The following is a 266,645-nucleotide window of genomic DNA, read 5'->3' as shown; positions in this document are numbered from 1 at the left end:
GAAGCTTCAGTCCTCTGGGTTACATCTTAAAAGCTCTTGGCAGAGCAAATGTGGTTGCTTGACTGCCCTTTATTATTTTAAGAGCATTCCTAACTCTTTGCAATAAGGTTTTTTCCCTCTTTAAGAGCAGTACTAATAGTTCCTTATTACTGGCAGCATTAAAGTGACACTGTAATTAACTCATAGTAAACGACAAACCAATGGTGTCATTCTGAAATGCAGAAAGCAAAGACCTGCAGCATGGTACAGCATATTCAGTATGGAAGTCCTTGGTTTTTTTCTCTTACATAGTATGAAATTCATTACAGATATTTGTCATGTTACCATGATGGGCATGGTATTGTTCTTTCATAAGCAGGTTGGTCTGCCTAGCCGGTTTTTTCCTCACAGCATAGCACAGCTGGTTAGGTTAGCACTCTTTTGTTTGTGTTTTTCACGTGAAAAATTTCCAAATGTTTGTTGTGCTGGCGTTTGTCACTGTGGTGAAGGAGAGGGGAAAAATCACCATAATGGCTCTATTGGCATAAAACATAAGGGACATCTGCCGTAGTAAAGAAGATCCAGTTCTTGGATTCATGCAATTCCTGTCTCTTAATCAAATGTTAGTGCACTCAAGTCTGGTCTCTGTAGCACCTCAGAATAACTGGAAAAACTGCACAATTATGACAGAACATTTTTTCACAACAGGAGACTTGGATGCTTCCCTCAAGGATATTCCTTTGTGAGGACTTGAAAAGAGACTTTTTTTGAAGCCTTAAAAGAGACATTTATTGGTACAGGAATGACCTGGGAGAAGAGCAGACTATGTCCTATTTAGTCCCTGTTTCACCTTGCCAAGAACAATTTGATTTGATTTGGGATTCAAAATGCAGTAGTATGATAATTAGTTGCTAAAATGTGCTGTTTGACCATTCTAATTGTATGTCCAGCTGTAATCTTTGTTGGGCAAAATGGTTATAGTTCAACACTCATACTCTTTTAATTACTTGGCATTTCATTTTCTTCCTGGTTTTCTGAAAATAAGGACAAACCTGATAACTAAATTTGACTACTCCAATTTCTTTGCAACAGCAAAAAGAGAGTTGTTGGTTTCAAAAGTGTAGGTCTCTTTGGATCAAAATAAATCTTTTACACTTCTAGCTTTCCCAAAACATGTAGGAATTTTTTGTTTGATTTGATGGGGTTGGATGAATGAGTGTTTTGAAATTCCTGGATTTATCTCGTGGGGCTTTTCTTACTGTTTTGTTGTCCTGTGAAATGCATTTTTTTAACATTTGCAAAAATGAACAGTTAGATGGTTTTATGTGATATCTTCAATATGATTATTTCAGCACATTTAGGATTAATTAATCCTTCAAATACTTCATAGTATGCAGTATTATTTTAGGCCTAGAAGACAGAATCAGGTTTATTTAAAGTAGATATATGGGAGTGTAGTGATGTCTGGTTTTCCCCTGATTTCACGACAGGCTGCCAACCATTCCAAGATAAAGTCGGCCTCCTCTTAAGTCTCTGTGCATCACACATGACACTGAAACCAAAAATGGGAAACTGGATTGCTGACAGTTGTGGTCAGTGATTGAATGGAGCTAAATATCAGAGGACGACAGGATCAGAGGTGAAGGTTTGAGTCTGGCCAAATTTCTTCCTAAAGTGTAGAATGTACTTGATACTCCAGATATACTGATTGTAGTGTGTAAGTGGCTTTAATTGATGGACTGGGAAATTTGATATCCTTACTTGGCACTTGAGAGTATGCTGCCTTTACATGGTTACTCATGTAATTCCATTAATTTCAGATGAGTCATGATTTTGAGGTAACTAAGGCATTTTAAGTATTTATTTGCCCCATAGTGTTTCTGGAAAATATAAATTTAAAATCTCAAATGCTGGTAAGCACACATTTCTTATTTCCTAAAAAAAACCCTTTCTTTTTTTGTTTTAGAGTCTCATGATTAAATATGGTATTGAGTCGTGATATCTGTTTTTAATTAATCAGTTTAGCAGCAGTGTACTCTTCTATGATGGAATAAAATTAAAATGTTTATTGGACAGGCATTGACTGTCTGGCTGATTATTATGTAATTATGCAGCATGACCGCAGGCTGCAGAGAACTGGGGTGATAGGCTTCCTCATGTTCAGGATATCATTAATAATAAGCACAATATTTTGTTGCTTAAATACTTTGTTTAATGGGTTCTCTGTATTTAAACTGACTAGGTGGTACAGCTGACAGTTTCCCTGATTCCTATGATATTCTATCTCTACTGGCAAAGATGAAGTGCATAATTTAGGCTTAATACATTTCCAGTAGAGGAGGATGCTGTGCAGGCCTTTTTACAAATGTGATGTAGACACAGTAGCAAGCAAATAAAATTAATAAATCAGCAAGTCAACCTCTGTGATATTAGCTTCTGCTGGTTTTGCCAGACTGGTCTCAAACATGACATGTACTTTGAACTAACTCTAGTTGGAAGCAGATATAATGTGCATGGACTAAAATTATAGCTAATTGCCACAGTTTTATAATTTTATACACAGGTGTCACACTACTGGCAGACAGCTCTAGATTGGATAATGAGGCTTTTCAAAGGTGGCAGTACCTTATTTACTTGGCAGATAAGTTAACCCTCTCTTCCAAAAATCCAAACATTGGATTTAGTTCCTTATAGGTTACATCTTAGAATCCAGTTTTCCTGCACTTCACTGATCTTTGCCCTAAACTACCAAATAAGAACCATGTAGAGATCAAATGAGTTTCTCATGTCTACAAGAGTAGCATGCTGATGGAGCCAGGTTTTGCCTGTGGTTCTGGGAGCAGCTCAATGCACCACCCCACAGAAAGGGCTCTCACTGGCTCCATTTCTAGGCTGGTAAAGTTCCTATGCTCTGGTTCCCATGTAACTTCTCACCCCTCCCTTTGTTTCCTGGGAGAAGATGAATTCTGCTTCAGGATCCCATCTGTAATTTGGGGAGAACAGTATGTTTCTGGTGCTGAGAAGTAACAAAAAGATACATACACTGGTGCTGGAGGGAAGCCAGCTGGTAAAACCACAATGAATCTAAGTAAGCCTGACCTAAATCAAATGGGTTTTCTTTTGTCCTACAATGAAGATGGATAATGTTGGTGCTCTGTTGGTGCAGAAACAGCTGTGGCTGCTGTATCTTACTGAAGAGATTTACCAGTAAAGACTGATGTCAGGGTATTTCCTGATGAACACAAGCCAGTGTGACTCAGCAGTGACACCAGTTGCTGTGCATGTCTTGTCACAGGAAAAAATGTCAGCTCTGTAAAGAGAAGGACCCCATGTGAGATCCAGGACTGGCCTCACTCCCACACCACCCTGCAACAGGCGCTTCCCCCTGCATCTGTCTGATCCCTCCACACAACAACAAGTGTCCTGTGTGGAATCTGCTCAGGAATTGTGTGGTGTAACAGAGCAATGCAGGCTGGGGACCAGAAAAATTGGGCACAGCTCAAGGGTTATTTTCGGGGAAGGATGAAGCAACAAGGCTGTGCATGCTTGACTCATCCTGTGCTGATTAGGAATAGGTTACTGAGAAATCTTTTAAAAAGATGAAAAGAAGGAAAAGTAACCTGGGAATAATGTGTCCCAGTTTGCAGCTTAAAAGCCTTACATCTAAATCTGAGCTAATCACTGTATACTCAATGAGTAGTCAATGGGGAAAAAACCAAAACCAAAACAGACACCTTCAGAGTGCAGCTCCTCTCATTCTTATAGAGATGCTTAAAATGGATCCACATCAACTGGATTTCTTTCCCCTGTCTGGAAAGAGAATATAGGATGCCAAATTCAGAATAACCTGTCCAGCATGTAGAAAGGTAAGCTGAACCCTGTTCTTGTAATTTTTTTTTCTTGCTCTGGCTAGGGACAGTGACACCCAAGATCAGTAGAGGGTCTCAGCCAAGAAGTAATACTGAGCTGCAATTTGACTCTCCTTTGGGCTGATCTTTTTGTCTCACAGCAGCCCAGCACTCAAGAGAGGACCAGTTCTTTAGGCATTGAATTTACAAGGCCCAGAGATCTATTCTCATGTTGCATCAGTACTTACAAGGACAAATTACCTTTCTTTTTTATCTTCCCTTTGTGTATATTTGGCAAGCTCCATGTTCTTTTGAAATCAAACCAACAAGCTACTGCATTATGCTAAAAAGCCCTCCTAAAGCCTGTAGACCTCCAATATACAGGTGGGAAAATACAGCCCATAGATCAATTTGCTACAGACTTCAGGAGAAAATTTGATGCAATTGTGATAGGAATCAGTAACCCAGAGATCAATCCTTTTTTGTGTGTTCCTGTCTCTTAAAAAGCTGAGCTAAGGATTTACTGATGACATGTCAAATTATTGCCTGGGCAAATGTGTTCTTGGAGGATTAAAATAGTTTGCAATTCCTGCCAGGCCTGCAATGGCTGAGAGCATAATTTCATTAGTATAATACATTCCTAGGGCAAGAATAATTTGTCCAAATACACTTAAAATGTTTGGATGAAATAATCTACCTTGCCTGAGGCTGCCATCAGAAAGCACTTATCAGGCCAGACCTTCAGTCTCATCAACACCTGTGCAGGAGGCTGCTCCTGTGCCATGGCTCAGAGAGGTGTGAGAGCCCCATATCCTTCACTGGCTGGAGAGGAGAGGAATGGGGGACCATTTCGTTCTGAATTTTTTACTCCAGACATCTGAAGCAAAGCACCAATCCTGAAACCATACTGTGTTGTGCTGTGCTCATTGCTGCCTTGGCTAATATTGTATCAATATCTCCAGAAGCTGGAGTTTCTGGGTGTACCCACAGACATGCTGAGCAGGAAAAGTAATAGGAATTCCTCACAATCCAAATCAACAAAAAGCTTGAAGGAGATAGAAGAAGTCTCTTTCCAGCCTGATCAAAATTAGAAACCAACAAACAATATTATAAAACCACACTGAGTTCCTTGGCTGTGTGTTGATGCTTCAGTCCTTCTAGGCTGGGCCTGACCCTGGTTCCCTGATCCCCAGCTCCACTTGCAGGCAATTGTCCTGCCCCAGCCTTGGCTGACCCTGTCCCCAGGGAGATGCCCCTGGTGCTCTGTCCCCAGTTTGTACTGCTCCTGGTGGGGGCAGTGGGATGGTCCCTGCCCTGCCCTGCCCTGCTTGCCCAGGGATGCCCTGCAGCTCCCAGCCCCCAGTTCCAGGGGTCACTGGCTGCCACCCATCCTGTCAGATTTGCACTCTTTGGTGGTGCTGACATAAATAACAATTCGCTGACTGCAGGAGTGATTTACTTTAAGCACTTTAGCACCTGCTGTTGCTCATTACAGGATTATCATGCCCCAGATTGTTCCTGGCAGCCCAGGGTTTACAGTGTTACCACATGGCACATGTGTAAGAGTTACCTTACAGGGGTGGTGGGTTCATGCACTTGCTCTGTCCTCTCCATGACCCTACTTCATGCTAAGATCTCTCATGTAACTGGAAGCCACAGGTTTTAGGCATGTGACAATCAGAAAAAAAAATCAACAATTAACTCAACATGAAGGCTTTTAATGGTAGATACCAGCATCTGACAGTATCTCATGGTTCAGGATAGCAGCCCATTCTCCACTGTTGACTCATTTTGTCGCTGTGTGGATATCATTGCAATTAGCCTTGCCTGAGAAGGATAAGAAGGATACAAAGATGGAGCTTGTACTAAAGGCTCTGCAGACATCTGGCATTTCACACTGTTCTCCTGGGCTGGCATTCAGTGGGGGAAGTTATAATAGTTTTTAGGGCACATCTTCCAAAATTCTTGGCAAAAATAGCTGTCTCACTCCTCCTGGTAATCTCCCCTGCCTACTTAATTGCTTAAAGTGCTGGTTCTTCTGTTTTCTGATATCTGCAACACATCCTTTCTCACTGTAGCATTTCACAGTGCTGCAGACTTAGAGCTTCAACTTGTTTTGTTAAAATTGGTCACCTGCAGCCTAAGCCATAGAAGAGTTCCATTATTATTTTCTGGCCTGGTAACCATCTGTTTCCTACTGCCAGCACCAGCCACAGTGGTGCCTGGTATGTCCTCTGAACTGTCTGTCCTCTCTCCTCTCACCACCAAAACTTTCACTGGAAGTTACTTTAATTGTACTGCTTAGGATGGCTTTATGGACAACCATCACTTAAGAGCAGTGCCCATGGCATTTCCAAGTAGGAAAGACGGAACAGTCTGTGCCCAAAGATACAGAAAATGGGGAAAAGAACATGCTAACCCTACAGAGAACAAAGCACCCTGCAGCTTTCTCAGCCAGTGCTGTGATGAAGTGCAACAACAAAATAACACCACCAGCAACAAAAAATCCCCAACCCAAAATGACCCCCCCTAAAATCTAAATAATAGGTTTATGTAGTGAAAGACAGAACTAGTCTATACAAGTTTTGAGTTGTTTTGAGGAAAAGGTTCAGCATGACTATAAAAACATTGTAGAATCAAAATTCATATAAACTTCAAGTTTAAATAAGCATTGCTGCAAAGTGGGGGAGAGGAGGAAGGTTACCCTATAAAAGCCTTTGGAATGTTTACTTAAGAAATACCTTTGAGGAACTCTTTTAAATCAAAAGTGGTGCTTAGAGGCAAGGGATATACTTCTGATACAGAACAAAAGACATTCGCTGAGGCCATAATTTCTTTACTTGTAAAGATAAAGTTTAACAAGTTTAATGGACTGGTAATATTCTTATATAAAGAAAAAAAAGACATATTCTAAAGTAAACCTGCATGCTTTTGGCATTCTTTTTGAGTCATGGAGTGTAAGCATAGCTGAGGTACTTGCCCTGTATAACATAGTGAAGATGGCCTAAGAGCATCTAGTAGAATTCTGGACCCCTAAAAAACGGTCCAGATAGCATAGAATATGTTTTATGCTAAGAGCCAGATTTTCAAAGGACTTTGTAGAGTAGATTCAAAGAGGGCCTGAATTATATAGGACTGACAAGTTATTTTCTAGAAGGGGGAATGTACTGCTGATACTCTGTATGTTGCATGGGAAAAGTTAAAAAATTGTAGTACTCAGATGCTGAATGGGGGGATGTACTCAGATGGGAAAAGTTAAAATTTGCAGTACTCAGATGCTGAATGGGAGGAAGCATAAGACAGCCAGCCAGTAGTCCAGGATAATGAACAGGAATGGTGGGGAGCTCCTGTCAACTCTGCTTTATCTTATCCAAACCAACTGAGGAGAGCTTCCATTTCAGTTATTTGCCACTTCACGATGACATGCAACTTAACCAGAAAATTCTGCACTGTGCTCCATTTCAGCACTCTCAAACGTCCTTGGAACAGTTTAGCCTTTGGAGGGTTTCTTGTTACTGGAGTTTTCTACAGAGCAGAAATGAATGCAACACTGATGTAATTGTGTGTACATTGCATCACACATGCTTTTCACAGTCATTCAGAATTCTCTGATGTTTGACAAACAGAAAACACTCTGCTGAAATGGTTAAATAGGTTATTAGTTGCCTTTTTTTTTCAAATATTATTTCACATTTTGAAATGGATGTATATAAAAACACTGAGAGTAATCTTAATCAAGGGAAAGAAAAAGGTTTCCTTATTAAGGAATGCTGAAGAGATTTTGTGTGACCTTTTCACCCACTCAAATCAACAGGCAAATCAACATTTCGATTATGCACGTCTCCATGAGTGATGCTTTTACCAGTTTAGTTATTTCACTTTGTTGTTGCCCAAGAATCATTATTTTAAATATAACAGGTCAGTCTCCTTCTTCTATTTCTTCACTGACCTTAAACATAACTGATATTTAAGAGCCTGAAGTTGTGATTTTGACAATTTTAACAAAGCAGTGATATCAAAAGTCTTTTGTCTATGACCTGATTAGTCAGGCTGGTGACTCTTGATAAGTTCAGGCTTCTTCAGTGAGAGTAGAAATACCAGAAGATTTTCTCTCCAGGAATGACACTGTTATCAAATAAGCATTTTCTATTTGTATACATCTTGTCCTGCATTTTTAAACCCAGGCTGTGCAGGAAGCATTAAAGGTGGCAATGTCTAAAGTTATTTTGTGGCATCTGACTCTTAGCTGGGTAGTGGAAACACAAACCAGAGAAATGCAAATCGTTTTCAAGGAAAATTGCTTGGTTTTCCCACTTGATTTATCTCCTTGATTTTTGGTAGAAAAGGTAGGAAATTGAAGTTGGTCTACACAACACGTGCATGCAGCTTTTCTGGAATAAAGACATTATTTAATATCAGGGAAAAAAATAAAAAAAAGAAAATATACTGCTAGATGTTGATAATTATTTTTCTAAAATATGTATTTTATTTTCAGAATGGAAACATCAGTGGAAAGTACTTTGTACCAAAGGTTTTTAATGACTTTTAATGACTCATATTTATGAATCTTGGTTTTGTCTTTGATTTTTCAGGTAGAAGGCCCTGTTTCAGCTGCTGGAAGCAGGGTTTTGGCATGGAGAAATCCAGGTATTGCTTTCTGAGATTAACTATTGCAATCACTATTACCAATGGAATCACGCTTGGTAGGGAGTGAATGTACAGCCTGTCTGCCCATTTGGATGAGATGTGCATTCCATGGGAAAACTTGCAGCTAGTGTATGAAAAACCACAAAAATCTGCAATACCTGTAGTTTTGTTCTCAGGTGACAGTTACCTAACTGGAAGAGAATTTTCTTGGGTTCATAAAAGGAGGGGTTTCATTCTTGTTGCTGTATTGTACCTTTAACTATTGGCTAACACTTCAGGCTGGTGGGTAGAAATTGCCGGTAAGCTGCAAAGCTCCGTGGATGACATCCCATTCATCTGAGCTGGGCTCTTGGGAAAACATTCTTAAAAGGAGAAGTGGTTGAGCTAAGAATAGATGATTACTTCTAAATTTGCTTTCTAAGGGCCATTAAGTAATCAAATGAGCGCCTGTGATTGGGAGGAAAGCTCAGTAAACCGACATAGTGCTGGGTCAGCATGTGTACTAGTGAGCACACAGGAGGGAGCTTTGCATGGCTGAGTGAAAAGTTTCCAGCCATGACCTGTTCTCTTCAGGATAAAGGATTTCATTAGGTGAATATTGAACAGCCCTTACTTTGGTCTACACCACCTCCCAAGGTCACCCTGCAGGTGGTGACCCAGCCTAGATGTCTGTAGTTCAAATAGGAGACAGCAAAACAACCCAGTATATGGAGGTACTTATCTTTAAGGCTTCATTTTATTTAGACAGTTCTGAATATGGAGTGATGTTATAATTAGGACACTCGGCTGGGCTGTAGGAGATGATGATGATACAGTGACTCAATTTCTCACTTGTCTGTGGGATAACAACTGTTTCCTGTGGGCGTTGTAAGCACTATAATTCTGTCATGTTATGGAGGTGTTTCCAGCTCAACGTGACAAGCATTGCCGGTTAAACCTGTAAGAGTCCTCTAACTCAGAAAAATGGAACAAGAAAATTTAATGAATGGTGGAAATTGTGCATGCTTATATTTTTCATACACCAAAAAAAAAAGGGGGATTATTTGGGTTTATTGGCTGGCCACCCAGAAAGATGTAATACCCAGATTTCTGCAGTGCCTAGTTTCCTGCAGGCTGCTCAGATCATGGACTGCTTCTGCAGCATAGCAGAGCCCTGATCCTGATTCTTTGTGACAGCCACTTCCACCAGTCTAGACCAAGTGAGTGTGAGAAATCATGGCAAGTTAATAATGTTTTTCGTCCTCTCTTCCTGAAGGCTAAATGTCTTCTCTGTAGGGACAAGGATCCTCCAAAGGGTGAAACAGAGCAGCCCACATTTGCAGTCAAAAGGACAGCCACAAGTAGAAACACATAGTCTCTTCTGCAGAGTGCCATGGGCATTACTTTGAATTAATGATTTCAAAATCTGTCACATTCTGCTTCAGAAACTGATGGAGGAAAGGGCCCTTTTATCTTCCTTTCTTTACTGGCAAAAGAACTGGACAAAATCTGCTATTTTGTCCTAGCTGAGATTGGTACAGAACATCCCTTATGACTGAATCATTGCCAAACACCCTTGGTGTTAGAGACATGAGCCTGAGTGAAACTGTCAGCTGTACTGGGAATATTTTCATTTCCCTCCTCATCTCTGATCCCCTTTCTCCATACCTTTTCAAGGAAAGAAATAGGGTATTTGGCTTAGATTTTGGATTTTGTCCAGGTAGATGTAGAGATGGAAACCCCTTCTTACTGCCAAAGTGAGAGATACACAAAAAATACAGAGAACACTTGTATGTTAAAATTGATTGGGAGCAAATGGAGAATGGTAATAATAATAATAATAATAATAATAATAATAATAGTAATATGTAAAGTGACTTCACTCTGTTAGTGTTTCTTCACTTGAATAACTTTTAAAGTGTGAGTTTATGGTTTATAACTTAGCTGTAGCTGATTTCACTTTGAATTCTTCAGGCTTCTCAATCTAAGTACAGAGATCCACCCACAAGAAACAGCTTGCAGACTCAGACCTTTAGCTGGAAGAGTTGGCTGACTTATGTCAATCAGCCTGCCAGTATATTCTCTCCCTACTCCCTTCTTAAAATAGCAGTAGCTAGTTGAAAATTTGTTTTCATGGGGGTGGGGAGGTGATAGGAATAATAAAATGCATTCATAAGCCTGGCTGTGCATCATCCTGTGTATATTAGCCATTCACATGTGGTGCATGGCTCCAGAGTTCACAGTAATGCCATTCAAAGGGATTTTGACATTTAAAGGTCAAGTAGCACCTCATTCATTTGGAGATAATAATAAAAAAAAAAAAAATTAAAGTGAGCCTCAGAAAGATAAATTAAGAGAACAATGGTGTGATAGCTTGCCATTTTGCTTGCAAGGGGTTTTGAAGATCAGTCAGTAGTTTCTCTTGCCATTCACTGTGAAATATAAAAGGGGTATATAAAGACAAGCCTCTGGCGTAAAAATGGATACAGTGCCTCTCTGCTAGAGATCAAATAGCCAAGGTGCTTTGAAAATCAGAGGAAATAACAAAAATTATGTGACAAAGTTCTGTTTGCTGCCGTCTGCTTCCTTCTTCAAAGAGCTGGAAACTGAACTAGCCTTGCCTCTGGTCCATGCTTTCCTCCACTTCTTTGCTTCTCTTTTCTTTTTCTTTGATTATTTTTTTAAATAAGAAAAAAAATTGGTAGGTTTAGGAAAATGTACTTAATAAGGAAGAAGAACCAACTGAGTTTTAAAGGCCCTCTTATTAATCTTAAAAGTCACTGAGTCGTGCTGGCAGAGGGCACACAGTGCTGCTATTTGCACAACCTGAGGGCAAGAAACATTTTTTAAGCTCTTGTTGTTACAACACTTTATAATAGGCACAGTCAGAGCAAAAACCTTCAGGAAAAAATGTAAACATTTTTATAAATTTGTTCTCTTGCATAAGAACTGAAAGGTGAAGCCAACTTTTCCCCCATTCCAAAGCAAAAATAGACCAGAACAACAAAGAGCAGATTAAATTCTCATCTTTTCTTGAACTCCCTTTAAAACAGAAATGTGGTTTCACAGCTGGACACTCTCCATGTGTGTAAATCACTGTTTGTTGCCTACTTTTCCACACCATCCAGCTCACCTGAGAATCTGCCTTTGGTGTGTGCTGTTGAAATGAATCTTTAGGCTGGACTTTTAAAAGGTTGACATTTAGCTAGATGGGAAATAAATACCACATGACTGTAATGATAGCACACACTCTTTATCCCCCAACTTTTGGAAGGATGAAAGCACAGGCCTGTCTTCTTTCAAGGCATTTTCAAACTTCCAGTAATGAGTTAGCAGGAATTTATTGTTGGAAACAAAACACCGTGACTGCCACTGCAGAGTTCCCTACAGAACTGCCATGCACAGCAGCCTCGCTGGTTTGAAACTACCACGTGTTGGCAGGGAAAAGGTGCAACACACTTAAATCACTTCCAACATGCAAGATTTCTAGGAAAAAAACCCCAAAACAACACAGTGAAAGGTCTCCCACTATCAGATTATGATTTGTCACTGCCATATGGAACACTTAAAATGAAGGTTAAAGAATTTTCAAACTCATCATTTATTTGGCTCTTCTTTTTACCAAGTTTCTGAATGCTGGTTTTACAATCCCATAATTTAATAATGAAAAGAGTAAAGAGCAAACACTACATATGAGTGTCTGTAAAGGACATAGAAGACTAAGCAATATATTTAAGTTGAATTAACTGGAAAAATTTAACTGGATTGTGCTGAGATGTCATAATGTACAATTTCTATGAACACTAATTTTTAAGGAATGCATCAGTTTTGCCTCTGAGTTCCTCCACTGTGGTACAAAACAAGGACACATGTAGGGAAATGGGATTATGTGGCAGTCATATTTTCTGGAAAAATCCCTTTGCCCAGGATGCTTCTTCTGGGAAGCTGAGAAGCCTCAGGGCAAAAGGCAAACAGTATTATCTCATTCGCTTCTCTTGTGTTTTGCTGCTTTGGAATGTGGTTGGGGATTTTTTATCCAACAGGTGCACGTTTCATTGGTTTCATGTGAGTTGTTTTGACTTATTGGCCAATCACGCTCAGGCTGTGTCAGGGGTCTGGAAAGAGTAATGAGTTTTCATTATTATCTCTTTGTAGCCTTCTGTCTGTATCCTTTCTCTATTCTTTAGTATAGTTTGGAATAGTATTCTTTAATATAATGTAGTATCTTCAAATAATAAATTAGCCTTCTAAGAACGTGGAGTCAGATTCATCATTCCTTCCTGACACCCCATAAATACAATAGGATTCTTTTCCTTGGGAAGTACTTGATCTGCTTTCTCCCTACCAGAAGAAGCCAAGATAGTGAGTGTTGTTAATTCATTAAGCAATTCATTCACTACAGCACGGCTGGCTTTCAAGGAGAATATAAACTCTTCTGATTATTTTAACTAGAAAATAAATTAAGTTTTTAGTATTCCAACTATGATTAAATGATGGTATTAATATGGAGTTATTACTTTGATCTCCTGAAGCAAATAAAGGGAGGGAAATGATGTTTTAGTAATTCTTCAAGTACTATCTGGTTATACAATGTATATCCAAAATAGGATTTTTCAGGCACTCAGAACTCATTCTAGATATTTTACAGTATTGTACACCCTACCTAAAAATATTTCCCTGTGCCTGATTTTTCTTCCTATCATTACATTGCAAAAACACTTCAAAGCAATGAAAGGACTCATAAGAGGCATCTGGTGCCTGGGCTTCCATCACCACTAGCCTGTGTCATGTCACAGAGGTATTCCTGACATATGTGGGTCCTTCAGGATCTGTATCTCAATTATGCTTCTTCACTGCTGAGTGTCAATACACCAGGTGTATTCACCATGCACAAGAAGACAGTCTAAGAGAAAGAGTTGGGGTTGTTGAGCCTGGACAAGAGAAGGCTCTGGGGAGACCTTGTAGCAGCCTTCCGGGACTTAAAGGGCACCTGCGAGAGAGCAGGAGAGAGACTTTTCACAAGTGAATGTAGTGGTAGAAGAGAAGAGGTAATGGTTTTAAACTGTCAAGAGAGTAGATTTAGGTATTAGGAGGAAATTTTTTACTGTGAGGGTCGTGAGACACTGCTACTGGTTGCACAGAGAAGCTGTGGATGCCTCATCCATGGAGATCTTCAAGCCCAGGTTGGATCAGTTTAGGGCTTTGATCAACCTGGTCTAGAGAAGCTGTCCCTGCCCATGGCAGGGGCATTGGAACAAGATGTTTAAGGTCCCTTCCAACTCAAGCTATTCTAGGATTCTATGATTCCATGATATTGGCAAGTGTATAACCTGTCCCTCATCAGGAGTAGTTTTTTCTTAATCATCTAATAGCCTGGGACATTGTTCTTCTGAGTGCTGTTTGTGTGGCTGTATGTGTGATCACAATGGCACCAAGTTTATGTAGATCTGTCGCAGATGCTGCCTGAGACCAAGTCCCTTGGCACCCTGCTGTGAGTTACCTGGAAGCACTCCCACAAACAGTTCTGGCAGTTTTATATTTATGTTGTGCAGTGCTTTGGGCTCCAGAAACCAGGGCCAGACTTCTGTCCCAGGATTATGTATCACCTTCTCTAATGAGATGGAAAACACACCAGAATATAATGCTTGGAAACTCAGTGGAAACGACCACACAACAACCACTGGGAGAGAATTTTCCCTCATCCCAGCTGCCAAAGGGGCTTTGTGCCAACAAGAGAGGCAATGCAAGACAGAAGCAAACCACTAGCAACACCCTTGTCAAAGAAATGTTGATATCTTGCACTGCTACTTTACGAGTCTCAAACCAGATTTAAGTGACCTTCAGGATTCCATTCACAAACAAAATGGAATAAGAAAATTTAAAGATGCTTTGAGCATGGGTTTGGCTTTCAGTTATCCTGAGGATCTTGTTGAAGATCTTAGCTGGGTTGGTTTACAGGCAGTGTGCAAGTTTTTTTTAAGTGCCCATCTTCCCCTTCCTGTGAGGTCAGCCAGCCAGTCTGCAGCTGAGTTCCATGGAGATACAGAAAAAGGAGTAAAGCAGCTGAAGTTTAAAAGACCATAAATTACTCCATTCTCTGATGGTGGGTGAGTGCAGGTTGCACTAATTTTTCACACCAGCATCCCACTTTCCTTAATGACTGTCTTAACTTCAGCCCTCACAACTGTCTTTCAGGCAGTTTTTAAAGCATGCAGAAGTATCAAGCAGAACCTTGTCATTTCTCCATATTTGCAAGTTGAGTTTGATAAGACAGGTTTTCATGAGTGCATGCAGGAGGACACTGTTGTCAGGGATGACAAAATCTGGCTGGTCAGGACTATTTTTTTTTTTAACACTGTAACATGAAATGATGTTTTTAGTATTACTTCAGTGAGATCCAGAAATCTTAGAAAGACTTAGACAATCGTTGAGGGGGGGTTTTGATGCATTTTTTTCCCCCTCACATTCAAGAAATGATCCAATTATAAGCCTATAGGAGTTATGATCCTTCCTTAAGTTGGGAAAATGTTCTTAAGATCCCCTCTCAACACCAAGAAAGCAAGAAAATTGCTCCTAGAAAATGATTCCATTTTTCAGGCAAGTGCATTCTCACTGACATTTCCCTCTCACCTTTGAGAAAACTCAACTGAGTCCCTGAAATTAACAGTCATAAATGTGTGTAAGGATGTGTGGAATGAAAAATTATATGGAAGGTAAGTTACTCCTGGAAAGTAAAGGCCATGTAGCTAACTGGAATGGAAAGGCAATTGTCCATTAGATTCAGCTCCCATCTATCCATCACAGCCCAGATGTCCACAGTCAGGACAGCCACAGGAATGGACTCATTCAACTCAGTGGTTCTTAGGAGAAGGTGGGATGATGTTCTGTATGGGTTAGATCATTTCCACCAGAGTTCCTTCCTTGCTGTGCTGTGCATGGGATGGACCACAGACATTTCTAGCCCAGTGTGTATAGTTTGTTCTAGATTACTTAAGAACGGGAAATCAGTAAAAGTGAAATAACAAACAAAACCTAACCAAAGCAGGCAGTCTTTGTCCTGAGATTTGATTTAGGTACAAAAATGTAAGCATTAATAAAAGGTTACAAGATTACTTATTTCTGCTTGTTCTTGTGCTGCCAACAGTTCTTGCCATTTGAAAATTGCCCACAGTGTCTTTCAAGGACCTTCTTCATCCCTTTGTTCTCCTCAGGGAATTTATCTACCACTAACCTTTAAAGAGTCCTTTATTTTCCCAGTTAGTGTTTGGAAGCACTGCAAAACAGTTTGAAATATGTATCTATATGTAGAGAGAGTTTATCAGGATAAAGCAAATTTTGAGATTTCTGACATTAAATTCCTAACACATCATATAAATATGTTATGTTAAATGTCTGGTTATCTGGGCAGGGTAAAATGTGATTTTTTTTTTTTACTCAGTTTAGATATGGCCAACAGAATTATAAGCAGCATAAATATAAGCTAAGACCCAAATTAAAAAATGGCTACTATGTGCCTAATTTAATCTTAAGTATAAATTACTATTCAGGTGCCTTTTTTTCAGTTGAAGTTTATCTAATTTAAGGAGCTCAGGACTTGCCTCTTCACACCTTTTAATATACTGAGTGAGAATCAAGTGTGTGGTTTTCCCTCACCTTGATTACCCTTGCCATCAGAAGGAGAAACTGTGCTGCAAGTAATAATAGCAATATTAAGATACTTCCCTTTATTTTTTTATTCCAGGCAGAGCATTCCAGTCAGTTTCTGAAAATTATAATTCTTGCCAATAAGATTAAAGGCTATTTAGACTACCATCATTTGTGGTCCATGGAGAACCTAAAAGCAAAATATTTTACCAGTAATACCTGCATAATCATGATAAAGATACCAGTAACTTTTTTCCTAAAATGGTTGTAGTTGCCCATACCTACAGGCTGTAAATAAAGCTGTCTCACAAAGAAGAGATATCAGTCTCATAAGTAAGAATGTCTGCTTTCAGTATGAAAATGTTTGATCTAAGAAGCCTGAAGCTTAAAAAAAAAAAAATTGAGAAGATTTTTTCAGCCTTACATTTCCTCCTAGAGTGAAATCTTTACCCTGCTGCTTTATCAAGGCAAAATGGTGGGTCTGAAGATGAACTAAAGTATTGTGTCTGAGTTACTGACCTTCTGTTTCTTGAAAATAATTCCCTAACCAAGGGTTATTTGTTAGGATCACCAATTGCATTCAGACATTACTCAGTGGTTAGCAGAATGCAGCATGCAGGTTTGCAATGCTTCCAAGAACTGTAGACTTATAGAATGATGCAACTTTTTAGGCTGGATAAGATCTTTGTTAACATAGCACTGCCAAGACTGCCACTAAACCATGTCCCTCAGTGCCACATCCACGTGTCTTTTAAATACCTGCAGGGATGGTGGCTCAACCACTTCCATGGGCAGCCTGTCCCTATGCTTGACAAGGTTTTAGTGAAGAACTTTTCCATCTGAAGAAAAATATTTTTTAGTTGCTTTTATTTTTAACTTATTTTTTTTAATCTGTAAAAAGATCAGTTAGTTTAGGGTTGAATATGGGTTAACTTATGGATTTTTAAGAACCTCAGAAACCTCAAAAACTAAAAAAAAAAATTTTAAAACATTAAATCAGCCAACCAACCAACCAACCAACCAATCAAAAACCCAAAACAAAACATAAAAAACAAATTCAAACTTGAACTTCTGTAATAGAAAACCTCCAGGCACCAACACAGGCTGGGGAACAACAGCTGAAAGACAGCTTTCCAGAGAGGGATGTGGTGGCTTTAGTGGACAAGATGACCAAAGGCAACAGTACACCCCTGTGCCAAAGAAGGCCACTTCTAATAGCTGCTGTCCCATTTCTTTGATTAAATTCTGTTCTGGACTTGCTCTTCAAGTTCTTTAAATTGGGGTAGTACCATTTGATTACAAACCCGTGTGATTACAGTGAAAGCAAACTATCCAGGCTTTTTTCTTCCCTTTTCCTTTGAATGCTAAAGACTTTCACACACCAGTTACTTGTGTGAAGATTCTGACATTTCCATGAGCTGATCAGAATATGCATAAGAAGACTCAGAGGATTTTCTTCTCATTACAAAAGTTTAAGTGACACAGTCACATTGGGGTGTTTTATTCTAGGTAACAGACAAGAGTACCTAAAGAAATAGTTTATTGCTCATACTCTGAATGTTGCTATAATTACTTTCTGTTTGAAAATAATCAGTTGAATGTTTGCTGTTGTTAGGTGAAGCCAGTTGTTAATTATCTACATTTTCTTCTTTTTTCAGTTATTCTTCCTACATAATTAAAAATTCTTCCCCATCCAAAGAGAAGTCTGCATTCCAGCTGAGTCTGAGTCTCCTAGAGGGAAACTTTTTTCTCTTATTGCTGGTTTTTAGTCATCCCCTGCTGATATCCTGTCGTCCAGTCAAAATAGAATGAATTTGCAAGAGGCTTTCAGCAGCAAAAAAGTCCTTGAAGCTTTGCTGTAAAATAATACATGCAATGTTCTGGAAAACAATTGAGCTCACAGTGCTGGAATACAAAATCATAATAACAACCACTAATCAGTATGACACACCAAGCCCAACCTTAATTTGGAACAATTTCATGTAGTTCTTGGGGTCTGTCAAAATGTGAAGTGGATGTAATAAAGACAGTAACAAAATTAACTTATAAAAGTGTATTGAGTGAAGCAAACAAACACATAGAAGTTTTAACTGACTGATAAACATGAGGTCAGATTTCATCTCACAGTGCTGAAAACCTTGTCTGTTTTGTCTGAGAATATTGTGACATGCCTAAGAGCAATCCGGCATGATGCCTAAGAGCATCCAAAATGACTTAGTATCCAAATGAAGAATTTAAAACCCTCCCCAAACATTTCCTAATTAATTCAGCTCACTAGTTTGCCTGTGGACTGTCAGTGCTGATGTGAGGAATTGGCAGATTCATGCACAGTTAAAGACAGATTCTTCTAGATGCCACCAAAATGGAATCTGAAGATAGTCTACAAATACACAGTGTTGTCACTATGGAATCCTGTGGGAATTATCATGTACATCAGAAGAGCACAGAAGACAATCTAGATTTTGTTTGGAACACAGGCTGGAAGACTAATCTGAGTATTATCTGTTTTAAAATCAGTTTAATTAAATTCATGAACCTGGTTGAATGGAGACATTTTTCTTTTTGTTTTTTAGTATATAAATAAGGCACTTCTCATACTTTTAAAAAATATTTGTGTGGAGAAAAGGAGATATACAATCACTGTTGTGCTGAAATAATTATTAAAATATTAAGATTTTTGTAATTTTATGGCCAATTCAGACAATTAACCTGTTACACTAAACGTGAAATTTAAATTGTTGGAATTTGGAATGCACAAATGCTTTCCAGATAGTAATAAGTTACCCAGATATTTTTCTGTGCCTGTTACTCTATGAACATGAATGTGCAGAGCCCAACATGTACAGGGTATTAGACAAAGCAATGGGCCAAATTCAGACTGGTGAAGCTCAGCCAGATTGTTGTGCATGATTTAGTAAGCTTTTACTGTGCAATAATTAAAATAAATCATGCAACAATTCTATGCTGCTCATTGTTTACGGATCTTCCCTTGCAAAGTTGAAATTATTCTTTCCTCTATGAGGGTCTCATCATCACTGTTCAGAGTTACTGAGAACAAAGATGATCTCTTGCTAAGGAGCACTGCAGTAGAGGAACTTGAGAAATGCCGGGGTTCTGTTAATCTGAAGTACAGTCCTATCTGTTATCCAAGCCTGGTATCAGTCACATGACAAGCAGTATCTTAAGCCATCTAATTTGCTCTGCCTTTTGCAATTCTGGATTAATCTGGAATACAGGTATTTTGCTGGTGTCACACCTAGTCACAAGGTTAGAGATTGAACACCATCTAACTCCTTATTACCCCATTTTGTTCCTGACCCATTGTCAATTTTGGGACTGAATCAAAAGCCCCTGAATATGTTGCATAACCCAGTAAAGAATTTTCTTTTTTCCTATGGTGATATGACATGAACAACCAACTCTTTAAATTATTTTCTAAGTTGTTCAAGAACAACTTCATTTATTTGAGATATAATTGATGGAAAGCACAGTTTTCAAACAGTGCTTAACAGCATGGAAGTTCCCAAGCTGCTGTGTAAGATGCAATGATTTTTGCCATGAAACAGATTTCTGTTGATGTTGTTTTCTATAAATATTGCTTGATCCAATGGAACTTGTTCTAGAGCTCTACTGAAACAAATCAATTACCTCTTGAAACTTTTCCCAGTATCATCTAGCTTTATAACCCAATACATTTTAGTTTCTAAATACAATAATTTTATATAGTGCTCTACTAGTTTTTGATGATTTCTCGAGTAACTATAATAGAACTTGCCTTTATAAAATAAAGGCAATAAAATAATTTTTACTCTCTGATGAGGCCTTGTTCTGCTAAAAAAGTCAATTTTATAATAAGAGCTTCCATTAGGAAATAAATTTTAAGTTACTTTGAAATATGTGCCTTGAGTTTGGTCTTCATTCACAAAACCTAATTTGTAAAAGATGTATTTTTAATAAGATCACAATTATACAGGAAATATTAATATTTAAATTCTCTTGAGCCTGAAGACTTGTTGTTTAATTTAATTTTTTATGTCATGGTGAAATAGAGTATTGAAGAATGCAGTGTTCCTGCAGTGTTATGCAGTTAAAGGCATCTTAATACATTTTATTTTGTAGTGTGCCTGGTAGATTGAAATCTGCTGTATTCTGCTGCAATCTGCTACTCATTTTCTCATAGATAACAATGACATTTTTAGTCAATTTTCTCCTTTCATTGAATATATGGAGGATAGCAAAAAATTCTTATGCCAGCAACTCCCTCTACAGCTCTCTACTAAGGACTGAGGCACCTGAAGTTGACTGATATCCTTTCTTTTTGGCATGCAGTGCTATCTGTGCATATTCATAATACCCTGTGTCATTGCACATCCAGGAGCATCAGTCTTCATAGGTGAAACACTCCACAGTGCTCACCCCTAAAACCTACTGAGATCTGGGACAACATCAATATCACCCAGCTTTCCAGCCTGTTTTGATATTCCTTGTACCCCATGTGTACTTTATGGGAAGTACAGGCCCATGTGAAAGGGTTCAGATGCCTAGAGCACAGACAACTTTTTTAAACTTACCTTTCCTATGCCTGTTCTTCTTGGGTCTCCTACAGCTTTGAATTAAGTCAAGAGTAGATCTCCTAGTACTCAGCTCACACCTTTCTGAGCTCCTCATACCTACTTGTATGATTAATTAAATTGTTTTACTTCTCAAAACAGGAGATAAAAAACTGCCTTTCATAATTACAGAATTGCTGAAGCTGATATCTGTAACCCACGTGCCATTTAAATGGTCGATTCCAGTGACACAAGCAGTGCTAAAGGAAAATTACAAACAGTTGTAATTAATTTACAGCAAGGCACTGAGTTAGATTTCTTTGAAATGGTATTTTTTGTTAAAAGTCAGCCTGAGCCTCTAAGAAGAGCAGATGGCAAATAATCTAAAAATGCATTTATTTTTAATACTAGAGGGATACCATGAGAGAGAGATTGTCAAACAAAAACCATTTTATATGGCAGCAGTTGAATGAGGAAAAGCAATAAGATTCATATTGTCATTTTTCATAGGTGACTTGTTTATATTTTTTCAGAGAGCTATTAGGCTCTCTGAATGGTTAATAGGGAATTGTGTATTCATAACCTTTTCTCTAGGGGTTCCTTAGAACCACCAAATATCCTACTCCTCCAGTTGTCTTCTGGGTCTTGGCTCCCTGATCATCTTTTATTGTGTATTCTGGTTTGGGTAAGCACTCCTTTGGACTGAAACATTTAGTTCCCCACAAAATAAAGTCTAGGTGCAATTCTGGGGATAATTCAGTCCAAAAAGTGTTCTCCAAAGATGATATGACCCTACACAAGCTATTAACTCCTGCATTACATTCTTGCAACCCAGTCTCAGCGGGCTTTGCAGCCTCAAGCAGCCTTACATGTCTCCCCAAAAGAGGTAATACATTAGTTCTGTTTCATGTTATAAAAATACAGATCTTGATAGGCTGAAACAATTTATTTCAATTTCTACTAGAATATGCAATCTATTAAAAACCCATTGTGTTTCTCAGCAACTAGGGCACCATGTAGGTCCCCGAGAAGGAAGCCCAGGGCTAGTTTGGATGCAGCCAGCTTGTTCAGGCAGGGGAAGTCCCAGTGTGGACAGGAGCCATCCTGCAACTGGGAATGCAGGGGTGTCCCTGTAGGAAATGCATTTAGAAATGCAGGTACAGCCAAAGATACTAAGCTTTACCAGTTATTCAGGCAACTGATGTCAAACTCACAATTGTGTTATTGGCAACAAGCTGCCTACAGAACTTCCCCTGCACTGCTCCACTCTACTGCAGAAAATATTTGTGCTTTGGTCCCACAGAGCCTGTTTAATTTGTTTTTTAACTTGATGTGGTATCCAAACACTTTAATGCGTATCATTCCACAGAAAGTCTTTGGCATAGACTTCTTCAATAATATTACTTTACTAATGCAAACAGCTCCATTGGGTCTTAGTGATTAGTTGTGTACTCAGGTGTTTTTTGCACTGGGTCCCAAACTGTGTTCAGAGTAAAAGTGGTATAGGTTTGTTCTACCGCAACCTCTAAATAAAAACATCTGCAGTACAGTGACTTCAAAGTCCCCATGGTTCAAAATACTTACCTATAACAAAATGGATGCTTTTTTTGATCTGGGGAAACAGTGTCCAGTTAAACTACACTTTGTTATATCCATCCCCAGCTTTCATTTATATGCCAAAGGTCTACTGCTCCTCCAACCCTTGAAATTTTATTAAGAATTCTGCTACTGTTAGCAATGTGCTGAATCAGAGTGGGATTTTCTTTTATATAAATGTGCAAACCTAAGATGAACATCTCAACACAGCTTTTCAGCTCTGCAAACTTGGCTATGCTTTAGAGAAGCTGACTTCATTCACCAGAGTGTTCTCACAGTTTTGAGCAGCACATAAAATCTTTCCTTATATAATTCCCTTTTTTTCTTCAATCCCTAGCACTTTCTTAAAGCTACTAGGCATACATGATATTTTATGTTATTTCTAAACAAAGTAAAAATCTGTGTATAGTTTAATTAAAGGCAAAGTTTTAAGTAAGTAATTAGGTTTACTGATTTCTAGCAGGCTTAAGTATACCTTCACACACATCAATCAGCAAATGCTCCAATAAGCATATAGGTAAATGTTCTGCTAAGTCATAATTCTGGTTTGTTTTTTTTAATAATTCCATTATCTGTCCTGTATCTCACCCATGCTCAGCTCTACTTTTGGATGTCCTCCTCATCTTATACCTCTAATATTTGTTCTCTATTTGTCTTCATTACTTAGAAACTGCTTCTTTATTTATTTTTAGAAAACAAACCTTTTTGTTTTACAGATTCCTCATCTAAGCATTCTTTCTATCACTTGCTGAACATCAAAGTTCAGTTTCTGTATTACTGAGGAAGATGCTTCAAATCTAAGGAGAATTGACTTGGTTTTATTTTACAATTAATGTGATCAGCAGAAATATTACTTTCCAAACATCTCCAATCTGATGATGCCTTTTTGCAGCTGCAGTCAATATAAAACATGAAACATAAACAGAAAATGTATCCCCTCACCTCTTTTTCAAATCCAATCTTAGAAAGAAAACATTCAACAAAGATCTTCTGAAGACACTTCATAGAAATCTGGAATGCAATTTCAGACACACATGTCCAGTCCTTGAAATTTCATAACCAAGGGCTGTAAAAACAATCCTTATGAGAGGAGTGTAAGCTTTCCTTTCTTATTTAGTTTTCATTTGTCCCTTTTGGGGAAAGTGAGACAATATTTAGAGGCTATCATCATAGTTCTTCATTTTGTCTTGCAAATTTGTGTCTGCAAAGAAGGCAGCAGAGACTCTGAGCCTGCCATCACGGATACATAGGGATACTTCATGAATATATTCTACCAGGATAATAGAAGCAAAAGAGACAATTAGACAGTATCTGATGACCACAGAGGTGCACCAGGCTGAAGGACAAGCTTTAGGATTAAAGCTTTAGGAGGATCTAGGGTAGAAACTAAGCTGAGAAGATGCTTGCTGTCTGTCATTGCTTGAGGCAGACCTGGTACTGTCATTCTGTACACTCAGAGCTATGTGGCCAGAAGGGTAAACTATTTGCCTTCTGCTGGTCATGGCAAGACACAGCCACGTTCCCTCTGCTAAAGCCTGGGTATTCTGTGGCAATAGGCTTTCCAGAGTGCTTGGGAGGGAGATCAATGTGCACACATAGCCCCCTCTCCCATTATCATGCAGTTCTCATTTCCACAGGCTACTAGTCTGATTAACAACTGATGCCAGTTTCCATTTGTTGGTATAATAGAACTGTTAATTTTATAAATGCCTTAACACTTGACACATAACCTAATACTTGTGAGAATATGACTCCCCAAATACAACATAAACTGGGACTAAGAAGATAAGAGAATATCTTATACCAGTGGCCCATTACAACCCCCCTCTGATTTTAGGGGTTATTTATATGCCATTTTGTATTACAGTCACGTGCAAAGGGCCCCCACTGCAATACAGTGAATCATAAAATAAATGGCAGTATTTTCTTTAGCACTCTTAATATAGGAAGCAGATGCTTGTGAGTAGTGCACAAATCACACCATGGCAAACATTTCCAAATGAAAGCCTGAGAAACCAATGGGCTGTACCTCTCAAACAGCAGGTATGTTACATATATTATATATGTTATAGGTTTGACCCTGGCTCTCTGAGGGGTAGATTTATGGTTGCTTGGGATAGGCAAAATTCCTTTTAAGTCTTTTAAAAACAAAACAAAACAAAACAAAACAAAAAACCCAAACAAGGAAATTTGCTTTACTTTGAATTTTAGCTCATTCTTGTATCCAAGGGGGAAAAAAAATACATATAAGAAACTTACAATAAAAGGGATGGAGAGGCTAGGACGTACAACATAAGAGGATCTGTACAGATACTAAACCATTAACCTCCCTTGTCTTATTTTGCATTGTGTCTGATGTGTGTACATGGGCATACACATATATCCTTTCCTTTTCCTGTTTATGTCTCATTATCACTGATTCTTCCCAAAGTATATCTTCTTCTATCAGGCTTGTAGGCAGTACCTTGTCTTTCATCTTTATATAACCACTCTCCCCCTCAATTTTCAACACAGCAGCCTGTTTCTTCCTCTCAGCCTCCACATGGCAATCACCCCCTCTTTGCCATATAGCTATGCAGTACCTCAGTTCTCAGCACATACACGTATCTAAATTTTCATAAATTCAGGAAAATACCTGTTCTGCTTTTGTCTGCTAGATCTTATTTGTGGGAAAACATGCCAGGCTCCTTATGTACCTAAAGGAGAGTATTTTAATCTATAGTATCTTGTAACAAAACCAATAATGTACATGATTTATTCAGAGTATTATCTAATAAACTTGCTTTACTTAAGTTTGGTAGACACACACTGCATACTTAAAACTCTTTGTTTTAAGTTGGCACACTGTGAAATACAGATGGGGTTGACCCATCATGGGTGGAAATTAGTGCTCTTTAAAACCTATACTCACAAGTTTCATTTTAACTTGCATCTCTCAGAGCATATTATATTAGACACACATAAGAGAACTCATTCCTACTGATTAGACCGGTGGTTTTTTACAGGCATATTGTCATCACACATAGTTATAATACTAAAATATGCAGCATAAGTTTTAAAGCCTATCTTTACTTTGTTTCCTCTTTTTTCTTCATCCAGCTATGTGCCTGTTTTATTCTTTCACACTCTGAAGCTTCGTGTTTCCTCTCTAGCTGTAGAATGAAAAAGTATGAACACCAAAAACTCTGCAGGGAGTTCAGGAGAATGGCTATTACAACATTTCTTTCTGCAGTTTTCATGGCTTCTTACACAGACAGAAGGGCAGAAAGGGTGCAGAATCTAGGGCAATTCTTCCAGCTTTGCACTATACACTATGTGGCCGTGGGGAAACTGAAGGACTCACTGTGTATGCCCAGCAATAATAAAGCAATCCCTGTTTAATGAGAAAGGAGAAAAAAGCATTTTTCAAACCAGATATTCAAGGATTCATCTTAATATGGAGTTCAGCCTTAGTTTGTATAGGGTCACTTCAGCTCCCTTGCAAAATAAAGCTATCAACTTCTAACAATATTATTTTTGTCTCATAAGCCTGACAAAAGCTTTTGCTATAGGTACATTTTTCAAAACTATTCACACAACTGAAAAGTAATTATGATTCTGATTTTTTTTTCTTCCTTTATAATCCACCTTTGCCCTTTGCTTCTTTCTCACTCTTGCTCCCTAATTTTGTTTGCCAGTGGAAAGGGAGAAAACAGAAAGCAACATAAGTAATCCTGGGTTCAGATACCCACCTTCTGCTGGACTACTTCTGTATCCAGCATCATCAGGGATTAGATAAAAGATGGCATCCCTGGAAACCACAGCCCAGGAATTACATGTTTGAGTGAGTAGGGAGTATGGTTATGTTCCTGCATGTTATCTGTGTGCAAATGTAACAGAACTTAAATGAGCCAGAGGGGAGTGTTGATTATTCTGTAGTCCTACTTTCATTCTGGAATATGAAGTAGCATAGGAAGACAATTTTCTTACTGAGATTATGGATGCTTAGGGAATATGCTGAGCTGCCCAAGGAACATGCAGGGATTGCATAAATGGATCTGTCTGGAAGACATTTGCTGAGGCAGAGATTTTCTCTAGTGGTTTAGCTAAAGATATGAAACTCATAAAATTCAGTGATCCTCAATTAAAAATTAATTTGCTCTAAATTAAGGAGCAAACACTGTCAAACTGAGCACCTACCTGAACTTTCAGCACGTCTTTGGCAGTGATAAGGTATGAACCAACTATTCTTCCACAGAGACTCTTCACACTTCCTGGAGGATCACTGCCAGCTTGCTGCCCTTGTTGAACAAGTCATGTCCATCAACTGCCTCCTGATCATCTGCAGGCACTGGAAACTGTAATCAAACTGGAGAAGAGGAAAGAACTAAACTATTTTGAATTCCAGAAAATGTTATGAAATAAGACACCTGAATATAGAGAGAGTATTTGTGTCTGTGATGAGGAAAAGATTAGGAAACTTTCTCATCATTGGACATCCAAGAAACAACATAGGCAAGATGTGCAACTGGCTAAACTCCATTTGCTCTGCTGCTCTAGAACAATTATTTGAGCATTTGTCTTAAGAGTGAAGGAACTTTCTGCATCTGATGGTAAATTCATTGGTGACTTTAAATTATTGGAACTTTCTGCATCTGATGGTAAAATTATTGGTGACTTTCATCTAGTTAAGTGATTATCACAATATTGTGCAATGGATTTATCACTTCTGGAGTTATTCCCTTTTGCAGGTTTAACACAGTGTTTTACTAAAATAAGTCCAGGTTCTTGACTAAGAGTGAAAATTTAAACAATTTCAGGCTGATACATTTGTTTTGCTTTTAGGTAATTTTTTTGCATCTTTTGTTCATCAAAACATTTAAGTAGCTCAACTAACATGGGAAACAGGTAAAAATGTTGAAATTCTTTAATAGCATATATCTACTAACTTTTGTTGTGTACCAGCTTATATAATGCTCAAATCTATGCTGAAACTGTAACTAATACTTCTCATAACACATGTAAGGTATTTTAAATTATAAAGAACATTATATATATTTAAGTACTTAAAAATAAAGAAAGGTGCATTTTCTGAAAGATTAGCTATCAAACTTTACATTGGTTCAATTTTCAATGAAAGGCTTTAGGCCACTGTCAGACAGCAGTGGAAAGCTATGCTGACATTAAGAAGGCAGCTAGAACAGGGGAAATATTCACACAGTAACATAAAAGAATCCCCATTAAACCATCTGAGACTTATACACATAGAGGATATTGAGGTTTCATGTTCTTCTCTGCTATGAGCAAGAAATAATACTTTATATTAAGTTACTTGCTGTCTTAAAATGATTGTGCCTCATGTTTTCTGAATGGTTTAGTACTTAAAAAGTGGGACAAGTAATTATCTCTTACATAATAAACCATCTGCATGGATATAATTAAACATTTGCTCAGTTGTATTTGATATTAAACCAGAAAAAGAATGTGGTTAAGTAGCATTTATCATGCAAAAGATGTCAAAATCAGCTGAAAATCCATCTATAATATCCTGGTTAGTTGCTAAGCTTTTGAAGGGGTCTTGAATAGATCTCAAATGTGATGCTGCATAACTCAGGTTGACATGGTAACATGCATAGTAAGGAAAATCTCAGCTTTATGATCAACTTCATTTTAATTCCCTCCCCTTTTCATATGGTCCCCTCAGTTTCTGGAGTAAATGTATCTTAAGAGTCTCTGATTGCAACTCATAATTATTTGGTGTAATTAAGATGGCATGCTAGTCTTTTGTTTTGTAGGCTGCAGAACAGTAGCAGGTCTATGAAATGAATCCCTAGCAGCATTTTTTTAATGACCATGTTAAATTTAGTGCTGTTCTGAGAGAGATTATGTGTTTTTCTTGGTTAATGGGATGTTTGCTATATTCAGACATCTGGCAGCACTGTGCCTGAGGAAGCAGGCAGAAAAGAACCTCAGTGTAGCTACTCTTACAGACATATAAGCTGTTAAGGGTCAGTGACCACAGCCATAGGTCCTGAAGACCCTTGCTAAGAGGGCAAGGCCAGAAGAATCATAGCTTGAGAGCACAGGCTGACATAATGATAGCAGGGCAGAAAAAGGGCCCTGCAAGCCAGAGGAAAAAAAAGTTTGCAAGGACAAAACTGAGACATAGTCAACATTTCTTGATATATTTGGATAAAACTGAGGCTTCAAGGATGACTATCACAAAATTTTGTGGCTTAAAGTAATGTAAACATATCTTTAGATTATTAAAAAGAATCTTTCTAAGAGCTTTATTTCTTCTTCGAAATAAATAATATTTTGTTTTTAACAAGGATTCACATCTTTGTACATTCCTGAAGTATTTTCTCCTGTGCATGAGAGAGCAGTACAGTATGGTGTGGGTTGTGTCTGGCACCTTATAGCATGTGATTGAGCCGAGGGAGGAAGGGAGGGAAGAGAGGAACTGCAGAGCTAAGATATCCTCTGGGGAACATGATAGTCAGACTAGGAAAGCAAAGTGCTACACTGCACAAATGCATGAGGGACAGACAGAGATAAAGAGGAGAGGCAGGACCTGCTTCACTGTGTGACACTTCACAGGTTACTGACTCAAACTCATCCAATCCTTTTGGGTAAGTCATGGATGATAGAGTGCTTCAGCTCCAAGACTGCTTGAGGGATAGGAGAACTGTGAGGTTCTACAGAGGACAAATGAAGGCAGACTCGGTGACCCAAAAAAAAAGCTTAGCTGAATCTTTCTCTGCCACCGTGACACTGGTTGCTCTTCAATCTCAAAATAACTTGCTACTTAGAAAAGTGAGATGTTACCATCACAGCAGACAGCAATGTTACAGACTGAGAAATGTGTGTTTGTCTCCTGGCTTTACAGGGAAACCTTGATTTATGGAAATTTTGACATCACTGTGAGAGATCACTTACAAAGGAAATTTAATAAAAGAATTAGAAATACTTTAAAAGGAAGCTGAAAAATGAAAGAGAAGATCTTCCTCTTCTCTGATAATTGTGGAATTAAAAAGATTGAGAAATGGTGGAAACTTTCCATGACAGCTTCTGAGTCCATGGAAGCTTCACATATCTTCTTAATGTCTGATTGCTTCTACAATGGCACTCCAGAGCATTAAAAACAAAGAGAAAACAATCTTTTTTTTAAAACTTAGAAGTGTTTTTTTGTTATTTGGATAATTCTTAATGTAATAACCCTGGTAAAAATAAACTGAGGAAAGAAAACAAGAATTGTTTGGGGGCAGTTTCCCCTAGGCCTTCACCACCCAAAAAGGAAGACAGAAAAGACAAGTTTTAATGCCATGATCAATTAATTGTTAACCCTAAAGAAATGCTATTTTTCCACAATAACTTCCTTTATTGAAGCTTCACAAACTTAAACTATACACAATTTATGGTTCTTTAAAGCTTTAATGAGGAATAATTCTGTTTATGTAAAGCAGCCTTTCTTATAAATTTTCAAGGGATATTTTACACTAAACTTCTGTGTACTAAAGCAAAATTAATTAGTTCTTCAAAACAGAGGACTCTGAATTTCACTTTCATGGCAAATTAGATTTTGTTTTGTTACTATCTAAGAGCATGTGGATTAACTTTCTTAATACCAATTTCCTTTCTATCAACAATTATTTGAATGTAATCTTAAGATTTCTCTTTGACTTCTTTATGGCTATTAATAGCAACAGCATCTTTTCATCAAAATTTTTCTGTAATGCTATATGTGAATTTATTTCACATTGACTGCACCTAAACCTTCAAAATGTAACCACATACATGGACAAGCAGAAAAAAAGTTATTGACCAGCTACCCTACTCTCTTCTAGACCTCATTAATTTCCCCCACACAAACATGGTTACCCTATAGATTACAGTGGCTCTATTTATTATCAAAGGACTGAGCTGACAATCCAGAGACTTTTAAAATTACAGAAAACATCAATCTATGCCAGTCCAGAGCTTTTGCCTCACATTTTTTAACAAGTAATTCTAAAATAGCGGCTCTTAAAGTTATTTAATTTTGAATGATCCCAGATCATTGTCTTTTAGACTGGCTGAAGACTTTTCAAGGTCAAGTTTTTGAAGAATTTTAGGCTAATTCTGGTTTGGTACAGTAGAACTGGAGGTGCCTGGACCTGTCCAGAAGGGTAGGATGTTGGGATGATTTCAGTTTTGTATTTAGGTTTCTAAAGTCTGAGTTCAGTTTTAAGTATTTAAGTCCTTTCTCTGGGGGAAGATGAGAAGACTGTCAGCTACATTTAGATGCCTTCTCCATTTACTGGCTGTTTAGTTCCTCTCAGAGAGTCTCAAACTTTCATTCTTTTTCCTCTGTGTATGCTGATTTAGTTGTCTGTGCATCCCTGACATAATCTGGGATGACTGTGGAATATTATACTTTGATCCAATTTTACCTGAAGTCATGTTGCCACAAGAGTCACAATTATTCCATTAAAACACTGCTAATTAAAACAGCCTGCTCTGTCAGACACAAAACTTTCACTGCCTGTGTATTACCTTAGGTTTTTTTAGCAATATTTAGGATTGATATATGTGATCCTTTTGTTTTTTGTTTGTCTTTTACCTGATGAACTTTACCAACCTTATGGTAACTAAGAATGGCCAAATTAGCATAACCAGAGATATTATTAAAGACTTTCTCTAGACCTTATGTTTTAAATAATTTGGAAATAAAATTATTTCCTGCTTAGCATCTTAAAATAATACTTACTATTTATGCATGCACTGATGGTATTAGACGATTAGGCTGAAATCTCTAAGATTACCATGATAGATTGAGGGTTGAATATCCTATAAATTAATCAGAATTTTACTTTCAGCAATAATGTAGATAAATCTTTAATTAAAAGCAATGGAATTAGTTCTACCTGCGGCAGCTCTTTGTCCTGGGGTGGTTGAGTGGAAGGACCATCAGTGTAGACAATGTAAGGAGTAGCAGTTACAGCAAGAGCTTTGCCTTACACCCCTAAGCTGGGAATGGACTGTGAGAGAGGATGGCATCCATATCCTCACCCAGAAAAATGCCCAAAGGATCAGATCTGGGTTGTAACAGGAGCTGTGGAACCCAGCAGACACTGCTTGACAACCTCACATGGCCAGTGCGACACGAAAAATAATATCTAGAAGGTGAAAACACTATTCCTATGCAGTGAAAATTTGAGGCATTTCTTGTGTCACTAAAGTCTTCCCACTTCATTTCTCCTCCTTGAATGACCTGAGGTTTTCCCTGGTGTTTCCTGTTGATGTGCCTCACATATCCCTTAGGGACTTGGGACACACACTGGCTGATTACCTACCTGAGGATGAGCTTACGTCCATCCCTCCCTCCCTCTCCTCATAAAATCGTGCCTGAGCTACTGTGATATTCCAGCCCTCTTCTGACTGACAAGACCCACTTGGCAAAAATGTATTATTTGGGGCTTTACTTCAAAAGTGCCAAGAGTTGGTGAAGAATTTTACACTCTAAATTCTTTTGGGAAGCATCTCCTTCTTAAAAGTAATGTTTGTAAAAATTGTATCTCAACCCTAGCCTCTCTAACTTGTTTTAAAAATGCTGGTAAACAAAACTACCACATATGCTGTTCTTAGGTCATTAAAAAACAAAAACAAAAAAAAAACAAAACAAAGCAGTTTGTGCATTTAAATTCATAAAACATTCCAGCTGTCTCTCCAAATGAAAAAGACGGTCCTGAAATCTTCAGCCTAGAGCATGTGAATACCACTGAGATTCAGTTGAGGTTATTGTTAACATACATATTCTAAATTATTTAAATTGCTTCTGCTAAAGGTTAGCAGTCAGAAAAGAATATCAATTCTGTTTAACTTGTTTAAACCAAAGACCAGCAAAAATTCAGATCCTACATTTCAGAATTATTTAAATTCAGCTTCTTGGCAACAAAGGAGAAAAATTATAGGAAGAGTTAACTCAAATATATATCTTTCTATACATCATCTATACATGATGATGGAGAATATTTGGAGATGGATAGAGTTGTTTCACAGGCAGGATTTGACCTGCCACATGGATGGTTCATTTATAATTTATAAACCCAAAAGACAGGGCTTTAGGTTTAATATGGTAACCAATACAGGCAAATCAAATCAGCAAAAGAGCTCTTTAAACATGCCCTTACTCATACCTGAAATAATATGTCTGAAAGAAAAATAAAAGATATAAGTCTAACATGCCATGCTTCAGCTGAAGGCCTTTCTTTGACATAATTAAAGCATTCATAGGATATCAGTAAGTGAAATAAGATAACATTCCAATACTGAATGTGTTCCCTTTAAAATGAGACCTCTTTCCAGAGGAAAAAGATGTAGAAGTAACTTTAAGAATGTTTTATCCAATGACCAGCGTGTAATTATATCTGCTCTATGTAAAGAGACTTAACTCCTGGTCTGCAGTTTAAAATGATTAATTTCTTGGAGAAGTCATTTATAAGAAAACAAATGAGGAAAAAAGTCTGTAACAGTGAATGATTTTACCAGATTCAAAAATCCAGTTGTGCAGTTAGAGTATTGGTTTTTTTTAAACACAGACTCGATGAAGAGAAATACAAGACAAATAATCTAGCAAAAACTTTTCTTTTGCCCATTATTTTAAGTCTGTTCAAAGGAAATATCAATGACAAACATATGAGAAATTAACACTGAGAAATTTTACAATAACAATGCAGAACAGACAGAAATATTCAACTAATATTTCTTCATAATATGGTCCCATTCCAGTCAGGAATGCCATATGTTTTTGCCTAAAATAATATGGAAATAATTTTAAGTACATGAGTAATTTAAAAAGAAATTATTACTAGTCTGCCTGAACAATTAATGTTGCTATTCAAGAAATTCTAGTATGTTAAGGATGTAGAACATAGATAAAGCCAAGGACAGCACAAAAAATATGACCTTGATTTTATAATTCTATATGTGCTGGAATCACTAGCAGGTAAAACAAATGGAGTCCTGGTATTTGATGTAATCAATACCAAAAATGATTGTGTGATTAGTGACAATGATCATGTCAAACTGGGAAGCTTTCTGGGTGAAATTGTTGGATATGATTGATGAAGATGACTGCACTGACATACGTGTCTCTAAAGTGACAGACATCCTGCAGTATATCAACCTAATTAAGTGACTGGCATTGTACAAAATCAGTGCAACACACAATAATTAATTGTGAAACGGCTAAATGGTGGATCTACAAATGCAAGTATGGACAGCTAACCACCATCCCTTGGGTAATGCTGGAGGAATTTGTAGGGTTCTGCTGTTTCTCAGAAGTGGGTTTTTCCCGACGTGAGGCTGGTGCCAGACTCCCAGCCCAGCCCGGGCCGGCGCACGGCTCTGCAGTGCCCAGCTGGCTGGTGCCGCTCCAGTTGCTCAGATCCCTGCTGGGAGCTGGCACCGGCTGTTTGCTGAGCTGGGCATATGCAGCAGCCTTAGCACCAGTTCCCTTGGCCTGGTGTGGCATCCTGAGAGCTGAGTGCCTCTCTGATGAGAAGTGGAGTGGGCTGTAAACACACCCTTGACACCGCTGCCGTGGGGGATTGAGTCCCGCATTTCAGAAAATGCTGTCCTCTGCTGCTGCATAAATTTATGAGGCTCTGAAGAAATATTTAACAACATTAATGGTAAAATTTTCAGATGACATGAAATGCATAAAGCACTAAATAATGCAAAGAAGAAACAGTTTTTCTGTAGGGAAATTGACATCCTTTAGTGAGCCAGGATCATTTGAACGTGCTTTTTGAGACAGCTGAATGCAAGGTCATTCAGCATGAACAAAGAATCTAGGTCACGTTTAGAAGACTGGAGACTGTGTCCTGGAAAGCAGTGACTCTGAAAAGGAATTAGGGGTCACAGTGGTTAGCCAACTAAAGAGAAGCTCCCAGAACAGTGTTCCAAAGCATTCAGTACAGCCTTCAAGATACAGGAGTGTTGGGTGGTGACATAACTGTATCTGATTCTACTTTGACAAAGGTGCTCAAAAATGACAAATGTTCAGAAAAGTTGAACCTGTTGGAAGACTCTTAGATCTGAAAAACTTGGTCAATGGAGATGAGAAATCTAAGTTACTTTATCCAAAGTGAAATGACTGTACTGTGATTTATAAAGATGCATTTACAGGGGTCTTAGAAATACACTATATTTCAAAGTCTGTCCAACAAGGAAAGACAATTTTCTATTAACAGTATACTTTGTTAACAGGATTATTCTATAGCTGTTGAAATGTTTTATTCAAGTTTTTTTTTCTATTTGGAATAGCATTTTTTTAATTCAAATGGAGAACAAACACAAGAAAAAAGGTAAAGCATATTTTAAAGTGCTTTAAAAAAAAGCATGGTAAAAATGCTTGACAAACAGACTAGACTATTGTGTTGTGTCTTTATGTTAGACACAAAACTTCAAATGAACAAAACAACATATTTTAAAAGATACTTTCCTACTGGGTTTATACTCCTGCCTTAATTTATACTGTATTCTTTTCTTTTGACCTTTTTTTGATATAGTCAGAGTGAAGGCCTTTCTTGAACATCTGTGAAATATTTTGAACACTTAGGCTAGATGTTAATAATACATGCCAGAGAGATGTAAACACCAATGGGAGAAATAAATTATGTACGTGAATACAGGGCACTATAGCTGAAGTAATGAGTTGAAACATAAGAAACTTCCATTAACCTGATCATCAGAAAAAAATAAATTCTTTATCATTGGAGGAATTCAACTTTAAAGGGATGTTTCCTTTGGGGAGCAGAAGCCCCAAGACATTTAAATGAGACATTTACAATGAACTGAACAAAATACCACTGAAGAATGTTAAAGAACACTCCTTTTTCAGGACCACAGTGGTATTTTCCATCTCTAATCTGTGTGATTGTCTGCTTTTTCTTATCATTTAAGATTGTCATGAATATTTTATTTGATTGTTGACCTACAAAAGAAGTGGTTTAAAGAATAAAGTTTTGTTGTAAGACTACCAGAATTCTTTTAATATTAGTTTCCATTCTCCTCCCGCGTACACCAAAGTTGCCAATATCACTGGTATCTGTTTTGTCTAAGCACAGGCCAGGACATTTTCAAACGCAACAGACTAAAAGCTGGTGAAATATTCAATGTGGATGTGCTCATTTTTTAGGAACTGGCACCTGAAAAACAAGTCTTTATGGTAAAGTGACTCTGCACCTCATTGTCCATAGGGGAAGAGTTAAGTGCCTTAGAACAAGATCCACAAAAACTAAGCTAGGTGGTAAGAGTGTGCTGAGGACACAATTGGACATTGAATTCTGACTCTTTTTGATGTTCAGGTATTTTAATACTATTACTCATTTGAGCAGAGGTTTTTTCTGAAGGTTTTAGGTGCTCATTTCTCTTTCAAATCTAGGGGAAAATCTGTAGCCAGAAGACTCCTGTTTGTTCTGTTCTTTAGTGATTAAAAAACTCCTCCAGGATGATGAAGACAAGGCTACAATTAATTTTTCTCCTTTAGGGAATCTCCTGTCTCCTGAGAACATACATGTGGACTTCTCTGGGGGAAAAGAAAAGAAAGGGAGTGCTCCATCCCCTTCTTTTGAGCCTCTTACATTTTTTGCAGATGGAAGGCTTGGTTTCCCTTCAGAGAGATTAAACAGGAGCCTCTATTCTGATTAAAGGTCTGTCAAAGGGAGCAGGGCACCCTGGGCTTAAGTCCCTGCTCCACTGATTGTCTCTGGATTTATGGATATAAAACACATAAATTGTCCGTAATACAGACACACAAAGCCATCTTTTGTCCTTCCCAAATGAGTGCCATAACCATGAGGTTACAGACTAATTCCCTCTCTCTGATCTAATGCATTTTTAATTCTTTCAGAGTGGAGCAGCTCCAACAGAAGGGACACACTATGTTGTTTTCTTCTCTTCCATGTCCCCCTGGACCATAGGCTGTTTACCTGACAAGCAGAAGAGGACTGTAGTCTTTGCTGCACAAAGGGAAGCAAACCATCTCTTTCATCTCGAGAAGGATCTCATCACTGAAATTTTTACACTAAAGTGAAGAATAACAAGCCTATGAGGAGAAAGCATCAAGTATGGCTGAAGTTTTGTGTGGAGGTTGACTTGGCAAACATCCTCCAAGACCTGATGGGCTCAGGGGTTGGGTGACTCAGTCAGATGAAACCTGAGATGCCTTTAGCCAAATACTTGTTCTGAGAAATTTTATCCTAAAAATTGTAACATCTATGGAAGTTAGTCCTCCAAGGTCAGCTGTAACTAAGTGAGTAGTATGAATCAGCATAGCTCCTGCTTTTAATACCTAAATTCCACATCAATCCCACCTTCAGCACCCAAGTCATGTGATGGGGCTTTGGGAACTCGGTGGGATTTCAGTACCTCGCGCCCAGGCGAACCTCCTGGACGTGCCAACATACCCATTTGCTAAAATTACTTCCCAAGGCGTTTTTCGGACTCGGGCCAGATGCCCCCCTCGGCAGGCACAGCTCTGCCCCGGGCACAGGCAGCTCTGATCGGGCACGTCTCCCGGGTCGTGGCTGCCCGGGGCGGAGGGAGGCGCCGGGCGGGCCGGGATGTGGCCCGGGGAGGTCCCGCCGGGATGGTGCCCGATGGTCCCGGCAGGGCTCGGCTAGCACCCGACGCGCTGCCCGGAGCGGCTCCGGCGGCGGCATTCCCGCAGCGCCCATGGAAGAGCGGGCCCGCAACGGGAGGGAGAGAGGGGGAGACAGCGGCGGCGGCGCCGCCCTCTGGAGAGCGCCTGGGAGAGGCTGGTGTGAAGAGCCGCATTTCAATGAGGGCCGGGCTAATGCAAATCACTGCAACCGGCAGCAGCAGAAGAAAGGCGAAGCAGCTGCAGCCCGGGCTCCCCAGCAGCGCGCTACAGCCAGGGGAGGCGTAACAAAGGCAGCAGAGCCGCTTTCTGCGGCAACTACTGCGCCTACAGCCGGGTGGTCGCGGGGGGAGGGCGGGAGCCGCCGCTCTTTGGCCCCTTCCCATTCCGAGCCGCCGCCTTCCCTCCGCGCCCGGCCGGCAGGTCTGAGTGAGGAGGTGCCCGCCAGGCTGAGGAGAACAGGTAAGCACCGGAGCCGGGGCCGGGGCCGTGCCTGCCCTGTCCTGCCCTGTCCTGTCCTGCGCGGGGGCTGCGGCGTGCGGAGCCGCCGGGGCGCGGTCGCGGAGCGGAGCGATGCACCTGTGCCCATTGTGTGGGGCGGCGGCCTCTGCCGGGCTCTGCGGGCGGCTCCGCGGGTGCGGAGCGAGTGCCGGGCTGCGGGAGCGGGTCCGGCCCCGGGGAGCGGGCGCGGCGCTGCCCCGGGTGCCCCGAGGCTCGGGCATCCCGCGGGGGGCTGAGGTGCCCGGTGCCAGCTCCGGAGGAATGGGCGTGTGTCGCACACGGTTCCCCTACCCCCGCAGAATAAACCCCATCTTTTCGTGAGCCCGCTGCCGCATGCATCCGTGTTCCCCCACCAGACCCGCCGCCCTCCCCCGGTGGCTACTGGTCATCCGGCTGCTTAGTCGCCGTATGATCTGCGCTGGGTCCCAGTCACATCGCGGCGTAGTGTGGTGGTTGTTTTTTTTTATCAGCATGCGTGGTTTTTTCATGGAAATGCTCATCCACACCTGTATTATAAATAATTCTTTAATAGGTGTTAGGATGTTAGGGTGTGAAGTGTTGGCGTGGTGGTTTTTCAGGGGCGTGTCTGCTCGTTTTTGCGTATCTGCCTGTATAAGATTATATATTTATACACATAAATGGAAACATCAGATCAAATTGTTTAGGATTTCTTTGTCTGCTCTGACCTTGTGGTTTAGACACGCTTTTCTCTACATACCAGGACTGTGGAGCTAAAGGGGAGGTCTATTTCTGCTTTAAGGATGTATTTGGGAATTACAGATAGTATTAATAAAAGCATAAACGTGTGGAAGAAAAGACAGTGACTCACACTTCTTCTTGCCCCTCATCCAAAATTAATAAAGCTGAAAGAGAATATCTTCGTCTAAACTTTTTTTTTTTTTTTTTTGAAGGGGTGTATTAGAGATGGTTTAAGCAAAGATAATAGCAGACCTAAAAATCCATTTTTCTTGGCACGGGAATTGCTTCAGAGATACAGTTTCTGAATTGTGCATTCTGGGATTGTTTAAATCTGAATAACAGGTTCTCACTGGAAATGGATGGGAATTGAAATAACTGACAAAATTTTTTTAACATGGAAGCAGTGATGGTGTGTTCTCAATCCTAAAATGTGGCCACAAAGCTGTATTTTGCATTTAACCTATAGAGTGAAATGCCACAGCAAATGTTCTTGTTCATTTCACTGAAATGGGATGTAGTGTGCATGGGAAAAGCAGAGATTCGTCTTTTTTTTACATATATAAGAAACCCATACACTGTACTATGTGTAGGTACTTCTGAAGGATTTACAAATATAAATCCTGCATTTATACATAAGCATATGATCCTGTGTCAGTGTAACAAAGTCAGTTGTGAGCTGTAACCAAAGTAGGGTAAATAATTTCCACTAGGGCCCCACATTTGCCTTAGGTTCCTGTGCTGGTCCAGCACATGGACTGCTCTGAGAAGTTGCTGAGCACATCACCTACAGCTTTGCAGCATGAGGGTCCAGCTGTATAATCATTGGTTTAATACAAACTTCTGCAAGTCAAAGAGCATCTGTAAGTTTTCTATTTCCTCCCACTGTGCTACAGCTGGTTTGAATGCATCTTTTTTTTTCTTAATGGTCACATCATTATGAGTGGTTGAAACAAAGCTAGTGCTTGCTGGTTTTTTGTCTTTTTATTGGAAATCAATGAGAGAGGCCACTTCTAAATTAGGTCTATGTATCTGTGCTATAAATAAATTTTCAGTGCTTTACCATTCTGCAGACAACTGCAAATCTAGGTGGCTCCTAAATTAAAATGAATATGTTTAGAACCTAATGATCTTTTGATTATTCTATTTTTTTGTATTTTTGTGTCTTCTGTTTGCAAAGATTAATGTGCACTTTGTATTATTTAGTCTTGTGTTGGTTGTCAAAAAGTAACAGAAGTATTTGCCTCCTAGATTTTATTTCAGAACATGTCAACTTCTGTTTATGTAAACTGTATTGAACAACTGGGATTGTTTTGGTCAAGGCTGAGGGGTGTTTCTCACAGTCAAACATGGGAGACATGGATTGCTTATTTGCTCAGTGGCACTGATTTTATCACCCCTTTGGTGATGGCAAACGAAGCTGTTGGCCTTAATCAATTTGAATATTTGGCTTAGGATATTAATAATACATCTTGCAAGACATAGAGCCTTGAAGTAGCTTGCTCGTTGAAAAACACTGTCTCCTAATATATTTTTTCTTTAATTTTGTGCCATTTGAGCCCTTCTGTTGGTTCAGAGTGTGTAAAAGCATTGGTGCAAAGACAACTGAAATAATGTATTACAAAGCTTAGGCTATGAGGAAACCAATGGTTGGAATATGCAGGTAGTTTTTAACATTGGGATTGACCCACTATGTGTGATAGTCCTGATTCTCATTGCCAACCTGACAGATCTATTCCTCTGAAAATTTCTTAATTACTTAGTTGTTGGCAACTGGCAGCCCTTCTGAAACAACACCTCTTGAGATCACAGTTGGAACCAAGAGTTTAGTGGGGGCGAACAGTTGAGAAGGTAGATGAGACTCAAATAGCCCCTGAATATAACATGAGAAAAAGTAGAAAGCTGATGCATTTATTCCTTTTTTCCAGTAGGTCAACTTGGTCACCTCATTTTCCGAGATACTGAATTTGAACAAACACTTCTCAGTGTTTGCTTATCGTTAGCATTTGGGTTCATGAGTGACATTATTAGGACATCTAACTTAAATGTAATTCTTAAGGCGTGGCAAGAGGCTTATGTGTGAAATGACCACGTGACTGTAGCATGGTTTTATTCAATTTTTTTTCTCAACCCAGGAAATAGTCCTCTGTAAGAGCATTGTATAGAACAGGAAGTCTTAAATTCAGCTCCCTTAAAACTTCTAAGTTTCTTAAGCTTTTTCTCTCCTCTTGTGCATTCCTTAGGTTGAACTTCCAAGATGTCCCTTGGGAGAGATATGGAGCTGGAGCATTTTGATGAGCGTGATAAAGCTCAGCGATATGGCAGAGGGTCCCGGGTGAATGGTTTGCCCAGCCCTACCCACAGTGCCCACTGCAGCTTTTACCGAACCCGCACTCTACAGACCCTGAGCTCTGAGAAGAAAGCCAAGAAAGTTCGTTTCTACCGTAATGGAGACCGGTACTTCAAAGGGATTGTATATGCCATCTCCCCTGACCGCTTCAGGTCCTTTGAAGCTCTCCTGGCTGACCTGACCCGAACTCTGTCCGACAATGTGAACCTGCCCCAGGGAGTGAGAACAATCTACACAATTGATGGCTCCAAGAAGATTTCCTCCTTGGACCAGCTAGTAGAAGGTGAGCAGTAAGATCTGGAGGTGTAAAGTTAGGTTTCAGTCGGCCTTTGTCTAATCTTTTAAGTCTTTCAAAAAGAGGTGATGGTATTCTTATTGATAAAGGAAGGATTTTCAATGGTCTGACTAGAATTGTGGATATCTTAAATGACGCCTTGAAATATTGTTGCCTTGCTACTTCTTTCCTTCTTGTTGAATGTGTCTAACCTTTTCCTTTCAACTTAGTGTTGATAGTCCTGTATCCTGAAGATTGCATCTAATCTTTCTTTTCATAAAGATGCAAGGTCAAACCAGTGAGAGTTTAGTCTGTTAAACTTCAAAAGTTATGTGGTGCTAATGAAACTTATGTGAAATTCAGTTCAGATGTTTTTGGTTTTTTAAGTCTCTGGAGCCTAGTGAAGAGCTCTACCTCTTCTCTACAGGTAAATATGTCTTAAGTAAAATACTAGCCTCTCATTGCATGGCATAAATGTTGGCCACCTGTTAAAAGAGTAATATTGTAGCTTTGATTCAGCTGGGGTAGATTGTAAACTTTTTTCCTCTGTAGCATGTCCCTTTTCCCCAGTCATAGAATTGGTAAGGTTGAAAATGACCTCTTACATAATTGAGTCCAACCATTAACCCAGAACTGCTAAGGCCACCACTAAATTATGTCCCTAAGTGTCACATCTGCATATCTTAGAAGCCTGCAGGGATGGCCTGTTCCAGTGCTTGACAGCCCTTTCCATGAAGAAATTTTTCCTCATACCCAATCTAATCCTGCTCTGGCTCTACTTGAGGCCTTTTCTCTTGTCTTATTGCTTGTTATTTATGAGGAGAGAAAACACCCACCTTGCTACAACCTGCTTTCAGGAAGCTGTAGAGATCTTAGGTTGTCTGTTAAATAAGGCTCATGTACCTGCAGTATAAACCATCACCAGTGGTTTAGTCAGAGCCGACAATTCTTGGTCCCTGTCAAATGTCAGACATGCCAATCATTAATAAGCCCATTGAGAACAAATTTATCATTCCTTCAGTGATAGTTCTATTGCCAAAAGAAGCTGTCAGCATTAATCAATTTGAATATTAAATTAAAAAAATTAAAAGTACTTTTCTCAAGTATTAAGAATAGCTAAAGTAGCTTTTCCAACATGAAATGCTTCTGGACTGCAGTGGGTTTCTAGTGTAAAACATCAGAATGTACAGAGTATGAAGGCATTGACTATCACATGGCTATAAATGAGAGTGTTTTTTACCCATGAAGTTCAAATGCAGGTACTTGATTGTGTTCCAAGAAAATAAAGGTGGAACAATTCATTCATTTTTGCTTCCATCCTACCTGTGGTCCCAGTGTTGCCATGGACAAACCAGTAAAGAATGGATAGATAGCCACCAGACAGCCAATTTAGAATTGTAACAGAGATTGTAATTTCTATGTGATTTTCATTTTTAGCACCGGGTGAGAGAACTTACAGTACCAGGATGTAATGAGAGGATCAGAAAAAGGCTAATATGGAGAGAGAAGAATAAAAGGGTAATGGCAAATGTGGCTCCTGAAAGAGGAGTGCAGCTTTGCATAGCAGGTGTTCAGCCACCATTGGGTTGTCTCCTTTTTGTGTCACAGCAGAGGAAAGCTTTTTAAGTACTGAGAACCTGATATTCTTGATAATCTTTCTTGTGTAAAAAGGAAAGTAGGGGGCAACACGAAGATGCTTCAGAAAGAAAATTGAAGGGGCAGGATTGTCTGTCTAAGTTACAGGTTTGGGGGTTAGGGCCAGAGGTGCAGTGAAATGGAAAGGAAACTGGTCTGAGGAGCAATGTTATCAATTTCAGGGCACAGTTAAAACTATATTTGTCAGGACAGTATTTAATTGCCAGAGAAAATCAATTTCTGGGAGGAAAGACCAATATTAATCAACGTCTGTTTAAAAGCAGTCTTTGTGCATTTGCTTATTTGATTGGTATGCTCAACAAGAAGCAAGTTTCATTGATGTTAATGTTGATTTGCCCAGTCCTTTTGCAGCCAGTCAGAACCAGTTTTGAAAATAAAGAATTGAATTCAAAAATAAATCCAGCAACCTGTGAGATTGGTTTATTTTGGCATCCTAGTGAAGAATAATACCAGCTATTAATCAGTCAGTCAAAATGAATGACAGTGCAAGGACCTAGGTTTATTTTAAATAAGGCATTTGGGATTTCTTTTTGTCTTGTGGGACTTTATTCCATACCCTTCCAATGAATACATCTTCCCTTCCTGGTATAGTTCAAGGAGGACAGTCTTGTTTTCTTGTCCCATTAGGACTGTGGGATTTACAGAAGTCAGTCTTTGTCTGGAAGAAGAGTTACATCCATATTCTATCTGAAAAGGGGCTTCTGTTTATTTGTATAAAACTGCAGGGTGGGTTGTTTCACTCACAGAACTTCACAGTGGAGCAAGGGTTCATATATTATTAGCTCAATGATGGTTTTTGCATAAGCCTCTTCCACTCTTTACAAATTTATTAGAGTTTGGCTCGTGTGGTACAGCATTAATTAGCTTGAAGCTGTGCTTTGTGTTTAAATAGCTGGAAAATCACTTGATTTTTGCCTCTTGCCAAATAACATTTGTGCTCCAACTACTGAAATATGAAGTATTGCTTTCTTCATGGTGAGACTATTCCCTTCCTGTGTGAATTCACTAATTAATTTATTGAGACTGTTATGAATTTATGTGATTGGAGGAACATTGATTTGGTGATTCCAATGTAAAGCAAATGTATAAAGCCTTGATTTTTAGAATTGGTTTTTGCCTTTATGCCTGAGGAAGTGAGGAAGTTCCTGTACTCTTACCTTCTCATGTGGTACATAAAGACAGAGAGGCTCATGAGGGAAATGAGACAGCAGCCACTGACTTTCATCCCAGAGCTAAATACACAGAACTGCATGAAATACAGTCCCAAAGGAAAAAGATTGTAAAAGAGCTGTTTTGCTTCAGTTATATTTAGTTTCATTCTGCATACAGTTCAGAGCTGGCATGGCAGTGTGCTGGTGATGTAGATTATTTTGAGATGCATGGACACATTTTCTCTTTATTTGAAAGTAATGACATCCCTGGATGTGGAGGTTTTGTGGGTTTTTGGTTTGATTGATATTTTTTTTTTGTATTTCCCCCCCCCCCCCCATCTTTTTGTTTGGGTTTTTTTATTTTCTTTGTTTTTCTTAAGACTTACATGTGTGAGATTGGTTGGAATTTGATAACAAGAGGCATGTACTGTTGTAAAAAGTTTCACATGGTCTGTAACTTCTGTCACCCTACATGAAGGAAATAATGCAATGGATTCAAGTTCCTTCTTTTTGTCAGCCCTGCTGTTTGGACCCTCTCACGTTTAAAGAATGTATTCTGAATGTGACGTGACTTTATTTCCTAGGCATGACATGCAATCAAAGCACGTAGAAACAATAAAGATGAAGTTGCTCTTGAAAGCTGAATTTTTCAGCTGTAAAGGAAGTTTCAGGAAAGAACTTTGCTTTTCCAAAACTGTATCAACCTTAGAGCAATCAACCTTAAAGGTGGCGAGATCTTACCCCCAAAATAAAAATGAACATTGCAAGGTAACTCTGAAACAAATATTTACAGTTTTTACTTCTGGGGTCCTACTATGTGGAACAAAGACCACAGTATCAATCTGTAGCCAGAATTGCATCTCTTTCTCATTAATTTTATTATAATATTACCTCAGAGTTTTGGGTATGAATCAGAATTGATTGTTTTAAATTTCTACGATACCTACCACAAAGGTAACCCTGCAGCTGAGAGCTTGCAGTCAAAAACCAGCCGAAAGCCCCAGACCACAAGGCTGAGAACGTACTGGGAAACAATTTTATCACATGTCAATATTGGGTGCACTGCCAAATGATTCTAAAGACTTCTGTCTGTGTCTGCATGTTTTGTGTAGGCATAATGGCAAAAACAGTTTTAAAGAATAATCTCAAAAAGAAAAATTAATGCCTCTCAAGGGTTGCCTTAGAGCCACAAACCTTGTTGAAACCTTTTGAAAGGATGCAGATGTGCCAGCTTTAAAATCCAGTAATAGCTGTAGCCAGCTAATAACTCTTGGGAGATGTGAACCTTGCTGCAGGGCAGAGGAAATGCTGGGTCACATGAGGACTTGGGAAGGCTCTGGAGGCAGGCAGTTTGTGCTCAGAGCAGCAGAGAAGCTGCCTGCCAGTGCAGGGTTCAAAAGGCAGTGTCTCCTTGCTGAAGTGATCGGCTGCAAGAGTTCCTGACCTGTTTTGTATATTGGTCTTGCTACTCCTACTGTCACCTCATTTCTCATATCTCAGCTTCTCCCTCTCCTTCCCAGTATTCCTGCTGCCTTCTTGACTCTGCCAGCCACACGGGTGTTGTTGGTGAGGAGCCCAGCCAGGTCAGACTGTAGGAATTGATTGACGTGGTCTCTGATGCTCTCCAGAGCTAATGGCTTCTTTCTTCTAGATCATGCCTACCTCAGCAGCTGGGAATCAATGGGCTGGAAAGATTCATATGCATGTGTAATGTGCTATCAAAATAATAATAGTAAAATATCTGTTTAAATGTTTGTAGAGCTGAATCTATGTGGACATTTGTTTGTAGGATTAAATTTACACTGGATATTTACCATGGACTTGATCCAGGGCTATCAAATTTAGGGAAACTTGGACTGAATCCTGTGGCAGAAATGGCTGCAATCCTTATATTGTTTAATAAACAAACAGCTGAATGATCCTGTTGCATAAAATAGTAGAGGGTTGTTCTGGCACTATTTATTTGATTATTTGTTCACCCATTAGCCTGTAGATCATCTTCTGTCTTGCTTAACAGCTTCTTGGAAGTCCATGTGATATCTTATTCTAGGTGCTTTACTTTATTTTTTGGTGGGCTTTTTTTTAAGTGTGTACAGTGTCTATCTTACTTGTAACAAGATTTCAGAAATTTGAGGGGACAGAGGAAGTATTTTTGATGAGGGGAAATAACCCCAACTTTTTAGTCTGAACTGAGAAGAAAGTAAGTTTGTGAAAGAAGTCCTTTCCAAGGTCAGAGGAGTTCTGATTTGAAGTTTCTGGTGCATCTGATTGCTGGGTGAACATGTGTAGGTCAGATTTATTTCCTGTAGATGCTCCATCTCTTTTGCACTGTTGCATTTTTTTCAGACCCTGCAGGAAGACAAGGCAGCAGCAGTGCGGTTAAAGTAGGTTATTGTTCTATTAACTAACACATTTGGGAACTATCAAGTATCAGTAATTTATTTCATTCAGGTCATCTTCCTTTTGCAATCTGCTCTGAGTAGTGAGGGGCAGTCAGAATTTTTTGTCCTTTCTCCTGAGAGATTGATATTCTGCCTTTTGTATGTATAAAACCAAAGGGTAGAAGTGAAGAAAGGCACGTATGCTTAGGCATGGAGTGCTGGGTGTGCTAAGCCCTTCCCCATCCTCTTAACATATCTCTTGTCCTATCTGTTGGGGAAATGGACCCCAGTAAATCACTGCTAATTAATAAATTGACTTTACATTCCTACTGCATACTGTAGTCCAAGGAAATCAACACTATTTTCCATAAATTGGCAAATCCTGACCTCCACAAAGAGGGGTTGTGTTCCCTCTGTTTGTGAGATTCAAACTGGTTCTCTCTTCCTTCTCCAAGATTTCCACCTAAGATAACTGGCTTCCTCATGAACCCGTTTTAGGCTAAGTCACTTCAAGCACAGAAAAGCAACACAAAAAAATGGCTTTTAAGAGATGATGCTTTGGTCATTCTTATAGGGAGAATATCAGTAAGCTGAAGTAAACAAACTGCTAATACCAATGTGGAAAGCAGGGAGACACTTGCATCAGGAAAGCTCCAGTACTTACATGCAGTGATTCAATGTCTCCTTAGCAACCACTTTGTACACACAGATATTATTTCTACCAATATTTAGTAAGTGAAGCAAGCCTTGAAATTCTGTCATGACCCATAAGAACTATCCTCCAGTGTTGCATGTCTCTGATAGGTCAGTTGCACTGAATTTTGACAGATGTGCAACTGCAGTTAGTAGTTTTGTTGTTTTTGGGTTTTTTTTGGTTTTTTTTTTTGGTTTTTTTCTTTTTTTAATTTTGTTTGTTTTGGGTTTTTTTTTTTTTTAAGCATAAACTATGTTTTGGGATCTGCCCTTCTACGTGATTAGCTTTATGAATAATTTCTCAATGTTAAGATTTATTTTATTGTTACACATGGCATTTCCCAGAAGTGTTGAGCAGTTATACAAACTAAATTGTAGGGTTACTGACCAACAAGTTTGAAACTGACCAACAAGTGCTGTGCATCTTTTTTGCAAGGTTCCAGTGGTATGTATTTCATTTGCACTGTTGGTGTGAAGAGGCTCTCAGGAAAGAGATACTTTCTAAGGTGTAGTAATCACTTTTTTTCCTAGATGCCAGATCTCCCAAAGCAACTGGGTGTTCCCCTTTTCTTTTCCTAATGGCTATTGATACTGTAATCAAGAGTCAAAATTCCATTAGTGACAGATGACTGAGCTGTGAAACCCTTGCTCTCCTCTCCTGGGGAGCTGCAATCAAATTGTCACTGTTAAATAGGCATTGTTGTCTGTGCCCTTTGCTTAATCCAGTTTCTTCAAAGAATCCTTCTCAACACTTGTTCTGTTAGGAATATAGTGTCTGGAGGTTGTTACTTTCTTCTTCCAGCTGCCAGTTACTCAAAGCCGATGATGAAGAAGCAATAGCTAAAGCCGGGAGATGGATTTACTGGACTTTTAAGTCATGCCCCTTGTGAAATCTTTTTACAGTCTTCTCTCCTGGAGGTACTGGTGAAAAAAAAAGGGAATGAAAATCTAGGTGAAGACCTTTTGTCCTTTTGAGATTCCTCTGCGTACAAACACCAGAGGTACTAAAGATTTTTATTCTTACAGGCCTCACCCTTAGGACCAGGATGCATGAAAATTTCAGTCCCTAACTAACATCTAAAATAGTTTTAAATAACATTATGGGAGAAGTGTCTGTATTTCTATATAAAATAGTTCTTACTAAAGATATGTCATCTTAGAAGGCCTTGGATGCTCTACCTCCGAGATGTTCTGTAGAAAAATACGAGCCTCTTGAAGGGAAAAAATTATCTTGGTGTAAATATTTTAGTGATATGGTACCATTGGAAATGAGGAGAGGGCAAAAGTGCTTATGTTCAAACAGTCCCAAACATTCAGTGATTCTATTGGTCCTTTTTAAATGATCATTCATATAAATTTAGTTTTGTAATGAAGAGCTGATGTGCAGTTAAATGCTACAAGGAATCCATCTGACCTTTAAATGTAGCTGATATTAAAAATCATGTGGAACGCTGTCCTTTCAAGAAGGGAAACCAAAGGAGTTCTTAATAAATTAAATGTAAATCTTCTGAGTACACTGTGTATCGACATTTATTTATGAGCCTACCCTTTGAGAAGTGAGTTTTAATTTGAAGACTTGATTTTAAATAAATGTTATTTTCTGCAACTGAAGTGAGCAATTCCCCTAATAGGGCTGAACCTGAAAATCCAGATTTATATCCCCCCTGCAAAAAAAAAAAAAAAAAAAAAAAAAAAAAAAAAAATAGGAGGTTGCTGGTGGATTTTACTGCTTACAGCAAACACAAGTGTAGACAAGAATAAATTTTGCTTAAACATTTTGAAGAAACTTCTGCAAATTATTTTATAGAGCAGGTATTTATTGTATTGAGAGCAGTCTTACTTACAGTAGGGTTTCTTTTTTTCCCTTAAAACTTGCTAATTTTGTGGATGTGGTGGGTGCATTCTGACCTGGCACTATAACTGAGTAGCTAATACTAGAACAATTGGACAGGGACATGGATAAAAGAGAATCTGCACTGTTTGACCAATCATTACTGTAGCTGAGCCCTTCTAGTCTGATGTTGCCATATACATATCTGTCTATCTATGCAATGGCTAAAAGGAAGATCCTTCCTTTATCCAAGCCTCATGTCCCAGTGTTCCTGCCTCCATTTTTAAATGTGGTGACTGTGTATCTTGCCTGCATTCCTTGTGTGCTGTAATATCTCTGGAATTGGGTTGGGTGCCTTGAAACCCAAAAATTCCTGTTCAGAAATAAATTTGTAATACTTTTCTTTTAATGATTGAACTGTGAGTCCTCTTTCCTTAGAGGTAGGGGTCATTAGGCATATTTTTGTTTCTTACCTGTTTTCTTGGCATAGGAGGTGCATCACTGAGTTTTTTTCTGGTTTTGTAACGCTGGGTTAAATTTCTGACATGAAGGCCTCTGTGCTATTGAACCCAGAAGAACTAAAACATCTCAGATGTCTCTGTGGTATTGTTCAGGATAGGAGCTTGCATTATTTGTGATTTAACTGTAGGTTGCCAGAATGTGTGGTCTTGCTGGATCTAGTATTGGTCTCTTTGAGTTTTTTGGTTTTTGTTTGGCTTGTTTGTTTGTTTTTCCTCAGACAGAGGATGAACTGGATCAGCTTGATGTTGCAAAATTAGTCGTGTCTTTGGTATGTTCAATCAGATCACTGAGCTGATCCAACTCATCCATTGCTACTGCCACCACAGTCACAGAGTCAAGCTCAAGGGAGAGTTTGGGAGCACCCAAGCAGCTGCCCCTTGCACAGCAGCCTTCAGCTGGACTACTGCATTCTGGTGCTAATCTACATGGTGCTGGGTTTTCTGGCTGATTTCTAGTTCCCCAGAAGTTGTGTGAGTGTGGTATTTGCAAAAATATTTTACTGTAGATAATGCTCCAACAGGAAGAGGAACTAATAGCCACTATTTTTCTTTTAAGTATGGCAAATTTGTTGTGATGAGAAGCCTTTAATTGCTACTCTTTGTCTTCATTTTCCCACATATATATTTAGTCAGTAAATAATACAGGGAGGTTTCTTGTCTATACATATCCTGGGTTTGTGATGCTTAAAGATGAAAAAAAAATAATCAAATGTTAACAAATTTCCATGACACTTTCATCCACCTTCTTATAAAACATTATTTGTAGCCTATATTTTTTGGTAATGTTTCATAGTATTTCCTCTGAAATATTTGGGGCCTGATGTTTTCTTAGGAGTGGACCAGTTAAGCATGAAGGCTGAAGGAATACTGTGATAATGTGCTGGGCCTGTGCTGCTGGTGAAATACAAACATTGTTTACTGTGTTTACTGATAGCAGTGGTCCCCACTGCAAATAGTGTTTTCTGATAAGAAAACTGCTGCTTTCAAGGATTTTTGTAACAGCATTTCTTGAACAGTTAGCTGAAGAGTGATCTTTAAAAGATCACTCATTTTGTAGTCAGTAGCATCTGAGAAGGGATCAATATTTATGCACTGTAGACAAAGAATGATAAGAATAATATTTAATAACTTGAGAATGATTTGATTTTGTATTTTTCTGCATTTTTCTTTTTCTTCTTCTGTCTCCAATCTGACTTGCTGGACTTTTGCTTTTGTTTCCACAGGGGAAAGTTATGTATGTGGTTCCATAGAACCCTTCAAGAAACTGGAGTACACAAAGAATGTAAACCCAAACTGGTCAGTGAATGTTAAGACAACTTCTACTTCTCGTTCAGTGCCATCTCTTGCCACTGCTAAAGGAGGTGCTCCAGATACAAAAGAGAATAAGGATTTCATTAGGCCTAAACTGGTCACTATCATCAGGAGTGGAGTGAAGCCACGGAAGGCAGTCCGGATCCTGCTCAACAAGAAGACAGCACATTCCTTTGAACAGGTTCTTACTGATATAACCGATGCCATCAAGCTGGATTCAGGGGTGGTTAAACGCTTGTACACACTAGATGGAAAACAGGTAAGAATTTTCACGATGACCATTCTCAGCATGAAGAAAATATAATTTTCCAGACGGAAAAGAATAGTACATTAGCAGAAAAGAGTCCCATTTGCTCTAGAACGTACAGCCAGACCTTCTACTGCTTATAGTGCACTTAAGATCTGTGAGCAGCTCAGGAACACCATGAAACATTACTTGGCCTTGGTGAAGGTCTTGCCATTTATGATAAATAATAGCTCTAAATCTGTTCTGCTGAAAGTGTGATGTGGTTTTGGCTCTGCGTGCCGGAAATGTAGGATGAAGGATGTCACTTAAGCTCATTCTGTTAACTTGTTTCAGCTTTTTCTTACAGCAGTTTTATGAGTCATTGTGCTTGGCTTTCCGTAAACTCTAAGAACAAACAGTGAGGATGCGTTTCACCATGATAAATGCAGACCTACTGCTCTCCAGAGTGACTAAATGATGAATCTTATTGCACCTAAAATGGACAATGAAGAAGGTGCAAGCTTAGAAAATGAATGAGCTTTTTTCCTTATTGCAGGAATACAGGTAGGATTATGTGTGGGGCTCACATTTATTGAGGAGTCTCTTGTGGGTTTCATGTTATTTCTTCTGTGAAATACCTTCAAGCAGCGTCTCTTTTTTTGCTGACTTATTAAATTGCAGCAGAGTGAGATTTTTGAGAGGCTTCTTATTGAGCTTGGGGATAGAGGGACACGAAAAAAATATTACAGAATAATCCTACTTCTTTTTTGTCTTTCACTTTATTTGTAATTTTTCTATGGACATGTTTTAATTATAGCAAAATGGGAGAAGCTCTTAACCTGCTGAAGGGCAAGGCTAATTTCAGCGTGACCTGAATTGATTTAGAGCAATGGTGACTCTAGAGAAATAAGGCAGATATTTGCATTTACATCTGTAACTTATTAAACTGAAGAAGTCTCCCTGAGAAGCTAGAAGCTGCTAGAGACCGTGATATTTCTGCTGTAATACAGCTGTGTTTTTACAGATTCTAGGTTCAATGATGCACAGATAAACAGCAAACAGTGTTGCTGTCGTGAGATGCTGCCAAATCTGCCTGATACAGGTGAATCAATGCTCAGCAAGATCTGGTGATGTCCTAACACATCTGCAGTTACTGGGGGTGCTGTGCAGGCATAGCTCCAAAAGCAGCTACAGCAGTACTCTCTGGTCTCAGAGGGGGCCATTCAAAGGACAAGCTGCTTATTCAGAGCACTGGTTCAAATCAGGGCCAAGTTTGGCTTGACCAGAAGTCCCTTCTATCTGCTGTTTTGTATCAGTAACCTCTGACATAGTTATTGGTGACTGTGTACGTGCCTGTAATGATCTCCTTACTGTGACTTTATTGGGAACTTTGACCTGGAGGAAAATGTGGATGTGAAATTCTTTTTGTCTTCAGCAAAGTTGAAGTGTGTGTTGGGGGAAACTCTCAACTCCTGTTCTTTCTTGTCTCATGCTCCAGGGAGCACTAAGACTAGTAAATTTGAGGAAGGAGTTGACATTTTAAAGATACAGAGGTCAGTGGTGGTCTCTGCATGACATTGACAGATCTTGAATGGTTATTCCAGTTCCTGCAAACCCTCTCACTAAAAAGAAAATGCAATATGCTTTGTATTTTATATGTAAATAAACTTGTGGTTTAGCTCTGAGTAAGTGCAGCCTGGAAGGATGCCCATGTGGTCTCCTGGATAATGTGTTCTGCTTTTATCTTTTTGTATTTAAAACTCCCCTGTAATGATCGTGCTTAGAACAAACCAAAAGAGACCCCTTTACACCTGTTTTGGAACTCTAATTCCTGAAATTACCTAGTATTATCCTACTACTGGGGCAAAAGGGGTGACCAGATTTCTTGGCCCTTATGTTGACATAGTTCAGTTGAATCCTTTGTCAACTCATGAGCTTTGACTTGAGCTTAACTCAGTGGTGTTTTTGTTGCCTACCTTGTAGCCTGAAACCCTCATGTCCAGAAGCTCTCCCAAGACACCACCATCTCCACACTCCTTCCCCTTTTGGATATACACATGGAATTGTGTAGCTCACTGTCTAAGCCCCCTGGAAAGGTCAGGGTTTAGAGGAAGGGGTGTGTGTGTCCTGCAGGTGTAACAGAGATTTTGCTTTCTCCATGTACAGCACAGCTTTGCTGGCAGGAAGGGAAATGAATGACTCTGTGCTCAGCAGGAGCAGCCTGTTGCTCAGCCCTGAGTGGGGAAGTCATTGATTTCCTGTGCTGCCAGGCAATTGCTGCTCCATTTTTCTTTGCCAAAAGCCTGATCTCCCAGATGGCGCTGGGGACACGATGATAGATTTTTTTTTATTGCTAAATTCAAGCTGTGAATTATTACTGGGAGGAAATCCATGGTAAATCCAACATTTTTCCAGTACTATTTGTAGTTGGAAACTTCTACTGTGACTCCTGCTGGAGTTTTGAAGATTCTGGAAAAGCCTGTGTTGAGGGGCTAAATCTAACAAATCTGTGATTAAATCTTTCATCACCAACTTAAAAAGCAATAAAATCTTAAAGCTCTGAGTCAAGAAAAGTAATTTACTGTAAGGATAAGAGAATAAAGCTCTCCTGGGTTCATTCTTTGGGACTATAACTTGGAGACAAGCTATTTTGTACTGTTCTCTCTTCTGATTTTTTTATGAGGCCAAAACTGGAATTGCCCTTCTGAAGCAATAATGAGTCCCCTGTATTGTTAATGCAGGTGGGCAGTGTGGTATGTGTATTATTGTTGGATTCTATAATTAGATGCCTCAGGCTAATAAAAGAAAGCAGCAGGAGTCAGAGACTTGGCATCCAAGTTAGGTGGTTGTCCCATACTGACGCTACACATGGAAAAATAATACTCCTAGATACTTAAATACTCGTCCTCAAATAGCCTTGTTAGTTGTGATGTTTTGATCTGTATCTCTAAAATATATTAATAAACATTTTGTTCAGTTAAGAGGAATTTAGGTGATGGCCTATAAAATTTGGTGACAATGCAAAGAGTTTGTCATGATGAAAGAGGTAGTACTTAGACAGTCAGAACCTCAGTTTAACTGCTAGGAAGAAAGCTCTCATTTGACATCCAGTTGATTCCCCATCTCAAAAATTCCTTCCTGGTTTTGGAAAATTTAGTAAGTTTTGGTGCACATGATGCTTTGTCAATGTTCCTTAGAAGTCCAGGACTTGATTAAGTAGGTGTGTTGCATTAGCCATTTCAACTTTTTAATTGTGGAATAGCAAAAGAAATGTGTTGGGGGGAAACCAAACCAAAAAGAAGAAAGTAAACTAAACCTAAAAAAACACAAGAAAGCAATCCTCAAAAAAAATTAAACCCCAACAAATTTAACCAGTCTGTCTCATTGGGTCATTGGCAGTTCGAAAACTTGATGTTTTCCAGTATTGGGTGGCTATTGACTTAGGATTTCGTGCATTACTTTAGTTTTATTAAATAATAAAAAAAAAGTTTCTCCTTACTAAAAACAGGGTAACTAGTGGCTTATTTGCATTTCCTTATAGCCCATCAGAATTTGTATTTTGACTTCAAGGTCTCAGAAGCCTTAAAATACCATTTCATTTGTGCTAAAAAGGGCACAATATGCAACTGCAATCTGATTATAAAGCACACCAATGGCCTGCATTTAGCATACTTTTGCAGTTTAATTATTAATGACTCCTCAGAGCTGGATGGGTTTCACACTGTGTCTGGAATAGTTTGTATATACTTTTATAAATACACTTAATTTCCACTGGTACAATGGTCTTTTTACTCTAGAGAAAGAGATAGAATTACTTCCCTGTACCACAGTGATGCATTAGAAGATGGTGGGACTCTGAGAAGTGTTCAACAGTCTTATAAGCACAGGCCAAATTCAAAAGTTTTCCAGGGGGAAATCTTGAGGCATTTTCCTTGCCAACTTTGCTATGTAAGGAAAATGAAAATAGAATGAGTAGGTGTAATGGCTGCCTGTAGGAATACAGATAATGAGGGCATGCTCTTACTATGAGCACTACTCAATTTTTTAGATTAACCTGATGTTTAAGTTCATGAAGAGATATTGTCAGCGTTGGCCCTTAATATTATCACATACTTGGGCGGAGAAGAAACACTTTCTCATGACTGATATGTGTCTTGCTTCTCTGTAGCTGCACTGTTCCAGTTTGATTTCTAACCTTTCCTTAACAGAAGGTGGAATTTTTAGTTTGATTTGCATTAAAAAATGGCTTTCTAAAAGGCAGTGTGTGGACACAGTGCAGACACTGAGGACGCAAGCTGTGTGTGGAGATAGAGCCCAGTCGCTTTGTTGCAAGCTATTCTCTGGTTTCTGTTTGCTTGGTGCACTTCTAGAATAACACCAATGACTGAAATGGGTGAAAACTAATCAAGGTCACATTCAACAGTGATATTGTGAAACAGTGCCATTTTTAGAAATATTATGATGTGTATATTTGTGCAGGGTATTTACAGTTTGCATGTTTTGACAAAGACTAAAGGTTGGGCAACTGTGCTTTGTTACCTTGTGCATCCTCCGCGTGCTTTTGGCAGAACAAACATCTGGTTTATAATAGGATGTACTTATTTGAACAGGTGGTTTGCTTAGCTTAACAAGATGCAATCATGCAAATTATTTTTCAGTATATGCATTATGCTGTTGATTTGACTTCAGACAGATAAATGGTCAGTGCCAGAGATACCAGAATAAAAGTCACTATCTAGTTGGGTTTTTTTCCCTCATACACAAATCAAATTACCTTTACAGGTATGAAATATAGCCACAGTTACTTAAAGACGTATACCTTACAGGAAGTACAGTGTGAGGCATAGGATGTCCCTCAACAGCCTTGTTTTAAGCCATTAAAGTAGCTATTAAAGAATTGTGACTGCAAGGAAAGGGAACATCACCATACTGGAAAGCTTAAAGCTTCTTCATTGAGTGTAATATGCTTTTGTTTTTTTGTGGAAGCCCACTATAAACTGACTATGTTATGATGCAAAAAAATCTGTCTCCTGTGGACTTCTCATTCTGAGGACACGTGATACCGTAGTTTTTAAAAAGGAATACCATTATTCTAAAAAAATACTCTCTTAAGGAAGCAAAAGCAGCTGTTTGCACCTACACCTAAAATGAGCATGTGATTTTTATGGTTTTGTTCTTAACCACTGAAAAACATTTGAATAATAACATCTGTATTGTACAGTAAATTTTTGGCCAAAGGTATTTTTTTTAGGATATATTAAACATCTCAAATGTCTTTCTCTAGACCTGGATTGTCCTTGGTACAGAAACATCTACGTAAATGAAGGTAGGTATCATTCACAGAATATTCTCATCTCAGCATTTGGGTCGTGTATATTGTACAACAATCTAGACCAAAGGAATGTTAACCAAAATAAAATTTATGTGCAGCAAGTGACTAGTTTTGTGTCTGCCTGTAAGTTTGATTCACATCAGCATTTGTAATCTTAATGAAGAAGGTGCATTTAGTTTTAAGGGTGACTGGTTGGGCATGTTCTTTGTATTTGTAGCTGCAATTTGTATTGAAGTTTTTGTATTTGAAGTTGTAGCTGCAATCCACTCAAAATAGCACTCATTGTCCATTTTCAAACATTTTTCAAAACCAGGAAAAATGTTGAGTGCATCTTATCTTCTGTATCTCAGCACAGTAACTTTATCTTCTCCCTTTTGTTGAAGGCTTTGGAGCTCCTTGCCAAGCACAGGCACATGGGAGATGTTGATAGACCAAAGAACAATGGTGAATTCTCTGTGAGGTGTAGCTGTGCAGATCCTGACTAATTGTGAGAAAACATTAAGTAAAATGACTCCTGCAGCCCACATAAGCATTTTAACAGGAAAGCAGCAGCTCTTGAGTTGGTACTTTAATACTGGACAACTGCCTGGGGTCCTGAAACCTGTTGTGCTCACTCTGCATGAGCTGTTCTTTCCTAAAGGGCTTCTAATGTGAATGCTAGAAGGCCATACCCATCAGAAGATACTGTACTACTTATTTTAGACATGAATTTTAGGCCCTGTCTGGGTAATTCTGACAGACTACCATGTTATATAGCTATGAGAGACATTTAAAAAAACCCAAAGAGCACCTCTCCACCTTGTAATGCACCTCACTTTCCCTCCTTCTTGCCTGCAGTATATTTAATCAAAATATTTTTTCCCTTGGGAAGATGTATAATTTTGTATTTTTAAACTGATTTGGGGGAAGGATTAAAAAGATGAGGTTTTTTCTTAATACTGAGGAAAAGGCCCCTTTGTGAAGACATGATAGTCTGAAAAGCAAACAAAAAATATCAATGAATGAAAATTGTGTGTTTCAGCAAGTTGTGATGTGCTCTGGAGGTCTTGGGAAATTCTTATGGTTATTGTTGAGAAAAGTGGATTTCCACTACAAATTAGACTGTACTTTGAGAAAGGCATAAAAAAGTGGCTTAAAACCATTTGTGCTAGGGTAGAAAATTTGCTGGCAATTGGTGTTATCCTGGTGTTAGAGGTGAGGTCCTTGAACTCTCGTGCTTCTGGATAGGCTGTTTCATTGTCAAGTTATGACATTGACTAACAATTTTAATTGTTACTCAGATAAAGTCCTCTGAGAAGGAGTGAACAGGAGCCCCTTCCATGCTGAAAGCAGTGTGTGTTCATTCATTTGTCTAGGGTCGGTTCTTATTAAGCTGAGACTGACAACTGTGTTGCTCTGTGTCCAAAAGCTTCTCACAATAGGAGTTTCCATGGTTGCCAGCTGGCATCCCACAGGAACTGCGGACTGACTTTGAAAATTGAGAAGAGAAGACGCCAACTTCTGCATGCTTGGGTGAGGCTTGTCTGCTGGGCAAAACAAGAGCTGTTGTTAGGTGAATAAGACTGAAAGCTTGCATACCTGCTTCAGAATGTGTTAAATGTCACATAAGCTGATCTTAGTGTCTTTAAAGATATCCACATAGTCATTAGGGAGTTTATGTACTGTCAGAAGCCTTTCTTAAGGAACAGTAATTTCTATCTCTTCAAGGTGGAGTTTCGTACTGTGTGAAGAAGTGTTTCTCAGTGGAAAGGAGATGGTGTGGTCATTCAGAGCTATCCATTTCCAGAATAAGGATCCTTTTCCTCTACATCTGGCCTTTGTTTAAATATGCAATGTAACTAAGAACAGCTTATTATCCAGTTAAGTTCTGATTTATGTTTTACTGATTATTGGGGAAGGAAAAGAAAAGCAAATGGGAACATCCTCAACTGTATGATTTTGTTGTGGAGAGTTTTTGGGATTTTTTTTCTTAATTATTTCATGGAAGAGAGTTTGAAAAAGTGCTTGCAGATTTCTCTCATCATGCTGTTCAGCTGTTTTGTAGAGACAGGCATGAGATTACTGGTGATCATGGATAAGAGTTTCCACTGCTCAGTAAAACACAATCCTTGGGATGAATTAAGTCCTTAATAAAGAACTGAAACCTTTAACTTTTTTGGGATGCTTTCAAACAGTAGCCATCCTAAACTTTCTCTGTTCTGCTCCCCCTGCCTTATGACTTTGTCTGAACCAAATGAGATCGATGGTTTCAAGATTGTTATGGTGTATTGTCAAACTATGGCGTTCACCGGGATGATTTTATTTATACTCTTTGAAGCTCTGACTGTTAGTAATGGTTTTTTTTTTGTTGGCAAAGTGTGTGTTTCCTTTCTCTTAAGTGGTATGATGTAATGATCCTTTAGAAAAGCATAATGGATTTTGGTTTTGCTGGGTTGTTTCTGTTCCGTTCTGTTTTTCCTTCTAAAGTTAGTTGTTACAAGAGGACTAAGAATTTCTAGCCATTTAGGAGAATCTTAAGTGTCATCTAAAGAAAAAACCCAGCATTTTCTTCTCACAATTTTTTGTAACATGTTTTCTTCCTGAGAAATAAAATTATACTGTTCACAGGAAAAATTCTTTATTCTGCCTTGTAGCTTATGAGAACTTAAAGATTTCCTTTTTAATATAAGTATTTTTTTATAATTATGTCTTTGGATCTTGGGCCTTGAGTTCTTACACAAACACTTGGAAAACCTTGGCAGTGCCTGTTTTGAAAAAAGTTGAGTTAATGAGCTAAAGGATAATAACTTACTCAAACTCAAGTTTGAACAGCTACCTGAGATTTAGTGCAAGCATGTCCCTGATTACTTGTTTCTTTCCACTTAGTTTCCTATTCAACACCTTTTGCCTAGCTGTTGTGTAGAAGATGCTTATGTGAATGATGAATACTGAGAGGACAAACTACATAAATATTCTGTCATTAGCTGTGTTCTTCTCTGAAAACTAATCCTTGCATTTATAGGAGCCAAGGTCTTTAAAATCCTTCAAAAGGCAATTGATGCTGGCAAAATAAGTAAAAAATTACTGACCGTGTAGGAAATTGTAGTGTCAGCCCAATTTTGTACCTTGTTTTTCTTATTAAGTTTTTATGAAACCAGATCCTTTTATGAAACTGCAGTAAACTGTGAAACATTTTGTGTTCAATACTTTGAAGCTTCATAAGCCATACACTTTGTGTTGCTTATAGTAAGTGGCAAGAAACAAATATTTTTGAATATTCAACCTAGTTAGTCTGGAATTGTTTCTTGTGATTCTTTTTCTGTAGAAAGCGAGTCTAGGGCAATGACATACTTTTCAGGTGCTTGTTGAGTTACTCAAGATGAATTCAGGTCTCTACCTCTAGAAGGATTCTTTTCTGTTTTGGAGATGCAATTTAGTTTCTTAGACGTGAATTTTGGAACTGAAACTGAGAGGATCTTCAGGGACAACAGTATTATGTAATAAGAAATCAGTGATGTACCATGTATTCTGCCTCTTTCCCCCTCCATTTCTCTTTAAGCTTGAAACTAATTTGTTCAATCCTGGAGGAAGTATTGACTTAATCTCTTCTGAATCTATGTCCCAGTACTGTGTGCCCATTGATAGGGCCAGACTGTCCAGACTCAATCAGATTTAGAAACTAATACAATTACCAGGAGGTGAAAATATTTCCATTTAACTGAATGAAGGCAGTAAAGCTCTGAGAACAGCTTAGATTTTTATGTTTAAATCAAGCACTTTTGAGACTGTTTTCCTTATGTCACTAGTTAATGGTGTATGAGGTGTGTATCACATTTTTTATTAAATTTTGATAAGTACTTTCTCTTATGTTTTACCCCAAGAAACTTCTGAAGTAGGTCAGACTACCTACTACAAGCAGGTGATTTTGCTTGGCAAAGCTGCTGGGGAGGGAATGAAGCTTCTTCCATAGGATTGATTTCTTGAAATCATAGACTGAAGAGCAAAGAGGTCTTTGGGGACCTGAGGGCAGGACATAGTACTTTACACATAGATAAAAATGAGCACAAATGGGTCTGAAATTATCAGACATAAGGGAGTGTAACTAGAGAAAGCAAGGCAGAAGACTCTAGTATGCTCCCACTGGAAGCAGCAAAGCTTTATATAGGGTTTGGAATTCAGCTGTATGATACTGAAAATAAAACTCATGTTAAGTAGTTAAGGCTGATTGCCTCTCCCAAATCAGTTGTTGTAGTGGATTTGGTTTTCCATTAAATGTTGAATCTCAGGAACTTCTTTTAAATAAAACTCCTCTGAGCTTTAATAGCTTAAAATTGTAAGAGACATTTACTCATCAAGTGAATAGAGAATGAAATCTCAGTTTGAACTGCTTTTAATTATCTTTTTGGTTTTGTATAAGCAATGATTTTTTTCAAAGCTGCCAGGCAACAGGGGACAACTGGGGGCATCTTGTGGAATAGCCAGGGTAGAATGGCTTTGATTAAAAGGGAGGGAAGACAGACATTGCCTAAAATGGATATGCTGACTTTTTAAATAGACTAGTGTTTGAATACCTTCACCTGCCTTCCCTTGCAGACAGGTTATATGTCTGTTTTACATTAATTTGAATTGCAAACTGCAGCTGCTGCCATATACCATGCATCTAGAAGCTAAACCTAGCTCTTCCTTTATTCTAGTTGTCCTTGAAATATCTTGCTGTCTCATTTTCCCTTTCTTATTTCTTATTCACCTCTGAATCATTTTTCTGTTTCTGAAGGTTTTCTAGGAGTCTCCTTAATTTTCTTTGATTTTTTAACTTGTGTCTTTCAGTACTATCTGCTTTCTTGATTTCTAGTCACAACTCCTGTTTCTTTAAAATCTAGCAAATTCTGAAAAACTGTGCTTTCTGTGGAGTTTCTGTGTGTCAAATGGTTTCTGAGCACATCTCGGTTCTATGGTCCAGCCTTTGTTCTGTTAGTATATCTTGTACACTTATAACTAAGATTTCTTTAACCTTCTGCTGTTTCCCATGTATGAAATCTGTGTTTGCATTTACACCCACACAAAATCTGAGTTAAAGCTAATGCAGTTTATGGAGTGTTTAAGTGGCATGCTTGCGTGCTCCTTGGTGAGGAAATAACTTTGAGAGGGAGATGAGTGTGTTGTGGGAATGGTCCTGGCACACTGTGCACTGATAATGAGAAACCCTATGTTCACACGAGAATTAACCCATGGATGCTGTAATTCTGTCTTGCTGATTAAGAATAAAAAAGTTAAAAATATAGAAATTCACAGTCATGAAAAAAGTCCATATATGGCCTTGTTGACTCTAGTACAGAGTAGTTTGGGTTTTTTTCCACTTTTTACTATAGCTACATTAGCATGGATGGGGTCAGTGCCCCTGTGAGGTTATGATGGTGCTAGCAGGGTTTATTATCTACTGTCATCTGAGTAGCCCATATTGTTGTCTGAAATGCTTTTGTACTGCTTTATTCTTGCTATGTCAAAATACTTCCTGAGCTCCAGCACCTTCACTGTTCTGTACATTTGTGGAAAAAAGGCTGCCTATAGGTCTTAGAGAAAAAGAAATGATATTTGGATGTTTCAGTTTCTAAACCAGAACACATCTGTTCTGGGGCAGATTTGGGAGCATTGTGAATACTCTGGAGTAATCTGTTTAAATAGAGTGTGATCTTGATGAATTAGGAGCACAAACTGCAATCAGTGTAAAATTTAATAAAGCAAATATGAAGCAGTTAATGTAGGAAAGAATAATCAAGTGGCCTGTCGGAACTAGAGGAACAGAAACCAGATGAGAGAGCAGTGAGCATGATGTAAAGATCTTTAACACAAAAAGTGTTGAACATTGCATTGCTATGAAATGGTGGGAGAACATCCATGTAGAAGTGTTTAGTGCTTTTGCACTTGATTAGCATCCTTGTGAATGCAGTTGTTCACATCTGCTTTTTTCCTTCAGGGATAGGCAAGCTAAAAATTCTGTTCCTTATGTAAAGAAAATTGGACTAATATTAGCATTGATTAGCTGTCAGTACCATGAGCAAAGGTTGAGAGAGACATAATATCTTAAGGAATGAAATAGGAAGAGCGGGGCTATTCTAAAAAGCTAAGAACAAGAAACATTAATAAAACATTGAATTGTTTTGTTTTGTTTTGTTTTTGTTTTGCTGAATTTAGCAGCAAATAAATTTGAGATGAACATTTGATATCTGTATTCTGGACATGCCAAGTAACTAGGTAAAGTCTCTCTGGGGCTCTATTTCTGTGACAGAAGACTGAAATGAAATAAAACCTTTTATAATCATGTATAGGTATTCCAGTAGTCAATGTGTGATATTTTGAGGTAAAGTATTTGTCAGAATGAATACATTTGCTCAAGAAATTTTGTTCTTGATAAAAAGTGATTCAGTTCAATTTCTTTTTAATCAGACGATTTCATGAAGACATCATGAAGCTAAAGCAGTTTTAAAACATTGAATTTTAGAGGTGGGACGAAAAGGACGAATTGATTAAGATTTATAGGAGTTGTTATAGATTACTGTTATTTGTAGGAATGTCATCTTGCTAAAAAATGCTTTCAAACAAAATTATGTTGCAGCTTAATTTAAATCCCATTTAAGCAGCAGTATTTAAATGAGGTGGCCTGGTATAGAGCCTGCTGTGCTTCATCCTTTGGTTGTTTGTGGGGGGAGGTGATGAGAATGAAAGGATGAGACTTCCCTTTCTCTGGCAAGTCTTCAATGACACTGTAGGAGGAGTAGCTTTTAAATGCGGCATCCCTGTGAAAAACTAACCTTTCCATCTGCAGATGGAGGAGGGCTGTCCTAGAAAAGAAAATCTAGCTCTGGTTTCTCTTGTGCCAAATCCAACTGAATGCCAGTCATTTTTCACAGCATTCAGTAGGAACTATACTCTTAAATGTTACAGGAGGAGGAGGAGAGGAACAACTGAATGTCACTTTGTACCTCTGTAGGAAGAGCGAAGCTTTAACTTTGCCTGCTTCACTTACAGGCAAGTAATCAGGAGGATCACCAAAATTAAGAGGCAGGTGCTCTAAAAAGAGTGAGTGATACTTGAGGCTCTTCACCACTGCTCCCAGTTCCTTCCCTGGCTAGGAGAGGCTCCTCCTTGGCTTCAGCTTCAAACTGCAGCATCTTCTCCTGCTGCAGCACTGAAATAGAAAAATTATGATTATTATGTAGTCCTCATGCTTAGCCTTTTTTTTTCTTTCTTTTATTTTTTATAAAGCAGTCTGTCATGACTTCTGAAAACCTGAAGTGACAAGCAGCTTTACAATTCCAAATTTTCTCCCCTAGAATAGCCTAGGTAGAGTGTGTGGGAAGGTTTTATATCCCAAATCAATTTACAGTCTGTCTGTACAGTAAGTGTTTCTGTTCTTTGGGAACAAAGCCTCACTTAAAATATGTACCAAGTTTCCTTAGCTTTATTCTGTATTATTTTAGATTACTACCTGGAAATAAGCCTGTTAACTTAGTACCAAAAAACCCTCCAAGATAAGGAAAGGTAACAAGTAGTTTTCAGCTTGTCAAGTAGAGCTGGAACAGTTTTTCAAGGTGTAGTGGGTGTGTGCTGCATTTGAAAGAACAAAGATTCCACTTCTCCACGTTTGCAGTCCTAATCAATGTTAGGCGGAAAATGATGGATAACAGATAAATGGGATGCTTATGCAAAATAAGACCAAGACATTATATCTTCATCAACGTGTACATAATTCCTTTCTAAATTAGTATTTAATCTCAATCACTTAGAAACAGGGATATAGAGAAAGGTATGCTGATTACTAAATAGTGGACATGACATTGAGCATGAGACTAGATAACTGCTCTCTGTGAGGGGAGATAATACACAGAAACTGAGAGGGCAATATAAAGGTGTCATGGATGATGCTAGGAGACTGCAAGAGGGAAGCTAACTGCAGCGCAGAGGAATAGTAAGGAGAGAAAATATTCTCTCTCAAAGAAAGCAGCACAGGGCTACTGAAGAGATGTGAAAAGATGACTTGCCTTTTACACAGGAATTTCTATTAAATGTAGGTCAGTAAAATTCAGTGAAACTCACAGAAGCCCTGGGAGTAGAAGAGTTATTGGTGGTCCCTGCAGGGGGAGAAGCTGCTATGTCCTGGCAAATGCCAAGTAATGCATCCCATAGAAGGAAGAGAGGAAGGATTCCAGACTCTAGAAGGGTAGATGCTCCTTTGTTTCTAAAGACATAACAAGTAATTTAGAGAGTCATCTGCCATCATCGTAAGCTGTGATATATCCAAGTATTTATGACACATCACAAGTAACTTTGGCAAAGCTGTAGCTGAAGCTAAGTAAGAGCTTTCCAAATAAAAAAAAATTAGCAGACAAAAGGCTTGGTAGCCCAGCTTTGGTTTGTCTTGTTAGTGGAGCCATGATTTGAGTTCTTCCCTTTAGGCAGCTATGTTCTGCATGACTTTAAAATATTCTGTGGGCTTCATGTTATCAGTCTTTCTTTCTCAGAAAAGATGTAAGTGCTGTGAATAATTCCATTCTGAGTCAATTGGCTAATGCTAACAAGTGTCAGGTATTGTGACACATCCTGCAATAGAATAGTCAACTAAATTAACCAGGCTTTTTTGGTATTACTCCCATTCATAAAATTCTTGCGAAACTTTCTTCAGACATCATTCCCTTGCTTCTAAATTGTCATAGAGAGGAGAAGCAAGAACTTCAGCTAATTACCAACACTGCAAAACAGCTGAGCAAACTGCTCTCTTCCTAGTTTTCTCCCTTCCTATAGGGAAGATGTTATCATATAGGGAAGGGGCAAGGAAGCAAAAAGAAGGTTGCCTTGGACTTATTCTTTCTTTCTTTCTTTCCCCCAAAAAACTTATTTCCTGAACAAGGATACAATTGATCTACACCAAAAAAGATATTTTAAAAAATTTTTACAGGCCTTGCATAGTTAAGGTTTCATTTTTTTGAGATGCCTGCATCAATCTCTGCTACTCAGTAATGTGACCATGTGGGAAGTGCAGGTTGGAGCTCTTTTGTGTGCTTATGTACACACACACCCACAATCCAACATGCACATTGGGGATCTTGAGAACAAATAGGGAGGCAGAATTTTTTTTTCTGAATTTTGTTGGTTTGTTTGTCTCTTCGAGTTGGTGTTGTCTGTGGGGCAAAAACCCTGTGCTATCCCAGTTACTTGTTTCTTGGGGATTTTTACCCTCCATCTTCTCCCTACATCTTGTTATGATGGTTCAGATTTCCCTCAGATTTGTGAAGCTTGGTTCATCTGGGAACTAGTACTGAGCAAAGCCCATCTGGACTAGTCCTTTAACTGTGACAGATGGCTTTATAAGGAAATAGTTTCATATATGGCATAGCATGTGCAGCTATCTTTGGAGAGGAAAAAGCTATAGGCAAGTTTGGGTTGGTTCTTCTCTGATCTTCCTCTGTCACTTAAAAAAGCAAGCAACCTGCCACTTGCCTAAAATATTTGTTAAAATCTTTTTGGGCTATGGAAGAAATTGTCACCAACACACTCATTATTTTACCATTGCTGCTGATCTCTGGAGATATAGAAGTGTGTTGCTCTTATATGAAAATCTGGAAGTCCTCATTTTCAGAGAGACTGGGCTAATGTTTGTTAATACTCATAGAATCACACAATCATTTAGGTTGGAAAAGCCTTTTAAGATCACTGAATTCAACAATTACACAGTAGTGCCAAGCCCACCCCTTAACCAATGTCCCTGACTCTCTTAAATGATTTCACCAGTTCCCTGGTCAGCCTATTCCAACCTTTTTTGTGAAGATTTTTTTTCCTTCGATCCAATTGAAACCTCCCCTGATGCAACTTGAAGCCATTTCCTCTAATCCTATCACTTGTTACTTGGGAGAAGAGACTGACCACCATGTGGCTACAGCCTTTTTTCCAGCAGTTGTAGAGAGTGAAAAGGTCTTTCTTGAGCCTCCTTTTCTCCAAGCGAAACATTCCCAACTACCTCAACTGCTCCTCATAAGGCTTATGCTCAAGACCCTTGCCCAGCTCCATTGCCCTCCTCCAGACCTGCTCCAGCACCTCAGTGTGCTGCTTGTAGTGAGGGGCCCAAAACTGGACACAGGATTTGAAATGTTGCCTCACCACTGCCCTGGTCCTGCTGGCCGCACTATTGCTGAATCAGACAAGGATGCCATTTGCCTTCTTGGCCACCTGGGATCATGTTCACCTGGATGTTGGCCAAAATGTTTCAGAATAAGAAAGGATCCTTAATCCACTGGATGTCTTTGAATTGAGAATGAAGTTGTCAAAATAAGCAGTAAACTGCATTTATCACAACAGCTCCCTTCTTCCAACTAGTTAATAATTTGATGAAAAATTGGAGATGCAACCTCTTCGCTGGGTAAACTGAATTCATGTAGGTGGTAAAGAATGGATTTAGGTGGTAAAAAATGGCTTTTTCACTCACTGTTTGGAAAATGTCTTCCAAGTATAATGCTGTCAAGTATCTAGGTGCAATTTTATTGACTGGTTTCTTGAGATGATGGGAAGTTTAAGATGATTTACCAGGCTATGGCTTCAGCAGAAGAAAACTGGGACTGTAATAGAGAGTGTATCTTTACCTACATCTTTAAAGAGCAGAGAATGTGCAATGATGTATTTCAGTGAAAAAAGTTAGCAGCCCACAAGCTAATAAAAACTTCTGACACTTTTGGACAAAGGTTATAAAAAACAAAGAATGTGTGCTACCCACCTTCTTTGGCTCTTTGCTAAGGTGACAGTGCCTCTGACTCTTCTAAGGCATCACAATAGACAAGCAGTTGAAGTATAAAGCCACTTCTGAGACCTGTGAGAAACTCATGCAGCTGTCTTATAGTTCTGTCAAGAGAATTTGGTCTGTTCAATGTCTGTTTAAAGAACTCAAATTCTTTGTGTCTTGTTTGATATTTCTGGGTTTCTCTAAGGATAGCTACGGTAGGTCTGTTAGAGCACTGTAGTAGAGAGAACTTTACAGGCAATATTTGGTACACCAGCCCTTCAGGCTATAAAAATTAAATTTTATCCTCTACTTACTTCTAACCCTCTGGAGAATCTGTATGTAGTAGGGTTTTTCAGGTTCTTAGGGTAAGCCTGTCTGTGTTGGGAAATAGGCTGATGGTGTGTAATATTATATGCTGGAGAAACATCTTCCAAGATCGTATAGCTCAAAAACGACTTCACTATTCCATGAAAATTAATGGAATCTGTGCAGAATGTCTTTGTTTACATAATAGGCAAGGTGTTAAACTATGGGAACTCAGGAACTTATGCAGTTGGGTTGCCTTTTTTTTTTGGTTTGTTTATAATTTACAATAACTAATTGATGTGCAGCATTTCTCCAGAGCAGCTGTTTAGCTCCACTGTGTTTTACATACCTGACAATCTCGGTGATAATCAGCACTGATAATACTGGCTTTCACAGTTCATTGAATAGCTGAGCATGAGTGCAGTTGTGTGACTGACTTTTGATTTGCAGAAAGCATTAAGAAGATGCATTTTTAAACTGCTGAGATTCTGGTCTAGTTTCCCATGGAAAGAGTCTAAGGACTATTTATTTCAGTTCTCACTTATTACATTTTGTACCTGTGAGTCTGCTTAAGTCAAACTTGAAAGAGCAATAGAGATTTTGCAGCAGTTCCAATCACTTTGAGGAATTTTATGGCTGAGTAAAATAGACTTGGGTTGATGCCCTTGGTGCTGCAAGTGGACTTTTCCCCTTAAGGAGGTGAAGCAGCCAGGACTCCTGTCACTGGTGCTGTGTTTTGCAGTAGTCAGATGGTCAGTAAACAGGTAGTTCCTACCTAACTTGGACTCTGTGGAGATGCCATGGTGAATTGGAGCGGTCTGAAGTTAATGTGGCAGGAGGAGAATCCATCCCGTGCCCATTGATGGGCACCTGCCGTCAGTGAGTCGCTGTCTCTGAGCAAATGCATGCAGGCTCTCTTCATCTATTTCTCTGGGATGTATAATTCTGGGGAGTTAACTGGCCTGGCTAGGCAGCTGAATGAACTAGTTTGCTCTTTGAAGAGAGAACTTGCTGTCATATTTGTTTCCTTTCCCGGGAAATGCAGCAGGTAGTCGGGTTTTCCCCACCTTGTTCACTACTAAAAATGTTCACTACATGCCTTGAGTGTGCTCTCCACATGTGCACATACTCAGAATGTGACTGTGGTTAGAATGCATTCAGAGATGGCCATCTCTGTCATGTCTCTAATTACTAAAGAAGAAAAGTATTTTCTACTAATAAATATTTATAAATGAATAAGAAACTTGAACATACATTTCTTAGCTCAAGTGATCTATGATATACATAATTGTTCTGCCTTTTCACTGTGTTAACACTTGTTTTATCCAGCTTGCAGATATTTTGGGCACACTCCTCAGCAGTTGTTCTGTGCCATTTTCCATCAGCCTTCCTCTTCCCTGAAAGAGAAAACACTGACTGGCTGGCATGGAAGGCATTCCTCTTCAACTGCAGTATAAATCTTCAGGTGTGTTTGCCAGCTTGAAGCAAAGGGAGAAATGGGCTACTAGCTGCTGGTGCAATGAAATGTTATTTCTTTGTAAGTCAAATTTTACAGAAATAGTGACATTTACAACTAATAATTTAGTATTTTCATTTCTGATTCTTTTAATGGTGGGAACACTGTAGGAAGTATTACAGAATATACCCACCCTGTTTAGGGTTGCCTTTATAACTGCTTTGTTTCAGAGTTTTTATAAATTAGTCTCTCCAGTTTCCGTGGCAACTCAGTTGTCTGCATTGGTTGCCAAGAAACAGCTTCTGCTGCACAAAGGGCAGGGACACTGCTGTGGAGTGATTTCATTCTTGGCACTAATAGGCAGTGGAAGCGAAAGCTTGATATTCCATGGAGTGTGGCCTCCATATTGACTGTTAGAACTTTGTTTTTTTTAAAGTGTCATTGAGGTGTTGGCTTCTTTAATGTAACGAAGCCAATACAAACCTCCTGTTATACACAGCTACAGAATGCCTGTGGAGAGATGTGATAGTTACACATAGTTAGACGTAAAGCACTGGAAAATGCATGTTTTGAGAACAGGTTAACTGGCCATACAAGAAATCCTGTGATTCTCTGGTTAAAAAAATATTTGTTTTTACAATAAGTCCCAATTCTGTGGCTTGTAGTCAGCAATTAAATGTTCTCTATATCTATATAGATATAGAGAACATTTAATTGTTCTCTATATACAATTCTATATATCCCAGCAAAGACAGGATTAAAAGTGAGCACTATTGGAATAACACTTGGACACATGGCTCCCTGGGCCCTCTGGAGATCTAAAAGTTTTTTCCTGATTTGACCTGTTGTAGGACTACAATCTGGATTCCCATATGATCTTTCTTTTAAGAAGCACAAACTGACACCTGTCATCAGTTCTCTAAAATGAATGCAGGCAGAGGGATCATATTGTGAGTCATGATTCTGCATTAATGTAAAATTTTATTTTTGAGGCTGCCTTCCAGCTGTCAGTTCCATGGCTGTGAATTTCTGAGTGCACATCTCAAAAAAACCTGATTATAAAGGATTCATTTGGAATTTGTTAAAAAATAATACAGATACTTTCAAATGAGAATATTCATTTGCCTATTATTTTTCTAAGTGGTAATCAATATAAAATATTGCATATTAGACATAGTAATGAAACCTGCTCTGTGAAAGAGTGAGAGAATTGGACACTGCCTAGGAGACTGGTGTAGATATAGAAATAGGGTTTTTTGATCTTGGTATAAAATTTATAGCTCAGATTTAGTCTGCCTCCTCTCATCAATTCTCTAGAGAAGGGCCATTACAGGATTGCTGCTCTTCACTGGGGTTTGAGTCAATCAGTATTTGGAATAGCTGCAAGGAGAGGGAGTTGAGTAGTATAATACAAAGTAGTTTTATATATGCAGAAATGTAGATATTCTTGTGAAGGAGAAAGGCAGTTGCATAGCATTGTCTGTCCACAGGTGTTAAAGAAAAGAGGCCAAGAACAGTTGTTTTCCTTTTTAGCAAAAATGTCAGGAGGAATCTGGAATTTTAAGGCAGCTGACAAAGTACAAGGAAAAGCTGAGCAGTTAGAAACTTGATAGCATCTCTGGTTCCATGGCTTAGGCTAAAAGCAACATTACCTGTAGCCACTTTGCCTTCCCAAGGACTGAGCAAAATACAGCCTCCTAAGGTAAGTGCTGCCAAAAAGCACAATGATTACTTTCTAGTTTTTGGACACTTTAAAAAGTCCTTTACCACACAATATTAGCCCTCCTTTTGTGAACTGGCATGCCTGCAGGCTGACTCCCAAGAGCTCTTCTGGACTTGAATTAGCTTAGTTTAGAAATGCTTTTGCTTTGGAAAACTGGAGTTAAGTCTCTGAAGCCGAGTTGGTGCCTCTGCTTGTCCTCTCAGTTTGATGAATTACTGGAGTGGAGTTTTATCTCTGACTTCTGTTATCACCATTATTACTGATTTTAATTTTTTTTTTTTAGTTTCAAATGTAAGTGCAGAAGTGCTCAAACTTTTCCTGTGCTGTTGTAATAAAATAATCTGTTGTTTCATAGAGAAGGTGTTTGTTAGGTAAGTTACAGAGCACAGATAAAACTACTGGAAATTAGAGTGAGCAATAACTTTACTTAAAATAATAATCTGTTTGAAAAGCTAGATATCAGATCTCAGGTATGGTATTGCACCTTAAGCAAACCAACTGAATTTTTCAAGTTAGGAATAAAGCAGTGGGTATGATGATGGTATTTCATAGGGCAAAACAGAGTCCTCAACCACCTTTTGCTGTAATCTGAAGGCTTTGAATAGAGAAGAAGAATGCACTGGAATATAAAGGAGGAAGTTGCCTATCTTTTAATGAATGACATAAATAGCAGCCTGTTCTTTGTGCTTGCTCTCCCTTTCAGATACTTAATTTCATGATACAAGCCCTACAATGTTCTTTAAAAATCTTTTGGGTATTATTAAGTAGGGAACATTAAATTCTTTTTCTGCATAATGTACTTACAATAATTTGTAGTTGCCCAAATAGCTTTACAAGTCACTTGAGGCATGGTTTAACTAAAATTTATATAAATCAATTAGATGCTAAAACATACTTAATGTTAAAGTTATAGCATGGACTGATCAAATCCAGGCAAAAGGATTAAGTATTTGACCTAAACTTGTCCTTTTGAACCAGATGCAGGGCAGCACTCGAGCTGTAGACTTAAGGAGATGCTCTGATGTTGTAATCTCCAACCAGACAGGTTGTTTGAAGAGTCAGTGATCACTGTTTAAATATTTATTAAATAAGGATGTTTGTTATAAATACTATTTACAAGAGAGCAAATGACATTGCAATACAATTCAGTGCCACTCTCTGAATTATTATTAGATCTTTATGTAAACTAGATCAGTCATGCAGATTGTACAGAACCTGGCTGAACTGTCAATTTTTTTTTCCTCCTCTTACATAACAGTCTTTAAAATCCTGATTTGATACAACAAATCCACACAAATGTTTTATGTAAAATGCATGTCCTATATTCCATCTCTGCTTACTGCCTACCCTGACAAAATTGATCAAACCACTGAATACACACTTGAATATCAATTTCTGAGGAAGTTCTTATTTTTGCTAGCTCTGTAATTGCCAAAAAGAATTATTCCAAAAGAATAATTCCAAAAAGAGGGCTTGAATGGGGAAAAAAAAGCCCAGGTTAGTGCAGTTTACATGAGATGGGGTTGCTTTGTACCTTGCTGATGTTGTCTGGTGTGCTCACATTGGCAGGATGTGCTTCCCAGCCTGGCCGTGGCTCAGCAGCTCTTGGCAAAAATGGTCATCAGCCAGCCCTCTCCTGGTGGCTCCTCCCAGCTTTTGGTACCATCAATGTATTCTTGTTTTGATCTAGAGTTGGAGAGTGCCTCTGTTCAATAGTCCAGTTTTCTAATAATTCAGTCTCATAAGAAGGAACCGAATGATGGTTTTAAGGTGCTTGTGCTTCCTAATGAAGCTTATAGTCATTCCAGTCTGAGGTAAGAACCAGTCTCTTTTTACACTGCCTCCAAAGTATCTGGAGAGAAAAAGAGATGCTGAATTTAACCATGATTATTTCACAGCATATCTTAAAATACAAAAACCTAAAGCTTAGATACAGTCTGTGCCATGTGTTGAAACTGAGCTGTGAGAAAATTCTGTAAGCATACTAATATTGCCTTAGAAAGGCATTCATCTGACCAAGTAAATAACTTCCTAGAAATCTCTGGATAGATTTCCCTGTGAGGGTAATTCAGAAGAATGTTATCACAGAAATGAGACTCTTCAGAAATACCAATAAAAAACAGCAGGTGACTGGAATGTCATTTAGTCAATTGTCAGTATTTGCTGTCTAAACACCTAAATAATGTACCATTAAAAGAAAGTTACTCTTATACAATACTGCTGTTGATTTAATGACATTGACATTGGCTGTGTAATATGGCAGAGTCTATACACTTAACAGATTGTTGACCCTTTTTAGCCTTGAATGATTTAGTCCAATCAAGCCTTGTGTTAGAAGAAATTAGGGATATGATATTGTTTTTACAATATAATGCAAAAAAATTGGCTCCAAAAACTACCTGTTTTGTTCAGCTCCTGAAAATGGACTCATTCTTTCTCTAGTCACAGCCTGGCTCCTCAGATATTTGGATTTGAGGGAAACTCTTTTACCCCCATTTCTGCATGAGTTGGTGAAAATATCATGAGTCATCCTTAGATTTATATTTTAGAATATTTGTTCTTTGTCTTTTCTGTGTCCTGCCTTGTTTAAGGCTCTGTAAAGGTGCGGTGAACTTCTTTACTATTCTATAAAAAAGGACCTTTTATTTGTAGGTACACAGGTTGTGGTAATTGGGAGTGGAGCTGTGGCCGAGCCTCATCCCCAATGGGCTACAGCTGTGCAGGGCAGGTGAGCAGCATTGGAGGTAACGAGCCATGACGTGCTGAGGTGCACTGACCAGTCAGGAAAGGGCACACAGGTGCAGTGCATTAACATGAGGGGTATAAAAGAACAAGAAGGGCTCATGCTTAACGCCTTCTGGAGTGGTGTTACTCTGTGTTTATGAGCTTGTTAAACTAAGCCCTTCTGATGAATGCATCTAGGTAAGTGCTGGTCTTGCTGTTTTTAAATATTGTGTAGTGATGTTGATGTACCTTTTTACCTCATGCTCATTTTCCTACCATTTTGAATAGTAGCTAGTATTTTGTTGCATTAAGGTGGGCCTCTTATTCTGATTAACAGAGGTAATTCATTTTAAAATGGGATGACTTCAGCAAGATAAGGAGCAGGAGGATAGACATTTATTTCTGTAATATAAACTTGTGCAGTTTTTGCCTTTGGGACTTTCCTTTTTTAATATACATTGTGAGACCTTAATGGCTTTGGCTCATCACAAAGGCTCCATCTCATAGTACTGACAATTAAAACACACACACAAGGAGAATATGCTTCCTAGGGCTCGAAGTTGGCTTAGAGGTGTTGAGTCTGGCTTGGTTCAGCCTCCAGGGTTTATTAAAGTGTATATATGGGGAAAAGCTCCAGGGTAGGGTGTCATACCACTGTGTTTAATCGCTCAATCTGGAGCTTCTAGATGGCCCACAAACCTGCTGCTTTGGCTGAGGGATCAACAGATGAAATTGACACTTTTTGTGCCCTCCTTGAAAAGGAACAGAGAAGGGTTGCAGTGATGGCAAGACTTCAGAGATACTTGTTTTCTTTTGAACATGCACAGACTTGGCTAATGTTTCACAGCAGTGGCAAAAGCCCACCCTGTGATTTGAAAGTGAAGCTGTATTTATTATTCACAGTTGTTTTCAAGGGGGAGTCTTGCAAGAAATGAGTTTTTCAGGCAAAATGCTCCCTTTTCTCATTGCCCCTTGTTTCTGAAGTTGATGGATTTTTTTTTAATTGTACTTTTAAATTGAAGAGAAAGCTAGACTGGTGCACTGGCTCAGTTTGCTGAAGTTTATAAGCAGCAGGGTACTCCCAGTGGCTATGCTGGGCAGCCTCCTTAGGTGTGTCTGCTTCTGCATCTTATTAAGTACAGCTGAAAGAGTTGCTGATTTCATTTGTCATTTTCATTTGTCACCTTGTGTGCTGAATGCTAGTCATCATGTTCCTACATTAAATCAATCAGTTATTCACAATAGCTCAGCCTTGATTTGCCTTTGATCTATGCATCAAACCATAATGCTTCTCTTGGTTGCTTTCTCATGATTGCTGTAAATGTTTTCAGAATTCTTCTGCTGTGAGTCATTATTTGGCAGGGACATGGAGAGCTACAGGGTCTAGCTGAAAACTGACAACTTTCCACATTCTGCTGATCTTGGCCATATTGCAGAACAGTGGTGGTCTCTTGTACTTAGGTCTTCTGAGTCTTGTGTGATATTTTAAACAAGCTTTTAATCTCAGTTTTGGGCTTATTTTCAGAAAAAATATTTGTACTAAATAAAATGTCTGTGCTATATATTAATGTATAGTGTCTTTTGTTGTATTGGTCCTCATGTACAACTCCAGGACAAAAAGCTGTTTATTTTAGCATGGCTGCTTTCTCAGCATTCAGACTAGTAGTGACATCAATCTCTTTTATCTCAGACACTTGAAAATCAAAAACCAAATGATCATGATCAGCTTATAAAGTGATTTGCTAATTTTAAAAATTAAAAAAATATGGAACTTTCACTTCCTTTGCCTGTCATCCCCTGCCTTTTTTTTTTTTCCTACCAGATGCTCTTCCAGAGTTTCAGCTGGGAATAGCTAATAGTTCCCTGGTACTGCACACTGTATGCTGAATTCTAAATTGCACAAGTATTGCATAATTGCCTGAGACCAGAAACAGGAGGTTTGGGGAAATTACCAAATATTGCATGACTCCTGATTAAAATTTTGCATTGGGAAGGAGTTAGTCCCCCAAGTGCAAGCTAGGGTTTTGGTATGAAAAACAAAGCATTGCGCATAAGCAGTATAAAAATGAAAACCATATGTAATACTACAGTGCCTTGAAACAATTGTAAGTGAGAACCTGTGAGCCTGCAGTAGAGTTTAAAATGTGTGTAATAACCATGGTGTGTTCTCTCTGCTCCTGCTGGTACATTCCACCCTTGATGCATTTTCACTTCATAGAGCAATTTGCATTTTTATCTCCAAAATTTACTGGCTTTTGACTATGTTCCGAAGGTTATCCCCTGTTCCCAGGGCTTGTCTAAAATTTTGCTCTAGAGCAAGAAATTTAGTGTCCAGTCAGGATAAAAATACTGGAGATTACAGTGGTCTTGTAAATGATAATTTAAGATACACCAGAAGTAAATGCTTATCAGGCAACATGGTGTTGGGAACAGATTTGGTGGCTAATGCAGGAGACATCAAATCTTCTAGTTAGTGGCCTGTAAACTAATGATTAGGTTTCTCTGCTGCAAGGCAGTGTGGAATTTGTGGGACTCCTGCAGGTACTTTTCAGAAACACCTCAGCACTCTTGGCAAGATTTTAAAAGATGTTTATGTGTGCTTAGCTGCCTGCAGCTAGTATTAATCTGAAAGCCTTATTAGGTGCTTAACAGCATCATTAGCTGCCTAAATACCTTTTAAACTATTTGTCTTTGCCAAAAGGATCACAAACTTAGCTGAATTGTTCTTTTAAACTCAGCTATAAGGCTCAGGTTTCTCAGCCTGCTAAGAGGTAGTGTCAGGTACAAAATACATTTAAGTAAACCCAGACACAGTTTGAGATCTATATGATGGGGTTTTTTCAGGGTGTGCTTCACAGGAAAACTGGGGAAGGTATAGGATCTCCATATCTCAAAAGAGATTGTCAAATGGTTGTTTCAGTGAGCCATATAAAGATTTCCCTTCAGAGAAGGAAGTAAGGAAAGCCAGTGGGAAAGTGGACTGGCCTTGGAGTTTGACTTCACTTCCTAGGTCTGGTTCAGGCATTCTGAATGAATGTGCATCATGCTGTTTTTGTAATACAGCCAGGCACTATAACCTTCTGCTTAATATTGTCACCATAAGAAATGATTCCTAATCTTAGCAGCAACATAGTAAAATAGAAATAAGAAATTTTTAAAAAAACAACCCATAGGGCTGAGAAGCAGAAGCTGCTTAATACAAAGACACCTAAGGTAGATGCTTGACTTCATGGTGGCTTCCATTGGTTTCTACCAGGCAATTCCTGGAATAATTAAAGTCTTCTATCCTACATTTCAGCTTCTCAGCTCTGCTGTGTACCTTCCCAGTCATTCTCCAGAGCATCAACATAAATGAGCACTGCATACTCTCTACTATGTCAACTGCCTCAGCATGTAGCTTAGAAGCTATGTCTTGTCTTAGTCAATGAATAATTTCGTAATTTTTTCACTGTACATTGAGATTCATAATCCATCCCTAACCATGATCATTTAACAAATCAACACATCATTGGACCACTTTTAGAGAGGTTTGCTGGAGAATTTTTTTTAATATGGGAAATCAAGGGTAATAACAAAGGACCCTGCAAGTAGGGTGGTTTCAAAAGAAAGTTTGTGGAAAATGGGGTGTTGCTCACAGATGGAGGAAGGCAGCCCAATGACAGGAGACATTGGTTGAAATCCTCTTTTATTCTCCCATCAGTCTTTGTAGAAAAAAGCTTTCTTGGCAAAGTGATTTGGGAGAGAGAGGAGCATCCAGCAGTTGGGGAACAAGAGTGTAAGGACTACTTCTCTAAAGAGCTGGATGTACTGAAATGAATGAGTCTGCTAGGCTCATATTCAGTTCAGATTTGACTTGTATATAAATGAGATTCTGGTATTTGTTATTAAAGTCAAATATATGTAGAACAGACCTTTTTATTTAATATGACCTCCTGGCATAGCACTGTCCAAACTATTTCAAAGAAGTCTCTTGGACTAACTGCTTGTTAGTTATATTTTCAAATCTGGAGCATAAAATGGTTTTTGGAAAATGGAAATAAGAGGTTCTATCTTGCAAGAATTTTTTCTGACCATCATATATGGCACTTGCAGACCTATGTAGTCATCTGTATTGTAACTTACCTTTGGCTGATGAAACTGCTAGATGTTCTCCAGCCATTCCATCTTCTGGTTCTATGTTTACTGGTCCTGCTAACCTGAATTTCAATTACACCAAAATACACACAAAGCATTCATGTTGTTCTTGTGGCCCTTCAGTATAGTCTTATTTTTGTGCCTATTTTTAATTAGGTATTTTCCTATTTGTCTCTGAGCAGGTGTGGTGGTCATTATATGTAGAGTAGACATTTCCCTGGTTCTGAAACTCAGACTAATTTTTAAGATGGTAGTGTTTAGTGTCATAGAGAGATGGGAATTTTTATTACCAGCTCAAGTTCATGTGGTATAATTAACATGTTTCATCCAGATCGAATCTCCAGAGGTTTGCTGTCAACACAGAGCACCATCCTAGAAAGCAGTTTCCTGTTTGGCTGGGGTTCTGTTAGCAGTGCTGCCAAAAGATGCAGTTGTGTTTCCCTTTGTCTCTTCTGTACCAGGACTCAGAGACAGCTGACTGAAGTCCCAACACCAATAATCCCAGTACAAAATGGGGGATGGGGAGAAAGTGTTGCAGCTGGCCAGAGGTGGAAGGCTAGTAGGTGACTAGCCACATGAGAAGCAGCACTGACGTGTGCTGGCCTGCAGTTTGTGAAACCACATCCTAGCAGATATCTGCTGGATATGTTTGAGTTCTGTTAGTTAGTTTGCTCAGATTTAAGAGGTTTTTCACAAGAATTTCTAAAGCCATGAACTTGGCTGTAAATTCCTAACGAAATGGTGAGTCTGTGCTCCAGATTGTGGAATTATAAGAACTTCTTATGGAAACAAGCATTGAAGTTTTTTCCTATGAAGAAATCTCTTCATGTAAGAGCTGTAGTTAATGAGGCTTCCCACATCAAGGTGGTGTGAGACTGCTACATAGCATGGGGAGTTTTACTCCAGATATATCACTCCTTGCCAAATTTTGGAGAAGAGCATTTCCATTTATAGAAGTGAGTTAATACTGTTGTTCTATTAAAAAGGAGGAAACAAAGGGCAGAAAAGGCAGGGGGAAGGACAGGGTTCTGGTCAGAATAGGATGTTAATTGATCTCTTAGTCCTGGTGGTGCATTACATAGCATTATGTAATCACAGTGGTATGTAACAGCTCACCTCTGTGTGTGGGGAATAAGCAGACTGTGCCTTCTGGGAAGGAGATGTGTCTCCAGCTCCATCCCCTTCAACCACAGCTTCTGAGGAGGGAGTTCCCATGTGACTGGCAATGCTCAGTGTACAGTGAAGTCATGTGGAGTTTGCCTTTTATATAGAAGCTTCTTGGTTTCCTTTCATCAGCCTTCAAAAAATTCTCAGCTAATTTATCTCTTTACCACTGTGTGCCTCTGGGCTAGAGGACTTTAAATTTAGAGATACTGCTTATAGGACCAAACCAGATAAAGGCTATTCAGCAACCTCTCTGCTGAGTGACCTTTTCAGCTTCTGAAACGAAGATGATGTACTGGGTAAAACATTGTGCTGGAATAGCAAATAACCCTGTTCTAAGAAGATGGTGTTTTGGTGGCAGGCGAGTAACATGAAGATGGACATAGTTGTGACCTTGTCTCTAGATAAAGCTGAGTTTAATGATAAACAAGGAGCATATAATCTTCTATGGCCTCACAGAAATGCCTTGAGGAAAGTCCTTTGCTTGAGTGCATTTAGTTCTGCTTAAAGTTCAGGGAGTTTTCAGCCCATTGGACTAGTTCTTTCTGCTTAGACAGGAAAGCAGGTGCCTGCTTTGGGTGGCAGAGCTGGCTGATGGCAGGATCAGTGGTATGCCTCAAGTTACAAGGCTTACAGTGTCAGGGCTTCATATGAATGTTTGCTTTCATTATTTACTTTTTATCCCACTTGATCACCTCTGACTGTTACTGCAGCACATTGGGGTTTTAAGGCCAGATAAAAATCATCTCTTTGTTGTTAACATAGGAGCCTGAAAAATGTTTTGTGTGTATTTTGGTGTAATTGAAATTCAGATTAGCAGGACCATTAAACACAGAACCAGAGGATGGAATGGCAGGAGAACATCTAGCAGTTTCATCAGCCAAAGGTAAGTTACAATACAGATGACTGCATAGGTCTGCAAGTGCCATATATGATGGTCAGAAAAAATTCTTGCAAGATAGAACCTCTTATTTCCATTTTCCAGTAAACTCATTTTTCAACAGAGCTTTTTTAAGGTGATCACAAAAGATATTGTTTTAGGGCCCAAAAAGTGGTCCTAGGCTATGATGTTTCCTAGAAAAAGATGATTCTCATTTGATTTCAGGTGATAATATTGTTTAGGTAGGGAAACAAATTAATGGGACAGTTACTTAGATATATATCAGAGTAGGGTAAATTCTCAGGCAGTTTTGGTGAACTACTTTGTGAATGCTATGAGCTGTTCTGCTGTTGTGGAAAACCCAGTTTTCCTTTGGAGCCGAAACTTTAGGAATAAAGGGCATTGGCACAGCTGTGGCGAACCAGCTCTTGGGGTGTCTGCTCTCCCTCTATACCAGCTGGCAGAGGGCTGGTGCATCTGCTTGTCCCATTAGCAGCTGCCCTTCTGGGTAAGGAGTGTTTTAATGCAGAGCTCCAGTGGCTGCTGCCTTTTTGGAGAGTTACCTGAGCTAGCAAACCACAGGGATTTTTTTTTCTGCCCCTGGCTGTCTGTATATGTTATATTGAAACTTAAAGGGGTGGGAAGTGTTGAAACTAGATCTCATGCTGAATTCTTAAATAAGATGAGCCATTCCTACTAATGTGGAGTGATTTTGCTGTTTTCACTTACTGTATTTCTGGAGCACTGAGGCATAGCCCTTAGCAAATTGTTCAGGATGTAATATTGTGTCTGTTCTGTAATATCACCAGCTTGTACTCTGAAACCTCAGCAGTACCTACAGTATCTGCAAAGATGTAGAAAATGAATCGATGTTGAATTTGAAAGAAGAGTTCTTTTTACAGCTGTAAAAACAAAGGCATTGAGGATGTGGTACTCACTAACTTTGGCATCTGATTGATGTGCTTTTGGTACAGCCTCACATCTAGCTGTAGGAGGTTAGCTCCTACAGTCCTGGGCAGGAGGGAAAGGACTGCCCAGACCAGGAATTAACTCAAGTGCTGCTGTTTTTTCTGACCTTTGGAATAGAATTCACAATTCTCTTTTGAATATAGATCAGAAAGGGGAAAACTGAAGTGACAATGTGTGGTATTTTTTAATGTATCAGAGGGTGGAGAAAAAGGATCCTCTGAATGAAAGGTGGCAGAAAATGCTTATCTACCAAGCAACTGCTGCAGTGGAAAATGGTGATTATTATTTTGACAGATGAGAGGAAAGGATCAGTTAATGGTGGAAAAAATGAAGTTCAGGACTAGTTTCTCTCAGCTCCTTCACTGTTTCACTTTCTTAAAGACTGATACTAGGGAATGAGAGGGAGTTGAGAAGTTACAGCTCTCTATGATGTTTGACTGAGACAAGAAAGAAGTGAAAAGGAGCAAAAGGTGGGAAATAGATAGTTCTGGATTTTACTTGATTATGAGTACAGAGCTAGATAAACCTTAGTATCTGTTGGATTACTGAGTCTTTATAAAGAGGAACAATACAACTCTGCCCTTCTGTTTAGAATAGGATTATTTTCTTACTGATGCTTGAAAAGATCTTGCTGGTTGGAAGCACCCATGTTCACCCAGGAAAGGAGTATTTCTATTTTTTTGGGGGGTAGTTTTCCCCTCTTGTTGCTGGACTTACCATTTTCTGTTGCAAAAAAGAAAAGTCCCATTCTGTTTGAATTCCCCTTCTTTCTTAACTCCCTGACAAAGTCCTATGTAATGTCTAATTTTTACTTCTATATGATAATTTTTAAAGTACTGCAAAGCATGAGATGGTGGCTGGATACCATTGACTCAAAAATAGCAAAACCCCAGGTATGGCACTGCATTTATGCCTCTCTTTGGGACTTGATTCTTTGTGCTGGCTAATGACCTGGAATTTTTATGAAGTTACATATGTATGTATTTGTCAAAGAGTTCATGAAGAATTTAAATTCAGGTCTCAGGATCTGTAGGGTGAGAACTTATATATGTTGGATACCGAAGGAGAATGCAACCAGGAGCTCAAAAAGCCTGGCCCAGAATAGGAAGGGAAGGAGCCTTGCATGGCCATGAGTTTGTGTCTTCAGGTGAGATTCATTAGCCTCACTTCAGATGTTTGTATCCTTCTCTCTTTAAGACTGTCTAAACTGTTGTAGTAGTGAAAAAACACAGGCATTTCTAAGGCATGACTTATTTCATCTCTCCATATTTTATGAGGGGAGATGAACTGGGCCTGCAAGAGAGGATTGTTCCTTTGTGGTTTGAGCTTGAGGTTACCAGAGTCCATGGCAATGTTTGTGTCGTGGAGGGCCACAGCCAGGGCAGAGCATGACCACGGTGCTGGGGGACATGCCTGGCACTGGATGCTGTTGGAAGCAAAGGGAGGAGAAGGGGGCTGGCAATCTGTTGCTTGGAAATCCACGCCAGGAACAATGTCGTAATAGCTTGTGCTCCTGTTAAGAGCTCTGTCTGAGAACTGATGGTTTCCTGTTCTGTGGGTTTTGTTTTGTGGTTTGAGTTTTTTTCTAATTCCACTTTGGAGTGAGGGAGTTATATAACAAGTGTGTCAGCACACCCACACCAGCAGAGGTGACACAGTTACAGGGTAAGAAGAGCAAACCAAGGATGCTGCTAGCCCAGGAATTAAAAAAAAATGGGCTGCTCAGAGGTGTTTACTTGCAGTGATGGCAGCTCTAATTTTTCTGTCCTTAATTTTGTTGTCATTGTCTGTCTTGAAAATGTGGCTTCAGAACTCTTGCAGCTTTATGTGAGAATCTGTAATGGCTTTTTTTCTTCTTCTAAGCTGCTTAATATTATGCTTTAGGAAAAAAAAGGAAAATCTAGTTCACAGTATTTTATTTGTATACTCTTTTTAATTAGCCATTGGAGATCTTCCTCTTTTTTTACCTTAGGAAGTTTTGGGCCACCTTTGTGGCACATTGATTTGACAGTCAAATAGGAAGTTCATAGGAACTTTTTGGTTTAGGTACTTAGTCAGAAGTAATCTGATTTTTTTTTTTTTTGGTTAGATATGGGTAACCTTTTTTGATATGTTTTTGAGTATACCACTCAAAACTGAGCATAACAGAAGAGACAAGGGTTGTCTTGTGCTTTTTTGATTGAAAAAACTGCAGAAGTTTAATTTTTCAATGGAAAAATCAAAGCTAGCAGGTTGGTTTTAGTTTTTATTCATTCTGACTGTGTGTCTCAAAAGAGTAATTGACAAGAAAAGAATTAGATTTTCTGGTAGTTTTTCTGGCCTACAAACATCTAATTAAATTTGTTAACCTGCAGTAAAAAAACAATTGTCAGAGCACAGGACATGTTGATGTAATTATTTTCACTGTTTATCTTGTGATAGGAAAATGCATACAGACAGATCAATATCACAATCCTTATGAAATGTCTCTTCTGGGGAAGACTTGGGGAATGATGCTAATGCAGATGCTTCTCTGAGGCTGTCTTGCTGATAGTTTCAGTGGTTGTAGTGAAAGAGAGGAAGGTAGGAAGTGGAAATCTGGTAAAAGCTAGATTATGCTTCATTTTTGCATTGTGAATATAAGAGGAGGTGCTCTGGTAACCCAGCCTTTCTGAAGGAAGTTTCTGAAAGCTTTCCTTTAAGCAGTTCTGAGCATCCACCAGGGCTCTTTATTCTGGAGAGTAGTGTCCTTCTTTGTCCTTCTGAAATTCTATTAGGTGTGTTGAAATTTCTTTCCTGATGACTCCTGACACTTTATTTCCTTTTTTAACTTTCTGCTGAGCTGGGGACTGATATTTCCATGCATCTGTCCATCATAACTATCAAGCTCTTGCTCTTGACAGGTAATTGTTAACTCAAGCTCACAGTTGTCTTTGTGCAGTTAGTGTTGTTTTTCCTGTATGCCTGAATTAACTACAATGAATGTTACCTGCCATTTTATAGTCTACACACTCATTTTTCATAAAATCTGTTTCCTTGTCCTGGTTTAAGCCCAACTGGCAGCTAAGGCCTGCAGAGCAACTCACTCTCCTTCCTCTTGGCTCCCAGTAGAATAAGGGAAGAGAATTGGAAAGGGTAAAAATCTTGTGGGTTGAGATGTAAACAGTTTAATAATTAAAATGTTGTAATGGCAATAAATTGGAATAAAAAGGAAAATAAACCCCAAGAAAGACAAATGGTGAAAATAAAATCAGTTGTTCACCACCAAACAACTGATGTCCAGCCAGTCCCTGGGCAGCAACCTGCTGTCAACCTTCCCCCAGCTTTATATGCTGAGCATGACACCATACGGTAGGAGATGTGCCTTTAGCCACTTGGGGTCACCTGTCCCGGCTGCGTCCCCTTCCAGCTTCCTGTGCACCCTCAGCCTGCTCACTGGTGGGGTGAGAGGCAATAAAGGCCTTGCCTCTGTGTAAACACTGCTCAGCAATAGCTGAAACATTCCTGCATTATCAACACTGTTCCCAGCACAAATCCAAAACACAGTCCCCTACTAGATGCTGTGGAGAAAATTAATTCTATCCCAGCCAAACAGAGAGAATTTTTCTAGTTTACCTTTTTCATTTGTTATCTTGAGACCTTGAAATTCTTTCTTGAAAGTCTGTTGAAGTAGAGAAACTAGATTAGGCTTCTGCACTGGCTTGTGTCTAGAGCTCCAGTAACCATGTAAAACAGGATGTTCCATTTCAAAAGCCAAGCTGACTTGTCCCAACAAGTTTATATTTACCCAGATAGCTCCTAATTCCATTCTTCCTTGCAGTTTTTATTAGTAGATACAGCACAAATCTCGGGCTTAATGTCTTGCTCACAGTCTCTTAAAAGTCTGTCACCTTTTCCACCAGAGTCCTCTAGTACTAAGTTTTAATTGAGAGGTGACACACCGTTGTGTTAGTAATTCTCTGATTTCATGCTTGAGTTTCTCTGGGGTGCCTGGGTTGAGTGCCATCTGGTCCTGTGAGCTGTTAGTGTTGATTTTGTTGGCTCCTGCTGGTTTTGCTCAAAGTCATTGCAATTTCAAATGCATCCATGGAGACCTGTAGAAACAGTGGTCCTGCTGGGGGAATCCTGAGAAATAGTGTTGCAGTATCAGAGCATGTGACAAAAACTCAGTCAGACTTTATAGGAGGGAAAAGTGATTTTATTTTAATACAAAATGGGTTTCATTTCACACTCTTGCACCTGGGTACTTGCAAATCACCAAGATACTTCTGTTCACACAGTTTAGCATTCAGGTACTAAGATGTGTCTATCTAAGCTGTTGGTCTAGGATTCCTTGCAGTGATGTGGAAGACAAGGGAATTGAGCTGCTGAGTTCACTTTGCAACTTGTGGACCCTTTGTTTGGTAGGCGTAGGGATAATCCCTTCATCTGTTCTTACCCCTGCATCATTTAAAATTAGTTTCAGTCTCTTGTTTTAGACTTCTTTTCCAGATTTGAGGATCTGGAAGCACTACGTGTAAATGCACTGGAGTCTGTTGACCTGCTAATCCAGATACCATACACAAATACCATTGATATATTATTATATTCCCTCTTCTGTTGTTTATTTTCCTGGTGTTTCATCCTCAAACATTAACATTTGTCTTTGATTCATACCAATGTTCATATTTCTGTTAAGACTCTATACAGAGGCTCCCCAGTGTCTCATACTGCAGTGAATGTGCCTGATGTATTTTCTGTAACACCTTTCTTTTCCTTACTACTCTGATGATGAGTTGCCTCCTGGAGTTTCTGGCAGGTTTCCTGTTCCTGATATGCTTGAAAAAAGATTTGTTATTAGTGCCTACCAGTTGTTCATCATATCTTTTGTTTGTTTTGCCTGCCTTGGTGTGCTTTTACATTAATTTGCCATATTTTATGATCTGTTGAGCTGTGTTTTTCTATTTGGATTTGACTTCAGCTTTTTTGAAGGTAACCTCAATCCTACACTGCTGTTGTAAACAGTCTGGTTTCCTTTCTTAAGTTCTACTTAATAGGAAATATGTACCTGCCTGGTTTTTCTGGTTATCACTGTTCATAGTCTCCACATTGCCTGCAAAGATTGAAATTCTTTATCTGGCCCTCTTAAATGCTCTTAACAAGCTTCCTTACTTCTTGTGTTTTCAGTCTGAAGCTGGATGCACCTACAGATTTATTTTTCTTCTCCATTACTCCAACTGGGAAGCTATTGCGTGGAAGAGTTTTCAGAATCTTGTAGCTGAAGAGCCACTCTATATTTAGGATTAAATCAAGGATATCATCTTCTTTTGCAGGCTTCCTAATCAGCTGCTCCATGAAACAGTTACTGATTTAATGCGAAAAAAAAAGTCACATCCTGATATGATGGGATGTTTGTGATCTATATTGAAAGGAAGTGAGCTCAAGTCTCTGAATATGATACTCTGCTTTCATCTTATTACATTAAGTGTTGCTATTCTTATTAGGTGGTAGTAAGGGCCTGGTTTAGCCTGGAATCAAGAACATGAGTATGCTGCTTTGTTGATATATTTGAAATAAGAGGAAACGAATATACTTGCAAATCAAATCAAAGTTGTACTATATTTAGCATAAGCATAGACTTATTTTTTTGTTTTGTTTTTTTTTTTTGTTTTGTTTTGTTCCGAGGGCAGGGACATTTATTAGACCAGGTTGCTCAGGGCCCCATCCAGCCTGACCTTGAACACTTGCGGGTTGGGGTATCCTCAGCTTCTCTGGGCAACCTGTTCCAGTGCCTCACCATCCACATTGTATGAAATTGTCCTTCTTGTGACCAGTCTAAACTTTACCTGGTTTCATTTTAAAGCTGTTTGCTGTTTTCTGATCGTTACATGCCCTGATTAAAAAGTCTATCTCCCTCTTTATTTCCCACCTTTGAGTATTGAAAAGCCACAATGAGATCTCCCCAGAGCCTTCTGTTCTCCAAGCTGAGCAGCTCCAGCTCTCTTAGCCTGTATTCATAGGAGAGGTGTCCCTTCCCTCTCATAATCTTGGTGGCCCTTCTCTGGACCTGCTCCATGTCTTTCCTGTGCCGGGAACCCCAGATCTGGATGCAGTAGTCCTGGTGGGATCTCATGAGAGCAGAGGAGGAGAATCACCAGTCAGCCACTCAAGTCAAGTAAGTGCAGTAGTTTTTATGACACAAGTGTTGAGTAAATACTTTAGTAAAGGGAAAACAAGGACAGCTGAGAGGATTAATTCTTTCTGTATTGAAGATGTCTTTACTTAATCCACTGGGCAGTGTTGAAATGCCTCTAAAGGTACAATGAAGAAAAAAAAGTGATTCTAGTTCTCTTTAGATTCCTCAAGTAGACTATTTCTTATTTATGTGTGTTCCCAAGTATTCAGGGGGACTTTATCAGCTCTGGCACCTTCCATAAAATAGTATTTTACCATGCAAAGAGTAGCAAAATTTCAGCACTTCTTTTGATGAGCAGTGCTGAAAACAACTCATATTGAATGTCTTCTGTATTTGCTTCTGACTAAAAGAAAGGAAGGGATGGAGGAGGGTGGTGAATTGGATGAAAGTAGCTATTTAGCAATGGCCTCGAAAACATACTTAACAAAATCAAAGAATTTGTCTGTCTGAGGACAGAAGATGTAGTGGTTTCTTAAAGACATGTTGTAAGGGCACAAGTACTAGCTGTTTCTTTGGGAAGAATAGATAGCCATAATTGCTACTGCCTAATTACAAGCTATTCATTAGTAAGAAACTGAAGGAGCCATGCAAAAAAGGGGTACTAGGTCAGCTTTTGAACATGTCTGAAAAAAGAGTGGTGCTCGTGTGTAGAGACATTATCAGAAGGACTTGGTACAAAACAAGAAAGAGCTGGCAGAGCTGCAGTAAGAAAACATGCTGTAAATGTATTAGTAGCAAAGGGAAATCACTGAAGAAAGACCTTGTGTGTTATTCAGAAAGACGAGAAAAGTTAACAACAGATGTTGCTAAAGAGGTTGTAAGCACCATTTTTACGTTACTGAGCAGGATTAGCTGTGAGCAGAAAAGCACAAGGGCTAAGATGCAGAACACAGCCTAGCATACATCCATGGGGGCTAAAGCTTGGGGTCCTTTCCTAAATACTCTTACAGCGGATAGAAAGTTTAGGCAAATGACTAAAATGGGTTGATGCTATTAGGGACCTTTTCTGAGAATGAACAGAAGATGACTGAAATCCTGAAAAACCAAAGAAAGACTGACTTAGTGCCTTTTTCTAAAGGGATCAGGGGTTGAAACTATAGAACTACAGGCCAAGCAAATTAATTCCTTGAGAAATGCTGAAAAAAAGCAATTGACGAGTGTTTTGAGGAAAGTGAGGGTGGGTAAGCAACAATCAATATGGACTTGGCAAAGAAAAGTCACTTTGAATCAGTTTGTCTTCTTTCTGTGACAGAGCAACATGCCTCCTGGATATGGGAGAAATAGGTTTGATACATCTTGACTGTAGGAAAGCTTTTGACACTTTTCTAGCACTCCTATGAACAGGGTGTAAAAATACAACTAGCTGAAGCTTTGTACAAAGGAGATAGAGAACCAAGTGTAGTGTATGGTTAGGCTCCTTTGTTTCCAGGTGCCAGAATCTTCTGATTTTACTACATATTCATATTAATGCTGTGAAACAGGAAGAATTTTTAATTAAGATCTGTCCTGCAAATTTAATCAAAGAGAAAAGCTATGTTAGAAAAGACATTTAAAATTGTTTTTTTTCTTTTAATACTGTAAAAGCTAAGGTTGAAGTTGAGAGAAATAACCAAATATCACATAGGAATTGGTTGCTGGCTAAGCAGATTTGAATAAAAGAATTTTGGTGTTGTAGTTGATTTCAGCTGAATGCTAACTGGGAATGACATCTTGTTGGAAAACATTGCTACTGGCTTTATAAGCAAAGTGGTTATTTGTAGTACTGCTAGGTCTCATAAAAGTATGGAGTGAAATGAAATGTGCCCTGCTTGGGGCTTCAGGCTCCAGAAAAGATGTTTGACAGGTTGGAGATAAGCTAAATGCAAGAGGACCAAGGATGAACAAAGTTGTAGAAAAGTTCCGTGACATGGCCTGTGACTATGACAGTCTGTGTCTGCAGTTCTTGTTCACATGACGGTACTGCCTAGGCTACTGTTTACTGTCAGTTTTAGTAGCTCTTGAATATAATCATGGGTTTTATTTGTCCTTTTAATGTAGTCATAAAACTGCATTAAAAACGTGGGGGAGGAGGGGCTGAGGGAAGTCCTTATTCAGAAAATGCCCTTACTGAGATTGTAAATTCCAGCACTTATAAATTGAGAAGGGCCATAAGTGTATTCAGCCTCCATGTGTGAACACAGGCAGACTTTTTAGTTATGCAGTTGAGTGGGATTTTTCTCATACACCCAGCAAAGGAGTGTGCTCATCCTAAACATATGTGCTATTACCAGTGCTTGGTTTAGTGCAGTCCAGTGTTTTTAAGGTTTGGGGCTTTTTTTAAGTTGTGGTTTTACTTGTGTAGGATGCACTATGGATCACTTCTGTCAGCTTACTGCAAGCCAGTGAAATGAGTTTGAGTGGTTTAATATTCAGTTGTTCACACTCCCAGTGTGATATGAGAAGATCCTTTTTGATATGAGAAGATACTTGAAGAACTATTGCCTTAATATAGTTGAGGAGATGGAATACTTGTCATTTATTGCTTGTCATAGTTTTCCATGGTAGCTGGTGATATGTATTGGTTAAATTATCTCCACATCCATATTAAAAAGAGAATGTTCACCACTTGCAGAAGGTGAATTTAGAATGGTAACTTTTCCTTCTTTCCATTCATGCCAGAAATAATTACAGTGATGTAAGGAAATTGGTTTATTTATATGGAATGATAATAAAAAGATGAGTAAGGTAGAAGTCCTGCTCTGTATTTTGTATATATAAATGGATAACATTTCTAAGAGGCACTTACAGTGTGTGCTGAAGGGTGGAGATATGTTTTTGGAATGTGGATTTCTTGAACTGCATGTTTTGAGCTCTGTTTCGATCTGACTTACTACAGAAGAGAGTATTTTATGTTATCTTGTAAAAGTGAATTATTTGTGCCATTCAGCCCCCCAAAAATCTTAAAGTACGTATAGAAATGCAAAAAGTGTTGCCTTTTCAGATTACAATGAAAGCACACTAGTCTGTGCAAAAATTGAAAACAGCATTTTTATAGTACACAGTAATGCTGGATGGCCGTATAAAAAAAACCCGACCAACTACACAAAAACCCCCAAACACATCAAAAAAAATCACCCCAAAACTGCAACAATCAAATCTGTTTCCTCTTTATCCCTTCTTATGCCAGCCATTTTCAAACAGGAGCTGTACACTGAGAGGCTGTAATTGCTTGTTAGGAGGGTTGGAGCAGCTTAGGGGATACATTTCCTGTGAAACCTTTACTCAGTAACTTCAAGATTTCTGCTTGTCAAACTGAAATCCACAGCCTGGAAAGCTCAGCAGTGGTGGCAGTCACAGCTGTGGCTGTGTCCTCTGCAGTCTTTCTGTGTAAGCTCCTGGGGGGTTGTACAGATGAAAGCTCCTGGTGTGTCTGCAATGCAGTCAGGAGCGTGGCTGCAGTTCCCTGTGCATACTGAGCTCGCCTTATGCCTGGTCGAGGCTGTTTTCTCTAGCTGTAACAGCACAGCCTCTAATCACTCCTTGCAGCAGCCTCTGCATTTCTTTGTTCCCAGTAAACTGCTTTTGGTGCAGGGAATAAGAGGCAGCAAACAGAAGACTGGAAGCCCCATCTTAGCAATGAGTGTTGAGTGAGAATGCAATGGAAGAATTCACACACACTCTGCTGGCAGCAAGAACTAGAAATTGTTTTGTACTAAACGGTTTCCTCTCATTTTCTCATAATTTACCTCTCCACAAACATGTTTAAACTGTCTAATGGTTAAATATTAAGCTTCACTTATTCATACAGATTGTGTACAAAGGCATTTTAACGAGCCTGTCAGCTCAGTGGACTCTGACAAAAGGAGCTGTGGCTGTTCTTGTAGCACAGCTTCATAGATTGTCTTGCAATAAACAACAGCCCAACAGAAGAGGATAGTGTTTGAGTCAATTATGTTGCTTGATTTTGTCAGCTGGCATATGGTATCTGCAGCCCTTAAATGGGTTTAAAACATAGATCTCCTGCTGTGCTGATAGCTAAATCTGATTATTCAATGATCTGGCTTTTCCCGTAAGATACCAGAATTAAACAAGGCAACACATTTATTTTACAGCATGCACCAGAACTGCATCAGTGCATCCTTTAATGAGGAATTTATGAAACCAGCTTTGTGAGATTAGACTACTGAAGGTGAGATTTGACTGTTCCAATTGCTTGGCATTTATGAAGAGGTAATAGGAGGTGTCTTACATGTTACCTAGTATTTCCTGTAGTTTTGCTCTGAAGCAGTAGGAAATATCTCCTTACCAACTACTGTAGAACAACTTAGTGATGCTCACTGCATTATCAGACACAAAACTGCAAAATTTTACTTTCCTGCAGTGTTTATAAAGAAAATGTTGATGGAGTTCAGTTTTGGTCTCAAAGAAATTTTCAGAAGGACATGCAAAATATAGAGGATTTGCAATTTAGAACTTGCTTCAGACATTTTTTCCTCCCTTGTGTTTTTCCAGTTAAAAATTTATTGCAACTATGTGTTGCATATTTTTTTTATATGTAGTAGATATTTAGGTGGAACAAACTGCTACATTAGTGCACAGTCTTTCACTGTGGGAACCTAAACAGGATCAAAGTGGGTATTTTCACCTTCATTCCCGGGTGATTTCTAAGTGCATATGGAACTGGCCCATGAATGTGACCCCTCGCTTCCGAGTGTTTGCACTTAAAGTACTGCGGGTGGGAGAGGGAGGTTAGCCAAGACTCTACCTTCAAAACAAGTTGGAATGGGGAACTGTCAACTAGATCACCTCTAATTTCTTAAGTCTTTTTTATTCCTTTATAAATGTGGTGGTGAAGTTGTTTCATAACATTTTCACATTGTTTCTATGTTTGTCTGTGTATTTTTCCTCTGGAAAAACATATTGTAGGAAATGGAAACACTATTGCTATAACTTCCAGTCTCAATAAATATGAATCTTTCTTATAATCGCAAATAAAAGCAAAAGACGACCTTTATTAACAAAAGACGACTTGCTTCTAAAAGCAGTAACATGTATTCCTGGAGTGGGATTACAATGAAGAAATTAAATTTGCATTGCCAAAAGTCAACCTAGTAGTCAAACACCATCCATTTATATTTTTATGTTTTTAAATGCTGTGTATCAGATGAAAACAGATGAAATTGCTCATGAAATCAGATGAAATATCTGATGTCCCATTTCTTTTGTTTGTTATTCTGGAGAAATAGTTTTCAATGGAAAAAAATGTTTGTTTCCTGAAAATCAGCGAAAAGGTGTTAGTTACCCTGACACACATCCAGGTTAAATAATAAAATCAATGGACATACTGTTCACTGTAGTTGGTAGCACACTCAAGTTATTCGTAGCATGGTAGTGCACTTGGACAAATGCTTTATGTTAAGGATTTGTGGACTTTAGCTGGGACAGCACTCTTGATAGTGTAATGCAGTTGCAGTTCCCAGGGTGCATGTCTAAAGGGTTGGCATTAGTCACAAAGTGGTGACATAGTGAAAAATCTACCAAACTAATCAAATGAGCCGAGTTACTTAAGTATTTGCTTGATCTTATTTCAAAGTTCTTCCTTTGGCTGACATAAAAACATTTACAAATTGAGTTTGTTTCTATGTTAGAGTTTATTTTTGGTAGCTCAAACATGTATATATTTCTTCTGGGAACAGCTTGTAAGTCATTAGTACTTTCTCCTCCTTTCAACTGAAGTATTTCAGATAAATTTTTCAAATGTGCTAGTCAACCAGCCTGTACCCAGCCTGTGATTACTATTACTCCTGGCCCTGATTATATTTCTGGATATTTCCAGAATATTGTGGTCTGGAGGTGAAAAAGAGGTTAAGGAGAAAGATAAAAGAATTTGCAGGATTTGATATGTAATCCTCTCTCAGAGGAATCCATTCAGGCTGGGGAGCATTGGTGGTTCTTGGGGAGGGGTTTATGAAAGTTCCCCTTTCTTTGTGGAAAAAAAACCCACCTGGTGGTTGTCCCCTGGTGTTGCAGAGGGTGCTGATGGTTTTTCTTGAGGACCTTCTGACTGTTCAGAGGTTTTGTAAGTGCTTGCTCTGTGAAGCGTCTTAGACCAAACTCACCTTCTGAATGTTGTTTCACAACCAAGTAGTGGCCAAAGTTCTGCCAGAGTCTCCTGCTCCCTTTTAAAATAGGCTGAAAGGAGGTTCTGTGAGGAGCCAGGCCCATTGAATGAGTGTCAAAAGTAGAGCGTTTTGCATGAGTCACTCCTGTTTGAGTGATGGGAATACAACTGTCAGGCTTTCTTATCAATCATGGTGTAATGCATCCTCCCAGCAGTTGTTCATGATTTATTCTTCCTTCTGCAGATAGGTTGACTTTGATTGCTTGTGCCTTTACAGAAACAAAACCTAAGTCACCCAGAATATCTTTATTTGCTCTGCAAGACTTCTGCCTTAATTCATGCTTTCTATGCTTATCATTTAAACTTCAGTAAAAGCATGCTTACAGTTTTCCAGTCATTGATGGGAGCTTTCTGTTTTCATTAAGTAACATTGCACTGAATACTTGTTCTTTGTGTTTACTCCTACGGCTGATAATGAACTCATTTTCAGGACAGCCTGAGTTGACAGGGCTGCTTTGATTCCCTGGAGCAGTGTGTTACATATTCAGATTTCCTGATTGCTTTGAATGTGTTTGCTTTAGTGGCTATGCAGAATTATTCCAGTATTTCTGATACAAGGAAGTAAAATTGCATTAAAGCAAAGCAAGTGTGATGGGGTGATACAGTAGAAGATGGACATTTCTGGTGGAAGTTATCTTCTTACAGCAACAGTGACATTAAATTTATATGTGCCTCCAGTTATGTTGGTTCTCTGAGTTCAAGTATTATTAGGCAGGTCCAGTTGCCTGAATGTGCCCTCATTAAAAGTGAGAGTCCAAAGGCCAAAGCAAGACTTTGAAAGACTAAGGATTTGGGATCTACATCCTATTGCATTCATCATGAATCAGGGTATTTTGAAGACTGTATTTCTTCTGCTGTATACTATTTTGCTGCAAATATTATTAAAAAGAAATATTAATACTGCCTTCTTGTATTCAAGGGAACGCAGAAGGAAGAAACTATGCAACTGTTTCCTATAAAGACATTTTTTTGTCCTACTTTTGATACCTTCAGGATATATTAACACAGTATTGTTTCTGTAGTGTAGTGAATGTTTTGGATCTGAGAGTGACTGCCCTGCCTTCACAGACAAGGATGTGAAGCTGGATAGATTTTAGCTGCTTGTCAGCCCATCGGTCTTTTGGCTATAACCTTTAGTTTCTAATAGTCGGTCCTGGGGGTGAAATGAGTTTATGAGACTGATTGTCTATAAATCCTATCCATCTTCCTCAGTATGTCTCAAAGAAAAGATATTCATCTATTAAACTCACCTAATTTTCCCCTTAAATACCATGAAGAAAGGTGCCATCTGTCTCATTTCCATATGTGTTGGCATTCCAAACTTGCTGGCTATTGAGAAGTTGTTCTGTGTGACTTGAATGGTATAACTTCAGTTTTTTTTCTTTCTCATATTCTCAGTGTTTGCTTGCTAAGCCCTACATTTTAAGCATCAGCCCCATGGACACTGAGATGCTTGAGAGTTACAACAAGGGGATCAGGCCTAACCAGCACAGGTTTATGTAAAGCAGGTCTTTCTTGGCCAACATGATCTATAACAGAATGACCTTACTTAGTGAATGTTGTCTACCTGGGCCTTATTAAAGCCTTTGACACTTTTCCCCACAACATTCTCCTGTAGAAACTGGTAGCACATGGCTTAGACAGGTGCATTTTTCACTAGGTAAAAAAACTGGCTGGATAGCTGGGCCTAGAGAGTGGTGGAGATGGAGTTGCGTCCAGCTGGTGGCTAGTCACCAGAGGTGTCCCTAGGGCTTAGTACTGGGGCTGGTCCTCACCCCTAGTCCATTTGCAAATGACACTAAAGTGGTCAAAAGTGTTCATCCGTGAAAGGGCAAGAAGAGTTTGTAGGGGGATCTGGATAGGCTGGATTGATGGGCTGAGATCAGCTGGAAGAGATTTAACAAAGCCAGGGTTCCAGATCCTGCAGTTGGATCACAACAACCCCAGGCAGTGCTACAGGCTGGGGGAAGAATGGTTGGAAAGCTGCCTGGTGGAAAAAGTACTGGTTGACAGCTGGCTGAACATAATCCAGGTGGCCAAGAAGGCCAATGACATCCTGGCCTGTATCAGCAATGGTGTGGCCAGCAGGACCAGGGCAGTGATTGTCCCTGTGTACTCAGCGCTGGTGAGGCCACACCTCGCATCCTGTGTCCCAGAACTTCTGGGCCTGTCACTACATGAGGTGTGGGAGCAGATCCAGAGAAAAGCAATGGAGCTGGGGGGAAGGGTCAGGAGCACAGGTCTGATGAGGAGCAGCTGAAGGAGTTGGAAGTTATTAGACTGGAGGAAAAGATGCTCTGGTGGGACCTTATCAGTCACTACAGCTGCCTGAAAGGAAGGTGTAGTTGGGTAGGAGTTGGTCTCTTTTACCAAGTGGCAGAACAAGAGGAACTGGAACAAGTTGTGTCAGGGAAAGTTTTGACTGGATATTGGGAAAGTTTTTTTCATGATAAAGCAGGTTGCGCAGGATAGTGTTTCAATAACCAACCTTGTAAATATTTAAAAGTAATCTAGGTGTATATGGGACAAGGTTTAGTGGTGGATGTGACAGTACTTAGTTAACAGTTGGACTTGATCTCAAAGGTCTTTTCCAACCTCAATGATTCTGTGATTCTAAAGTGGTCAATAAAGTTCCCGTTCATTGCCTATGTTGAATTATCCATCAGAAAAGATTTAATATTGTGAGGGCTGAACTTGCAGACTCTTTGGCTTCATATTCTAAGTAAAAAATGATCAAACATGATTCAGTCCTTGGTTTCTTCAATATCTGAGTCAGTTCTGAAAATGTGCTTTAGAAGACTGATAATATTTTTGCTGGCCTTTATATCATGGTTAAGTGCAGTGCTACACACAGGATCACAGAATCATAGAATAAGCTGAGTTGGAAGGGACCCAGAAGGATCATCAAGTGCAACTTCTGGCTCAGCACAGGATCACCCCCAAGAGTCACACCATGTGCCTGACACTTCCTGAACTCTTGTCAGGCTGGTGCTGTAACCACTTCCTTGGGGAGCCTGTTCCAGTGCCCAGTCACCGTTCAGTGAAGAATCTTCCTGATATCCAACCTAAAACTCCCCTGACATAACTTCAGGCTGTTCCCACTGGTCACCACAGAGAAGAGATTAGTGTCTGCTCCCCCTCTTCCCTTCCTAAGGAAGTTGTAGATGAGAAGTTCCAGTGAGCATTATAGTAATGAAAAATAAACATGGTGGTAGAGGTGTCATTCTATCAATAAAAAGTTTACATTATATTGTAGTACAATCACTTCATGATATGTAAAAGCTTTTACTTGCTACATTTATGTAATTTGTTGACAAACTTTTATCTGCTGATACAGAGGAAACCCAATTGTGAGTAATGCATCTTTTGCACGATTCGTAAAACTTGTGTTGCTGCACCCGTTTAATAAATTTGTCTTGAACATTTTAGGCAGGAAGGGGGAGTTCTGCCCTGATAACTGTACTGAAGGTAGCTTTCAGATTCTGGCATCCTGGGAAAACCTGATTAGCTTGACATACAATTGATTAACAATAACATGCAAATGTGTTTATTCTCTTTTCTCTCAAACAACTTCACTGGGAGTTTTCAATTTTGCCTTGGAAATCAGTAACTTTTGTATAGGAAAACAGAAGCTTCACCTAATCTCAAGTTAAGTAGGTTTTAACCATGTTTGGTTTTCCAAACTGCGAATCTGCAAGTTCTTCCCACGCCCAGATCTGCACACACAGAGATGTGAAAATAAAAGGGCATAATCTGGTAGAAATTCTGCTGTCATTATAGCATATACAAGATTATGACAGTTTTGGCTGAAGTACATTTTTCTAACAGGCAGCATCTGGCCTTTAGAATTAAAAGTAAGACTGTGAATAAAATTCAGACTGTTCACAATGCTATTCACAATGAGTGATTGTAAGACTATTTTTCAGCAACATTTGTCTTTTAGGTAGTGGCTGGAGCAATTAATATCTAATGGTAAGCATTCTGCTTCTTTTGCTGAATCCATTGTTTTGATTTTAAAAGAATGAATCAATGAGAACAGAGCTTTCTATTTACAGCTTGCCCAGCTCAGGTTAATGAGCCAAAACAAAAATATACACAGTGTTTGATGGGAAATAATAGATCTTTATTTTGAGCAGAAAATGCTTGGAAGCAGAGTATTTGTTAGATCTAATCAGATGGTTTTTTTAAAATACAAAAGCTTTAATATAATTTCAAGTCCCAGAATGAGGTATATATACTAATTCAGAACTGAGATAAAAATTGGACATAGGACCTGCATGCTTTAGAGGAGTGTGTTTGCTCTGCATTCTGTCCTCTTTTGCCTCATTACAGAAACAAAAACCCCAAAAAATTAATGACAACGTAAAATACTGTTGTGCTTTTGCTTTGCAGTGCCTGCTTGTTTTAGGAAGGGAGAGGACAACAGTCTTTTTTCAGCTTACAATTCTGATTCTCTTTATTTTGACCTCTAACTCATATTGTGTAATGTTTGTATGTGTGTCATCTGAAGGTGCAAGACCCTTCACCAGTCAGTTTTGAGGCACTGTGTTTCAGGCTGCTCACAGCTGGCTTTGAAGCACCATCTTGCATAGAAAGTGTTCAAGGCCAGGTTGGATGGGGATTTGAGCAACCTGATCATGTGAAAGATCTTACTGCCCAAGGCAGGGGAGTTGTAAGCTCCTGTCCATTGATGGCAGTTTGTGTGAAGTTCCCATCTCAGTTTAACACTGAGTACTGTTTTAAAATATTTTCAGTCATGTCAGGTTGGCCTCTTTATAGAACATTCTAGATCATCACTTGTTTTTGCCATTACTTTCATATTTAGATACAGGTGAAGCATTTTAACAGTAGTGGTTGTCTTACAGTTGATACCTCTGTTCAAGGGGCATTATCCAAAACTGTGTGCTCTTACTAAGGCTGCCCTATTCATGGGATCAGGCAGTTGAAACTGAAAGAAAGGAAATACATGTAGAATAATTCTGTTTGTAAGAAATACATACAGTTATTTGCAACTGTGAGTATTTAATCTACTTGAGCTAAGTAAGGTAGCTTATGCTGAGAAGTTTTGCTCTTCATTATGGCTCTTACCACAGTGAAGAGCTAGTTTCTGCTGGAGACTGAAATGCAAAATAGGAGAGGGGGAGGAATAGGAAGAGATGTGTATGGGGGAGTACTGTTACATTCCTGGATCACATATGTGTCTATACCTGAAGCATCAGTGATTAGCTTGCATCACACTTTGGGGTAAAAAGTTATTGTCATACCTCAGAAAAATGTGCTAATGTCTTCTAGTAACTCGTATTACCTTGCCATTAGTAAGACTGGAGAGAATTATTCACTTTCTCTTCATTCATTTATTTTTGGTTTCTGTCAGGAAGTGAACTACTAACAGGATTTTCTCTTTGCCAGCAGCTTTTAAAATAGCTGCTTTTTTCATCCTTATTTGTTTTTAAAAGACACCAGTCTTTGAGATGTCTTAGATGCCCCCTATTATTTAAAATTCAGCATTTTAAGTAGCACTCTGGTATGAGTCAATGCTCTGTCTGCCTTTTATCAGCTCCTTACCTTGCCTAGCATAAAGCAAAATTGAATTTCCTGTGTGTTTCATGGATGCCTAATGTTGCAGACTTGATACAGAGAGCTGAAACGCTTCCCAGTGATTTGTTACCAACCCTGTATTATAACATAAGAGTTTTTAACTGAAAGTTAATTTCAAGGACTGTTCAATAGAGTTACAGGAAAAGGAAGAGATGAAGTTGTCCCACGGGCTCCATATGATCAAGCTTGTGGCAGGCATGAGCTGTGTGGTGAATCAGAGGCAGAGGACTCTAAGGACAAGGGGGACTTGTGGGGTAAACATACTTTGTAATTACATAATTCGAACTGTGATACTGCTTTTCTCTTTGTGGTTTTATAGATGAATCATCAGTTGCAAGTGTGAAAATCGGATACTTGCCTGAAGATTGAGGGACAACTTAAATAAAAAAAAAAAGCGCTTGATCTTCAGTGTTTCAACCTAGTTGTCACCCAGAATAGGTGATTTGCCTTTCTCTTTATAACCAGAATGCCACAATCTTACCAAGCTATAAGCTAACAACAAAAGAATGACATGGTTATAGTAACTGACACTTAGGTTGTCTTTGCTTTTGAGTATGCTAATATCTGGACTAGAAAATTGTGGTCCTTCATGTTAGTTGGCTTTCTAAACTAATAATGATCTGTGGCGTACTTTGCAAAGTGAAACAGCTTCATTATGGGGTTAAGTGCTGCTATTCAGAGCAGTTTGACCTGATGGTTAGGGTAATTTCTGGAGTAAAGCGAAAAATTTCTTTTCCCTTATGGAAAGGCTTTGGCTTGTAGATAAATGCTTGGGGTGAAGCATTTAAGATTGGCAGAGGTGGTACTTAGGGTACAGCCTTCCCTCCCCTCAGTTCTTCGTGTTGCCTGTTAATTGCTCAGGTCTTCTATTGAGTGCATTTAGTAATTTAAGACCCTGTTACTGAGGGATATGTTGTAATACTGTACAGGCATCATACAGTCTTTCCACTGTATGAATATAAGGGCCTCATTAGTCTAGTCCAAGGTTTTGCTTTTCTTGAGTACACCTGAGGTTACTTTGCTATTCATAATTTTTGTCTCCCTACTAAGAGCTTTCTAAAACTGCAGTGAAGTCAAGCTTGGCTGATTCTGAGATATTCAAGCCCAGCACAGGTCTTGAGAAAACGGTTAAAATGGTATTTCTGTAAGTTTTCTGTGAAATGCTTATGCACATCATGATGATCACTGCCCTGGTCCTGCTGGCCAACTATTGCTTATATAGGCCAGGATGCCATTTCCCTCCTTGGTCACCTGGGCACATCTGGCTCATGTTCAGCTGCTGTTGACCAGATCAGTCTCCACTGGGCATCTTTCCAGCCATGGTTCAGCTGCACAACCTCAGTTCACTGCTGTTCAGAACGTTTCCTCAATACTTCTCTTTCCCACCTTCTGCAGGCCAAAAGTTCCTCTTCCCTCTAGAGGAGGGAAGAACTATGCCTACTTTTCAACTTTGATTTTCTGCTCTAGACAGTCAGAAGTGTTGAAGGTGGTTGATCAGTTATTCAGAGGTTTTCACTGGCAAGAACTTGAATCGTGTATTTGATCTGGAGCTTCTTTCATCACTGAGGGACTAGATCCACCAGGACCTGAAGTGGCAGCAGACATAAGAGACCATGACACTGCTCAATTGCTGTGTGTTTGCATGAATGCTGAAGATGTTTCCTGGAAACCTCATGCTGGGATATTCTGCAGTCATACTGTAGAAGACACACACTTCCATGCAAGACCATGCTGTGGAAACAGCAGCTCCTGGAATAACAGGTCATTTGAAAATCTCAGCAGGAACACGATGGGGCCCACTGCTGATTGTCAGCCTGCTGTCAGCTGGCTGAGCCTTGAGCAAGGATGTGCAATGTTTCCAGATATAAGTGTGCTGCATGTTCAGGCTGACCCTGCTCTGGGATGGCATCAACTAAGACTTCTGGTGTAATGTCAAATTTTACAGCTCTTCTTCTGGATCTTTCTGCTTTGTACCTGTCCATAACTTTGAGCACTAAAGTAAATTGTGGTGTTGGTGCTGCTAGCTTGAGGGTTGGATTTGATGATCTTACAGGTCTTTACACTTTTCAAGATTCTGTGATTCTATGAAATACTTGATAAAGCTGAGGTACTGTTATTGTAATTTCTGACGTTGGTAATTTTGAATACAGAGTATCTAGTGCCAGCTGTATGTTTTTTTTTCTGCTGTCAGGAGTGTTGCAAAGCTAAAATATTCACCACACAGTTGTTATTCTAACTGGAGGACCAGCTACAACCGTATCACAGCTTGCACACTATTTGTTATAATCAGTGTATTTTATGTATGCACTCTGCTTAAACATAAGTTGCATGATCTGCAGTCTCCCTAAACAAACTCTCTTGCCTGTGCAGATATGTGTGAGGCTGATGACATTTCCCCCTGTATTTCTACTTCTAAACTAAAGTAGTCTAACAAGATATTTTCCCTGTTCTGAATTTCTCACTGAGTGACTCTATTTTAAAGGGCATCCCCAATCCTGTAACCTTGCTTCTGTGTCATTGGAAACTTTTCTTTTTCCAAAGCCCAGGTCCATTAGTTAGTTTGCCACATAGGCTGTGAAGAACCATTATAATTTTAAAACATCATTGACTTTTCACTAAGAAATTGGACATTTTCAGTATTGTGCTTTAGTGGGCCCATGCTTAAACAAGAATGCAAATTCACTGTGACATTTAGTGAAAAAGCAAGAAACGGTTTCACTGTGGATAAAAGAAAGAAGTAGAAACTCCAGGTACTTGTTCAATGATGTTGTTTCCTCCTAAACTGCAGAGCTGTCACCTTCTATATGTGATTTTTTTTTTTAATATGCAAAATTTAGATGTGGCTATAAGGAGAGTGGTAAGACATTTTAAGATACTTTGATCAAAATCCAGAAGGAAGAGAAGCTAGGGCCACTGAATTTCAAAATTGATGTATGACTTTTAATCTCTATTTATTGGTAGATACGTATTTTTATTTTGATTGAACAGTGAAAAATTCAACAAAGAATTTATTAGATAGCAAGGTTTGGATGTAGGTACATAAATTTTCTGTGTGTTTGCTGAAATTTTTTGTATGGAAAACAGCAATATAAATCGAAGTTTTGTTTGTCTCAGCTACCTACTGTGCCTCATTTGAAAAGATCTGCTTCACTGTTTGACAATCTTTGAAGAGGCACTTCCATTTAAAGTCTCTGGTATGAAGTTTTTTTTCCTTTCTTTGCGATAGTTGCTGTTACGGGAGAACACCTGTAAGTTAATATTCTATGAACATATGAAAAGCTCAGTTTCGGGGATTTTATGCTTTGGGATTATTGTGTTATGGAAACAAACTATATCAGTATCCTGTTTCCATATAGGCTAGAGACTCCCAGGGGTTTATAAGAAACTTGAGATGCTGGATAGTGTACCACAGTATCAGCTCTACATGAATTACAATCAGGGACTTATTTCCCTTATGCTTCAGCAGGCAAAGGGGGATAGAGGTAGAAGAGAATAAAGGAAGGGGTGATTAATTTCATCTAGCACTAACTGTCTGAAATTCAGTGTCTAAGCTAATTGTTTAGACATAAGTAGATACTTCCACAGGGCAATTCAGTTCCTCTTAAAATAATCTGATACGACTGATACAATGAATTACCCTTTCAAGTCTGCTGTCCTCCAGTAACTATGGTCTGTCTTCAGAAAACAAGCTAAAACTTTTCTTGACTTGTGTAATATATTTATTTTTTAAATGACAGGGTATTCTTTTAAGTTCTAATTTTTTCACTCTGTAGGGATAACCTGGCTGACCCCCTCCCTGTCAACCTGCAAAATATTCTGCCCCACCCTCTAGTCTAGGGCCATGTAAGTAAAGAAAATATTAAGCAAATCTTAAAATCTATGGTTGTGTTTTTGTGCAAGCTCTATGGGAACTGGATGCTTAAAATGGACTATTGGTCAGTTCTCTAACAGTGAGTAGTGTGAGTTTTATTTCCATCTTTTTGGTGGCTGGTTTTTTGTTTTGTTTAGGGATAGTAGGAGAGCTGGGGAGGGCGAGAACAAGTCATCTCTGCAAGCAGAGGTACAAATACAATGCTGGCTCACTGTATATTCCTAGGTCAGTTTTTAAATCACATTCTTTAGCTTCATCCAGAAATCTTGGTCTTGTTATTGTTTCTGAGATAAAGAGATCAGTTTTCTCTCAACATCACAACAAACTGCAAAACTGGTGCAAAGGCTCAAAGACCCTGGGCAGTTTGCCAGTGCTTTCTGTGCCATCCTTGTGCTACAGAGAAAAAAATCATAATTATGGTCAAACCAAGCTCGTGCATTAGTTGTCTACAAAATAGTTCTTGTTAATGTAAAATACTTTCAGAGCCCACTGAGCCTGCAGGCTACCATGTGGTTGTAGTATCTCATTTTCTTTGTAGAGTGCAAGTCTTGAAGACTGTATAGCTTCTGTATCAAATTGCTTAAATAATTGATCTGTATCACCTGTATGAAGCAATGCAATTACCTGCTAGGATGACATCTTACAGCAACCTCCCCAACACACACATCTTTCTGGAAGGATTTCATCCATACTGTAGATGCAGTCAGATGGCAGATTGTGACTTCCCAAACACATCTCTTGCTGCTGCCTTATTTGTGACAAAGGACCATTTGGAGGCTAGTATAAGGGCATGAGAAAATCACTTCTTATAGAAATCACTTCTTTATAGCTTGCTCAATATGAATAATTGCATGGAGAGCTCTGGGCTGAAAGGTCTGGAGGTAAATTTTTGCTGATGCTGCTGCATTCCTTGAGGTAAAGTTTGCAGACATGCTGGAGGCCAGGAAAGATAGAAGGAAGCTCATACTGAAATCAGTTATCATGATCCAGACATTTTATATGCACATTCTTGACTCATCATTCTGGATCTTCATCACAGATCAGATTCTTGTCACAGATTGACTTTAGGTGCCTGAAAGTATTAAAAAAAGAGAAAAATGTGCTGGAGAATTACTAATGGTGACAATTACACATATTATTTTGATTATAGGGAGATAAGAGGATTGTTTGGAACTTAGTAGGAAATAATTAGTGAATTAAACTACATAAATAATTTCAAGAGAACATTTCTAAGATAGGGCATGTCATAAAAGCAGGGGAATGAGAGCTGCTTTCAAAGAGCAGTGCTGTGGATTAGGGCAAGGGGCTCTGCTGGTTGTCTGGGATATCCAGGGTCATCTAAGCCCTAAGAAAGGCGATGAGCTGGAAGAAAGCTCCAAGCATTATGTGCTTAACCTTTTTTCCTCTGCTCTTTGAGTGATTTGGGGAGAATAAAAAATGTTGATTTGGAAGGAAGTTGCCATTTCAAGGTATTAATCAGTGACTGATAACTGATAACAGCTAAGCAAGTATTACAGTTAGGCTTGTCCTAGATTCCCCAAAACTGTGGAGGTATAAGGTGGTACTTAGAAAGACATGAAGGCAGAATAAATTGTTTTTGAGAAGTATATTGTCAAGACAGTTCTTATTTGAAGCATGACATCTAAACTATAAATTTACACAAAGAATCCCCAGCAGCAGTAAGCAAAAGAACATGGATGCATCTTTCTGTGAACCCTCATGGCATCTACCTGCTACTGCTGGTATCAGGGTATATGAATTAATTGCTCCTAAGGTCAAATTTGATTCTCTTGTCCTCCTTGTCCTGCCTGTGGGTCTATGGGATGTGTTTGAAAGAAGGGCACAAGTGACTCTGCTCCTGAATTTAATGCAAAATCTCCTTACACAGACATTTTTAAGATGGCAGCATCTTTTATTTTCATTAAAATGATGTGTTTTAGCAAAGATGACCTTGAAAGCTTCTGAAAATTCTTCTCTTGCATGCTAACATAGGATTTTGTATCCCTTATTCAAAGCTTAGGCCATGTTTGATGTATTGCAGATAATTAAAAATACATAATATTACAAGGATTTTACATCAGGCAGAGGAATGACTTTTCATAAGTAAGTTTTGTATTTCAGAGCCTGTATGCATGACATTGTCCCCAGGTTGAAATAAACCACAAATGGTATTACAAATGTCACTTGTTTGCCAGCATGGTATGTTTTGAGCAATCATCTGGACTCTAATTTATTATTAGTGAATATTTTTTATATTCACTAATGAAGAATGTGTTTCTTAAGCTGTAACTGAAGGAGCAAGACCATGATTCTGACAAGTCGTCCTTTTATTCTGTATGCACAAATCCGAAAATTGTTTCTTTCAGCAGCTGTCATTCGGTTACTTAAATGTGTATATCTTGAAGTGCTGTCAGCAATATTAAAATGCTTAAGTGAAGACTGTTGCTTCATCTTGCTTGAATGAGGAGAGTAAAAGCCATTACTGCATGGCTTTCCTCTCTTACAGATATTGGAGTGCTGAATGATTAGCTATAACCAGGGTTGAGCTGTTTCTCTCCTAAATCTAACCTCCTTTACCCAAAAAACCACACCCTGGAACCCCATAAATACACAAATGGTAGAAGCTACCTTACTGGAAGAATTTTCTTGTTTTGCAAAGACAAATTGATAGAATTACTTAGCAGCCAGCTCCTGTAATATTGCAGAGATTGACGAGTGGTGTAGTTTAATGATGAGAACAATTTTGAAGCTGTTGGCTCACACATATTCTGTCCTTTTGAGCAGTTCAGTTTCCAAGGCAACTGCTCATGTCAGCATACAGATGTGCTTAAAGCTATGGGAAGATATTTCCCAACAATATCCTTAATGTAGTGGCAAAACATAAAGCACTAACTTCTTTCCAACACCTGCAGAGAATCTGGGATTTGCTGTGAGCCAGCTGTGTGTCAGGTTAATGCAGAGATTGACCAAAGGGGAATGATCAGGATGAGTATCAAAATGAGACATGGTATTTACTGATGAAAATAATATCCTTCTGATTAGATCTGTTCACTTGGAGGCTAGAAAATGAATAATGAAGAGACCATGGCCATTGTTGTTATGGCACTATAGTGGCGAGGATTTTTGTCCTGGTATTGTTTTTGTGTTGGGAAGAAAAGATTGGATAACGGAGCAGTACATTGTGAGCACAGCACTGTGAAAGGTGCAATACTTGCTGATGGTGCTTTTGCTGGACCTATATTTCTGTCAAGTAGGTCGGGTTCTGAACTAGCTAGGGCTGCTTTCTTGAGGGAATAGAATAAAGCAAATAAGCATCCTAAAGCTGTTGAGATGTTGAGCAGTTACAGTAATGGCTTTAGTTGAAAACTGTGGCAAAGTACAAAATAAGTACTATTTGCAGTGTCTTTTGAACCAATAGGAGGACTTTCTCTGCAACAGAGCACAATAATTATCTGTTAACAAATGAGGGGAAGTTATCCATGGGTACAGAGATGAAAGGACCAGAACAATCTGTGGTGGTCACCTATCCCCAATCTGCTATGTAAAGCAGAACAAAGGGGGTTTTTTTGGCTGCCAGTGTTGCAGCTATATTTGAATAGCATCCACTATAGCACAGAAACTGATGTTTAGGAAGTTTCTGGTGATTGAAAATTCCACCATAACCCATAGTAGTTGCTTAGTATTTTCCTTTGTTGAGATATATATTGCACACTTCAGTCTGAATTTATCCAGCTCCAGCTTGCAGTAATTTGGCTTGATTAGGTCTTTGTCAGCTAGATAGGAATTCCTATTGGTCAGCAGCATGCTGAGCACAGAAGACGAGGGAAAGCCTCCTGCTCTTTCTCCCATTAAGCTATTTGCTGCTCCCCAGCTCTGGATATTGCTCCACAATAATGTTGACAGAGTTTGCTGCTCTTACCCATCCCTCTGCTCAAGCCAAAAAGGATGAGCAACTGGAGACTATTCATTTACTGAACATTGTGAGCAGTAGTCAGGAGTACAGAAACTCAGGGATGTTTCTGATAAACATGTTGCATTGTATCAAATATGTATTTGAGAAAGGGGAGTTCCTTAAGGAAAACATTTTTCCTTAAGGAAAACATTTCCCAATTAACTGGACATATGGATAAACAGAATTATAGTTCAGCAATGACTAGACATCTTTGCTTCTGCCATGTGTGTACCTGGAAAGGTATCTTTAAAATCTTCTTGTATCATTTTGTTACACAAATGTTTGCTAGTGGAATATACAGTGTATTTCACAAGGTTCAGGAATGTAAGGAAATGTGTCCCTTACTGCATGAAGGGTAAATTAAAACCTAATACTTCATATTGGAAGAATTGTACATACATTATGATTAAGTCCTGAAAGAAATCCCAAAAAGTTGCATAATTGAAGAGGTAGTGCTCAGAATATTAAGAGAATGTGGAATCTCAAAATGAAGAAGGGTAAAAGAACTTCATGCCTCATCTCTGTTCTAATGCTGCTGGTACCAAATCTTCTGATAGATTTAAGTAAAATCTTGTACAGGAGGGCAGAAAAATTACTTCCTGAAGTTAGACATTGATATTTGAAATGATAATGTTAAGAAAATTATTAACGTCAAGAAAATTTCATTATCATGAAATTCTTCACATGCTTTGTTGTGAAGATTGCATGACTGTGTTAGTTCTTGCTCCTGTTCATCCCCTTACCTTCTGTAACCTGCTGGTTCAGAGTGGTTCCATAGTTTCACTGAATAATCCTGTTTATGTATATACGAAACAGAAGAGTCAATACTTGTTAGAAAATATGCACTTTTGTGGATTTCCTTTCAAGAAATTTTAGTTTTGCTGCAGATGAGTTGTGAACATTTTTAATTTCAAGGCAAAAAAGATACTGTTGAAGAAGTGGAGCATTTACAATAAATTATCATTTTTGTGGTGATTTTTTCCAAGACTTTTTAATTTCATATTTTTGAATAATTTTTCTGCTATAGATAAAAGTAGCCTTTGAAATGGATCGTGACATCTGCTTGCAGACTCAAGCTCCAAGCCTGTAAGTGTTCACAGGGAATTTTCATTCTGTGGGAGATTGCAATGTGTCAGAGCTTTGTGCTTAATTGGGACAAAATATCAACCTCATTTCTGAATGGAGCAGTTCAAAAACATTGCCACTGTTTTTGTTTAAAATATTGATGGAATACTTATGTTCTCACAAAATGTTTTAGTTAAATCAAATCCTCATTTCCCAATGAGAAAAATCCAAGGTTTTTTGCAGCATGTTTCATACAACAGCACAAAACGCTGAGTTAAAATCTACTTTTTATAGTAGGAATTAATTTTTGTATGCATGACAGAATTGGATTTTGGTTACTTAATGAGAGTCCCTCTATGATGAAGAAAGAATCATTCTGTTGCAAAGCTATTGTCTTGCAAAATTAATATGACCAGGTGAGCATTTTGCTATCTGTTCTGCATCCTTATTTTTAGTCCTTTTAATGAATTGATTAGGATAACTGGGCCCCTTTGGTTAGGGATTGCACACTGATACAAGGAATTTTCCTGAGAGTAAAATACAGCAATGTGTTCTCTCAAGAATTAAGTAAGTGGTGCTAAGGAAGTGGCTCAGCAAAGCCTGATTTGGAGCTGTTGGGAAGGCAGAGGGGTAGAACCCTTGCCATTAGACTAGTGTGGCAGAGATATGGAGTGAGAGAAATGGGTTCTCTTGGTGCTCCTCCTGGAGTGTGTTCTTGCTGAAGGCACTACTTCAGCAGATGTACTCAGACTTGTGCCTGCCATGTTTGCTGACTGAAAAATACATTCTTTGTGTTCTTTTGACTGTTAAAGCTCAGGGTTTAACCCAGCCTTGCTGTGATCTGGGAGAGGTGCAGGGAGCATGGCACAGCCATCCACATGCAGCTGTGCTGTGCCTTGAAGTTTGGTTATAAATTATGGTTACAAGGCAACAGTCAGCAACAGTTTTCTGCCAGGAGGAGGGGAGCTGTTTGGGAAATTTAAAGCAGCTTTAGGCTTGAGTTTTAACTAATCCAATACAAGTCAACAACTGGGATTCTAGAAAGTGAATTCAAGCCATGCTACCGTTCTGTTTTGGAATGTAAATGTTGTAGCTAACCCTGTCTGGTCATATTGTGCAGTAGAGCAACATCCATACCAGAACAGCTTCTTCAATAACTTCTACTATGGAATGGTTTCAGTGACAGGATTAGGCTGTTTCTCCTATTTAAAGAGTCATTCAAGTGACAAGAGCCTCTGCTTCTCTTTGCTGAAGCCTCCTCTGAAAACAAAACCTTGTATTTTTCCTATCCTATTCTACACATTTTTGCTTGCTCATTTTACCACATCTACTGGGAAACCCTAATATCACCAAACATTACAACAAGTGCTTTGTGTGTTCTTCTCTAGTTCACAGAAGGAACATAATTAATAGCACTGAAGCTGAAAGTTGTCAATGTTTAGGGATGATCTCCAAGAATGGTCTGTCATCAGATCATTGTAAGTCAAGTGACTTTATTGTAATTGCAAACTGCTATTGAGGACTTCTGACACTCTTTAAATTACCCTTGCCTGTGTAGTAAGGGAACCATATGGTGACTTGTTTCTGGTGTAGTTATGAAGAATTGATTATCTTTCAAGCTACATCTTAAAACTTCTGTTTTGTAAGCGTAAAAAAAAAAAGTCAGAACCACCCAGTGGGATGAATTTAGTTAGAATCAGTTCAACAGATCCACTCAGAAACAAAAATGTAACTTTTGATTACAAAGCTGGTTTATTATTCTAGTTTTAAGGGATTTTTTGTTTTCCCATCAAAAGATGCTTATTTGCATGTTGATATTGCAGTGTAATAATATGACCTGTAGGGTTTGAAGGGACTGGTGTTTTGGGTTTAGACCAAACACAAACAATTTCCTTGACAAGACTTTTGGAGGTGTGTGGGACTGGGAATGGCACCCAAGTTGAATGTATAGCTGTTTTTCAACAACACAAGTGGCAGTGTTTTGGACTGAGTAGAAATAAAGGCAGCATTCCTTGAATAATTATAATTAAAAGTGCTTTGAAACTGCATTAGTTCTTTGTGCTTCTTAATGTTCTCATAAAGCACAGTAAACATGACTGCGGATTAGCTCTGCTGCAACTTTCTGCCTGCTTCTCAAGCTGATATTCAGAGTCTTTCCTAGGCAAAAAAACCAGAAGTCCTTTGCACATATAGTGCTTAGAGAAGATGCTAAGGAAGGTCGCATTTTGTGCAAGTCTTACAGACCTCACATTTTGTGCTCTAGTTTAAAAAATAGCCACCAAGCATAGCTCAGCCCCCAGGGTGAGGATGTGAGGTTAGTGATGTTACGTAAGTTAGACTGTAGTCATAACTTCAGTATCTTTTATGTCTAAATTTACTGTGTTTTGTTTTCTGTTTTAAAAAATCCCAACAACTTGTCACATTTTTGTCATTGTTTTAAATTAATTATTTCTCGGTATTATTTCTGGAATTTTAGATTGTCTTTTATACTTAAGAACTGCTGCAGCTGTAAAAGGGATGAGTATGGCTGCACCCTGAGTTACTCAGTGAGTTGCAATAGTTGATCATAAGCTGCTCCTGTGTATCCATTTTAAGACACTGATGTGTTTTAGGGCTTTGAGGTCTCCAAATTCATCCAAAACCTCTGTGTACAGTGGAAGTAGAAGAGTCCTGGTAGACTATTAGTTGTTCAAATGTATGAAAGATGTGGGGTCTGCTAAATACCTTTTTATTTTTACCTTGTCATGTGTTAGCCTTTTGTACTATTGGTCACTGTTGACTAACCTAGAAAAAAAATATAATTTGAGGCCAACAGAAATAACTCTATCTTTCAAGAATCTATAAGCTGTAGCTGATGAGTTTTTAGATTTTTTTTAAGACTTCTTTCTGGGAACTAAGCATTTTTAATTGATTTTGAAAGGTGCTATTAGAGAGTAATTACTAGTGGAAGTTCCAATTAAAATGGATGTTTCAACTCTTCAGGTTTATTGTAGGAGGCAAAAATATAGAGGAGGGAAGGTTGTATTGGTAATTAGTATTTTTTTGAAGACTATAAAAATATATCAAATGCTTTAGAGAGTTGCATATAGCAAGTTTTGTAGCAGATAGACTGTATACAATGATAAATTAAACACAGATTTTGGTGCTGCAGCATTAATTAGAGAGAAATACAAATAGGATATGCAACTCAGGATGTTTAATTCTAAAAGGAATATTCCCTTAAAACTTCCTCAAATTGCTGGAAACCATTGTCTGAGGGGGTTATTTGAGTAATATTTGTAGGATGAGACACGTGTAATGAAAGATCAAAGAAAGAAGAAAACTTGGGAGAGAGGCAGAACAGGAAGGATTCTCTGCAGAGTTGCTGACAAGCTTTAAGTGGATGTGAGCAGGTAACAGGGGAATAAGGGACTTGGAAGAAGGCCTTTAATGTGGATTTCTCTTTGAGATAGCACAGTAATCCAAGCCAAAGACCTTCACCTCTGTGATCTTCCTCTGTGCGGAGGATTTGTCTCTGAGGTGGCAAGTTCTTAAGGAATTGGACATTGGACTAATGAAGTCTAAAACAGTTTAGTTTGGATTTTGAAGTCAGAAGTTCAGACCGGGCCAAGATTAAATGTAAGCTAAGCCTGGAGTATGATTGGTTTTAAGATTTTAAAGATTCTTAGATTATATGAATTGGGGTCACTAGGAGAAGATTCTATACCAATAGCTATGTTGAGAAACTAGATAATTTTTATTACAGCAGTGTTTCACTCCATCACCTTTGAAGCTGCAGTAAAAATTGTATCAGGCAGTGAAAAAGAAAGCCTTGTGTAAAGGAAAAGTATTGGTCTATGTATTAATTAAAAAAAATAATGAGCCATTCCTGACTCCCATCTGTCTTTATTTTGTTTATCTTCCCCCTGTTTTATAGGTTTTATTTTTCAACAGAAACATTGTCCTCTATATCTTTTTGTAGATTCTAGTGCTTTTGTAAGATTTTTGAATGTAGAATGAGTTTGCAGGAGGGGATGAGCCAAGCCTTCGTGGTGCTGTTAGCCAAATAAGGATTGCTTATTAAAGTTTTCTAAGGCATTCAAAAAGTTATGTATCAAATTAGCATCTTTGCATTGGCTGCCTTTTTAATGAGGCAAGGCTTATTATTAATGTTCCGCAGTCAATGGAAGGGCTTGAGTTGGTTCTGAAATAGGTGAAAGCTTAGGTGGTTTCTCCTGTTCTTTGACACATCTTGATGTTCCTTCTGGGAACACAGAAAGGACTTTTACTAAGCTACTGATGAATTCAGTTTACTGGTTCAAGCAGTATTTGAGCACGTTCTGTGGAGTGCTGATGAGAAGTCAGTCCATGGCAAGGTGAAACCAGCTTCCTGCCTTTAATGAAAAATAGCACTATAAGTCCTGGTCTTGTTTTCAGTATCCCTCATGCTTCACAGGATCAAGAGACATTTAATATTAAAAGTGTCTGCTTTCAGAAAGTAGTTCTTTAGGTAAATCACTGAACTGGGCAAAACATGGAAAACTTTATGGCACATACTTCCTCAATAAATAAGTTCATCCGTTATTCTGTTTCCTAGGTAAAATATTATGTGTATAAAAGGTAATCTTTACAGACTGAGGAATGTCCTATATATTTCTATCAGAATTTAAATTACTGTCATAATATAGAAAAAGTGGTTGCATTTTATATTTCGTGTTCTGTGCAATGCAAGGTTTGGGTTTTTTTTTTTTTTTGCCTTCTAGATGTGGGGTTTTTTGTCATGAACTGAAAATGTGAAATGGATGTAAATTGTTCTCAAGTCATATTTAGGAATGCTGTTCTCTGACCAGATCCTGTTTTTTATAAAGTATAATGGAGGTAGATTATTTAGGACTGCTTTTTATAGTGCTCACCTTTACTCTTCACTGATGTGCACAACCCCAAGTGCTCTCTTCAGGACTGTCCAGAGTCAGACAGAGCATATTACTTCATGGCTGGGTCAGGAACTGCAGTGCTGTCCATGGAAAACTTGGTTTAGCTGATGGTTTTTGCTGTGCAGAAGTTATAATAAAATAAAAACCTACTGTGAATTGTAATTCTTGTCTAAAACTCCTGCTATTTTTTTCCAGTTAGTTAAACAGATTCTGTTCTGGCATATGGCTTTGGATTGTGTTTGGTATCACAAGGACTTTTCCTCATAGTTTGACTTGCAGAAAGTTGATTGCACTGTTTCTGCTAAAATACATCTGCAATTTATATTTAAGGTTGTGCAAATGTCATGGTCATTGTTCAGAGTATCCATTTTACAGGATTTTGTTCAGGCTGTCTCTCAAAGCTACTGTTTTCCCTCATTTTAATAAGTTCTACAAACCTAAACTTTGGAAAATTTTAGTTTTTCTTCTTTCTGAAAGACACCAAATAAAATCACAGTTAAAAACAGTTAACTGATAGTTGTGTCAACTGTCATAATCTCTGGAATTAAAAAATTCTCTTCAACTTCCCCTTGTATGTAAAAATACAGAGTAAAACAGACTCCGGGATGTCACCATGACCGCTGGCACCTAGCATAGTCTCAGGTCATAGTGCTGTCACCAACACCACTGTCCATAGGCTTTTTTCTTGTCTTGGATAAACTCACCTGTCACAGTCAAATACATGGAATATATAAATCTAAATGTTAATCAAAGTGTTGTTTTCTTCATCTAGTTTTACTGGGTTGGTCTGAGTTACCTGGTATTGTTTTGCTTAATAAAGAAGATACAAATGAAATATTTATCCTTCCTACATCTTCCTTTCCTCAGTAACTAGATAAAGTGCTGCTGCAGGATAATGTGTTTCACTTACATAAACATTTGTTTTTATGAACATGTTCGTAAAAACTCGTGTTCATCTCATTAATTTTACTTCTCTTTCAAACTTCGTAGTGATCTCTTCAATCTCAGTTTCTGTCTACAGGTAGAACTATTTGTGGCCTCCACTTTTTATCTGTAAGGTAGTTAATTAATTATGGCTTAACATCTAAGAAGTGGGAAAGCAACTAGAATAATTGCTTGTCTGTATTACTGGGGAAAGGTCTTGAAATGTGTGCCAACCCAATTTAAATGCTTTGCTGTGCATGTTTTCACTAATACACAATTACTTGATGTATAGCAGTGGTTTAATTGTTATGATGTTGGGGTGTATTTGGTAGCAGGGGGCTACAGGAGTGGGTTTTGAAAAATGCTGCCAGAAGCTTCCTCCATGTCGTACAAAGCTGGTGCCTGTGGGGTCCAAGATAGGCCCAGCCCTGGCCAAAGCCATCAGCAAAGTAGTGTCTCTGGGTAACAGACTTGAGAAAATGGAGCTGGGGAGATGAGGAAAGGGTACACAACAACTTCATCCAGAAAGAGGAGTGAGAACATGTGAGAGAAACATCAAGGTAAGAAGGGAGGGGAAGGAGGTGCTCCAGCAGGTGCTCTGTGTGCCAGAACAGAGATTCCCCTGCAGTCCATGGCAATCCATGGAGCAAAACAGAGATCCTCCTACAGCAGTGGAAGACCCCATGCCAGAGCAGATGGATACCTGAAGGAGATCCATGGGAAGCTTGCACTGGAGCAGGCTCCTGGCAGGACATCTGACCCTGTGGAGGCAGTGTGGGCACTGAAACAGTGTGAGCCAGAAGGATTGCACCCATGGAGTGGACCCACACTGGAGCAATTTGTGAAGAACTGCAGCCTGAGAGAAGGATCCACACTGGAGAGGTTCACAGGGGACTGTCTCCCGTGGGAGGGACCACACCCAGGAGTCCTCACCCTAAGGAGGAAGGTGTGGCAGAGACAAGGTGTAATGAACTGACCAGAACACCCATTCCCCATCCCTCTGTGCTATGGGGGAGGAGGAGGTAGAGAAAGGGAGATAAAGTTGAGCCTGGGAAGGAGGGAGTGGTGTTTTATGATTTTTTTTTTCCTCTCATTATCCACCTCTGAATTACTTGGTTATCAGTGAAATTAATTTCTCCAAGTCAAGCCTGTTTTGCCTGTGACAATAATTGATGAGTGATCTCTCTCTGCCCTTATCTCTCTATGTTTTCTCTCTACTGCCCAGCTGAGGAGGGGACTGATGGAGCAGTTTGGTGGGCACCTGACATCCAGCCAGGGTTAACCCACAACATGGAGAGTGGCTTAATTTAAACTAGTCCTTTTTCTTATCCGTGGTCATGATATGCCAATTGTCTTGCATTCCCTGTGACAGCAGCTGAGTGCTTTTGAAATACAAGGTCAATAGTCTAATGGCAAAGGGATTTTTCCATTCAATTCTAGCACAAAGATTTTAGTAATTTGTAGAAGTTAATGGGATAATGAAAAATTTAAATTTATTTCCCAAAATTTTTCAAACCAAACTAAATCTATTTTTTCACATGTATTTCCTTGGGATTGTACACTGCATTTCAGCAGAGGGACTTTTGGTAACCATCTAGAAGTTTAGGATCAGAGTTCAGCATTGCCACTGTTCTTCTCTAAGTTCTCATGGGTTGCAAAATGTGCGAGCCACCCCTCTACTCATAAATATTCCATTTCATACCTGCCTAGATCTCTTTGCCAAAATGCAAGTGTCAAATATATTAGTGTGCATTTGGGGAAGAAGAAATCATCTGCCAAGGAGTGAAGAGATATTTCACTGTGTGTTGCCTGTGCAAAGACTGGTGGCTCCTTGCTCCATCTGTGCACTTCAGAAGGGTTGGTCTGATTTTGGCATGCCATGTACACTGTGGCATCTTGCAGGGTGTCACATTGCTTGTGGTGGCTCAAGGAGTAATGTCACTGGTAGGAGAATGGTCTTTATTTTCGGATTTTAAAAAATTGATCTTGTTGAAGCCATTTGGATTTTATTCTTAATTAAAGAACCTTACAAATTTGGAGATAAATGAAACTAATGTGCTGGGTTTTTTTGGTTTTTATTGGTCATGTGTTGCATTTTGAAAACCATCATTGGAATAAGCTGGCAATTTGAAAGAATGATAAAAAAATAGTAAATAGCAATTTAGAAATTAAGTAAGAAAATATGGCCTGTTAGTGTATTGGGTTAATTAATTTAATGGCAGCGATTTCAACTAGAATTAGAACTGTAGTAAAAGAATGTAAAAAAAAATGCCCATTAACAAGATTCAAGAGACAAGGCTGTTTTGCTGATGTACTCAAAATATACCAGCTTACAAGATGTCATAGGTCTGTTACAGACATAAAGGATATTAAATTAGAGACACTTAAAATGGCCACAGGAGTAAAGAAAAATCAGGAGAATCTGTAGATCCTCTCTCTCTGTTTAGGAATGCCAGTATTTCTGAAAGCACAGGTGTATTTTTTTTTTTTTTACCTTGGGGATGTCAAGTGCTCTTAAAGACTGAGTTATGTAAGGAAATGATTGGGGGTATAGCATGGAGGACAAGGGAGACAGAAACTGGCAGCAAATAGAGCCAAACCCAGCAGTATCATATGGAGTATTACCTTGTTGACATAGGAATCCTAGTATAGGATAAAGGAAAATTGCTGTTGCTTAAGGCAGGAAATGCTGTACCAGTGAGTTTATATCCTTGGATATAAGGGATATCCCTGTTATGAGCATTGTTAGGAAAATGTAGTCATTTGATACTACTTCAGTAAGGAGAAAACCCATTAGGAGATGGAAAAGAAACATTTGCCTGCCTTAAAGGACTGTTCTTTTGGAGTTTTTGATAGTTTTTTTCTTCCCCCACAAGATTTCCATGTTAAATTTTAGAGGTGATTTGTATTATTTAGAGGACTTTGTATTAGGCTGTTGTTACTTCAGATAGGAGGGATTGGTCCTCCTGGATGTGCAGGCTCTGTCATATCAATAATTAATAATTCTTCAGAATATGCTTTGCAGATCAAACTTGAGGGTCAATACTGACTTGTAGTTTTCCACTTTTGCATCAGCTCTTGTAATGAGAGTAAAAGGTGTTGATAAAAACCTGTATTTCTTTATGCCATGTGCAGCTTTCAAAACTGTAGCTGTTTTAAGGTTCATCAGAGCACTTTGCTGAGTATCTCTGCAAAAGGAGTCTATAGTGAGGGTGATGGTTTCCCGTGAGAGACACAGTTCCACCTGAGGGGCAAAGCTGCATCTGCAGGACAGGTTTTTCAGCAAGGGGTGGCCAATAGAGAACACTACTGCAGTGAGATCAGCTGGCACTTCATTACCCTGCCTCAAGACTGAAAAAAAAAAGTTATTGCCCTGTGCTGTAAGAAATACCTATTAAGGCCATCAGGTACCTGAAACCTTTCTGGGTAGGGCAAGAGTGAAGCCCTTGAGTACTTCAAAGTGTGGAGGTAGTTGGGCACTGCAGGCACAGGCATGACATAAATTGGCATTAAGAGCTGGAAGTGGTGGCTGTGGGAAGCCTGGTGGAAGGCTTTCTTGCTGCTCTGATGGTGGTGCCTAGGACCCCTCATACAACTCTCTTTTCCACTTTTCCTGTTTAAAAAACAATAAATGTTTATTTTGTGCTGCCACTATTCTGGATGACTCATGAGCTTCTTCTTCATACCAAGACTGTAGCCTTTTTCTTTCCAAGTAAAATAAGAACAATTCAAGTCCTGTTCCCTGAAAAATCATCTCTACAAAGGTTTGGGTAAATGTGAATCATAAGCTTCCTATTGCCTGCAGATGCTTTTTTTCTTGCTGGGGCTCATTCAGTTTCTTTACAGCTGTGCCTCATAAGAGCACTTGCTGCCTTCATTTTCATTTGTATATGTACCCCAGCATAAGATAAAATGCCATTGCATTGTTTCCTGATCTGTATACCTCAAATTGTTTACATAACTCTTAAAAAATAGCTACTACCATACTGAGTCCTTTCTTTCTAATGAATAGCTGATCTACTTTTAAGCTTTTCTGTTAAAAAAAAAGGTATTAGTGAAATACAAATTAATTTTTATCTCTTCTACAGCCCATTTACACAGTGATGTGTAGAGAGCTGATGAGGACAAGGGAGAGTTTGGCAGGAGTAATTTCAGTGGACATCAAAAGGCATGATCAGAAGTGAAGGAGGCATGGAGGTGAGGATAGGAATTCCAAGACTAAACACAGTCTTGTTTTCTGCCTTTGAACGTGGAGAAGGGCAGAAAATAGACCAGTAGCTGCAGCTGCAAGAGAAGCCAGGAGGGCTTATTTTACCTACTTTTTCTTTTGGCCTTTCTGGAATGCCCACTTTAGATACTAACACTGAAGCCTTCTATCCACATGAGGTTATGTTTCTTCTGTGCTGTGTCTAAACTCCTGCCTTTGGCAGAACTCCTTAGGGAGGCGTCTCCATCTCCCAACCACCTGGCCTTGGAGCAGGAAGACAGTGATAGCTGCTCAGCTCCACTTCACTGTTCTGTTTTTTCCATTAGACCGCCCCTGCCTCCTCTCTCTTTCTTTTCTATTAAACAGCTTGCAAACGTCCTCTGTTTTAATCTCTACCTCAGTTACTGTTCTTCCTCAGAAAGAGAGCAGTACATTTGACTTGTATATTGTCCAATATCATTGTAACTATATCCATCCTTTCTGATTGTCTGGATTTGCCTTGGTATCCTCTATCAATCTTCTTATCTTGCCACTCAGCTGCTCTGTACCTTGTCATTTGGCAGCTGTTGACTGCTCCTGCTTTTGATTCTCCTTTCATTGGTTATCCTGTAAGGACAATTTGTTTAATCTTTTTGCCATTTAAAACTCCTTGTATAATAGTAGTTGAAAATCATTGTAACGCTCCATTTGGCAGGCCTGTTTTTGGCTATTAAGTTATTAGAAAAAAGTTTTGGTTTTTTTCCACGTGGTAAAATACAGAAAAATGATAACTTGAAATGTCATTTTGAAAATTGCATTCATTTTTCTGAACAGTGAATGTACTCTACCAGAATTGAATGTTTCTGTGATAGTGTTTGAAATATACCATTGCGTGCCCTGTGCCAAGCATATTACTTGTAAGCAGTAAATCAGCTTATCTTCAAACAAATTAAATCTGACAGCTGGCCTTTCATCACTCCTTATCAAATGAACATGTCAGACTGTTCCACTCATTAACTCCTGCTTAAGTCAGGATCCAGTCTGGGTTTCATATGAAGTGAAGTCACGATAGCCTTTTAGCATCCATTCCTTAAGGAAGTTCCTAAGGTTTCTCCCTAGGAGAAAGATTTGAAAGAAAGATTTGAAATGTCCTTCCCACTCCACCCGAATTCTTTAACCCTGGGGACAGATTTGTGTGGCTGTTGTGGGGCTGCTTTGGTGACAGCAGGGAAGTTTTGGCAAATGGTACAGAAAGAAATGTATCTTCTTGTTGTCCACATGCATGACTTTAGCATTGTAAGTTATGCTGTTTAAAGAAATGTTGAAAATAAACTATTTTGGTAGCCAGCCTCTGACTTTTGAACACAGAGCAACTTTACTGAGGTGTTTTAAATTGCAATACCTGTTACTTAGACACTGGGTAATGGCATATGGATCAGTTGCCTCCTTTCTCAGTGTGTGTGGGAGGATGTTAAGGTACATGGATATAGCTTCTGCAGATGTCAAGAGGAAACAGAGTGTTAAGGAAAGCATTTCTAAGGAATGATCTGTTTATAAAGAGTTTTCAGCTGAACTGTGCTGTATGTGGGTCAAGCAGTATTAACTTTACTGTGCTAGATTTTGGACAATGTATAGTTTAGTCTTTCCACAAACCATTTATAGACTGAACTGGAACACAGACTGATGAGATAAAGAAGTGGAATATAAACAGGGCTGTCGGGTGTTCTACTGTACAAGTAAGACTTGCAGACCTGACTCCTATCTCACACTCCCCTGCTGCAATCCTCTGTGCTTTTTTGTGGTCTTTTTTTTGACCTTTTTGCTATCACTTGACTCCAATTTAATCACAGGCATGTAATGTGTGAGAAGATGCCCAAGAGGTCTTCAGATAAGTCTGGAGAATAAAAATATCTCAAAGTTTAGCAGACTTGAATGCAATGAAAGACCATGTCTATCCCTGGCAGAAGTCCCCTGTTTTGAAAAAAATGTTGTCGATCCAAAAATAGAGGTAAGCATAAATTAAAAACAAAGAAGCAAACAAAACTGCAATTAATTATTTGACTTCTGTGAAGTTTGGTTCCATATTGTATATTTAAAAAAATCTCAAAATATTTGGAAATTACAGCTCAGAAAGAAACAGACTTAAGTTATTTTATTTTGTTTATGACTGTGCCATTTCTTGTAAATGAAGTATGCAGTATGAATTGCCCATAAGTTTTCTTACTGCCCTCCAAGTTCAGATTTCTTTTTAAGGTTAATTTTTGTGAAGCACTATATGAAAGTTAAGAAACTATGATCTGAGTTAGATTCAGAAGGTTGGAGTAATAATTAGTTGAATAAGTAAGGGAGAATCATGGAAAGAAAATGTCTGCTTGGCCTGTAATGAATGAGAAACTGAGAAACAGATAGCAGGAGTAAGATCAGATTCATAATGAAATCTCAGAGGGTTCTGTGCTAGGACTTCATTATGCTCATAAATGTCTGGGAAGAGGGGTCAGTCATAGCTGGGCTATCATCATGTTTCCCATTGGGAAAGGCTATCTTAGAACTTGTGGTGAAGATTTACACATTTATTTCATGATATTAAACAACTGGCCAGAAAGAAACACAAATATAATTTCTCATCTGCAGATGGAAAGTGATGCACCTAGCAAGGCATGTGATAATTTCTAAATCAGCTGCTTCTGTTCAGGAAAAAAAAAACCTCTTGAAGTTGTAATGGGGTTGTATTTTAAAAGCCTCAGCTTCAATACTCCACAGTGGTCAAACACACAAATGGAATGTTAGAAGTGGTCCGGAGCCAAAACAGCAGATGCTGCTGATGCCCACGGCATTGGAGTGCCATGCACACTCCTCAGGTTGTGTGTGCAGTCCTGCCCAGCCCTGGTTTTTCTCTGATCTACAGAGAAGAGTAGAGAATATGGATAAAGACCCTGAAACTTACTCCTAGATTAAGACCTTTTTAACATGGAGAGGAAAGCCAACAAAAAGGAAATGGAGTTGGGGTCCATACAGCCATAAATAATGTGGGAATGTTAAATAGGGAATTACTGTTTGCTGTTTTTCATCACATGAGCGAGAGGTGATACATCTCAAATAGAAATAGAAAACAGTTTTTTACAATTAATTGCCAAGTGTAATGTCACTCCTCATAAAAAAATGTAAACCCTTATAAATGTCACTAAATTGTGAACTCTGTGCGCTGCTAATGCATAAGCTAAACCTATGTGACAAGCAGACAGATCTTTCACTCTGAGCTAGCACAATTGGTCATGTTTTTTCAGTTCCTTTTTAGTTTCTATCTCAACTTTAAATTAGAATGTTATGACCATATAAATGTCATGTGTGATGTCTATTATTTAAGCTGAAGAAACTTGAAAAGCCATGGAAGTTAGTTTTGTATGTACAAGCAGGTGTATGTATGTGTTAAAAGTCCATTTTCTATTTACCGAAAAGACCGGAAATTTCATTTGAAAATAAAGCTACTTTCAGCGTCTGGACTCTTGCCTTAGTTACCAGTTTCAATGTTAGCAGTATTAAATAGGTTTAGAGTTATTCTTCAGGGATGATAATCAATCTCTCAGAGAGATTATTTCTCTCATTTGTGTCATATCACAGTAGAAATACATTTTTGTTAATTGTGGTGTTGGGGATTGTGAGGGGAAAAAGAGCAATTCCTGCTCTTCTTTGGTTGTTGTAAGCATGCTGACTGAGGGGATGCTGCTGTTATTTATGCACTCTGTGACAGAATGATCAAACCCTTGGCTCTGTTCTTTCCTTTTCTTTTAAAGATAAACTGTAAAAAGGAGCCATGCAGGGATATTTGACGTATTGAGAGAAGGGAGACCAAATGTGGAAACAGACTCTGACTTTGCAGAGTACGCCAATTATATTGAGTCTATAACAGTTCTTTTAAGAGATGTAATAAATATTTTCTAAATTTTGTTATTCTAAATCTATGTTTTACTAGAAAAAAATACCTTGTGTACAAAAGATAGATCTTGCTGGGGATTCCATCCCCTTTAAATCCAGAAAGTTTGTTTTGGCAAGAAAATATAAATGTAAAACCAAATTGTTTTTGACACCAGGCAAAGCAAGAAGATTGTCTTTGCTACAGAGTGTGTAGTCTTTATCAAAAACGTCACAATAGACTGATTTGGAGGTAGGCATTTCTCTGCACAACAAAGCACCTAGATATCTAATGACTCAGGAAACTGCTTATGTCTTTACATTTCATCAAGATAAAAGGATATTTGAGCAGAACTCCCAAGTTTCTATTTAGGCTTCTGCGTTCCTTGACCACAAACATTCCTTATCTGTGCCAGTTTAAAGATATGTCATAAATACATTAAGTTTTGGCAGGATTAGAGGGAGAAGGATATTTGTTGTCCTGAAAGTGGGGAATTGTATTCATTTTTCATGTGTATGCTATAGCATTGTGGGAGAAAAATATTTGAAAGGGCTTCAAAGGGGTCAGTGGCCTATTGAGACAGACTCCCTTTCCCAGGGCCAGACCAAGTCTTGGAATATGTTTGCATAAAACTTCAACCTCCAAAAGATCCTGCAATTTCTCTGGGGAACATTTTCCAGTATTTTACTGTTCTTGCAGCCAAAAAGTTTTTCCTAAAGTATAACCTAAATCTTCCTTGCTTATCATTAAATTCCTTCCTGTCCTAGCAGCATATCTTTTCCCCATGCATCCTTTCTATATACAAATGTTTATGACCAAGTCATTTTTTCCCCCCTCCAGACTAAACAACTTTGGTTTGCTCAGTTTTATCCCATATGTCATGTTTTTATACATTTTTCTTTGTTCTTTGTCTTCTTGGACTCTGCAGCATCTCCCATCCCTGGAACTCTGTTGTTCATAGCATTAAATTGTCTGAAGTCTCCCTGGAATGCTTTTTGGTCTGAGCTATCTCGCACATTCCTGCTTTATGGAAATGTTTGATTTACTTGTTTAGATGTCATCTGAGGGTCCAGGTTCATTAGAAATGTGTAGAACATTATATGTAAGGTGCTTCTTACTTATTATGCCTGTCCTTGTCTGGCAAAAATTTTAAAGAGCAACGACTTTATTATGTTTGTTTTGGGGTCACTAACTGAAAAAAAAATGCTATTAAACATTAAGCCCAGCTGCCAGTCCCTGTGGATCCCTGCTGGAAATGCTGTATTTTCAAGGTGATTTCCCAGTTGCAGCTACTGTTTAGGAGCTGTTATCTGGCATCTTAATCCAACTATTGTATGTGTTAGTGATGATGAATACTGCTGAATTTTTAATCAGAATGCAATGCCAACAACTCAGGTATCTAAGCTAAGTTTTTCAGGTGCATCTATGTAGTTACCTTAATCAACCAATTGTTATTTCATCAGAGAGTAAAACCAGGTTTATTTGACAAAATAGATTTTTTCCACAGAATTGCATCAACCAACACTCATTATATACCAATCTTCTAATTTTTTATTTCCTCAGTGTATTGCAGTTATCAGGAGAAGTGTCAACCTAAGAAAACATGTCTGTCAATGTTGAGATGACTTTTTTTTTGGTTGGTACCCTTCCAGGCTTTAAAAGATTTTCTATAGCAGCCAGAGGTTTATATTTCAACAAGATAGACTATTTTTTAATTTCATCTAGATTTTTGGTTAATACTTATCCAGCTCTTCTGATTTTGAAAGTATAGGGTTTTTTTACGGTGTTTTTTGGTTTTGTTTTGTTTGATTTTAGTGTTTTTTTTTTTCCTTTTGGTAGTAGCTACTTCCTGATACTCTCTTCAGTTTTCAAGGGATTGGAACACACTCTCTTGTGACTTAATGCAGTAGCTTCTCTGCCACTTCTGAAATGGGGGATAGACAAACCTTTTTCTGCCTCTCTATTAACAAATTTGGCGTCCTTATCCAAAGGGAACCCATACTACTTCTTTTGGTCTCAATTTGCTTAATATGCAGTATCCTGAGTTGTTGGAAGTGGGAATTTTCCTTTTTCTTATTTTTTTACTGTGTGATTTGTTTTTCTTTTACAGCTACTCTTTAGTCATCTCCTTTCCATTTGTGTGATTTGGTAAAGGATGTTTTAAATTGCTTTTTTTTTAACCACCAAACTAAGGACAGCTTTTATTCCATGTTATCTCAATCATCCAAGTCACAGATTCTGGACGACAAAACCCTCTGTTCTTTTCCAATTATGCCCATAGTAATGGAATAAATATATAGCCACTGTTCTTCATTCAGAAGAAAAAATTAGCATTATGCAAGTCATTTTGCTTCCTTTTTTTTAACATGATTGCATAGAAGGTTTTAACAGAAGAAGTGAAATGCAGTTGTTGGTTTCAACAAAAAGTCAGGCATACATTTCCTGTCTTGAAGTGTGAAAAAATAAAAGCTCAGTCACTATGCAGTGATGGAAGAGGGTATTGTTCATTCTAGCAGAAGGGAAGAAGGAGAAAATGACAACTCAGAATAAGTCTGATTCTGTACTGTTCTCTGGAGTATAAATGTTTGGGTGACTGGTGAGGCAGACAGGCAAAGAGGCAAATGAGGTTGAGCTGCTCTGAAATGTCAAATGTACCTGGAGAGGTCCTGAATTAGAATGCCACTTCTTGGCATTTTCACTGCTCTTCTAGAAGAAATATTGCAGATGGGAAAAAAAGAAAAAGAGAATGAAAATGCTTTTCAGTAATGCTTTGTTGCCTGCAATTATGTTTGTTATTGATACTAATATTTTTTTGTCTTTCTTTCTGTGTGGAAGTACCATTTAAATATGTATTTTCAGTAAGGTTGATCAGAAGGATGCAATTAGATTACTGAATAAAACTGAACTTGGAGTTTCCCTCTGCAGTTTCCCTCTGCTTGGAAAGGTTTGTTGCATTGGAAAAGAGCATCGACAAAGAAGTGTGCAAAGAAAATTGACTAAACCTCTCAAGGTATAGATGATTCAGGCCTTAGCAGCAGACTTCCTAAAGTTTCACAGATGCATAGAAAGCTCCTGTTGCCAGTGCATAAAATAGGCAACTCGCACATGAAATCATTCAGGCCTGTAACACCTATGTGACTTTTCCTCTAAATGCTTGGCTGACATTTTTGCCTTGGAAAGTGGGAATTATATGGCACTGTTTTGCAAGTCAACTATTTGAAAACTATCAGATGAGCTCCCTAGTCCTCCAAGGGCCTGTGAAGGTGAAGAAGGAAAGAGGAGTAATTTTGGGGGCTGGAAGGGCACAAGACACCCTTCTACTGCCCAGCACCTGTCCCACAGGACAGTCCTCAGTGCTGCTCTGTGGCCCTTTCCAGGTGAACTGTGATGGGGCATGTTTGTCCTTCACAAGCACCAACTCAGCACATTTAGGAATATTGGAAGAGCAGAGAATTACCAAAACTTAAGTAATTTAGTATGCTCTCCTACAGCAAAGCATTGTGTATTCATCTGGAATAGTGGCTCACTGACAGCTGCTGAAAATACACAGGTGTTCCCAGTGTCTTTCAGATACATCATAGTCATTTGTCAAACTAAAGTCAGAAAGTTTAAGTGTTTTGAATTTATCATTTCCCATGTACACACTGATATGTAGGACAACTCTGACTTTGTCTTCTGTATCCTTCTTTATTAACAGTTTTGTGGTCATAGAGGAAAAAAAAATGCTGTGCATGATCAGCAAATCTATCCAAATCCAGTTGCCTCCACCCTCATCCACAGTTTTACTGTTGCATGAAAATTAAAGTTGACAAAAGGAACCCATTTTGCTCTTGTTTCTTCTAAATGGTACCTTTTGGAAAATATTATTTTGACACGCGTGTGAAAGCCTCAGTATTGGTCTGTTCTGCTGTCACAAGAGCACACAGTAGGGATTTCTACAGTAGTTTTAAATTTATAAGGTGCCATAAGCACCTTGGAAGCAGTCTCTCCCTTCTTTCTCTTGGAAGCATCTCTCCCTGATGAGTCTCTGCAGCAGCACAGACTCATCAGGGGCTACTTCACCTTCCCAGGCAGTCACTTGCTTCCACAGGAGAGGCATGTCCCTGCTTTCCATGGCAGACAGTTGTGATGCTGTGTGCTGCTGGTTCCTAGTAATTCCTGTTCACCTTATTGTGCTGTCATGCTTGGCAAAATTAAAAATGTAAGAAAATGCTTTTGAAGCAAAATAGTTATCATTCAGGAATTTAAATGGCTCCAAGTTCAGAGTGAATCAGTCAGGATACAAATCTTGTAGTTAATTGTATCAAAGAATATTATGCTTCTCTATCAATGTATCAAGATGTAGCTGGGAAGCCTTACTGATATTGAAGTGGAAATGCACAAGAAATACCTAGTGCATAGGCTCTTTCTCTTTTTTTTTTTCTAGTTTGTCTCTCAGTTATTTTGAACCTCATTATAACTGGAAAATTGCCTTGCATAACATCATGCACTGCACGAACTGAAAGGGTCTGTGAATAGAAAATGGCAGTCGAGTTCTATCGCAATCAGAAATGCTGTTTTTAGGCCTCCTGAGTACTACTTCTCAAAGGTTTTCCATGGTTAAAATATGATTGCTATAAGTGTGGTGGTAGAAGCTCAGAGAAAGAAGTGAAATTTCTTCTGGATTTACTTGAAACAGGCTTAAAATACTCCTGCTGAACTGTGCTGGGAGTTGCAGGATTTTGTGTCAGGTGCTTGAATTCTATCAAAGCTTAACTTAGTGAAATGATCTTTTTTCTCACCACTTTTGTTACCTTTTAAGAGTAGCAAAGTCTTTACAAGAAACATAAATGTTGCTTCTAATATCCCTCTCTTTGCAATGTGTTGGAGTTTTATAATATTCCTCAAATCACTCTCTTTGAGAAGCTCTCAGAGTGTGGTAATGACGCTAGAGGCATTATTTTCTGAATCCATACCCCTTCTGTCAAAGATGAGCAGCACTCTAGATTCCTCCAGGCCTGAAGATCTTCTGAGGCACCCACACAGTTTGAGAACTGCAGCCTGTTCCAACAAGGCAGAGGAATCTGCAGCATTTGTACTTCTCTCCTGAAGCCTCCAGCTGCCCTACTCAGCCCAGTGGTAACCAGGTCTGGAAGGGCAGGTCAGGAGGATTGCTTTGTAATCCAGCAATACAAGGGAGAAGGAGACACTGACAGAAGATCAAGACCCCAGAGAGGGATAAGTGGCTTTCACTTAGAGAGCTGGGTCAACAGAAGATGCTTGGCAATTCCTCTGTCTGCTTTCTGATATAGTGCAACAGCCAAGACCAGAGCTGTGTGATAGACTTTTTCCACAGAGCAAAGTGTTCAAGTTTTGAAGCCACAGAAGATCCCTAGGCTGGTTAGGGGCTTTACTTGGGCAAAACAGGGAACTCTTTACATGCTACCTTTAAGTCTTCAGTAAATTGTGAAATAATAGAAAAATAAGTTCTGTTATTATTCTATTATTAACAATAAATTTGATTAACCTTTCATGGGTAGAATAATCAATTAGTAGATTCATCAATCATCAAAACTCAACCTGTCATGCATGTAGTTGTGGTAATATATAGGAAGCCTTAAGATGCAGCTGCTGTTCTCTCCCAAACACAGGTGAACACACATTTATATTGTTTTTTCATTCCCTTGCCTTTGTGTCTGTGAAGTCACTGTGGCTTATATCAGAAAAACAGTCTGCAAAATTTACTTAAGAAAATAGAGTAGAACTCTCCTATTGCATCAAACTATCATATGAAACTTAAGTAACATTCAAGATGAAATTATAAACCCTTTCCTTCTTTAGTCAACCACAGCCCACAAGCCAGTCCTGGCAATAAGACCCAGGTGAATAATCATTGGGAAAAGTTCCCAAACCTTGGATTCCTCATCCTGAAACATTTTGGCCTTTGCATCCTGTTGTGCTTTTGAAAAGTGATCTTTCCCCCTTTGTCACTTTCTACTCTTTGACATCTTGCTTCTGTCTGTTACCCCATTCTATTTCTGTACTGCTCAGCAAATGTGCTCCAGGCAATTGTAAGGACAGAAGCAATCCCTGATGCTTGGTTAGCTTAGTGATGCCATTTTAGCCTCATCCCTTTATAGATATATCTAAATGCTCTGCAGAGTAAAGCAGCAGAGGAAAAACTTTCAGGCTCTTCTTTTCTCTGACAGAGGGTAAAAAAGGAAAGTTGAGAGGAAAGGCATCTATGTGCCATACATTTAAATGACTCCAGCAAGGCTGAAGCTCTGACAGGGCGGGACAGTTGCTAGAAGGCAGTGGGCACTAGGACAGAAGCTCCGCTTTGATCTTGTTGGACTGACTGTGATTCTAGAAAGGAGCTGAGAATCAGCAGGGAAGGATAAGGACTTATTTTTGATGATGGAAAAATACTATGTAAAGGAAATGAGATGACAGAAAGGGGCTGTAGATTCTTCATGTTGAGTTTAAATGTTTGAGCCTGATTGCTTGTCAGGACATTGCAATCCAAAGATTAAAAAAAAAAGGAAAAAAACATAATTGCTCTCTCTTGTGGTGTGATTACCTTCAATTTCGTGATAAGATGACTTTGCTTTGAATAAGTTAAGGTACTAATTGTACTCCTGTGCCTCTCCTTCTTCCTTGTACCCTGTGGTGGCAGAGATCAGCCTCGAAGACAGTTGCTGCTCTCCTGCTGTGCTATGAGCAGGTAGTGGCTGCTATATAAAACACAGGTCTGGCCATAGAGGGAGGAAGAGCTGTGGAGTTTTCAGTTCCCACATCTCTGCATGATTCCAGCCCTCTGGTTGACAGTGCACAGTCATGTTTTGATTGTATGAAATGGGGAGGGAGATAATGCAAAGATTATCAAGCATTCACTGGGGCTGCAACATGAAGGGGAAAATGTCTGCAAATGGCTGAAGGGTTAAGTGTTAAATCTAGGGATTTTGTGTGGTTTGGATACTTGTTTGAACTCTTTACCCTAAGTTTCCCCACTCCTTCTTGTTCTCTGTTTGTCTTCATACTTGTGATCTGGCCATTCATGAGATACCATGGCCATCTTCTCCTTATTCCAGACAGACAGACCAGTGACCATGGTGTGCTGGCTTTCTTACAGGCAAACACCTCTCCTTAACTTTGGCTTCTGAATTTTTCTTTCAGTGAAGCTAGAAGGAGGTTGGAGCTAAGTTGTGCTGCTGCATTTTAAATATATATTGCTGTCAAAGATCCTTAAAACGTGTTGGATACAGTTTCTTTTTTGAGTTTTGTACATATTTAGTTTTTTTTAATAACAAAAAATTACATGAAAAACTGTGCACTAAATAACCATTTTAATTTTCTGTACTGTCTAGCGTTGACTCTTACTGCTATTAATAGTTCACGTGTAAATGCATTAATGTGCTAGAACTACTCTTTAATACTTATAAAATCATTTCAGAGATGTTAGCAGGCATTATCTCAATTTTACAGAAGGAACAGAGGCATGGAGAGATAAAATGCAGAGTCTCAAACATCCTCTGATTCTGGGTAGCCAGAATGGTGTGTCTGTACCCGGGCTTCCAACCATGCATCCCCTTTCACCATTCTCTTTAACAACTGAGCTTTGCTGTGTTCAGTCACGACACCCTCCTCTTCCCCCGCCGTTTCCTTTTGTTCACCACATACCTGCCAGCTTTCTCAGCAAATGAAGAAGGGTTCTACAGATAACTAAGCTTTCTTCATTATCCTCTTCAAAAGGACAGCAGCTCAGGGCATGAGGCAGTGTATGATCATGTAATTAAAGGCTGTGTGGTGTCCATTCTGCGGCAGTGGACAGTGAGGAGCCACAACTCCTGGCTCCCATTCTAATACCGCAGTAGCATCTGCTGGCCGGAGCAGCAATTGCACATGGAAAAACGGATTTTCAGTTCCTTGAGTTATAGAGTTGGGAGGGGCACATTGTCCTCAATATTGCTTTGCACTTTCTGGGGCTGGAAATTGCCCTATTGAGGCAGAGCATTAGAAAAGTACGTTATTAGATTCAAATGTGTCTGTGGGATGCATATTTGAATAATGCACACACCCCATAAATCTGAGCAAATTAGAGTTTTCATAGGGAGTGAAAAAAGGCTTTTCTTTGACCTTGATGTAGTCCGTTCTCTAAAATATTGAAGGGCTAAATTTTCCATATAAAGCACTGGAGTTATATTGTTTGGGTTATATCCTGCCTAGTAACGGAGAAATGGCTGACTGGCTGCTGCTGAAGGTTTCCCTTCTGTTTTCTGGACTGATATTGATATGAAATGATGGCAAATGGTTTTAGAACTCAACACGATCAATAAAGAGGATGATCCAAAATGCTATATATACCTAGTGCAGCCAGCTGTACATGTTGCATAAATTCTCCTTTCTGCAGAGAAAAAAAATAGGAAAATCAGTCTTCATGAGACCAAAATAAGATCTCTTTCAGAAGAGAGTAGTAATTTAAAATCAGAGTGATTCTTCCTTGCAGTGATACCATAGTGGTGCTTTGTCCATTCTGGTTACAGTTCATCATCCAACTGGTTGGAAACTATGAAGACTATATGTACATTCTGAAAGTGCCCAGCAAGACTTTTAGCCACGGAGATCGATTTCAAAGCTGACAAAAGGCAATGGTCAGAAGCTGTGTGCTTGGCCCCACTTATACCTGGTGAATATGGACTGCATGAGTGAGGGCTTCTGATTGCTCTCACAGCAATGTCACACATTTTGAGATTCTCTCCCCTGACCCCTGTTGGGCTTCTGCAATCATGAGATGACAGGAAGGTTACAAGCCTGCTCCTTCCAGGACTTCAGGACAGGAACACAGATAGCCCTGACCTTTCCATCCTACTGCAGCTTCTTCCACAATTTTCCAGCTGGGAGATCCCTGAGTCCATTACTTGCTGTCAGGTTGTGGGGGGAAGCTGGGAAGGAAAGATGAAAAGTAGATAAGGTGCACTAGATAGGATACTGGAAGAAATTCCAATGTGGTTCTGCAGATGAGCAGTTCCTACTTCTGCTCTGTTTCTCCTGGTTTTGTAAGAAGACATAGTTGAGTCTTTTTTTGCCAAGCAGACGCTGGTAGAAGGCTTTCGTGGCAATGGCCCATAGTTTAGATGGTGCTGCACACAGAGTTTGCCTTCAGGTAGTGGCAGGATGACTTTACTATGGTGTCACACAGATGCTCTGGGGTGTCCTACCTGCCTCGTGGGGCTGCGTTGTTTTACGATTTTCTGCTTTCAGTTTTCTGTGCTTGGCTGAAGTAGGGGAATAAACTAATTTCTCCCCATGGAATGTGAGCTCAACTCAAATAGATCGGAGTTTCTGTGCTTGAAATGATGATTTTTGCCCTAGGATCACAGTATTATACAACTTCACAGTAAAAACTCTGTTCTGTTGACTTCAGTTATTTCCTAGTAGGAAAAGGGATAATGCTAGTGCAAACTTCTTCTGAAGATTATGTATTCTTGCTTTAATATAACGCCATTGAACCAGGCCAAATAATTTTTGTTGATAAACATTTCAAATCTTTTTCTAGATATAAAGTAGATGATTTAGGCTCTCCTTCAGTGCTCAAGGAAAATTTCCTTGTCTGTAGTATGCTTTTTACTCAACACTATCCAAACTCAGGACTCTTTGTAAATATACAAAAAATATATCTGTATTACAACACATTGATTAAACCAGAACTAATCATGTGGTGGCTTCTGGAATGTCTGACAGAAACTGAGCTTGGAGCTGAACCTACAAGAGTTTATTCCTAGGCCTAGGAGTTAAATCTATATAGCCCAAATGCTACAAGGCTGTGAACCTTTGTTCCCTCTTGGGTCTTAGTACATTAATTAGTCTTTTATGGCTGCTAATTAGCCCTTCCTGCATTTCAGTTTCACATTCTGGACTTTTAGGTATGTGATTTTCAAACTTCATTATCACCTTAGAAATGATCAGTTATGTAAGCGTATGTGTTTTTGTTTTCCCATGGACATTGGCTAATTTCCAGATTTTTTTAATGCTCTAAGGTATTTTAAACAGTAGTAAATACAGGATTACGTTTGTTAAATGAATTGAAAGTTGCAGATTTCAAAAGGTCAAGGATATTGAGCATGACAGCAGCTAATTGAAAATAATACCAGAGGAAACTGTCAGGCAGCAAAGGCTCCTTCTGCACAGGTGAAGTAGGTGGCTGCAGTGACTTTTGTGCTGAAGGACCATGTATGATCACTCCTTAATGGATTCAGAGTGTCTTGTGCTCTCTACCTGTGGAGTTACATCTCCATATCCAGTTGGGGAAGGTTAAGGCTGTAGCAGGTGATAAACACAGTGGCAGATTTATAGAAATGAGTGAGAGAGCAAGCGGAGAGAAGTTATAGGTTAAACAAGTACTTGCAAACATTGCACTTAACATCACACTGTCCTTCAGAAGATTCAGTGTACTCTACAGTGAGTTCACAGCGGTCATTTTGGCTCCAGTAAATATCACCAAACATTTAGGTCTTTTGTGTGTTTATCTTAGGAAGTTAAGTTACAAAAAAAGATACTGCGAGACATTGTATCTGAAACACCTCGTTTCATTCTGGAGTTTCTTGTTTTTCTTCTCAAAGGAAAAGGGTGTGTGTTTCACTCTCTTGGTCATCTAGCTCGATGCTGGAATCTTCACTGTGCTGTGCTGAAAGGTTTCCATGGCTTTGTCTATCTGCCTGTTGCTTTTACTGCCTCTGAAGGCTACAATTTGTGCTGGTGAGTGAAAACACACTGTCATGGTTATTATGAATCTGTGCTCAGAAGCAAATGAAGAGCATGATGAAGAAAGCATCTCCTGCCAAATAAGAAAAGAGTTAGGTTTGAGAAACAAATCTATTTTCTGACAGCTTGTGTCCCAAATGTCTCACTTCAAACCTTAGGCAGTTCCAGGCATTAACTGCTGTGAACTACAATAATGGATAAATTCAATTGCAACTTTGACTTTGAGTTCAGAGTAGAAAAATTCTCCAAATTAAATGTGCTGGATCAAATCTCCAAAGGTTTGCAAAGGGTGGGTAGTGGTTAACTCTTTCTGCCTTCTGCAGTGACAAAAATGACCCTGAAAGGCTTATTTCTGCAGAAAAGGTCATTTAGTAGATGTCCTACTCCACGTGAGACAACCTGCACAGGAAGAGCTCAGTGCTTTGTCTCGACTGTGTGCATATTTCTTGATGTGAATGAGTTTTGGCCTTTATTGCTTGTTTCATCTCATTCCAATGCTATGCTTGTATAAATCCTCATCTGTGAGATCTGAAGAGACTTTGTGGAGATGGCTGCTTGTGCAGTGGAGCGTGTGGTTGTTCCAGCTTCATGGCGATCTGAGGAACTAGGTGAGATAGCAGTAGTATGGAAATGGCATGTCATGTTAGTTGGGAAAAAAATGAGCTGCTGCTCACTGTCCCCTGCCTATGTGTCAAAGTAATCCTGAGTCATCATTTCTTGTTACCCTTCGACCTCCTGGCACACTGGTATTAAGTCTATTATGGAAATGAAATGTGTTCTGTAAACTCAGGTCAGTTCTTAATGGACAATAATTCAAATGAAGAGACACATAATTGGTTTAACTTGCTCTAATTGACATGCTTTTCCCAGGACAACTCCAGTGCTCAGACAGCAGGAGCATGGATGTTGTTAACCAGGGCAAGTGTGAAGGACGTCCCACTTTTGTATGTCCTGTTTTTTTTCCCCTGGGTCAGATGCACGATAACTTTCCTCCAGGCAAAATTTCCTTCAGGTCGTATGCATATAGACAGCTCCCACCTCAAAATCAGCCAAAAATTTCCTGCCTACCTCAATTACAGTGGATTTGAATGCTGTTACAAGCAATGATAACAGCAGACAGTAAATATTAGGTGACACACCAATGCATGTGTCTGCTTTGTTTTTCAAGCCTTGATCCAGACTCCTTCCTTCCAAGTAGGCCAGTTTTAGGCTAGCATTTAAGAAAGAGTATTTGATATTCTTCAAATTACCATAAATTTGAAGCCCTTATGTGCGGAAGTGCAGAAGACAAAATTTCTTTCAGTGTGTGCTACATGTAGCAGTAACAGCGCACTGACTTTTTTCTTCCTTCTAGCCTAGGACATATGAATGAAAAAAATGTTTTAATGGAGTGCATTGATGTTGTGTATTATTTTAATTGTCCATCTTTTAACAGTACTGCTTTTATTAAATATAGAAGAACAAATATTTCTCTTAAGTTGAGCAGACAAAAGTAGACATTGCTGCTAAGTGGAAAGCTTTCATGAGCTTTAAGGTCCTTTTTAAAAATAACTGCAGCTACTGTGCAAGTTATTAGTTATGAAAAAACTGAGAATATTTTCTTCTTCTCCATCTTAGGCTCCCTCAGAGCTGCCAAAGACTCCAGTCATCTACCAGCAAGTTGTAAAAGAAAGGCATTTTCTGGATGGAATGTAGATACTGGTTTCATACACAAGAACAGTCAAAAGGGTGCACAAATTTACATGTATTACTAAGCTAATAAGTTTTGATGATTTATGTTTTTAAGCATGTTTCTGAAAAGCATTTAGTGTAATTTTAACAGTTTGAAAACCAGTCGAATGTCATCTGCTGGGTTTTTCTCCTCCTGAAAGTCCCCTGCCTGCCTTAATAGTTAAAATGTGTCTCAATTTCCGTAGTTTATGTAGACATCCTATTAATTGAGGGGAAAATCTTTCTAGACCTTTAGGACAGCTTCTGGGATCATTATTTTAATCCCAGGGAGTTTTGTTCGTATTATATGGTGACAAATGCACTTTCTTCTAGACTGCATGCACAGATTTTAATCTGCTGTAATGCACTGGGTTTCAGCCATTTCCTTACTGCAAATGAATAATGAATAAGCTGTGGTTTGAAAGCTAATGTTTCAAGATGAAATCTGAATCTCATTGCAACATGGATGATATTCATTTGTCATCTCCATGGAAACATCTATTTATCAAGGCACTGCAGCTAAGACTGTAACAAGAAAGTAAGCAATTGTTGGAGTGCAGGGCTTTTGCTGGGAAGCAGACTTAGCAAACAAAAGATAGGATTATGCAGGACTGTGGCATTATTCTTAAAATTGGAATTTTTTTAAAGAATGCATAAATCTTTTGCCTTGAAGGATATGGATTTTGCTGTGTTTTGAAATGCTGAAAATATCAGTAGAATGAGGAACAAAAAGCATAAATATCCTGGGAAATCTCTCCCACTATCACCTGTTGTGGTCCATGTGCTCTCAGGAAATTCTAAAGCTACAGAGTTGTGTGTCTCCCCTTATTCAAAGTACAGCAGCATATGCCCCCTACATATAGCATGAGAGCTATAAACTTGACTGAATTTAACAGCTAGTGAAGCTTAGCAGAAGAATTTTCTGTGAGGCATATCAAAATTCCTTAAAACAGAGCCTGGGTTAAATATCTTAGTGAGGAGTAGGGGACTTGTGGAAAAGGCCCAAAGGTATAGTAGGTATCATTCCTCAGGACTGGCTCACTCTTTCTTCTATTCTTTTCTCATTTAAGTAGTCACAATAGTGCAATCCTGAAACACTGTTTAATATTTCATTTCATAACAGGCTTGAATTTATGGATGTAAGCTGTGGACTCAATTTTTTTTTTTTTTTTTTTTGGAATTCTTAAAACAGCTTTCATTGTGTTCCAAGAGGTAAGCTCAGAGCTTGTGAGGCAACAGAAGAAGCATGAAAATCTTTTTTTCTAACTTCTGTTTATGGTGTGTTTCAGCTTTTTGAATCAGGGAAGAGCTTTCCTGAGCGGATGATGCTCTCCCCCAGGGAATGCTACACGCCCTCGCTGGGGCAGGTGATGCAGAAGAGAAAACAACCTTTTCTTCCCTCTAGAGTTTGGCTGCAGTTTCCACAGCTAGACAAAGTAGTTACCCCTCTTCCTCAGGAGCATGGTCAGGAATAGTTTGGCCTCTGGGACAGGCAGTCAAGACAGGTAGCTTTGTAATTTGATGTCCAAGTAAAGTTACTGATTAATTTGTTCACAGGACAAAACTGAGAGGGATTGGTAGGGGTGAAATTTGTTTCTGGAAAGTATGGATGCCTATAATCTGTTCTGTTATTTACTTCTGTTCCAGTTTTGTTTATGAAAGGGACTTACATTGGGGTTGTTTTTGGTTCTGTATTCTTTTTAAGGGAATGAGCTATTTTGAAGGATTTTCTTTGATTTGTGTCATGGTTTTGGCTTCTAAACCTATGTAAGGTCTTTTTATCTTTCTTTACAATTAGTTTGAAAAATCAGGATTTTAAGAAAAAAAAATTCAACTTTTGCAGTATAGTTACAATATATATGCTGTGTCAAAAATGAGGTATACGTTTAATTCCAGCATGTAAGCAGCCCTTGTGACAGAGGGAAGCATACTGACTTTGACAAAAATGGTGCAATTTTCTTGTTACACAAAGTATGTCTGGTCGTGTGTGCACTTGAATTGATGTCCTCTGGCCATGGTGGTGGTGTTCTCCTGTAGTGCCTCTTGTCCCATGTCACTATGGAGAAGGAAGGTGCTTCAGTAGGACCTGATTGTTAGCTCCAATTGTCAAACATGTACCTCCCCAATTGCTTCACAAGGGCAGAATAATCTACTAGCTGAGAACAAAAAAATGGATGAAGAGAAAGAAGTGAGACAACAAGGGGGGAGTAAGGCAATTGAGGCAGCAGATATTAATGGGAAAAAGAGTAAGAGTAGGAGGGTGATAACAGGAGAAAGTGAACTAAAGGAAAGAAAAATCACAGAATTGTTGAGGCTGGAAAGAGACTGCTGGAGGCTCCCCTGGTGCCTGGTCTGGACCAACTCCCCTGCTCAGGTGGGGTCACCCAGAACAGGCTGCCCAGGACTTTTTAGAGTCCAGATGGCTTTTTAGTGTCTGAGGCTGAAGACTCTAACACCTCCCTGTGCTAATGCTCAGTCACTCTCACATGAAAATCTTCTCCTGATGCTCGGAAAAAATGTGAGAAAGTGCGAAGAATAAATTCATGCTGTGAGTGGGGGAAAAAAAATTAATAAAAGCTTGGGTGATTGCCCATAGGCAAGTGTAGCTTTAAGAAAAGCCAAGTTCATGCACCTGAAGTGTCAGAAAGGGAGAAAAGCCTTCTCTTGGATTTCTGACTCTTAAAAAACTAGTTCAGCAATAGTTCAGCAGTAGCAGCTTCACTGACGATGTAGGAGAGTTCGCTCAGGATCCTTTTTTCCCCTTTATCTCTGGGTTTATTCGCTGTTCGGCGCCGTAAGCCTGTCTGGATCTGAGGATTCCGGCTGAGACGCCGCCAGCCCGGGAGCCCCGAAGGCGGCGCGGAGCGGGAGCGGAGCCGCAGCTCCCCCGTGTGTGCGAGCTCCGCTCCTGCCGCCTCCGAGCGGCACCGGCAAGCTCGGCACACCCTGCTGAGGGTTTGGGGTCTGCTCTGGGTGGTTAAAATTGAATGACGACCTCTGGAGCCGCTGCAGACGGACCCAGGAATTGTTTAGCCTCGTTTGGAGGCAGTATTCATTTCTCTGAATATTCACGGCTGGTTCAGAGGCAGGGCAGGGCTGCTGCCGGCCATTAGTGTGATGAATTCATACTGAAGTGGCCACTGATGAATTCAGCAAGGTAGACAGTAATCTCTGCACAGGAGATAATTTAGAAGATGCCCCAGATAGTGACTCGGATCTCGCTGTTCTCCTGAGCCCTTAAGTTGGTTGAGTCATTATACCATTCAAGTGTGGGTGGCTTTTCCCTGCATGAATATTTATTTTTCCATTAACTTCTGTGTCACTTTAAAGGAATTAATGCATTACTTGATCAAGTTTCTGTTTGCAGAAGCAAGTTCTAATGTACTCTGGAGCATCTTTGGCTAGGTCTTACAAATCTCTATTAGTGCTCTCTTCCTGTGTTGTGTCTCTGTTTTGTCACTTCCAGACTGATTCACAGGTTTGGGAAGTCAAGACAATTAGGGATGCTGAGTAACTGTATTTGTAAAGGTTAACTAGAGGCTTTTATTGACACTGTAAGCTATTATGTCTGTCAGCAATGAGGCACCTCTTGAAAATTATTCAAAACACTTAAAGGTGTGTTCTTCCTCTGAACCACCTTTTCTGAAATCTCTTTCTATTCAGAAAGAGAATAATAATGAATTTAACTTTGGTGAATAAATTCCTTCTGTGTGTAATGGCAGGTAAAAAGAAATATGATTTAATATATCTTTATTTAAAAGGAAAATACACAAACCATATATTGCCAAGTAAAAAGACCTATAATGCATCTTTCTGGATCCTAACTCTGTTCTTACACAGATCCATCACTGCTGGTGCTAAAATCTCTGGCTCCTACTGAGAGCTTATTCTGGGTCCTTGTGGGTTGTTTCTGTACCAGGTTACTGCTCTGAAGTAGGCAGTAGGCATTTTTTATTCTTTCAGGTTCATTTTTCTTGTAAGAAGGGAAAGCTTGACCACTTTTGACTTCAGTAAAGAAGGATGATACCAAAGGCTTGAACAAAAGGCAAAGGAAGTACCTCTAGAAAAAATTCAGAGGAGTGGAAGGAAGTATCTTGGGGGATTGTAGAGTTACCTTTGTTTTAAATGATTGGGAAAACTCAAGTAAGAGTGTATGTTTGAGATATTTTTGGCTAAGTGAATCCATTGCCTGTTATAAATTTGCTAGAAAATTGTAATTATGTAGCTAACATAAACCAAATGTTTCTCATATGCCTAACTTGCATTGAGAAGGGCAACTATGATGAGAGCCCTTGAATGGTTTTAAAGCACATGGCAGCACTCTGCAAGCTTGCTTGTGAAAGTGATTTTTCTGTGTTCACATTCCCCATTTTCAAGTTTTCCTTTAAGCAATAAAAAGACTTAAAATTTGGATTCCAATATCAAATTATTACTGCACTATCTTTTAAGAAAGAAAATTCTCATATTTTTTTAAGCACTACCTGCACTTGCTGAAAGGAGTTAACATCACTTCCAAACTAATGAAACCAGTTGGAGTAATTGGAGCCTTGCCATTAATATGAGAGTGCTTATCCCCTGTCATGTGCCTAATGTTTGTGAATATCATTCAAGGACTCTTTGCATAGTCCCAGGACTGAGACTGGTTCATAATTGCTTCCATACCCATCAGAGTGTGTCACCATCTGTGACTGTGTGGGCTCTGTATTCAGTTCCTTCTTTCTGCTTTTGCCTCACTTGATAATTTTTTTAGTGTTGCACAAATGACACAGCTTTAACAATTAGTGTATCCATGGCTCCGTGTTTGCTCTCAGGTGGTTAAGATACTTACCTTTCCTCTGCTTTGCTTCTGAGCTGACAACTTATTTCTTTCAGTTTCTCAGTTAACAAAACACCCAAAAACTCCCCAAACCACTGCTGCCAAACCCAAATGCAAGCACAGGAGAGAGATTCAGGCCATGACATTTCATAGATATGCCTAAAATTAGAAGAGATAAGAAGGTTTGTCCAAAAAGTTGGGTTGGGTTTTTTTTGGGGGGGGGGGTTTGGTTTGGTTTTTTTTTGGTGGTTTTTTTTTTTTTTTTTGTTTTGTTTTGTTTTGTTTGGGTTTTTTTTTCCTTATGGACCAGATATTTTTTTGGTTCATTATGTTGGCAGCTACAAATTGATCCTGGAATTTTTAGATTGGTTTATATTGATACGCATAGGATATAGAGACAGGTATGTGGACAGAACTTCATTTCCTGGATTGTTCTGGATGCAAAAAATGAAGTTGGGTGCTTTGTGGAGATTGGGGATTTTGTCCTGGGGATCTTGCCCTTTGTGCTGCAGAAGAGCATCAGTAAATGAAAAGAAAATTCAGAGACACTGCAAGGTGTTATCACAGGTGAAATTGCTTTGGTGCAAATGTCACTCTCCAACATGGTGCTATTTTCTGTGATTGTATTTTTCTTTAGAACTTATCTGTGCCTGCCTAGCAGCCTTCTGAATTGCAAATGTGCTAAATTCTCCTACATTTTGTAATGTTGCTCTATCACATCATTCCCTATGAGATGTAGGATCTTAGAAGTAAAGGATTTGTAGCTGAAGGCTGTTAAGTTTGAGTTCATAACAGGTAGTAGAATCAGAACACAGGGGATACAATTCAAAAGATTATAAAGTTTTGTAAGGAACAGCCTGACAGATGAATAACTTGCTGTGCTTCTGGACCTCCAGTTCAACAAGGTATTTGGGGCTGCACTGCCTGAGCATAGATTGCTTCACCTTTTTGATTTCATTTTGGGTTTGAGTCAAGTCTTTGAATGTTTGTTAAATAGCATAACATTTCCAAACACATCTGGCAGGTATTTTTGGTATGGCTTTTGCATGTGAGTGATGCTGCACTGCCAGCAGAGATGTGCATCTGCATCAGGGTGTCAGTTTGATATATCTTATTATGTCAAAAATAATCAAAACAAATTCCTTTGGTACTTACTCCATCTCCACATGTTTCCTCTAAGCTATGCTACAGCATAATATAAGTCAACCTAAGGGTGCACAGATTAAATTAAGCATGAATGCAATGCTTTTGGCTTGTGCAATCTGTAAATACACAGCAGTCAGCTTAGTGATGGATGTGGAAGGGTAATATATCAGCAAAAACTTTTCATTTACATTTTCTTAAGCACCGAGTAGTTTTGAAGATATAGTACCAGTGTATTATAGTAATTTTAGTCTTAAAATTAAGGGCTCTGGATATTGATTTTTCATAAAACTATCTCCTTTCACCATTTATAGCTTAAATATTAAAAAAAGTTTTTCTGGCAAAATAGAAGGGATTTTGAAGGAATTCTTTTCTATGCCAGCATGCTAGAGCTTTCAGATGTGCTTGACAAAGCTCTTCAACTCTCATTGTAACATTAATTTATTCTATATTTTGCTGGCGGGGATTTATCTGTAACTTGCACTGATTACATCTTAGCAGATTTCTTTTTAATTCTCAGATCTTTCAGAAATCAGTTGTGACTCTGTGTGTAGCAGTACTTTAAAAATCCTTTTTCCAAGTGCTGGCCTGAATTTTTTGCTTGCCTTTTTTTTTTTTGTCAGCTCTAATCCTGATGGTTCATGTCATATTCATGGATTTATAAACACTGCTTATTTTTTGCTTGCTAGATTTAGTAATGTCCCAGGACTTGCTGTACTGAAGCACTCACAAGCAACAGGCTCTGTTCCAGTAAGAAACTTTTACATGAAAAAGCAATCTCCATGTTCAGCAGGCCTGAGAAATCTCAACAGTTGTAACCAGTCTGCATGTGATGTGGAGACAGTGTTCTGACCAAGGTGTCTCTTCACAGAGCTGGACTTTAAATTCCAGCTTTTTGTGATTATTGCCTGTGTCTGCTCTTTCTTCATCCTTAAGCTTTTGAACTCTTTCACATTGTAAATTTCCGTAGGTTGGATTCTCTCTCTGCACATTTCCTACCTTTGCTGCTCTGTCCGAAGGAGCCAAAGCCCAGGAAGAATGGCAGTTACAAGAATCACTTCACCAGAGTACAGATTACGCATGCAGACCATGTTTACAGCCCTTAGTGTTTTTTTCTGAATGATACAGTCTTTGTCAATGGAAATACCTTAAATTTTTAATAGTTATTAGCAAGAAAAATTCCCTGATTAATTTCCCAAGAAATGCTCTTGGGGAAATAAATAATTTGAACAGTGGCTTTGCTGCATAGACACTTATATATTAATGTTTATTTAACATGTTCTCTATCCATCTTGTTAACATCTGTTGTAATAATGGAAACTATTGCCAAATAGTTTTGAGAGTGACGGTAATGAGATAGTGTGCATCTGAATGCCTGTTTGGATTGGATTTTAGATTTATTGTCCATATTCTGCACTTAGACGAAAGGGAATCTCTCAATTTTCACTTTTCTGGAGCATAAAGAGCTTTAATGGTTGAATAATTTGATTTGGTTATTGAAAGGATTACTATTGTTGTTCAGCCCAACTGACCCTCTGGAATTTGAGGAAGGTGTTTAACCATTTGAGCTGTTGCATTTTGTGCTATTTTATTGTCCTTATCATTACATGAAATGCTACATTATCAGCAGACTTGTGTTGTTTTTGTACTGGTTCCAGCTGCAGTGTGCAGGGACTTGTTGAAACCTTGACATCTGTTTTCCCTTTTCCTCCTTTTTTTTCAGAATTCAACCATGTTGCCTTTTTTTCAGTGTTGCATGCTGAGCCTTAAGTTAGCATGAGTGTGCAGCCAAAAGCCATTACACCTCTCACTTATGTTCCAGGCAGTTTGTGATGGAGTGCTGTCCTGCATGCATTTTATTAATGATTATCCCTGAAAGAAATGGAGTTTATGGCATTATCACCAGAGTCCACCATTAGTCAGTAAGCTAACATGAGAACATTGTGCCATGGATATTAAGGTGATACACTGGGATTTGGGAATTAAAATGCTTTCAAAAAAGGGAAAATAACTCTCCCATCTCTAACTGCATTTGGGTAGCTATATATATTTTTGCACAGTCCATCTGCTACTTGAAATTGGTGGTTGAAATCTGGTTCTGCTGCAGGCACAAGGTGTGATTTGTTTAGTTCAGATATTAACTCTTACAAATTTCACGCTTCAACCTACTTTTGTAGTGCGCACTCTCACACAAACAAGAAAGCCAGAAATGTTCCCACATTTGACAAAGCTCTGCCGAGGCAGGTTGCTCTGATTTGAAACACAAAAGAGAATCTTATTTTTAGAGGTCTTTCAGAAATCTGCTCCTGGAATGCCACCTCATGTCATGGTAGTCTCTAAATTGGATGCTTTCATAATGGTGTGTAGACTATAACTTTGAGCTTTTCATTGATCATATATAATATAATTTCTGTTATATCTGTTATAGAGGGATTGCAGTACCTAAAGCAAAATTACCAATCAAAGCTTTCCATCTGGATTTGGATCCAGACAGCCAGTAAATTTTATTTGGACCAGTTCCCAGAGAAGCTGTGTCTCCAAGGGAAGGCTGTGTGATCTCCCAGTGTCTCAAAAAATGATTGCAGCTTGCTCTCCCACAGTTCCCAGCTGGGAAGATAGAGAGCAGCATCTGGCCAGCCAAGCAGAGCAGGACCCAGCTTACGACCTCCTGCTGAGTAGAACTTCACAAAAATAAGCAGACCACTAGAAAAATACATAGTGGACAGAGGTAAAAAATTAATCAAATGCTTCTGTTCTAACAGTTAATTCAAGGATTCATACTTGCCTTATAGCATGAGATGGATAGATCTTTGACTTGAAAATGGAAATAACAGTGTTGTAGACTTTCAGGTAAAATGATGAGAGTGGCTTTTGTTGGAAAATTGTATTGATTTCAGGGAGAAGTTGCACTCAGAAGTCTTTATTGGTGTGCAGGTATTTTGAAAAAGTGGTTTTTGAGAAACATTGATTGTGTGCATCATATTTTTGAGATTTATGGATGAAATGCAATAAAACTACTTCAGAAGTAGCAGGCCCCCTAATTCCTGTTTCAGGTAATGGGCCAATATAATGCATTTACTAAACACAGTGAACATGACTGAGCAAAATGATTCATTTCACCTAGCACTAGAAGCTTGCCCTGAAAAACATTTTGATCTGTACTTTTGAAAGGGATTTTCTTCTTATCTCCAAATCTGTAATTATAATTTTCAGAAATTGGCATCTGACTGCATTTTTCTTTTGAATGAATTTTTTTCACCTAGCTGGTCTCTGCCTCCTCATTTAGCTGCTCTAAGCAACTAGAAGGATCATTAGTGAAAATTTGTCATGAAATGTGAACAATGAGAATTCATAATTGGTTGTTTTTGCATATTTGAAAAACTTTGAACACAGACATGAGAAAGTAGTCCAGTGCTCTGCTGTTCACAGCAGACAGAACAAAGCTGTGGATTTAGGTTTTTTTTAATATATCTGCAGTGGTATTCTAGAAAGTAGTACTATTCCAACTGAGGTAAAAAATAATATTTTCGCTTGTAACATGATTGGTGATTGAAGAACAGCTTGGGTTTTTTACTACATGGCCTTCAGATTGTGGGGTTTTCTTATATAAGAAAGCAATTCATACAAAGGCCTCCTTCAGCCAATGGTTTTGCTAGTCCCACTGCCTTTTGAAGGACACACTGACCAGTGTTAAGATAGTTTAGGAGACTGCTCTGAAACCTGCTGCTTTTGTGCAAGTGCAGTTGCAGGAGTACAATTATGTGAATGGTGAAGTAAATGTACACACCATCTTGACAAAGAGGATATAGCCATACTAGGATTTGTTGCTCCTTAAATCATGGACAGCATATTCTGTACTTAGTTTTTCTGATATCTAAGAGCAGAATAATAAAAAATAAATAGCTCACAGGGGCATGGTATCTTTTTTCAGCAAAACCCAGCTTTTCAATCTGGGTAAGTTGTTTCCCTTGTACATACGCTTTCTGAAAGTCAGCCTCCAAAACTGTTTTAGTACCTCTAACAAGGTCTTATTCAAGCACCTGAAGTCAAGGAGGTTTTATTTTGCTAAGTGATCAGAAATTAGAGTAATATTAATTTCCTGTTTCTTAGGAAATTGCATTCTTCTTATGTGAATGCAGTGTTTGCAAATAGTTGCCACCTGTTTGGAGGAAGAAGCTGGGTGGGCTGCTGGAGTCCGCACTTGGTGTGACTGGCCACTAAAGGGTAGTGTTGTATTGCGGCTGCTAAGGGCAAATGCATGAGTGCAGCAGAAGAAACAAAAATACTCCAGATCTAGTTGAACTCTGCTATCAAGCCTTACCTATTTTTCCATTGGCCCCCTTAATTACATCTTCTGCTATTAAATCAGCCATCCTATCAATGTCAGATAGTCCTGAAGAAACATCCTCTGTTTAATATGAATGTATTTTAAATGTGTGAGGAGAGTTTTTTTCTTCTCTGTTCCTGTACAAACTTTGTTCTGGTGTTTGAATTGTCCATAATGAGCATGCTGATCTGTTGTGCAGTTGCTGTGGGATTTTATGGTGACTAGCAGGATTCAGTCTTCTCCAGTGCAAAAGCCACATTCTCGTGGCTCTTGTCCTGTCTGCCATGAAGCAGATTTTGACAGGAGCAGTCTCAAGTGGCCATGTTGGTGGTTCCTGTAGAGAAACCCTTTCATGACTTTCATGCATCTCAGTATTGCAGTCACACATAAGCCCATGAGGTGTCTGCTGCTTTCCTCAACTTCTCTAACAAAGAAGCTCATTTACTAAATTAGTGTCTAACAAAGAAATTATTTATGTTTCACGTAATGTTTTGAGCCAAAGTATAGTAGTTACTGTGCATTAGAACACTGCAAACTTTCTACTATCTTTATCTGAATTTTAAAGGATTAAGGTGAAAGCTTTTAAGAAGGGTTTGTCATAAAGTGAACTTGTTTCTCAACAGCAATGTGATGGGACATTTGAAAAACCTAATTTAAGTTGATTGGTTTTCTAGGTGTGCCATCATTTAGTGCAAACCAGAAAAGTAAAATAGTGAAGTAAAACAATATATTAACATTAGTGTATAAAGCATAGTATGGAAAGGTTTTCTTGTCCTTATGAAATACTTTACTGACCAAGAAAGACATATTTTAACTGAAGAAAGTAGGTGATTTTTCTGTCAGTTTTTTGCCAAGTCTGATAAAGATCATACAGGCTGAGCTGTGTATATCACAGATTGGATGTTGATGAATACATACTTTGTAGAAGTTGACCGATACTACATCTTCAGCAGTCAGAAACCTCTGTATTGGTGGCAGAGGAAGCAAGATGAAGAGCAGTGGGTCCTGAGCCAGCACTGACCAACACGCAGCTGAGGGGACAGTGTGCATGGAGGCAGGTGAAGAAGGACTCCCCAGGTCATAGGGATGCTGGCTTGCTTTCCCTCTGCTCCTGACAGCCAGCAGGATAGCAAGCTATTTCTGCTGCATTTGAGGATGAAAATTCATGTGTTTTTAGCTATGGTGGTGTCTTGTGATTTGGACACACACACACACAATGAGAGGCTTTGATCTGCAATGCAGCCACACAGGCCAGTTGGCAAAGAGCAGCTCCAGCCAGCTCGAACCCCTGGAGTAACATCTCTTCATTTACAGAAACCCCCACGGCACCATCTCCTCTTCATTTACAGAGGGCACTCTTGTAATGCGAATCTCGTGATAAACTGCTCTTCTTCACTGAAAAGCTCTCACAGCTTGACAGTGCAGTTGTCACCATGGAGATTTCACTCCAACAGCAAAGAATGAATTTGGTGCTGTTTAACTTGGGGAATGTGTAGCAGATACTTCCCAATGGCTTCAGCTAAGCCACCACCTGAGGAGAGAACTTGGATCAGAAGCTGAGAGAGGAAGTGCATATACACTGATGATAAATTAAATTTTTTGTAGGTGACTGGCTCTCCAGAAATGGCATGTGTGTAATGACAGATAAATGTGAAAGGGTATGAATAAAAGCCTCAGAGCCTGAGCCAAAAGGAAGAGAAATAGACTTGCCTTAACCTTGAAGGAAATATTCAAATGTGATGGTCTGTGAATTCCAGCTGAGGTATAATTCCCTTTCCTCAGAAAGGAGTGAGGGCCTGAGGTTCCTTGAGGAAAGGGAAGAAAAAAAGAGACTTGCTATCAAAATGCATTTAGAAAGAGCAGGTATTTTTCCTTCCCCTTCCCCAAAAGGCCATATTGATATGCTTGGATTTCTCATTTCACAGCAATTACCTAAAAAGCAGTATGGAATGATTAATTTCTGATTTTCCTGAAGCTCTGAAATGCTTCTGTGTGAGTAACAGTTGATTATTTTACCAGTCTGTATTCTGAGCTCTACACAATAAGCAGTATGGTACAAAGCTGAACAAAGCACTAGGAAAGCTAATATGAGATGCTGGGAGATAAATGGAGTAATACAGGAGGTCTCTTCTGATACTGCATTTCTGCTAGGATTAGGAAGTGATTTTCCCTCTCTACTCTGCTCTCCTGAGACCTGCAGGGGAGTGCCGCAGAAGTGATCAGAAGGCTGGAGCACTTATCATATGAAGAAAGACACAAGAGACTGGTGGTTGTTGAGTGTGGAGAAGGGAAAGCCCTGAGAAAACCATATTTGCCTTTGAGAACATAAAGGGAGCCTGCACAAAGTCTGGGGACAAACTTTGTAGCATGGCTGTTGCAATAGGACAAAAGGTTTTAAATGGTTTGAAATATTTTTTAAACTAAAAGAGGGTAGGTTTAAATTAGCTATTAGGAATTAACTCTTTACTGGGAGGGTGATGAGGCACTGGCACAGGTTGCCCAGAGAAGTTTTGGATGCCCCATCACTCCTGGAGATGTTAAAGACCAGTGGCAGGGCTATAAGCTACCTGGTCTAGTGGAAGATGTCCCTACTTGGGGGATAGGACTAGAGGAACTTCAAGATCCTTTGGAACCCAAACCATTTCGTGATTCTATTATTTATAAGCTCTCAGGAATATTCATAGCTGTCATGAGACTTGTTACTGACTCCCAGGGAGAGATGTCAGTGAGATAAATTCAGTATCTGAGATATTCGTCTGTGAAGCAATAGATAAATAGTGGGTAAGTACTGCAAAGGAAGTGGTTAGTGGAAAATGTCGTTTGGCTAAGGAGAAAAATGAAGGGAAAATACCAATAAAGATCAAATTGAGTCTTAAGGGGGGCTTTCAGATTTTTTCTTTAGCTTGAAAAATCAGCCAGAGGCAAAAAAGAAATAAAATAGTAGTAGAGAGGTATAGTGAGCTCCTTTGACATGAATAACTGAAGAGACCTGCCTAAGAATTAAACATTGAGTCTGAGTGAGCCAAAAGTAGCAGGAAAATTTAAATTAGCTCTGTAATAAAACTCATAAAACTTGACACAAAATTGATGAGTCAGAGTCCTAAAATCATGAGTCATTTAAACAATGAGGTTTTTCCAAGGATGAAACATTTTTTTGTGTCTTTTTTCACTATCAGAGAAGTGGTAATCAAACTCAACATGAGACTGTTTAAGATTCAAAAAGGCTACTTTAAAACAGATTTAAGACTTCCCATCTGGCTGATTATGGGGTGAAGTCTGGAAGGCAATTGTGACTGACTCTCTGTGTGCCCCCTCCTTTGGACTGTTCCTTCCTCACTAGCCTCGATTACCTCTCTGTCGCCCTCTGTGTGTGCTCTTGGCTGGCAGCCCATTTTCCTTAATACCTCATATTTTCCTTTTGCCATGCTTCACTTCTCTTTGTCTTCTCATAAAACCCTCTACTTATCACTTGAATTTTCCTTAGACCCTTCTGCATCTCTTTTGCTTTAACCACCTCATTTCTTTGTCCTCACTTTTCTTTCCATCTCTCCAGCAGCCATGATGCCTGAGGACATGCCAGCTTGAGGTTTCCTCATTGCTCATCCAAAACAGCTTTCAGCTTTAAGTCAAATTAAGTCGTTATTAAAAGAAGACAAACACACAGAACACCCCCTCCTTCTTTTCTGTCCAAGAACCCAGCACTATGGAAATTGTAACAAAGGTGTGAGATAGTAATCACCGTGGTTCTGGTGTAATGTGCTGGTGCTATGAACTGTTCCTGAATGCAGTGGAAAATTTTGTTTTCTGAATATTATTTATTTAAAAATATCAGTGTTTCAGTATTAACTTGATGTGCGGTCAACTTTAAAAGAATAGAAAAGTATTCAATTTGCTGTGACTGATATACACAAAGAATTTAGTTCTGGGGGTTTTTTTGTGGATGTGTTTGAAAATGTGAATTTAAAAGGTCCCTGAACACAGTCAGAATACAGCAGTTATAAAAGAGGATTGCATCTGTAGCCTTCATTTCATGCTTTTACTGAAAGGATTGATCCAATCACTCACTCCATCCCTTTCTCCCTCCTTGATTCCCTCCCTCTTATTTCTCTCTCTCTTCCCTTTGCCTTTCCCTCTTTTCCCCTGTGTTCTCCTTTCCCTTTCTCCCTCCCTCTGCACCTCCTCCAAACTACTTCTGACTGCCCTTTCTTACTGGTGAGAGAATATAACCAGGTATTGGCCCTACAAGCTGCTGTTCTTGGGCCTTGTGCACTCCACAATGTGAAGCACAATTTCTGATGTCTTTTGTGTATATGAGAAGGAGGATCTCCATAACAAGGAGACCATCTAGAAAGAGGTGAACTTTAGTGTTTCAGGCCAGTCAAAGGAAAAATTCCCGTAGTAGTTAGGGGATTTCTCTTTGGCTCCAAATGCTTGCCTGTTTAATTAAAGAAGGAAAAGTGAAGATAATTTTTCAAAATGCCTATGGTATGTAATGTATATGCTACAGAGCCAGTCCTGAGGTTGGGCTGGAAGACAAGTTTGCTGCTCTTGCTCTCTGTTCTCCTTCTGGGACAGCTCTGCTATCTGCTTTGTGCTTCCCTGGCAGCTGTGGGTGCCTGGCCCATCCAGGTCCTCCCCAGTCCCTCCTTCTGGGGATGCAGCTGCTGTCGTGCTTTGACTAGAGGGTCAAAGCACAGTAGCAGCTACTGAGGTAGGTACAGAATAATTTGGGGATCTTCCTAGGTAGACGCCTGTGCTTCCCACTGGAAGGGCATGTGGGTGTCTTGAGTTGTTTACTAGGGCAATAATAATGAGTTGTGTGGAATCCAGGCTTCACAGTGTACAACTTACTGAGGGGACTTAAGGCTTGATAAAATTTTCTGCCTCTGTTTTTTATGGTTGTGGCCAGGTCAGCCAGTTTTATTTTTGTGGCTTGCCTATAACCAAAGCCTATACTAGTGATCGATTTTGCTTTCTGCTGCTTGTTGTCTTTCTCAGCACCAATGCAAGCACTCCCTGGCCCCTGCTAATGCTACTGTTATTTGTTAGCATAAAAAAGTGTACAAAGTGTAAGAGAGACACCATTATTGTTAAATAACATCTCTTTACCAGAAAGGTTTTTGTTAAGAAGAGTCACAGAGTATTTAGAACCCTGTGTGGCAGACAATGTTTTTTCATTTTCTTTTTATTTAAGGTATACATTTGACTGCATTGACTTTGTTTCCCCCTCTGTGAAAAATAAAACCTTATTTGTGAAAAAGAATATGGGTTCTGTGCCTTGAAGACAACAGAAAAGTCCAAGGGAGGCTTTTGTAATTTGCTGATGTAAAAACTGACTAATTTTAAATTTGATCACAAGCAACAGAGCACACTGACCTCTATAACACTTGTATGGTCCAGCTTAGGTGAGAAAAATTCTTGATCTTCTAAACTCTGGCTTTTTAGGAGCCATCTTTTCCAAAAGTGAAAATGGGTAATAAAAAGCAGGTCCTGTTGCTTAGCTGATGACTGGGTGTGAATAGAAAGTGTTTGCAGATTTCTCTCCAAAAAAGCCTGAAAGGGGGTGCTGTGTATGTGTCAGATGCCTTTTAATTTAACTGCTGAGGAGTGTGAACTTGCAGAGAGGGCCAGGGATGCAGAGACAGAAGGGATGGAAAATGCAGACAGTGAAGGACATCTCAAGGCTTCCAATAGCAATATTAAAAGGTACTGGAAGCCTTAAGAGAAGTTACTCTGGAAGAAGATGGATTGGAGAGGAAATTGTGATCTTGCTACAACCTTTCTAAGAGCTAGTATTATAATTCCAAAATTATTAAAATTTCAGGAGGCAAGAAAAGCTGTAATTTTACATACAGAGTATGAAACTGAGGGCAAGGACAAAAGAGGCAAGCATAAGAACACTTTAAATTTAAGTGTAAAGTTTAATAAAACCCAAAGATATCTAAGCACAATTTATTTTTTCTGTGTTAATCCTATTTTCTTTCTTATTTGCATTTAAATTGCACTGATTGAACCTGAGTTGCTTTAAAAATTGGCGTATTTGAGCCTGGTTAAGTCTTGCTACCTGAATTTTAATGTCTTGTTTAGTCTTCAAAGAAACCCTCTCAACTGGGCAGAGCCAAGCACTTTTGGGTTTTATTAAATCTATTTTTTTTCTCTCAAATGTGAATTTAATTTGTATTTATGTTTGTTGTCAAAATAGCTCAACTTTGTGCCTAGAGTTGCTTATTGCTGGTTTGATTCTAATACTCTGATTGGTATAAAGACAAATGTAAAAGTTATCACTCCCCAGAAGTGTGTCAAACTTGGGAAGCAAAAAGGAAATCACAGGATTTTTAATGTTATTCTGCAAATTAGTAGTTTTGTACATGCAGTGGGAGAGGTGGCAATTTCAGAGGAACTTGACTGAAGGGAAGAGCTGTTTGAAGTTTGGTGGGAGTATGGGGTGGGAAGATAGGCAGGATATGTCTTGTGGACAAAAAAGAAAGATGGGAAGCAAATGAGTTTATTTTAACATTGCTGAGGCTGATACACTAATAGAACATAAACTGAGTAGGAACATGGTATAAAGCTCTGTCAAATATTTACATTTTTGATGTTGGTGTTCAGGTAGTGTGTAGTGTAAAGATGACAGTGGTCATAGAAATAGGGTTGTGGTGGATCTGAATTTAAAAGGACATGCATTGTTTAAGGAAAGGATAATTTATTCTTCTTTTGGTATTTATTTCATCTAGTTGTTCTCTCAGTTACCTGTGTTTTTTTTATTTGCATATGTTTTTCCTTTAAAATTGTTTTAATTGTGAATAGTAGTCTATAAGCAAGTCACGGCATGTACCTCTATTTTTCCACTTTATGTAATTTCTGCTATAGAGGCTCATAACTGTTGTGGATGTCCACGCCTTCAGGCGTGTTTCTGGGAATGATGATATGAATTTTATAACCCCTAGACACCAGTTACTCAGATTGGTGGGGGTACTTTTTATGCCAAAATCTGCCAAAATCTCATTAGGTAATTCTTTCACTTGTGTTTTTGTAGACTTTAAATGCTTTTTCTGAGGGGGCTTGTTTAGATGAGCTGGACTGTTCTCAACTGTTTTGTCAGTTTTTAGAGACTGTTGATGTGTTGCTTTGCTGACTGTAGAGTTGAAACTCAGTTTGTGAAATTAACCTGTTCAAACATCAGTGTGCTATTTCATTACAAAACTTGATATAAAAATATTTAAGTGAGCCTACTCTTCTAGAATCTTCTTGTCAATGTGAAGTGAGAACAGACTTCATTAAGTATTTTTGTTTTAGAGATGGATAGACATCTAATTTGTTTTTAAAATTTATCAGAGGTGTATCAGCAAGTCCAAAGTCAGTTTTTGGTAAAAGTCACTGATTCTTTGTTTAATATGATGCCATATGATTGGAAAGATTGAAATGATTGATTGATTTTTAAGCAGTGCCTTGTAAAATAACTAAAAGCTGTTGTAAAGAAATCATAGAATAGAATGATTTAGGTTGGAAGGGACTTAAAGCTCACCTAGTACCAACATCCCTGCCATGAATAGGGACATCTTCAAATAAATCAGGCTGCTCAGAGTTGCATCCAGCTCTTGACATAGAATGTTTCCAAGGATGGATCACCTACCACCTCTCTGGGCAACCTGTTCCAGTGTTTCACTATCCTTATTGTAAAAAACTTCCTTATAGCTGTCCTCTTTTAATTTAAAACCATTACCTCTTGTCCTGTTGCAACAACCCCTACAAAAATTCCGTCCCCACTTTTCTTCCAAGACCTCTTTAGATACTGAAAGACTGCAATAAAGTTTCTGAAATGTCCTGTAGGGACATAGAAATACACCAATGTAATCCCGACTGTTCATATATGGGGTAGAAAGAACATATCCTTTTACTCAGTACTAGAAGAATTATTCCCAGCTCATCTGACTTGCCTGTTGAGCTTGGTGCCTTCAAAGAGAACTTCCCATTGACTCTGGCATAGAGGGAGATTGTGAAGGAGGCTTAGTTCACCCATGTGAGTTTGATTCCCTATCAGAGAGATTTTGCTGAAATAACTGCATTTCATTCTGCATACAAAGCCGTAACCTTGTTTCATTACAGCCAAATGATGGAGATGTGAACTGAAAAGCAAATTAATTACTCACTAACTGCTGAATGGTATCTTGTGCACAAACAGAAGGCATTTACCTCATACCATAGATGCATCATGTAATAAATCTGACAGTTACGGCTTTTTGTCTTATCTTTCCCTGCAGTGTCCATAAAAGTGTTTCTCACTTGTAACAGATGGTCAGAACACAGCTTTGAAATTTATCTGGAGATGAAGCCCTGTTGATTCCATTAAAAGTGAAGAATTTTCATGCAGATGGAGACAAAGAGGGATTTATTGTTACAATTCTGATGGTGAGGTATTTCATACAAAGCCTTCTTTTCCTTTTTCCTTGTAGGTGATGTGCCTTCAGGATTTTTTCGGCGATGATGACATTTTTATTGCATGTGGACCAGAAAAGTTCCGTTACCAGGATGATTTCTTGCTGGATGAAAGTGGTAAGATGTATTTTTTTAAATGCTTACAATGAGAGTAAAGGGCACATTTCCATATCATGCTAATTAAACTAAAGTAGTACCACCTGGATTGATTTCAGAAATAGAAGAAATATTTTAATTCAAAATACAGACAATAAGAGAATTGAAAGCAACAATAAAGCTGTCTGCCTATTGCAGTATAAAACTTGATTTCAGCCTGAATTTCACATATTGTATGAAAAGTCATGTTTGGTGGAATTCCTTTTTTTTCATAAGGCCTTTCATGTTTTGACTTTGAATTTATTCTGTTTTTTTTAATCACAATTTCTTAGGCTCCCAGTATCTATCATTGAGATCTAGTTAATGATTCAGTTTAAGTTATGTGATAAAGAAAGACAGATGCAATTCTGTGTGGAAGATAAATGTAATCAGCAAATGCAGACAAAGTCATCTGAGAAAATTCAATGAGTTCTGTTTTTCAGAGGCTGACTAATACAATAATGAAATCAATGTATGTAATTCTCTAAGGAAAATACAAGTTTTTTTTCAGATACCTTTATTGTTACAAAGAATATTCCTGACTTGGGAATCACAATTGTAAGGAAAAAGAAGAAAAAACTAACTATAGGCTTTGTGCATTTAAACAAACAAAGCTGTCAACAACATTGAATTTATTTTTGTGCATAACAAGACACAGCAAAAGTTGTATTGTTCCTACATTCTTTCTCCCTCCATGGTATCTTTGCAATCCATTGGTATCAAAATCTCTAGTATTTTTTTAAACTATCAAAGGTCTGAAAGAACACTTGGCTGAAGAATCAGTCAGACAAGATTTTTTTACAGCAGTAACTACTTCACAATCATTATGTGTGTATCTGTTTAGCTTCACCACTTCATCATGGTTTTTGATGCAATTATTCTCTCACAGTTCAAGATGGTGTAATTGTATTTTTCTGACTAACCTGTGAAGCTGGAGGGCCTCTTGGTTTTCCCAGATCCAGACAAATGCTCGGTTAGCCTGTGTAGGAGCAGAAGGTGGCAATTTGTGCAGACCTGACTCTGTGAGTTGAAGGATGACTCTGAAAAAGGAGATGTCTCCTGGGAACAGCAATGACCTTTTGTGTCAGGCACAGACAGAAGCAAGAACACCATCTGCATTCCTCTAGAGGACCTTATAATATGGAAATAAAAATCAAAGTAGAGCACCAGATCTGCACTTTGCAGTAATGAAATTGCTGTAGTTGACTCTAAGGCAAAAGGTACCAATGGTGAAAAAGTAGCTTTAGATATTTTTAGAATGAGAATTAGAAAGGTGAGGGGTCATTTGACCAGCAAAGGAGTTTCCCAGGTGGCTTTGTGCTCAGTATGGATGTCTTGCCTTTAAGGAGAGGACACCTGGATAGTTGGCTGTGTAGTCTGGATTCACTTGTTTCTCTTATCTGAAGGATGACACTGGTGGCTGCACAGTGTCTCCTCTCAGTGAACCCTGTGGCAGTTTTTCCAGCAAAGACTCAAGAAATGCTGACAACAGCTTTGTCTAAATCCCTTTTGGAAGTGTGTAGTTGGTTTTTGGAGGTCTAGTGCCAAAGTACAGACATAGCCTGACTCTGCTTAGTCTGTTCATGTGACATATCAACATTTCTTTGAGTAAGCAGTATCTTTGTCTGAAACTTTGGTGCTTAAAACCATTTTTTACTGATCTTAAGAGAAATCCTAAAAATCTATGCTGAAAACACAACTTTAGCTATTTGTTGTAGTATTTGCTTTTCTACCAGGTAAAGATTCAGTGAACATTGACTGTTTTTTTACTGCAGGAATGAAGAAAGAGGAGAAAATAAGACTATGTCTCTAATTCCTTTGAGAAGCGTACACCAACTTTGCTCTCTCTTTTTCAGGAGGTTTGATATCAGAGAACTTATTTAGGTTGCTTGCCAGTAATAGCTGATGTACCAGCTGATATGCATCTAGTCAGCCTTCTCTGAGCAGGAGCAAGAGTTGGAGAGAAAATAATTTTTTTAAAAAGGAGCTTTTAACTTGTTTGGCTTGGCAAATGAAGTTTGTGTGATCACGATGCGTGTCTGTGCATTCCTCATAGCTAATCTAAGAACATTACAAGTATTAGGAGGTGCTGTCCAACTGTGCAGGGCTTGTAAAGCCTGTCTCTGCTTCCCTGAAAAGCATCTTGAAGCAACACTCTGCTGGCTTGTCACTACATCTCTCCAGTATCCTCCAGGTTCAGCCAGGTGATGAGAATAACAGTGAAGGTGTTGCAGCAGGAGGAGTAAAGAAAAGCAAAATTTGAAGGCAGGAAAGAAAAGTAAAGAGAAGAAATTTATAAATTATCAGAGTTCTGGGGTTTTGGGAATTACCTCTAAGGGAGGAAGAGGAATGCCATTGTTTTGTGGTCTGGGTTCAGAACTCCTGGCGAGCAGGAGGCAAAATTGGGGGTTGGGAAGCCAGTCACCTGTACTGGGATCCATTGTAGCTGACATTAGGTAGCTGCACGTAAGTAGTTGCCTGGGACTGAGCCATTCCCAGCAGATTTCTTTCCCAGTAAAAAAAAACCCCTTAGACTTACTGACAAAGTAGATGGTAGATGTTTGGTTGACTCAGTTAAAAGTGGATGTTTTGAACAGTTCATATGAATTATGCTCCAGAAATGTCTGGTTTGCTTCTCTAAAGGCATTTATATGCCTGATGTAGCTGTTCTTGTCTACAGTTTGTGTTTTAGAGTTGCTTAAAAAGCTTTTAGGATGAGATTAATTCCACCCTGTCAGAAAGGAAAAATCAAAAATCTCATCAGTTTGCATTATTTCTAGTCATCTTTGTTTCTTCTGCTCCTGTGGCTTGCTCTTGCCTTTGGACAGCACTTCTATTCTAAAAGCCACAGAATCAGAAATTTAGAAAAACCAATCTAGACGTCAGTTTAAGGATCTCCTCATCTAAGTGTGAGATTAACATTCCACATTTAATTTCTGGCATACTTGGCTAACAAGTCCCTCTAAGCCCTGTGATGAGGAAGAATCTGTATCTTCCCAAGACATTCTGTGCCAGTGGTAAACTCTTCTTACTGTTTTTCATCTATCTTCCCCAGATTCTCTTGCTATAAATGAAATCCATTACTACATTTCTTATCTACTTTGACCATGGGAAACAGATGATTCCTTTTTCTTTGAAAAAATCCATGGGCTCATCAATTTTCTTTTCTTTAGGCTGAATAATTAGGTCAGCTTTGCTTTGACTTCAGGCTCAAACCTGCCCTTGAATGAGGCTATGTGTTCTTTCTTTATATCATCTCCCTTCTCTGTTTTATGTCTTTCAGGAAGAGGCATTGCATATCCCCTTGGCAATCAGCTAAGGAAAGCCAGTTAATTAGGGATCCATCAAAGAGGAAAAGAAACAAGCAGTCCTCACTATACATTGCAGTTTCTTTCCTGCCTGGATGTACAGATGGTTTTCATGCTAAACATGCTGTTTATTGCATGAAATGCAGAAACAATAGGCACCATCCCCATCGTAATTCCTAGCAATCATCTCCATATCTGACATGATCAATAGATATGATAGCCACACACACTCTCATCATGAGAGCTGTTGATGGGACATAAGAATGTATGTGGGTGACCATAAAATTAAGAAGTAAATGCTCCTTGTTTGTCAAGTGTCAGTGGTGATGCTATTTTCATACCAAGTTTTTATGGGAAATGTAAGCACAAAAGCATTACATGAATGAAGCACACATTTCAGCAGTTTGCAAGAAGAAAGAATTCCTCAGCGTAGAGTATGGCAGTGACTGCTTCAGGCATTGTTAGCTTGCAGTTTTGGAAAGTCTCCCAGAAATCCCAGGTTTTCTTTAACTCATAGTTATTCAGTTTTCAAAGAAGAGGTCAGGGGATGCCTTTCAATAGCCCTTAGCTGTGTGTTGGCAAAGATTAAGGTTTAAGGGCCACTCTCACAAAAATATTTGCAATCAGCTATTATTTAGGCACCTAAATAGGATTTTGCAATGTGAGTAACTCATGAGATTTGCCCTAATTCAGAACATCTCCTCTGCTTATATAGTTATTTATTTCTCAGCACTGTAAAATAAGAGAGCTTTGAGGCTGGCAGCATCTGACTTTTTTTTTTGTTGTTGTTTTAATTATTTTTTATATAATTCTGTTAATGCTTTCTGAGTTCTTTGGAACCTTGAGAGTTGCACACAGAGGGTATGGCAGACTTCATCACGTACTGAGGTGCATCATGTACAAAAGCTGCAATCTCAGCTGGCCAAAGCCAGTGTCTCTGACTCCAAGCAGAGTGTAACCAATACAGAATGTCTGGATGTGAAAACAAGTGCAGATTGCTTGTCAAAAGCACATATTACTGTTACGGAAACAATGAGGAGAATGACTCTGTTTTAGGGGGAAATTAGGACTGGAACTTTGAAACCTAATTTCACTTTGACTTTGCTGGCCTGTGCTAGTCCTCAGCTCAGCATCTCTGGGCCAGCAGCGTTACTGCTTCATCTTGCCAGCAGCAGACAACTTGCCAGGAAAATCTGAGTCCTGTGGTGTCCGCACGCACATGCGTGTGCGCATGGAGGCGTGCACCCGCATCTGATCCAGGAACTGCAGTTAAGGTCAGGGGTATCATGTTTATCCCTGTTAATAGCTGTCGTGTCTCTGCAACCTTCATTTATCTGTCCTTCCTAAAAGAGGCAGGAAGGGGAAATCAGTTATAGTCCTCATCTACCCTGATTTATAGGACAGAGACTGATGTGTTAAGCAGCTTTTGGCTGGATTAGGAGTGGAGAGCATGCTGGCTGACTTACTCTGCCCTCAAAAACTCGTGCTTTGGCAATTGCAAAGTAATGGTGGGTTCTGGGGACTTCGAGATACAACTTTGCTTTCAACAGAGGCATAAATATAAAGTGTTCCACTGCAGTGTGATATTTTCAAATGTCAACAACTGCTGGGCCTTGGAAACAGATATTCTGTGTATGAGGAAGAAACAAACTAAGGCAAGAGAGGCCAGACTTTGGCTGGATCTACCACTTAGACTAATGGTTCAGAAAAGCAAGAAGGAAAGATGTTGTTTTTCCAATGGCTTTGCATCCAATGCCCCCTTTATCTTCCTACTACAGGACCTCCATTTTCATCTCCACCCTCTTTAATACAGTTGCAAGGTACCCTCAGCTCCCTCCCATTTGAGCACATCAGTACTTGTCCTTATTCCCTTCCTCACAATAAGTACATTAACAGGGTCTCTCTTTTATCCAGTAAAGGGACATTCCACAACTTTTCCCAACACTCTTAACCCCTCACTGAGACCACCTGTGTCCAGCTGTGCTGGAAGTACCTCCCTCCCTAGGTGTGTGCTTCCAGCTTGGCCCTGGCTGCCTGGAAGTACTTGGCCGTATGGCAGCGTGTGAGTGACTCACTTGTTTCTTTTGTGTTAAACTCTTAAAAAGAGGATGCTGATCTTCAGTGAAATCCTCAGAACAGGCTGTTAGCGTGATCGTCAGGTGGCTGTTAATATATCATGTGGCGTTCATTAAATAAAATCTGTAGTAGCACTTGAGTCAAATGAGCTGCTCACATGAAAAATGCATTCACAGAACTTCAGGTCTATTCTATGCATCATTTCTCTTTTAATGTATGCCTTTTTTATAGGTATGTTCTTGATTGCAAAAGCCCACTTCTTTTTTTTTGTTGTCTGCAAATTTGCTTTCAGTATTCTCCACTGTGTTTTACAGGTTTACTAACTTGAGACATTGCTTCTCACCTTTCTGCTTAAGCATCTCTAGCAGAGAAAGCTTGGCCACTTAAACCATAAAATCTTTGCTTCCCCCCCTCCCCCTGCAGCTGGCAGATTTATAGACATGAATAAGGGATGTTAGAGCTTTCAAGAAGATAACATATGTGCTTTCCAGTCCAGATTTACACTGAAATGCATGCCCCTTTCCCCAACTCCTTGCCATGCATGCATGTATATTTGCATAGTTATCACTTTTCATCCATGTTGCAGTGAAGAAGTTGCATGTATGAATAGCCAGGAAAATTTGTGATCACTTACAGCTTACAAACAGCCATTGAAACTGGCCAAAAAGTAAAACTGCAGTTAATGCTAATTCATTCTGCTCATTGACCCAAATGTTCTTCAATATGTTTTTGCAGTATTTGCTTCCCCAGATGTCTGTTAAAAATAGCATGAATGAAATGCTATCCAATAAACTAGAACTGGTGGAAATTCCCATTTCATTTGCATAATGAGGTTTGAGTGTGCATATTCCTTCAACCTTTTTCATCAGTAAAGCTCATTTTGGATATAAAAGTGCTAAAATTTTGCACCCAAAAATATCAAGGATTTCCTCAATAATATTTACATAGTAATAAATTGTATTTACATTGGGAATTTATAAAAGCTCAGCTTATTTAAAAAAAAGGAGAAATTGTTATTAAGCATCATCAAAACCATTATCTAATGTACAAGGAAATTTAATCATAACTGCTAGTGTTATCAAATAGTAAATAAGAGAGTAGAGTGGATATTTATTTGTTTTCTATAGCTTGATATTTTTGCTCTTTCATTTTGATTATTTCTTGTAACTTCTTGAGTATTTAGATTATTCAGGTGGCCCAGGAGAACATTTTTCTTACAGAACATGTTGAGCTATTTTCCCAAACTGTGAATATCTCAGTTGTATACCCAAATGCAGAAAGTGCAATTCCAATATTTATGACCACTTTTTAAAACAGATTTTCAGTTCTGGGGAATAATAACAGAAATTTGATACACACAACAGGGTAGATCTTGGGACTCAGGCTCTTACTTTGACTGTCTCTTATCTGTTCTTTTGCCATGGAAGTTGCTTCATTTTGCAGCCTTTGATGATATTCCAGTTTGTATAATATTCCATTTGAGATCACAAGTTTAGTTCGGAGCTTGTGTGTTCAGTCTGATCCTCAGAAGATGGTAGCTTCCAAAATAGCAGCTTACTTTCAGTTCTTTTTAGGAGAGTTCTTCATTTTACTTTTCCAGTTCTAGTGATGATGGAAGTAGAAGATATTAGCTGTATATTATAACCTCCTCCACCAAGTTTGTTGAGTAGACTGGTGAAGAGTGTAGAGAAGTTTCACATCGGAGATGTTTAGAAATTACCTTTTCTGTATGTTTATCTTTGTACTTTTCTTGTCTCAATAATTAGTCAGGTAAAATGGAGCATACAGTGTTGGTAATCTTGGCCAGTACATTTGTACTTTTCACAGTTTGAAGATACTTTAAAATGCTGGAAACTATTAGAATATGATCAATTTCTGAAATGGTGTTCTGTTGGCAGGAGATCCTTTGGTGAGCAGCATCATCCTATTACAAGTTTGTATGACACAGCTTTGAGATGAATGGTTCTTGTGTCATCAGTGCTTCCTCATTCAGTCTGAGAACCTGAACAAAATGTGCAACTGCTAAAGTGTATTAGGATTTGCCCTGGAGACCTGCCTGTTTGTTGGGTGGCATGGTTGTACCAGAGATTTTGTATGGAGATTAAAATCACCCGCAGTAAAATTGGACTGACTTGCTAAATTGATCACTGTAATTTTCTACTTTTCATTATAGATATTTTTGCCCCTATACCTAGAGTTTTGTCATGTGATGACAAAGCTTGTGCACAATTTTTTTTAGTGGCAGAGCTGTCCAGATACTTTTATACTGGCAGAATACATTGAAAAGAGCATAATTATTCAAAATCTGGAGTTATTTAGCTTTTAGAAAGCAAAAAAGTTCTGAAGGGATATGAGGAAAATGTCTTCATCCTTAAGACTTCTTTTAAAGTCTTATCAAACATGAACTTCAGCACAGCAGCTGAAAGAGAATCAAACACAACCTGGAAAATATTTCAAAGTGATGAAAGTGGAGTAAACCAGGGATATAGATTCGTATTTTATAGTCATACCTATTCATTGAGATGGTGTGTATACAGACACAAATATATCAGGTATAAAGGCCAGTAGAAGACTTCTGAATAATGACTGTGGTGGTCTGTGCTGCAAAACTGGTGGCTCACAGTGTGTGCTGCAAGAGTGCTTTGGTGCTGTCATGTACAAAATGCAACCTACAGAGATTTCCCATGGAAAACCTCAAAAGTCTTACCTGACAGCTCAGGTTGCTTCTGCAAGCACTCACCTTCGAAGAAACTTTTTTCTGAGCTCCCTGCAGGAGAACTGGACGCTAATAATATGCATAAAGCAATATAAGGCTGAGTAATCTTTAGGAAGTCTCATGTTGCCATGGAATTGAACACCCGTGGGTGGTAGGTCATGGAGCTCTGATTTGACTTCTTTTATTCTTCAGTCAGAGCTTTTTGAAATTTTGTTCTAGAGGAATTGTAACCTTGGTTTTGTTTTGTTTTTCTTTTTGAAAGAAAATCTTCTAGGGACTTAAAATTTATTAAGGCAAGAAGGGGGGTAACATGAAATTTCATTCTTTCAAATGAAGGATCTCATCCAAGGAAAGTTTGTAAAAGATGACTAATTATTCCTGGAGTAGAGAGTAGGTAAAAGACAAAGAAATTTAAGTTGCTTAGTCTTTTCTATTACTCTGGAACAGAAGAGAAAAAATTTTCCTCAGCTACTTAGAACTGTTAAGATTTTCTAGCAAAAAAAAGACAACTTACAGAGTAAGGCAGTTTCTGATGAGGACACCGTGTTCAGGAAGAAAAAAAATCCTGGAAGAGAACAAATTTGATGAAGTTTTATACAAATTATTTCTGTCTTAAACTGTACATGCTCTTTCTGTTTTGCAAGCACATATTGATGTTTGCAGAATAAGTGACTTCAGAAAATGGAATAGATTTGTTTTTGCACAGCAGCTGCTGTATACTGCAGGGCTGTAAGATAGGTGATATTCTTTTCTGCTTAAAAGTATAAATTGGGAAACCATGGGAAATATCAACAGGGAGCCTAACTTTGGGATCAAGTAAATGCTTGAAATTGACTTTGAAAATGGAGTTTTTAAATTAATACTTAAGCATTTAATAATAAGGACAAACCTGCATAAATAAAACAGGATACTTTTTGAAAATCACTTTAGGGAGGACCCCTCTCTGGAGATTCTGGTGGGAGTCTTCTGGGATCATAGCTCAGACTGCATGCAGACAGATAGCTGTGATAGTTCTTAGCAGCAGGAGAAATTCTAGCGTATCATGAGGTACCTTAGACTTCCTAGATGCATATTACAGACAAAATGCTGCTAGTGCTTACTGGGAACATTTATCTATCTAGATTTAGTGCTGTTAATAATAATGATATTATAAAAAAGCTGTCTTAGGAAGAGCATTAGATGTTGTAATCATATACTGATTTCATTTGTGTTGACCAAAAAATGAAACCAGTCCAATATTAAAGGTTTTATTACATTAAGAAGGAGTAATTTGAAAAATCAAAAGAATTAGTCAGTGTAGTTCATTAGACTTTAGAGTCTGGGGACTTGAATGTTGAAGGAGGTTTGGAATTTAAACCGAAAAGCAAGCCAAAAGCTGTCTTAGGTTTGCATCTGTCCAAAATACATTGGTAAGGGTCCAAAGTTCAACTGACAGAAAATGGAAAGCCTAAAAGAAATTGCTCAGTAAAGACGTCGATACCAAACATGGAAATAGTCATGTAGTCACATTTGCAAAAATTATGCTGATTTTGAATAAAGGTTTTTAGCCAGATTTGGAGATTAAAAAAAAATCACAAAAACATAACAAACCATCACAATCTGAGGTCATGATACAGTGTAGTGATGACAGATCTACTATCTCAATTTTTTGGCTTCTATATTGAGCAAAAAATAAAACGCATCATGGGAGAAAAGCCCCCTTTCTAATCAAAATCCTTGGAGAAATGCAGGTGACTGTCCCTACAAAGAATGCAGAAGTTGAGTCAGTTGCAAAGTGTATCATGTACAAGTGAGATCTGTCACTATTCAGGAAAAAATGAGTTTGTATAGGGTATTAAGACAGCAACAGCATTTAGTGCTCTGCACCTTCCTGTGAAGCAAAACCCCTGATGTTAATAAAGCTTGTCTATCTTTTTTATTGATCTGACTGTCCATATTGAATAAAAATAGTCTCTTTGAGTTTTCAGAGAGGACATCAACCTATGAATAAACTCATGTGTAAACTTCAAAACACTCCTCTGACCAATCTCTGAAGTATGCTGTGGTACACAGAATGAAGGATGGTTTCGTGGGCTATTTCTAACCCAATGTGCATTTTCGATCTGCAATTATTTAAACTTTCTCAGACGAGAAAAACCCTGTCACTGGGACTTTACACACCTCAGTATGTGTTGTGGTGTTAGCAGATGTTCTTAGAAAAGCCACATTTTCCAGATATCCCACTGTTAGCCTATTGCCAGGATGACTCAGCCAGTTTACTTTAGTTTTATCTAAATAATTATAGTAAAATGTAATTGCCTGAACCAGATAGCATTCAAGGAGAACCCATTAATATTAGGGTCAAAAGCTGCCTAGGGATTTTTAAATTAGAGACAGCTCTGGAGTCCTTGACATTTTTCAACTCGGGAGACTTAATTTCTGGGTTTTCTGTTGACAGGTAAAGTAATGTTGCGATAAGTCTGCTTGGTACTGTTGTGGAGGTTGAAGAATCAAAAACGTGGGTGGTCTGAAATCGTGTGTGCCTGTAGATGGCAGGTGGGTTTTGTTGCCCACCTTCCAGCACAGCTCATGGTGTGAGGCATGAGAATCCAGGTGTGAATATTGGTTTAACAATATCAGCAAATCAAAGTGCTTTGCTGTAGTAAGAGTGCTGTCTTTAGTTGTTTGGTGCATGGGGACTAATCTGCAAAAAGTAACTGCTGAGAAGATCCATACTGTATAAGCTGGAATATCCAGTTTGGCCTTTTTTCCTGTATCCATTTGTAGATTCCTTAGGCTCTCATTGGTTTGCTATCTCTCTGATGTTGCAGCTCAATATTTTTTTTTATGTGTGTGAAAATTTGATAAAAACATTCAAACCTGCTAATATTTGACACTGTAAACATTTTTTTTTAGTTAAGGCCTCCCAAATATTGTTATTTTAAAAATCCATTACAGTACCATGTGGTTTAATTTCTTCAGACATCATTTTATAATTATTTTTTTTTAAATTTCTGCCTGCTAACTTTTAATACTCTTATTACAGGCAGATTTGAGGTGCTAACTCGAAAAAAAATCAGTCTGTAATATTCCTTGTGATATGCTAAATAACTTCATGTGCTGCAAGAGAGCCAGCGTGTGCCTCTTTAACTTTCTTTAAAACCAGACCTACTGCAGCAGACACTTACATAACAGCTTGTGTTTAAATGGAACAAAAATGCAGCTTTTATAACTCCTTCTCTACTTTTTAAATCAATTTTTAAAAGTTTAATGTCCTTTTCCTACCCCTTACAAGCAATCTACTCCTACTTACATGTTCCTGCCAACCCAAACCGAATTCATACCAGTTACTTAGAATTTGGTATAATTGCATTCTTTGGAGAAGTTTGTGATTGGTGGTTGGTGAATTGGTCTAGATTTGGATACAGCTTTTTATAGGGAAGTCAGAGGCATGGTGTAAAAGGAGCCTACAGCCACCTCCATAACACCTACACCTTCCCCACTGCCCTGGGATATAACACTCTCTTTTAAATGGATGGATGGCCAGATGGATGGATGATGTTTGATAAAGGACAGGATGAGAGGAAGACCTGCAGGAAATGCAAAGTAAGCATGACAGTAATTTCATAATAAGTACTGTTGGTGCACAGCAAGGTAGCACAGAACAGACAACATTTTTGACAGGATTCCAAAATACCTGATATTCTTGTCATGGACAAATCTGTAATTACAGCTTAAAGCCCTACACATGGATAGAGCTATATGAGGTACCGAAACCAATGACTTTCTGGTAGACTAAAGTAATCTGATTCTTTTCTGGCACTGGTCCAGATTTTCCACCTCCAAAACAGGTGTCCTGATATTTTGTGTGCGGGGATTCAAGACACATGAAACTAAAGAAGTAGGAAGCAAGAAGGTGCATGTTTTTACAGTCTAGTAAGTAAGGACATGCATCAGGGAGAAAAAGCACACTTCCATTCAGCTCTTTCCTTCCTAGGATAGTTGGCAGTGTCTGTATCCACCATCCCTTACAAGCAAAAATACACAGGCATTAAACATTAATTGTCATCTGTTTAAGTGTGTGTCCTAATTGCCAGGTAATGGAATGAAGCACTTTTGTGGGTGTTCTTGTTGCTTGTGCTGGCCCCATTGACTGGCATGGCCATATCATGTGTTGCTTTGTCGCCTTGGTGGACTACAGTCTTGGGAATCTCCTTTGCATCCATGAAAATGCTTTGAGAGTGAAGGAACCTTAAACCTTGAAAATGACAGTCCAGAGCCAGGAAACTTCATCCTTTCTGAAGTTGCATCCATAAACCAAAATGTTATAGGCATAGCTCCTTAATCACACCAGTACTTTGAGTTTTGTGGTTAGAGGTATCTTTGTTCTTATTGTCAATGAACTTAGACATTTCACATACATTGAGTAAATGGTGAACTTCAGTTAGTACAGTGCCTGGGGTTTTTTTTTATTGACAGCATGTGAGTGAAAAGAGAATTTATGGTTACTTTTACTTTTAAAACTGATTAAACAATATCCTTCATACTGTGTGAAATAAATATTTTTCTCTTAAGTTCCTACATTTTTTCTGGAGTTTTATGATCTACCCATATATTTCTAATTTCTCTGTGAGTCAAACAGTTTTGTTTGACTCACAAATCAGTGCTTTGTGAATCTATACCAAATTGAAAGTAGTTTTTTATTGGAAAAAAATAGAATAAAAGTATAGAAAAGTGTAACTTGTAAATTACTTAAGAATGACCATGTTTCACATCTTGTGCAACAAGAATGTTACTACAGCAGTTATTTAACTGTTCTTAAACTCACTGGGACACTAACATTGCAAAGAATTAATTCCTTATAAGCTAGTATTGTACAGATAGTCCAACAAGGCGTTGTACGTTATTTGAAGAAACTTGTGCCCAAGCACTGAAAAAAATAAAATTAAAAGAGTCCACACCTAGTACAAATAGTGTGCTGTTATTCCTTTTCTGCTTTGTGGCATTTTAATATATACTTTACTGTTTGTCTCCCCATTTATGCCTAGAGTTTCCGAAATCTTGATCGGGTTGAAAAATGCAGTGTGCATTTAAATTTTCAGAACTTTTTGGGCACAGAAGTAGCATGTGGCCTTGTTAAAAGACATAAAATTCTTATTGTGTTGAGCTTGTGTCTGGTAACTGGTCTGAAGAGTGAAGCAGCTTTGGAAGGAGCCAAGCCTTTGTCAGTTAATATCAGGGTTGAGAGTTTCATAGAGTGATTCATGAATTGATATCTCAGCAGACTCCTTATATGGGAACCATGGTTATTCATGAGCTCTGGTGCTGAAAGTCTTATCAAGTACTTTGTGTCTGGGCTCCAGCAATGTGCTAAAAAGTTTTCAGTCATCAAGTGACCCCAGGATTTCTGGAGAACATGATTTTTTTTTTGTCATTTCAATCCTTTTCCTGGGTCCTCTCTTAAGCATTGCTTTCGCAGCCCCAAGGTTTGGTTCTAGCTGAGATCAAAGGGGTTAATTCCCATTGCAGAAGTGCTGATGAGGTTTTCTAGCTAAAATAAGAATTTCCTTGATAGTGTGTATTTCTGTGTTGCATTAGAAGTAAACCAAACGGATAGATTTTTTTTTTTTGGGATTGTGCATTCCTTGGATTTTTCATGTATTGAACACTAATATAGCTTGCATTGCATTGTACATCTTCAGTGAGATAGGATGTTGACTATTTCCTCTGTTACTTTTATGATGTCATTATTTCTGACTCTGAATTTGATCCAAGTGCTTGTTTAGGTATTTGCAACTTGCCATGGGTGACTGATGTTTGCTGATGGAGATACAATTGTATATATCAGGAATTCCTTGTAATACAAAACAGGCCTTCTTTGAATGGTTTAAATGTAAATGGAGTTTATGGGTAGACTGCAAAATAGGAATCTTTCTAAGATCAAGTGGGATCTTCATAAATATTTTTATGGCTCTTATTTTTGAAGATAAGGGCGAATGCTTCTGGCCTGACACTGTACCAGGCTAATTCTCACAAGATCTAATACACAAAATCATAGGATCTCAAAGATTATAGAGGAACTTGCAACTATTGTTTTTGTTGCAGTCCCTTTCATACCATTCCTTAAGAATGAATCCTGAGTTCCTTCATAATGATGGAAATAGATAGGTCTTGTTGCAACAGGAAACCTGAACAAGAAAGTTCAGTGAATGTTATCAAGAAAAGAGAGGCATATATATTGTCAGTTATGGAAACTCTTCAGGGACAGTTTATCAGCAACTGTTTGTTACTTTTTCAAAATTATATTGCTGTGGTTGGATGTAAGTGAGGTTTCCTTTTTAAGGAAAGTAGTCTCCATTAAACTACTGAAATGTTGTTGTTGTCCCAGTATATTGACATACTGTGGGGTGTTTTTGCTTTATCATTGGAAGGTGTAAGGAGGGCACACCTTCTCCAAACTCTCAAATGAATGGCAACATACCAGTTTTCTGTGATGTATGGCAATATCTGTATCTGTGTTTTCACGTTAGCTCTTCATATACTCTTTATATATTTTAATGGAGCAATGAATATAACTTTGTGATGAATTTGTTCAAGAAATAATAGAATAGAATAGTTCAGTAGGAAGGCTGTAAATTTTCCTGCTTTCCTAAGAGACCAAGCTTTTGAAAAATGCTTTTTGCTTATATGGTAATTTTGAGGGAACAAAGTCACCTGTAGACATAATTTGAGAAAGAATGTCCATGATTAATTAGATCATGGTATATATTGGCTATGGCAGAGATTTCAGATGAGCAGTTTCTCTCTTCAACAGATAACAGAGAAAAATTCTTAGCATAATTACCTTATAAGCACATAATGGATGCTTTCTGAATGAGATTAGAACATAATTCTCCTTTAAACTAGGCTAGAAGTCCCTTAAGGAAAAATACCTTTGATCTGAACAGTTCCTAATGTTACCTCTTCTTCCACAAGTATTCCTAACTTCGGTGGCCGAATTTCACCACATTTTCCAGAACTTTTCCTGTCCTCCCACACACACATGAAATAGACTTCTTGGACTCACCCCTAAGACTTAAGTCTCACATCTTTCTTCGTTGATATTACTTAAGTTCCTTCTGGTAGTCGTGATAGTGCAGTTAGGTGGATGGGCAACAGAAAATAATCAGTGATAAACATGAGGGGAAAGTATCCTTCTCCCTCTTTTTAAATAACCTGCATGAATATGTCTCAAAACTATTTAAAGCTGCTTTCATGTCTTTATCTTCCCTTTGGGAAATAGTTCATGGTGCTACACCAAGTACACAATGTTCTTTTTTAATGACAACAATGCTTCAAAAAACCTTTACTCACACCCTGTACAAATTCAGGAAAACAGGAGTATTTAATCAGACACTGCCTTTTGGATGTCTGTGTTTTTCATGTGTGGCTGACATGAAACTTTGGAATCTTGGCATCATAGAATAGTTTGGGTTGGAAAGAACCTTCAGAGCTCATCTAGACCAACCCCCTCCTGCCAATGAGCAGGGACATCTTCAACTAGATCAGGTTGCTCAGAGTCCCATCCAGACCTTGACTGTTTCCAGGGATGGAGCATCTATCACCTCTCTGGGCAGCCCTGTTCCAGGGTTCCACTAGCCTCATTGTAAAAAATATCTTCCTAATATCTAGTCTAAATCTACCTTCTAGTTTAAAGTTCTTACATCCTGGCCATGTTTCTGTATGGCTCTGTCTAGACATCTTAATACTTCCTTTTTTGTCAAATTCTTCAAAGAAAGACTGCACATTTTTGTGGGAGTGGTTAGCACCTCATAAATGTGAACACTTCAGTAAACTATGTTTCCAGGAGAACAGGAAGAATGAGAGGAAAAGGGATCCTCAGCCCAAAATATGATTTTTACCAGTTCAACTGCATTCTTCCTACAACAACATACACTTGCTGTGCATTTATCATTAGAAGTAGCATTGCTGTCAGGCCTCCTGCTTGGCAAGTGTTTATATGCCACATATGTGTATTAGAAGTGCCTAACTAGGCAGAATATGATTGCCATCCTAGCTAGTCTAGTTGAAGCTGGCCTCATTTTCTTTAAAGTTGCCTGTGATCTGCAAACCCAGTAATGAAGAAGGAAAAATTAAATGAAATGAAACAGTAATATGTATCTCCTGGGTATTTCAAAGCCAGAGAGCACTAATTAAAATCTAAGACTTAAATATCTGATCCTTAGGGTATGAAACAGTGCATAGGTTAGCCAGAAACTGTAACTTCACAGATAAACAGGGGCAAAATGAAAAGATAATTGTCTGAGGCCAGTTAAATTGGGTGTTTAGAAGGATTTTATTTGAATAGATGTTGGTTTATATATCTTAATATATTATCTGTGCTGTTAGATACTTAAGCTGTAAGATGCCAAATGTGGTGCAGCAGTTACTGGTGTTCTTTATGCACAGTGTTGAAGCTGTGCCTTCTTAGAATGTAACCCCTCATCCAAGGAAAGTGCCCCATCTTTGCTGACTCATCACAGGACAGAGGATAATTCAAATTGTTTAGAAATGCTGGGGAGAAGCCATTGGAGTTTGATGCTCAGGAAATTTTGTGCTGATAATTTTACCCTGTCCTCCTTACCCTCCAAGAATCTCCAAAGGAATCAATTGGTTCACGTTTTCCTTTACCCTCAGGTTGTAAGCAACTGAGTGGTAATGCGTGGTCTGTGATAGAAAAGGGCAGAAATAGAAATCATGTGTGGAAACAGCTAAAATTGGACTATTATGAGAAGAGATACACTATAAGGAAAGAACTAAAAATATTTCCTGGATAGACGTAGACATGTGTGCATACACAAATGGGAACAGAACTTTAATCACCAGTTTACAGATTCCATTGCTAAGGGATTTTATTCCTTTAATGATCTATTGATTTTCACTTCCCTTTTCAGAAGCTTTCTTGCACTTTGGTTTTGTTTTGCTTTTTAAAGCAAACAAAAGTATTTGGCAAAATTTTACTATTTTCAAACATCCCTTTTCAAAAAGACTATGAAAAAAATTAAATCTTTCAACTACAGAAAAAAAGGAAAAACCTCTCTAAATCCAAATCACTATGCAGTGGTACTGTATGAATATTAACTAAATCAGACTCACAAATATAAGGGAATTCAAACTATGTTTTACTTCATAGTTATTTGGCTGCCCCAGAGGTTCAGTGTGGCTGTTTCCTCTTTCCTCTGCTGTCCCTTACAGGACAGCACCAAGAGTACAAAACAGTGAACTCCAGGTCACCTTTCCACACTGGAACTACCATAGCCTCACACTATCAGAAAAGGGATATTGGAAAGGAAGTTCTGCCTCTCACCTAATAGTTCCAAATGAGAGATGCTTGGTGGTGGTAGTACAACATGGCACACCCAACCATGCAGTCAATGAGCAGAAGCTGTAGAGGAGCAAGCAGGATCTTCAGAAAATATCTCTTTAAGATTTGAAGGCTTTTAGTCACATGAAGACACGTCTAGGGGTTTGTATTTTGACCATTCCTTTGCTTTTCTGCATATCTCTATAAATCAAAGAAAAACTGAATTTTATCAGTGAACATTTTAGGGAATCAGTTTGGGGAGAGTTCCAGTTCTGCTTCCTTCTGGTCTCTTTAACCTGACAAATAATGCGCTTTCCCCTCACCAGTTCTATCTTTTGGGAATCAGTTGAGGACTTTTAAGTTGGGTAAGTCAATCTGAGGACAGACAGTAAACATGGAAGATTTCAATCCACATTTAAAGTATTCATGAAGATTTGTAAGGAACTGATAAACAACATTTCATAATGGGAGGCATCAAGCAGCTTCAACTGTAACATTGAGCTGAATGTTCACTTGAAGTGAACTGTTATGTTCCACTTAATGTAATCTCAATAATGTGTTTTGCAGTAGAAAGGAGGGCTCATGATACTGTGTAGGCAACATTGTACACGTGAGTTGTGAAGAAACAAAAGTTGCTGGCACCAAATATCTTACCTTTTAAATGTGGCAATGTGATAAATATGAGTCAGAGAACAGAATAATTTGGTGTTTCTTTGTATATCTCTTGACATGCACTTCATCAGAAGTACAAAATTTTAAAATTACTATTTTATTTTAAAAAATTTATTTTAAATAATATAATTACCAGAGCAAGAAAATCATTGTGTATTTTACATTGGGATATCAGTAAAAGTATGGTGTCTGGAGAATGATGCAAAGAAAGGTGCCATCTGAGACTTCTCTTTGGCTTGGGAGCCAAAGTCCTCACAAAAGTCAGGTGCTTGGAGATATCTGAACACATAAGTCATCAAAGCAAAAGAAAAAAAAAAAAAACAACCTAAAACAAGATAATAGAATTTTTCTGAGCATCTTTTATGCCAAAGTATTCTGTGAACATGTTCAAAAGTTATCAATGCATTATAAAAACCTTGGAGTATGAGCTGGCTTTGGTAAAAATTAAGAAAATAAAAACTTGTATTATTAAAAATTTTACTTTTTATGACTTTTTGGAGTGAGAAAAAAAAATTAGCTTGATATTTGAACTGTTCAAGAAAAGATCATTTAAAAAGCAAGTTACATTGAGCTAAAAGCCTTTGAAAGATGTAGAAATGAGAAGATAAGTTAGAGATGTGCAACTTAGCTTATTAGATCTGAGGCCTGAAGTAGAATGCAACCCTGGCATTTGGTTTTCAGCCAATAGACATCTTTGGACTGTAAAAGTAAGTTACATCTGTGCCTCTGCTGAAACTGTCTTTAGTACCCTTTCTTCTCATAATACCAATGTACATGTTGCAATATGACAAGTTTGGAACAATGAAAATTAGAAATTAACTCCATGGTAGAAGGACACTATTTTCTAGTATCATGTGATTGCTAATGGTAACTTCAGCAAATACCTGTGGCAACCCAGAGGATTTAAATCAACACAAAAAGTAATCAAAAATGGTGTAATAACAAGAATAACAGTGACAAATAACAGTATGAAATGTGATGCTTGCAGCTTCCTTGACTTGGAAATAAAAGGACAAGTCTTACACTGTGACTCTTCCTTTGCCAGGACACCACTGTTCTTACAGGTGGGCTTCCCCTCATGGAATCTTCTCAAATGCTCTCTTTGTTGTCATATGCTTGTTCTCCAGCTGTAGTCCCAGTGTTGCTTGTGTTATAGCCAGCCCCTCAGATGTGATTTGTCAGGGGTTCTTAATTGTCCATTCCTGGCTGGATCACAGAGCGTCGTTTGCATCCTTCTTCTCTTCCACCCTTTTCACATTCTGCACAGTCGATCATGCTTTCCACAGTAACTTCTTCACCATTAGCTCCTGTATTTTCCTCCTCCAAGTTTCTTTTCCTACTCCTTCATTGCCTCAGCAAATCATCATAAAACCAAACAAAACCCCCACCTGTTCCTAGGGGAGAGGGGAGAGACAGAATAAGCCTCAAAATGTGATAAGATGCTGGTAGACAGTATTTTTGTTTCCTGCTGAGTTAAAGATGTTCTTCAAAATTGTTACTGAGTCAAAGCTTCTGTGTCCTGGGATTTTCTCATGAATGATGTTTCTTAGACCACTTCATTTTAAGATTTTACTGATATTTGAAAGAAAAATGTCCTGTGTTCCTTTCTTTTTACTGACAAAAACTGTTGTGTTGCAAATGTGAAAATGGAATTGCAATGATATGTATTTATGTTAATGGGAGAAATTATTATAGCAAAGTCTTTCAATGTTTTCTTTTTTTCTTCTTGTAAATCAAATGAGATTGTGTCTTTCTTATGTTTTATGCTTTGACTTTGATGGTCATACATGTTAGGAGTGATCACTAGTATTTCCTGCTTATGATGTTTGTACTGCTTGTGGTACAAGCAAACTCACTGTCAAAAGAAGACTTGTTTACAAATTTGGACTATTTGAAGAGGGTGATATTTAGGCACTCTTGCCCCTTAAATAAGACTTATTTCAAAATTTTATTTTTATCTCCTGTTCAGAATAAAAAAAGGAAAGAAAAAAAAATCAATGTAATTGAAAAGAATCCTAAAACATCATTTCAGTGATATGTATCATTTATCTGAGAAAAAAATAGGAAGTCTTATTAGAAGGTTTATGTATGGTCAAATAGAATACAGGAGGGATATCATCAGCATGTCATATATATGACATATATATTGTCATAATTCCTTCATAGTAACTCAATTTAAATCAAGATGCTCAAGCTGAAAATGTGCACTGAAGTGTGCATATTAAACATCTGCTGTTTAAAAAAAGTCTAAAAATATTTGGAGAGGGAAATAAACTGTGAAATTCTGCTTTCTGCTGTTTTATCTTTTAAGACATTTAGCTCTGTAGATCATATATAGAAAATTCCTGTTATAATGAGCTGGCTTTGATAAAAATAAAGAAAATAAAAACTTATATTAATAAAATATTTTACCTTTTATGACTTTTTGGAGTGAGAAAAAAAATTAGCTTGATATTTGAACTGTTGAAGAAAAGGTCATTTTAAAAGCAAGTTACATTGTGCTAAAAGCCTTTAAAAGATGAGGAAATGAGAAGATAGAGATGTGCAACTTATGTTATTAAATCTGGCCTGAAGTAAAATGCAACCCTGGCATTTGGTTTTCAGCCAATAGACATCTTTGGACTGAAAAAGTAAGGCTGTTTAATTATGGAAATCATGAAACCTAGGATATGAGATACAATATTAAAAGAAGGCTATTTGCTAAACCAATCCAGTCAGTTTCTTTTGGGTACTCAGCGTGATGTACAGGTAGAAAGTTACAGAAATTCAAAAGAAATGAGAGGAACAGTTTTGTAAAAATTATGGAAAAAATGAGTAGAACTGGGTTGCTTCTTGGGTTTTTTTATAGCATGCTTTGAGAATAAATTTTCTTTACTGATGCATATGCTAAAATAATCTTTTGCTGCAGTCTCTCTGCATTGCTTTCCAAAATTTGAGGATGAAGGACATAGCTCTGTTTTCCATCCAGGTTTACATGAAAAAAGGTGCCAAATTACTAGCTCTTTTGATCAGGTAAATTTGCAGAAAAAAATCACCCAGCTAAGAGAAGTTCAAGCTTCCCTAGGATGAGTGCAGGGGTTCTCTTTACTGTGTGCGGCATGGCTTATCTTCAGGTCATGCAGCTGGACAGTTTTTGAGGTGAATCTTCTAGTGTGAATCTAGGTCCTGTATCTGCTAACAGCTTAAACCAATTGGTTTAGTATTCTTTCCCTGTAAGCTGAAAAAGGGGAAAACAGATAAGAGTGTCCCTTGTCTCCTTTGCTGCTTAGTAGGTTGTAGTATAAATGCAGAGAAGTGAAATATAAGGCTTTTGCTTTATGTAGGTGTTCTCCCCTTCTATAGTACCAATACAGTAAAATCACCACATATTTTCCCACCCCCTACGTACTTAAAGAAAAAATAGCTTATGCCTGAGATGTAAAATTAATCTTGTGGAGATCAGCAGCACGTTGCTTTCCTCAAATTCTATTGCTTCCATAGAGATTAATTTTCTATTTCAAATTGCTAGGAGAGCCATAAAATATTTAGATAGCTACGTCTGTATAAATCTTTTGTTGGATACAATTGAGTCCAGATAAAGAAGATTTGCAGTTAACTTTGCGGTCTGGATCTATGCAAACTTAAAAAAAAATCAAAACTGTAAACCAATAATAATATCCAAAATTAATGCTGTAGAACTTTCTGTATTATTTAAACTAACTTTCAGATTATAATGAAATTAATTGCTCATTTGCCAGAGTAATGAAAAGCAATGCATTGTATTAAACCTAGGATGGTTATAGAGTTCTACTGATATAAAAAGCTTTCTTACCAAGCTGATCTGGAGAAACAATACATGTCTCTTGCATAACCTCTGCAGGTGTTATCAGCTACTTTATTCTCTTCATGGTGTAAATTAGCAAAAGAAAATGTAGCATATAGTCTCTTGAGGTACGTAAACATATCAAAAACTGTGCAGAGATAGACAAGGATAACAGATCAGAGAAAATTCTGTACAGTCTCCCTTGAGCTGCAGTCCATCCACAAAAGCCTTACCTTTTCACCCAAGGAGAGAAGTGCTGAGGATCCCCAAGTTGCCATGGTGAGGGTACAGAGCAATTGGCTGTTCTTTACTTCACCAGGACTCTGGTATCTGTGGTGGAACTTTGCACATCTGAGTGATGCATGTACATTTCTGTCCTGAAGAAGCACAGTTCTCCATTTGACTCCTTGACTTCCTTCTGTCCTGGCTCCCATGCGGTAACCTCTCCTGTCTTAAGAGAAGCCTAATGTTTCCTATGAATTTTCTTCAAACAAAGAGTCCATTATTTAATCCAGTGCACCCAGATGTTCTAGCTGGACTCTGGGAAGGGGTGGGGGATGAACAGGAAGTCAGAAACAGTAAAACTTTCATAAATGGCTGTTCTTTTGTTATGTCTTTTGAAAATGGATTAGTGCCCGCTGTGTTCCGTAAACACGTGCATTGCATTAGGTACAAGCCAATGCATTTCATTCAAGCACTTCTAAATATTAGGGGGGAAACCAGCATGAAGTTATGGTTGCAGGGAAGATTTATGGGGAAGAAGAAAGAGTTCTGCCTAGTTCAGTGAGTAATAACTTGATTGGTAGACATTTATAGGGTAATATTGAAAGAGCAAACAAATGTAAGTCATTTAATTAGGAAATTGAGAAAAAAACAAGAATAAGAAAGAAGAAGCTGAAGTAGACATGTACAGCAACAGCTATAAAAGTATCTGTTGAGTTGGTCTTCATAATGAAGAATGGGGAACACAGCATCTGATTCACACAAGGTTTCTCTCAAGTTGCAGCTCACAATAGTTGTGCCAGTGTAAAACTGGGAATTATGTATCTATGTTTGTCTGGCATGCTTTGTGTAGAAGTTCTAAATGGATGTTTGTAATAATTTGTCATTAGTGGATGTATAACCCATCCTCATAAAATTGCTGGCCCACTGTGAATTAAAATAAAACGTATCAGTCTGTGTGTGTATGCTACCACATTAATAATAATTTGCAGAATGATAGGAATTGTTTCAGCTGCTTGATTCAATATGGGAAGTCAGGGAGATTCTAAATCATGGAACAAATTATCTTTTATCCTAAAAAAGAGTGAAAACACTACTGTTAGATTTATGTGAATGAACATATGCTTTTGCACCTAGCTGTTCTGGAAGCAAATTAGTAAAACAGCTCTCCATACTGATGCTTTTGAGTTTTTGGAAAAATAGTGAAAATATTGTTTATACTTTTTAGAGGTTCTTCTTTTTTTTTATTATGTCATTAAATAAATAGATTATGTTATAACCCTTTAAATTCCTTTTATAAAATGTAAATTATTTGCTTGGTTGACTTCAAGGTTTGCGTATACAGGCAATTTCAGTAGCTTGAAAAGTAATCACCCATCCACTCAGATGTATAAATTGTGCATGTACACATAATTAAATCTTCCATTGTAGGCTCAGCTAAGCCATGTTGCATTAAGTCACTTCTACTATGCATGTATGCAGATAATGGCTCTGACTCAGCTGACACTTAGCAACTGGGTAAGCTGCAGTAACCTGGCCATCTGCTTTTCTCTTTTTAAATTTCTGTTTTAAAACAGACATAACGATTTTTCTCATTTCTTTTGCTTTTTAAAAATACTTTTTCTATTTTGGCTAGGCATGGATCCAGTTTTTTTGGTGAGGTTGGATCAGCCAGGTTCTGCATGTTAACTTGGGGCCGCAAAGTAAGAGGCGTTACTAAGACCTGTGTCCACAGCTGTGGCTCATACTGCTCTGAAAAGAGAAGTCAAAAGTCCTTCTCTGTTAGAGGCACCAGGAGAAAAAGCACTCATCAACGAGCTCAGCACAGACCAGCACTGTGGAGCCACAAAACAATCTCCTGCCCACATGGGAGTCTGCAGGAAAGGGTGGGAGGTTGACAGCTTTTTGGATCTGGCCCCATTTCATCTTAATCTGCTCTGACTCCTGATCTTTTCAAAGTCTCCCTATTGTGCGTGTGATTTCTGCTAAACACGCAGAGAAATTTTTAAGATCAAGACCATATGATATAGCAAGATTAATCTACCCTTTGGCCTTCACCTCTCCCTCCCACTGGGGGAGAGGTTTGGTTCTGCTAATTTGTCATGTTACTTTTTTTCTTCTTCTTCTGCCATCATTTTTTTTTCTCCTCATGGTTCACCTAAATTGGAGACTTTTACCCAAACACTTTCAGCCTATAATGAAGATAAATAGATTTCTTCATGTCCACTACATGAATTTTGAAGACATCTTTGTTTATTTCACCCAGTTTTAATACAGAGAATTTGTAACTCATTTGTAGGATATAAGTGTTTTTTCACTTGTGTTATATATTGTGGCTGAGCGAATCCCTGTAGGTCTGTGGAGCAGATGTGTTAGCACAGGCAGTAGAACAGCTTCATTCCTTCCCTCATCTGCAATGCAGTCAAATTCCGAATTGTTATGATATGCATTAATTAAATATGAATAAATAAAATATCACCAGATAATGAAGCTGCAGTTCCCTCTGTCATATTAAGTCATTGATGAGGTACCCGTGAGTAGGAACTGTAGCCGATGATGTCTTCTTCCTCAAAGTCTCTGATTGGCTTTGGGAGCATTTGTGTAAATTTTTCCATCATCCTTGCATCAATAGCCAGAAAAAATCTTTTGCCTCAATAAAAAATATATGGATCACGATATCCTCCTGTCTGATCAAGCCATTCTTTTCATGCCTCCTGACATCTAAATAGTTACTGAAAGTGGGCCAATTTTTCAGATAACAATTGTGTAGTTCAACTGTGTTATTTTGTTATGTATCAGTACATAATTTGCAAGCTTGTTAGAATAAAGAGGTTTTTAGGAATAGATGCTGAGTACCTCTATTACCTGTTTCTGTTTTTAAAGTCATATTTATGCTATAAAAATATTAATTTTTATATAATTAATTTTTATATAATATTAATGAAGGAATGGAAGAAATAATGAACAAATAAAAATACTTGTTTGTGCTTTCTGTTTCAAAGCAGCCCAGATGTTAATCCAGCTATTCTGGAGTCTGCAGATCCTACTCTGCTGGAAAGAAAGTCTGAATTCAGTAGTCGTGCTCTTCTGAAAATGCCTTCTGTCCCCATAATGGCTTTTGACCCATTTGAAACATTTCTTCTGCATCCATATCTATGACTTTTGTATCTATAAGTATCTCAGATTTACAATACTTAATTTCAGACTCTACTGTTTGCACCATATTCCTCGCACCTGTGAGAGGTACATAGATTATTTGGTTTATATGTTGTGAGAAAGCAGATATTTGCTTTCATCAGATGTGACTATTAGGGAAAAGACCTCCTCTTTGAACAGTAAGGCAATTTTCTCATGAAACTGATGACTTTAAAGGATGCTGCTTATTTGAAACAGTTCAGGCATCAGAATTCTATTCCCCTTCTTCAGCTGTTCCTGTTGATCACTTAATTTGTACAGCTCAGTCCATCAAGTGTTTCTTGCTCCTGGCTTTAGTCCATAACTTCAGTGGAAATGCCATTTCCTAGTCATGGTCTACAGAGTGATGAGTTGAAACTGAACAGTCAGAGTACTTGAGAGTTTGATTTACTATGTTCTCTGGTATTTCATCACTGAATTTGCACTGGCTTATAATACTTGTATCTTTTTCCCTATGTTTCTTAATTTTTAATTTTCTTTCCCTCAAAGTAATATCTCTAGTCCTCTGCTTTTATATGTTTGTTGAACTGAACCTTCTGTCACATAAAGATAGCATGGAGTAATAATAATTAGGAGAGGAATTTTCCAGGGGCTGATAATTTACTTTCTTTACCTTCACAGAATTCCTGTTAATACTAGAGATGCTCAAGTGAGATTTAAATAAACCCTCTCACACAGCCCAGCAGCCTGTTGCAGGAGCACAGAAGTTAGGATATGCTAATTTACTCTTCTGAGCTCCATTGTCACAAAGCTAGGTTGGTGCCACCACTCAAGTTAATTCCAGGATAGTACCTCCAGATCTTTATCCTGCAGTCGTAAGAGTAAACGTGCCTCATCAAAAAATCCCCATTTGTTCATCACAGTCTTTCAGCACAGGAAAGCATGCCTGATCTACACAACAGAGTTTTGGCATCCAGAATTACCTTTTATCTCCACAGGTTTGCATTCAGGCACGTGTAAACGTGGAGTAAGCAAACAAAGCCCAGCTTGTGGCACCTAAGTAGAACCACATGCCAAAAATCTAAGCCAGCAATGCAGCTGCCAGCAAATCCTCAGCGTGCACATGTCCCAGGAACAATGTCAGCAGCTGCGAGCCAACAACATTTCTGGCAGTGATGTTTTCCAGTTAGGCCTTGCCACGCTTTATATCTCTTGCCCATCTGTTTGTTTTGCATTGTGTTACATCATCTCAACTGCAATAGTTAAATTATAAAATCATCAGGGGATCATATGGAGAGGGAAGCTGCCTTGTTCAGGTTGCCTCAGAGAGAGCTTTCTATTCATAGACGTTAGTGTCAGAGAAAGTGTAGAGGCATTTTTGTGGGAGGAACAGACATATGGGAGGCTGGGACTGACACACAAAACCATGGGGAGGTTAGAAGCAAATTGGAAAGTTAAGGCAAGGATATGTTGTCTTCAGTATTTCTACATTTTGGGTCTGAAGTGGATTTATGATGTCCTTGAAGAGATTCTTGTGTTTCAGACACTGGAAGAATGGAAATTAGGAGTTCTAGGGACTATGTTATCATTGGCATTGTTGTCTATATCAGTATTTTGTGACTTTGAATAACATTGTTATCTGTATGCTTAAGTAGGTGATAAGAAGTCACCTTCTTTCTTAGAATATCTAGAGGAAGGTACAAGTAGGTCCTGTGAATAAACCTGGTTTTTCAGTTAACTTTTGCATTCAACTGTGTTAGGAATTTTCTGTATTTGCTTTTTTTTAATATTCCTGTAAAAAAGAAAGTATGTTTTAACGACTTTTCAAAGGAAATTAAGTAGCTTTTTGAGCATATTTGTAGATAAGTTAGCAAAAGTGTTTAGTGATAGTTGTTCCTTATCTATTTAGAAACTGCTTTGGAGTGTTGCATCCTTTCCAAGACTAGGAATACTTTTAAATATGGGATAGTGTCAACATTTTAAATGAATGTTTTAAAGAAGACTTTAAATAAAAAACATATCTGAGAAAATTGTGGAGGATTCACAAAGAATAATGTGGCAGAACTTGTTAAATTAATTATTTGTTAATCTTTCATACTTGCTACACAACTTCAAAAGCAGCCCAATATTTTGTCACGTGACAGTCCTCTTCAGACACTTACTTAGTAGGATATCAACTTGGTTTAAAAAATTGGAATTGATAGGTTTCCACATTTGCAAACTTTATCAATTGGAGTATGGCTTTCATTTCACGGAAGAAGATCAACTCAAACTGCATTTGTCTAATATCAGCTAAGTTTGTGCAACTGTTAGTGAAATAAGGTTACAAAAAATAGTTGTAAAAACAACGACCCACTGAAATGCTAGACACTATCATAAATGATACCTATAACTTTTAGGGTAAAGTGTAAAGCATTGCTTTCAACAATAACCAAGGCAATGTATATAAATACAGTCTTTTGATCCATAGTTAGCACTCCTCCTGTACTCCCTGCCTACACTCTTCTTGTTGATTATCATTTAGGCACTAGCTGCATATTAACCTCTGATCCTTGCTTCACATGGTTACAGTCCAGAGTGCTTCAAAAGGTTATGTAGGCTAATGTGGTTTTGATTGGTTGGCTTTTATTCTCTCATTCTCTCTCTCTTTTTTTTAATAGCTTTTCGTGAGCTACATGGAATGTGTGAGCTTTTCTGTTTTCATCTAGGTTTTTTTATCTGGACATGCATGTGAACTTAAGAATGAAAGTTGTATTTTGAGAGCAGATTGAGTTGTGGAAAATGTAGATAGAGACATCATGCCTTTTCATCAACCCTACCATTACAAAATCAGTTTAGATCCGTCCAATGAAAGTACAAAAGCATCTAATCCATGAAGCCAGTAAGAAATGTCTTCTTTCAGTATGAAGTTCTGTCATCTAGTTGGTTTTGAGGAAATGTACGTATATATCAATGGTATGAGACAATATTAGCCAATCAGACTCTGAATTGTCTGTGAAGGAGAAGGTCTGTTTTTTGGAGATATCAGTTCCACTAATGTCCTGTTGAGAAAAATTTGAAAAGTTAATCATTCTGGCTTTTGAAGACAAATAAAAGATTTGTATCTCAATAGTCCCCCCAGTCAGGAAATGATAATGATTTTAATTCACAATTAAGCAATCACTTTTCCCTCACTAAAATGTTCTTTGACTTTCACTCAGTTTTACATATAGTTAGAGTGTATCTCCTCCTTTTACTTACCTTTCAGCTAAATTCAGGCAGAAGTGCTGACAGTGAAAAAACTTTGGAGTACCTTTTATGAGTCATACTAGGAAGACTCAATCAAAAGAATCATGGAAGGGATTTGAGAGGTTCCATAGGAGGACCTGCCCTACCTAAATTGACTTTATAGGTTTCTGGCAAACATGTGTGTGTGCAGTTGTGGTTAGGGAAATTCAACAAGTCCTCCACATGATCTGTTCCAGTACTTCCTTATCCTTGCAGTTGAAAACAGGTTTTCTCATGTCTGAATTATTCTACCTTTTGGAAGCTTAAGATTTCTCTGCTTTGTTGTATTTGTTATAAAACTAATGGTAAGATTTATTTTTCTTCATTTTGGCAGTCTATTAAGTATTGAAGGCTGCTTTTGTCTCATCGCTTTTTTTTCTGAAATGAAGTTCCCATTTGTATTAGCTCTCCTTCATTAGTCATATTTCCTCACATTGTAATATTCCTTAGTACTCTCTTAATCCTCTGAAGGTGAAATCTTCATAAGTGGGAAACAAAAAAGTGGATTTGTTGTGTTAGCTAACACTGCAGTAGCCCAGGGGATTAAGTCAGATGTCCTCCACAGAGGTGATACCCTCAGCAGGGGGATGATTCCATTTGCTGTAATAGTTTATTTCAAATTCAGCATGTGACCCACTGCAAAACTTATGTTCCTCTTTGCAGAGCTGCTGTTTTGCATTTAAGGAACTGACTCTTGTAGTGATGGCTTCAACCTTTATTGTGTTGCTTATTCTTTCGTGGTTCTAGTATCTTGGACTTGTTGAATGTTATCTGCTTTTTTCTGATGACTTTGTAGTTTTCAGATTTATACTGTTCCACAATGCCTACAGTTTTACCTATGGTAGTATGACTATGTAGTTATCTACAGATTTAAAATGCATTTAATTAATTGCATTAATTGCATATTAAGACAAATGTTGACCAGGAACTCTGGTGAGTTTCTCTGCTCATTGTCTCCTAGTTTGACAGTAAACTACCCTGGTTAGCTTCTCCAATGCCCATCTTAAAAGCAATTTCTATTTTCTTGAATCGCAGCTTGAGTTTCGAAATTCTGAGCCTTATAATCTCTACTGTCTCTCCTGTTAATCTTTATGGGAAGACTATTTTGACACAGTTTATTCGTGACAAAACTATTTTGACTAAGTACATAATTTTAATATCTTTTAAGCTTTAAATGTATTGTTTCCTTTATTGCTTTGTATTGTCTTGGAAGGGAAGTCCCAGAGAAGGGCTGAGCTTGAAAGGGACCTCTAAAGGTCATCTGGTGCTGGGTGCCCAGGATCATGTCTAGATGGCTTTTGAATATCCCCAAGGCTGGAGACTCCACCATCTCTCTGGGAAACCCATGCCAGTGCTTGCTCCCTTCAAAGTGAAAAGATGCTTTCTGCTACTCAGAGGGAATCTCCTGTGTTTCAGTTGGTGCCCATTACTTCTTGTCTTGTCACAACCAAAAGGAAAGGAGCTTGATCTGTCTTCTTTATACTCTCCCTTTGGATAACTTTTCTCAATAATCTCAAATAAGGGTGTCCTCTGCAACTCCCAGTTCACTATTGTGTCACAGCTTTAAAGAAAGGCACTTGCTTTGACTTTCTCTCTTGGATCTTTATCTGTCCTTCAAAATTCTCATAAAATAGTGTCTGATAGCTTGGAGTTCATTTTAGATGTGTCTCTAAATATTCTTCACATCTCTCTAATTTGAAAATGTTATCTAAAAACTCTCTTTGACTTGTTCTCTTCTTTAGTGTATCTTGTCTTCTAGTCTCACTGTTGTTAAAGTTACGTTGTCTGCCTGGTTGCAGTTAATCTTTTTAAATAAGAAAACCCCCCACAACAATTGGTGTCTCATATTCATCTGTTATTTAATGGATATTTTATATTTGTATATCCCTGGTTTTGTGCAAGACTCTTTGCTAATCTAACTAATTAGCTGTGTAAGCCAAGGGAATTTGATTTGTGTTTAACTGTTATGACTGTAATCATTATCCCACTATAGTCTAATTCATTTCTTTGAAGAAAAAAAAAGGCTTTTAAAACTTAATACTTTGCAATAAAGTTGTTAGACTAATAAGTAGGCAGATTTAATTGAAAAAAAAACTCAAAGCAGAAGTAGGGCAGTTTAATTACATATTTTGTTGCTCACCTCAAATAAGTTACACAGAAAAATCTTCAGGACACCTTGCTAAAATGTATTAAAAGTTAACTGTTTTGAATGGATGTTTCTCAGTAATACGTTTAACTGATATTTTCCACGTGAAGATGATGTTCTGCAAATGAGAGTTTATGTTTGTAACTGGGAAATGGCTTGAGCTTCTAAACTTCCAAAAGAGTAATTTGAAATAGTGAACAACTGAAAACAATTTATACTCCTCGGACAGCAAGTAGTAATACTAGAACACCAGAATTTGTTGGACTGCAGCACTGACACTTCTCTTAGACAGTAATTGAAAAAAATATGTGATAGAATGCCTGTGTACTTGGTGCTTAGGATGCTGTTAATATTTATCATATGGATTGGATAGGAGGTCTGGTTATTCTCAAAGTAAAGAAGGAAATTATTTTTAATGGGTAATAGGACAAATATTAGCTCTTTGTGCTGAACAGAAAAGCAAGAATTTTGATGAACAGAATAGTTGGCAACTAATTAATTTGTACCATTCTCTCATTTCATCTTCAGTTGAATGAATAAAACAATGCCAAGAAAATTGCCATCCAAACTGTGCAGATAAAGTAAGGCACTTCAGTGTTGAATTTTTCCTGTGGCTTCAGCAGTGATTTTTGAGATATCTGTTGATATATGTCCAGTAAACAAGCTTTTGTCACAGAAAGAAAAGGAAAGCCATAAGCAAAGGCATGCCACATTTCTTTCTTCCATGAAGAATAATGCTGTGGCCATAAATAAAAATAGCACGGGTGGTTGCAGTTGTAATTAGTTGTGCCATCTTAAACATTTCCAGTTAAAAGTAGTGATATTTGTGAAATTTTGGTCACTGCAGCTAGAATGGTACATCTGCAGAGGTGTAGGGAAAGGGTGCTGAACACAAGGGCAAACTAATGAACATTTGTATCAGCATTGGAAAATATTGGCTGAAGAATATTGAGCAAACAGTGATAATTAAAATCTCTGGGAGTGAAACAGAGTATGTGTCAAGACATGCAAGACATGTCAAAGAGAACATGTGCTAGGGGTATGTTTTAGCTAATGACAAAACTCTTATTTCAATTCAGTCTTCAGGTATCAGAAAACAGTTTCTGATAGTCCAGTTTTAATTTCAGAAATTAATATTTTAATTCAGAAATTAATATTTTAATATTTTAAATTAATATTTTATGCAAGTTCAGTCACATTAATTCAGTCAGAAGTGTTTCAGATTCACTTAGACAAGCAGGTTTTTTAAGAAGTCTTTTAGTTTTTTCTGCCTAAAAATGCAGAGCTTGAAAATAATTAGATATTGTGCCTCATCAGAAAAGCTGTTGCAGTGATGAAAAATGTTTTTTCAGTCCTTTTTTTTCCACTGTTATGGGCTGGAATCTTTCATGATAGCAGATTTCTTTTCTGATGTAAAGCAATATTTAACATAATATTGTTTTTGTAGACAAAATATTAATGTGGAGCTTTGTGTGAGATGAATCTGACAAAAAGGTTAGGACTTGGAGAAGGTGGGGAGATAAAATCTACTCATACACAGTAGTTACAAAATACAGCAAAATCTTGTGTTATTGTTTGTATTAAGTAAAAAAGCCTGTAGGTCTTTCTTACTAGTCCAGAGATACTGCTTCTAATTAGGGTATTTTCACCAAAAATGAAAACCTAGAATTTGTATCTGATAATTTATGAGTATCTGATAATTCATAAGATTCATCCTTCTTATAATTCATAAGATTCATCCTTTCTAACTTACAGGTTCCTAAGATAGGTCATAGAAATGACCTATGAACACTGAAAAATGTTCCATTGACTGTAGAAGGACTGTGGGGTGAATAGTTAATCATATTTAATATTTATATATATAATATTTCATAATTAATCATATTTTAATCTAGCATTAGATGAGTTCTGTCCTCCCAACAGTGTCCTTAAGACAGGAACATGTTTGGAGAAAGAATTGTAAATACTTGAAGAAACATTTTGATTTATATGTAAATCTGTTTACATCTTCTGGTAAATATTTAGTCTTTGGTGAATTTAGAAACATTTGAATTCAGAATCTGACGATTATACATTAGAGTAGAATGAAATATTAGTGGTAATATCATATATTATGTAGTTATAATAATATTAGTAGTGATAATACATTTCTTATGTCTTAATGAGGTATTTTTGGAGTAGTGCATACATCTGAAAACATTCTTGGCTATGGTTAAGCGATTTGTGTTCCTGAGATCTTTCAAGATTCTCTATTTTCTTGATGTGTAATAAGTCATAGATGGCTTTAATAGTTTGTACTTTATTGTATATACTTACCCCAGTTTCAAAATTGGAGAATGATTTTTCACATGAAAGAAAATCTAGCTGTTTCTGTATTTTATACCCCAATCAAAGAATATTTCTTTGCAGAAAAAAAAAAAAGGAGATTTAGGTAATTGCTTCCACAAGCATTTGGCACACAGTAAAATAGAATTCCTAATCTTTATTATGTGTGGAAGACCAATTACTGGTAAGAAATCAAATCAGAAGATCCAATGTCTCAAAACCCTATGCATTTACAGTGACATAGAGCTTAGAGCATGGGATCAAACTTAAGGATTTTGCATTCTACGCATACATCGCTGTCCACCCGCATCTGCAATGTGTTCAGGAACACATTGAACAGGAAGACATGCAGGAAAAAAATTGAAGCAGGCACAACCATGACGATAGAAGCTTGGAAATTACTTAAACCTCTGTGAAACGCTCTATATCCCTTTCATTTTTGGAAACTGCATGATAGTTACCCTTTTGAACATGTTGTAATTGCAAGTCATAGCTGCCAGTGATTGATCAGTTGGGTAGGGTGAATTGCAGTGTGTATCAATGCCACTAGACAAGAGGCTCTTGCTGAAGAGAGTGAAACTTAGTTCTGCAAACAGAAGATTACTGGCATTAATTGAAGGCATGAATACAGCTGAAAAGTAAAATCTTATTAGCTGCATTAAGAATTAGCAGCATGGGACAAATTACCATTAACATTAAAAACTAAAATTGGTACTGCATTTGGGGTAATGATCCATTGATTGGCCTGAGGACATTGCTGGTGACGCTAATGTCTTTAAGCAGTGGTAAAAGGCAGCAGCCTGGGGCTTACAGCAAAGTGGCTTACCAACAACCACAGACATCCCTGATCCTCCCCCCTTGCTTATCTGCAGGATACAGCTGTTGCTGAAACCAAGTTAAATGTTCTCGTCTTAGAGAAACAGATTGGCAGGGATACTGAAAATATAAAATCTATTCCCAACACACAGACCTCAAAGAAAAGCAAAACACAGCAGAGAGTGATATTTTTGCCCAGAAAGAACTCATGAAGGCCATACAGTCAACTTCTGAGTTGCTGACAAGTAAGCCTTTTTGATCTCCTGGTAATTTAAATAACTTTTCACAGTCTTCTCTAGAAGCACATTAAGCTTTTTCATTTTATGACACATTTATTGCAGATTAGTTACTCTCTGCTGCTTTTTTGCCATTGTAAAATCTAATGAGCGTAGAAACTAATGTAACATTTTGGAAATGAAACACCATGGGGCTGGAGACTGCAGGCGTTGTGATTCCATGTGTTAGCATCCTTTATTTACTTTATGCTTACCTCATTTTGTCCATTTTGCAGCAGGAAGAGTCAAGAGCTCACAAGTATGTATGCTGGGCTTCCCCCCTGATTCTGACAGTTCCTACTGCTGATTGACACCACTGTACAATCACAGTAACTCTATTTTTCTTATCTTGTCCCTACAGTCTTAATTATGTCAGATTGTAGCCTTGGGGTGTTTTCTCTTTTTTTTGTTTCCTCAGCCCTATTGTTAATGTGCAAGAAAGTCCTCAGAACTCTGTGGTAATATTCCATACAATAAAGGGACTGCAGTGTTACATTTTTAGCCTTGCTGCTGTTAGTCTGTACTTCTCTCTCCTACTTTATAGCTTTGTATGTAGTTATACAGTAGAACATCTTATTGCAAGATGTTTTCACTGGAAAAGCATTCTTATTTATATAATATTTTGAGTTGTAAAACAATAAAGTCTGTAAAGTTCAAACTGTAAAGTTGACCTTCTTTTGTCTTGCATTACCATGGGTGTCATCATTTTGTTCCTTTAATCTCAGTCAGTCAATGGTGAGAGGAAGGACTGGGGTTTCATGAAACATTTCTTTCCTTACTGAACATAATATAGAAACACTTCATGTTTCTTCTTGGCTGGGAATGCCATGCCCACATGAGTGAGAAAGGCAGTTGTCTCTTCTGTCAGGAGTTCAGATCTATTTCTGTTATAGTTTTGGCATCAAAAGAAAATTGAGGAAAAAACACTCTTCTGTTGCATTACTTGCAAAGTAATCCAAATACTGTTAATGAGGAGAAGGTATGTATTAATTTGCTCACCAGTTTAGATTCTGTGTAGAAAACGCAGTTTCAAGAAAACATGAATTTTTGTTTTGTTTTCTCTATACACACAGAGCTTTCCTACAGCAACAGGCAAATTATGGTAATGTCTTAGAGGAACAAGCAGTGGTTGTGTGGTTACTGAGTGGGATCTTTGCCTGCAGTAAAATTTTACTTTACAAACTAAATGTGACAACAGAATTGCATGCATAAACGGTTCCTGGGAGCTGAGACCTATTTAAAACAAGCAGCCTGGTTACACTCTGCCCATGACTGGAAATCCTTTTAGATTCTGGAACTAGTCTTGACCTAGTCTTTGAACGCATGTGTTTCTTGAGCCTGCTGTGTGCAGTACTGAAGGCTTTCCTGCATGGCTCTCCACAGCCATACCATAGCTCATGTCCTTTAAGAATAACTCATAAACCCATAGAAAAGATGGCACTTGACAAGTTTACCTTAAAGAGAATATATGCTCATTTGAACTGTGACCTTTTAAAGTTTCACAACCTGTGAATTTTTTTTGAGATGAACAAGAAAATTGTGCCAAAGAAGTTGATAATTGAGCTCCAGAGGGTTTAAACAAATAGAAAAATAGGAAAAAAAAGATGGTATTTCTGTGACATAGATTAAATGGGACTCAGTAGAGACAGGGAACTGACTCTGCCTAGCATGTGATGCTGCACCTGGAATGCTGTGTCTAGCTTAAAGCTCCCCAGTTTAAAGGAGATATCATTAAACCGGAGGCAATTAGAGAAAGACCATCATTTTGGGGTAGCTGGAGCTCTTGCTGTGTGAGGAGAGGCTGAGGGAGCTGAGGTTTTTCAGTGTGAAAAAGGAAATTGCTTCAGGGGTACCTGCCAGTATCCTCCAATGTCAGTGGGGCAGCATCTCTTCTCCATCAAGGTAGTGGAGTCAAGCTCTTCACAGTGATGCTTGGTATGAGGGTGAGTGGTGATAGATATGAATTGAAACAAAAGTTTTAGACTGGATATAAAGAAAAATGTCTGAGATGACAGCCTCACTGGAGTCCTGGTAGACAATATCCACTGCTATACCTGCATCTGCCAAGCTGGTCATTTCATTGCAGAGGTATCAAATTGGTTGAGCATGGCTTCCTGTTAGTGAATCCATGATGATTGCTTTTGATGGTTTTCTTGTCCTTAATGTGCCTTGAAATTATTTTCATGATTCATTTATCTATCTCTTTCCCAGGGACTGATGTGAGGCTGATTTCTGTAGTTCCCTGGGTATTCTTGAAGATAGGAGTGAGATTTGCTGGGTCTTCAAATGGCTATCCCAATCATCACTAGCATTCAAAGACTATTGAGTGACTTCACAATGACATCATCCAACTCCATCAGCACCTGCAGGGTGCATCCTGTCAGGTCCCATGGACCTACATGTGTCAGTTTTGCTTAAGTATTCTCTAATCTGATCTTCTTCCACCCAGGATAGGTTTTCCTTTCTCCAGATTTTCACGCTGCTTCTAGGACCTGGGATTCCTGAAGGTTTGGCTTGATAGTGAAGACAGGCAAAGAAGCCATTCAATACTTTAGCTTTTTCCACATTCTGTGTCATTGGTGCCCTATCTCATACACTGGGGCCCCGTTTCATGGGTGCGCATTTTCTGTAGCCTTCCTTTTGTTCCCTCTGTGTGTAAAGAAACACTTTTTATTGCTCTTGATGTCTCTCATCAGATTAAATTCTGGGTTTCAGCTTTCCTTTCATGTGTCTGCATGCTGGGACTTGGACTATATACCTTCCAGGTTACCTGTCCCTGCTTCCACCTATTTTATGCTTCTTTTTTATGTTTTAATTTGGTCAACAGCAACAGCAACACGTTCATCCATGCAGACCTCCTGGCATTTTTGAACATCTTCCTGCTTGTTGAGATGGACTGTTGTGGAACTTGAAGGTGATCCTTTAATATTCCTCAGCTTTCTTGGGTCCCTCTTCTCTCCAGGGTTTTATCTAATGGGACTCTTCCAAGCAGATATGTGAAGAGTCCCAAGTCTGCTTATCTGAAGTCCAGAACTGTGATCTTGCATTTTGCCCTCCAATCCCTTCACAATACTGAACTCTCCTATCCTGGTCACTGCAGCTAAGGTTGCCTTCTGCCTGCACAGTCCCAGAGTCTTCCCTTTTTTTGTGAGAGTGAGCAGAGCATCTCTTCTTACTGTTTTTCTCTGTCACTTGGAATGGGAAGTTGACACCGATGTTCTCCAAGATCCTCCTGCACTGTGTATGTCCAAAGTGGGTTGAAGTGTCCCCCAAGTCATCCAGGACTGTGAATATAAAGCTACTTCAAGCTTTGAGCAGGAAACTGGACTAGGAATTTCTCATGTTTTAACTGGATTATCCTATGATCCTGCAATGCTTGTACATTTCTTGGATTATCATATGGTCATTTGTGTTTCCTGTGGAGAGAGGTTGTTTATCTGCTAGAGGTGACTGCCTCTTAGGGCAGTATGCCATTTGTGTGGGGTTACTCACAGGTCAGGGTCTGTAAGTGCCCCTCAGGATGATTTGCAAATGAACTGTGTTTGCATGGCCACATTTTGGAGGTGGGAGGGGCTAAAGGGGAGGCTTCTGTGAGGAGTTACCAGCAGCTTCCCCCATGTCTGGCAGAGCCAATGCCAGCTGGCTCCAGGACAGACCCATTGCTGGCCAAGTCTGACCCAATTAGATATGGTGATAATGCCTCTGTGACAACATATTTAAGACTGGGTGTTTTAAAGGTATTGAGAGAACCTGAATGAGTATTAATACTTGTAGTAAAATAAGAGTTAATCTTTGGTATGAGTTGTGGGAGAGGTATGTAGATAATTGTTTTCTTTACATGCTGGAAAGAGGAAGGTTTTTTATATATTGCATAAAGTAGCTGTTCTCTGCATGGACTCTTAAGTTCTTCAATGAAGCAAATGATATATTCTAATGTGTATATTCTAAATTCTAATTTATTGTTGTTTGTTGACCATTGGAATATGCAGTTCCCCTTCCTGACTGTTTCCTGTGGATGAGGCCCACACTAGGATTAAATGACAGTTTTAACAGGCTGTTAGATGTTTGAAAATTTTGCATTTTTGTTTACGGGCAGATAAAGAACCTGCTTACATTTGCATTGTATATAATTTCTGGAGCAGCTGTTTATGCCAATAAATCAATTGAGATTCCTGCTGTAGTTATCTAATGGCACCTAATTGAAAGCTTTCATCTGATTCCACCTGTTTTCAGTAGATAATTTCCTCATAGAGTAAATGTTTTTCTCCATTTCCACTGTTAGGTATAAAACAAGAGAAGTCATCAATGAATCATAAAAAAATGTCAAGAGAAAGAAATTAGCTACTATTGGGCATTAGGAATGTAGAGAGTTTGGAAAGAAAAGCTTCTTTGGGAAGATCAAGGCATTTCTCTGGTCCTCTCAGCTCTCACCTGTGCTGGAGGTTTCACTCAGTAACGCATCAGTTCTTGCTTCTATTTCCTTGAACAGCTTGATGAAAGACAAACAGTTAGGGCAGCCAAGAGAAATAAATTTCATTACATCATTCTCGGGTGTATATGTTTAAGTTAATTAGTAATGCTCAATTTTATTTCTTTGTTCTCTAATCTGTCTAAACTATGTTACAGGCTCCACTGATCTGTGAAGACTAAATAATGTGCAGGCTTCTACACAGTATTTTCTGACTAGGAAGAAAAAGCTCTTGTTTATTTCTCTTAACCTTTGTTGAGGAACCTTAACCATGGGAATAAAATAGGAAACAGGTCTGGTACAGAACTAAATGTTTACTGATGTGTTTTTAAACAAGTGAAGTGTACTGGCACTGTCAGGTGAAGACAGTGTTTTAATTGTGTACTGACTAAGAAGTGGATCTTTTTTTCCCAACTGTGTAATATGTCTGATGATTAATCTAGTATCCATTAGGAGTGCAAGACATCAGTGCTATGCACAATAAGTTCTTTCATCCCCAGGCCAAGAACTATTTTGCAGTCATAATGCAAGGATGCCTACAGATCTGTGTGGGTGTACATAAACTCTAACCTGAACATCTTGTAGTGTTCTCGAGTGGGAGGGTAATTTCGCCTCTTCATTGATTTTACTGATGTCTCTTATGAGCGAGTAGTGCCGTTTCCCTCACCTGTGATGAATTGTGTGTGCTACACAATGTGGGCTATTGCTCACCAGAGGATTAAGCAGGAGCAACAAACCTGCTTTATTTTCTTCATCAGTGGAAGACAATTGCGTCATCATGTTCAATTGTAACATATTGATACAGAAAAGAAGACTTCCAGTTTTTCTAGGGGAGACTGCCTCGGCTGACAAAAATGCTTACATTGCATCTGGATTGTTTACAAAAAATGGCTACATTACTTATACTGAAATCTTCTAAAGCAAATAAATTTTATGAGTAGTCTCAGCACAGTTAAATTAAGCTGTCCTAAGTACCTGCAGTAACCATGGAATTTAAAAGTCTGGATTACTGCAGCAGTTCTTTGTCTGGGATATGGTACGTACTGTACTTGGATTTTAATGGAGCCATTTATACAGATTTTATACTTTCTCATAAAACTCCTCAAGGTGAATGAAAACAAGCGTGGGCTAAATGTTTTCACTTCTCAATGCTCTTTCTGTTACAGAATCTTGCTGGCTTTATTAATTGCTAACTTATGCTGTTTCTTTGTCTTCTAGAATGTCGGGTGGTGAAATCCACTTCCTATACTAAAATAGCTTCGAGTTCACGTAGGAGCACCACCAAGAGCCCTGGCCCATCCCGACGCAGCAAGTCTCCTGCTTCTACTAGCTCAGGTAAAGCAAGCAAACAGTCTTTCTTAGCAGCAGCAACCATTCTGTTCCAATAGAGTGGGCAATGCACTTAAAATTCCACATTTCTGAGGAAAAACATGGAATGTATAAAATAGTTGATACTAAAAATTCGTGTGTTTTCTCAGTGACATCTGAGGTCAAGTGTCTTCCCAATACAAAATGAGGCTTCAGCATCTTATAAATCATACTCTGGCATTACAGTGGTTCAATTCACTTTATTTTTTCATGCATGTTTTTGCTTCCAATACCTAAACACGGAGGAAAAAAGATGTATGGTAGTCTTTGTACTAGGAACTGAATGAGAACAATCCAGAAAGTAGCCCAAGTTATGCAGCATAAGATCTGTGTTGCTGAAAGGGTAATTTTACAATCTTTTGAAATTTTGTTTCTGAGGGAGTGAGGAAAGGATTTATTAAAGATCATGAGGATATTGAGAAAACAAGGGCAGGGCAGAGAAAGAATGCAGTTACAGATGTGAATGTGAGGTGCAAGATAGCTGAGGAAGAAATGTCAGAATTGACCTAACAAACCAGCGATACAGGCTGGAGCAGACACAGCAAAAAGCTTTCGAAAGTTCTGCCTGAAGGGCCTTGCTTTGGCTGCCTTTGCAGTAGCTCCCACTAGATAGCTGATGAGTAGTTCACCCCTGCAGTTTTTCCCAAGCAGAAAAAATAAATAAACAAAAAAGTGCATTAGATTGCCAGTACTGGTGCCTGAAGGTACGAATAATCCTTGGTGTGAGCCATTTGAGTAGACCCATTCAAGCATTTGCAGCATTGCAAGAAGCAAACATTAGAGCAGTCTGGAAGCCACCTCCCTTTTTGCCTCAGTCTTCTGCCAAGAGGAAATCAAATGGCATCCTGAAACCTGCATCCAGCACCATAAGGTCTCCGTGGGGAAGTGGTGATCAGAGGGGCCAAGGCTGGTTTCAAAGAGGGTAGAGATAGACCAACTGGAACTTTTTTTTTTCTTTTACAAAAAGACAAAGATGAGAAAAAAAGATCTTGCTCTGGGAAGGAGGAAAGTGGGAGAAACACAATGAGGGACAGAGGTGTAGATGTAGGTAGCAAGGCTGGGAGATAACTTGCCTCCTACACATCCTAGAGAACAGCTGAGATACACAAACCTGAATAGAGGTATTGAGATAAAATATCAGTTGTGAGGAACAAGTCCAGAGTAGCTCTTTCATAAAAATGTTAAGTTACTTTCTTTGTAGCTAGGTGGAACAGAGTTAAATTTAACTTAAAGGGAGGTCCTGTTTGGTGTGTGAAGGTTACAGACTCTGAGGTTTTTTTCCTAATGAATTTGTGAGTAGAGGTAATGAACATTGAACTGTGTATGCTCATTTCTATGTGAAATAAGTGAATAATACCAAATCTATGGGATTTCTATGGGACTAGCAACATTTTTTCTGTGTTGAATATCTGATACCATGTTAGTTTTGGTCCTGAAAGAAATAGTACTGTTTTTACTTAAAGGTGCCGGGGAAGTGTAGGTGAGGAAATCTTAGCTTCTTGCAGTCCACTTCTGTAAATGTCTGAGCAGAATATATTACATACTTCAAAAGATCAAGAGATTATTTTACAGCCTATAGAAAAATGGGAATGTTTTTATACAACAACAATAATTAATATATCATTACATTCATAGCAAGAAATGAAACAGTGTAGTGAAAATATTAAAAATGCAAACTATTTTGGATGGTGCTGTGCTGATGACAGATGTAGCCATCTTAAACATTTCTTAGGTGAAAATATATTTAGAGGAAGTAGGCACATGTTAGTTTGTCACCAGTGGCATTTCTTCAGGGTTCAGGTCTAGGACCAGTTTTGTTCAATATTTTTAATAATGTTCTGGATAGAGGAGGTGAAAGCACCAGTAAAAATTTTGAGGATGGTAACAAACTTGGAGGTGCTAATGACTCTGAAGAAACAAGATGCTTTGCAAAGGGATCTAGATAGATTGGAGCATTGGGCAATGATTAATGGGATGGAGTTTAAGAAGAACAAATACCAAATTCTGCACCTGGGATGGAGTAATGCCAGGCACGAGTGTAAGCTGGGAGAGGAGTGGCTGGAGAGCAGCTGTACAGAAGGGATCTGGGAATGCTGGTTGGCAGCTGGCTCGTTACAAGTCAGGGATGTGCCCTGATAACCAGGAGAGCATACTGCAGCCTAGGGTGTGTCAAACACAGCACCACCAGCCAGGTGAAAGAGGGGATCATCAGGATGTGTTCAGTGTTGGGGTGGCCTCACCTTGAGCACTGTGTACAGTTGTGGGCACCACAGTTTACGAATGATGGGAAGATGTCCAGAAGTGGGCAACAAAACTGATGAAGGGGCTGGAAGGTATGTCCTATAGGGAGCAGCTAAGGACTTTGGGCTTGTCTTGTTGTGAGGAAAGGGCTGAGGAATGACTTGATTGCTTTCTATGGCTTCCTGAGGAGGAGATGTGGAGATGAAGGTGCTGAGCTCTTCTTTCTGGTATCCAGTGAAAAGGCACATTGGAATAGTTCAAAGCTGTAGGGAAGGTTTAGACTGGATATTGGGGAAGCATTTCTTTTTGAGAGCTTTATCAAGCATTGGAACAGTCTGCCTAGGGAAGTGGTTGAGTCAGCATCCGTGGAGATATTTAAAAGATTTGTAGACATGGCACTGAGGGACATGGTTTAGTGGTAGACTTGGCAATGATGGATTAACAGTTGGATTTGATGATCCTAAAGGTCTTCTCTGGTCCAAACTACTCAATGATTCTATAGCTAGGAAGCATTCCTTTACCAAGAAATACTGTGTGGTTGCTTGGATGACAGGTGCTCACCAAAGCCACTTTATTGTGAAGCTCCACTTCTCATGCTGAAGTTTTGATCAGCCCTGAGTTGGTCAGGCAGTTGGACTAGATGGTTGTTGTAGGAACCTTCCAATGGAACTATTCTATTTTATTCTATTGTGTTCTGTCCTATTTGAATTTAAATTTGTTAAGCTTAAAAAGGATAAACAATTGGAAGTGTTTCTATAGAATTTATTTTTAGTGAGGGGAACAGCTCTGATTTGGCTATATCTTTGCTGTTTGCTTTTTTCAAGTAGGTCAAATTTTGTGAATGGTACAATAAGCCTATTTCTAACCTTACATACACAGATCAGTATTACTTTCAAACAAGGAAACAATATTGTACTAAGCACTTGCTATCAAAATTGTTATTAAATCACACAGAGCTAAAACCAGTCAATGATATTTTAAAATGCTATTTTATATTAGACATTGCATTTTAAAAAACAGTCATAGAAAGAAAGAGGACAATGACTCTTAGATGGTTTTAGAAAAAACCCAACATTCTCCCATGAAATACAGAATGGAGAGATTTCACTTTTCTGCCACCCAGCAAGCATAAAATTGCTGCTTGTTTCTTGGAATCCTGTGTACCTGTGACAGAAGCAGAAGGGAGAAATTGCCATCTAGCACACATATGAGCTGATAATTTTTCCATGAGGTCTACATTAAATATCTCAGTACTAGAGAAGCTCCTGAATGACTTGTGCATAGCTGGAAGTTATGCTTTTGTTGTCGTGTTTTTACTGCTAAGTGTATGTACATGTGTTTTTATTGTATGTTTTTAAACTGCTTTCAGTTAAACTTTAAACTACTTTTAGGGATTTTTCTTTATTAGCTATAAACAGGGAAAATAAGAAGAAGAGTAGATTCTTTGTTCTGATCAAAGACAATACATACATATTACAAAAAGTTAAAGGTGTATCATTTTCTGAAGAGTTTTGTCTCAGAACAAAGTTGGAAGAAGTAGGGATAAAGGGAAACAGAAAGCATACTTGGTAGTGTACCCTTGACAAAAAGCTGAGAGAGGTGAATGGAAAAGAGCATGTTGCTAATTAGAAAGAATTCAATTCCTTTTGTTTCTTTTTGATTCTTGCTGCATTTTGAGAAGTCTGCACATTCTAATTGCACAAAAGGATCATGTTTCTGCTTCATACTTAAATTAATGTTCATATCAAGAAAAAGAGAAGTCTGCACATTCTAATTGCACAAAAGGATCATATTTCTGCTTCAGACTTAAATTAATGTTCATATCAAGAAAATACACATGGATAATTACATGGGCCAAAAAAGGAAAGTTCCATAGACAAAGACTATGTTAAAAAATATTCAAATCTCAAAGTTAGATATTAAAACTGGTAAAGTTGTTGAATGAAGAGATATCCTTGAGTTAACTTTTATTCTTTTGTGTATGCATCTGTAGTATGGTGTAGTCTTTAATGCAGGTATTCAACAGCATAGCTGATTTAGATTCATCATTTTTAGAGTTAATGAAGGCAAAGTGTTGGGCCATTTTCCCATTATTAGAGAAATAAATGTATAAACAAGGCTAAGACATGTAGACAATCTATTCTGGTTTAGGCACTTAGATGCCATCCTCAACAACTGTTTCCCTTCTTTGACACAGAACTTCAGGTAGTCAATGAATTAAGCCAGACTTTGGCTTGCACTAGCAATTTATAAATTGGATGAAGTCCATGAGTTCCTTTTTCTGAGCAAATGGTAGTTTGGGGTAATAAACTTTCCCAAATTCATCCCAATAGCTTCTGAAGTTGCTTACAGAAATCAAAGGACTTATGTGGAGGGATTGGTCATTTGTTGCTTTTCTGGTTCTTGTTTTTGCATCTATACGTCTGGAACCACAATATTTTACCAAAACCGGTGCTTTGAAGATAAACTCAGTAATGTTAAATTATTTTTGAGGAAATTCTGCTTGAAGGCCCTTGCTTTCCATTTCAGTTTCACCTTGTTGTAGTGACCGTTGACTCTGTGAGGAGCAGGCAAAGGACCCTAAATGTCCCCTCTCCCTGGGGAGCCATCACCCACTGTCCTGGAGAACCATCTCCCTCATTGTCTCATCTGCTACTGGAGAAAAAGGACTCTTAATGACAATTTCAATGCTCTTAGATGATTTTCACCCTTTGCAGGTGCCTTTTGCCCTCTGTTGCCCCTAAAGACAGCCTCCTTGGCTGAAAGTTCTGCACAGAACCTATCATAACAGCACTTTCAGGCTTTGCAGATACATGGCTATGGGAATAACATCATGGGAATAACAGGATGAAAAACACCATCTCACAGGTTCTAGAACACACTGCAATGGCAGCACAGGGCTAAGTGGGGAATCTGTGATGGGAAATCAGGCTGCAGGGTTGCAGGGAAAGACCCTTAATGAAACCAGAGGCTACAAAAGTGATCAGGGCCACAAAGGTTCAAATCTGTGCCCTGGTTAGCTGAGGGCACAATAAAAGGTATCCGTCTGTGAGAAACACACACTCCCTGTTGTTTTTTGAGCTATGCAATCTGCGGTGAGCAAAAGGACTGCATCTGCCTTTACACCTTTTTTTGTGCATATTTCAAAGGCATGTATGCCTTTACATAGGTGGTGTTCACCTTTTTTCCATCCTCGTTTTTTCACTTTATTTTTTTTTTTGTAAGAGAGCATATGTTTAATGTACTTATATTTTCCTGATAGGCTCCCTGGCTCCTGAGAACAGATGCATCCTATTTTTATATAAAAACACAGAATAATGTTTTCTTCCAAGAGTACAAGTAAGCTAGGAAGATCTGTGTAAGGGCTGACTTCTCAGTCATTATGTTTTCTTCAGTTTGTTATTTACATCTGACAGTGTTTCAAAACAGTACCACCAGACAGAAATCTCTCTGCAGGAAGTTTGCTTTCTGGCTTTTTACAAATCCATTTGAGGTATTGTCTGCTTCAAAAGGTTTTCAGTCTAAATAGAGAAGAGAAGCATGGAACAAGGCAAAGAAGAGAAGCAGAGAAAAGATAGTGTGACCTCCTGAGTAGGCAGAAGGCTGATGTCTGATTCCAAGTGCAATAGATTATCCTACCTCTATTTAATTTTTCTGATGTCTTCTTAAAGCCTGTAAATCACTTTGATGTGGTTTTGTTGGCATCAAATAATATTTGGGAAAGGGCATAATAAAAGAGACACTTAATTTTGGTGAGACTGGGTATCAGCCCATTGCTGGTGACCAAAAATTATGAATGTCTGATGGCTATTCAGTAGCTGGTGGCTTCTGTCCAGCTGCCATTTAACACCATTGGTGGCAGCTTCAGTGTGGGTGAAGAGGTAGTAGATTCAAAGAAAGCAGCAACACTTACGTCTTCATCATCGTTATTTTTAATCAAATCAAGAGCAGCATGAGATGACTGGAATTACTGTACCTTTGCTCCATTAAATTAAGGAAAGATGCTGCATTTGCGTGAACTCTGGTTTAGTTCCTGAAATTCCAGTTCTAATTTTCAGGACTTACTCTCAACAAAAGTAGCTACTTTTTTTTTTTTTCAGTTTGAGCACCTTCTTCAAAATTGTTTCCTTCTCACTTTTTCTCCCTTCCTGTTTCCCTCAAGTTATCACTCAGAATATGTCAAATGCTTGAAATCTTATTTTCAATATCAATTCAGGTGTTAAAGTTTGGTTTTAAAAAATTATTTAGGAGTTTGGGTTATTCAGTGTGACAGGTGACTATTTCAAGAATACCTGGTTTGATATGTACCTACTCCAAATGACAAAGGGAACGTCATTCAACGAGGAATGGATGGAGTAGGTCATGTTACCAAAGACTATGTGAGGGTTCTTTCTTAAATTGTACCTGGGTAAAGAAATTGTGAAACTGCATATTAAATTAAAGCCTAATCAAAACTCTAGATGCTGCCTAAAGAAAAAAGTGGATATGGAAATAGGATCTTATGAAAGCCTTCCCTAGGTCAGATGCTTGTGCTTTTCTCTGCTTTTTTTTTAAAAAAAAAAAAAAGGAAGTAGAGGTGTTTCTCTTCAATAGGGTATGTTTTCATTTAGTCTGGTAGTTCAGCCTTAGGCTCTTATCCAGAAGCAGCCCTCCTTCAACCACCTGACTCCAGAAGGTCTTTTGTATCCCAAAGGAAAAAGCATGATGTACCATACTGCCATTATTCACACTGTTACAGGTACTCAGCTGACTGATTTTATAATAAATATGCTGAAGCAAAATTTTCCTAAAGCCAAGAGCACATACCCATGGGAGTGATGGAGTCATCCTGTGGACCCAGGGATTTCCAGATTATTTTTGCTTTGATCTTGGCTTCTTTTTAATTTTTTATTTATGATGTTTGTCTTTGATAGTAATCAGTGAAAACTTAATTTTCATAATTATATACACAGTAACAAAAACAAGGGTTGGTAAGAGAAGTAGATTTCGTTATGTTGAGAAGTTTAACCCTCTTAAAGGATGAAAAGTTAGATGCTAAATGAAGGAACGTGCTCAGAAATTGTACTCTGTTCAAACAGACTGATTTGAGAATCCTAGTCTTTCTAGTTAGGCAAAACAGTCCAAAAGACAGATTTTCATTAAATCTTATGTGCACATAGATGTTCTCCTGATTAGGTACTACATTAAATTAGCAGACAGTTTCATAGATATCAGCTGAAGTGGGGAGGAAAAAAACCCCAAGAGGCACTCAGCTTCTGAGACTAGAGATAAAAACAAATACTGGTGGGTACCAGGGAACTGCATGCTCCAGGCAGTCCCCTTTCTTCTGACATATAAGATATGCCTTCAGTATCTGTGTGTCTGCAGCACTTCTCTGCTTGCTAGTGCAGACATAGGTGACTTTGGGTTGAGGTGGAAGTGCCTGTGTGGGGTTTACAGGCCCTGCTGAGCTCTGCACAGCTTGGGCTAGACTGTGTGGCTACCATGGGTACCAGTGACTAACAAGGACTGGTATATTGGTGCCTGCTGGGATGCGGAATGTATACGTGACCTGTAGGGGATCCTTTCTGCTGACATTTCTGATCTGTTAATCTGTTGATCAGGTGAAAGTTCTGTGTAGGTCTGTCAGGCCTTGTCTTCAGTGGCAAAGGGATGTTCTACTTTTATCTGCTTAACTTTTTGACATAAACTCTACAAAAGATTGAAAATAAAAAGGACAGTTTAGCACCAGTTGAAATGAATGCAGTGTTGGTATCTGGGCTTTTTTTCTCAACCAACTGCATGCTAAGGTAGAACCTCTAAAGCCTTGTCTTCACTAGGGAGTCATACTGAGGGCACTTGCCTAATGTGGTGCTCTGTGCACACTCAGTCTTTTGTCTTGTTAAGACAAAAATGTCAAGATGTACAAAAGTAAAATACAAAAGCAGAATGAACAAAAAGGCAAGATATGGTTTATTTCATAACTATCTTCTAACTACATAATCTTATCGAGACAAAAATTTTGTTTTGGAAAGGACAGTGAAAAACTACAGAAGTAATTGCAGCAAGGTCAAATAGTAATCTCACATTATCTCCTAACAGTTGCTGAATATGACCTACACATGTTGTGACTTGTGCAAATCATTTTTTCGCTGAACTTTCCTATTCATAAGTTGTGGCTGCAAAAAAAACCTGCACTGTTCTTTTCCTTTAGTGTCCTCTTTCTTCTTCACACACACTTTTGTGTTTGGCAAACCACTTTTTTAAACACACCAAGTTGTCTCTATTTGTTTTATAAAGTACAATATGCTTGCACATCCACAGGCAACTCTATAGAAGACTGATTTTACTACACTGCAGTGGTATTTGTGGCTTCTCAGACTGGCACTCAATGCTTTAATGAATTTTTTCTTGCTTTTTTTTTCTATTACTTAATGAAAATATGCCCTATCAAAGTTTATTTTTTTGAATGCCATCAAAGTACTTTTTACTTGCAGCATTTTCATTAGTTTATTATCATAGTATTATTCATAAATATTATCATATTTATTATTTATATTATCATATGAAAAGCTATTTTGCATTTATCTCAGTAGATGCTGGTATCCAGCTTTAGTGTTCTATTTTATGGGTTTTTCTATCCTCATGTGTGTGCCAGGTGCTGGAAAAGCAAGTACAAATACAGGTTCTGGCTCTGTTGCACATTCTTAGCAAGAGAGGACAGTGAGGAAAGGAGTTCACAGCCAAGCAGTTGCATACATCTGCTCTGAGCAGCCACAATAATTTTGGTATTGTTAAGCTTTTTGATACATATTTCACTGGTGAAATTTTGAACTGATAAATCTTCTTCTCAAGGTGACGGGAGGGCACTGTGTTAAGCTGAATCTATGACCCTTGCCATTTTATGAATAAAAGTGACAAGAAGCCTCTTGCCTCACTCAATAAAATGATCAATCACAACAGTGATTTACCAATTTCCTATGTCTTTATCTACATCAAGGTTCCCTCTAGGAACATATGCTGTATCAGTCAGTGAGAAAGGCAGAGCAGATACTGGATAGAAATGTAGTTTCCAACAAAAATACATTCCATCTAGAAATGGATTTTAGGGCAATTTAGTGATCAGGAATGCAGTATTATTATTAAATCTTATAGCTTTTATTCACATATTTGTTGACATGTTTTCTGGTAATGAGCAGCTTATGTAAGAGTGGTGTAATAATTGTAAATGGAGTTCAGGAAGGGGGTCAGAATCACTGCAGTCTCTTCCTGCTACACAGCACCTAATATCACCTCTATTTGCAAATTCAGTCCAATGACTCATAAGCACAGGAAGCCATAAACAAAAAGCTATAAAAGGAGGGCCCCTGGAATGTACTGGGAAAGTATCAGAAATTACCATTTCTGTCCTGTTGCAACATCTGTCTTAAGGATCATATTAATAATATCAGTACTAAGAATAACGTAATAACAATAATAGCAGTATATATCTCCAGGTATGGAGAGCATCCAGAAGGATTCATCTTGTGTAGCTTTGGAAGTTTACACTGCAATGGAGGCTCCTAGTAGATTGTTCATCAGGTCAGGTTTAGATGATAGCTTCAGGATGATACAACTTCTGTTGGGACAGCAACTTGGTTAAAATAAAGTCTAGAAAACTACTTCAGATGTACAAGCCAATACAACAGGTAAGTGAAGATTGGTAAAAGGAATCTCATCTCCAGAGCTAATTGCCATCTCTGGAGTTTCCTTATCAGCTCTCTATAGGGAGTCCTTGTGAGCTCTCAAAAATCCTGGTACATGTTTTATGTACAGGCACCTTTGTATTTTGGATATGGGTAAGGAGGTGAGAAAACTTCATTTAAATCTGCTGAGGGCCTCAATTCATTAATTGCACTCTCAATTTCACATATTACATGGTCAAAATAAGCACAACTACCATAATTTTCCTTTTTAAAGGCACGGTTGAAGAGATCATTCAAGCTTAGTTTAAACACTCTGGATACTCTGATAGTGACAAGTAAGAAATTTTTAGGATTTATGGTAATACTGTGTTTTCTCATCCTAAATAGATACTCATTAACATAATATACATCAATACAGAAATATGTTGACAGTTAAATACACTATTGCTACTGTTTGTCTGGTTCCACTTGGTAGCCTCAAATTTTTGTCTTCAGGACAGTCATTGCTATAGTAATTCTAAAAAAAGCTATTGTTGGAAGTTATGGGAAAGGAGTCAATCTATTAAGAACAGGAACCAGTGCCTAGTGCTACAAGGTGTATTGAAATGTATCTGTTATCTTCAATTTGGTTATGATAATAAGACCTAAGAGTATCTTCTTGGTTTAAAGAGAGGGCAGAGCACTAGACCTGTTATTCAGCAGTCTACAGGACTAGCTCTGTGTGAATAGTAGGAGTTTAATGTTGGTTTCCAAATTATGACATAGGTGTTTAGAAGATACATTTTACAACTTTACAAGTTTGAGATTCTGATTTTAATTCATCTCATCTTGCTCTTTTCCTAAATTATTTCAGTGATATCAGTAATAAAACTTGATTTTAGTCACCGTTGGACAGATCTGTGGCTGTTTTGCTGAATAGTGTATGAACATACACAAGCATGTGTGTTTCCCTACACTTACTACAATATTTGAATGAGTGCTGATATGTACAAATCATTGTCCTCTGTATAAAGATACTTAGAAGCCTGGATGAGTGGAATGTTTTTCTATAAAACCAGCCTATTTAAATCCAATTACAGCATCTTGTTGTTTCTATAGTTATGAAAATATATTGCACCTGTACTCTAAACAATGCCTTGCACAAAGTGATGTTGAGATTGGATCACTCATAGCACCTAAGCACTATTAAGTGATGGTCCTTTATCATGCAGTATAATGTGTTTTATTGATGTGTGTGGTGTGGTAGGTATACATATTTCTTCATTGTAATGTGTGGGCCCAGTATTAGCCAGTAAGAACAATGCATTATGCAGAAAGTAAGAAGAATCTCTTAAAAATGCCTACTGTATTATCCAAAGGAATTAGCATTTGCTAGATTGCCAGTCAGCCAAGTTTTTACAAGAGTTATTGTCATTTTGATTTTCGGATGAGTCACTTGCTACATTGCCCCCAAAGGCACCTCATTATGATTCAGTGCACAGCATATAAAATTGCTCAGGCTTTCGGGGCTCCATGGAAAGCGAGTGGGGGTTGCGGTGGCTCAGCAGCGTTGTGAAACAGCAGCATTATGCTTAATTGACACCTTTGATGTAGCCCTAAGACAGCACCTGCACCTCCCACTGCTGCTCTGAAGACGTCAGCCTTACGCAGAAAAGGCTTCTGCTTATGAATCCTGCATCGCATTCAGCTCACTCTGTGAGCAGCCCCAGCTATCCTTAACTAATCCCATTGCTTCTCAGTTTGGCTACAGCTTGGCTTAGTACAGAGCAGGAATTTTGCTGCTTGCTCTTATCAGGTTAAACAGTCAGATTTTGTCCATGTTAGAACTCATAGAAGGTAAGTCAAATATCTTGTTGATATCCTTAGTATGTAGATATTCTCCTAAGATTCAGAATCTAGGAATCTGATTGTTCTTTTTATCCTAGCACTTACAAATGTAGACTCTGATAGAACAGTTGCTTGTTAAAGAGTATTTACATGTATATGTGATACATGCTTTGTAGTGTTTCTGTCAGTGTGAATATTATTGATAGCCTCTCATGTGATTACTTTGTAGTAGAATTCTGTCCTCTGCTGGCATTGTTTTGTTAATTTATTGGATAATGTCATGTGCATGTGAAGATGCTTCTATAAAGATAGGCACTGGCATATGTGAAGAAACTTGCTTATTTGAGAGAGTGATGCTTTCCTCTAAGTCAGACCAGAGGAGTTATATCCAATTCATTTGCCTCCAGAAAGCCCTTCTGGGTTAAGTCTGAGGTGGTGTTTGGGTCAGATAGTATTGCAAAAATCTCTTCAAATGGTTGAGTCCTCACTCAAAAAGTGAAAAGCAGGCAGCTGATTTGTTCTTGCAAGCAATACAGTGTTTTATTTTTAGTGGGCAACACTTGAAGCCATAGTTAAATGGAATGAAAAGGTTTATATACTTTGTCTTTTAAGGTTAAAAAGGCATCTTGTTTCCCTTACTTTCAGTAATGGAAGTATTTTACTTTCAGTAAAGTACAGGAACAATACAGTTTAAGAAAACATGATCATATTCTCTGCCATTGACTGAAGTCTTTTCAGGTTTTTTCATTATTTGCTTTCACCCTGTATAAAAAAATTCCTTCATGAGCCAAAAATCTAAGGAAATAATTATTTTGTGAATTACCTTATTTAATGTTTCAAGCATTAAGCAAAAGCAAATTAATCTGTTCCACAGAGACTGAAGAAAAATGTTGATTTAAATATTTTTTTCCTTTAATAATACCTTGTATTCATTTATTTCAATTTCTTGTCCTTTTAGTGAATGGAACCCCTGGTAGCCAACTTTCTACTCCCCGCTCTGGGAAGTCTCCAAGCCCATCTCCCACCAGCCCAGGAAGCCTACGGAAACAGAGGGTAAGGAAATAAGGAAACTGATTTCTGAGCATGGCTGGGGAGAATCCAGCATAGCCATTATCCAATAGCCTTCTCCCTTCTGATCCCTTGTATGCGTGTAGAGCTATAGGGTGGAAGAGCCTGGCTACAATCCTTGTGTTTGTGAAACACCCTGAAGTGGAATACAACTGTTCTGTGTCTGTCAAAATGCTGAGTATGCTGAAAACTGGTTTATCCTCAGGGGGAAAAAACAGGGTTTTTTTCTCCTTTTTCACGAAACTTTTTGTTTGTTTGTTTTACTTTCTTTTTCTAAATATTTCACAAGTGAAAGAAAATGTCAAAGAAATCTCTTTTGTTCCTGACTTGCTGTGAGCATTGTCACTTGCACAATCTACAGACTGCTTTGATTTTGAAGCAAGGTGAAAGAATGCACTGTGGAATTTAGCTGTGATATCACAGCCTTGTGCAGTGAAGATACTATCAGCACCAAGGCACGTGTCCATCACTTTCCTGGATGAGAGTTGATAGTAGCTATAGGTTCCCCCTAGTTATCCTGTACTGAGGAATCTACAGGAATCTACTGAGGAATCTACTGAGGAATCTACAGTATTCCTAAGCATCCAGAACTAAGCTAATGCCCATGTTACTGCTGTAACCTTCTGATAAAATATTACTCATTCAACCCAAAAGCTCCACACACCGATAGAATTAATTTTATCTAATTAATTTTATTTAATTGTTTAAAAGAAATAAGACTGATGTCTATGTATTTTCTAAACTGTGGTCAGTTCTCAATGAAAGCATCCCTGAGGCAGTAATCTGTATCTCAGACTTGTTTATAAACAGAGTTTGAACACATGCTTTTTCTGCCTTTTCAGTTTTTAAACAAAGATACAATTTATGTCTCTCAGAATAAGGGGATTATGTACAAAATTGGCAGTGCTTGACTTTAGGAGCTGGTGTAGACCTGATTCCCCAGATACCCAGATCAGGAATAGCTGTAGCATGACACAACTCCCTTCTAGCCTGCAGATCCTTCTTCATATCTGATGTATGCCAGGGAGATGAGGAATGGTGCATGTCCAAGTCTTCCCTCCATCTGGGATACAGCTATGGGTTTCTGCCATGACTTGTTTACAGACACAGGGGCTGACTGTGATCTTGCAGTGTAGGGACAGCCAGTGAGCAGCAGCTCGGAGCCTCAGGGTATTGTCATGGTTTTCATCATCCGGTACACAGAGAGGAAATATGTAACTTCCAGTGGGTAAGCTGGTGCTAAAATCTTCTTGAATGCAATGTCTTCCCCACCTGTTTGTTCTCGCTCTCAAGGCTTATTAATGAATCATTAATAAGTCATTGGAGAGGGAACAAAGAGTCTTCCAAATGAATTATACATTGGTGATGTGAGGGCGTCTGTTTAGATGGATGATACCAGTTTACATTGGATTTGCATTTGCTGTAAGGCTGTCTCTTTTCATTGGTAACTTTCCTAAACTTTCTTCTCACCACTGAAGCTTTGCTCTCCACAGTGAAGAAATGTTTTTCTGCTAACGTTTGTGGATGGGTGAGTGGGAGCCATGTGATCAGCACCATTAGACACAAGAGGTTTCTAGGCACAAGATTTCTGACTTTGAAATGTGAAGAGGAGAGCAGATGGGCTTCTTTTTATGTGTAAGTGTAATAGGATCACGGAGTGGCAGTATTATGGATGCAAAGTGCTGTGTAGCAGTAACAAAATCACACTGCTAACTGTAGGGAAAATAAATATTGAAGTGTACTACAGGAGAGATAAGACTAAGATTGTTAGTGAGATGAATTCTCTTCTCCAATATTTGTATTCAGTCCTCATGACCTCGGTAGTGGACTTTTCATGCTTGTCTGGCTTTATTTTAGACAGATTTATTTTTTTTACCTGATGAAACATGGAATATATTCATGTAAAGATAGATTGCAATCATGTAAAATGCATTGCAATAACATTATTTAGATTACAAAATCAACTCAAAGTTCAGGGATGGAAATTTAACACTCAGTCTGAGAATTTATTTCATCTCCTTTCATGTTTAGCTTGTGAAGTGAATGAGTAAGAAGTTCAGTGTAAAAACATATGATTGTGTCATTAAAAGTTATAATGTGCATTCCAATGAATAAATAAGGCATTACGCAGTGCTTGAAAATCATAATTTCCTTGTTAGCAATATAAATGGTGTTCTGTTTAGTCTTAGTACAGATTTTTGTGTCTTTTTATTTAAATTTCACCTAGAGAGGTTATTTTATGTACCATATTGTCATGAACGAAATTTAAACGCAAAGCATTTTGTTCTGTCTTCAGTGACTTCAGCTACAGTGCTGACAAGCCAGTAGCAGGGTGAGGTTTATTCTGTAGGAGATTGCTGAAGTGCTGGTATCTTGTGATAGACATACAAGGGAGAAGAGATGGATTAAAGTTCCCATCTTGTCCCCTGTTGAGAGGTGACATCTTCCTGCCCTGGAGCAAGAGTGTTGGCTGCTGTAGCTGTGATCTGGAGTTGAAGGTGGTGGCTGGTTTTCTGACTGCTCTGTCTTTCTCTCTTTACCTGCAGTTTGAGGGAGCTACTGCTTTAGAACTGAAATAAGATGCTGGGTCCTGGGGACACCAGCTCAGCTCTGAAATTTGTGGTGTTTTGTGCCTCTCCCTGTGCAGTTAGAGTTACAGGAGTTCTGTTCTCTCATGCCATCAGGTACATGGGGTGCCAGTGGTAGGTACTGGGTCTGGAAGGTGATAGGAACATTTCCTCTAGCCTAGCCTGCTTCACCTTGCTTAAACTAATCAATCAGCTCTTCAGCATCCCCATCCAAGGCTGTGAAGGAGTTGTAGGCTTGGGACATCACGATGCCCAGGGGTTCTAGGCAGGCTGCCAGTGTTTTTCCTGGAAGAGCAGCTGAAAGGAGGTCAGACTTTTGAATCCAGAGGGACCAAAGCAAGATACTTCCACAAAGGTGGGGATTTCTTCCTGGGAATAGTAAAGACCTGTGGAGTGCATTAGGCTGCTTAATATAGGAATTAATCATTTTACTTACTGACATTTCATCACTCCTGTTTTTAAAAAATGAATTCTGGCCTTTGAAGGAAGGCTTTTGATTGATGTGAATAAGGCCAAAAATGTGGCCTTACATGCTGTTACATGCTTACTGTCTTGTGGTACATACTCAGGAAAACAGTACTCTTGTAATCCTATAGGTAAAATTTTGTACCCTTAAAAGCCAGAATACAAAAAAGATAAAATGTATCCTTTCTCATTTGCATATGTATGTTGGCTGAGTTGTTTCCAGAAATTCAGAAGTCAGTGAAAGTTATATTTTTATAATCTTCTGCGAAACTCAGTCTATATTTGAAGAAAGTAAGATTTGAAAGATTAATTTCATGGGTGTAATTCACGAAGTTGAAAGTGAGCTAGGAACAATTTATCAGCTATCTTAGCTAACTGTCAACCAATTTTCAGCTTCTGAATATTTTAACTAGCAGGCTGTGTGCTATAGTTACTCTTTCGTGCAGTTTAATTATTGCTTTATTCTTAAATAGGAAATTAAGATTCTAGTTTTTAAATTGCTATGAACATAATTAATTTTTGGAGGTTTTTTCCCCAGAGGATTAATACATTTGAAATTCAGGTTTGAAATAGCCGATTGAAGTAGAGTTACTGTGTTATCCACAAATATAGTTACTACTTCAACAGAGTGCAGTTAACTATGCAGACTCAGAAAAGGTGACATGGCATTTAGAAAATAACTTAAGTATTTTTTCTGTGTTCTTAGATGTTGCAACCTACAGAATAAAAAAGAGTTAGTTTTAAGGTACCTCTTCACTGATTAGAGAGGCTCAATTCTATCTATATAAGGATTTTTTGAGTTGTATGTAGCCAAGAAGTCTGATTCATTCAGCAATTTTTGTCTTCTTATAATCTATGCAAAATAAGAAATAGATTCTCCTCATAATTTCAAGACACACAGCTCTCTGGCTAATTATAGGTAAGAAAAATTCTTTCAGAAAGGGAAACTTTTTAAGACTTTCAAGTATTTAAAAACAGGTAAAATAGCAGAGAAAATGACACTGAAATCTGGTGAATGATTTTGCTTTAAAGCAATCATAGAGTTATGAAAAGAAGTGCAAAAATATTCTCTAAATATTAAAATTCAGAAATACCTTATTTGTTAGTTCCAAATGCATAATTTTAATTTTTTTTTAATATTCAGAAGCAAGAGCAGTCACCTCGGAGATACTATTCAAAATTTTGGGGTGTTACCCTCTCTAGCAAATCCAAAGATTCTTTTTTCCTGTAGTATGTATTAGAAATTCCCAAACTGTATATTCCCAAAAGACATTTTAATAATTAACTAGCTAGTTAGTATTCAGAATAAGATGTCTATTTAAAATTGTTCTCTTGTTCAGATTGTTTGCAACATAATAGAAATGCATCTAAGGTCTGTTTTCACTCTGCCAGTCTAATGTCTTCTACTGTGTGTGTATAGATGCCCATTGGCAGAATACACACAGAATAAGCATTCTAGGTTATCAACCCCCCTTTAAGGTATTTAAATCCGTTTTATATCATGCCTACAAGTAAAATATGAATTTGCATTGTTTATTGAGATCACAGTTTGAAATTTGTGAAGCATTCAATTTAGCTGGTCCTTTTTGGTAGTATAGCTTTCAGATTTGTTCATTTATTCTCTCGGTTATCTTACTGTAATTAAAGAAAAGCAAAACTAATCCATTCAAGGTCAACCCAAAAGCTGGCTCCATCAGCTTTCCCATTCTCATGTTTTTCTTGTACTTTGTCTTACAGGGATTTTTCTTGCAATTTGTTCATATGTTCTATATGGAAAGAATCCCCCAAAACACCTTTAAGATATCAGAGAATGGCTACGAGATATGCTGGGCACCTGCCCAATCAGAACCCCCTCTGAACCATCAGTATGCTTAAATCACCTTAAAAAGACAGTGCCCTGTCCTCTACCACTTCTCTTTTTAGAGCTTTCATTCCGTGAGATTGTGTGTCTTGACGAGGGTTGTTGTGCTGTGTAGGTGGGAGAGGGCCATGTATCATCCCATAGCACCTCTGGCACTTGAGGATTGTCTGATCTGTCAGAGGATCAGAGTGTTTTGAAAGAATGAAGTGTACAGATCCACTCAGACTCTCCCTCTGCTGTCATGAGCTGGTTGCTTGGCTACCGACAGAAAGAGACGGTGATGGGGGGACAAAGTGTAAAACATGCTGTCTTTTTATACACACACACACACACAGGCACAGAGGAGCTGTGGGAAAGGAACACCACTGTCAGTACGACATAGGCAACAGCAGTATTCAGTGTCAGCAGCTCAGGGGTCAAATGTTGCTGGATCCATGCTATATTACTAGTGGGTGGCAAGTTTTTATTACCTTATGTATGGTAAGCACTTACTCTGCCCCTGCAAAATGGCCAAAAGGGCAATACATTCCCTTTGAGATTAAATGGATGTTTCCAGGTTTCCAAACCATTAAGAGATTCTCCAGAGCAGAAAAATACTGTTTGAATAGTGTTTAATAGAAAATATTCAAAGAAAAAAATAATTGCCTCTGAGAATATGCTGTACATTGAAACTTCAGCTTTATTTACTAACCATCTATCTTTTTGATTAAAAAATAATAATATGACATTAAGACAACAATATGAGCATATAGAACATGTGTATTTTGTGTTAAACAATGTCTTCTGGTCTACAGTAACAAAAAGAATATAAGACAGTTGCAGTGCAACAAATCAAACAGAATAAACAAATCTATACTGCACTTCATCTTACAGGACCTGTATCGCCCACTCTCTTCGGATGATATGGATTCAGTAGGAGACTCAGTGTAAAAGAGAAAATGGAACAATGTTTATGGTTTGTGATTTGATGAAGGTTTAACATTTTTAAAGAAAATAGCTGCTAATTTACAGTAATAGTGAATCGCACAAAAGAGTTTTGCATATTTAATATTAACAACATGGGGCCAAATTAATTCTAGTGTGTGGGGGTATTTTTTGGCTTTATCACTGCATTTTAATGCAAGAATTTGTAATGAATGAGCCATTGAATATGTCCATCAAATCTAGAACAGCATTGTGCATACTTAAAGGCACAAAGATTGGATAAGGTGAATATAACGCACAAATACATAGTGGGCACATTTATGAATAGCACTATTTTTATCATCAAAGGTACTGATTATATGTTCTGCTTTTACCATATCTATCTTTATTCATTTTGATATGAACAGTTAATGGGTACTTTGCTTTTACCGACGAATAGGTAAAATGTAGAGAAGAAAAAACCTGTCATATTAAACTGCTTGCACCACGTTGTCTGATCCCAACATGCACATTTGAAACACCCTAAGTTTAATCTTTTTATCCAAATGAAAGTGAAGAAATCCCCTGTGGTCACAGGACAAAAGTAATTCTTTCAAAGCAGTGTTCAAATTCTCTTCACTGCCTTGCCATCTGATGACTGTAAACAGAAGGGTGCTCACAGGCATTATGAATGTTTTACCTGGCGAGAGCTGTTAATGCTGATCATCCATGTGTTGCAAGCAAATGGGGACAGATTTCTGACCGAGCAAATACGCTGTCTAGCAGTGTCATCTGACATACATTTGATGACATCTTTTGGAAAAATGTATTTTACCTGAGAAAGTAGTTGATTATATTCACTTATGTTAGGAGTGGGAACATCATTTTCTATTCCCTATAAGACAACATTTTGTGCATTTTAAAAAGAAGGCCAACAGAAATGGTGATACTGTAAATCATCCTCCTATTGACCTAATTTTTCTGTTTTCACAGTATCTAGAGGTGCTCTTTTTATACAGCATGAATATGCAAAACTCCTTTAGTGTTAAAGTAGGTCATGCATTAGAACCAGTTGCTTAACAAATATCTACTAATTTTCGTTTGTTTTCTGCTGCTTTATTGTGAGAATCTTAGTCTACTTAATTTACATAATAGCAATATTTCCCATTGTACGTTGTGTTAAAGTCCATAGTGTAGTGATCACACACTTTTGCAGACTTATACCTTTCCTTTAATTTTCTCAAATACTAATAATTTAAGAATTAGAAATCAGCGTGTTTCTGATTCTCAGCAAAAATCTATAGAGCTTATATTTTTGAGCTATTTAGTGATAATTTAATATATTTTGAAATCAGGAAAATTTAATTAATTGAAGAAAAGGTTTAGCTGCCACATGCCAACTTCTAAATGTAGTGAAATAATTCCTTTATACTGATTTGTCCATATAAAATTAAGCAAATGGAAATTGTTGGCATGTGATGTTACGGCTTTACTGTATCAACATAATTTTTTTTACAAAGGATATTTGCAAAAAGAAATAAAAGGGCAGCAGAATACAAAACTTACCTTCTCTGTTTCCAATATATGGTTCCAGTATCACCTGGAGGGAAAGTCATTGGTCTGGCAGGTTTGCTGAAGCAGTCAGGTCATTCCCTTTTGAAATGCATGTTTTGCCATTCCTGCCTCAGAGTTCAATCTAAAACTGTTCCCAGCTATAAGAACAGTCCATCTCTCACCCCATACCATAATGCAGAGGCTGCCCTGTTCTACTGAAAAAGTTCACAGCTGTGAAGTTACTTGCATTTTCAGTTGTTATGAGGGAATGTCTTTGCAAAATCTATTACTTGATCCTGAGAAATGCGTATTATATAAAGGTGCATTGGAATCAATTTCCAAAAATTCAGGCAACTAGACCAGATTGAGCAAAATACTTACTGACATTTTAAAAATTGTTTTTTCCTCTAAAGAAAATAAATTCCAGGAATTTTATTTTCCTTCCCTTCTCCCACATAGGCTACTGCTGCTTTAGGCAGTTTATTAAGACTGTTCTGCCCAGGGAGTACAGATTGCCAGCAAACCTGAATCCCACAGCTTTGCTTAGCTGTGGAAAAGAAAAATGGACCTTATATCAGTAATTGTTATCATAGTGAGTTCTCCATCAAGACTGTTTTAAGAAAGATTATGCTAGTTCATAACATTTAATCATTTCAACATATGACTTGTATTAAGGGGCTATTCAGGGGCAAGACGTATCATTAATATTTCATTTTAGGAATGAAAGTCCCTTAGAGATTGAAAAGGTACACTGTTTATAGACTTTGAGATCCTTTTTTGTGTGGAATGTAATTCCCATTATACATGAGCAGAAATGAAATGTTTCTTTTGAGCAAGACCAGAAGGTTTCAGTTTATGGGTGGAACTGAAATTGTGTTCCTTGATGCTGTAATTCTGCTTGCAACAGCACAGGTTTTAGTTTGTTCCTAGATTTCATCAACTACATTAAATAATAGAATAGCTTAAGCAACTTTATAGTGTTTGAACCTCTGAAAGTTCTTTGTATGCTGCATTATTTGTGCCTACTCCAAGGTGATTATGATGCAGCTAAAGAGTCTTGTATAGATTGTGATAGCTTTGCTTCCCTTTGAGCTTTATGAATACTTGTGATTATTTCCCTAATGCTTTCTGCAACTTTGTTTCATTTTGTTTTTTAAATCTCTTTTCTTCTTTTGTGCAACAAGCAGTTCACGTGTGAAGCACAGAATGCGTATGTTTATATTTACACGCACATGCACACATACATAGATTAATGGCTTTGGAACCCATGCGCTGTTATGTCACATTTGTGACTTTAAACAAATAAATGGGGAAAATGTTTTAACAGGAGGATGCTCGTCTGGTGGGATTCACTGCAGCTCTGTTAAAGTTGGTGGAGCTGCACCAACCATTACTTGCTGAGCAGCTACCCCAAGGAATTTCTGTACTGTTTTAAGAGATCGCATCCATGAACAAGGGCTAATTTCAAACTGAAAACCAGAAGTTAGTGGCAAGCCCACCATTTGATTCCAAGGTGGGAAGGATTGAACCTTACGCACAAATACATACACACAGACAAAACATTAATCCTAAACTGAAAATTGAAATTTGAATATTGGGAATGGTATTCTTTTAACATGTTCAGTCTTATTCCTCCTCTTCAATGATGCTGTTCTGAAGTACATTAAGTCATGCAAAATTAGAAGTTCTTTTGTTGAAATCATAAAATCTTTAGCATTCATTATGCAATGTGAAAATTGCTTCCCAATTTGTAAAATAATTCAGAGACAGTACATTATATGTAGTAATATAATTTTCTCTTCAGTTCATTTTCACAGGGCATATTTGGCTGAAAGATAAAAATTCTGGGGTATTAATATTGTGGCTATAAATGTATATTACAAGAAAGGATATATAAAGTTCCTACAAAGCCCCTAGAAGAACAACTGGATTGAGATTGTGTGGAATAAAAATTGAGATAATTGTGTTTTCTTCTGCAACTTCATAATTCACACTGCTGTGTGAACTTTATATAGTGCATATATTACAAAAACTGCACTCTGAATGTAAAATGAATTAACAATAATATAAAGAACCTCTGATCAATCCAAGTTTACTGTTTCTGTCAAAAATGTAGAGAAATTAACAGACAGAAAATCTTTATGGTGCTAAATTACCTCATCACTTGATGAATGCATAGGTTAATGTTGTCTGTGCTTTTTTTATATCCAGTTAATGGTGTGCAACCAAATCCAAGATCAGTTTTTATTGAATCTTCACTTTCAGCTCTATCTGCTAGTGACAAGAGCTTGCAACTATGAGTGATGAAAAGTAACTTTACAAAGCACAGACAGCAATACCTTTACGTGCAGAGCAAAGCAAGCAAGTGGTTGTCCCCCTCTTTGGAAATGAGTGTGCTTCCCTCAGGAAAGCCCTTCCATCCAGAAACCAGGGTCTGCTGAGCAGGGCTGGGGCTGCTCTGAGCTGTGCTTGCTGCCGTGACAATTTTGGCCGGCTCAGCTGGCCTGTCTCCAGCTGGCAGCTGCCCCCAGGCAGGCAGTGGGTCTGTAGGTGACACCTGAGCTGTGTCGCGCAGGGCTGAGCGCGCACTCGCGCTCCTGCGCGGTTCTGTGTCCCTGATCGCGCATGGTGGTTGTCCTCCCGTTCGCTCCAATAAACCCTCAGCAGTGAAGCGTGAAGAAAGCTGTACTATATTCAGCGTGTCCTTGTTGTCTGGTGTTACATGGGTAATTAGGTTGTGGTTTGCCCTGCAATACAGTGTTTTGGAATTTGGGCTCTAGTGAAAGAGGAGCTAACAATGTTTGTGTTAAGGCCTCTTCGTTTTCTTAGTTGCACTATGATATTGTAAATATTGGCACATTTACAACATAAGTTTAAGATTTTACAAAGTTATGCATACAATTATTTTTTTTAATGAAAAGTGCTTGGATATTTGCTTTTAAAAATATACCATTTTTGTATTCATGTGATGCAGGAAACCAAAAAGAAAGCTGTTGATTTATCAACAAAACATGTAAAACTTGCAAAATAAATACCGATGAATGTTTTATTTCTTATAATCAGCTGATGAAAATCACCTTCATTTTTGTGCCATTGTTTCATCATACTGTATTGTACTTGTGTTTCATATTTGACCATGTCATCCTGGTTGCAATTTGTTATTTTGCTAGATTTAACATTAATGTAGATTCTTGTAAGTGATGTAATAAATATATATTAAAAATACATACTGTTCAGAGAATTTATTTTGGAAACATAATTAACAGGCTTTAATTCTTGCAGTTGGTGTTGCTTGCTCATTTTGGATCAACATTGTCCATCTAACCTTAGTGTAAGCATATTGGATTTGTGCATCCTAATGGGTTACTTTAAACAGTAGATGCATTCAGTGTCTTTTCTTTAGTTATAAACTCGGGGCTTTAGTGTGTAGATAGAAAAAATGCTTCAAGGAGGAATTTGGTTTGTAGTGGGTGTTGTGAAGACAGTAAATATAACTGCCTGGAATTGCTTATGGGTAAATTTGTGTGCACATGATGGGCTAGATTTGAAGCCTGAAGTGGGGAATTAGTAGAATATCCAAAGCAAGGTACCAGCTCCCTACCAACAGCCTGAGCCGCAGCAGCACTTCCCCTAAGACAAGTATTAGGAAAATATGCTTGTGAAAAGCTAATAGTACTGAACATACCTGGTGTGTTTTAAAATAAGTACCTAATTTTGTGATACATTTTTCCACTCTTTAAAAATGCATATCCACATATCCATAGCCTAGTTTTATTTCTTGTTTGGCAGGGATGGGGGAAGAGAGATGTTACAAATTCTGACATGTCATCTGCCAGCCTGATGCTTCAGCTGATGTTCCCGGAGGAAACTGTGGGCTTGATAAAAGTTCTAGTTTTGAAATGCCCTTGGTTGCTGGTAAATAGTTCTGCCTAAAAAAGGTGTACACAAGTGAAAAGGAAAACAATATGAGTGAAATGGGGAAGAGTAGAAACAAAATGACTGCAGTTTCTGTCTCTACCAAGAAACAGTTAAAAATACCAGGAGAGCTTTTAAAATACAACTAAATAATTTAAAGTGATGTGGTTATTTTTCTGTGCCCTTAATTAGGTGAAAGAAATAAGAACCTCCTTTAGATTTGTAGCTTTTCAATTTTTATTCTGTAGTTGAGTAGAAAACTTTACCTGTGTATAACATTAGAAGAGGTAAAAGGAAACCTTCACATTGTATCACTGTACATGTAACTTTTTATGTTAACCTCAATAAGGATGCAGAAATGACTGTAATAACTTCCGATACCACAAATCGGATATTTCACTTTTTATATCATCAGTCTTTTCTGAATGATGTCAAAGGGTGAGTGAGCCTAGAGTGAATTATGGCTCAACTTTGGAAGCAGCTGTTAGGAACTAGTGGAGGTTAGATTTAAATTTATTGTTAAATACCATGTAGGAAACTATATTTGTCTTTCTGAATTGTCTTGTTACACAAATCAAATGAGTGTATAAGCATCCAATGCTGCAGCTTAGTTAGAGGATCTTAATAAATCAAAGTGCTTCAAGCTTGCAAATTTAACTTCAGTCTGTCAGCTCCATTTCGTTGCAAATTCTCCCATTTGTCCCTCTATCCCTCAAAGAAGAAAACCAACACAAGACCCTGATAATACACCAGATAATTTCTTGTGTCATTTGAACTTATCTCTTCTCCAAGCTGTGTAAATCCTGAATTGCATAAATGAACAGCAACAAAAAAAACTCACTTCCCTGTGTAGGGCCTCTCTCAAGTCAAGTGTCTAACAAAACAGGGCAGGATGTAGAATTGTAAATAAGTTTGTAAGAAGGTTTGCATACATTTTTTACTGTTCCTTTCCAGATGAAACACTTTATAAATAAATTTGAATCTGATGTGCTGGTTTAGTGCAGTGTCCAAACTGGAAAAGAAAACAATTGCATCATTTCTCTTTCGATAATTGAACTCCATTAGTTTCCATTCTTTCAGCATGAAGATTGTGGATTTCATGTTTCTTCATGAAGTAATTTTTTTGCCAACTCTGTATGAAAGCTTTTTTTTCCCTGTCTCAGCTGACTGGGCATAAAAATGTAAGGTTAAACAAAAGAAAATGAAAAACATTTTTCACTGGATATAGTTGGAAGAGGGAACTTCAGTGTAACCCTTTACTTCTCTCTAAGTTGAATAATAAAAAAATCAGTTTCTCTTCTTAAAAGTTACATCAAAATGTATTACTTTATTGTTTTAAATCAGCTGTCCTCTGCCTTTGTTCTCTGGTAATGTACCATTTTGCTGTTCATTGACTTACTTATTTCTTGCTTAACACTGATAAGTATTATGGGAATTTTTTGGTCTCCTTCAAAGTCTTTAAAAGCTAATACCTGTACTGGATGGTTGTCCTTATTTTACCATTATTCATGATCATCTTTATGCAAAGGAGCTGAGCTTGTCAGGAAGCCGTAACAGCTACCTTGAAAGGTTGTTTTATAACCAGACTGAACACTAGTATGGGCTCCAAAAGAGGTGAGCGTGGGGCCTCAATGCTTAGTTTTGGTTTTTAAAGCTATTTTTTCCTTACTGAGTTGAACTTCGTTGAACTTCATCTTACACATATTACTGACATGCTTATCTTTTTGTTTTGTTTTTTTTTTTTTTAAGATTCTGTAGAGTTCTTTGGAATGGGGACATCTTAGGAGGCATAATTTAGAGACATTAATAATTCCCTTCTCTGAGCCTCCTTCCTGAATTTACACTTTATTTACTAATTTTAATTCTCACTTCATTAAGACAGTTTCTAAAAGAGTAGAGCTCTTCATGGGATCCAAACTTAGCACTACACCTGTGTGCTTTTCTGTTACTCACATTTCATCCAGATGCTTCCTTCGTACTGGAAAAATACAAAGGAATCTATTGTTGAGACACATTGTAGACTCCACATGTGCTAAGAAAGGTTTTGAGAGGTTTAGAAAATAGAATGCACTGTTTGGGGTTTGAGATTCAGGAATCTGAATTACACTAACAAACTTTCTAGTCATACTTGTTTAAGTCTCTTTTCATAACTGCTAACACTAGTAGTCCACAAGAATAATTCCTGCTGTTTAGTTGGAACGGGATTTTAAGATTAATTTAGGACAAAGGTGAGTATCAGGAGAGAGGAGACATTACAGTAATTTTTATTTTGCTGCTTTTTTTTTTCCATGAATTTAGCACAATTTCCACTGAGATAAAGCTATTTACCAAACAGTTGCAAAATAAATCTCCAGGTGAGACATGGGTGAAACTCTATAGTGCTAATGTTTCCATTCACATCAGTGAGGTGTGTGGTGTGCTGGCCATCTGTTATATAAACCTGAATAGGATCTGAAATCCTTACACCAAAGACCTGATTTTTTTTATGCTGTTGCTTTTATGAAGGTGTGCCATAAAACTGGCCATGTGCTGGCAACCTGTGCAACTTTAAATCTGTGTGAAAGCGATGACATTCCAAGCACCTCAGCATCTCTTAAAATTAAACCAGCTAATTACATTAAAGTCTGTGTGTTGAAGAGATTATACTCTTGCTTAGGGTTTTTTTACCCCCCCCCCCCCCATCTGCAAGATCCCTGATGGGGTCCACATCTGTGAGAGCAACAGCACACACGACAGACTGCCTCACGATTGGCAAGCCAACTGGAAGGAACGCTGAGACCCACAAGGATTGCTGGACCCGCAGGGCTCTCAGCTTGTGAGAACAGCGAGCTAATTAAAGTCTAAATAAATGAAATCTCTTTCTAGCCAAAGTGAAGATAAATACATAAATGCCTGTGTGTTGTTGGAGAGGACTGAATAAAGATGAAAATATTTGTGTCATGTTTATCCAGTAACATCTCTTTAATTGTGAAAGGGGTGCTGCCAGCAGACTTGGTGAATATGTGCAAATGTCCAGTTCCTGATTTATTTTCAATCTCTTCTTTTAATAGGAGGGGTTCAGCAAAGGTAATGAAGAGTATGTTTTGATACATTTTTCAATAATTATTTAAAGTTTTAAAAGTCTCAGTGTGTATTTTTAGCAATTCTTCCTAGCTACTGCTTCCTTGTCACTGGCAAGTTCTGCCTCTGCCTCCGTGCCAATGCTTCGCAGGCTGATGTCACCAAAGGGGCTGTATGCTTTGTTTGCAAACTAGTGGTATGTTATATGCTACTAATGCATTATTTCAGTTCTTCTGTTAACAAATAACATTTTAGCCTTCCCATCTTTAACAGTGCCTATAAGAAAAGAAGTAGAGTCACTTAAAACATCAGTATGAAGTAAATTTTTCCTTTAAAATTTTAAATTTTCCGTGGGCCACTTTTTTTCAGTCTATTAGACTAAACCTAGGTTAAATACATATTTAAGGAGTTTGCCCAAGACATATTTAGGAGTCAATTTAATTTCACTCATGTGTAGACCGTTAAGATTATTTGTATTTAAATTGAAACACTTGCTAAAATGCTTTGTTTAAATAAACCTTTAAAGATACCTAGTTTTGGAAGGGCTGAGCAATTGCATTTCTCAGCTAAGCCTTGGTTTAAGGTCCTTGAAAAATTCAGTCCTCAAATAAAAATTTGAATGTCTCTAGGTACCCATTCTGAGAAGATGTGGCCACTGAGTTAGGTCTTGATTTTCACATCTGCCATTCTCACAGATGAGAGCAATGACTGCAAGACTGTAAAGAAGCCATCAGGATGCTAAAGGAAGCTGCAGTGCTATGCAATCAGCAGCCTTGACCTGACATCTACTTAAAAGTGTAATCTCACTAAAGTGCAAAAAATGAAAAAGAAGTAGCTGTTAAATAATCTGTTGAAATTCTAGCACTAACCTTTTTGTGATTGTACTCCTTAAATGTTGTAATGATTCATTCCTGATCATAAAAGTAATAAATATTAAACATGTTTAAATTGTAATTCCTTACAGAAAATACTGTGAGAGGGAAAATTAGTATGAAATTGGATGTCTGTTCTAGGAAAACAAACAAACACAGCAGGATGAGTAGAGAGAACATGTTTTTCTGCTTATTTTACAAGCAGGACTGTAAAGGAAACAATTCTCTCATTACATGTGTATAAAAATAGGCTTTGAGACTGACTTCTCCAGGCATGAGAACTCCTAGCATTTCCCCGTTACCCTGATCCACATCTGCTCACTTGTTCAAAAATGAACCAGAGGTAAGTTTTTATTGGGATGTCACACAGAGTTTAGTACAGGAATGGAACATATATAAACACGTCCTGACCATGAAACAAGAGCAGCAGTATCGTAGCAAACTGCATAAAATCACTCAGTGCTGACTTCTGTTGTCAAGAGGCAACAAAAACAGTCCAAAAACTGATTAATGCATTCTTCAATTCTGGTCAAAGCTCAGAAGAAATACTTGCCTGGATGAAAAGAGGGAGCTGCGGTTGATTAAAGGAAACAAGGGCAAAGAATCTCATGGTAGATGGGATGTGCAAGCTCTCAGGATTGTTTAGTGAAAAATAGGCCAAGTTCAGACTTTGTCTAAGTCATCTGACCTTTGTTGTGGGAGAAATTAAAAGTTATTCTGTTCAAATGAGCTCAGCATACTGGCCAGATTTTAAGTCTGCTGACTGCGTTTTCCCTGGCTTGGTACTCAGCAAATATCCAAACTGCTGCAACTTCAGTTACTCTTGCTCCAGTCATGAACTCTGTTCTGCAGTGTCAGACAAAAGAAATAATTCCAAAGTAGTTGTATTTAATTTGTATAGTGAGTTGGCACCATGACTGTGGGCATCTAAAAACCTTGCAGAGACTGCTAAGGAAGTGATAGTATTAGTTATGTGAAGTACAGCCTGCAATCTATGTAATTTATAAATTAAAATTGAAGAAGATTATGAAATACTGCAGCGCTTTCAGCATGTGAATGATGTGAACCCAAGAAAGTTTTAGATTTGCAAATCCTCTGAATATTTTTCACTTAAGTTGTAATAGGAGGACCAGAGGAAATGCTTAGTTTGGCTTTAAGTTTGAAGGGCCACCATTACATTTGTAGCTTCTTCTGGCTTCCTCTGAAGATAGGAAATCCTGAAGATGAGGTATAAATGTTATGCACCACAGGATAAAAGTTTTGGGTGAAATCCAGTCCATCTCAATTGTCTGTGTAGCTTCATCCGTCTAGATGCACGATGAAGCAGTTTTCCTAAAGTCTGTAGGTTGAAGGATGAAGCAGGTTTCCTAAAGTCTGATAGATGTTGATAGGTGCTTTGGAAGGCTTCCCTGGTGAGATCCTGCCTCCTACACTTCTGGCATCCAAGGCGGGTGGCTACAAGTTTCCTTTGAGGGGCCACAGAGACACCACCCTCCCCCATTAGCTGTACAGACAGGACAAGAACTTGAAACAGAGCACAAGAACAGAGTCACTGCCTCAAGTGAGCCACCCCCAGTCAAATGCTTCTATGAAACAGCACCCATTATTCACCCTGACATTTTATTTTGTCCATACACTGCCATAATGATTTCTCCCTTTTAGAACAAAAATGGGGAAGATTTCAACAGAGGGAGGTTTGTAAAATTGAGGAATTCTGCACATAACACAGCCAGCTAAAGACTTAGGTTCCTCTAGTGCCTGCTGAGTTAATAGGGTCTCTAAGAGCACAGTCTCCAGCCTGCAGAGGGCATACAGCTCCTCAGTTTTCCCTGCCAAAATGTTTGTGGAATAGGGAGAAGCTGTTGGAGCATACGTCAGTGTATTCTTGCAGGCACATTGCTTCCCTTGGTGGATCAAGGATCTCTCCAGTAAAGTGAGGTTACCAAAAGTGTAATTGCAGTGGAAGAAATTGGACTCTTCCCAAGCATCCACAAATCCATCCAGCAAAGTAAATAGATACTTTACATAAGGAACACTGAAGCCTCTCCAGGACATGTGTCCAGCAGGAACGTGCTGTAGGTACTCGTGCTTCTTAAAAATCATCTGTTTTCATTTGTGTCTCCATTTCCAGAGCTCCCAACACAGTGGCTCCTCTACCTCATTAGCATCCACCAAAGTTTGCAGCTCTATGGATGAAAATGATGGCCCTGCAGAAGGTAACATTTGGAGCTAACATTTCAAAGCAGTCAGTGTAGTGATAACAGCAGCTGTGTAGGAAGTGACTCATTCTTCCTGACAGAGAAGGTGGGAGCATTGCAGGCTGGATGATTTTCTGTGAGGAAGCTCCTCAGCCTTAGCAAACCAGTTAGGTTCACTCTGGATCAGAGTTGATCTGGACATCACTCTTCAGAGATATTTTTATTGTGGAACACTTGAGCTTTTATTTCTGCAAGCAACACAATGCTGACTGGCTTATTTCAGTATTTTTGTCTCATCTTCCATGGTGCTAAAGAACACACTGCAGTCCTGGGCCTTTACTCAGAAATGGATAGTCCTACTCCCTGCTAAGGCTTTGAGCAAGTTGGCTAAGGGACAAGGTCTGCTCGAGCACTGCCGGCTCACATACACATCTATGTACATGTGTGTGTATCTGTGCTCCTGTTGGAGAATAACTCTTCATGCTGTCTGTGAATTCAGACAAACCCCAGCATCCTTGTGTCCTAGCATTCCTAGCATTCACTTTTAATACTCAACTGGAACAAAGGACAGAATAATGCACTGTTAAATGCACTGTCTTAAAGAGTGTAAACACAAATCACATTTCTGAGAGGCTATTTTTTTTACATTACAATATCTATATAGTAGTTTGTATCAGCTGCAGTTTACAGTCAGCTTTTAGAGGCATGTTAGTTATTTATAACACTATTTCAAATACATTTAAAAATAATAGTACAGGAATGAGCACTAAAACACATTAAACTACAAGTTTTTCCTATGCTTAGACACTGTGTAATGCAATTTTACCTAAACATCTGGTACCCAGGTTGCATGCGAGGTAGTATTATTGAGAACATTTGTTTAAAAACTAAATATTTGATATTGGGGGATGGGGAGGACTAGCACTTAGCACATGAGGAGTTTTATGGATGTCTCAGTTTACAGGATGTAATAAAATAAGTGCTTGAGTGTTGGACTTCTTTGGTACATATATTTAATCATGCTGTGTCAAGGAGTTCCAGCCCTTTTTGGAGGCTGGTCTGCGCTTGTGCAGATCACAGAGGCCTTTTCGTAATTAAAAAAATACAATTTTGGTTATGTCTTGGGGGCATATTGCAATGGCATCTATATAACACTCAAATGGTGGTATGTTTGAGCCCCCAGAAGTCTTATTTTTCATTATTGTATCTGCATGAAACCTGTTGAGTACAATGTCAGCAGCATGGTTTCACTGTACAGTAAGTGAGATACTGACTGAATGGTTTCCAGGCTCCTAAACCGTGGACTTAAAATGCATGTTATGTGCAACATCTGTGTTTCCTTCACTAACAATAAAAATGTACTAATGATTCTTTCAGAAGTGTTGGAGGAAGGTTTCCAGGTTCCAGCGTCAATAGCAGAGCGATATAAAGTTGGAAGAACTATAGGAGACGGAAATTTTGCTATTGTGAAGGAGTGTATAGAAAGGTGAGGAGGATAATATGCTTATTACTGTAAAAAATAATTTAAATATTAATGTCATGCTTTCTCCAGATCGTATCTTTATTTGTAGAATACAGAAATGTAATAAAGTAATGTTTCAATGCCAGATGGAAAAACTAATGTCCTCTCAAATTAAAAAATGAGTGAGTTTAAGGGGCAATCTATGAATTTTATTCTTCGTGGGGTTTATATGGGTTTTTTCTGCTACACTCCACGTGATGTTACCATTTCCTTCTGTTAAATCTCTCTTGTTGAACTGAAATAACATCTTTTCTTGCAGTATGTTCTTGCAATTCTCCTTTTACATTAGACCAGTGGAACATTTCACATACAGCAGCACTCTGTAAAGATGTCAGGAAGTTCTCTGTTTGGGGTGCAGTGGTAATGGTCAGCACAAAGAGGTAATTTTGGATCAAACTACTCTGCCATCTGACACTGAGGTGTAGTCTCTTTCTTATTTATTTTTAATTTAATGGACATCTAACTCCTGCTTGCCTGCTTTGTGCCATTATATTTGCTCGTTCCAACTTTATGAGCCTCACTGCAGACACCAAAATCTAACTTCTTCAGTGACCTTTACTGTTAAGAGGTGAAAACAGTCTTTGATTTTACCATCTACTCCAGATTGGAGAAGTCACAAGTCACCTCAGTTGTCAGTGTTGCTGAAAATGTCCAGGTTGACATATTCATATGTCTGTTTCTAAATCTGTTCAGGCTTGAACCTGCTCTACCCAACCTTAAGAGTATAAAAAATATGGAACCAAGGAGGAATGCTCTAAGCAGAACTGTGGTTGCCTTTTAGTGGTATTGTTAAAAATAAGAGACTACGGGATATAAAAGACAGAAGGTATTTCTGTCTTTTTTTCTATATGCAAAACTGTAGGATTGCTCATGTTAGTAGCAGTGCAGACAAACAAAAAACTGCCATAGCTGGAGGTGTCCAAAAGAGAGAGCAATAGAGATGTCAAGGTTTGAGAATGAAATTTCATCAGTTAAGTTTTCTATCCACTATTACCATATCCTGAAGAGAAGACTCTTAGAGAGGACTATAATTTCACCTTTGGGCTCAAACAAAAAACAGCTCTTTAGCCTGTAAAAATATGATGTAAACCCTGGAGAGTGAGATTAAATCTCCTGACAGACAATGATAAATTAGCTTGGCTGGTTTTAAACTAGTCCCCTTGGAAAAATACGGGTCTACCTCTGCATCCAAAAGTGCAACTTGGAGATCATGAAGACAGCTGTTGGGGAAAAGGGTGAGAGTAGATTTTGTATCAGCTGACAGTGTGCTTGTGGGACTTGGCCAAAGTTCTGGTGAGGCCTTTAGTATTCTTCCAGAGTGAGTTCTTGGTGGAGCTGGTCATCCAGAGGACAGTAGCTGTTCAGATCAAACCTCAGGTTCTGAGCACTAAACTGTATGGAAACCTAAAGGAAGCAAAGCAAAAAAATATGAAAGAAAGGAAGCACTGAAATACCCTATGGAGGGGCATGACTAATTAAAGAAATGGGTGAAAATACCCATTTTCACCCAAACTCTCTTTCTAAGAAAAGAGAAAAAGGCAGCTAAAGGTAAAGTGAATAGTGACTGGGAAAAGCAGATTAGAAGGTAAAATAATGAGAACTTGTGGTTTTAATAAACTCATTCAGCTGAAAATGCAATTTGTGCTGCTCAGAGACAGTACAAATGTACTAGTGTGCATGTCACAATTATTTCCCAAATGGAGAGAAAACACATGAACAAAATTAAATGTAGGTCCCATCACACCTAAAAATAATGCTGATTACAATATCCTGGAGAACTTGAATGAAAACTGTTTCCTGTCCTCTTGTCTATCCCGCAGGTCCCAGCAGTATCCAGTAACATGGTGTGTCTAATGTACTCAAATAGCATTTTTACCCAGGTATTCCCAGATATATAGTCTTGTGGTCTCTGAGCTATACCGTTCCATAGATCCCATTTCTATTAGAGAGCTACCACTTTGGGAGATTTTGAAAATTGAAGTGGAATTGTTTCTGTTAGTTTATACTTCTAAAGCAGTATATCCTTGCCATCACAGGTGTGGAAGGAGAAATTAAAGATTCGGAGGGTAAATTATACCAGTACCTGTGAAACACCTTCAAAAATATTCTTTTCAGTCTTTTTTTTAAGCATCTCTAACCACCTCACTTCAAAGTCTGATATGTCCATCATTTGCAGAGCCAGAATTAATGGGGTGATACTTGGGACAGAGAACTTTTCCATTTCCTTGTGAAGTATAATTCCTGTGTGCATTACACTTCAAAGGAATAGCACCATAAGGTGTTAAACAAGTAGGAATGGGTCTTGCTACACTGGTCACATGAATACTCCTTCTCCACTGCTGTGAGATCAGTCTGTGAGCGCTTCAATACATTCACAGGAGTTTTCCTCTGACAATGAACAGTCTAAATAGAAACCAAAAACCATCTCCAAAATTTTCACATGTGGACTTCTAAATCCCATTTTGAGCATCTGTGAAGGCGCAGGGACACACTCTTAAATACATTTAATGCATGCAAAAATACAACAAAGATAGATTTTTGTCTCCAGTGCAGTCTACATCTCCGTGAAGTTTGCAACAGTTTAAAGAGCCAGGGAACATGGCACCCAGCCCTGTTATGAGCTAGAAGTCAACTCTGTGGTAGTGCAGTGGGTCCAGACTCCTGTCCAGCAACAACATGTTGCCTTCTTTTTGTGGTCCCTTTTTATTGTTTAGGTGAGAGGTGAGATGCCTGTTTCATGATGACTTTCTGACATGGCCATGCAAATTTTTTGTGGTGTGTAAGTTGCTGTGCTGCTGACAGGCCACGGTTCTGCAGCTTTTCAGGGGAAAGGATTTACATTATCTTAGCTTTAATTGTCTTTTTACCAAAACAAAGACCAGTCAGAGTTGTCATCTGCTTGTTACATATCTGTTCCATCGTACGCACAATTTGTCCTGCGGTGTTTTTATATGTGTTCATTTTTAACTTTCAGATACTTTCAAATGCTGACATTTCCTCACTAGCTCAGATTTCCCAATGTCTTGGAGTACGTGGAGTCTCCCATGGCCAACAAAAACCATCAATTTCCTTTCTCATGACAGAAAGGAAGCATTCCTAGGGCAACCAAGCAGCTTGAAAGAGACTACTATTGAAAGAGGCTATATTTTGTCTCAGTTTGAACCCCAGATATCTTAATTTCTAATATTTCTTGTTCAACCTTCTCCTTCTAGTCCCAAAAATAGTGTCCAAATCTCTTCCTGTACCCTCACTGAGCTTGGACTGTAGCCACTGCAGCACTGGATAGGGGCACCCCACATGAAGTACAGCCCATTTTGGGGGACTGTAGCACTAAACCCCTCTGTGGGGGAGTACAGATAGGAGAAGTTTTTATTTGTGTAAATCTTAAACAGATATGCTGTAATTTTTCCCCCAATTCATAAACTTTCTTATCTTGTGTGACTTCTTTTAATTAATGTCCTAATAGAGGCAGTTTTAGCTCTTTGCCAGGGAACATAAACAGAATGAATATTTTGGTGGTATTTTTGCTTTTTACTGAATTATCCATTTTTCCTGAAATTGAAAATTAGTGGTACATCATTGCCAGAGGAGTCCTCCATGTTTTAATATGGGAATGAAAATGCCCAGTTGCTTTCCAGATACAGTGCTGCAGTGTATTACTCACTTTGTATGTCCTGTTTGACAGACTGAGAACACTTTTAGACACATTAATGTCTCTGTTGAAGATACTCTGTATCAGTTTAATGTATCAGTTTAACTACTGTTTTTTTGTGAAATGAGGAATGAAAAAAATGACCCTGTATTGAAAGGTTATTTTTTTTCTTAATTTTTAACCAAACACACCTAAAGGCAATGTAAAAGACATTTGTAACCTGTTTAGGTTCATATTACAAAATGAAAATATTTCAGTAAGATTTTTTTCTTAAATGATCCCTTTTCCATTTCATCTTATAGGGAAACTGGGGCTTGTAGGCAGAGCTTCTTGTTTTCATTCTTACGGCTGTCTTTTGGTTTTGTAACTTAATTAAGAAGTGGAAGTTGATACTGTTAACTTGTTCACAAGCTAATTTGTCTCTGTTAGTATTCTAGATAATAGATAACTACATACATGTAGTAGTGATAAATACTATAACAATTCAAAACAACACAGTAGTTAAAAGGAAATGTGTTTTCATCCTGAACTAATTTCTCTTACTGTCTCCAGAACCTTCCACATTCTGCCTAAAAGCCAACATATTTCACTCTGCTAAATATCCTATAATTACTGAATACATAAAAATTATTCCAAGGACTGACCTTTTATCATAACAGGTGTGACTGCAGATATGCAAAGAAATTGCTTTCCATTTTAAGTAAAAAATAAGTAAGTATTTTCTGTGGGCTATATTTTTTGTAGGATAGAAAACAAAAGTTGTTTGTTTTGAAAATATTTGAACCTGTGAACACCGCATGGTATTTTTACATAAAAATGACAAAGTAATAACAATTTTCACTAAAAATGGAAGAAAAAGTCAAGCATTTTTTTTATTTTGAAAACACTGAAATGCTCTCATCTTAAAGCAAAAAAGTTATGTCTTTTTCTCAGGTATGCATATTTAATAACTTTGGCTGAATTTCCTAACACTAGTCAAATCTAAGCTTTGTTTCTTTAAAAAAAAAGAATATTCTACTAGAACTCTTCATTACACTTATTATATTGATAAAACAAATATAAACTCAACTGAGAAAAATATTCAATGTGATTAAACATACAATTTTTTTCTCTTTCCTCAGATCAACTGGTAGAGAATATGCTCTGAAAATAATCAAGAAAAGTAAATGTAGAGGAAAAGTAAGTACAAAAAAAATATGAGACCAAAAGATTTTTTTTCCAAGAAATTTTTTGTGAGAGGTCATTTTGAGAAGCTGTTGGCATTGTGTCCTTCCTGACAAGTATTAAAATCTCTTTGGTTGAAGTCTTTGCCTACCCGCTGGAGACTCTTGGAGTTTCAGGAGAAAAGGCAGTCATGTGCTGTTCTAGACCTGTGTGATGAATATCCAGTGTTTTCTTTTATCCATGTAACTATGTTCTAATTTTCCTAATTCCAGGTGTTATAGAAAGCAGAAAATAACACAAATAATTATAACAAAACTGGTCACTGTCTGTAAGGCATAGGTTAATTAAATTGATGTCAATTTTATACCAAGTTACTGTTAGCTTTTAAAATCAGTAACAAAAGGTTCTGTGAGAAGAGGCAATCATGTTGTTAAATCTGAAGATTCTGCATCAGAGAAAATTTAAAAAGCTTTCATTTTTCTCGGCACCAGAAGCACATCTTTTCTTCCATTTCTTTTTCTGTGTTCCGCTCTCTCTTCTTTCAGTTACCACACTCATGTTTCCAAACATGTTCCTTCCCTGTTGCTGGAGGCAACATCTATTAGTTTTTTCAAAAACCCCAGAGAATCTGTGCAGCTCTCAATTCTCTCTGCTTTTTCCACTGTGAATTTTTTTCCCCACTAACCCATATTCATTGAAAATTTTTTGTGTGTCAGGAACACATGATCCAGAATGAGGTATCTATTTTAAGACGAGTCAAGCATCCCAATATTGTACTTCTGATCGAGGAGATGGACATGCCTACTGAGTTGTACCTTGTCATGGAACTTGTAAAGGTGAGTGTTTGGAGTCAAGCTGCTTATCAAATCAACCATATTGAAAAATTCCATTCCTACTTAGGCTTACTAAAAAACATGGGATCAAGAATAATGTAGAGTGGAAGAGATCTCTGAAAGTGGTCTTGCATCCTACTGAAAGATGTATAACCCACTGTCAGATTTTTTTTCAATCAGCTTTCAAATATTTCAAATATTTGTCTTACTTCCCGTAAGCCACACTTGGAAATGCTCTGTTGACTGTATACCACCAGTTTTGTTTGCTTCCTCAAGAGAAAACTCGTTAAAAATTTATAATCTGCCTTGAGGTGAATTGAAAATACACCTAGTCCAAATAGCCATAAATACCAGCCTTCAAAATACAAAAAGGTGAAAGGGTTTCATTAGTTTTTATTAATTTACATTAAATCTAAACAATATTAAATATGTTTTTTCTCCATTGATTTATATTAACACAGTGTCAAACTTGCCTCCCCAATAGCAATCTAAATTTAAGCGGAAGGAAGGGGAAAGTGAAAAAAAAAGCCTGCTGTTAAAAACATGGTTCTAGTCTAAAAATAAATTTGTGAATGCAGTGGTTTATATTTTGGATGCTATTTCTTCACAGTGACTTAGAGAAAGCCCTTTTTGGCAAACAGGATTGTTGATCTTCTTTGCTCTGGTGTAGGTGGAGGTTAGAAGGTACTCTTAATGTCCCTATTACACCTCATTGAGATATTAAATAGGGCAATCCCAGGTCCAAGTGTTTCTTAAATACCCTTTCAGTCTCTGGTCTGGAATACAAGAGCAAGTAGAATGACAAGGTTTTTTTGGTTTGTTCCATTATCCCCCATGCTCTGTGGCAGAACCAGTGACACAAGCCATGTTCCCAGTCCAGAGCTGGAAGGCTCTGTGTGCCTCATGGGTGGATGCCCACAGATTTTCCCTGTCCTCGTGGCAGTCTGGGAAAGTCAGTCTTGTTCTTGTGCCTGACAGATGCCCTATTTGGATTGAGTAGTGCTGTGGAGCTTATGGTCCCCCTAACCCCACTGTCCACCACCTCCAAGCTCTGAGGAAGCAAATTAGGAGATGCTGGTACTAAGGAGCTGACATATTTTCTCTGATGAAAAAGTTAAATCCCAAGACAAAAAAAAAAATACTGGCAATCTTCCATGCCATGAATCCTTTTGTGTTACCAGTCCCAGAATAATTTCCCCACTCCCTTTACAATCTCAGCCCTCTCTCACTGTTAGGCATGCGATGTGAAATAGCACAGCTTGAGATCAGATACCATTAGCCATCTAGCACTATTTTAATCATAATTACTGCTCTATTTTATTCTATTCTATTCTAAGTGAGCTCACTATGAGATCCATGCTACTGTCGGTTTTCCTCAGTGTCTGCGAGAGCTTGTTCAAAGGTACCTCAATCCCCTTGCACAGCACTGTAATCACATGTAGCCACAGCTTTTAGCCTGCATTGACAAATCCTTCATCTTGGCCCCATGAGGTGTGCTAAGAACTAAAAGCTGTGCCTTGTCTAACCTGCCAAGATGTAAGTACAGAGCTGGTTTTATGGGTGAAACCTGCTGTGCTATTCATGACTGAAAAATGTGTAAACTCTAGTGTCCAATGGATTTTTAATTGAAGTCCTTCTCAGCTAAATGAGAGAGGAGGGGACCAAAAACTCCTAGAAAATAATTTAGAAAATAAGCCTTAAAAATCTATATTAAAAAAACATGCATTGTGTTCACTTTCTGGAGAAATGTGGTTTTTTGTGCTCTTTCTTCTTTACCCTTTAAGATTGCTGCACATATTCTTTTAGCTGTATTATGGAAGGGCACTATAAGAATCTCTGTACTTCTCATATCCTAGAGAGCACTAATAGTCTTTACTTTTATGTAGAATAATAGAAGAAATGTAGAGGAAATAACCTTATTCAGGGAAATCAACTTTGTTTCTCTGATGCAAACATCTATTCCTTAATATATAGTTGGAAGAAAAGCCTTGTTGCACTCTCTGGGTACTAGAGAAGGCATTTCTGGAGAGACATTAATTGTTAATTCACCAATTGCTAACTGTTACCATTTCATAGTGTGCACTGTTAGAATTGATTAACCATCTGTTATTGACTGACTTTTGAAGACCTGACATTAAATCAAACTCACAGACAGGAAAGAGAGGCAAGGAGGAAAGGCTTGATAGTGCAGAGCCCGGTTTCAGTTAATACCACCCTGCATTAATTGGCAGTAACATGTTTGACATAAGTGACTGCTGCAAATCCCGCCCTCACCTCATGGCAGATAGGCCATTCATTGCTTTGTAAAGTGTAAGAAAAAGCACTTCATAAATACAAATATAAACACATTGCAAGTGGTGCTTGTAAAAGGAAGCAAAGACCTGGCTTCTGGCACATTGCCTTTTTACACAGCGAAACAAAATTATTATTCAAACCTAACAGGGGTTTGGCCAATTTAAGAAGCAAGATTTATTGCTGAGTTTCCTTTACTGCTCCAGGATATGATTTCACTTTTGCAGAAGAAAAAGAGAGATCATATCATTTACATAACAAGGTAATAAATAAATAATTGGTTACTGTAGTTCCAAATACACTTCCTCATGTGCACAGATGATAAAAACTGCATTCAGATGTTGCTGGTCCTGTTTCACTCCAGAACAGGGGATTTAAGACTGAAATGTCATCCTGAACTCACCCCTGGTGCCTGAATAAATGATAGTGACCTGCTGTGTGAATCGGCTTAGCAGAACCTTGCAGGTTAAAGTGCTCTTTGGGGAGAGGAAAGTCTGAAAGCAATTCTGCCTGATATAGCTGTCAGCTCTGTTAACTCTTTCCAGGATATCACCTCTCCTTTAACTGCAGAGAATCCCACAGACTAAATATATGCTCTCTTTTCTTAGCAGGATACCTGGTAAGAAACTTTACCGACTACAGTAGATGCTTAAATGGAGAAAATTATTCTGCTTCAAATTGGCTTGACTGTTAAATTGCTCTGCAGCCTCTATATTTTTCTGAGTTTAAGTTTCTCTTGTGCATGAACGTTTGTTCCTTTTCTTCTGACTTCAAGCCAAAATTTTTCCTTCTTTTTAAGGCTCAGCTTCTTTCATTCTTGCTCCTCATAGCTCAGACTATTTTCTTTGTTTGGAGGCAGATGCTTTGCCGATGTTATTGACACTTCTTCTGAGCATCTGGAACATATTAGATAAGACCAAAGATCTGTCTAATCCACTGCCTCATGTTAAAAAGCAGCTGGTACAGGGGTTTCACAGGAAGGAGCTTAGGGAAGATAGATTATTTATCTCACATACTTTGCCACATGCTGATATCTAATACTTAGGGATCAGATAATGCCATGAAGTACATGGTATTGTACTTTTGCCAAATATTTGGCCTCTTTCTCTCTAATCCTCTATCTGGTTTAGCTTGGCCTTTTGTTCTTCCTTTTCCTTGACGCTATGTATCTTGATGTGTCTTGAACAGTCACCAGCCAGGGCAAGAAATTTGATGTGGTCCAGATTTAACAATTTTTGGCTGTAAGCAATTTCCAAAGAGCTGGGATTTTGTATCTACAATGGGAATAAATCTGCCCTGGCATACTTCAGCTGCACCTCAACAATGCAAAAATTTAAATAGATTGTTTGTTTTTTATAACAAGTAAAGTATGTTTTACCAGGTTTGAGTCTTTGGTGGTTCCCTTTTCCTACTCTTTTCTCTGTAACCATGATTCCTGGAATTTTTTTTTTCTTTCCCCTCCCTCCTCCTTTCTCTGGGAAGTGGAAAATGTGTTTACACTGGAGTTGAGCCTTAAAAAAAACCAGAAAATATCTTGAAGCTGTTGATAAAACTATGAAAGCTGGCAAAGCTGGGACTCCTCTGTTGCCTTCAGAAAATGCCCACTTTTTCTTTTAAATACAGTCCTCTGTGATTTTTTTCCTTAATGTTTTGACAGCAGCAGGAAATTTTTGCATTGCTTTTGCACTTATCTTTTTTTTTTCTGTTTTTTTTTCTCTTGTTGGATTGTGTTTTCTTTGTGATGCTCCTTTGACTTTGGCCAAAGGCTCAATACCTCTGAGTAGAATCTCCCAAAAGATCACTGTTTTTTCCTCCAATCTGTCAAACTCCCTTCTTAACCTCATCTTTAAAATTACTCTTCCATCTTCATCCAAGCACTTCCCCGTTCCCTCTCCCCACTTGCCAGCTCACCTCTGGAAATACAGTCATGGCTGCCTCAGACACTGGTGAAGATCATTTCAACTTTGAGGACTTCCACTTAGTTTTTCCTTGTTTTCTTCTTTCCTTCATTCTCTCTTGTTTTCTTTCTTTTCTTTCACTGACAGCAGCTTTTAGCTGAATTAGCATGATGAGCTGAGAATGGCACAAGCAGCCACTTGTGTCTACTAGTATGATTGCCTGACATACATGCTGTAAAGTTCTTCAGTATTAACTGCAAGAGGCATCACACTACCAAAAAATTCATGTCTTGTGTAGAGAAAGTGGTTTCTAAAATCCATGTTTGCAAAGCTTTATGAGATGGATACAGACTTTTAAAATATGATGGCAGTGAGAATAGATAACTTTGAGTTCTGAGTTTTACTGAGAGTTCCTTCATCTTTCTGGGGTTCAGTTAGGCATAGGGCAAATTTTGATGTCAATCTGTTTGTGACTATTATAAAGAGTGCCAAGGCTTGGTAGATGGCATTGTGATAGACAAATATGTACTCTTGCCAGACATTTGTAGCAGGCTCTGAACATTCAGATTGGGAAGTGCTGGACATGTTACAAAAGCAGCAGCAAGTAGGAATGGTTTGCAGTAGAAACTCCAGTTTCTTGTCTGACCAATTCAGCCATGACCAATGGTTTTGAGTTATTGGTCTGTTTACCTGCCATTATGGGAGCTGTTATCACAGTACCCATAGTTTATAGCTGCAAGGAAACTGTGCTACTCCCTTCCCCTCCTCCTCCTCCTTCTGTAAAAATGTTCCTTGATCTTCCCTAAATTTTTCAGTCATTTCACAAGCAATGTTGCTCATATCCCATGGTAATTTTGCTCCAGGGAGGAGATCTTTTTGATGCTATTACTTCCACCAACAAATACACAGAGCGGGATGCCAGTGGGATGCTTTACAATCTGGCCAGTGCCATCAAATACCTTCACAGCCTGAACATTGTCCACAGGGATATCAAGCCGGAGAATCTACTGGTAAGTGGAGATTCATCTTTCAGTATTGCTGATAACTTTGGAGTGTGTGAGAAAAGATCTGCACTTCCTCCTTCCACATGCCTGCCAAGTTTATTTCAGTCTTTTAAGTCACTGATCTTTTAATTTTAACCTTTGCATTGTAAAGCTCTCCTAAGAATAACAGCTGTCCCAGGAGATACAGTAACATTAGGTGGTATGTCTAGATTGTTCCATGGAACACAACAGCTGAGTAATTCCTGGGATCACTAGAAGTAAACTTGTAGTAAACTGCAGGAAGATTTCAAGCTTCTTATAAATATGTGTTCTGTCCTCAGCAGACTATTCTGTACTTCTGTCACTGCCTAAATAATTAGCAACCCTTTAGTTTTACAAGCGTGGTGCATGTAAATGCTGTGTCCTAATCATGTCACACATCAGAGCAGAACCAGGAAGAGACTTCATTGTCCTTCCCCTACTACATCTCCAAATAATCCTACAGCACTTTTTATTAAGCCACTTTCACAAACAGACAATCTAAATCTTTGTTTTTCTGACTAAATCTATATGAGCCTTATCCACTGAAGACAATGAAAAACATACCCTGACAACTATTCTTCTGAGAATTTTGCACACTTGAATGCAACAGTTGCATCCCCCTCATAATTTTATTTCTCCTGAGAAATTAGCTTCTCCTGATTATTTCAGTGTTCTGAGTCTTCACAAATTTGCTGACATGTTCCAATATCAGGATGTCCCAATTCTCCATATATTCTGCAACTGTAAAACAATGTTAGTAGAATCATAGAGTATCAGTTCTCTCAGCTGTGTACTCTCAGCCATGACTTAATGCATTTAGTCCTGCTTGACAATGAAGAGTTTTTATGGGAAAGCTGGCTTCAGCAGATATTGCTAAACTTCCAGTCAGTGGGATTTTTACAGCTGAAGTTCCTTTAGTGGCAGGTTCTGGGTGAGGAAGTGACCTGACTTCATTTTCCAGAAACTGCTGAAAACACACTGGGTGGAAGTTTCACTAGACATTAATGACTGATACACCTTTCTTGGCCCTTTTGCTCCATTTTATTTTCTGGTGTTGGTGTTGATAGGTGGCTGTATGCAGATGTTGTAGCCAGGATCCATTAATGCTGCTCCTGGAGTGTGCAGGAGGGTCTTGGTCTGGGACAAGCCTTGCTCGGCTGCTGTCTTGACTTGTCTGTAAATGCCTAAACTCTGTTGTTGTCAGAGTTAAAATTCTGGGGGAAAAGAGGTGGTCAGGAGGTATGGGTAGGAGGTGAGGGCAGCAGGTCAGGGATTAGATTTACCTGCTCAGCTTTTCTGGTAATTACCCACTAATGATCACATTGTTCCCATTGTAGCTGAATTATTTCTGAGAGACTTTTCCAGAACTGTGCATTGATTTTGAGACTGAGCTGTAAGGATGCATCATTTAACCTCTTGCAGCATCCTAATCCTCAAAAGCCAGCATTTGATTCACAAATTGCATTGATTCTCTAAGTTTTATGAGGTCCTTGAAAGAAACAAGTGCTGCTTTAGAAGAGGGCTTTGGAACCAGCCTTACCTGAGCTCTGATCCTGGTTCTGACATTGGCTGCCTGTGGCCTCAGTGTGTCTGAACCTTTCTGCTTTTATCTTAGCTGTCAAATGGGATGTGTGGCTCCTTGGGTCACAAAATTGCAACTAGCGTTATTTTCCTGGCATATACAAAACACTTGAAAAATGCCACATGGGTCTCAGCATTTCTTTTGCCAAATACCTTCTACTTGCCTTTTGTAGCCTGCCCTTTTCCTTGCAGCTCTTTAACCCTTCACCTAAGTGGTCATGGAGGAATTTTTCCCTTGTTGTTCTTGTGCTGTGGCTTTCCCTCTGATACTGTCACAGTGCTGCACATGCAAACCCTGGTTGTGTTATTGCTGGCTCTCCTGGCCACTAGTTTGAGAATCAACCCTTCTCCCCCACCCTTTTCGTACTCATGGATTGTAACTTTACAGTTTAGAGGAGCATGTCCTGAGGCTAAACAACCTCATTAGCAGGAAAAAAGACAACCGGGAGGATGAGCAAGGCTGTAGAGTTGCTAAAGGAGACGAAGGGGAAGTGAAGGGGAACATGCTGCTCTGGAGAAGGAGACCAGAAGAGGATGTTCACCTGGAGCTGCTTTATTTCATCTCTTCCCGGCCCCTAGTAGAACCTTTACTTTCACCTCCTCCTTTATCTCTTTTAATTTTTCCTTCTTCCCAAAAGTAACTTTCAGGCTTAGAGCTGATGTGTGAGACCAGCTCTAGGTCCTGCTAATAAATCTTTGTGTGTGTGAACCTGTCCTGTGTGCAGCACCCATTATTTTTTAACTGCTTAAATATTCCATATTATCCTCAGGGCATATAAAGTCCATCTAAGAGTCAACTGTCCAAGAGTTTAGGGTGTGCTGAATACCTGTGATGTTTTAGCATTTTTGTTTGTTTTTTTATTCTCTAGGGAGTCTTCCATGTTTTAATTGGAACATTTTTCATAATTGTTGCTATTTAGAACGTTTATTTTGTCAAGTCATGGGATGTCTTTATAGCCATATAATAAACCCTAGAGAACAACTTCTCTGACTGTTGCCATCTGCACTGATCACAAGAGCAGCTTAGAAAATACTGACAGTCTTTATACTAATAGGATACATATGGTGGCATACAATTATGTGTGGCTGCATTCAATTAGTGTAGTACAATTACACAGTTTTATAGCTTAGTTAAAACAGTGATAGCTCTACGAAGCGGGTAATTTGCACTAATCCCCATTTCTTTAATTGCCCTTCAGTATTTAAATGCAGGAACATATATAGTATTTATTCAGTATAGCATGAGCATTAAATTATTTTTCCCATTCCTTGACTGGCAAGTAACATACCACAGCTTCACATTGGGTTCTTTTTTATATGAAGTTATAAGAGGGTGAGGAAAAGTTACTTTCTTCATTTTTACAAGTCAACTGAAGTAATTTTCCAAGAAAAGTAATTCCTCGAAACAGATGAAGCAGAATAATAGAAAATGCACTGTACCAAACCTTCTGCATTGGTAAATATTGCCAAACAAACCTCTTCTGTAATTAATTTCTAGTATGGATGAGTCCCACAAGGTGTGGTCTATTGAAGGAAGGAATTTACAAATGTTTGCTAGGTTAGCACAGCTCGGAGAAGGCTGTGTAGAAAGATAACTGCATGAAACAGAATATGAAATACTAATTAGGCCAGATTCAGCTCTTCATGTCTAAGTGCACACTTTCCATATTTCAGCAAGTGAATATTTAAAGCCCTAGTCTCTAGACTTTAATTAAAACTGTTGTTGAAATTAGATTTATTACTGCCATTTCAGAGAGCACTTTCTTTAGTTTCAGGAACCAGATGTATTTAACAATCTGTGTTTTGAATAAAACCATAATTGCCTTTTTTTTTCCCAGTGCTTTTCTATAAACATAACTTTTTTCTGGCTTAGTAGAAGAGAAATGTGAATCCATTATAAATTGCTGGTCCTCTTAAAGATCCAGTTGAATTCTTAAAAATAACATAAGGAGAGGAGAAGAATTTTGTGTACTCTGAATGTCTGCTTGTGGCTATATCACCTGGTAAGCAGGGACTCAGGACAGAGAGGGGTTCAGGGGTTTTCTCTCTAGACGTGACTAACATTAACAAATAAGAAACTAGGGGATGGGGGCTGTATAATTCAACTAATTAGTATGAGCTGTAACAGATCTGTAGGAAACTGTGGTGAGAGACTTCAAGAATTTGCTTTTGATCCAAGAAACCTATTCAAGGGTCCCATGTAGAATTTATTGTATTTTTATAAGAAAAAGCGCTAGGATTTTCTTCTTAAAACCATAGGTAAATGTGATTTTGGATGTAGGAGTAGCTGGTCAAGATATATATATATATATATATATATATATTTTTTTTTTTTTAAGGATTCTTTTGGTTTTGATTAGGAAGTACGATGCCTACTATTTTTGCACAGTTTTGGTGCAGATTGTTTACATGATATCACTAGTGGTGATCCAGACTGCATAGAGCTTTGATTTGGCTTGCAAAATAAGAAAGTGATGCATATACATTATAAGAAGGTCTCCTGTAGACTCTTTCCATTTTTTAAGGTGCTATTGTAGAAAACATTCCAAAATGGCAAGCAAGGACTCAAACCAACACATTGATTAAAGATAGACTAGTGTTTAATTCAGATACATTTTTATATTTTTTATTTTAAACATTTTTTTACTGGATCTAATTTTAAAGGCACAGGACTTATTATCTGGCATAAGCAGATGGTGGGGGATACAATACAGCATCATAAAAACACCTCAGTTTCCAGTGTTTGCAGATTTGGGGCTCTTCTTTTGCTCTGAGCCATCTTTTAAAATTATAGTTGTTTTACTCATGTTTCTAGTTTTTTTTTTATGTGACTACATCTTAATCTCTCTTTGCACCCATAAAACCCCATGAAAGATCACGCTGCCTCTGTGAAGACCAGGTTTTAAGACAGGATTTTCACATATCCCCGTTAGCAGCCCTAACTGCTTGTGTCCCCTTGATGCTGACGCTACCGTGCCAGTAAGAAACTCATTGGTGTGTAAGAGTCATCCAAGGAGAGGAGAGCACTTCTAGGTGAAATACTGCAGCCAGATTTTTGTCTTGTGGCTTCAGCACACAGAGAAGAGCCTGGAACTGCTGTCAGTACAGTCACTTTTCTATTACCTAAGTAGCTGAAGTTCCTGTGCAAACCTTTAATCTCTCTGCAAGTAAAATGAATAAACTCAACCCGCCTACGCTGTGAATTCAGTAGGGAGCTGATGTAGGAAAGCCACTGCTGGAAGGTCACGCATTTGCTTCTGGGCTTTAGCACCTAGCAAGTGGGACATCTTTTGTTGGACAGTTAGCAAGATAAGTCTTTCCCAAACATCCTGACTGTATTCAAGGGAAGTTGTCCAAATTGTCTGTGAATTTTCAAAGCATGAAGAGAAATATGTTAAAGGTAAGGAGGAGGAAAAAAATCTGTAAATAAGGAGGAACACTTCAGGCAGTTAGCAAGTGATTATAGTAGTTGCCTTGATGGTTTTGTGGTAAAACTTTCAATTTTCCTCCTGATTTAGGTTTATGAACACCAAGATGGAAGCAAGTCCCTGAAGCTGGGAGACTTTGGCCTAGCAACAATTGTGGATGGACCTCTATATACTGTCTGTGGGACCCCAACATATGTAGCTCCAGAAATCATCGCTGAAACTGGGTAAATCCCTTGTAGTGGTGATCCATTGATGTGTACTCAGAAGGACACATTCTTATCATTGTGCCAGACTGGAGTTCTTGCAATTAAGATTTTTATGCTGCCTTTGGTTGGCTATGATGCAGAATCATCGCTCATAGAACAATTCATGTGGAAGTGACCTCTGGAGGTGATCTTACCCAAACCAGTTCAGAGCAGGCTGTTTTTGAGTTATATTGGTCAACCTCTGCCAGTTGTTAGCCTCAAACTTTTTAGCTTAACACTGAGTCATTAACTAGCCATTTGCAGATACGGTGGAATTCTATTCTCTAGAGACTGCTAACTATCATTCACTTAATTCTATTTTGTTATTTCACAATATCCTCCTCTGATATGTTCCACAGAGCAAATGCCTGCTGGCTTGAGCAGTCTGCGTCACCTTTGCAGACTTCATGTTGACAGGCATCACTAAATCAAGTAAACTCAACTTGAATTAGTTAACTAACTGAAGAATACAGCCCAATGTCTTCTGTGCATTCACACATTCTGATCTAATATAATTTTAAGATAGATGTAAATGCAAAAAGTATTTGATAGCAGAATGAGGATTGGTAGGTAAACAAAGTTCAGATGAGAATTTATGAGAAATTATTAATGATTCTGAACATATTTCCTCTGTAGTCCGTAAGAATCTGATGTCTCTAACCATGTCTCTCACACTTCTAGATATGGCTTGAAGGTGGACATCTGGGCAGCGGGTGTGATTACTTACATCCTGCTCTGTGGTTTTCCTCCATTCCGTGGGTATGGACTGACCTATTCAACCATCCTTGTTATGTGAATTGGTCCCTGTGCTCCTTTCACATTAAGCACAGAGATTCCCACTGGTAGAAGTTCTCTGCTCATAGGGTTTGATGTTTTTTTTCTGTGCTCTGCATAGTGTTCTACACAGGCCCCATAAATGTCTGTGATTTTATGGTAAAATCTCTGTCTCGTGTTTGTTTATTGTAGTTTAAACTTCATTGCATTGCAAAACAAGAGCCTTCATTACAGGTACTGCGTGCCTTTGCCTGAAGTTTTAAATAGACTATGAAATAACCATCTTCTTTCATGGACAAAATGCAGCATATTTTGTGGTTGGAAAAAGGTAATTAAAATGTAAGCCAGTTAATAAGGACATGTCATATATTTTATCCCCTCAAAGCAACTGCAAAGTTGTGGGCAATCCTAAAGACAAGCAGAAAGAAAGAGTGTACCAAATGCACTGTGTTTTATGATCTCACCATTAACACCCATGGCTGCATGTTTGGGGCAATCAACATCTTCCAAAAGCATACTAAGGCATGAGCAATTAAAAGCAATTTTTAGAAGTCTATTGAAACCACATCTGAAAATAATTTCTTTTTGGGTTTTGTTGTTGGTTTTCTTTGGTTTTTACTTTACAGAAGTGGAGATGACCAAGAAGTGCTTTTTGATCAAATTTTGATGGGACAGATGGATTTTCCATCTCCATATTGGGACAATGTTTCTGACTCTGCAAAGGTGAATTTTATAGTTGATGCTATTTTCTTCTACAGTATTATTTCCAGCGGGAGTGCGTAGTACATGTTGTCCTTTCACAGTGTTGTATTTGACATGTCTCATACATCTCCTGCTACACCTATAAATTCCTCTGGGTCACCATTATGTTTCATTTGGTTGCTGTCTCTTAGACTCCAAAAGGTTTTGAAATGGGCCCCATTCTGAAATGGACATCATATCTCTATATGATTTCTCACATAACACAGACACCAGCAGCCCTTATTGATTAAGAAAAAATTAAAGTAATTCACTTCCTAGCTCAAAAGCTCTCTTAGACTGTGCTTTTTATGTACTTACGAGGGGCACCAGGTACCAACCTGGAGCCTTTGAATGTTATCTAATAATATTATGGAGAGGCTGATTTCCCTTATTGACCCCATTAGATGATATGTCTGTTCTTTCTTCCTGTCAAAGAACCAGGTCTCCCGTTGCCTTATTGTTGCAGAGTGGTATGAAATACAGACTTGTTCTGGTCACAGCTCTTGACCTGCAGTCTTTGGTGTGCTGAGGCAGATTTAATTATTTACAGATACAGACCTTGACAGAGTTCATTATACTTGCAAAGCAGATCAGTTTTTTTAACTCTCACTAATTCACTAGAGCAATAGTTTAACTCGAAGATTTTCTAAGGATCTGGCATTCACTCTAGTCATTTATATAAATATATGTGGACAGAGACAAAATACATATGTGAATGTAAAAAAAAAATCATATGGTCATTCCATAGATAGATAAGCGCTTACTTTCAGTCAGTTTACTTCTCTGGTCTGTAAGGCAATCTATGAAAAACTGTCTTCCTGTTTCCTTCAGTGTGACAGGGTTTGATTAATCACAAGAGAAAAAAAAAAAGGTAAATTTGGAGGTGGATGCAGGTATGAGAGTAGCTCTGAATCTCCATTCTTTGGAGAGTTACATCCTGCTTTTATAGGTATGTGGAGTCTTCTAACTAATGAAGTTAAAGAATGAGATACAGTCATAGAGTTGGAAGTCCTCTAAACTAAATCACTGTGTTGTAGCAGGCATTATTTCATAACATCATTAATGGGAACCTTGCAAGTCCTTTGCCAGTGGGTTTTCCTGTGAAACTCCTTCTGTCAAATAGTTCTGTCTAAAAATTCTGGTTTGAAGCCTTAGCCTATCCATTTAAGTTATTCCTGTAATTAAGGATGACTAGCTTTGGTCTTTGGCAAGGCACCTTTATTTGCTGTCATATTGCCATACTGTTTCCATGCACTCCACTCTGTGAATAAAATAATCTAGGTAATTGCAGAGAAAATCAGAGAGTGAAAAATAATGATTTTAAGTATCAGGGGTTTTTTTTAATATCTTCTATGTTATTTAAACAAGAGTTTAAAGTAAAACTGTATTTGCTGGCACTTTTTTTCCTTACAGAGGAATTGCCTTTTTCTTAATGGAAAGCTAACCTAATTTCATGAGACCATCTGTTTTGCACATTATGTATTAAGTGCTTTTCTCTTAAACAGTGGCTTCAGAACCGTAACTCAGAACTGTCTTCTAGCTTTTCAAGATACTGTCAGATATGGATTTAGAAGTTCAGCTGAGAGTTCATCAGTTCATAGTTTTCCTATTTTTTGAATAATCTTAGTATATTTCTTCGGTCAGTAGTTCACTCTCTCTTTGAGCACTCTTACAAAATCAGTTAAAGACTTCTTAAGTATATGAACTATTGATCTGTTCTTTGAAAGTGTTCTTTAATTTCAACCCTGTATTCTATTTCTCAGGAACTTATCACAATGATGCTTCAAGTAGATGTAGATCTGCGATTCTCAGCCTTGCAAGTTCTTGAGCATCCATGGGTTAATGTAAGTATTTTCAGACTTGTAGATGCTTCTTGCAATTTGGCACCTTTGAGTTCTTTTCTGTCAAGCTCTTGATATGCCCTTTTGGAAGCCAGCACATTCTAAAGATGCCACAGATTTAACTGGAAATCAGCTGGGTTACAGGCTGATTTAGTGTATTTTGTACCTTGGAGTTATCATTATTTTGTGTGTGCTCAGCTACATTTTCTCTGAAATGGACTTTCAACAAATCTCAATCCAATTTGATAAATGTATATCTCTAACTCTCAGCTTGCAGGTTCAGTGACACATTGATGAGGTGGGCTCAAAAATCTCACAGTCATGATTGAGAGTTACTGAAATATAGCCCATGCTGTTAAACCTACTTGATCCAGAATGGAACAGGGAAACATTTTGAATCATATTTAGCTTCTGATAGTATTTAAGATTTGTTAATTATTCCAGACTATTTAACATGTTGTAAAATATTTGGATGATAAAAATAAAAAATTGGGATAATCTATATTCCAGTTCAGAAGGGACAGCTGAAAAAAGAAAGTTGGGATGAACAGTGAAAAAAAATACAGGAAGAGGAAATAATACTTCATTTTGTTTGTTGCAAGTTTGAGTGTGCAGTCCTCCCTGGAATACTCCTCAGTCCCTGAACTACTGTGTCCAAAATCCCTTTCTCACTAAAAATCTATTCTAAAAATTCAAATATACAGTCACCTCAGATATTAATTTTTTTTTTTTTTTATGAAAGAGTCCTCCATATAGAGTAGTGGTGATCACTTAAGTATTTTCCAAGTACATGCTATAAGCTTGGAGGGCTCCCTTATTACCCAAACTACTTTTTAAATTGTAAATACTATTAACATGCAGAGCCCTTCTGTGGTGTATGAAGAGTGCAAGGATCCAGGACAATGTCTGATGAAAATCTTTTCGTTTTGAAGATGACATTCAAGCAGCTGAAATATTTATTTTCCTTGGTGCCAGGGGCTATCCTTGGACGTAGTGTTCTGTCACAAGTTTATAATGCCTTATGGTTTATAATGCCTTATGGTGATTGAGAGGCCTTATGGGTCTCTCTGTCTCCATGGGAGGAGGATGTGTGGAGATTTCTGGAGTGCTGAAGAGGAGGAGATGGAAGTGACTGATCAGAAGCCACAGAGAGGCCAAGTCACCTGCAGTGTGAGCCTGCACACTGCTGCTGAGATTACTGAAATGTCACTTGCTTACACCACTTAAGGAAGTGGTCACTAATCTAACATTTTTTCTGAAAAATATATTTGAAATGTTAACGCTACCCCCAGGTACTTACTTTTTTTTTTAATTGTTACACCATGATGTGTTTTAAAAAGCCATTTTAGTGTGATGTATAAAAAAGAAGAGGTGCAGCTCTTTGGCAGTAATACAATGGTGATGGTGTGCAAGTGACATGAGGATCTGCTTTCCTGCCCTCAATAGTACCTGCTAGTGAGGAAAGCAGGGGAGAGGAACTGGGGTCTAAAGACTTTGAACACTTCAGAGCTCTGCTAGAAAAACCTGAGCTCTGGTCACTGAAGCACCTTGGCAAATTCCTGAATTTCTGTGCAATAAGTTAACATGCGGAACCCTTTGCCAGAAGGTGGTGTAGAGAACTGGTATAAATGGTCTCAAAAGAGAATTTAATACATTTTTGGAGGATGATCCCATTGGTGCTTATTAAATACAGTGGTCTGGGTAGAGCTCTTGGCTCACAAAGTTCTTAGGTACTTGTTTGGCAAGAACTAGACAATATACCAGGGAAAGTTCAGATCTACTTGCTTCTACTAAATATACTACTTCTTAAAGAGTGCCTGTGATGCACTGTTAGAAACAACATGCGGTGATCAATTCATCTTTGGTCTAGCTCTGGTTTTTTGCAGTTTTATGCTGGTAATAATTCTCTGCAATCAAAACCTGTAGCAGTTCTGTCTATATAAGTAAGTGAAACAAATATTCCATGACAATTCTGTAATTCCTTTTTTTCTACTGCTTTTAACAACTGAAAAAAAACCACTGTTTTGTCTGCATCATTACACTAGAAATAGTTCATCATGCAGATCAAAATTGCTTTTTAATTTTCTTATGTCCTCCATATATTTTTTCTGGGAGGAAAAAGTCTAACACTGGGACTGATTCAGGAAAGTGCTTTAACACATTGCAAACATTGCTCCCATTTCAAGGCATCACACATGGAAGCACTTAATACTGGGCATCAAATTAACTAGATGGCACTACAACCTTAGTTCACATCGGAAGAAATAAGAACATGGCTGAGTTGAAACAGGTGTTTAAATGGTTCCATGAGAAAGGGCACTTCCCTGAAGTGTGTCTGGGCAGTATCAGTAGATAAGCTAGCAGGGGTCGCCTGTTGATGCACAGAGGCAGAATGTACAGTGTCAGATCCAGCTACACATACCTCTACCATCACTGGCTGGATCAGCTGCAAGTCTGTCACACAACCTCCCTGGACCCCATTTTCTCAGCTTCAGGACAGAGAATTAATGCACTCATCCCTGTTTATGAAAGGCTCTGCAACCTATGTGTTGTAATTACCTGAGCAATTATGTGTATACTGTCTTTCTGAGAAGAAATGGCACATGGAATTTTCACCTACACTCCATTTTCACAGGTAACCCACTTTAATACTTTTCCATGGTGTCAAATGCTGGAGTTTACTTTCTCTATTAGTTTCAGCTGGGATAGGGCTCACTACAACTCTTCCCTTATTTCAGTTTTGAACCTATTCAGAGTGTTAAAGCTGCAGCTAAAATACTAGATAGAACAGCTGGCTTGAAAAGCAGGCATGTGTTTTCTTGGACAATTTTAAGAAAGATTTTCTCTCTTTGATCAAACCTTTGATAGAAGTGTTGTAACTGCTTACACTGTATAAAACCATTTTGTAGATTGTAAATAACCATTCTACTTTATAGCTGCTTATTATGTGATTACTTGGTAAATTGCTGAGATTCCTGGAATGTGCTTTGACAGTTTCAGTAGGAGCAAACCCTCGTTTCAGTTTAAGTTTGTGCTATAAAAATATCTGGATTCCTCTTGGAAACTGCAAAGCTTGTTATGGTCAGAGTCAGACCAGTAAAGCAGTTTCGATGTGAATAATATCCCAGCTGTTTTCAATTCAAAAAAACAAAACCTGAAAAGATGTTGGCTACATGCCACTGCCACAGATGGAGATCTTGAATTCTAAATGCAATTCAGCAGCAGTTCTTTGCCCCCTCCATTTCGTTTATTTGGCATCATCTCTCCTATGCAGTACGCTTAGACCTGGAAAAAAATCCATTAGTTTATACTTCCCCTACAGGGACCCCAAATCTTTACTTTACCTGCTCAATTTTTTTTGCAAAGTTAAAAAATTATAAAAGAGGCAGGAAGCTTGAGATTTGGCATTTTAAACTTTGATGTTATTGATAACCTGAAACAAGTTACAGGACAAACTCATTCTTCTTTGTATAAGTAGTAAATGTTTCCTAATACATCCCTGAGTAGTGAAAGGGATGTATTAGGAAGGGATGCTGAAAGGGATGGATTGCATTCTGTAAATCCTTCTCTGTTAAAATAATCAATATGAAATGTGTGTTGTTGCTGGAAGAGGAAGATGGCACACACCAGCCTAAAAAGAATTAGAGAACCTGGAGCTTTTATATTTTTCCCTCAATATGTCTGCTTTGGAAATTTGTGTGCAAAAGAAATTAATAGCCAAGCGATAAGTATCATTAAGCTAAACATTTGTAAGAAAACTAATTTTAAAAGACACTCCTTATTTTGCAGCTGCACTACTTTTGGTTACACCCTAGGACACTGTACAAAAAAAAATTTCCTTAGAATCCTTAAAGGAAACAGTGTCCAAAAGCTTTTCCAGCACTTCTATTTACTCTAATTTCCTGCTGTTTCTTGTATAATGATCTATTCATCTGACATTTTTAGACTTGGAAAGTAAAGCTCTTGTGACCATCTTGTGAAATGGATCTAAGCGCTCCAGGGCAGTAGGAGTCTGGGAATCCTGAGCTTCATTACATCTTTATAACATTTACTTTGAGTGGCAATGCTTCCTGCCACAGGGAACAATGCAAATATGAAAACAGTTTTTATCAATTACTAGATTTTCTCCAAGACCTTCTGCCTCTTTTTTATTGTTTTTTATTTTTAATTTTTGTAAATAGACCATGAAAGGTATTTTGTAGAGGCTGATTAAAAAACCCGAACAAATAAACAAACAAAAACCAAAGCAAAATACCCCAAAACAAAAAACAAAAATGTGTTAACATTCCAAGCAATTTATATTGTTCATGTGAAAACTCAAATTCTGAGCCAGAGTTTTCAAACTCTCTTGACTGCTCAGCTCCTGAGGTATGCACAGGAGAGCTCTTCTTTCAGACTATTAGCAGTCAACATCTTCTGAAGCTCATGACTCTAAAGTTCCCAGCTGGAGCAACAAAAATAACTGGTCACCTTAAAAAAAAATCTTGTGATTAATGCTAAGGCTGAGATGAAATTCTGTGATCCTAGCCCACTGCCAAAAGAAAAGACTTAGAACAGGGGAAAGAAACAGTTAACCTCTTCAGGGTTTGACATCCCTCCCATTTCAGCAACCCAATGAAATTCTTGTCAGCAGTGTTTACGCTGTTTTCCAGTTCTACAACTTATCCTGATGATTCTGATCAATTTGATATTTGATGGGGTATTTTTTTCACTTCTTGCCTTTTAAAACTGCAGAGCAACTTGTTTTGTATTTAGATAAACAGCTGTCATCTCTCACCCTCAATAGTTATCCTTTTGTTGACTGAAATAATTCTAGGAACCAGTTTAATATATATTGATTTCTTCATAAACTATTTTTGACTAAAAGAGAACTACTAAACATCAGATGGCACTAACAGTAGTAATAAAAACTTAGTAACAGTAGAGGAATTCTGATATATCCCTATGCTGCATCTTAAACTGGGCTGGAAGGTATTTCATCTGAAAGCTGGAGCCCAAACTATGTGTCTGTGGCATGTTGCCACAGGAGCTGTGGGTGTGGTGCTTCACCAATAAAATATGACCACAGTCTTGGTAACTATTGTCTTGTCTGTAATTTAGTCTTTTGACAAGATGACATGAACGCTTGGCAGACTTTCATGTCAAGAAAGCCAAGAGAATGATTTTATTTTTCTTCCCTCCTCTCGTGACGAGGAGTTCACTTTACAGACTAGCTTTCTTCTGGGAAAGGCAAGGTCAACGGGAAGCAGGTTATTTTTAGGGGTCATATACCACCAAGCCAGGACTCCCCAGTGATAGACAATAATCAGCTACTGGGTTCTATTGTTTTGTTTTGTGTTTTGCAGCTGTGTGCACTTGACCATATTTTGCCAGCTGAGACATTTTGTTAAGGGGTGAGTAAGGGATCTCTAAACACAAACTCCCCAAGCTAAATAAATAACAAACCCTACCAACCTCCCTAAAATTCCCATATACTCACTGAACTCATGATTTACTGCAGCAGTTCTGTAGCTCTTTAAAGGGCACTCATAATGGCTGAAAAATAAAAGAAAAAAGTGTCTGTCATCTCTCACTATTCTGATATTTTCTTGTTTTCCTTTATTCTGCTAGGATTTTGCCTAAGTGGAGTTTAAGAATTATTTCATTTGTTTATTCCTATACATACCATGCAGCACCAGTCAGGGATGACTATGGCACATGGCTCTGTATATTTTGCCTGTTGTACATTTTGTTTCCTATTCCACGTATTCTGCGTATTTGTTGCCTGAAATCCTGCATATGCTGCTGTTGGGGAAGTCTCACTTAGTAGTGGTTTTTTGCAAGTTTTTAAGGCATTAGGATCTTTGCTACAATTTCTAAAAAACCCTCCTCTTTGCTGGGCTTGAATTCAGTCTGCGGACTTGTGCAAAACCCCAAACTCCATTCTTTCTGTCAGGGTTTCTTCTCAGTATGGAGGATGCCAGTCTCCCTAGGTGCGGGTATCCAGGTTTGCTCTCCAAAGTGAGAAGTCTCAGCTGGAAGGAGGAATGTCCCAGCCCAACCTCTTGTTTTTGTAAAATCTTGGAGACTTTTTACTTTTGAGGTCATTATCATTAAATTTATGTGATGAGTAAACAGAATCTTAAACACATCTGAAGTCCTCAGGTTTTGAAATATCAATGGGCATAAAAATAACTGGGTAGTGGTAATTAATGAAAGAAAATTGTAAGAAATGGCAAGGAAAATGAATTGTTTAAAAATTATTATTAATGAACATTACAAAGTCTGAGAAGAAAATATTGGGTAAAGAAGAAGAGAGAGACTGCTTGGTGCCATAATGTGTTCATCTTGTAAGTACCTTAAAGGTATTGATGGAGACAATGATTGACCCATATTTTAATACAAACATTTTGTAAACTTTTCTGCATTGACCTATCAGAATCACCTCACAGTTCCTCTTTTTTTTTGTCTTTCCTCTCTGAAGCTTTATTTTGCTTTATTTGTCTGCAGGATGATGGCCTTCCAGAGAATGAACATCAGCTCTCAGTAGCTGGGAAGATAAAGAAGCATTTCAACACAGGCCCTAAGCCGAACAGCACAGCAGCTGGAGTTTCTGTCATAGCAGTAAGCATCTGAAATACACAGATGAAACAGATTTATGTGCCCGCCGGCCAGTTTTGTGTTTATGACACCAAAAGAAACCAGAGAGGGTTAATATTTAGATAAATGTAGCATTTAATTAATATCAGCATAGTTAGACTGGTATCCTGCACAACTTCTCCTTTGGTTCTCCTTGTGAGTCACATTGTTATTTAACTGCCCTAGGAGGTAAAACTGTACACACAGAACACAGTTCCACATTTTACCAGAAGATCAGTGGACCTAACTCCAATATAAATTCAACAATTTGAACTGGGATCATGATATTTTACTTGGCAGCAGACTCATTATATGGATTTAGGCCACACAGAGACTGTAGGAGGACAGCACCACTTTAAAATGGAAATTTCTTCAGAATTTAATTGAAAATCTCTATGGCAGCCTAAACCTCTCCTCTCTGAAGACGTGAAAGAGAGCTGTGATGCCTCACTGCTGCCTTCATGGTTAACATGAGTCTAGCCACTTCAGATTTAGCTGGGCAGCAGCATTTTATTTTAGTGCCACACACAACCTGCTTCCCTGTCAGCAGAAGTATTTAATGGGGTAAAGACTTAATGGAACTTCTTGCTGCCTTCTGTCACATTGCAATTCCAGTGGAGCCATTCCAGGTTTGAACATGTCAGAGTGTCTGAAACAAAGCTTGGCCAAAATTTTGACCAAGCTTTACTGAGATTTCAATGGCATCCTCAGTGGAGCATACATCACATACAATTGTATTTTTTCCTCACAGATGAACATGTGTATTACATATACATGGACATAGGATATATTCAGCATATGAAGAGATTATTCATACTAATGCCATTGAATAGTAACATGCACATCCTTCACATTTTTGATACATCTGCTTGTGTTTGTAAGCTTTCCTTTATTACTCATAGTAATGTGAACACTCCAAAGAGTCACTAAAAATGTGACATGTTAAACGTAACCATTCCCATATCAGATTACTCAGTGTTCATTCCCAGCTTCCATAAATTGCAGGTGGTGTGACTGCACATGTACACTTTCTTGTACTGTTTCCACTTTCATGTTTCTCAGCTCAGCCCCTCCAGTGTTGAGTTAAATCAGCATGAAATAAATTCAGCTCAGCACATGCAATCTGGCTCACAGGTGTGAAGTGCTTGTGCAGCAAAAGGGATACTCTCTCAAAGTTACTTGGTATAAGTACTAAAAATTTCAAACTGTGCCTCTCTCATATTTTTTCTTTACTCTTTCTTACCCTGAATGTCCTCAACATGGCAGCAAGTTGTTCCTCATGCTTTTCCTAGATTTTTTCAGTCATCAGCTAACATAGTCAGCATTTATTTATTTTCATTTTTAAGCAATAATACTGCAGCAACTCTCCCACAACTAAAACATCACATACCCATTGCTCATCTGAACTGCAGGTATGTTCTTTATAGACTAGCTGAAACCGTGTTCCTATTGAATGGACTGCCAGCACGCTTGTCCATGAGAATTACTGCTCAGATCCTCCATGCTAATGACTTCAAAGCTTAAAAGCAAGAAATGATGCCTCTGTCCTCATCCATCCCTTGCCTCCTTTATGTTTTTAATTTCCCTGCCCTCCTCTTTTTTTTATTTGCCCCAGTTGCTTTGCCAAGGAATTGTTTGCAGCAGTTTAACACCTGAGTAATGAAAAAGGCACTGTAGTGAATCTGTACACTGCAAAACATCAGGAAAAAATGTGTATGATTAATTATATTCTTAATGACTTTTATTTGTTTTTTAGTGTATGGAAATTTAACAGATTATTTTTAGCGATCATCTCTGTGGGCAAACTTCATATTCTGACACGACTGATCCTGCAACTCAGCCTATAAAGTAGAAATGTTTAGAATACTTAGAAGAGATAGGGAAATACAGACCTCTTTAGTGTTATGGTAATGTTTCAGAATGCTAGATAATTTCCATTTTATGAATAAATTAGGGGTTTTTTTCTACAAAAATAATTTAATATGTAAAAGAAAGCCAAAAGCAGAACAACAATGTCTTTAATTGTTGTTTCTGCATTTGGTAGTCTATTTAATATACATTTGACATGCATGTCACCAGAGTTTTATGTTTGGGAATCTCCCTTTAACTGTGAAATCTCAAATAAGCTAAAATTAAATCGTATTAACAAAGGCTGCTCTAGATTTAGAACTTTCAAAGTATGTATAGATGCTGTAACATATTGTTTGGCACTAAAGACATGCACTAACTGTATTTGCTAAAAAAATACTGGGGTTTTGTGCCTGCCTGTATGTTTACATACTTTTTGAGAGAGTGCTTGTGTATATAATATATAGAATTGCCATCTGTATATTATATAACACATCTGTGTCTGTGTTTGTGAAAATGTGTTAATATGTGCTTATATTTCTGCAGCTTAATAGTATGAAAGATAAATATTATCATTATTTTGAGTATTATAACCCTGTTTATGTACAGAGCTTGCTAATATGTGGTATTTAGTTCTTAGTTTGTCCTCACATTGATATGGTGTGATATTATATGCCTGTTTTCTCTGGTGGTAAAAAGTAACACACCTCAAAGATCTCAAGGAATATTTATCATATGCACCAATTAAAACTATGATATGAAAATTAAGTTCCTAAAGATGTGCCTCTGGTCACCTTGACTGAAAGGAAGTTTGAAGCTACATGTGTTTTTACAACTTCTGTGGCTACTGCTTCCTTCAGCAATGTCCAAATTGCCTCGATTCCTTTGGTTCAGACTTATGTCTGCTTTATTGATGTGGTAATCTCAGTAAAAATTGTCTCTGTCTATCCAAGGCAGAGACATCCTACTTCTCATGCATGTGTCCAGACTTCAAGTTTGTCCACATTTGAAAGGATTTGTCAGTTTGGACAAACTACCCTAATGAACATGTGCATGCCTAGCAAAGCAGTTCATTTGCTGATGTAGTAGAATGATTTCTCAAACAAAATCAACTATACAAGTGAAGAGACTTTTCTGTTGATGCAATAATACATCATTAAAAGTTCTGCCAGAGTAACTATTCAGTTGGGAAAAAATTCCCCTGAACCAACATAGCTTTGCCAGCAAATTTTTAATTGGAGAGCTAGCTTTTAAAACAGCTAGAGAATTAGCAAGTCCCAAAAAAACACTGCTTGCTGAAGAGAGACTACGTAGGAGAAATATCACTTTACTTGCCCTGTTCTTAAACTCTTGTCACAGGCGTTGACTACCGGTTTCTGTGGGAGACCGTCTGGGCTAGTGCCCTTCAGTCTGTGTCAGAATGGCCACATTACTGTTAAGCATGTGCCAAAATATTTGCAGGATCATGTTTCCCATGCAGCTTTTCAATAGGAGCAGTATTTTTTAGTTCTGTGATGGTGTTTATAAAAGGTACTGCAGTAAAAACATAAAAGCAGGTTTACATTAACTAGCCTTTTTAAAATTTTGGGGTAGATTTTATTCTTCAGTTCTTCAAGGGTGTCAATTCCATTTATTTTGGTTTGGCCACAAAACAGTACCCTTGTGGCTGTACCCTTTAGGCCTCAGTGACAGTGGCTAGAGCGACTAAGAGTGCAAATCACTAAGAATTTCTAAGAATGCTTCTGCAGTCCAAAGGTGTGCTGTAATTCCTTGTATGAACCAAGCATCGTTTAATACATGTCCTTGTCTGAAGTGTTAAATCTTAGCCTGTATGTCATCACTTTGGTGCTTGTACTTCTGCCATTGTTAGGACAGAGAAAAAGATTAATGCTAATCTGCTGTTAAGGTTGTATGAGGTCTTTCTCTTGGCAATGGGAGTAAACTCCAGCTGGAGATGCAGAGTAAACAAGTAGAACAGAAAAGGAGAAAAGCTGCTTAGAAAGTTGGTGCAGCTTCCTTCTGCTTACAGGGTCCTGGGTTGGGGACCCTGGCAATGGGCAGGCAGCATGTGGGTCATTGCCCTGCATTCTGCTGATTTTAAAATAAAAATTACCCATGCCAAGTGGAATTTTTAGTCATGGGATTTCTTGGTTGGTGTGGAGGAGAAGCCAAGCCTAGCCTGTAAGTTTTGCTTAAAGTTTTAAAGCTGAACCTGTGTCTCGGCTATCCTTTTACATCTATTGTCTGTGTTGTCCTGGGGTCATTTTCCACAGTTGGGTTTCTCATGGCAGGATTTCCACACCACCAAAATTGTTTCAGCTCTTGTTAGGGAGCGACTTTCCCCATTTTTTCTAAATAAATTTTTGGCTATTAAATTTTAGGGCAATATTTCTGATATGCTTTTTAGGAAATCATCCCTTTTGTGTGTTTTATGTGCAGCATACAAGGAAGCCAGTAGATGGCAATAGCAGACCAGTGTAGTTAAGTCAACACAAATTTAACTCTAGGTACAAGGTTCCCATGGTTTTAAACAGGAAACATGATTTAAATAATTCTAAATAAGATGAAAGAAGCATTGTTTTAACAAAAAAAATTAAATTATTAACTTCTACACTTGCAGGGGAGTCATCAAGAAAAAGTTAAATTTGCAGTTAGTTCCTAACTCCCCTTTAAGTGGTTGGTACCTGGAAATGTGTTGAACTGCTATTCTGAATTTAGAATTAGAAACTGTCATCAGTATTGGAAATATACGCTACACTCCTATTGAAGCCCAAAATGGCTTTTTCCCTTCATAGAGCAAAAATTTGAAAATCATTGCAACAGTTTTAGAGCAGTTATTTTTCTCTGTCAAGATATTTTCCCCAAAATTTTATGTAATTCAGCTAAATTATGTTTCTACCGTCTTTTAGTGCAGCACAGAAGAGTTAGGGAAAAGAACACATTTTCTTTGTTCCTATGCACATGATTTTGCTGATGATAACCTAAACTTGAAAGATCTATAGTCCTTAAGTAATATCACCAGCACAATTTCCTGGACACAATGTTAAGTTCCTTTCCATTTTGACTTTAATTGGTGCAATTTTAAACCAAATAGTTTTGTACTGTTATCTTTTTGAACATGAGGTGTAAGTTGAAATGATAAACAATGTTATTCATGGCTCTGAGTAGTCCTACTCTCCAAGGTTAACGCATTTTTAGAAATGAATTACCATGATTGATGGGGTATCAAAACCTGATTCTTTTCATCTTTACACATTTCATGATTATGAAGCAGTCTAATTTAAGCCTCGTGTAGTCTGTCTAGCCTGCTCCTTGTGATGGTTGCACTGCATTTAATTTTTTAAAAATTATTATTTTTGAACTTCTCCGTTTAATTGCAAAAGATAATATTCTATTACTGGTATGTGCAACTTAAAAGGGCACTACTGTCTTTGGAGGTAATGAGATATTTCAGACTTTTAAATGAATGCATTATGCATTAAGTAATGGATTTGCAAACTCCATTTTAGTTTGAATAAATTGGCTTCTAATTTGGCAAGACCAAATCTAGAATTAGTATCTTTTTCTTTTATTTCTTTATTTCTTTTTTTCCTTTTTCCTCTGCAGTACATAGCTTTAGGATGTTAGATAAGAGTGAAAGTGAAAACAGTAAATATGCACTAAATAAGGAACAGCTTGCTCTGGAGTCTGAATTCTCTAGCTTAATGTCGATCCACTGAGTTGCCCCATTTCTCTCTGCTCAGCTGGACCACGGGTTTACCATCAAGAGATCAGGGTCTTTGGACTACTACCAACAACCAGGAATGTATTGGATAAGGTATGAGATGGTGCAGCGCCAACAGTCAGTGTTTCCATGGCAACGTGCTGGCAGTCTCCATTAACCAGTTCTTTCAGTGGATAAACATGCTTTTTGATTTGTTATCCGGTCCATATGCTGCTTTATCAGTTTCGTTTTAATCTTGATTGAGATGCCACACCCCCTCATTCCCTTTCTTCACCCATCCCTCACACCCACATTGCCAGCTTTCTCTTCATTGCACATGCTCAGTATCAATCTCCCCTATAGTTAAAAGGACAGTGTATATAGAAAATTTACAGATATGCTGAAGTACGCACCCTCCCCCTCCCTTCTGCTTGTTAAGGCATCTGCTTCCCCTGTGCTCCTGTTTCAAAACACACGGAGCAGCAACAGGCTCTCAGCATATATTTTCCTCTTTTTCCATGCAAGATGTGGAGCTATATACTGTCATTTTAAACCCACTAAACACAATCCTTACCTTAGATTGAACAATGCATTTGCATAACGCGGGCATAGAAACTCTCCCAAGTTCACTGAAATACAATGCATTGTATGTGCTGGTAAGCTTGTGTTTCTAACAATGCATTCCTTCTCTTTTCTTTTTAAAACCCTTCTGATACCTATTTATTTTGGTTTGATTTTTTTTTTAAATATTGCATGAGTCTCTTGAATATATTTTTCTTCATTGTGTAACTGTGCCAGGGTTGTCGTTAGCTGGCTTAACCTGTATGATAAAATGGGGCTCTGGGTGGGAGGGGCTTATTCTGGAGTGGGGACTAGGTGGTTTCCAGGTCTGATAGCCCACGAGAGGCCCACACACCTCCTCAATAAATCCAGGGTACTGGAGTTTCCATCAAGTGGTTACTTGCTGTCTTTTTCCTTATTACTCACAAGACTTATATTTTGGTAACTGGAGAAATTTTATAAGTTTACTGTGAGACCTGTGTTTTCTAACACTGCCTTTAAGAACTTGTCTGTGATTTGTAAAATCTCAGCAAAGTAACCACCTTAGCAAAACAGCAGAGATGGTCACTGTGAGTGTTTCCAGTAAAGTAAAACTCCCACCCTGGATCATTTCACCAAGTGCATGGATCGGGCTGCAGCACGTTTTTCATAAAACCTAATGGTTCCCTGAGCGCACACTGAGGACTAAGTAGTTTCTGATATGGATGTTCTGGGGAAAGAAAAACAAAACAAACCCAAACCCAAAAATAAGCCTATTTTTCAGGCAAAAAGTAGAAAATCAATCCTCTTCATGAGTTGAACGCTGGCTAGCAAAAATTGAGAAAGACTCTCACGAGTGCTGGAGTGCAGCAGTACCTGTAATTCATCTAATTCCACCCTCTTGCACTTATAGTGGTGGCTACAAACCCACTGTGACCTGCAAGGGCAGAGCAAAACCTGCTGATCTGTCTTGTCACTTGGCCTCCTTCTTCGTGCTCCTTGGTTTTGGAGAAGGGGGAATGGGACCTGAGTGCCCAGCTTTAGCTGACTGTGGGTTTGATAGTATTAGAGGAATTTTCTGTCAAGCAGAACTTTGATGAAGAGTTGCAAATTTAATGCCTGGTCTGTAAAATGGTGGGGAAGATCACATGAGCTTTATTTATCTTCCTGGAGGTTAATTGCTATCCATGGTCAGTTTACACTCTTTCTCTGATTTACATTTTTTATTTTATATTAAGAAAAAAAAAAACAAGCAATGAAAGTCTTTCCATTTGCTATACACAATATTTCGATCTTTTAAAACCCTCGTTGCAGGGGGAGCAGATCACCAGAAACAGGAGCCTGTGAGAAAAGTGAACATCTCAGACTGGCCTTGACTCAGTTTAGCTGCATAGCCCAGGTTTTGGAACAAACCATATGCATTTTTGGAGAGGTAGGGGGGAAGGCTCTAAGTCTGTAACTTGGTAAATAAATAAAGCTATTAAAAAAAAAGGTCATTTGACTAAAGCACTAGTAATGGCTGCCATCAGCATACAAAATGACACATCCCTGAATAATGGGCTGGAGCAGATGGGCGATAATCTCTCTTATTCATACATAAACTGCTCTGTTTTCCAGCTGGGGGCAGTAACAACAATGTTTATAATTAGGGTTTTCTAAACTGTGCACCTAGTGTGGAAAGGCAAATTGGGACATCAGGGCTCCTAGGCGCGGATGCTTAATTAGGAAATCCTCTGCGAGGGGGTACAGTGGACCAAGCACTGCCGCGTGTTTTTTTGGGCCTCTCTCATCTCCCAGAAACATGCAGCTGTTGTCGTGACCAACATTTTCATCTAAATAAAACCATTTTGATATAGTAAGTGTTTTGTTTTTAGTAGCGCAGATGCAAAGCATATGAAAAGGTTCATCAATTCATGTCTATAAACAATTTATCACAGGCACATGAAAATTAATCTGAATTCACAAGTACAGAGAAAAATGAAGCCATGTCTCAAGGAAAATGTAATGCTCCCTTTGTTAGCATTAAACTACTCGTTTCTTCGGGACTCCTCTTTTAGTTTTTATCTGTATTTTCTAGAAGTCTTCTAAAATAATTTCAAAATGGCACTATTTCCTCCTTCAACAACCAGAAAACCTTGTCCTTTCTCTGCCTAAAAGACTTCTGTTTTCAAAGTCCTTCAAAATCCTAATTTCTGAGTGTATTCTGCATCTTCTTTTATTCCCTTTCAGTGGGATAATACATGCAGAAGTGACGTGATTTTTTACATACAGCAGGGGTTGTAGCTGGCATGAGCTATAATGCCTGGAAAATCTTTCACAGTTCCTTGAATATGAGGATCTGGGAAAACACAGGGCCCAAATCAGCAAAATCATTCGGACCCCAGACTAATACATGTTTTAAAACCAATCCACCAAATGTTGTTGGAACATCAGCCCTGCAATCAGAAGTGCAGTAAAGGCCAAAGCAGCATCAGTAGGGGACAAGTCTTGGAGGTCCCAGTTAAAACCCTGAAGATTGGGCTGATTCAGAATATCAAAGGAGCACCAGAGTGGTTGCATCCAACAGAAAATTAGTAGAAAATGTCAGTATGTGTAGTAGTACATATATTATATTAGTATAGAATATTAGGGTGTGTTATTTTCTATATATCCAAGACACTCAAGAAAAGCAAAATGGGCAAAATAAAATCCAGGAAGTGTATGGAAAAGTCATTAATGATCTGTCTATATGATGAGAATAGAAAGGAGATGAGTTACATTGGATACTTAACAAAATTATCGATCTAGTCAATATTAAATTCATAAATAATAGATTTTAAAAATACAGTTCTCACTGTCACAGTTAAAAATATATCTAAATAGTTCATTTGAAAACCCATAATTCCATCCTCTGTGTTTGGTTCCTAGTTCACATTACTTTGCATCTGTCGAGTTACTTACACCTGTCCCAAGTGGATACAACACACTTTCAAGTCAAAAGTTGCAGCCAGACATCTTGGTGATGGGACAAGGAAGCTGGGAATCGGGATTGCTATCTGTAAAGTGCCATTTTTAATAACATAAAACCCTCTGTAAACTGAATATTGGTAAATACAGGCAGATACCTAAAATAATTTAAAATATCTTCTCCCAATCTTCAAGTAAAAAACCCACAACTGATTTACAAACTGTAAATAAAATTCACTCATGCAAACAACTTGGCACTAACTCTCTTCCACATGTAATTGAAACCAGCTGAGGAATCGTGTCTCTAAAAAGGGGTATGTCAAAGAGTAAACACAAACTTAAACACAGCAATATGAATTCAACAGTTATGTATACAGAATACTTGTCTTTGTGTTCACTCACCAATTCAGTACAATGCATATATCAAATTGACTTGGTTTTCTTTCTTTTTTACTTTCATTTTAGCTAAATTTCATGCTGGCAGTTACATGGTGTGCTAAAGCATCAGGCTTTTGTATTTGGAGGTCTGGGTTCAAATCCACTCGATTAATTTGTCCCCTCGATGTGGTCATTTGCACGTCTCCAAATCACCGTGTAACTTGACTTGGTTATACCTTGTGCCTGAGGGACTAAAAATACCATGAGTGTCTTGCTCCTGGACTGAGGTGCATTGCTAAATTTGAAGTACTCTCAAGAAAGTGTCTTGATTCATGAATCAACCACACTTATATATATATCTATATATATATATAAAAAAGAATATATATAGTGTATATATAATATATATATATATACATATATAACCTGAGAAGCCCATGGAACAGAAATTTTAAAAAGATGAGACTGAAGGGCTGCCTGGCTTGTGCCACAATGTTTAATGGTCATTTTTACAGCAAGGAAACCTGTCAACATATAAAGGTCACTAGCCAGAAGTTTAAGGAAATAAGATAAACTTATCTAGGTGTGAGCATTTAAATGTGTGTATAAATCCATGGATATAAAAGGATGTACTGGAAGAAAAAATACCAGTGTTTCAATACGTAGATTCATCTAATTCCACATGCCAAACAAAGCTTCACAGAAATTGCTAACAAATTGCAAGCATGCTCAGGCAGAATAAAAACAAGCAAAGGGAAGGGTTTCTTGGATTAATGCGTGAACAGCTGCATCTCCAGTTTAGTCTCCTGGCTGGTATGAATAATGTATGGACTAAGAGGCAAAATGCACATTAATGTTCTTTTATTAATGAAACGAATATATATCTATATTTGGTGGCCAGCAGTAAATTAAGACAAGTGAAAAGAATAACAGTCACTGCTCACTTTCATAAAATTCAGTTACTTTAATCCAGTAATTACTGATCTGACAGAAAATATCAGCCCACAGCTAAAATAAGGCTCTTCCCATTGCAAATCCACCACATATATCAAAGTGGTTGTAGTTTTTGAAAATCTGTTCATAAATACACAGTGCAGTGTTTTCCAAGATAAAAAATAGATTTGCATGGCTCATGAGTCCTGTAACTTCAAGTGGTAGAAATCAGGATGAAGACACTCTTTAAGGAAAAATCCTGGAAAAATGCTAACTGTGCCTTAATATGTCAATGACAGAAACAATGATTTCAAAATAATGCTCTGTTACTACAAATTAAATGCATTTCCAGGAATGGCTTGGTAACCATTTGGTGCTGGGTGTCAGGATTACTAAATGTTGATGAAAAATACATTAGTTCTTAATGAAGTACTTCAGACCCATCACCACCAAATTATTAGAGGCAATCCACTTATCTTCTGCTGGATAAGAAGCTCTACATTTTCTCATATGGATTGCAGGAGGGCAGCTGCATATCTTAAATAAGAATGCTGTCTTTAAATTTTTGTTGCCATTACTCTCATATAGTGCTCAAAGTTCTCAGTCTCTAACCTAGAGCTGGGAAAAATAAAATGTCAAAATGTGATAATGAAAATCTGGGATTTGCAGCCCTGTGAAGCATAAGGGCACTTCAGATCCTCCTATTATTTATTGAAAGAGTACCTTGAAGTAGAAATGCCCTGGAAATCCATAATGGACTGGTCCATGCACCGGCAAACCACCCAGATGAACAGCAGGTGAAAGAACACATCTGTTAAACCAAGGCAATGAGTACAAGAGGCCTTTGTTACAAAAACACCAATAATAATGAAAAAGCTGATTTTTGGAGTATGTCCATGTGCACAAGAAAGTACAGTAGGTGAAAATCACCTTTACAAAACACATGCAGTCAATACTCTCATGTATCTATCTTACCATCTTCTCTGTGTTCCAAAGGATGGATCTATCATATTTTGAAATTCTTTCGAGGTAGAAAATAACCACGACATCATTAAATGAAAAATAGCATTTTTGCAGAATGCAGAGACTCAATATCATCAGCAGTGTATTACACACTGGAAGTGTCAAATGTCATTGGAACATTGGGCAAAATGAGCCTTTTCTTGCAAGTGCTACAGGGCCTGAGCACTCTGTGGCCAGAAGTGCCCCATTTCATAGTTTTGACATGGTAAACACCAAACATTAGAATATGACCTGTGTATTTTTGCTCTCACTAGATAAAGACGGACCTCTTTGACTCTCTGTGGCTATGTAACTTTTTATTCAATAAACTCTTTGGGTGAGAAAGGCTCTGGATGTCTCTCAGGCCAGGAGAATAACCACAAAAATGCCCCAGACTCTAGAAATATGTCTTTAAAAAGACTGATTAGATCATATCCAGGGCAAAGACTGGATAAAAATGTAAAGAAAGTAACAAAATATCTCAGGAAGTTTCTGAAGGGTTAGGAAGCCAGAAATATTTGGCCCTACAAACTACAGCAGCATAAGGTGCTGGTTTAGGTGAGACCGTCATGGGGTTTTTGCTTAATATCTTTTATTATTGAGGGAGTGCTTTTATGTATATTTAAACAAATAGATTTAAAGAAGAGTCTCTAAAGCTTTTCCAACAATCATAGAAATATAATATCTTAGAGTTTATTTCTACAGACATCTTTGAAAAGATGTTCTGGTACCTACTTATCTTTGTTCTTTATAAAAAGCAATATCCTAAAACCCCAATTTTCTTATACATTCATGTGTCAGTTATCTAAATTTAAATACCTTCAGGTTTTGCATATACATTTGCCATTCCCATATAGTAGGTTTTAAAAATAAATTCTCGATTTAATACAAGTATTTTTATGTATTCAACAAGAAATGTTTAAATTTCTCAGGGGAGAGTATCTGTTACCAGAGGATGATGTGATGTGGTTTAAACTTTAAATAAATGCTTATTTCCTGTAAGCATAAAAAAATATCCTTTAAATGGAAATCTGTATTTTATAGAGTGGTAATATATGCCATTCTTTTCAATTTTCACACAAAATTATATACTGTAAGCAGTATATTCACTGCATGTAAAAGATCTAGGTATTCTTCTGTTTCACATTAAAAATAATCAAAAACTGAATTGGTTCAAGGCTAAGAAACATAGAAGGGATTGAAAATACTAATTAGAGCTCTTAACCAAAAGATAGCAGTAAACAAAAAAAAAATGGCAGATGCAAAGTGTTGGATTTTGTAGAAATTATTATTTAAAATATAGGAATGAACTTATCAAAATGGATCACTTTACCCTTTTAAAGTAGTGCTATATGGTTTCTAGACACAAAAAAATTCATTCAGCAATATAGCCTAACTAAATCCATTTGCTATAATAATTCTGTACTCCTGTCCATCTTTCTCTCTCTGTTACATCATTATTGAATGCTGGTTGCATTATTTGAAAGCCTGGATTGCTATAATGCTATTCTGCACCAGTATGATGGATTTAGTTTTCATTTTAGTCTCAACAATATGTTGGCTATAAATACATCTCTGCTCTCCTGTGAGGCTCACACTGTAACTGGTAAATTTTCTAGAGAAATCAGTCATGCATATCTTAAGAGAACACAATAAATTCTTTGAAGCAGAATAACCTTTTGGCTGCATTCCTTTAAATAGACCTTTTCATTATAGGGACAAATTTTTCAAGCCTTATGAGTGAAACCTATTTAGTTCTCAAAGTTATCTTTTTCCAGTACCATGATCACATACTTAGTTGCATTTTGTAAGTCATTTTACTGGTCACCTGCTTTTTCCCATTTTGCTTTTTCCAAAACAGTCATGGGTTGGGATTTAAGGGGGCAGCCCTGCTTCAGAAGCAGCTAACCATATGCCAAAGTGCTCTTGCTGAATCAAGGCCATCCTGTTGAATTTATAATTTTACAGTGATTTCAGGGACTGCAGTCTAAAATCTCATAATCAAGAAGAGAGCAAAACCCAGTACTGTGCTTGAAGCTGATAGTCAGACTAGGGATACCCTTACTTGGGTTGAAGTTTCACCTTGTAAATGTGCCAGAAAAGCAGAAGAAAGAATGTGGCTGGAAGTTACAGCCATCTTATTAAGAATTGCTTTCTCAATAATGGCAGAATGATCAAAAATTAATACCCATCAAGTAAATATTGCTCTTTCCCATTCCTGGATACCTTAGCTAGACATGGATAAAATTAGCAGAGTATTGAATTCAGTAGACCTTGGTTAACAGGAAGAGACAATGTGGTCAGGCTGAACAGGTCTTTCCGTCAGAGCTCTTCAGCGTTCTCCCTAAGAACATCCATTGAGCGGCATGATGTGTCAAGGAGCTGGGCTAGCTCCCTTTGGTGTTTGTTTTTCTCTCTTGTCTGACAACTTCATCACAATCCATCTTTGTTAGCTGATTGCACTGACTTGAACATGGGTGAGTGTGTATCAGCCTTCATTAGGTCAAATCAAAGACAAGTGTACATCTCTGCCTTGCCTGTAGAAACAGATTTATACTTCGAGAAGGATGGGGGGAAGGTCACTTGGTATTTGGCTTGAAATTTGATCCTGTTAAAGGATGAAATTAATAACATCCAGAAGTAGAACATATGGCATCCATATATATGGCACTGTATCTGCTTGATGATGTCATGCTACCTCTTAAGGTTTGGGAAATGCACTTTTTAAAGTGTTTAGCTATGTTGTGGGCTCAACCTTTCAGACCTGACTGAGACAGAGCAGGCTTAATTTGGTCTGAACATTTATTATCCCTGGTATTTGCAGGCCACATAAAACCTCATGGTTTTCATTACCTTTGAGTTTCACACACAGCCTAATTTCATTTATTCTTATTTTATGCCCCTGCCAGACCACCGCTCTTGATAAGGAGAGGCAGGTTTTCCGACGAAGACGCAACCAGGATGTGAGGGGACGTTATAAGGCTCAGCAAGCTCCACCTGAACTCAACTCCGAATCGGAAGACTATTCACCAAGCTCCTCCGAGACTGTTCGCTCACCTAACTCACCCTTTTAATAAAACACTTTTTCTCAAAAGCCTTGGCTTTAACCCTTTGAGACCCTGAAACTACTTCAGGCCTGTGTGGAGTGAATACAGCTGATCTACCCAGAAATAAAAGCTGGGATGGTGGAACACAAAAGGGTGCTCACAGGATCTTTGTAAGAATAATTTCCTAATTGATTGAAATACTTGTTCTCTGTTTAGATTGCAACTTGCTGCTAATAAGATCCTCAAAGGGTTAAGGCTATTTTGCTTTTTTATTTAAAGATAGAAGCAGTGAATGTTTTCATCAGTGGAGCTAGGAACTGCAGTATGTAATTTTAGCACATGTTAACCCTCTGAGTAAATGATTACCTTAAATCTTGACAACCCATATTAGGGTTTTATTCTGGCTTTTTTGCTTTTATACGCACATATCTTTTATAGTATCCTGAAGTTCCTTGCCTGTTTCTGGCCAAAAATATATCAAATGTACTATTGCTTAGGAATTATAAATATAGGCTTAAAAATGAAAATAAAATTAAACAAATGGTATCTTCTGCAGCAGCTCATTCCAAACCTGCATTGTATTTCCACACGGAGTGACTGTCATTGGAGGATATGATGCAGGGCTAAATGGGAAATTCAGTTTAGGTCATTCTCATGGTTTACAGAAGATGACATGATGATGGCCACAAAAGATTGCTTCCATATAGTTTGCTGCTAATGATAATGTTGAGTTTTGGGAAATTGCTTGAGGACACGTTCTGCCATGTAATAGTATGTAATGAAATGATCTAGTTGAGAAGTTCCTGGTTCCTTTGCATCACATTCAGGAATGCACGGGCATCCTCTCAGCGTGACCTGGTTATTCTGGCAGAGCCATTTAAAAAGATTAACACTGATGAGCATTACCCTTTAAATAGCTAGAGTACTTCTAAATCGGAGAAAATACAAGTCATTTAATATCTATGTAAAACCTAAACAGAATCAGCAGAAGTTTTGTCTTTAGAATGGAGAAACTAAAAATGATTCACCAGTTTTATTTGTAATATTTAATAAAATGGGCATTTACACAGAGTATATATATATATTACTGGTTTGTTAAAACCTCAAGACAATATTATAGCTTTTTATTTGACCATTATCATAAAGTTGGCTTCCACAGAAATATTACAGTGTGTAGACTTTTGCTTCAGATGTGGTAATTGGAAAAAAAAGAAAAAAGATGGCTCAGAATTTCACTTGAATGAAAGAAAGAACTTTCAAAATCATGTTCTAAAATAAAAGACGTGTGAAATTTATAGTTTCTCTTATTGCTCATATAAAATGGAAGTTTTCTCCTCTAAAGTTAAAGTTTTCTCACAGTGTTTTTTAAAATTCACGTGGTTTCCTCTCTCTCTTTCTCTCTCTCTCTCTCCTCCTCAACCTCGCCCTTTATCTTACCTTTATTCTTTCTTCCTTCCTTTTTCTTTCCTGTTTTACAGCCAGAAGTATCAATATACCACCCAAAATGACATGCAGATATTCTCAGCTTTCTGGGAAGTATAAATACATTTTTCAGGAGCAGGGCAAGTTGCCCACAGTATCACTCCCCTTCTGAGTGGTGTTTGTTCACGGAACTGTCCGTATGAGCAGTGGTGGCAGCCAATGTATACCTGCAGGTGGTGGGGGCTAGTGTAAAGCTCCTTGCACTTCTAGGTGGAAGTATCAGTTGAACTGTAGTTCAAGAAACATTGGAATTCTGTTTCTCCATCCTATGGAGTGCATCTTTCATTGCCTCAGACGTGAAAAATTATATATTGAAAGCTCTGAAGACTTTAAACACAGGAATTTAATCTTGTGGATCTTCACACAAGTGGTATAAGTATTTCTTTTTTTTTTTTTTTTTTTTTTAATCTACCTGATATTGATGGTCTAGAAGTGAGGTATTTAGTAGAAACTAATTCTCCAGACTTCCTGGGTAATACAGAGAGATAAGAATTCCAGGTTTGATTCATCTCACCTGACATGGGCACACATTTTAGGCGGGACTCATGTTTTCATGTTTTGATTAGTCTATTGGTCTCACTCCATCGACTATAGAAGGAACTACTGGTAGAAGTTTACATCAGACACCAACTTCAGATTATGAGTTTACTAGAACCTCATCTAAGCCATAAGGAGACTGATCTCTGAATGCATGTCTGTGGACAGAAGGCCTGTGTAATGCCTGAGTTACTCTGTCTGGAACCTGAGTAACAACATTTTAAAGCAAGTGAAGCAAATAAGAGAACTCCATTGAGGCAGGAGTTGAAGGGACAAAGGAACTACCATACAAAAGTTCTCAGATTTTAGGTTTTGGGAAAGGGTTGTGTCTGTGTGTCAGATCCTTCACTATAACCATCCAACCCTCAACTCATTGTAGAGAGAAGTTGCTCAGTAGAGAGGGAGCAACCACTGTCATCTTAATGGTTGTACATTCGTAACTTTTGGATAGGACAAGGATTTTATTTTTCCATAGGATCAAAACCTCAGTCAAGATAAAGCCTTCCTTGCCACTTACCTACCCTAATTTACAGTAGGTCAGAATCT

At 38.3% G+C, this 266,645-nt stretch overlaps 1 protein-coding gene across 5 annotated transcripts; it reads left to right on the top strand.

Annotated features, from left to right (window-relative positions):
* The first annotated feature begins 37,083 nt into the window (after nt 1–37,083).
* DCLK1 (doublecortin like kinase 1) lies at nt 37,084–265,375 on the top strand. 5 transcript variants are annotated; one of them, XM_066544909.1, is made up of 18 exons: nt 37,086–37,331; nt 40,310–40,699; nt 50,147–50,493; nt 151,818–151,917; nt 191,704–191,820; nt 204,544–204,638; nt 222,003–222,087; nt 223,447–223,555; nt 228,365–228,422; nt 229,124–229,243; nt 234,294–234,440; nt 239,555–239,688; nt 240,391–240,468; nt 241,110–241,206; nt 242,988–243,068; nt 249,555–249,668; nt 255,275–255,348; nt 263,943–264,127. In XM_066544909.1, exons 2-18 carry the CDS (start codon nt 40,324–40,326, stop codon nt 263,998–264,000), a joined length of 2,190 nt encoding a protein of 729 aa, XP_066401006.1. In that variant the 5' UTR covers nt 37,086–37,331; nt 40,310–40,323; the 3' UTR covers nt 264,001–264,127. The 5 variants fall into 5 exon arrangements, with proteins under 5 accessions (XP_066401008.1, XP_066401009.1, XP_066401006.1 ...); XM_066544908.1 differs by lacking the exon at nt 255,275–255,348 and having other exon boundaries at nt 37,087–37,331; nt 263,943–265,375; XM_066544910.1 differs by lacking the exons at nt 37,086–37,331; nt 40,310–40,699; nt 50,147–50,493; ... (1 more) ...; nt 191,704–191,820; nt 255,275–255,348 and adding an exon at nt 203,368–203,594 and having other exon boundaries at nt 263,943–265,375.
* The last annotated feature ends 1,270 nt before the right edge of the window (nt 265,376–266,645 follow it).

This window comes from Molothrus aeneus, chromosome 2, assembly GCF_037042795.1.
Source record: "Molothrus aeneus isolate 106 chromosome 2, BPBGC_Maene_1.0, whole genome shotgun sequence".
In the NCBI taxonomy this organism is placed as follows: Eukaryota; Metazoa; Chordata; class Aves; order Passeriformes; family Icteridae; genus Molothrus; species Molothrus aeneus.
Note: the sequence above shows the minus strand (reverse complement) of the source record. Positions and strands in the feature narration are given on the sequence as shown.

Bases quoted from the DNA above. Each gene is read 5' to 3' on its own strand.
- DCLK1 (XM_066544908.1), top strand. From the start codon at position 40,324: ATGTCCCTTGGGAGAGATATGGAGCTGGAGCATTTTGATGAGCGTGAT. The intron at 191,821-204,543 runs GTAAAGCAAGCA...TTGTCCTTTTAG, and splicing joins TCCTGCTTCTACTAGCTCAG to TGAATGGAACCCCTGGTAGC. The intron at 240,469-241,109 runs GTATGGACTGAC...TTTACTTTACAG, and splicing joins GGTTTTCCTCCATTCCGTGG to AAGTGGAGATGACCAAGAAG.